Source organism: Sus scrofa, chromosome 1, assembly GCF_000003025.6.
Source record: "Sus scrofa isolate TJ Tabasco breed Duroc chromosome 1, Sscrofa11.1, whole genome shotgun sequence".
NCBI lineage: Eukaryota > Metazoa > Chordata > Mammalia > Artiodactyla > Suidae > Sus > Sus scrofa.
In genome coordinates, this window is record NC_010443.5 from 252,798,417 (window position 1) to 253,086,774 (window position 288,358).

A 288,358-nucleotide genomic window follows, 5' to 3' on the forward strand; every position below is an offset into this window, starting at 1 on the left:
TGTATTACTAACATTTTGCTCAAACTGTCGTTTGTGACTTTGATTTTGACTTGTGACTTTGAGTCGTCTTTCACTTTGGTTTGGATGTTTTTCAATATACAAAACAATATTTTTAAGGTAGTCTACCACACTGATGATTTCTGTTATAAATTCTAGGCTTTCTGATTTCTCCCCTTTTCCAAGCTGATGCTCTTCCCGGCAGGGAGCCTCAACCCTACTGGGCATCGTTGATATCTTTAATCTGGTAATTGAGTGGGAAGCAGGACAAAGGAAAATGTCTTAAAGCCCAGAGAAGATTTGCATGTTTGTAACCAAAATGAAGGAGTCAGTGGAAAGAGACTGACAATTGAAATCCACATCTACCAAAGGCTTACAAACATCCATTAAATTCTTCCCAAAAGAACTAAAATAACACAACTATTAGAAAATAATGCAATTATCAGAATTAGTTTCAGGCACTATGCAATGTTGTATTGCCATTGAGACTTGCTGTGGTCTGGAGTTCCCATCGTGGCGCAGTGGAAACGAATACGATTAGGAACCACGAGGTTGCGGGTTCAATCCCTGGCCTAGCTCAGCGGGTTAAGGATCCGGCGGGCGCGTTGCCATGAGCTGTGGTGTAAGTTGCAGATGCGGCTTGGATCCCGAGTTGCTGTGGCTCTGGCATAGGCTTGGCAGCTACAGCTCCGATTGGACCCCTAGCCTGGGAACCTCCATATGCCGCAGGAGCAGCCCAAGAAATGGCAAAAAGACAAAAAAAAAAAAAAAAAAAAAAAGATAGGACCGATGATTCTACCTAACCTTTGCCTCTTCCCTTTTATTCTGCTTCAGAGAGGATTATGGCTAAACCTGCACCCTGGGGCTCTGGGGCAGTGAATTTCAAACTTGGCTGCACATTAGAGTTACCTGAGGACGTTTTAAAAAAAAATCTCAAAGCCCAGGTGGCATGCCATGTCACTTAAATCAGAGTCATGAGAGACTTCAGCCTCCGTATTTGTAAAAGCTTCCCAGATGATTTCAATGTGCAGTAAAGATTGCGGATCACTGATCTGGGGCTTCAGAATCAGGTGACAAGGTCATGCTGTTTTCTGAAATTGGGACACGTGAGCTTTGGCAAGTTCTTGTGTGAAGAAATATTAGAGGCAGATGACCAAGACTCTGTCATGGGATGGAATATGGTCTCTGCAAACCCGTTTACTTAGAATGTCCTTCCAAATAAAATGTTATTGATACTTTGAATATTGGGGGGTGGTGAGGGGTGTCTAACAAGGACAGGAATCAGAAAAGCACAAGAGCGTTTGCATAATGAGGTGCTTTGGTCACTGTGCAGGGGAAAAAATGGTTAAAATATCATAGGAAATGAAAGGGAAGCTACTTCTGATGTGGAATTGAATGCGAGAATTTAATTACCATGAACAAGAAAGGAGTCATTCTTTTAGTAGTTTCCTAGGAAGCAAACTCATTTATCTTTCAATTTTCTCAGCGGTTGGAATGCTGTTTAAAACAATTGCCAAGAGGCATTTAAAAATTAACTGTACTCCAAATTGTTTGGATAGATAAGCACCTAGAACAAACTTCACACCCACCTTAAAATCAAAGTTTCCAAAACTAAAATATATTTATTGGGAAACAAAAGGAGTCATACTGAAACCTGAAAAAAAAAAAAAAATGGAACACTTAGGTGTCAGCTGAGAAGCAAAAAAGAAGTAGTTGCTAGTGTTTGATTTTCATTCCTAGGGGTCAGTCCTTTTGTGATCTCTTAACAAGAGAATAGGAAATTGAGTTTATCATCCAGAGGCTCCTCTATAAAGGAAATAATTTTTTGCTTGTCCGTAATTGTGTGTACCAAAAAATTCCAAATGTAAGATTTAGAGGACAAGGACCTGGGTTAGAATTTCAGTTCTTCAAGGTATCAATTAATGACCTTGGGTGGTGACTTAGCTGCTTCTAAACCTCAGTTTTACCTTTAAAGTAGGGATAGTGAGAAGTTCTCTTGTGGTGCAGCGGGGTAAGGATCTGGCACTGTCACTGCAGCAGCTTGGGTCGCTGCTATGGCACGGGTTGGACCCCTGGCCTGAAAACTTCCATATGCCATAGGCAGGGCCAATAAAATAAAATAAAATAAAATATATCAGGATAACGATTATGACCATGATACTTAATACCTATGACGTAGGTTGTTTACAGAGTGCATAGCTCCATGCCTAGCATCAGATAAGCATTCAATAAATGGTGATCATCCCTCTAGCCACATCCTATTTATAAACTAAGAGACTCAGAGAAATGTCCCTATCTGTCACTACCTGCTATATAAAGCTCATACAGAAACAACTGAAAGGTTTGGCCATTAATAAAAGACATGTCTTGGGGCTGGTGGGGTAGATTAGCAGGGGACGTGGGTCACCCAGCTGCCTGTCCTTTTAATGGAAATTTTAAAAAGTAGTTGTTGGAAATGTTTACTAAAGTGATCCTGACTCCTGTCCCCTTGGCCTTCTGGGATTTGGGGGCAAGAGCAGTCAGGTGCAATCACCTGAACAGACAGAGCAGTGAGCTGGGCTCTCCCTTGGGACTCATGGTTTGGTGTGAAGATTAGCACAAATAAAGTAATAAAGAGGGTGATTGCAGGAAAAAAAACAAACCCCACGTGGCTTCATTTAGAGATGCACCATTTTTATTTTTTATTTTTTATAATAATTTTTATCTTTTCCATTATAGCTGGCTTACAGTGTTCTGTCAATTTTCTACTGTACAGCAAGGTGACCCAGTCATACATACATGTATACATTCTTTTTTCTCACATTATTATGCTCCATCATAATTGACTAGATATAGATCCCAGGTTAAGCAGGATCTCATTGCCTATCCATTCCAAAAGCAGTAGTTTGCAACTATTAACCCCAAGTCCCCAATCCATCCCACTCCCTCCCTTTCCCCTTGGCAACCACAAGTCTGTTCTCCAAGTCCATGAGTTTCTTTTCTGTGGAACGGTTTGTTTGTGCCCTATATTAGACTCCAGATATTAGTGATATCATATGGTATTTGTCTTTCTCTTTCTGACTTCACTTAGTATGAGAGTCTCTAGTTCATCCATGTTGCTGCAAATGGTATTATCTTGTTCTTTTTTATGGCTGAGTGGTATTCCATTGTGTATATATACCACATCTTAATCCATGCATCTGTTGATGGACATTTAGGTTGTTTCCATGTCTTGGCTATTGTGAATATTGCTCCAGTGAACATGGGGGTGCATGTGCCTTTTTCAAGGAAAGTTTTGTCCGGATATATGCCCAAGAGTAGGATTGCCGGGTCATAGGGTAATTCTATATATACTTTTCTAAGGTACCTCCATATTCTTTTCCATAGTGGTTGTACCAGCTTCCGTTCCCACCAACAGTGCAAGAGGGTTCCCTTTCTCTCCAGCACTTGTTATTTGTGGACTTATTAATGATGGCCATTCTGACTGGCGTGAGTCTTTTCATTTTTTAAATGCATTTTATTGAAGTATAGTTGATCTGCAATATACACTCTTTCATATTTTTTTCCCTTATGGTTTATCACAGGATATTGAATATAGTCCCCTGTGCTATACAGTAGGACATTGGTTTTTTTAATCCATTCTATGTATAATAGTTTGCAGCTGCTAATCCCAGCTCCCAATCCCTCCCCCCTAAACCCCCCCCCACACCCTCCACTGTGGCAACCATCTCTATAAGAGATGTACTATTACGAATCTTGTTTTTTTTTTTCCTTTGGCCTGCCCCTGGGGCATGCAGAAGTTCCCAGGCCAAGGATCAAACCCGAGCCACAGCAGTAGCCTGAGTCACAGCAGTGACAATGCTGAGTCCTTAACCACTAGGCCACCAGGGAACTCCTGAATCTTCATTCTTGATTCTGACCCCTCAGCTGGGACTACTCTCCTTCTGAAACACTGCTCCTCTCTTTGAGTTACCCTAGTGCTCTATCACCAGTGAAAAACTAAAAATACACTAAGTGAACAGAGTATAAACTATTGATTTATTTTCATAGCCTTTCTTTCTGTCCCAGTCTCCTCCATCAATTCATGGCCTTTCTAATAGTTTTTCATACTCACAAATACGAGAACCCCCATCATTATTTCATTTTAATCACTCACTCATAAGCTAGTAAAGACATCCCTAGGACTTTGTAAATTCCTAAATCTCAAATTTTCCCAATAGTGCCTCTCCTCCATTCTCCCTATTCTTTCTTCTGAAATTCTGATTATATGTATTTCAGACTTTCTTGCTTTTATTTATTTTTTATTTATTATTATTATTGTTATTATTTGCTTTGCAGGGCCACACCTGAGGCATATGGAGGCTCCCAGGCTAGGGGTCAAATCAGAGCTGCAGCTGCTGGCCTACACCACAGCCACAGCAACACAGGATCCAAGCTGTATCTGTGACCTACACCACAGCTCACAGAAATGCTGGATCCTTAATCCACTGAGCGAGACCAGGGATGGAACACACAACCTCATGGTTCCTGGTTGGATTCGTTTCCACTGAGCCACGGCGGGAACTCTTATTTCAGACTTCCACATTCCATCCTCTGTATCTCAGACTTTCTTTATATGTTACACATCCTTTTCTGACTGTGCTTTAGTCTGACTAATTTTTTTGGATTGGTCTTCCTGGCATACTAATTTTATCTTCAGCTGTACTTAATATTGTGAGAAAGGTTTTTTAAAAAATATGTATGTGTTTCATTGCCAAAATTCTATTTGATTCTTTTTATTTATTTATTTTTGTCATCTTTTTAAAAATTTTTTGGCCACCTTCAGAGCATGTGAAAGTTCCCATGCCACAGCAATCACCTGAGCCACTGTAATGACAACACCAGATCCTTAACCCACTGCACCACGATGGGACTCCTATATGATTCTTTTTAAATTTTATTTCTTGAATGGATAAAAAAGCTACATGATTAAAAAATCTACGGAGTTCCTAGTGTCCATGAGGACGAGGGTTCGATCCCTGGCCTCCCTCAGTGGGTTAAGGATCCAGCGTTGCCGTGAGCTGTGGTGTAGGTTGTATGTGTGTTCAGTGTGTCTTTATGCAGAATGCGTATATGCCTTCGTATTTGTCTCTTTCTTACAAAAAAATTAGCATACCAAATATGCAATTATCAATTTATTATCAATTTTTTCACTTAAAAGTATATCTGAAAAAAAGGAGAACCTCCAAGTAAAATAAAATAAAATAGGAGTTCCCGTCGTGGCACAGTGGTTAACGAATCCGACTAGGAACCATGAGGTTGCGGGTTCGATCCCTGGCCTTGCTCAGTGGGTTAAAGTATCCGGCGTTGCTGTGGCTCTGGCATAGGCTGGCAGCTACAGCTCTGATTCGACCCCTAGTCTGGGAACATCCATATGCCACAGGAGCGGGCCTAGAAAAGGCAAAAAGAAAATAAAATAAAATAATAAAATAAAATAAAATAAAAATTTTAAAGTATATCTAGGAAAAGGTTGCAACGTAGTTATCTTCAGCCTTCCCAGGCACAGTGAATAATCTCCGATTACTTCCTTATTTTTAAAATTCCTTCATTTCCATCAATATTCCATGCATAGGTATCTTACCTTCTGTGCCTAATAAGTCCAGTATCTGAAGTACCTGAAGTCTCTACACCATACTTACAGATTCGGTTTTCAGTCATAGTGCCTTGTTTCCTTGAATATTTGGTGATCTTGGAGATATACTTCCTAATAACTAATGGGGAGGCTGAGGATCTAAATTGAAGATGCTGAACAAAGGGAGGGGAAAAAAATGTAATTGTAATGTATACATGTAAGGATAACCCGATCCCCTGGCTATACAGTGGGAAAATAAAAAATAAAAAATACATCAAGCAATAAAAGAAGAAAACTAAAAAAAAAATAATAATAATAAAAAAATAAATTGAAGATGCTTTCCTCCAGGAAGGATTTGCACTGGTTTCTGCCAGGTACTAGAGGGCAAGGGCTATTGTTATTGGCCTATAGTAACTGCAGCACTGTCCCAGGATCTTCCATTTAATCTACATTTTTCATTCAGTCCCCCCTGCCCCACACATCAGGACCAACATTTAGGCCTCCAGAGAAACACTGACAGGGCTTTTCCTGGATGTGTTTCTGGACTTGCATTTAGTTGATCTATCTCTTTAAGAGCAGGTACTAATTTCCTTACCCCAGCCTTACAATAGTTGACTATCTGGTAGGGAAAACACTTCCTTTTTCAAAATAGTCCAGGTTTTCTACAGTCATTTATTTTCCCAAATGATCTTTTAAATTATTTGCTCATGGAACTTTTTTTTTTTTCTCTTTCTTTCTTTTGTGTGTGTGTGTGCTTTTTAGGGCCACACCTGTGGCACCTGGAGGTTCCGAGGGGGTTGAGCCAGAGGTACAGCCACTGGCCTACCCCACAGCCACAGCAACGAGAGATCCGAGCCACATCTGCGACCTACACCACAGCTCATGGCAATGCAGAATCCCCGAGCCACCGAGCAAGGCCAGGGATCAAACTTGCATCCTCGTGGATACTAGTCAGATTTGTTTCTGCCACTCATGGACTTTTCTAAAGTGAAACGATCCATGAGGACTTATCAAGAAAAGGACAGCAGTGTACCTGTTAACCACAAACTCTCTGCCAACGCAAGCAGGAATGAAAAAGAACCAACAGCAAGAAAAAGTCCTTTAAGTAAGCTGTAGCTAGGAAAGGCCCCAACACTATACTCTGTGAACAATGCAGGCTTTATAATTCCGTCTGGAACAAACTGAGAGTCCCATGACCTGATATCAGTTTCTAACGCATGACCACAGTGCAGGGCCACAGGTCGTAAGTGGAGGCAATTCTGAACATTCCCACCAGTGTGAGTCCTGGGGACAGGGACAAGCTGCTGGAAGAAGAAGCAGCACTTCCCCTTGGGGCCCACTGGCCCATCATTGATTAAGGAAGGACATGGTGTTGCAAGAGACACTGCCCTGGAAGTTCCCATCGTGGCGAGCAGAAATGAATCCAACTAGGAGCCGTGAGGTTTCGGGTTTGATCCCTGGCCTCCCTCAGTGAGCTAAGGATCCGTCGCTGCTGTGAGCTGTGGTGTAGGTCACAGATGTGGCTCGGATCTGGCGTTGCTCTGGCTGTGGTGTAGGCCAGTGGCTACAGCTCCAATTAGACCCCTAGCCTGGGAACCTCCAAATGCCCTGGGTGCAGCCATAAAAAGACAAAAGACAAAAGACAAAAAAAAAAAAAAGAGAGAGAGAGAGAGATACTGCCCTGCCAAGCACACCATTTTTCCTCTGCCATCATTTCTTGGGGCAGAGTCTAGAGGCAAAAACTACTTCACAATCACAGAGAACATTGGATAATACTATGCTGGCATATTTGGAAAACTAGATAGAGAGAGATAATTCCTATTTCTCTAAATAGCTAAACGGCATATTTAAAATGTCCTAGGTCAGAGAAAGAAGGAATTTTTGCCAATTAACAAACATCAGTGTACTGCTCTTTGGAATAGATAATGCGCAAGAGAAAACTAGAGGTATCAAGATTGATTTCTGGAGTTCCCATTGTGCCTCAGTGACTGGCATCCATGAGGACACGGGTTTGATCCCTGTGGGTTAAGGATCCCTGTGGGTTAAGGATCTGGCGTTGCCATGAGCTGTGGCATAGATCGCAGATGTAGCTCGGATCCTGTGTTGCTGTGGCTCTGGTGTAGGCTGGTGGCTACAGCTCCAATTCGACCCCTAGCCTGGGAACCTCCATATGCCATGGGTGCGGCCCTAAAAAGACAAAAAGGCCAAAAAAAAAAAAAAAAAAAAATTGATTGCTTTTTAAGGTTCTAAAAATTGTATTTGCAGATCTAAATAGCAATGCACCATGACTATGACTGCGTATCCTAATGCAAAAGTGGCTAAATGTTAGAAAATGCATATTAATGTTGATCAAAGGGGGGAAAGCATATGATCCTACGGTAGATTTAGATAGAATGTTTGTAAAATTTAATGTCCATTCTTGATACATGCTCTTTATAAAATGGGACTAAGTGGGAGTTCCCATTGTGGCCCAGCAGTAGCAAACACTACTAGTATCCATGCAGATGAGAGTTAAATCCTTGGCCTTGGTCAGTGGGTTAAGGATCTGGCATTGCTCTCACCTGTGGTGTAGGTTGCAGATATGGCTCAGATCTGGCGTTGCTGTGGCTGTGGCATAGGCCAGCAACTGCCACTCTGATTTGACCCCTAGCCTGGGAATTTCCATATGCCACAAGTACAGCCCTAAAAAGAAAAAAAAAAAAAATGGAAACAGGTAAATATTTCTTTCCTTTCTTTTCCTTCTTTCTCTTCCTTTCTTTCTTTCTTTGTTTCTTCCTTCTTTTTTTGCTGCTCTGCTGCACATGAAGTTCCTGGGCCAAGGACAGATCTGAGCCACAGTTGTCACCTACACCACAGAGGTAGCAACTCCAGATCCTTTCAGTAACTATGCCAGCCAGGGATCGAACCTGTGTCTTGGCCAGACAGAGACACCATCGATTCTATCTCATCACAGTGGAAACTCCTCAAAACTTTTCTTATACGAAAACCCAATATGCTTAGCAATCAAGTGCTTACAATTTCTACAATATGACATTGCTTTCATGTGTCAGACATTGCAATTAGACAAAAAAAAATAAGAGAATCGAATGTTAGAACAAAGAAGACAAAAATTATCTTTATTTGCAGATAACAGAAAGCCTAAAATTCAGCACAAAAGTGTTGAAAAGAGAAAAGGAGAGTTGAGAAAGTTTTCACGACTTAATATTCAAAAATCACATCTTATAATGTATTAGAAATATAACCCTAATCTAATCCATTTTAAAAGCACAGAAACATAAACATTATACAAATAAATCTGAATTATGGGGAAAAACCAAAATTATCAAGAAATAGAAGTACCATGACTCAGTGAAAAGGCATCCCCTTGTGCATGGACAGAAATATTCAGTCTAGTGTAATACAAATATACACTCTTCCAAAATAATTTAGAAAATCATCCCATCTCTGGCCAAAACCTCCATATAGCATTTGTGGGAGGAAGCATTTTTAAAAGTATTCCAACTGTACGATAAAAAGGCAGTATTTCAAATCAATGGTGAGTGTGGAAGGAGAGTCACATCCACAGCTGTGCTCTTAAAACCAAAGTCTGACAGTATGCTTCAGCTATAATAGCACTAGCGTGAAAGAAAAGGACAGATTGGTGTGAAAGGTTTATAGGGCTCTTGTTTCATTCATTACACAAAATAACTTCCAAACACAATAAATAAATTCCAAAACCAATAAAGTTTCTAAAGGAAAACCCAAAATTTCATAAGGAGGAGAAGAGATCCTGGACAAATATTTTTATAACCATGGGTGGAAGATCTTTCTGCGCACGTCATGACAGCCAGTGATCCCACACAGAAGACTGAGAACCTCAACTATGTACAAGTGGAAGCTTTCCAATGGCAAAAACAAACAAAAGGCCCACAAAGAGACTCTAAAAGACAAAGGACAAACGTGGGAAAATGCATTCAAGGCCAATGACAGACAGCCTCTTGTCTTGTGTAGTCATTGAGAACAAGTCTTTCCTCCTCGGGAGGGAAAAGCATTGGTTCTTCAGCTGATAGCATTTGTCTCTTGTCTTTATTGACTTGTTCCCCCAGACTCTGAAGGCGAAAGGAGAAGGATGACCAGTGGCAGCTCCTATCTCCTGCTAGAATTGTCCCAGCACCCATCACACACACACACACACACACACACACACACACACGGTATGAACATACCATACACACATACACCACACAGCACACACAACAGACAACACACATATGCACACATGTACCACACACACACACACACACACACACACACAGGACCCTCGGGCAATTTATTGAGGAATCACATCTGCATGTTCGTAGCGTGTAGCTTCCAGGACTACTATTCAGCTCTTTCTCAGCTTTGCCTTCTTTCTGGATCCAAAACATTGCCCTCGTCTATGAGGGGGCATGTCCTGCTGGCCCCCAGAGTAGTCTCAGGGCTCAGAGGAGCACAGCAGCCTATTTCCAGATGCTGCTCGCGGGAAAGGCCTTTCCTCCTTTTACAAAAGGACTCTTTTTCTGAAACAAAGCCAGGATGTGCAGTGAGCTGAAGCCCAGTCCTCCTCAGATTCTGCCGTTACGTTGTCTGTCTTAGTTTCTGATGGTTTTAGGAAATCCCCTTCCCTCCCCAGTTCTGGTAAGGTCTTCCCGGGGGATTCACAGAATGCATGACAGGCCACCGTGGTCCATAAATTGTCATGTGACAACTTGCCCAAGCACAATGATGAAAATTCCCCAGAATGGATATAGTGGTGGGACAGGGTCCCTGTGGCAACGGTCACCTGTAGAGGCCACCTGTGGAGGTCCATACTGACTCCCATGTTGTGGCCACTCAAAATACTGTGGGACCCCCTCCTTAAAGGCTATCATCACGGGAGTTCCTGTTGTGGCTCAGTAAGTGAAGAACTCAACTAGTAACCATGAGGATGCAGGTTCCATCCTGGCCTCGCTTCGTGGGTTAAGGATCTGGTGTTGCCGCAGCTGCAGCTCTGGTTCAGTCCCTAGCCTGGAACCTTCCCTATGCCACAGGTACAGCCCTAAGAAAAAAAGAGAAAAAAAAAAAAAAAGACCCCATCACAGCCTGCAGCACATTTCTTTGGTAATCTGAGTCCATAAGTGAAATCCTTTTCAGATTGTATTGGCTTTGGGGAATTAGGTAACACTGTTTGCCACATGTTCTAGTTTATAAATGTCCAACTGGCTGAGTTTTAATGATATATATTTTATATGCATCTGCAGAGAAGGTTTTCACACCATCTGCAGAGAAACAGAGACAGAAAGCTGTGAGGTCATAAAGCCACTTGGTGTTTTTTGGTAGCTCACAAACATATGCACTTCCCAAAGGGGATGTCTACAGACTTTTTTAAACACTAATAGCATCCCTGGAATAAGTGTTTATTGAGTTTTTCACAGTAACTCCTTAGAAGGAGAAGTATAATTTAGATGAAGATCTAGTATGTTTTGGGCAAGTCTCATCAGAGTCACAATTTGTCTGGCAGATGTTGTCTTCTTCGTAAATGTTGTTTTCGAAGGCTTAGTCAGCACAGCTTCCCCTTCCAACATGGGCTCTCTGCCTCCCTCCAGCACTCCCCCAAACCCATGCACCATCCACTCCTTCATGTTTCACTTTGGTCACCTCTCTCTTCCGTTGGACGGTGCCTCTCTTGTGGTCCTTAATGTGTCTATGAAATTTCCTGCCTTTGTTCGTGTTTTATACCCCTCCGCCTCCCATTACTGGAATTTCCCTGCTAGTCTTTTCCACCTGACAAAACCCTATTCATCCTTCAAGGTCCAGCTCAGACTCCACCTGCCTTTGCTACCCCTTCCCTCCTCTTCTTCCTGCATCCTTTCCTTCCCGCTGTCATTCTGCTCATCCCTCCTGACCACTGTCCATCACTGAAGGCACTTAGTAAAATACTTGCTGGGTGTCGTGCAATGAAGGTTGGACTGATTTCTCAATCACGGGGGAAATTTGGGGCCAAAATGAAAGCACATGACATCAGTTCTTTTCAATCAGGCAAGAGTCTAACCTCCTCATAACCAAAGTGAAACTAATAGCAGAAGGAACTGAATTTTACACTTCCAGGTTCATTCCTTTGGAATTGTCTTGGGAAGTTTCTTGGCTACACTCCAGATAGAGGACACTCATCTAGTCCTACTTTGGGTTTAAGAAACATGCCTTAGGAGTTCCCTGGTGGCCTAGCTATTAAGGATCTGGTGTTGTCACTGCTGTGGTATGGAGTCAATCCCTGGCCTGGAAACTTCTGAATGCTGTAGGTGTGGCAAAAAAAAAAAAGGAAAAAGAAACATGAGTTCCCACTGTGCCTCAGTGGTAATGAAACCAAAGAGTATCCATGAGGATGTGGGTTCAATCCCTGGCCCAACTAAGTGGGTTAAGGATCCAGCGTTGCCATGAGCTTTGTATAGGCCAGCAGCTCTAGCTCCAATTTGACCCCTAGCCTGGGAACTTCTATATGCCATGGGGGCGGCCCTAAAAAAAAAGAGAGAGAGGAAAAAAGAAACATGTTTTAGACAGATGCAATCCATCAGAACCCATCAATTAGAGAAGAGTAGTATTAGGCCAGAAAAGAAAAAAGTGTTATCTGGGAATTCAAAGGTCAAAGACACAGGCTGTGCAAGCGGGATGGAAATCCACCTGGCCTTTGGACAGTGGACGTTTGGGTCAGTTGATGTCCAATCTGACTTCTTACTCCCACATTCTCACGTTCTTCATCTGCTGCTCCGTTTTTGTTGGTATGAGAAAAATTAAAAGACAGGTGTGACTTCCAAGGCAAATATCAGCAGAACTTATTGTGAGATATCTGATCATGCTTCCCCCTTGCAGGAGGCTCTTACAATGTTTGCTATTGATGTATAAAGCTTTTACCTAAGCCTATTAACACTTTATTAATCATACTTATTGCAAACAACTTGTCCCCCAAACGATTGGACATTTATTCCCATACTTTCATAGTGGTCTCTCACTCCCCACTAATTTGAAATTGCTACCAAGGCTTTATAGTTAGCAGGGAGGTCTACCCATAATGCACTTCTCCAAGTGATGGACGGGCTCAGAAGATGGGCTCAAGGGTGCATCCAGGGCAACTCCAAGCCAACTGGAGAGTGATATTCAGCAAACTAGTAGTTAAAACAAAAACCGTGGTGGTTCAGCAAGTTTATTCCTGAGAATAATAATAATTTTAAAATTCTCTTTGGGCTTAAAGTATGTGGCATAGAGTATGCGGCCTGGGTATTGAGTTCAGAGGATTTCCAAAACAAAATCTAACTCAGACAGACTTAAGCTATGGTTTCTTTTATGGGGGGGGGGGGGTCCAGTGCCATCCCAATGTGCTATGGAGGATTGTTTTTCCAAAAAGCTTTTCTTTCACTGTAAGTGTTTATCATGTCTTATAAATAGAGATTTAAGTGATTCTAGTGGTCTATCACCACCCTCAGAGTAGGGTTCTCAAGGAACCTCCTCAGAATTAGAGAGGAATTCACTAAGATCAGGGAATTTGGGAGCTTCTGGGTTGAAGTGCTTAAGAGTTCAGTACAGCCGGGCATTCTGTCTTTCAGACTCAAGTCTTAGGGTCTCATTCCCCCCAGAAAGTATCTGCACAAAATAAGCTGTTTTTGCTGAGGCTTAGTCCCAACAGTATCTTTTTCTTTCAGTTTACCAGAATGCAGCACAGTATGCAAACGATTATGCAAAGCCCAAGTCATAGAGCCTAAAAAGGTTAGGTCTATCCACACACTTTGTCAGCGTTTGCAAAAATGCAGGCTAATACACAGCAGGAGACTAGAAGTAGTATGAATCATTTGTTCTTGGAAAACTGGTGAAGTCCCAGGAATTAAGGGCAATGACCTGGGTGACAAAAAAGCCGATGAAAGCTGGGTGGGCAATGAAGGGCCAGTTGGCAACCCACCTGCAAGCAGAGGCTGACGACAAAGACCTGGCTGGTCAACCTTTGAAAGCTAAGTGTGCAATGCAATCAGTGCAGACCACAGTCCTGGGCCAAGAGTAGCATAAACACAACTATCCCTCCATCGCACCTAGGCAGCCTCTGAGGCACACAGGCAACTCCCCAAGTCTGATCAGCACTGCGTGCCCCTCCAGGAAGCCAGACAGCCCCCTGGCTTCCAGAAGTGGGTCTTTGTTTCTTCTGTTTCATTCAGTGACAAGCCTCGGCCTTCCCATGCCTGGCTCTAAGTAAGACTCATGCACTCTCCCAGTCATATCTCCAGCGTGGGTTCCAGCTCTGCATCTTGCCCCAACCCCTTTAAGAGGCCCCTGGGGGTCTGCAGCAGCAGCCTGTAGGTTAAGGGCGAGGAAGCCACAGAAGTGGCTGAAGAGGTGAGAGGAAGTGGAGGAAGGTGGCTGACACCAGATGTGTGTTAACAGCTGGAGACTAAGAGATGCTATCTTTCGAGGTCACGATGGGGGCTGGTCCTTTTGCCTCTGGGGAGTTCCTTCAGCCTCCATCTAATCCTGCGAGCTCTTCCAGAGGCACCAAACTCAGACTGACATTCAGACCAGAATATGTATTAATTGTACTATGTATTAATTGTACAACTGACTAGGTACCACTGTGTATTAATTATTTACCAGAAATCCAGTAAGCAGAGAAAGACAGATACTGGATGACATCACTTATATGTGGAATCTAAAAAATACCACAAACTAGTGAACATAACAAAAAGAAGCAAGTTCACAGATACAGAGAACAAAGTAGGGGTTACCAGTGGGGAGGTGGAGAAGAGGTAATACAGGGGCAGGGGAGTGGGAGGTACAAATTATCAGATGTAATCTAGGCCATAAGGATGTATTTACAACATGGAGAATATAGCCAATATTTTGAAATAACTGTACAAGGAATATAACCTTTAAAAATTGTATACAAATTTTTAAAAAATATTTCAAGCAGGAAAAAAGAAAAAGAAAAAAGAAAACAAAGCAAGCCAGTAAGAATGCTTATGAATGCAGATCACGGGCAGGCAGATCAGCTGTTTTGCGCCCTTGATGGCAAGCTGGAGACATGCTAGTCTTCCAGCCTGGCAGTTAGTTCTGTGCAGCATCTCCCTTACAGGATTATACGCAGTATGGACATTTATACTCTCTGGCCAGGACCAAGACACAGTCTTCCTTGTTCAATGCAGATGTTGCACTGCCCAGCTGCCGCCCCTTCCTAGGCTCTGTGATGACCATTCCCCCTTCCTAGGCTCTGCCCCTCTTTAGCAAGACGGCAGCATGGTCCCTGACCATCCCAGCATTGCAAAGGCCACACGATCCAGCAGTCTGCGTCATCTGGTTCATCTCGGTGAGATCTCAGTTCACAGCAATCATCCCAGGACAACCCAGGTTCCCTCTGGTTCTTGGAGCTGAGCCCTCTTTTGGGCCCTCTTCACTGGCAGGCACCTTGGACAAAAGGGATCACGGCGTGTGGCCAAGAGCTGTAAGAGCGTTCCCCTCAATCTCAGCCATTCTCAGTGGCACAAGCTATTGTCAAGTCCATGGTTACAGAGGGTCTTGCCCTACAGTGCCAGTCTCTGGCCCTCTCATCACTCTCTGAAGCCTTGAATCTGGTCAATGTGGCCTTACCCTACCCAACCCGCCAAGACCCAGGACAACCACTTCCAGGGACTACAGGGCATAGCTAACCCTTCAGGCCACATATTCGGCTCCCCAGAGATGGGCAGGCTAAGCTCACGAATTCTGAATCTTGCTATCCCAAGGACCAAGAGATGGGACACAGGATCATGGACCCAGAGAAGTGGTGTCCTTTCCCTCCCCTAAATCTCTGTGCCTCACTCAAGTGAATGCATCCAGTTCAAGGTGAGAAAACAGCGTTCCAGATCCAGTTACCTTCCTAAAACCTCTGGCCATTGGTCACTTCCACCCCTGGCAGTGCTGGCATCTCTCCACAGAGAAAATAGAAGTATTGCTAGGCTTTTGCTATCAAGTCAAGTAGCCCTGTCAGGAGCACCCAGGAAATATTGTGGTAGAGTTTAAAAGTTATAACTAACTTTTTCTGTAAGTAATTGATAGTAGGCAAATTCTAAAATAGCCCTGATAATCCCTTCCCCCTTTGTGTCCAGAGCATATGTAATCTTTACCCCTTGCGTGTGACCTACTTCTAACCAATACAATATGGCAAAGTGAAAAGATTTTGCATATGTAATTAAGGTTCCAAATAATTAATTTGGGGGTATTTAAAGGGAGATTATCCTGGGTAGAGCTGACCTTTAAAAGGACTGGGGCCTCCCTGCATTCAGAGATCCTCCTTGCTGACTTGATAAATTGGGCAGTCTGTTTAGGGTGCCATGGCAAACTACAGATGGCCTCTAGGAACCATGGCTGGCATCTCAGACCTGAGAACAGCTTCCAGCTGACAGCCAGCAACAAGTTGGGACGTTCAGTCATAAAACCACAAGGAAATGAACTCTGCCACAACCTGAATACGTATGGAAGAAGAGTCATCCCCATCCAGCCTCCAGATGAAGATGCAACCTAGCCAGCACTTTGAGCAGAGAACCCAGCTAAGCTAAACCTGGATCCCTGATGCATAGAAACGGAGGGATAATAAATGTGCACTGTTTTAAGCCACTAAGTTTGTGGTCATTCGCTACATAGCAGGAAAAATTAAAAAGCCTATATAGTCTTTGCTATAATTCTCTCCCAAATATTTCATCTTCTAGTTTCTAAGTGTCCCCCAGATTCATGTTATTAAAGAGTCACCAAAAAATTTAAGATATCTGAGCCAGCGCTGCACAACAAGGAAGAATGCATTCAGCAATCAGAAACCTTGGGAAATTTTCAGAAGGTCAAAAATATAAAGTTTAGGGAGTATCTGCTGTGGCATAGTGGGTTAATGATCTGGTTGCTGCAGCTGTGCTGCAGCTCGGATTCAGTCCCTGGCCTGGGAACTTCCATATGCTGTAGGTGCAGCCAAAAAAAAGAAAAAATATATATATATGTATGTGTGCGTATATGTGCATATATATATATATGCAAGTATATATATATACTTTTTTAAATTAACAGCTGGCAACAGAATTCTTCGTGAGGAAATTATTTTTAAAATTGCTTTGGTTAACTATTTGGGTGAAGGTGGATGCTTAGGTGATAAACTAGCAAAAGAATTTAAAGACAGTTAAATTGTTCTGCATTTCAGGAATTTAATTTAATTGATGAAGAATGAAGACAGGAAGGGAACTTTGAAGAACAGGGATAACTAATATCCGCACGCAGGAAGGTGAGCGGATCCATCAACTAAACTAATTCATAGGAAACTGAAAGAAGGCCCTAGAGTTGCTCATGGGACTCTCTGCCTTTTCCCACCTAATGGAATTTTCAGAAATCTTAAAAGACAGCAGTGCATGCATGCCCGACTAGTTTCGAAATGGAGAATTAAACCAATCTAATCCAAATCTTAAGTGTCTTGGGTTTACATTGAGAAGGAAGCCAAGCAGTACCCATCAGAATTTGATTTAACGTGTTAAATGGATGAAAGTGGAACACTTCCTTTTTGTTATGAAATTGTGTTTCGATGCTTTTGCAGAACAGTATGCTTCCATGTTTAAAATCCAAACAAAATAAGATCACTTCAAAGGCACACTCTCACCCTGTCTACCTCCACCCCATTCTCTCTTGCTCCATTTGTAACCATTTTCATTGATTCATTGCTATCGTTTCAGTATTGCTTTATGCAAAATTTCATAAATATTCTCCTTCCCCTTCTTTCTTACAAAAAAGCAGACCTTAACGACTCATCCTGTTTTTTGTTTTGTCTTTTTGTTTTTGTTTGTTTGTTTTTCTTTTTAGGGCTGCAACCAAGACGTATGGAAGTTCCCAGGCTAAGGGTCAAATCAGAGCTGCAGCTAAAGGCAGATCTGAGCTGCCTCTGTGACCTATGCTGAAGCTTGCAGCACTGCTGGATCCTTAATGCACTGAGTAAGGCTGGGAATCAAATCCACATCCTCATGGAGACTGTGTCGGGTTCTTAACCCGCTGCATCACAACAGGTATTCCCCCTTCTTGTTTTTCTATTTAAAACAATAGAGCTTAAATATCTCTCCATATCAGTGCACAGATTTCTTCCTCATTCCTTTTTTATAACTCATTGTGTACACAGAGGTATCACAGTTCATTTAACTTGTTTCTTCCTGAGAGGCATCTGGCTTTTTTCTAAGCTTTTGCTATTATAAACATCATCACACAGCACAACCCTGTTCGTGTGTCATTTTTAAACACACGCAGGTGAACCCATAGGCTAGGTCCCAAAAGTAGGACTGCTGGGTTAAAGGACTAAGGTACCTGGACAAAGGCAATAGCAACATCACCAGACTTCTATCCATAAGGGTCGTACCATTCTGTATTCTAACATTTGAGTGCCTATTTCTTTCTCTTTTTTAATTTTTTTATTTTTAGGGCCACACTTGTGGATGTTTCCAGGCTAGGGACTGAATCAGAGCTACAGCTGCTGGCCTATGCCACAGCCACAGCCACACCAGATCCACATCTGCAACCCACACCATAGCTCATGGCAATGCCGGATCCCCAACCCAATGAGTGAGGCCAGGGATCGAACCCGCATCCTCATGGATACCAGTTGGGTTACTGCTGAGCCACAACGGGAACTCCTGAGTGCCTATTTCCTCACAGCCTCAAAAGAGAGTGTGTTGTTAAATTTCTGGATTTCCCCCAAAACTGACAGGTAAGACATATCTCACTAATTTGCACTTTTCTTAAAAGTAAGGTTGAGCACCTTTTCTTATGTTTGGGAGTCATTTGCATTTCTTTTTCTGTGAACTATATTTTCATATCCTTTGGCCCAAAATTGGACACTTTTTGTTTTGACCAGTTCCACAAAAATTGAAAATAATAGGCTGCGAGCACTCCCATTTTCTAAAGTAAGGATTTCAAATGGTGTTGGGACGCTTAGCCCAACATCCAGAATATAAAGTCGTTTAAAATGAAAAAGGCCAAAGAAAATAGTTCTTTGGGGAAAGACGCCGGTATGCCGAACATTCCTATCCACCCCCGTGGTATGGGTGGGAGGGACCTTCTTCAGTGCAAACCTGGAAAGAGGAGCTTCAGGGGTCCTCCAAAACTTCAGAGGACACCTGGCCTGGTGTCTGATTCCAAGGATAAGACACCCAAAGTCAAGACGCTGAGGCTGTCAGGCCAGCAGCAGGTGGAAACAGTCGGAGCTACACTGAAATGGAGCGGAAGCTACACCTCCAGTAAGGGAAGACAAAGTGTCTAAGGGGCAGAAGACCAAAGTCTGTGTTCGGAGCTCTCTGAGATGGTGCAGCAACCCCACATCTGGCATGGCAAGGATCTGTGAGTCCCTGTGAATCAACTAGATACCCAGGAAAGTAACTGAGCTGGAGGAGCCATCTTTTTTTTTTTTTTTTTTTTTTTTTTGTCTTTTGAGGGCTGCATCTGTGGCATATGGAAGTTCCCAGGCTAGAGGTCGAATTGGAGCTGTAGTTGCCAGCCTGCACCACAGCCACAGCAACACGGGATCTGCATCACGTCTTCGACCTACACCACAGCTCACAGCACAGCTCCTTAACCTACTGAGCGAGGCCAGGGATGCAACCTGCGTCCTCATGGATGTTAGTCAGATTTGTTTCTGCTGCGCCACAATGGGGACTCCTGGAGGAGCCATCCGGATGTGACATTTCCCATAAAAGGGGGATCACGGGGGCAAGAGAACTCCAGCAATGCCAGCAGGAAGAGTCTGTGCGATGCACTTTCCAGGGCAGGAGCTAAGGTAAGGATTCAAGAGTTCAAGATAACAAGATAGAACATACCTAGATGTACACCACAAAAAAATAAGCATGAACTCCCCTGAATGTTGAAAACCAGATCGGGACATACATCCACGTTAAAGGAAGACACGTATCGTGGGATCTAAAATATGACACAAATGAACTCATCTACCAAAGAGAAATCGCCGCATAGACATAGAGGACAGATGTGTGGTTGCCAAGGGGGAGGGGGTTGGAGGAGGGATGGACTGGGAGGGTGGAGTTAGCAGAGGTAAGCAATTATATGCGGAGAGGATAAATAACAAGGTCCTACCATATAACACGGAGAACTACATTCAATACCCTGTGACAAACCGTAATGGAAACACCATTTTTTATAAAAGAGTATATAGGAATTCCCTGGTAGCCTAGTGGCTACGGATCTGGACTTGTCACTGATGTGGCTTGGGTCACTGCTGTGGTGCAGGTTCAATTCTTGGCTGGAGAACTTCTGCATGCCTCACGTGCAGCCAAAAAAAAAAAAAAAAAGTGTATCTATGCATATGTATAATTGTATCACTTTGCTGTATAGCTATTAACACAACATGGTAAATCAACTATGCTTCAATAGAAAATAAAAATAAAGAAAGAAGGTCCCATTGTGGCTCAGTGGTAACAAACTCAACCAGTATCCATGAGGTTGCGGGTTCGATCCCTGGCCTCGTTCAGTGGGTTAAGGATCGGCAGTTGCCATCGCAGATGCGGCTCAGATCCTACGTTGCTGTGGCTGTGGCGTAGGCTGGCAGCTGTAGCTCCGATTCAACCTGTAGCTTGGGAATTTCCATATGCCGCAGGTGTGGCCATAAAAAGCAAAAAAAAAGATAAAAAGTAGAAACACATATCACGTTCTAGGATAGGAGCACTTTTTAATTAATACATCCCCAAGAAAACTATAAAGATTTTTTGGGGGAAGCTTGACCAATTCATCCTTTAGTTTATGTATAATAAATATGTATATCTGAATAAATACATAGTAAAACCTAAGAATTCACCGAGAAAGAGTGGTAACTTACTTTTACCTGGTAGTAAAAAAAAAAAAAAAAAAAAAAAAAAAAAAAAAACCTTTTTAAACTTACAGCAGGTGGCATGGAGCCAAAGGAAAAAAGGAAAAAACCAATGCATTTGACTATATAAAGTTTTCATGTGGCAACGTATGACACAAACAAGGCCTAAAGGGAAATGATAAGGTAGAAAATTTGTTTACAAAATATATGACTGGGAGTTCCCATTGTGGCACAGTGGAAACGAATCTGACTAGGAACCATGAGGTTGTGGGTTCGATCCCTGGCCTTGCTCAGTGGGTTAAGGACCTGGCGTTGCTGTGAGCTGTGGTGTAGGTCACAGATGTGGCTCAGATCCCGTGTTGCTATGGCTGTGGTGTAGGCCAGCATCTATAGCTCCTATTTGACCCCTAGCCTGGGGACTTTCATATGCTGAGGGTAAGGCCCTAAAAGGCAACAACAACAAAAAAAATGTGACAGCTAGGAGTGAAAATTACTATAACACAAAAAGCTTTTTCATATCAATGTAAGACATGCCAAGTACTAAGAAAAACGGCAATTCACCAAAAACAGAATTACAAATGGCCAACTGGCGGGCCAAATAGAGAAATGCACACTAAACACTGAAAAGTCATTTTTCACCTGCCAGATTAATCAAGATTAAAGATCTCAACAAGCCCAGCAGTGCTGAGGCTTCCTACCTGTGACAGCATAAACTGATAAACTGGCATAAACTTTCTGTGAGATTCCTCTGACATTATGTAGAAAATCTAGAATCATATAGTTTTCATCTCAACAGCTTCGCATCTAGGAATTTAGCCTAAGTGATAATTGCATACAATTATACAGATGTGTACACGGAGAATAAACTTCTGGAAACACGCAAAAGGCACAATGCACAATAGAGTACTGGTTAAATAAATTGTGATGCAAACTTTTAATGCTGTCTTTTTTTTTTTTTTATCTTTTTAGAGCCACACCCACTGCATATGGAGGTTCCCAGGCTAGGGGTCTAATCGGAGCTGTAGCCACCGGCCTATGCCACAGCCACAGCCATGCCAGATCCGAGCCGTATCTGCGACCTACACCACAGCTCACGGCAAAGCCAGATCCTCAACCCACTGAGCGAGGCCAGGGATCAAATCTGCAACCTCAGGGTTCCTAGTCGGATTCGTTTCCACTGCGCCACAACGGGAACTCCTAATGCTGTCATTACTGACATGAAGAATGTGTCCAAGGTAGGTTGATGGATGAAAAGAAATGTGTTACAAACTACATGCCTAGTGGGACCCCGTTTTGGTAACCCTGAGTTGTGCCCCAAAAGTATGGATATGGACACACACACACAAAATCACTCATTCATTCTCTTTCTCTCCCACCTAATACAATGGGTATACACTGCCCTTTTAATTGATTTGGCTCACCGCATCGCCTACCCGCAATTGGGCACGGAAAAGCCATGCCAAAACTGGGCACTTAAGTTTAACCAGCAATGGCTGTGGTGGACAAAAGGTCCTCAAAACACTTGTGACTGCTACTACCACGGGTTCTCTCTTTGTTAGAGAATGGAAAAATAAAAGGTTAAGAAAATCAGAATATGAGATTAGCAATAAAAAGGGAGCATTGAGAATTGTTTTTTTTTACTTCCTTTAAAATCAATTTAAATATTAACTTTATTCCAAGCTACTGTGGTATTTCAAGATAAATACTTCTGCTCTGGTCTTAATCTTAAGGGCCCAGCTGCAATTTTAGGTCTGGAGTCATGGACAGATTACACTTATTTTCCCTAATTAACCTCCATCTATTTGGGTTGTCTGTGGCTCTTTCTAGAAGTGATGGGGGAAGGTACATTACCGTGAAAAAAGAAGTATAAAAAGACAGAGGTGCTGGAAGAATAAATGCGATGCTTTAAAATATATATAATTTGGAAAAGTAAAGGCCTGACTCTCCTAAGAACCAAAAGAATCCTGTCAAATCCCAGGAATGAGAACTGAACTTGCAGGCAAAATACTTGGCCCCATCATTTAAGTTACGTATCTTTCTGGGAGTTCCCATCGTGGCTCAGTGGTAACAAACCCGACTAGGATCCATGAGGATGCAGGTTGAATCCCTGGCCTCACTCAGTGGGTTAAGGATCTGGCATTGCCAGGAGCTGTGGTACATAGCTCGGATCCTGCATTGCTATGGCTATGGTGCAGGCCAGCAGTTGCAGCTCTGATTCGACCCCTAGCCTGGGACTTTCCATATGCTGTGGGCGCGGCCCTAAAAAAAAAAGGAAAAATAAAGTTATGTATCTGTCTGAACCCATCTCTCCATTCTAAAATAGGGAAATGACAACCCCTAAACTTCCCATCACACAGAACAACCATAAGGATGGAATGAAAGAACAAATATAAATGAAAACTATGGTGGAGATTTTTAAAAAAGAAATCCACCAGGGAACAATCTGCCCCATATCTGGACAACCTCCCAGTTTGGTTCCCTATTCTAGAAGGGAGCTCAAGACCAGATCTTAGACTCACCTCTTCACACTGTCCCCAAGACAGTTAATTAGGAAAAGGTCCATCCTCCACCACCACCTGAGGCTCTAGCTTTATTTAGCAGCACTCAAAACCCAACTTCAAATGCTGCCTGATCAGTCCTTCAACAGAGGTACCCTGCCTGCTCCTAGGGAGACCCACTATTGGTCTCCAGAGATGCTCTCCCTGCCTTAACCAGGAATCCACTTGGAAAAGAAAAAGAACAGCATTGAGGTCAAGCTACTGGGCAACTTCACAGAACTTAAAGCTGCCTTCATGTGCATAAGAAAACAAACAGAAAAGAAATGCAGGAAAATGGTGCAAATGCTCAGCACCTGCTTCTGTTAAGTACTAACAGTTCAAAGTTTAAAAAAAAAAAATTGAAAGGAGTTCCCTCTGTGGTGTAGTGGTTAAGAACCCATCTGCAGCAGCTCAGGTCAATATGGAGCTGCGGATCCAATCCCCAGCCCGGCGCTGGCATTGCAGCATTTGTGGCATAGGTCACAACTATGGCTGAGATTTGATCCATACGCTACAGGTGTGGCCATAAAAAAAAAAAATTTTTAATAAAAAAACACTGTATAACTCTGTGTTATAACTTGGACCATTTAGAGAAAGGGACAAGTTTATGTTTTGCTATTTCAGAACTCATTCATGAACTGTTTTTACACTTCTGCATATACCCAGAAATATACTTTATTAATATTTAGTCAATTATTTTAACCAAAAACTTTTGATACCAAGCAAATGGGATTTCTTCCTTTCAATGACAATTATGCTAACTTTTGGAGAGAAGCTATAGCTTCTTTGGTAATTAATTTTAAAACTGGAAATTAGGGGAACTAGAGAAACATAGTGTTTATAGAACCAGGAAAAACTATAATAAGGGGCAGAGGCTCACATTCTCTCTTTGGACAGAGGAGGTTTTGAGGAAAATCCTTACTCATCAAAGACTCTACCCAATACTAAGCACAATAATTTGTAATGATTCTAAATTTATTTATTCTTTTTTATTTTTTTTATTTTTGTCTTTATAGGGCCGCACCCATGACATATGGATGTTCCCAGGCTAGGGGGTCTAATTGGAGCTGTACCCGCCAGCCTACACCACAGCCACAGCAACGCGGGATCCTTAACCCACCAAGTGAGGCCAGGGATCGAACCCGCAACCTCATGGTTCCTAGTCAGATTCATTTCTGCTGCACCACAACAGGAACTCCCATGATTCTAAATTTAATTTAAAAAAAAAAAACAGTATGGAGGCACCTCAGAAAACTAAATATAGATCTACCATGTGATCCAGCAATCCCACTCCTGGGCATACATTTAGGCAAAACTTTCATTGTAAAAGATACATGCACCCCTATGTTCACTGTAGCACTATTAGCAATAGCCAAGCCATGGAAACAATGCCATTTGCAGTAACATGGATGGAAGTAGAGATTCTCGTACTAAGTGAAGTAAGTCAGAAAGAGGAAGACAGATACCTTATGATATCCCTTATATGTGGAATCTAAACTATGGCACAAAAGAACCTATCGAGAGAACAGAAAAAAACTCATGGACATACAGAACAGACTCGTGGTTGCCAGGGGTAAGGGGGAGGAAGTGAGATAGACTGGGAGTTTGGGGTTAGTAGATTTGCAAACTATTACATTTAGAATGGATAAGCAACGAGGTCCTGCTGTATATCCAGTCAGTTGTGATAGAACATGATAGAAGATAATATGAGAAAAAGAATGTGTGTGTGTGTGTATATATATATATACACACACATATATATAACTGGGTCATTTTGCTGTACAGCAGAAATTGATAGCACATTGTAAATCAACTATAATAAAAAATTAAAAATAAAAAATTAATTCAAGAGCAGTGAAAACAGTATGAGTTTGAATTGTTGCACATGAACATTAAAGGTAGAAAGCTCTTTGTATAAGTCCATTGAAAGTTCTACCCAATAATTCATCGAAGACGACAGCAGGAAGGGTTCCATGTGTTGATCCTGAGTTGTAGTCTGAGTTGGGACCTCAGAGGACAGAGGACAGCTATTCTTAATCTGCCTAGTATTGGTGAGGGGCAGGGCTGCCACCTGCCCTCGAATGCCCAAGCGTCAGTATATCACTTCCCTGTCTCTGACTCTTCCCAGTTGAGAGGATTTGCCTTGGGCCAGATCCCCCAGGGATGGGCAGCTTCATGGAGCATCTCCTCCTCCTGTGCCTACTGTTCCTCATGTCTCCTCATCTGCCCACAAGCCCAGGCTGCTCAGATCCACCCCTCACCAATGCCCAGTGAGTCCACGGAGAACATGCCAGCCCACCATGTTGGAAAGACGGTCCCTTTTCCTCCACACTGTGCTGCTGCCAAGTCCAGGACCACATTCATAGATGCTGCACCCTGAGCTATGCACTATCACTGCCCCCCCACCTCCACCTGTTCTCTATTCTCTAGGCCTAAGAGGGAGGGAGAAGGCAGAGGAGGACACCACTGTCACTTAGAGAAGCCCCAAGCCCCAGTCCTTCTTCTCCCTTCATTCCCTGGCTTAGCCTTGGAGCTACGCTGTTGGTTAGGGAGGAAAGTTCATGAACACTGATTCAGGCTTGAAAAATCAAAGCGAATCCATTCCACCTGTACATTCCACATATTGACAGTGGGCCCCGGGACTGCATACAGCTAACATGTCATGGTTCATGATAAAGGAACAGTCATAATTCCTGGTGTTGTAGATAAAAGGGACCATTGTGTCACCCACATTGTTCCCCTCCCCTGTCAACTCACAGACTCTGGTCATGGGCTTCATATTGTTGCAACACAAGGATACCGCACAACCCCCAAATCCAAAGGGAGGCACAGAGCATCTTTAGGAGATGCTCAGGAATTAAAAAAAAAAAAAAAAAAAAGTAGCCTAGGCTGCTATAAACATTCATGTGAGAAAAAAAAAATGTTAGTTTACTAACAAAACATTTCCACTGGAATGAAGACTCCTGGCTTTTGAATGCATATAAGACAAACAGAGCTGTATCAAAGCAACGCTGCCTAACAGACACTGCAGGGAATTTACCCGAGTGGCCAGACGCGCATACTTTCTAATTACTGCATCCACTAACTGTAGGAAAAGGGCTTCTAAAGGGTTTGTCATGTTTGTCTATATCAATGATCTCTCTCCTTTTCAATGACTTCCTTCATAATGTCAAATTCTAGCCCACAGTTAAGTCTCTCTCGTTACTTATGGTAAAAGAATGGATTCTGAATTAAGGCCAGAGATGTTACAGAGGAAGATGTGGGACTCTTGCATTCAGCACCTAGAGGAGCCGAGGCTCAGGCATCACTCAGAGGAGAACAGTGACCCAGCCCCTGTGACCCGTAGCCCGGAGTCCATATGACGTTGTTTATCAAGGTTCTCAAGTCCATGGAAACGGAACTGGTCAGGTAGCAGGGCAGACAACAGCGACTCCTGAGTGTCCTCTTTGAGGGACATTCCAAAGAGACAGTCACCGGCTTGAATCTGGAAGGGAGGCCAGCCTGGGAGTAGAGAAAGGTGCAGGCCCGCACACACACACACACACGCACGCACACACACACGCACACGCACACACACATGCTCGGGGCCTCTGTGCAGGCACCTGAGAAGCTGTCGGAACATCTACCCCAGCAGCAGTGCATCCTCTTCACGCCACACCCATCCTCGATCTAGACATGGAGGAGGCAAAGAGAGCTTGCTGACACACTTTGTTTCCTGTGCGCATCCCTACGGGCAGCTCGTGCATCCTTCCTGGGAAGCAGCACAGGAGATCAGCCATCACTCAGTGAGCGGCCAGGGCGCCATCACTGACCTTGCCCCTTTACGGGGACTGGGGAACAGTCCCCTCCCCCTGAATGCAGCCTTACTCCTGCCTTCCACCCTCTGAGTATCCGCTGAGCCCGGGACAGCCTCCCCCCATCTCCCCTTTGACCCTCCTCCACCGCAGCTGTTCTTCCGGATTCCAACCCCATCCTCCCTCCATTCCACTCATTTCTCAAAAATGACAGTCTCACATACCACACTGCTGAGAAGGAGAGGAATGCGAGAACAATCACAGCAGCCATGGAGCCCAGCCCAACGCCCACCACCTGCTGCAGCGTCAGTGATGAATCTGCGGGACAAAAACCACATGCTGAACCCATGGCACACCGAATCCCGGCCCAACCAGGAGGGGCAGACCCACCCGTGCACACTCTGTTGTAACCAGAGCTTGGCCCCAGTGAACAAACCATTCCAACCATGCCCAGAGTGCCCCAGTGCCCCAAGCTGGCCCTGAGGACAAGGGCCTCAGGAAAACACCATTCCGTGGCATTTCTGAAAAGGAAGCGTAAAACCCGGATACATTTGAGTTGCAAAGGTTAAAAGCCGATCTTGTTGAGCACCCCAATGCGGCACACTGTGGGGCGGGGGGGTGTGTGTGCTGGTCCTCTCTCATGTCAATCACACGTGATAGATTTTAATGTTTCTTTTGCATTGGGGAAGATATCCTTCTGATATCATATAGATTTTTCTCCAAAAATGATAGTTAGCTCCAGTGGTCAAATATAGTCAGCAAATCCTCTGCTGGGTAGAGTCATCTGTCATGTTCCCTACACATCAACAAGGGATGCTGGCCGCTCTGAGGATAAAATATGAAACTGATGTAAAAGCTCTTTGAGGAGTTCTCCTCATGGCTCAGTGGTTCACGAATCTGACAAGGAACCGTGAGGTGGCGGGTTTGATCCCTGGCTTCGCTCAGTGGGTTAAGAGCGGGCATTGCCGTGAGCTGTGGTGAAGGTTGCAGACACGGCTCTGATCTGGTGTTGCTGTGGCTGTGGTGTAGGCCGGCGGCTATAGCTCCAATTAGACCCCTAGCCTGGGAACCTCCATATGCTGCATATGTGGCCCTAAAAAGCAAAATAAATAAAGTGTTGTCAAGAGACTTTTTAGAAAAATACAGCTTCTGTTGTTTGGCTGCTTTTGGTATTCAGGAGAAAAGAGCATTGGCATTTTAAGAAGCCATGTTGTAAAATGGGAAGAGGAGTTGTGGTTAAACTAGAAATTAGTAAAGAAAAAATTAGAGGACTGACTTAAATTATTAGATATTAAAACAGTGCAGCAACAGGAGTTCCCTGGCAGCCCAGCAGTTAAGGATCTGGTGTTGTCACTGCTGTGTTTGGGTCACTGCTGTGGTGCAACTCGATCCCTGGCCTAGGGAACGTCTGCATGCTGTGGGCACAGCCAAAAATAAATAAATAGAAGTAAAAATAAAACAAGGCAGTATCAGCAGAGGAATGAATACAATGGAATAAAACAGAAAGCCCAGAAACACACCCAAGTGTATAAAATAATTTCAAGGCTTGAATACTGGAGTCAGGTAGTCCAAGGCTATATTTGAACCCCATCACCGCCCAATTGTATGAACTTGGATGAGTTATTCAGCCATCCTGTGCCCCAGTTTCCCCCTGAGGGGTGGTATAATATCACCTTATAAGGCTATTGTCAGAAATAAATGAGCTACGACACGTTAAAACTGTGCCTGGCACACAGTAAGCAATTGGCCAGTGACAGCTACTGTTAAACATTACTGTTTTGTTACTGTTTCAGATCACTGTGGAAATGTTATGTTATTCATAACACTATCCGTAACTAGCGTTGAGAAAATTGGCGAATCATTTAGAATAAAGTAATTTCGATCATTAGAGTTTATGCCAATATAAAAATCCAGATGGATGAAAGACTGAAGCTGAAACCTTAAAGAATTGGAACAAAATGCAAGGGAATATTCATCTAATATTAAAGCAGGTAGGAATTTTCTAAGCATATTTATTAAAGCAGAAACCTTAAAATAAGAAAATGAGAGATGTGACCATATTTTTTAAAAAGCATATTCCTCTGTACACCAAAAACGACCAGGAGGAAGCTTTAAGGGCAAATGGAGAACTGGGTAAAATAATGAGGATAATTAATAAGCAAGGGGTTAACCTATAGTGTTACAAGTTAATGAGGAAAAGTCTAATACCCCAATAGCAAAGTGAGCAGAGTCTATCAAAAGGTACATCACTAATAAAAACATGATTACAGGTGCTTGACAAACCTTTGATCAACTGCTCTCTCTCTTAGTGGTAAAAATGCAAGTTAAAACATTGAGAAGCCATTTTGTGTACTAAATTCCCCAGTTTTTTTGTTTGTTTGTTTGAAGAGAGGATGTATCACTGGATTCGGTGGAAAGAAGCTGGTACTTTCCTAACCAGCTCATTTCATCCAGTCTACCCAGTGTTCCTCTACACTTTAGCCATCAATGTTTTCTCTGCATTTTTTCCTCTATAGTTTCACCTTCTACATAATTTGAATCATTGATTGATAAAGACGGTGAGCTAAAGATAACTGTGGACACTAACCCACATTCTGCATGTTCCTGGATTTGGCATCCATTCGTTAATAAGTTACATAGGAACAAGCTGTTTCTAAGCGCACACACAGCTGTCCTCTCCCCACACGGTACACAGGGCATTGCTAAGTATTGGCTGAAGTCAGAATCCATTGTGCTGGCCACTTTCCCCTACCAATTAGCGACTCTGTACCAGAAAAAAAAGAAGAGCAGTCTCGCCTAATCTGCTGGGAACTGCAGCTTCTTCTCCCAGGTACACACAGAGCCATCTCTTGAAGATCGTGCCTGGCCTTGACTTCAAGTTATCAGCATCCTCGCTTTGCAAAATCTATCTCCTTTACGCAAAGTTCCATGTTCTTTGCTCATCCCCAGTCTTCATCAAGATTTCTCAAAGATCAGGAGTAACCATGATGGCTCAGGGGTAATGTACCCAGCTAGTATCTATGAGGACCCGAGTTTGATCCCTGGCTTTGCTCAGTGGGTTAAGGATCCAGTGTTGCCATGAGCTGTGGTGTAGGATGCAGACATGGCTCAGATCCCACATTGCTGTGGCTGTGGCATGGGCTGGCAGCTACAGCTCCAATTCACCTCTTAGCCTGGGAACACTCAGAGGTCATGAGTGTGGCCCTAAAAAGACACACACAAAAAAGATTTCTCAAAGATCATTTGCAGTGGTTTATCCATCTCATTTGCAAATTGTATGAACCTTCTAGAATGTTCTTATCAGGTCAGAAACCTACAACTTACAGAGGGCAGTTAGTGTTTTGCTTGCTTTCCAATGTCCCCTCACAAACAGGAGAGAAGCCAAGGTAAGAGTTGAGGAACTTGACTTCCTCTTGACTATCCACTCACAGGCCCTCTTTCACCCTGAGCAGGAAGCCCAACTATTCCCTTACTCTAGAGGTAAGTACTCAGAGTGTTTTTAATTCATTCTGCAAAACACAACCTGGCTTGTAGCTCCAGGCACAATTCTTGCTGTAGAACAGCTTCTGGTTATACACTCTTTTTCTGCTTTGCATATATACCCTGTGGACATGAGTCGATCCAATCAAGAGAACTCATGGTGTAGCCACATGCTTCTTTAGGGACTTCCCACATTAATTCCTGACTGAGAAAACTTACAACCGGCCAAGGTGAATTACACTGATTAGAGCTTTGCCACACCCTCTGCTTACCCTCCCTTCCGTGGTCTCATGCCATGAAACCATACTTATTTTTCTTCTAAATCATTTATCGAATTTTTTTTTTTTTTTTTTTTAAGAAACTGGAGTGAATCATGTGTTATTTCCCAGAGTCTCAGTGACTCATTCTTAATGCAAGTAAATCCATGTGGCTTAAACTCCACTAGTCTCTGTAGGGTGGCTCCTTGAAGAGCTATTGTGCTCAGGAGTGAAAGAGCTTCCGGGTCCTTATCTTTAACCCCTTCACGAATGCAAATATTACAGGTGCTGCAGAGCCAGTTAGAAAGGCCCCACCTGTCCTCTCAGATCTTGTGACAGCGGGGGACTTCCTCTGGCTGTATCCAAAGAGCTAGCACACCAGTTTGAATGGAGAAGAATGAGAGGGTTAATCAGAAGCATACACTGGGGTCCAAGTGATGCCTTAGAAACCAGACTAAGAGTACTGGTGGCTCTGGAGGGACTGGCAGGGGAATCATGAAGTCAGGGCTGCACTTGAGAAACATGTCCAGTGTCCCCTCGTGACTCAGTGGGATAAGAATCCAGCACTGTCACTGCTGTGGCTCTGGTTACAGCTGTGGCGCGGGTTCAACCCCTGGCCTGGGAACTTTCACACGCTGTGGGAAGACCACGTCCAGAGGCCATGTTGGCCGGAGTGAAGAGGGATGCCCTGAACGCTGCCATGGGAGATAAGGGGGCTGACCAGCTGTCCGTGCTACAGATAAAGGCCTCTGCTCAGGGAGTGAACACAGAAATGAAAATTAGAGAGGCCTGCCCAAGAGCAAGATGTGGGCTAAAAGGGAAGGAGTCACTAATGACTCAGAGGTTTCATGCCTGTGATTAACGAATGTTTCCTGACGGGAGTTTATCATCATCTCACGGATAGCAAATGACCTCGCTCTGTGGACTCAAAAAAGCACACACTCGTGGTACCTTGTGGCTGGAAGGGATCACAGTGATCCTGGAGGGAGGCAGTAGAGAACCAGCCAAGTGAAATATAATTTCCAAGACCCTCGGCTGATTAGCAGTAGGACTCGGGCAGGGAAGCCCAGGCCTCTGCATTTCCCATCAAACCGACGGCCTGCTGGCTCCCTGGTCGCGATGACACAGCTCTGTGGGGGGCAAATGTGCAAAAGGTTGGAATAGCACGATTCGTCAGCACGCAAGGACAAGCATGGGGCTGCTCCTTGGCACGAGTGACCCGAAACAACTTCAGGACTCATTTGGATCCTACTTCTGCCCAAATTACTTTCTGAAAGGCAGACTCCGACATTTTTGCCAAAGGAGACGGCCAGGTGAGCACACAACCCAGGTGAATTTTGTACACAGATGCATATATACTAGAACTGCCTTCGGAATTCCAATGGAACACTGGGTTTTCTATTATCTCAGAGCTTTCCAGCAGCTTGAATTCAGAAGGTTCAAACTCTCTTTCACTAGGAGGGGGGAAAGGCACCGCCAAAAGCCACTTGGATATGTCCACAGCAAAGTCCTTCCTGTGAACTTAATCACAGACTGTAGTCCGCCCCTGGGCCATTTCTTCTACCCAATTTGAGTTTGTTAATCAGACCAAACAGCTGCTGAAGCAGTGGGTTCTGGAAGCTATTGTTTCTGTGCCTCTCCAGGATGCTTGCACCTCTCCATTCTTCTGATAAAAGCACCTCTTTTCCCTGTGGGAACTCCATGTCCGCCCTTCAAGCTTTTGGGAATGGACTGGCAGAAAAATTTCCAAGTGTCAGATGGGTGACTGTTTCTTGCGGTCATCAGTCAGTTCCAAGAAAGGAAGCCTAGCCGATCTGTATGCAGACACGCAACAGCACCCATCTTCGTGGGAGAGGCCCTCACTTACTGTGCTGCGTGAAATACGTCAGAGAAAAACATAGACTGTACGACCTCCCTTGCATGTGGGATCTAAAAAAGCAGAATTCATAGAAATAGAGAGTCCAATGGTGGTTACTAGGGACTAACGGGTGAGGGAAATAGGCAGATGCTGATCAAAGTGTACAAACGTCCAGTCGTAATACAAACAGGTTCTGGGCAGCTAATGTACAGCGTGGTGACTAGAGTTAACGATACTGTACTGTATACTGAAAAGCTGCCAGGGGAGTAGATTGTCAACATTCACACATGCGCACATGTACTATATACAAAAACACATATCCATGTACCTTATGCGTATTACATATGCATGGGGAGTATGTGAGGAGATGGAAGGATGAATTAATCTTCCTGCGGCAGTCATGTTGCAATATACGTGTGAATCAAATCATCACGTGGTACCTCTTAAACTCACCCAACGTTACGTGTAAATTATTTTCTCAAAAACACCTGAGAGAGCGCGAGCACCGCGCTCCCCGCCGAGCGGTCTGCAATCCAAGATGGCTGACAGGCTGACAGGAACGCCCCTCGACCAGCTGAAAAGCCATGTTCCCTACCCTTGTTGAGGCTGGTGGGAGTAGAGATAAACAGCTGAGAAATGATGCTAGGGGATAAGCAAAGGAATGAAGGAAGCCTAGTTCTCCACATTGCTCCCAAACATTTCCTGCGAGGTACCCTCCCCTGACAGGGTAACAAGCCCCCAGTTGTAAGGCCCCACTCCCTGGCGCCCGCCTGGAAGCTGGGTTATGTGGGCCTTTCCTCATCCCCCTATTTTCATTGCTTTCTGCTGCTCTGAGGCAAGGGACAGGATGTGAGGAGTTAAAGTGATACTCTGGGCTAAGAGCCGAATTCCCCAGGCTGTTGCTAGGAGGAATGAACCACCAGGAAAAGGTCAGGATTCAGAAGGTCATAAACTTGACCTGATTTCTGGTCTTAGCTACAAATTAATGGAATTCTTATGAACCAAATCCAGTGGCAGGTTGCCTGCTGGTTTTAAGAAATGTGCTGCCAGGGAAATCCCAGCCTGGCAAACAAGGACCTGTGATTGCTCAACCCCTAAGGCAGCTCCCCGACCTGGATCACCACCCGGGAAAGCAGAAGCAGGGCTCCTCCCCACGGCATCTCTCAGGGGAGACTCGGAGGAAAGGGACGCAGGTGCTGCCCCATCAGGCAGAGCCCGAAGCCACCAACCTGACAGACCAAGCGACCCATTTGGCTGGCAGGGCAAGAGATGCTTGCTTTTCCTGTCCAGAAGGATGTGGTCCTTGCTGTGGGTCCTCGGACCGCTGCAATGTTCTTTTATCTTTTCCTCCTTTCCAAATGCATGTACTTCTTGTGATGATCCACTTTTCCCTTTCATCTTATAGACTGTGGTTTGAGAATGGTTACATTTGCCATTTGGTCTGGACTGCCAGACCATCATGAGAAGCACATCTAGATCAGACCAAGAGGGATGGGTCAGCCCTGGGAACCTTGGTCTGGGCACTGGATTTAGTAACAGACCCACCTTTGAGGTGTCTTCCCCTCGGGTTCCACTTTTGGTTATATGGAGGACAGGTCCACTTTCTTAACGGAGGGTCTTTTTCTCAGCAGTGTACGTGCCTGTGTGTGCACATGCTAAGCAGCCGCATGGCTGAGAGGAGTGGACTATTTGTAGCTCTTTGCTCGGGTCTGCCAGCAGGGTTTTCTATGCCTCTTTCCCTGATGGGGATCAAGTCCCCTTCTCAGTGCAACCCCGGTACACTTGCCAATGAGGCATCCCAGGAAGCCCCAAACCCAAGGGAAGCAGATCATGCGACCCTATCTCCTCCAAACAGGGATTCACCCAATGGACAGTCACTTACCTAGGGGATGAGACTCCCTAAAGTGAAAAACTGTCTGTTCCCACTGAACTGGCTAAGCTGGGGCAGCTGGTGCCTATTCTTCCCCGCCACATAGCTTATAGAAGAAGAAAATGAGGCCAAGTCACACTGAGAAACAGAGAGAGGAGGCAAGATAGAAAGGGAGACTCTCGGAGTCCCTGGAAGCCTAGTGGGTAAAGGATTAGCATTCTCACTGCTGTGGCTCAGGTGTGGGTTTGATCCCTGGCCCAGGAACTTCCCCATGCCGTGGGCACAGCCAAAAAAAAAAAAAAAAAAAAAAAAAAAAAAAAAAAAAGGAAGAAAGAAAGAAAGGGAGAGTCCTATGTTCCACTTAAGGTGTTAAGTCTCAAGTCCCAGGTCCTGGAGGCCTGGAACCGTCCCTTTAGTTAGTTTGTTTTTTAGTTTTTAGGGCACCTGCGGCATATGGAAGTTCCCTGGCTAGGAGGTAAATCAGAGTTGCAGCTGCCGACCTCCGCCACAGCCAGAGCAATGTGGGATCTGAGCCGCACCTGCAACCTACACTGCATCTCAAGGCAACACCACATCCTCAATCCACGGAGTGAGTCCAGGGATCGAACCCATATCCTCATGGATACTATTCAGGTTCATAACCACTGAACCACAACGGGAACTTCTGACCCCTCTAGTTTTGATACCACAAGCTCCCACTCCCATCCTTTCCAGCTATGGCTTTTTGTGGGTTAGTGTGAGATATGTTTCTGTCACCTGTGACTATTTTTCTTTGTTTGGTTTTTGGCCAGGCCCATAGCATGTAGAAGTTCTCAGACCAGGGATCAAACCTGAGCCACAGCAGTGACCCGAACCACAAGCCACGAGCAGTGACAACACTGTGTCCTTAACCTGTTGAGCCCCCAGGGAACTCCCTGTGACAATTTGAAAAGAAATTTCATGACATATACTTGCTGCTGCAGATTGGACAGAGGAGAAATAAGGATCGTGGTTTTAGGCAGAAAATGGTTTTACCTTTGACCTGAGCCCAAACCGCACAGGAGCTTCTTCTCACCTGAAAAGGAAAACACAGCAATGTGTATAACCGGGCAGCACATGATGGCAGTTTAAATGACACAGTTTAGCCCTCCAAGCTGCAGGGTTTCATCTCTTATCCTGGACCCCAAGACTCTTAAAGTCTCATCCAGCTCTAACCTCTTACAATTTAGCCTCATGATCACCGAGTGTTCAAAGGGACTGGTGTGGGGAGCAGGGACAGAAGTGGCCCCAGAGACCATGTCTAAAACTGTCCAGGGGACCTCAGGAAGCCCCCGCTGCAGGGAAAGAGCAGGAATGGAGTCACGTGCCACTCTCCTTGCCAGCTCTCAGCAGCTGGCACCCCCGGCCTGCAGAACTATGTCAAAAAGGATTCTGAGGTCACCTTAAAACGGCCACAAGGTTTTGAACGTGACTAAATTTTGCCTGGATGCTTAGTGCATCAAGCGCCTCTAAGAAAAGATAATGTGCAAGAGTAACCAGTGAAGAGTACATTTCAAGACATGGGGGAGGAAAAAGGACCTCAAACAGCAAGGCAGTCCCCGGGAAGCTGAATATATTAAAGGAGAAACATTGGCAGGGCCAGGTGAAGAAGGGAGCTCATTAAAATGGAGGCCCTTGATCAGATGTGCATTTTATAAAAAGCATTATGGCTGTGGCATGGAGCAAGGAGATAGGAAGATTAAGAGACAAGAAGGTGAGTTAGAAAATTGATGCTTAAATGAGAGATGTCAAAGGCTAAACAGAGCTAACGAAGAAGACGAAAGGATGATTTTAAATGGCATTAAAGCGATAAAACTGACACAATTTGATGATGGACACTCAAGAAAATAAGAAGAGGGGGAGAGATTCTCGTACTAAGTGAAGTAAGTCAGAAAGAGAAAGATAAATACCTTATGACATCACTAATATGTGGAATCTAAAATATGACACAAATGAACTTATCTACAAACAGAAACAGACTCACAGACATAGAGAAGAGACTTGTGGTTGCAGGGGGTGGGAGGGAGTGGGATGGACTGGGAGTTTGGGGTGAATAGATGCAAACTATAAACATTTAGAATGGATTAGCAATGAGGTCCTACTGTATAGCACAGAAACTATATCCAGCCTCTTGGGACAGACCATGATAGAAGATAATATAAGAAAGGGAATATATATACATAATATATATTATACATATGTTATACATATATGGCTGAGTCACTTTTCTGTACAGCAGAAGTTGGCACAACACTGTATAGTTGTAAATCAACTATACTTTAATAAAACAATTTTTTAAACTTTTAAAAGAAGAAAAAAAAAGAAAAAGAGACAAGAGTTATTCCTAGATTTCTGTCTTGGCAACTGGAAACAGTCATGCTATTTATTGGGACAGATACACAGCAGGAAAAACAGAAAGGGAGAAATGGAAAATTCACACTTTCTGATTTCAAATTTTACTACAAAGCTACAGTAATCAAAACAGTGTGGTATGGGCGTAAAGACAAACATATAAACCAATGAAACAGAATAGAAAGCCCAGAAATAAACTCTTGTATATATCTATCAAAGGATTTTTTGACGAGACTGCCTAGACTATTCAATGGGGAAAAGAAATCTTCTCCAGAAATGGTGCTGGGAAAACTGGATAATAAAATGCAAAAGAATGAAGTGGGAGAGTTCCCTTGTGGAGCAGCATGTTAAGGATCCAGTGTTGTCACTGCAGCAGTTCTGGCCCAGGAAATTTCATATGGCACAGGTGCAGCCAAAAGAAAGAAAGAACGAATGGACGGAAGTATGATATGGGATCCTTACCAAACACCACATACAAAAATTAACTCAAAATAGATCAAACCTAAATATAAGACCTAAAACTATTAGAAGAAAACACAAAGGAAAAGTTTCAGGAAATTGCATTTGGCAATGATTTCATAGATATGACACCAAAAATACAGGCAACCAAAGGAAAAAATAGATAAATTAGACTTCATAAACATTAAAAACTTTTATACATCAAAGGACACTATACGCAGAGCAAAAAGGCAACTTATATAAAAATAATTTGTAAATTGCATATCCAGGATACATAGAGAACTCTGAAAACTCAGTGAGAAAAAAAGAAACCACTTCAAAAAATGGGCAAAGGACTTGAATAAACATCTCTCCGAAGAAGATACACAAATTGTCCAAAGTACACGAAAACATGTTCAACATCATAAATTACTAGGGAAATGCAAACCAAAACCACAATGGGAAACCACCTAACATCCATTAGGATGGCCATTATCAAAAGAGAAAAGAGCAAGCTTTGGGGAGAAGGTGGAGAAAAGGGAACGCTTGTGCACTGCTGGTGGGAGGATAAAATAGCGCAGTAGCTACGGAAAATAGTACGGGGATTCTTCAAAAAAATTAAAAAGAAAATTACCGAATGACCTAACAATTCCACTTCTGGGTATTTACCCAAAAGAACAGAAAGCAGAGACTCAAAGAGATATCTGTACACCCATGTTCATAGCAGCATTTTTTTTTTTTTGTCTTTTTTTGTTGTTGTTGTTGTTGTTGTTGCTATTTCTTGGGCCGCTCCCGCGGCATATGGAGGTTCCCAGGCTAGGGGTCCAATCGGAGCTGTAGCCACCGGCCTACGCCAGAGCCACAGCAACGCGGGATCCAAGCCGCGTCTGCAACCTACACCACAGCTCACGGCAATGCCAGATCGTTAACCCACTGAGCAAGGGCAAGGACCGAACCCGCAACCTCATGGTTCCTAGTCGGATTCGTTAACCACTGCGCCACAACGGGAACTCCCTTTTTTGCCTTTTTTTTAGGGCCGCACTTGCAGCATATAGAAGATCTCAGGCTAGAGGTCGAATCGGGGCTACAGCTGCCAGCCACAGCCACAGCCACAGCAACACGGGATCTGAACCACATCTGCGACCTAGACCACAGCTCATGGCAACGCCAGATCCCTGACCCACTGAGCGAGGCCAAGGATCAAACCCAACTCATGGACACTAGTCGGATTCGTTTCTGCTGGGCCACAACAGGAACTCCCCATGGTAGCATTAATTGCAAGAGCCAAGAGATGGAAGCAACCCAAGTGTCCATCTACAGAGGAAGGGGTAAACAAAATGTAGTATATACATGCAGTGGAATATTATTCAGCCTTCAAAAGAAAGGAAATTCTGACATATGCTACATTGTGAATTAACCTTGAAAACATTATGCTAACTATGACAATTGCAAAACATAAACCCGGTATGATTCGACTTACGCAAGGTATCTTGTGTAGTCAGATTCATAGAGACAGAAAGTAACAGGGTAGTTGCCAGGAGGTGGGGAGATGGAAGGAATGGGGAGCTGTTTAACTGGGAACAGAGTTGCAGTCTCACAAGATAAAATATTCTGGAAGATTAGTTTCATAACCATGGAAATGTACTCAGCACTTGTATACTGTTAGTTAAAAAATTAAGATGGTCCATTTTATGTTATGTGTATTATACCTCAATTAAAAATAAATGTTAAGGAGTTCCCACTGTGGCACAGCGAGTTAATGATCTAGCCTGTCTCTGTGTCATTGCCTGTTGGATCCCTAGCGCGGTGCAGTGAGCTAAGGATCCAGCGTTGCTGCAGCTGTGCAGTAGGTCACAGCTGAAGCTCAGACTTGATCCCTGGCCTGAGAACTTCCACATGCAACAGGTGCGGTCAAAAACAGAAAAAAAGTAAAATATAAACAAATCAACATTAAAAATAATAACTGCTAAATGTTCGAGAATTAGATGGTGGCTGTTGCATTACCACCATTTTGTGACTGTACACGTTAGATTTATTAGATATGTGAACTGTGTCTCAATAAAGATGTTCACAAAAGAAAAATAAATAAATCACTACAGATTTTTTTTTTTTTTTTTGGCCACAGCCATGACATGCAGAAGTTCCCGGACCAGGGATTGAACCTGAGCTGCAGCTGCAACCAGTGCCAGAGCTGGGGCAAAAGCCAGATCCTTAACCCTCTGCACTACAGGAGAACTTGCACTACTGATTTTAATGACTGCAACAGCAATATATTTGAAACCCAAAAGTAATGCAAATATGCAAGTCCAAACAATTTTTTTTCAAAGAACAAGCACAGTTCTGCTTTGCCTACGAAAAAGTGGTATCTGGAGTTCCTGCTGTGGCTCAGTGGGTTGAGAACTCAACTAGTATCCATGAGAACGCAGGTTCGATCCCTGGCCTCACTCAGTGGCTTAAGGATCCAGCATTGCCCTGAGATATGGTGTAGGTCACAGATGCAGCTCAGATCCCAAATTGCTGTGGCTGTGGTGTAGGCTGGCAGCTGCAGCTCTGATCTGACCCCTAGCCTAGGAACTTCCATATGCTTTAGGTGAGGCCCTAAAAGGATAAAAAAATGAAAAAGAGGTATCAATGACATCATAGGGAAGTCTCCTTACACCAGAATTCTCATTGTAACCTCCTACTTCCTTCCCTCTGTGCCTCAATACTGATACTGAGTCACACTGAAGCCCTAATGCGCACTGTGACATTACTCAGAGGGCGTGCCTCTGGAAGGTCATTAGGTTTAGATGAGGTCATGAGGGTAGGGCCCCAGGATGAGATTAGTGTCCCCATAAGATGAGGAAGATTGATCCGAGCTCACTTACACCCTACCACATGAGGACACAGCAAGAAGGCAGCTGTCTATAGGCCAGGAAGTCTTCCCTCCCAGGGGAACCAAATCAGCCTGCATCTTTTTTTTTTTTTAATTTATTTATTTATTTTTATTTACTTTTTTTAAATTACTCAAATGAATCTATCACATCCTGTAGTTGTATAATGATCATAACAATCTGATTTCACAGGATTTCCATCCCACAGCCCAAGCACATCCCCCACCCCCCAAACTGTCTCCTCCGGAGACCATAAGTTTTTCAATGTCTGTGAGTCAGCATCTGTTCTGCAAAGAAGTTCATTTTGTCCTTTTTTTTCAGATTCCACATGTCAGTGAAAGCATTTGATGTTGGTGTCTCATTGTATGGCTGACTTCACTTAGCATGATAATTTCTAGGTCCATCCATGTTGCTAAGAATGCCGGTATTTCGTTCTTTTTAATGTCAGCCTGCATCTTAATCTTAGATGTCCCAGTCTCCAGAACCATGAGAAATAAACATTTGTTGTTTAAGCCGCTGAGGCCATAATATTTTGAAACGGAAGCCCAAGCTAACACACCCGCCCAGACCAAAGTCTCCATCTGAGACAGCAGCTCTCAGAGTACGTAACCTCTAAATGGTACTCATATTGCCCTGCAGGGACTGTCTGTGGCTAGAAACACCACGTCAGGATCTCCAGGTAATTTTCTAGCAAGGAGGCCTTGTCTAAGTCATAAACACCTTTGAACAAGTTCAAGGCAATATATTCCGGACTTTAGTCCTCCAATACTTCATCCCTACTCTACTGCCACAAAAGACCCCCAGACCTATTTTGGACATATTCTTGGCTGTACATCAAGCATGATAATGGCATATTAGACTTGTGTCCTATCCAGAATTTAATAGCAGGTTTCGCTCTTAAATATGGGATGCACATTACACACAAGAGGGTTCAAATTCATCAGTGAAGAAATGTTTCTACTAATATTCGTATAATTTTTCTAGTTTCCATTACCGACCGATAAGGAATTTATACCCAACTTTGAGTTCTCCTAGGGCAACCATCACCATGGTTTTTCCATAAGATCTTCCACCCCTCACCAACTAATCCAGCTCTTGCTATTCTGCTTGCCCACCTCATTCTATGTATTCATTAGGTAATGAATACAAATCTCTGTGTCTCCACAAAGAACCACCACTGGAAGAACATAGACTTTCTGAGGATGGAGAGGGGGGTGTAGAACTTACTCAATAGGCAGTAAAAGAAGCAGAAAACAGGGCCAGAAAGTAGTGCTGAGCTTAATCTGACCCTCCTGGAGTCTCAGTTCCAGGAGAATGAGGGGAGGCAGTAAGCCTGGCAGGAGTACAGTGGGAGTGACAGAGAGGTCTAGAGGTTCCTCTCCAACTCGGGCAGCAGTATGATAGGATGAGGGCATTCATGAAGCTTAAGAAGAACAAAAACTACTCAGTCCAAACACAAATCCAAATAGGAAGGTCCCCCAGGAAGTTCAGAATATCAACCTTCATATAAATTTCACCTGCCCATGTTTTAGAAAGTGAAAGTACTCAACACATTTTTATGGGTCTTACATGCACTATTAATCTCAAATATTGAGAAAACAATGCTTAAATATTTAAATTTCATGTGAAGAGGAAAGATACAGAACTCACAAGAGTTTTTGAAGAAATAGACCTTAAACATACATACAATGGAATACTATGCAGCCTTAAAAAAGAACAAAATACTGCCATGTGCAGCAACCTGGATGGACCTAGAGATAATCATACTGAGTGAAGTCAGAAAAAGAAAGACAAATACCATATGATATCATTTATATGTGGAATCTAAACTATGACACACATGAACCTACCTATAAAACAGAAACAGACTCACAGACATAGAGAACAGACTTGTGGTTGTCAAGGGGGAGGGTGGGATGGATTGGGAGTTTGGGATTAGCAGAGGCAAACTGGTATATATAGGATGGATAAACAACAAGGTCCCACTACATAGCACAGGGAAATATATTCAATATCCTGCAATAAACCATAATGGAAAAGAATATTAAAAAGAATGCATATGTATAATTGAATCACTTTGCTGTAAAGCAGAAATTAACACAACATTGTAAATCAACTACACATCAATAAAAAGGAAGAAATATACCTTATTCAGTTCACTTGTGATTCGCAATATAATGCAGTAATCATTCCCTTTTTTCAAGGGTGCGTTATAATATTTCCCATAGTATAGCCTGTCTCCGATAGATATCTCCATGGCATCATTCGGAATGTCTTTGGCCAGCAGTTCTGCAGTCACATATCCTTTGGCATCAGAAGCATTGCTAAAGAAGGAGGGAGCCTCTTCAGAATCACAAACAAATGTGCTTTGGAGGGCCAGGGGAAGCACTAACACCTGATATGAACTGGAAGAGAAAAGAAAATGTCTATCAGACCCTTGCCTGGGTAATTCATTCATTCACTTAGTCATATTTATTGAGCATCTGCTATGAGAGCAACACTTTTCTAGACACTGGAGACACAACACTGGATAAGAAGAAATCCTTGCCCAACCCTCCTATACTGGTGAGAATGTAAACTGCTGCAGCCACTAGGGAGAATAGTGTGGAGGTTCCTTGGAAAACTAAAAACAGAGTTGCCATATGATCCTCCAATCCCACTCCTGGGCATATATCCAGAGAAAACCATAAACTGAAAAGATACATGCACCTCAGCGTTCACTACAGCACCATATACAATGGTCAAGAGATGGAAGCAACCTAAATGTCCATCAACAGGTGAATGGATAATGAAGATGTGGTACATATATACAACAGAGTACTACTCAGCCATAAAAAAGAATAAAATAATGCCATCTGCAGCAACATGGAGGGACCTAGAGATTATCCTACTAAGTAAGTCAGAAAGAGAATGACAAATATCCTATGACATTGCTTACATGGGGATTTGGGGAAAAAAACACAAAGGAACTTATTCTCAAAACAGAAAGAGACTCACATACACAGGTACCAAAGGAATAAGGGGGGGTGGAGTGAAGGGAGGGATGCATTAGGACGCTGGGATTAACATATACACATCACTATACATAAAATAGATAACCAACAAGGACCTACTACGTAACACAGGGAACTATACTCAATACTATGTAGTAACCTATAAGGGAAAAGAATCTGAAAAAGAATATATATGCATAACTGAATCACTGTGTGGTATGCCTGAAACTGCACAATATTGTAAACCAACTATACTTCAATAAAAAAAAATTTTTCAGGAGTTCCCATTGTGGCTCAGCAGGTTATGAATCTGACTAGTATCCACGAGGTTGTGGGTTCAATTCCTGGCCTCACTCTGTGGGTTAAAGATCTGGCATTGCCATGCGCCATGGTATAGGTCGAAGACATGGCTCAGATCCCATAATGCTGTGGCTGTGGTGTAGGCCAGCAGCTGCAGCTCCAATTTGACCCCTCGCCTGGAAACTTCCTTCCGTATGCCGTGAGTGCAGCCCTTAAAAAAGAAAAAAAAAAAAAAAATCTTTAAAAAGTCCTTGCACACGTGAGATTGACAGTCTGACAGCTCCAACAGTCTTGGAACTCTGGTCAGAACCTACAGGGTTAATGCCAGATGGAAATGGGTGAGGGATCTCTCCAAGTTCAGGCTGCGGATGGATACCCAGGAAACCCTCTTTTGCCGGGAGGCGTGGGTGCCCTGAGCATACACGTCTTAAAGTTGATCTAAGCAGTGATTTTCACGTGGGCGAATAAAGCCCAGCTGTGGAAAGGGTTTAGCAGTCACATGGAAGCCAACCGCCTACAAGCATTAATGCAGTAAGTCTGCAAAAAAAAGGCTCCACATAATCACATGGGGAACCTAAAACAGAACTCATGTGATTGACATTCTCTGCAGTTCACGGACTGATACCCAAGTTCCTGTGACGTGAAAGAGAAACACTGAGCGCAGAGTCACCACGAGGTATCTGGTCAGACAATATCCTGAAACAGCCCTCGAGGGACCATCTCATGTGCTCCCTGGATGTGGACAAAGAAACACATGAGCAGTCGGGTGTCCTCGTATCATGCACTTTAGTGTTAATTTATCCCCCCTCCAACAGAAAATCTGACAGTGAAAGGAAGTGTTGAGAATAAAAACACTCTGAGAATGAATCACATCTTCCTTTTCTCTCCCGTCCACTCGGGACTTCTCTCCGGCTTCTAGTGTCATAGGTGCTGTGAGGTCTGCGTTCTCTATCAGCCCTGACAGCAGAGACTTGAGGCATTTACTCTCGTATCTTTGCAAACCCTTGTGCCCAGTTCTTTTTGGCTAGGATGGATGCCCCACACATGTTCCTTGAGTCGAAATTTCAGTAAAGGGGAAAAACACGCATCAGCACCAAATATGATGAGGCTAATTTCCAAAACTCGGTAGAGCACATAATTCTATTTCACCAATAAATATACACTTCCTGCTCCCCCAGTTCCTAGAGGTTCTCAGGCCTCTGCATTCCGCAAAGTTTCTGGGTTCACTTTCAGCCACGGCTTTCTGCAGAAGGGACAAAGTAAAGCCTGCAGGGCAATGCGTTGTCACCGCCACCATCAGTAAACATTGACTAAGCTGCCACTGCCTACAAGGAAACACCTATAATGGCAAACTTTCCCCGGGACTTGAAGACGTTCCTATGAGTCATGGCCACAGGTAAGAAAGTAAATGTGCAGCAGGCTCCCCGCTGCCCAGAAGCAGATCTTCAAGTCCTTCTCCCCTTTCCATGTAGGAGGTGGTGCTCAAGTACAAGTTCAAGGCTCACCTGCACTCATCTGGTTCTGTACGTTGCCCACGAGAGGCCCCATTCATGAGGCATAAAGCGGGTCTCCCCATTTAGCATGATCATAATCACTCAAGTTGCTTGATAATTAATTATACAAACTTCCAGCCCCCATCCCAGATCTCCTGAATCAAAATCTCCAGGAGAGGCATTCCCTTCATGGCTCAGCGGTTAACGAGCCCAACTAGGATCCATGAGGATGCGGGTTTGATCCCTGGCCTCGCTCAGTGGGTTAGGGATCCAGAGTTGCTGTGAGCTGTGGTGTAGGTCGCAGATGCAGCTCGGATCCTGCATTACTGTGGCTGTGGTGTGGGCCAGCAGCTGCAGCTCCGATTCGACCCCTAGCCTGGGAACCTCCATATGCCATGGGTGTGGCCATAAAATGCAAAGAAAAAAATTTTTAATTTTTTTTAAATAAAAAATAAATCTCTAGTAGAGTCTGAAAATTCATATGGTGATAAAGCACCTCGGTGATTGCTGTGATGTGGCAAGTGTGGAAGACATCAACCTTAAGAGGGCCCAGCACCCGGCTGCACCAGCCACCCACGATCCCCAAGCCAAGGAAGGGAGGCTCAGTCCCAGAGCCCCTGCTCCACCATGTGCCCTGAGCCACTGACCCCCCTGCCCACCCCCCACCCCCAACAATGCACAAGGCAGACTCGGGCCTGTCCCCACACTGACTGTGCTGCCACCCCCAGCTCTAACCAGGCAGTTGGGTCAAGGAAACTGCCCCCATCGCCTGCTAGTAATGACCCCTGATGACGTTGGGGAAGCAGTGGTGGCTGTTTAGAGCATGACTGTTCTGGAAGGACTTCTACCCTCTTTCTCACCACTACCCTCCCTTGAATGACTCACAGATCTGCACTTCCTGTTTTGAAAGCACTGACCGGGCAGAGCCACAAGGGTAGGCCGTCATTTGGCTTTTCTTTCTGCCTTGCATAACCATCTGGCCTACATACCGCGTTTGTCTTGCAAATTCTCTCAGGCAGTGACATGACAGCTTCTGTTCTCCTTACAGCAGCAGAATTACAGGGCCTTCCAGTAACTTGTCAGGAATCAAGACACAGAACAAGCAGGGCCCTGTCCATGCCTGGAAAGACTTTGGACCATTTACTGACCTCAAACTCAAAGACACAAAAAGGCTAAGCTGACTCACAGATGATATCGCTAGCCTTTCTTCTTTACAGTTTTGTGGCAGCTCCCGCTGTACCATGATCTTCCTGGAGGGTCATGAGACTGAAGGGTCCCGAGAGACACGGGGCAGTGCAGGTTAGGACAAGAGAGCAAGTTATCGCCGTCTCCTTGACTTGCTTCTGTGGGTAAGATGCTCATCTCTTCAGGGGAACCTCAATCTCCCTCTCTAAAAAGGGGATAATTGCACTTTCCAAATCCTACCAGGACCTTTGTAAATAAAAAGCTTAACTGAACACAGCCAAGTCCACCAACTCTGATGAGGTAAATTCATTCCATCCTAATACTATCTGGAGTCCCAGGAGCGGTCACTGAGGATGCAGTGACCTGCCCATATCTCTACACATGGATGAATGAAAAGAACTCTCCAAATGGCACTTTCAGAAACCACGACACCACCCCCACCAGATCATCCTTTTTTTTTTTTTTTTTGGTCTTTCGTCTTTTTGAGGGCTGCACCCATATGGAGGTTCCCAGGCTAGAGGTCTAATCGGAGCCACAGCCACAGCCACAGCCACAGCCACACCAGATCTGAGCCACGTCTACGACCTACACCACAGAAAGCTCACAGCAACGGCAGATCCTTAACCCACTGAGCAAGGTCAGGGATCAAACCCACAACCTCATGGTTCCCAGTGGGATTCATTTCTGCTGCGCCATGACGGGAACTCCCAGATCATCCTTCAATAAAGGGAAATACAGTCTGTCTTTGGTAAATGAAATGCTGCTCCTGACCCACCATCACTAACGGATGGACTTGGAGGCGGAAGTGCAAAGGCTAGAGTGCCTGACCTGCCCCACACACTCAACCAACGCTCATCCACTGGCCAAAGGAACAGATTTGATTTCTTGAGCTCTGCTTGTCTCGGTCCCTTAATGGTCTCTTTATTCATTGGGAGGGTGCTGGTTGGAATGAAAGGCCCAGTCTGTGCCCAAGGAAACAAAAAAAAGAGAGGCCCCGACTACCTTGCCTCTGCTATTCAAAGGCAGTGACCCAAGGAAAAGTCTCTTCTTCGCTCAAAGTTTCCAAAACACTCCCTGGGGACCACTGGGCAGCCATGGAAGACGGACCTCCACTGACCTGATAGGCCCGTTTATCTCCTCGGCTTTCCTCAGTCTCAGACGCGGTAGAGGCCCTCCGTGCACAGTGACAAAGTCTATTTCCGGAAGGGGAGGCTCTGCGAACATGTTGAAAAGAAGAAAAGGGGTATGATCAGATGACGCAGAAGCATGAAGAAAGCGGTCCCCGTGGGGCGTCGAAAGGAAAGTTTTCACGTAAGAAGCAATGAGCACATTCTGGAGTTCCTGTCGTGGCTCAGTGGTTAACGAATCCAACTAGGAACCATGAGGTTGCGGGTTCGATCCCTGGCCTTGCTCAGTGGGTTAAGGATCTGGCGCTGCCCTGAGCTGTGGTGTAGGTTGCAGATGCGGCTCGGATCCCGCGTTGCTGTGGCTCTGGCGTAGGCCGGTGGCTACAGCTCCGATTGGACCCCTAGCCTGAGAGCCTCCATATGCCACAGGAGCAGCCCAAGAAATAGCAAAAAGACGGGAAAAAAAAAAAAAAAAAAAAAAAGCAATGAGCACATTCTGACACCTGCTCCAACGTGAATGAGTCTTGAAAACATTAGGCGACGTGAAATAGGCCAGACACAGAAGGAAAAATTATTACATGATTCCACTTACCCGAAATATCTGGAACAGGTAAACCCAAAGAGACAGAAGTAGATTAGAAGTTGCCAAGGTTGAGGGCGGTGGGTAGGGAATGGGGAGTTACTGCTTAATGGTCAACAGAATTTCTGTTTGAGGTGATGAAAACATTTTAAAAATGGAGAATGGCATTCCCGGCATGGCTCAGTGGAAACGAATGTGACTAGCATCCATGAGGACGCAGGTTCGATCCCTGGCCTCGCTCAGCCAGTTAAGGATCCGGCGTTGCTGTGAGATGTAGGTCACAGACGCGGCTCAGATCCTGAGTTACTGTGGCTGTGGTGCAGGCTGGTGGCTACAGCTCCAACTGGACCCCTAGCCTAGGAACCTCCATGTGCTTCGGGTGTGGCCCTAAAAAAAAAGTACATTTATATATATATATATATAAACTTTTAATATATATATACATTTTAATGCATATAAACTTTTAATATAGATAATGCACATTTTAATATATCTATATAAACTTTTTTTAGAGTGATGCCCCAGCACTGACAGAGGGTGGATGCTGTGGGCATTCCAGCGAAGCTGGTAGGTAGGTACCTATTTGGTGGGCAGCCCAGCATTTCAGACATCTAGATCCTTTACAGTCACACAGTCACACAGTTCTCTGTCCTTATCTTGCTCTCCCCAGCAACCAGATTTCCACAAGGAGGAGAACGTTCTGAGTGGTTGACGCCAGTGTCTCAGCATTGAACTGGGAGTTAGATGTAGCAACTGCCGCTCTGCCTTGTGCCATCCCATTAATCTTCTCAACAGTGCTGCCAAGTGGAGGAGATTTATAGACAGAGGGAGGGAGGACGAGAGACGGAGACAGAATAAAATATGACTCTCTCCTCCCACGTTCCCCCTGAACCCTGCCCCTGTGAAATGAAGGACCAGGAGGCCAAAAGAGTCCCTCAAGACTCTATTTACCCAATTAGGACATCGCTTTGGGGTAGAAATTCTCAATTCAAATGAAAATGTAGCCCCACCTAGATAGTTTTTAAAGCTCTACTGAATATGTTATGCATCCACTGCCTCTCACCAAACATTTCTTAGCCACTTCCATGCACCTTTATGTGAGTCTGGAAGAAACAGCCATGAAAGACCCAGTTTCTGCTTTCCAGGAGCTCAGTCTAATAGGGGCGACAAAGAACACCCCACCAAGGGCAGGGGGGTGAGCCTATTTAATACAGAAACAGATCAACGCAGGGGCAGGAGGTGAGAGAGAGTACAGACAGAGACGGAACTGCAGGTAATTCAGTATGGTCCAAAGAGTGGGTCCCATCTGGGTAGAGGCAAATGATAAAGTGAGAAGTGAGGGTACAGGTCAGATCCGAGGTCCTGGAAATTAGCAGAAATCATCTAGAGACTCTCAGCAGAGGTGTATTTTATTTTATTTATTTTATTTTAGTCTTTTTAGGGCCGCACCTATGGCATATGAAAGTTCCCAGGCTAGGGATTGAATTGGAACTGCAGCTGCCAGCTGCAGCCACTGCAACGCAGGATCCAAGCCGAGTGTGTGATCTACACCACTGCTCACTACTCCTTAACTAACTGAGTGGGGCCAGGGATCAAACCCACGTCCTCATGGATACTAGTCAGGCTCTTTACTGCTGACCCACAACAGGAACGCCCAGAGGTATATTTTATTTTTATTTTGTCTTTTTGCCTTTTCTAGTGCCACTCCCACGGCATATGGAGGTTCCCAGGCTAGGGGTCCAATCAGAGCTGTAGCCACCAGCCTACGCCAGAGCCACAGCAACACCAGATCCGAAATGCATCTGCGACCTACACCACAGCTCATGGCAACACCGGATCCTTAACCCACTGAGCAAGGACAGGGATCGAACCTGCAACCTCATGGTTCCTAGTCAGATTCGTTAACCACTGAGCCACAATAGGAACTCCCAGAGGTGTATTTTAGAACTGCAATGTAGACCACCGGTTGAAGGATGAATTGGAAAAGAGCAAAAGCACAGGTTGTCCAAAATCTAGGTAAGATGTGCCTGAGGTCAGAAGCAAGGGGTGGCACTCAGAATGGAGAAGAGGGAGCAGATGGAAGACACACTGGAGGAGAGATGACAGAAGGGGGCGGAAGGCGGGGAAGGGGAAGGACTCTGGGCTTGGGGGTTTGGGCCACTGAGACCCCAGAGATGCCATTCATCACAGTCTGGAGGGAAGTTCAGATGCCGCCCACTTCTCGACCTGTTAAGCGTGAAGTGCTTGTGAACTCATCCAGCAGGCAGTTCGAAATGTGGGTCCAGAGCTTCAGAGCAAACCATGCGGATGATACGGCGTCAGTCATCAAGCGCGGAGGCTACAGCTACCCCCGCGGACGGTACACACACGCATCCAAGAAGAGATGAGGGCCCAGCGTGGACCACTGGGAAACCCAGGCTTCGAAGACAAGGCAGATGAGTGAGAGCCCCTATCGCTTTTATTAAACGGGGCTAAGTCTAGAATTTCTTCCAGAGTCACCCAGACATGGTCACACAGATGACTCTTTCCATAAATGGGGGGACTGCCAGGGACCCTAGGCAGGGACCTTAGAACAGCCCCTGCTTAGCGTTAAAACCTCACACTAAGGTGTTTCTGCGAGGTGTCCAGAAAGAGATGGCATAAGTGACACTCCCGAGGGAGACATTCCTGCAGCAGGGGTTGGGGGAGGGGACATGCCGCCTGAAAAGCCCCCACCAGGTCCCCCAGGGGAACCATGACCTCTTGAGTATTTCTGCACTCCGCCCGTCCCACTATCACTGAAATGCCCTGTCATCCGTGATGTTTTGTTGTCACAGTAAAATAAGTGGGTTTTTTTGGGGTTTTTTTTTTTTTTGTCTTTTTTTGTCTTTTTGCCATTTCTTGGGCCGCTCCCGTGGCACATGGAGGTTCCCAGGCTAGGGGTCGAATTGGAGCTGTAGCCACCAGCCTACGCCACAGCCACAGCAACGCGGGATCCGAGCCGCGTCTGCAACCTACACCACAGCTCATGGCAACGCCAGATTGTTAACCCACTGAGCAAGGGCAGGGTTCGAACCCGCCACCTCATGGTTCCTAGTCGGATTCGTTAACCACTGAGCCACGACGGGAACTCCAAATAAGTAGTTTTTATCACACATTTCCGGTTTTCAGTCCAGAGAGAGATTAACTGTTTACTCTTTTCTGTGTGAGACCTCTCTTCGGGCTCTTTTAAGTTATTCTTGTTTGCTCTTCTCTGAGATTAATAACTCCAGTTCCTCTAGTCTCTTGGCTAACCTTTTAAAACCACTCCGTTGTTCACCCACCCCAGTAACAGCGGAACGAAGTGCACACCCAGCTTGGAGAAGGCCGGCTCACAGCGGGGGCAGGAAGACTGTCCCCTGCTTGTTCTCTGCCATGTGTCCCTTTTCCGGTGCAAGCATCATTCCTGCAGTTCTAAGCAGGCAGCTACCACCGACTGATTCAATCAATGTATTACCTCTAGTCTGCTTACTGCTTTGTCCACTCAAGGCCTTCTCCATCTTATATTTTAAACAGCCTGCCTTGAACAGAAAGAGACTTACACTTCAAAAAAACGTATGCTTGGAGTTCCCGTCGTGGCTCAGTGGTTAACGAATCCAACTAGGAACCATGAGGTGGCGGGTTCGAACCCTGCCCTTGCTCAGTGGGTTGAGAATCCGGCTTTGCTGTGAGCTGTGGTGTAGGTTGCAGACGCGGCTCGGATCCCGCGTTGCTGTGGCTCTGGCGTAGGCTGGTGGCTACAGCTCCGATTCAACCCCTAGCCTGGGAACCTCCATATGCCGTGGGAGCAGCCCAAGAAATGGCAAAAAGACAAAAAAAAAAAGTACGCTTACCGAAGGGGACAGGTGAGGGGAGGGGGGTTTGGGGTTGGCATATGCACACTGAGGTGTCCGGAATGACTGGCCAGCGGGGACCTGCTGAGGAGCACAGAGACCTCTACCCAGTATTCTGTGATCATCTGTGTGGGAAAAGAATCTGAGAGAGAATGGATGCGTGTCTACGTGTAACTGAATCACTGTGTTGTACACCAGAAATGATCACAATCTTGTAAAATAACTATACTTCCAGAAAACTTAATTTAAAAAAATAAAATAGGAGTTCCCGTCACGGCACAGCAGAAACGAACCTGACTAGGAAACCATGAGGTTGCGGGTTCAATCCCTGGCCTCAGTGGGTTAAGGATCTGGTGGTGTTGCCGTGAGCTGGGGAGCAGCTCGCAGATGCAGCTCAGATCCCGCATTGCTGTGGCTGTGGTGTAGGCGGGCAGCCGTAGCTCCGATTGGACCCCTAGCCTGGGAACCTCCATAGGCCTCAGTCAGGTGCAGCCCTAAAAGGCAAAAAAATAATAATAATAAATTAAATAAATACATCAAGTCAAAGAAAGAGCCTGCCTTTTCTCTCTAAGGTAAAAGCCTGAACCTCGCATCAGGCTGATTCTTGGCCACATTTGTGAGGTTAAATGATCTTAACGTCAGCCATGTTTTCCAAGGTGCTGTCACCCAAACTGCTGTCCTTGGCGGCTCTGCTCCTCTCTCCATTCGCCGCATTACTCATTACAAATCAGACTCAAGGCAAGAAATGGGCTGGTTCCGGGCTGGAGAATATTGTCCTTTCACCCTGAGCGTGTGAGATGAGGGGAGATTCAGAAGGCAGACACTCTTCACCATCCCTAGAAGTCAACAACATCCATTCTCTGCTAGAAGCAAGGGACAAAGGGAATTATGGAGGCTACCATCCGAGAAAACTGTGAAGAGTAAAGAAGAAAGCAATGAAGTGGAACTTGTTCTGCAAAATATTAAATGTATTATAAACTGACAACAACTGAAAAAGGCAGGTACGCGCACAGGAGAGGCAAAGCAATGGTAGAAGCTGGACAATCAAGAAAGAGATCAAGTGAATAAATGAGAATACAGTGTGTGACACGGACCGTCTTTCCAAAGGTGATGGGGAAACTGGCTTTATCCTGGGGGAGGGGGATACCACGTAAATTTAGCCTCATTCCAGGCATCTAAACAAATTCCAAATGGGCCTAAGCTTAAATGAGAAAAGCTAAACCATTAAGCATTAGAAAATAACAGAGAATTGATATTAAATACTGAAAATAATAAGAACTGATCTGCTTTCAGTCTGGGGAAGGCTTTTCTTGGCATGACCAGGGGCAGAGGCCATAAAAGAATCAATAGAATTGATTACATGAAAACCTAAAATGTCTAAATGTCAAAAAGAATATCGAGGAATTCCTGCTGTGGTATAGTGGACCCAGCAGCATCTCGGGAGCACAGGGATGTAGGTTCGATCACCAGCCTGGCACAGTGGGTCAAGGATCCTGCATTGCTACAGTTTCAGCTCGGGTCACAACTGTGGCTTGAGTCATGACCGTGGCTTGGATCTGATCCCTGGCCCAGGAACTCCATATGCCTTGGGGTGGCCAAAAACAAAGAAAAAAAAAAGAAGAAAAAAAAAGGAATATTGAAAAGAAAATTAAATAGTAGATAACCTCAGGGGTGTGTGTATTATGTCTATCAAAAAGATTCATATCCATTAATGTAGCCAAACTATTAAAATTGATGAGAAGGAGGTAACAGAAGCTCAAATGTGTTAAAAATTCCTCTAAAACCCATTAAAATGAACAAAAAGGACCACAAGTAGAAGAGAATTGTATTGAAACCAAATCTAAACAGAGGCCATGACCTCATGCTATGACCTTCAAGTAAATGCAAGGGCCTAACACGATTAAATACATAAAAATAAAGACACCCTAATGGTTCTTTTCTAATCTCGGGCACCTCCCCAGATAGACCATGCCTCCCCCACCCCCATTTAAGGCAGGATAAATTGAAAATGATGCCAGTGGAGGAGTTCCTGTTGTGGCTCAGATGTTAACGAAGCCGACTAGAATTCAGGAGGATGCAGGTTCAATCCCTGGCCTTGCTCAGTGGGTCAGGGATCCAGCATTGCCATGAACTTTAGCGTAGGTCGCAGACACCACTCGGATCTTGAGTTGCTGTGGCTGTGGTGTAGGCTGGCAGCTACAGCTGCCCCCTAGGGTGGGAACTTCCATATGCTGTGGGTATAGCCCTAAAAAGACAAAAGAGAAAGAAGGAAGAAAGGAAGGAAGGAAGGAAGGAAGAAAGAAAGAAGGAAAGAAAGAAAGAGAGAGAGAGAGAGAAAAGAAGGAAGGAAATGATAGCAATAGAGAAAATGGGGCTTACGCCATAAGTCACCAGGTAAGGCAAGGGTAGCTACATCTCCACTATCAAGGTGATGAGACTTGGCCTCCCAGGGAGGAGGAACCAGACTTTTTTTTATCTTTATCTCCCCTTCAGCCCTGAGCACCCATCTCTGTACATAACCCATCAATAGATATTTGCTGAATTAAATTGTGAAGTCACAGCATACCCTTCCCCAACTCCTACAACATGGAAACCCAGGCTTTTAGGCATCTGATATAAAGAAACTTTCCCATTCATATTTTGTTTTAACAAAAAAAAAAAAAGGTAACATTAATATAAGAAAATAACACCGCAGCCCTGTGGTGTACCACCTTGTCTCAGTGCACCCTGCAGTGGGATGCTTTCAATGAGAGGGGCAGGGAGACATCTGCTCCCCTGCCCCAACACCTGCTCCCCTTCCTGGAGGGGTTGGGGCTTGATTTGAAGCCGGAAAGTAGCTGGGAGATTTCAGGGGACGAGAGAGAGAGGCAGCCTGTGTAGGATGGAAGGACGTGTGGCTCTCTCCTAGCCTGAACTAATATTAGGTCCTCAAATGTCAAAGAACCTGTGTCCGTGAAAGATTGAGAGCATCTGGACCAAGAGGGAAGCAGCTGGGATGAAGGCCAGCCCCTCTCCGGACCTCTGGGACAGCTTCTGCCTGCTGGGAGCCAGGGGGACCAGCAGGAAAACATTGGAGACAGGATTTTCACTGAGGACACAGCAGAGCCCTGTCCTCGGATGGTCTGTGGAAGAGAGGTCCACAGCAGAAGAACTCAAGAAACCTGGTCCTGTCCCGGTCCTTCCTGAAATGGGAAAATTCCCACCTATGCTGCCAGCCCTGGCACTGAAGACAGACTGGGGAAGGAATGATTTCCTTCACTTTATTGATTTCCCTTTTTCCCTCCAGCATCCTTGGTACCAGAAGAAACCTTCAACCTCAAATAATCACCCTGTTGTGCAGAACAAGTGGTTAAGTTTTTTTGGAGGTTTCCAGGCTAGGGGTCCATTCAGAGCTGTTGCTGCCAGCCTGCAGCACAGTCACAGCAACGCCGGATCCTTAACCCACTGAGCGAGGCCAGGGATCGAACACACCACCTCATGGTCCTAGTCGGATTTGTTTCCACTGCACCACGATGGGAACTCTGAAAGTGGTTAATCTTTACCTTCATGCAGGCATGTGCCTTCTCCCCGCCCTCACCCGCCCCCACCCCATTTCCTCCTCTCTGCTTCTCTCCCAGTTTCAATGAGAAGAAAATTTTGCCTACAGGCTTTTTGACTTTGCTAGAAGAGAGCATGACCAGTGTACGACAGTGCTTCTGACCCTTTGGGTTTGTTTGTTCTTCCCCTGGACCTAAAGACAGTCCAACTGGTAGGGCTATTCTGAAGAATTCCCATCAGTGCACTGCCTTCGGGAGCACATGAGCCCTGAGTCAGAAGCACGGTAATAACATCTCCATCTCACCACCCTTCGCGCCAGCACCCTCTTCCGTTTTCACGGCAACACTTGCCTCTGTCCTTCAACATTCCAAAAACTTTCACTCTCCTCTGAGGTCAGCAATATATTTAAAGTGCTCGTTTGCATCCTGTTTCCCATCAGTAAGATTTAGTTGAATGTAAGACACTCAGGAGGGAAATTCCATTCACACTTTTTCTGGAAAATCAGCCACTGCAGATTCCAGGTCCAAATCCCTTGCCTCACATTTCTGGTAAAATTCAAAAGCTCACCGTTTGACTGAAAACAAAGCCACATCTTAGGCAGCTAGGCATACCTCCTCATATCAATATATAAGGCTCTTTTATTTGAGAGGGCTTGGGCGCTGTTCTTGTTTTGTTTGGTTGTCTACCTTTTACTAAGATCTTAACAAGTTGAATTTTCACTTTTTTTTTTTCTTTTTAGGGCAGAACCTGGGGCGTATGGAGGTTCCCAGACTATGGGTCTAATCAGAGCTGTAGCTGCCACAGCAAGGGAGATCGGAGCCACATCTAAGACTTATCATGGCAACGCTGGATCCCCAACCCACTGAGCAAGGCCAGGGATCAAACCCGAAACCTCATGGTTCCTAGTCAGATTCTTTTCCGCTGCGCCACGATGGGAACGCCCTATTTGCACACTTTTTAAAAACTGCAAATTCTTTAAGGTAGGGCAGATTTGAAAAAGAGGCAGTCAAGGTCTCAATGAATGCAAACAGCTCAACAGTGCCCCCTGGTGGCCATGAGCACAGGCACAGGGTGCTTGGGCTGCAGAGCTTTATTTAGCCTACAAAGGCAGGCAGACATAAGTGTCTCATCACTCCCTCTCCCCAGCTCAAAAAATATCAAATGCTAACGTGAGCCAGCAATGCAAGCTATCCAAACATGAGAAGGACCAAAGAGGAGGATACTGAACAGCTATTCATTTTAATAGGTCACCGTGAGAAGAAAAGCCCATTACTTCTCTTCCCAGATCCAAAGCTGGTGAATTCTTTATGGTCTAAGGTCTTTATTAACAAACCAGGGATTTCCTCAATACCAATACCATCCACTGGCCATTTTAGAGTCAGCCCTCATATTCATTCATTACAAAAAGATTTCTTTGCTGTGCTAGCAGTGTCCTTAGGTGTTAGAGGTTCAACATGGAATACAGACAAAAATCCCTGCCTTCAAAGAGCTCCTATTTTAGTAAGGGAAAAGAAAATTTAAAAGTAAATTTTATTTTATTTTATTTTTTTTGTCTTTTGTCTCCTTTTAGGGCTGCACCAAAGGCATATGGAGGTTCCAAGCCTGGGGGTCCAATCAGAGCCTCAGCTGTTGGCCTACACCACAGCCACAGCAACAACAGATCTGAGTCAAGTCTATGACCACAGCTCACGGCAATGCCAGATCCTCAACATACTAAGCAAGTCCAGGGATCGAACCCACAATGTCATGGTTCCTAGTCAGATTTGTTTCTGCTGCTCCACGAGGGGAACTCCAAAAAAAGTAAATTTTAAAATACAACTTCTAAGGAGTTCCTGTTGTGGCTCAGTGATAATGAATCTGACTAGTATCCATGAAGCTGTGGGTTCCATCCCTGGCCTGGCTCAGTAGGTTAAGAATCCAGCGTTGCCATGAGCTGTGATGTAGATTGCAGGTGTGGCTGGGATCTGGCATTGCTGTGGCTGTGGTGTAGGCCAGCAGCTGCAGCTCCAATTTGACCCCTAGCCTGGGAACCTCCATATGTTGCAGGTACAGACCTAGAAAGACCAAAAAAGGAAAAAAAAAAAAGAATTGGTGATAGAGAGAAAACAGGAATTTCAACTTTTATTTTGAATAGGAATCTGCTGTTTAGCATAAGGAACCCTACCCAATATTCTGTGACAACCTGTATCGGACAAGACTCTGAAAAAGAAAGGATATGTCTATAATTGAATCACTTTGTTATACAGCAGAAATTTGCACTGCATTATAAATCAACTACACTTCAATAAAACTTTTAAAAGTGAAAAAAATAAAATAAACTACAACTTCTACAAGTTCCCTAGGGACCTAGTGATTAAGGATCTGGCATTGCCACTGCTGTGACCCGGGTCACTGCTGTGGCATGAGTTCAATCTCTGGCCGGGGAATTCTCACCTGCCAAGGGCACAGCCAAAAATAACTAAATAAAAAAATAAAATAAAATACAAATTCTGGAAACAACTTCTATAAAGAAAGTCAAGCAGAGTAAAGGAAGTTCTTGTTGTGGCGCAGCAGAAACAAATCTGACTAGTATCCACGAGGTTGTGGGTTCGATCCCTGGCCTTGCTCAGTGGGTTGGGGGGTCCAGCGTTGCCATGAGCTGTGTTGTAGGTCACAGACACGACTCGGATCCTGCATTGCTCTGGCTGTGGCACAGGCTCCAATTTGACTTCTAGCCTGGGAACTTCCATATGCCACAGGTGTGGCCCTAAAACACCAAAAAAATAGAGAGAAAGTCAAGCAAAGTAAATGGACAGTAAGTGAGGGGGTGGAGATGGCGAGGTTATTTTTAAAAGGATGAGCAGGGAGAGGCTCTCCAGGTAATGGCATGTGAGAAGAAACCTGAGTGATTATAAAGAAACCATGTGAAGAGAGTGTCCAGGAAGAGTAAGCAGCAGATGGAAAGACTTGGATGCAAGAACAAGTTTGACCCATTTGAGAAACAGCGAGGAAGGAAGTTGCTTAGTGAGAAGGTCGGCGGGGGCAGAGGGAAATGAAGTCAGCGAGGAAAGCAGGGCCCAGTCTCCAAGTTCCATGTTCCATGGTAAGGAATGTGGATTCTATTCAAACACTAACACAAACTCCCTGGATGGTTTTGAACTGGGGATGACATGTTCGTACACACATTTTGAAAAGATCACTTTGCATTATCTTCTTAAAGTTATAGTGAAGATTACAACTTAGGGCAGTGGAGGGGGTGGGAAAAGCAATGGTGAAAGCGGGGAGAAGAGTTAGAAAGGTGAGAGGTGGCCAGCTCACATTAGGTTGCTCGTGGTAAAGGCGAAAGTGGGGAGAAGGGGTTGGATTCAGAATGTTATTTCAGAAACGAGCCAACAGGGCTTGTTGATGGACTTTCAGAATCGGGTGGGAGGAGTAGAATCAATGACGATTCCTTTTGGGTCTGAGCAATTGGTGAACAGGGATGCCAGTAACTGAGATAGAGAAACCTGGGTGGAAAATGGATTCGGGGGTGAGGGAAGAGGTGAGAAATCAAAAAGTTCTATGGGGTTTGCCTATTAGATGTTCAGTAGGATATGTTTAGGAGACAGGTGGATATATGAGAATGGAGCTCAAAGGATAGATTGGGACTAGGATACATGTATGGGAATGCTCGGCATATAGGGAATGTTTATAGCCACGAGACTAGCAGAGACCATCTAGGCAGGAAGGGTACATAATGAAAATAAAAGGAAGAGGAGTTCCTGTCTTGGCTCAGTGGAAAGGAATCTGACTAGCATCCATGAGGACGCAGGTTCGATCCCTGGCCTCACTCAGTGGGTTAAGGATTGGCATTGCCTTGAGCTGTGGTGTAGGTTGCAGACTCAGCTCAGAGCTGGCGTTGCTGTGGTTGTGGCTGAAGCCGGCGGCTACGGCTCCAATTGGGCCCCTAGCCTGGGAACCTCCGTATGCCACTGGTGTGACCCTAAAAAGACAAAAAATAAAAAGGAAAAGGAAGAGAAGAAGGCAGGGTGTCAATAAAAGTAGAAGGAACTAGTGAAAAGACTGAGACGGAGCAGCCGGCAAGGTAGAAGGGCCCAAAAGTTATGAGAAAAACTGTTTCAAGGACAGGATGCCAAATGCTGTAGAGAAAATCAGATAGGAACAAAATTAGCCAGTGGATTTGGCAAGGTGGAGACACTTCCAGCAAAGCCTTGAGGACAAACTCCTCTGGACCAGAACCAGTTAAAGAGAGAAGAGGAGCTGAGTGGAACCTTCACAACATTCTTTCAAGGAGCTTTACTACAAAGACGGGCTGAGAGGGAGTTCCCGTCATGGGTCAGCAGTAATGAACCCAACTAGAGTCCATGAGGACACAGATTCAATCCCTGGCCTTGCTCAGTGGGTTAAGGATCTGGCGTTGCCATGAGCTGTGGTATAGGTCACAGGCGCAGCTGAGTTCTGGATCTTGCCTTTCTGTGGCTGTGGTGTAGGCCAGCAGCTACAGCTCTGATTCGACCCCTAACCTGAGAACCATCACATGAAAAAAGGGGCGGGGGCGCTGAGAGAAGACAAATTAGTTGGAGGGAACATGGGATCAAAAAAAGCATCTTTATCTTTTCTTTGCTTCCATTTGAAAAGGAGATATTATGGGGCGTTCCCAACATGGTGCAGCATGGTTCCGACTAGGAACCGTGAGGTTGCAGGTTCAACCATGAGGTTGCCTCACTCAGGGGTTAAGGATCCGGGTTTGCTGTGAGCTGTGGTGTAGGTTGCAGATGCAGCTCAGATCTGGCGTTGCTGTGGCTGTGGCGTAGGCCGGCAGCTACAGCTCCAATTAGACCCCTAGCCTGGGAACCTCCATACGCCACGGGTGCGGCCCTAAAAAGATAAATAAATAAATAAATAACCCTAAAAAGATAAATGAATAAATAAAAAGGAGATATTACAATATGCTTGTGCAGTGTTGGGACTAATTCTGTACTGGGGGGACCAATGATGCGGCAAGAAGAGGTGGCAGGGTGGAGAGCGGATGTGCCTTAAGAGCGGGGACAAAAGAGAAGATAAAATATAGGTTCTGCATGCAGGTGGCCATGGCGATTTGGGAGTGGAAAGTCCTCCCCTGATTACATCTAACTGCTTAGTGAAATAAGAAACACGAAGCTGGAGTCCCCACCGTGGCTCAGCGGGTTAAGGATGTGATGTCATCTCTGTGAGGATGCAGGTTTGATCCCTGGCCCCCCTCACTGGGTGAAGGATCCAGCATTGCCACAAGCTGTGCATAGGTTGGAGGGGCGGCTCTGATTCGACCTCTGGCACAGGAACATCCATGTGCCTCGGATGCGGTCATTAAAAAAAAAAAAGAGAAACAAGCAGCTAATACTCTGAGTATTCACCCAGAGTCTGTGTGAGGGGGTGGGGGGAGTCATCGCAGATTCAAGGAGAGATGAAAAAAATGAGTGGAAAGCAGATTTTCCAGTGAACTAGAGTGGGACTGCTAGTCATTTTCCTCTAAGAGAAAAGCGGTGAAATACGTTACTAGGAAAGAAACAGCAAGAGGGAACATTCCTTTTACGTGTGACATATTTTAAATCTTTCAAATATCCAGAAGGAATGTAACCACCACTCACATACACGCTACCCAGATGTCGTCACTGTTCCTGTTTTGTTTCAGATAACTGTGTCAGCAGTAAAAGCATCCCAGTTTCAGTCGCAGTCCCCTTAGCGCCCTCTCCAATTCCACATCCTTCTACCTCTTTCTGTTTCTATTCGTTATATAATGCTAGAAAGTAATAGGGCTCCTCTTTATTGAAGCCCACACAGTTCTGCGGTGACTCGATTCGCCCCAATGCTGTTATTCAAGATTTACCTGTTATCCGGGTTGTCAGGGAGATGACCACGGGAAGTTCAGAAGACAAAGCCTGGATGCTGATACTGTAGTTGGTACCTGGACTCAGGTCCAAACACGTCTCAGGAGTTTGGCTGCTGGCAGTGATATTAAAGATCACTTCCTGGGCAAATGCCTTCTGATACCATCTCTGGCCTCGAATGCGGAACTGAAACACAGAAAAAGTTGACCAGGTGAGCTGCTAGCTTGAAAGCTAGCTTGAATGCCTGGGTATTTACCCTTTCTCGCGAGTTCTTCGGCTTTCAATTCTAAAGTTCCTTCCAGGAGTTCCTGTCGTGGCGCAGGGGAAATGAACCTGACTAGGAACCATGAGGTTGCAGGTTCGATCCCTGGCCTTGCTCAGTGGGTTAAGGATTTGGCGCTGCCATGAGCTGTGGTGTAGGTTGCAGATGTGGCTCAGATCCCGAGCTGCTGTGGCTCTGGTGTAGGCCAGCGGCTACAGGTCCGATTAGACCCCTAGCTTGGAAACCTCCACATGCCGCGGGAGCAGTTCTAGAAAAGACAAATAATAATAATAATAATAATAAAGTTCCTTCCAAAAGTGAAATATGGCAGAAAGCAAATATTAGAGCTGTCATACCATAAATATTGTAGTCACAATATTATAAGAATAATAAATTTATTTATTATTTTTTTAAATCTTTTTAGGGCTGCATCTGCAGCATGTGGAAGTTCCCAGGCTAGAGGTTGAATCAGAGCTGTAGCTGCGGGCCTACACCACAGCCATAGCAACACCCAGACTCGAGCCGCATCTACGACCTACACCACAGCTCATGGCAACGCTGGATCCTCAACTCACTGAGCAAGGGCAGGGATCAAACCCGCATCCTCATGGTTACTAGTTCATTACTACTGAGCCACAACAGGAACTCCACAAATCTATTTTCAAATCAAAATGCACAAAAGGCCAAAGTGCCAACTGACAACTTTCTCTTTTTTGTTCTCACGCATACAATGGCACATGCCCAACAGGAAAATCTGGTGGCAAAACTTCAAGAGCAAGACCAAAGGACAATTTCCTAGAAAGGAAATTAAGAATCTGAACTAGCGCTCCTCCAGAGCAGGACATGCATTAGGGTTCCACTAGCTGGTCTGGTAAAATCTGGAAAGGGCTTCTCTCCTCTGCCCACCCACTTCTGCCATTTCCTATACTTTCCAGGAACATCCCGGCATCGGGGCCAACAGACACACTTTTCTTCCTGCTTACTTTCTTCTAGTAGCAGCTCATCCCATGGTCCTTTCTTACTCACAAGCGCATATAGCTTCAAAAGTTCCCTTTGACTCTCTAAGGCAACACATTCAGATTCTGATCAGAGGCACTGGTGTGGAGTGACACACATGTGCAAAAACCACTGGATTCTTCCCACGGATACAAGCTGAACATTGGCTCTGCATCAGGCTATGTTGCACAAAGAACGTCTCATGGCTTTCTCATCAATCCCTGAGATCTCTGTCTTCAAATATGCAGCAGAAATGCCCATCCTTTTGCTTTTTATTGCAACTGTCACTATAAATCTTCCATGGATAACGGCAGCTACATAGGCAGTTTTTTGGGTTTGCCGATATTTTTTGTACATCCCACACAAGACAAACACCTGTACATAGAGTAACTTTCAGGAACTTACTAAATACATCTCCTCTATATCAGCTGTCTTCATGCTTCTCCATCTCAAGCAGGTTTCATTAAATACTGAAATGTTACTGATGGTCTGTTTTACTGCAAGGGGAAAATAATGAGAAGTCAACTCACGTCTTATACAAAAATACTACCTTTTAATTGAACAATCTTCCAAGGATAAGCATTTTACACAGAATGACTTCAGCAGTATTTTAATTTAGAAATTAGTAGTAGCAGTCCAAGAAACACCCCTTTTATATTTTTGTAGACTCAGTCCTGATGAAAGATTTAAGATCAAAAGATACCCAGTCAGATGCCCACTCTCACCACTGCTCTTCAACATAGTTTTGGAAGTCCTAGCCACAGCAATTAGACAAACGAAAGAAATGAAAGGCATCCATATAGGAAGAGAAGAGATCAAACTGTCACTGTATGCAGATGACATGATACTATACATAGAAAACCCGAAGGACTCAATCCCAAAACTACTTGAACTGATTAATAAATTCAGCAAAGTAGCAGGATATAAGATTAACATTCAGAAGTCAGGCGCATTTCTGTATACCAGCAATGAAATATTAGAAAAGGAATACAAAAATATGATACCTTTTAAAATTGCACCTCACAAAATCAAATACCTCGGAATACACCTGACCAATGAGGTAAAGGACCTATATGCCGAGAACTATAAAACTTTAATCAAAGAAATCAAAGAAGATGTAAAGAAATGGAAAGATACTCCATGTTCATGGATTGGAAAAATCAATATTGTAAAAATGGCCATACCACCCGAAGCAATCTACAGATTCAATGCAATCCCTATCAAATGACCCATGACATTTTTCACAGAACTAGAACAAACAATCCAAACATTTATATGGAACCACAAAAGACCCAGAACCGCCAAAGCAATCCTGAGAAACAAAAACCAAGCAGGAGGCATAACTCTCCCAGACTTCAAGAAATACTACAAAGCCACAGTCATCAAAACAGTGTGGTTCTGGGATCAAAACAGACAGACAGACCAATGGAACAGAATAGAGAATCCGGAAATCAACCCTGACACCTATGGTCAATTAATCTTTGACAAGGGAGGCAAGAACATAAAATGGGAAAAAGAAAGTCTATTCAGCAAGCACTGCTGGCAAACCTGGACAGCTGCATGCAAAGCAATGAAACTAGAACACACCCTCACACCATGCACAAAAATAAACTCCAAATGGCTGAAAGACTTAAATATACGACAGGACACCATTAAACTCCTAGAAGAAAACATAGGCAAAACACTCTCTGACATCAACCTCATGAATATTTTCTCAGGTCAGTCTCCCAAAGCAATAGAAATTAGAGCAAAAATAAACCCATGGGACCTCATCAAACTGAAAAGCTTTTGCACAGCAAAGGAAACCAACAAGAAAACAAAAAGACAACTTACAGAATGGGAGAAAATAGTTTCAAATGATGCAACCGACAAGGGCTTAATCTCTAGAATATATAAACAACTTATACAACCCAACAGCAAAAAAGCCAATCAATCAATGGAAAAATGGGCAAAAGACCTGAATAGACATTTCTCCAGAGAAGATATACAGATGGCCAACAAACACATGAAAAAATGCTCAACATCGCTGATTATAAGAGAAATGCAAATCAAAACTACCATGAGGTATCACCTCACACCAGTCAGAATGGCCATCATTAATAAATCCACAAATAACAAGTGCTGGAGGGAGTGTGGAGAAAAGGGAACCCTCCTGCACTGTTGGTGGGAATGTCAACTGGTACAGCCACTATGGAGAACAGTTTGGAGATACCTTAGAAATCTATACATAAAACTTCCATATGACCCCGCAATCCCACTCTTGGGCATATATCCGGACAAAACTCTACTTAAAAGAGACACATGCACCCGTATGTTCATTGCAGCACTATTCACAATAGCCAAGACATGGAAACAACCCAAATGTCCATCGACAGATGATTGGATTCGGAAGATGTGGTATATATACACAATGGAATACTACTCGCCATAAAAAAGAATGACATAATGCCATTTGCAGCAACATGGATGGAACTAGAGAATCTCATCCTGAGTGAAATAAGCCAGAAAGACAAAGACAAATACCATATGATATCACTTATAACTGGAATCTAATATCCAGCACAAATGAATATCTCAGAAAAGAAAATCATGGACTTGGAGAAGAGACTTGTGGCTGCCTGACGGGAGGTGGAGGGAGTGGGAGGGATCGGGAGCTTGGGCTTATCAGACACAACTTAGAATGGATTTACAAGGAGATCCTGCTGAATAGCATTGAGAACTTTGTCTAGATACTCATGATGCAGCAGAAGAAAGGGTGGGGGAAAAAATGTAATTGTAATGTATACATGTAAGGATAACCTGACCCCCTTGCTGTACAGTGGGAAAATAAAAAAAAAAAATTAAAAAAAAAGATACCCAATCAGAGGATCCCTCTTAAAAATTATTTGAGTAAATTCCCTTGATTTACCAGCTAAAACTGCAACTCATTGTTCTGGTTTTGGACAGCCTCATTTAGACAAATAAGCATTAGGCTGAAATTCTAAGCTGAGCGCAACATTTCAGCAGAGAATTGAGGCTCCTTGAGGAAATGAAAAAGTCCATCTCAAGCAGTCAGGTTTTTCATGATGAAAAGGGGGGAGTGGTACTTTCTTGGTTTGGGCTTCCTCATCTCTTATGATCAAGAAGCAGTTGTTAGCCTCTGCTCAATTTCATGATAATCAATCCAAAAGACAGTTCAGATCTGGTACCGTGAAATACAGAGGCACATCCCCCAAGCTTTTCAAAACAAAGACTAGTGGAGTTCCTGCTGTGGCACCATGGGATCGGTGGCATCTCTGCAGCGCTGGGATTCAGGTTTGATCCCCGGCCAGGCACTGTGGGTTGGGGATCCGGTGTTGCAGTGGCTGTGGCACAGGTCGCTGTTGCAGCTTGGACCTGATCCCTGGCCCAGACACTCCATATGCTGTGGGGTGGCAAAAAAATAAAAGAAAAAGAAAGATTAGTTATTCAAAACTCTGGACTCAGAGGTTACTTCCTTCCACCAGGATCCCTGTTCTTAACCTGAAAATAATATATCCAACTGCTAAGAAATTTCATAGGAATACTATGACGATTAATAAGCGATAAAAGCAACTCCCAAAGAACCTGAGAGAAAGAAAGTCGCCTGGAAGCCAAACCTTTATTGTGTAAGCCGCTGGCCCAACAGGTTCCTGTGAATGGAGCCAAGCTGAGAGACGGGACCCCTCCTTATGGACTGGGCAGCTTTGCCCAGAGAAAACCTGTTCCACAGGTCACAGGCATCAAATGTTGGAAGTTGGAGTTGGGAAGAAAGTATAGATGATTCAGGATAACAGAACCTCAGTACTGGGTACAGAAGATGGTTTTAGAGATAAGTAACAGTAATCCAAGGAAACTTGCATTTATAAAACTCTTAAAAACCATATAACTTCAATAGTATTTAAACAGTTCCAGGCCATGCGAAAAGGCAGAAAGCACCCCAATTCATTCAGTATGACTGAATAATCCATAACACCCACGCTGTACAAGGATGGCACAAGCAATCACTAAACACTTTAAGCCATGCCAAACCCATTTCATATAAATGCACAATTCCGAAAAAAAAATATTAACAAACAGAAGTCAGCTGTACATTCAAGGAACAATACGCTATAAACAAGGGAGGTTTATTCCAGGAATACAGAGATATCATGATAGAGAAAGCTATTAATAGATTAAAAGAGAAAAACCATATGGTCACTTTTATAATCATAATGGTTAATACATTTCATGTACATTCCTGACTAAAAACCTTAGTAAGCTAGGATTTAATTTGATAGGAACTCCTTGATTTAAAAGTGTTTATTAGAAACCACCATACTTAGTGGTAAAAATAATAAAGCAATTTCTAGTAAACTTAAGAATATAAGGATGCATGGTTTCACAGCTGTTAGTTAGCGTTAGGAGAGTCCAGACAATGCAGAATGAGGCAAGGGGGAAAATGAGCTATAAATACCAGAAAGAAAGGGGACAAATGATGCAACTGCCAGTAAATGTAAGAGAATCAACTGAAAAACAAATACGTCATTATTTGAAAACAAGAGAAAAACAAATACAAATAGTAGGAGGCTGGCAAAGTGCACCTAAACACAAAAACATAGAAAAACTACTCGTTTTCCACACTAATATCTGCAAGAACAAGTATGATAGGCTGAATAATGGTCCCTCAAAGATGTCCACATCCTAGTCCCTGGAATCTGTGACCTTACATGGGGGAAGGACTTTGCAAATGTTGCTACAATAGGGAGATTATCTTGGATTATCCAGATGGGCCCAAGGTAGTGACAGGTGTCCTTAAAGAGGGAGACAAGAAGATCAGGGCCATAGAGAAATTTAAGGACAAAATCAGAGGTTAAACTGATGCTTTAAAGGTGGAGGATAGGGCCATGAGCCATGAGCCTACACAGGTTCCAGAAACCAGAAAAGACAAGGAAATGGATTCTCCCCTCGGGCCCCTAGAAGGAACACCGACCTGCTGACACCTTCATTTCAACCTGGTGAGACTGAGTAAGACTTCTGATCTCCAGAACAATAAGGAAATTCATGCTGTTTTTAAGCCACCACATTTGCAGTAATTTGTCATACCAGCAATAAAAAAGTAAAACAACAAATAAAACATAATAGAACAATGAAAAGAACTCTAGTCCCAAGAGAAGAATCCATGAGCAAACTTCAAATACCTAGAAATAAATCTAACAAAATGCCCAAGACTTACATGAAGATTTTTTTTTCCTCCGAAGGACATAAAAGAAAATAGTATAGAGACAAATGCCACATCCTTGAATGGAAAGATTGAAAAGTGAAAAGGTATCAGTTCTCCACCTATTAATCTATACGGGGAATGTTCTCCCAATGGTGATGCCAATGGACCTTCTTGGAATGTGTTAAGTTTACACATTCATTCTGTGAATATTTAGAAAGTTCTCACCATGTGCCAGGCATGCTTTAGGGACTAAGGATAACGTGGTGAGAAAACAAAGTCCCTGCACCTCATGGAATGCATTCTTGTGAGAAAGGAAGAAAGTAAACGAGCAAAAAATTTTTTAAACTATAACCTTGTGTGCTGGTGAAGACTATGAAAAAAAGCATGCTGTGAAGATAGAAGGGATGGTGCGGGAAGACCCTCTGTGGAGGTGATATGTGGGCAGAGACTGAAGGCTGAGTGAGTGAGCCACCAAGAGTAGAGGAAGAGAGGTCAGACGGAGGGGGCTCCAAGGTCAAAGTCTCACATGCAGGAATCAGCTTGGCACTCGCAATAAACAGAAGGCAATCACTGCTACCTTTAAGGGGGAAGATTAATGAGACTAGCAAGAAAAAAAAAAAACTGGAAAATATTCAAAGAGGACATAACTAGGTTTCATTACCTATTATAAAGTTCCAACAAGTGTTTCTCCACACTTCTTTCATTTCTCAGGCTTCTTTCATTATAGCCTGACCTGGAGCCTTTTTAAACATCTTTTTCCTAGTCTTTCACCCTTTTGTTTCTTATTTACTCTAATGGTTATCTATGCCTCATGTATAAAAAGAATAATACGGAGTTCCTGTTGTGGCTCAGTGGGTTAAGAACCCAACTCGTATCCATGAAGATGTGGATTCAATCCCTGGCCTTGCTCAGTGGGTAAAGATCCAGCGTTGCCACAAGCTGCAGCATAGGTCACAGATGCTTGGATCTGGTGTTGCTGTGGCTGTGGTATAGGCTGGCAGCCTCAGCTCTGATTCGACCCCTAGGCTAGGAAATTCCATATGCCACGGGTGCAACCCTAAAAAAAAAAAAAAAAAAAAAAAAAAAAAAAAAAGAGTAATATTTTTTACCTCTCAAGAACCAACTTTTGCCCCCCAAGGGGTAATGAGCACCCCACTCCCAACTAAGAACCCTGGAGTAAACTGCAATTTTGTTGCTAGCTCAGGAATAAACAAAAGATCAATGGAAAGGGTAGAAACCAGAAATCAATCTATCATGGGAATACGTATATATAAGTGGATTTTAAATCAGTGGGAAATAAATTGAGTTGGGAAATAGTTATGCACAGAGATAAACTAATATTAGATTCCTGTCTTGACATAACAAGCAAAAAATGATTTCAACTGTATTAAAAATTTTAGCTTAAAAATATACTAGAGGGGTTCCCACTGTGGCACAATGGGAACAACAGTGTCTCTGCAGCAACAGGGATGCGGGTTCAATCTCTGGCCTACACAGTGGGTTAAGGATCCAGCATTGCCACAGCTATAGTATAGGTTGCAACTGCCATGCAGATTCAAGCCTTGGCCCAGGAGCTCCATATACCCCCAAGGTGGTCAAAAAAGAGAAGAAAAAAAAAAAAATATATATATATATATACACATACATACACACTATTTAGATATAGTTCTGCAATCTTGGTTAGGAAAGAAATAATAAGAAAACTAGAAAAAATTTAATTTGATGCAATAAAATCTTAAATTTTCTTTTCGGCAAAAGATATGACAACCTAAGTTTGAAAGACAAACAACAAGATGTAAAAAAAATTGTAAGATATTTGAAAAAGTGATGGCCTTAGTATCTAAAGAACACTTGCTATGAAGAAAAATACTACCACCAACACACGAAAAGGAGCAATAAATAGAAAAAGTGATTTATAGGGAAACTGTACCAGGACATTCAATAAGCAAAGAGGTACAAATTAAAACAAAGTAAAATACGCTTTCCCTTATTAGGCTCTGAAATATTAAAAAACTGGAATATCCATCATTGGTGAAAGGCATGTGTGTAAATTGATATGATCTTTGTGAAAAGGAATTTATGAGGCTCTTTATCTTAGTAATTCCACTCTTAAGACTCAATTCTACAGCAATGCTCTGCCCAAGTGTGCAAGATAAAGCACATTTCATCAAACTTAAGATACTATTCTTGTAAGCTGCAATTATTTTGTCTTATTAAGAAAAAAATCCTCCATGATGGAAATGAATATTAAAAAAGAATGTTTATCTATATATGTATATAAAAAACTGTATTTTTGCTGTATAGCAGAAATTGGCACAACACTGTAAATCAACTAAAATTTAAAAAGAAAGACAGAAAAAATCCTGCCAAGTAAATTCTGTCATGATTATTTTCCTGTCTCTTAGAATTATTTTATACTGGTTGAAAGAGTTTTTTCAGACCTACAGAGACACTAAATATTAGAACATATCATAAAAGAAAAACAGAAGTAGGAGTTCCCATCATGGCACAGCAGAAAGGAATCCAACTAGGAACCATGAGGTTGTGGGTTCAATCCCTGGCCTCGCTTAGTGGGTTCCCAGGCTAGGGGTCTAATCGGAGCTGTTGCTACTGGCCTACACCAGAGTCACAGCCACACCAGACTCGAGCTGCGTCTGCGACCTACACCATAGTTCATGGATCTGGCGTTCCATAATATAGTAGCATTGTCGATAATAAAAATTCAAAAGGGAAAAAAAAAACCCTAAATATCCTTCCACAGCGGGTAAGTTGATAAATTAGTGAACCTGCATGCAATGGAACACTATGCTTCCCTCGGAGAATGAGATGACATTATATGGAACTGATATGGAAGTAGATGCATAGAATACTGTAAAACCAAAAATCCAAAATAAATAATATAAAAAAGCAAGATGAAAAATGGTATGTACATGACTCGATATATATATATATATGTATATATATGATACATACATACACACATACGCATTCACACATAACGTTACAGTAGTAGTGGGGTCTATAACTCCTTCTGCTCACAGGAAACCTCTCTCGGGTTAAGTGCAGCTCCATCTTGGTCAGAGAGAGACTCTCACTCTAGTTCTCCTCTCCATCCAAGGGACTCACAGTCTGAACCACAGGCAGGGTGAACCCAAGCTGAGTTCTCTGGGGGGAAGGATCCCCAGTAGGATCCCCATCCCAAATTCTTTCCCAGCTGCTCTCTGATCCTTTGCTATGGAAAGTACACACCCCATCTCTCATTCCAATATTCTTTCTCTGCTTCATTTCAGTGGTCACTCCTCCTCCTCTCTTTCCTTTCCCCACCCACAAGGCCAATCTAATCTAGAAGCCCAAAGTTAAAAAACCAGACCTGGGAGTTCCCGTCGTGGCTCAGTGGTTAAAGAATCCAACTAGGAACCATGAGGTTGTGGGTTCCATCCCTGGCCTTGCTCAGTGGGTTAAGGATCCGGCGCTGCCGTGAGCTGTGGTGTAGGTTGCAGACGCGGCTCGGATCCTGCATTGTTGTGGCTCTGGCGTAGGCCGGTGGCTACAGCTCCGATTCAACCCCTAGCCTGGGAACCTCCATATGCTGCAGAAGCGGCCCAAGAAAATGGCAAAAAGACCCAAAAAAAAAGACAAAAACAACAAAAAAACCAGACCTGCAAGAATGCCTCAGAGAAGAGAAAATGTGTCTCTTAGTTCATCACATTCTTTGTAACTTTGTTTCTGCTTCATGTTAATATGGGCAAGCAACTCTGGGCAAAACCAGTCATTACCTCTCCGGTGCTCCCACAATTCCTTGCAAATATCTCAAACTAGACTTTATGCATTGTATTATGAGGTATGTATTATTATGCATGTGTGTATTATGAGAGATCATGTCTCATTCATCTTTGTACATCTATGGTCCAGGACACTGGTGGGCACAGCACTCTTGGTTCTTTAAATATAAACAATCAGCAATAGGGGGAGAGCTAAGCAACTCATATCATATTAACCAAATATGAATACAGGCACTTTGAGTAAAACAAGGTTTCTGCTCTTAATAGGTATTTAATCTAGAAGAGGAGCTATACCCTACATCAGTATAACAAAAATATAAGGGATTGTATAATAAATGTCATCAGGTAAAAGTAAGTAACAGTTAACATTTGATAGATGCTTATTGTTTGTCAGGTATTGTGCTGGTTCTCCATATGCATTAACCCATTTAGTCTCACAACAAACCCATGATGTTATTCCCACTTTTGCAGTTTAAGGCAGCTTAGGCACCTAGAGGTTAAGTAACTTGCCCAAAAGCACAGATACAGGAAAGAGCAGATCTGAGATTTGAATTTAGATAGCCTGGCTTCAGAGTAACTGTGCCAAACTTCCACCTAGACTTCCTCCTGAAAGAGAGTGTGGAAATTCAGAAGGAGGACAACTCTCCTTCAGTTGAGGGGATCATGAAAGAAGGGAATATACAAACTGAAGAAGAGCAGAGGAGGGAGGTTTCCAGGTAGAAGAAATGGCAGGAGGAGAAATACGGAGGGGAAAAGTTACACTTGAGAATTCATTACAGATTAGAGTTCCCATTCGTTCAAGGATAATGGTGGCCCCTTAAATCTAAATCTCCACACATTCTCCAAAATGTTCTTCAGATCAACTGGAAATGCAATTAAACAGCATAAAACCAATGCTGTTATCACCACTGGAAGACAGACAATACCACAAACTTTAAACTGCCCTTTAATAGAAAAATAAATACCAAATTCCTGCAAAGCTCTCTCTCGACCTCCCACAAGTCATTCTAGAGAGTGAGAGGGCTCTAGAAGAGCCGTGTGAAAGAGAAGAGGGAAATAAAGGGCCCAAGCGTGAGCTAGAGTCAACCTCAGAAGGAGAAATTTCACTTTATCTACTTTAAATGTGAAAATACCGAAAAGGAGATTTGGTATATCAATCAGTGTGCTATCTACCAGCAAAGGATGAAAAGTCAATGAGAGTTCAGGCAGTGGGACAAGAAAGACACTCCTTCTGGGGAAAAAAAGAGGACAAAAAGGAAGGCACAGGTGTCCTTTGGAAACTAAGCGGTGATGGGAAAAAGAAATATGGGGGACAGGCAAGATCCTACAGATCAAAAGAGAACCCTAAGGAGAACATCCAATTCACCCCAACCCTCACCAAAACACAAACACAAAAATATCCTTGAAAAGAAACTGTGCTTCATTCAGGGACAGAAGAGGGCACTCTTAACCTAGAAATCTTATGAACTGTCCTCAATGACCAATTCTGCATGTGTAATTAACAAACAAAAGGAATGTTCATTTGAAAGCAAAAATAGGAAATTGTAATCAAAACATTTCCACTTGTGAAGAACTCCAATTTTTCCAAAAATCCACAAAATGGCGGGGGGGGGGGGACCTGTAAGACAATAAACAAATAAATACCCCCAAATAAGCATTTTGGCATGTAAAGCAAACATCTTTAGTTAGAAGTTCAAAAACTAACAACAAGATGAACAAAGAGCAGGGAAGAAATGAAACACAAGTGACTGAATTCAGGTAAAAAGCCAAAGGAAAAGACAAAAGTCACATGAGAAATAAAGACTACATTTCATGGTGCCCAAAGAAGGATAGATTAGAATAAAAATCTATTACAAGAAATTGGAGAAATACAGGAAAACAACCAAAAAGAATAAAAATGAAATTACAAAGAAGTGAAATGGATCAAAAATAAAATGGTTGACATGAAATACATTAAAGTCTCTCAAGAAAAAAACACATGAAAACAGACTATATATTTAAAACTATAATCCAAGATAACCTTACAAAAATAAAAAGATCTGTATAAAAATACTGAAAGGACCCAAAGATACCTGAGAAAGCTCACCCAGAACAATCAACCCTAAGACTTAGCTAAGTAAAACTACCAGACTTCCAAGATAAAGAAAACACCCTCAGCCTCTCCACTCAATGAAGTAAAGAAGATCTAAAAAAAAAAGAATAAGGCTGCATGAGATGTCTCAAAAGCTACATTAAAAAAAAGCAACACGAGAACTTAATTTTAAGGACATTCCAATCAAGAAAGTGTAAACCAAGATTTTTATATCCAGCCATGTTATCTTTCAAGTATCAAGACCATAAAGAAACAGTTCTAAATATGTAAGAATTCAGGGATACTGTTCTCTTGAGGACTCTACTATAAGATGAGCCTTATCCAAGAGCTAACTGGGGAAATGTCAGTAAAAAGACTGACAGTGAGCATCTAACGCATTAAATTGTAGATCTAAGACTAAAAGAAAGGTAGGACAAGGTGGAAGAATAAAATAAAAATAGTATATATTCTGACAAAGTAGAAATAAGGCAACTGAAAAATTGAGAGAAGGAAGAGAGAAAAAGAAAAAGAGAAAAGTCTAGTTTGACTGCTAAATAGGCAATAAATGGAAGTTAAAGTATGGCATTAAGAGCTAACAAACCAGGGAGTTCCTGTCGTAGCACAGCAGAAATGAATCTGACTAGTATCCATGAGGATGCAGGTTTGATCCCTGGCCTCGCTCAGTGGATCTGGGATCCAGCGTTGCTGTGAGCCGAGGTGTAGGTCGCAGACACGGCTCGGATCTACAGCTACAGGCCGGTGGCTGTACCTCCGACTCAACCCCTAGCCTGGGAACTTCCATATGCCACAGGTACAACCCTAAAAAAGCCAAAATAAAGAAATAAATTTTAAAAAATTAAAATAAAAAAAGATTTTCAATTTGTTTCACAATGCAAGATTACAATGCATGATTAGAGGGACACCTGAAACAAAATGACCTAAAAGGCTAAACCAAAGCAGTTGACAACAGTAGAGCAGACCAAAGGAAACCATAAGAAAGTAGAGGCTGTAATACTGACATAAGCAGAGTTTAAGTCAAAAAGCATTATGACAAAGGACACTTCTTAATGCAAAAAGTCACAACGTACAGCGAAGATAAACTGTGACCACCTTTATGAAACAAAAGAAAGCATAAGAAAGAATATCATAAATATGAAAGCTGAAATTAATGATGTACAGCAAGAGTCAGAAAATATTCTCTATAGAGGTCCATGCAGTAAATGTTTTAGGTTTCTTGGGCCAGATGGTTCTGTCACAATTACTCAGTTCTGTCTTCGAGACACAGAAGCAGCCACAGACAATACACAAATGAATGGCTTGGCTGTGTTCCAATAAAACTTTATTACAACAATAGGAGACAGGCCAGATTTGGCCCACTGGCCAAAGTGCGCTAATCCCTGATGTATTGGGGGGGAAAATAGATCTAATTAATAAAACAAAATCTTGGCTTTTCAAAAATGCTAATTAAATAGACAAACTGCTAACTAACATTCTAGAAAAAAGAGTACAATCAAATAAAGGAATAAATAATCATTGACATAAAATTCAAAAACTTAAATGAAACTACTTCCCAGCCTACTATGTAAACAAATTTTGAAAGCATAGATTAAATGGGTAATTTCTACAAGTTTGCCAAAATCAATCCATTCAACATAAAAAAGTTAGACCAGGAGTTCCCATCGTGGCGCAGTGGTTAACGAATTCGACTAGGAACCATGAGGTTGCGGGTTCGATCCCTGCCCTTGCTCAGTGGGTTAACGATCCGGCGTTGCCGTGAGCTGTGGTGTAGGTTGCAGACGCGGCTCGGATCCCGCGTTGCTGTGGCTCTGGCGTAGGCCGGTGGCTATGGCTCCGATTCGACCCCTAGCCTGGGAACCTCCATATGCCGCAGGGGTGGCCCAAGAAATAGCAAAAAGACAAAAAAAAAAAAAAAAAAAAAAAAAAAAAAAAAAACTTAGACCAATTTCCGTAGAAAAAAAATTGAGAAGGTTATCAGGGAACCACCACAGAAAACCTCCAGGCCCAGACTGTTCCACAGGGAGCATCCACCAAACCATCTGAGACCAGATGGTCCAAATGCTACATGAATTGCAATAATGAAATTCTTTTTATAAAACAAGGAAAATACTAATGCCCCAATCTGGTAAGGACAGTGCAAAAAAAAGAAAACTATAAACACACATCAATTGTGAATCCTGGTGCAAAAATACTAAAGAAAGTGTTAGGAAACAGATCCAACACCATATAAGAAATAATGCGCCATGACCAAGTGGGATTTATTTCAGGAAGGGAGAGCGAGAACAAGAGAGAACAATTTGAAATTATATCAAATTAAAAACTTACAAGGAAATACAATTTAAAAAGAACACCTTGGAGTTAGCTTTCCTTTGCACTGTATTAATGAACAGGGTAGAGTAAGAGGCAGTTTTTTTCTCTGATTTCAGCTGAGGAGAGGGTCTGGAGCCTCTTTGTCTGTATATGATTAGAATAAGGAGTCCTGAAAAGAGTGAAATGAACCCATTGCCTCCAGAGCCAGTTAAAACCCATTTAGCGATGGGCTCCAATTCACATAACTTATTCATCTTTATCTACCCTATGGGTACTGTTCTACGGAGCTGGATCTGCAAGTCATTATCTCATCTTCAAAAGAAGAACAATTTATTCTTCCCCGTTGGGGCATATTACAGATGTCTGCAAAATATATGCCAATTTCTGGCTTGGTCAACTGCAAGCATGAGTTTCTCAGGCTGATGGTTTATAAGAGAAGCAGGCAGGGAATTCCCATTGTGGCACAGCGGAAACAAATCTGACTAGTATCCATGAGGATGCAGGTTCGATCCCTGGCCTTTCTCAGTGGGTCAGGGATCCAGCGTTGCCTTGAACTGTGTGGTGTAACAGGTCACAGACATGGATCAGATCCCATGTTGCTGTGGCTGTGGGGTAGGCCAGCAGCTGTAGCTCCAATTGGACCCCTAGGCTGTGAACTTCCATATGCCGCAGGTGTGGCCCTAAAAAGCAAAAAAAAAAAAAAAAGAGAGAGAGAGAAGCAGGCAGACTTCAGACCTAACTTTTCCACTACAGAATACTGTTACAATATTTATCATTTTGTGGAAAAAAATATAAGAAGCAATGTTAAATTATTTATGGTCCTTATTATCTTTTGTTTGGATTTGGAGTCTTTAAACAGGAATCAGTTGTGGGGGAGTTTTATAAGGTCTCCAGAGATCTCAAAGTGTGCACGCTGTTAGAAAAGCTGCTATGAGAAGACACCTCCTCAGTTAGCTCCTCTACCAGGGAGTAGAGGAAAAAGTGATCTGTTCCCCTTCTTTATATATTTTTTTAATTACCAATCCTATTTTAGAAAGTAACTAAATGCATGCAATCTTCTGCTAAAGAGAACAGAAAAACCAGCATTCTCTTAGTCATAAATGATATGGTTTCAAAACCTCTAATTAGACACAGCCTAAAGAGAAGGTTGGTTTTGCAAGGTAAATTTTGTCAGAAAGCATGGCTACAAATCAAGTATTCTGAAAGAAAAGTTACTATGTTTATAACCCCTCCAAAGCTCTATAAATAGGGGGATTATTTTATTATCCTTCCCTTGTCCTTGATGTACATTTCACCAATAGTTCCTCTGAGTTATAACATTGTTCAAAGTTGGGAGTTTGTCATTTTGTTGAAACTTTTCTTAAGACAAATGTGGTATCTGGTTACAATTACCCTGATATTTTTCAGACTAAAAGTACAGGATCATATTAGATGGAGAGGAACTGAGATTCGTCCTCTATGGGGAAGCAGATCCAAACAATTCCTTTAGCTCAGCTCCCTAGGCTCGGTTCCGCCTTCGAAGGGAGGTGGACAGCTTTCTTTTCAAGTATAGATCCTTGTTATTCAACTGGCAACACAGACCAACTGCTCCCTGGGTTCTGATGAGAGAGAATCATCTGAAGCTCAGGGGCCCCACCATTTATCAAATCTGAGTTGAGAGAAACCATACTTAGGAAACATTGCCTGAAAAACATGGACTCCATTCATTCCTCCAAATAATCTTAAAATAACCTAATCCTACCCCTGAAGCAAAGCCAGATCATCAGAGCACAGGCATTTCCAAGGCATCTTTCCCTGTCCACCCTACACTGAAGCGTGCTTTCCTAAAATATAATGAGGCAATAGAAAGAAAGAGCATCATAAAATCCTCATAAAATGTGGTTCATGCATTGTACACTTTATGAAACTCCCCAGAATTAGAAATTCCTATCTGATCATGATGTTGAACTGTGCCTCTCCCCCAAAACATTGCTATGTTGTAAACTTACGGACAACGTAATGGCTCCTTCCTCGACTGGATGGGTTGGAAACTTAAACCTGAATGTGTGAGATACTAATGAACCTACAAGTAGGTAGGTTATAAGGACATGAATTATTCTTCATCTTATTTCTACATCTTTTTTTATACCTTGACTTTGTTTCCATTCCTTTTTAGCTTACCTATTTAACTTATTTTCTTTTATTTTATATACCTATTTCTAGGAAGGTTAAAGTCTTCCTAGAAAAAAAAAGTGGGATATAAATACAAATTTTGTTTAAAAAAATCTACATTTAATATTAATGTAATAAATCACAAAAGATCAATGATTTGACAGCATAGAAATCTAAAATTTTATATGCCAAAAATACCATAAACAAAATTAAAAGAAATAGGAGAAATATTTGAGACAGTTTGACCCAAATAATAAACTCCTACTATATTAATAAGTTGCACATACATCAATAAGAACATAAAGTTGAATAGATAAATGAAATAATGATAGCAAATAAGTCAGTCAAGAAGTCTGGATTTGGAGTTCCCATTGTGGTTCAGAGCTAACAAACCTGACTGGGATCCATAAGAACACGAGTTCAATCCCTGGCCTCGCTCAGTGGGTTAGGGATCCTGTATTTCTGTGGCTGTGGTGTAAGCTGGCAGCTGCAGCTCTGATTGGACCCCTAGTCTGGGAACTTCCATATGCCACAAACGCGGCTCTAAAAAGAAAAAAAAAGAAAGAAAGAAAGAAAAAAGGAAAGTAAGGAAGGAAGAGAGAGACAGACAGACAGAAAGAAATGGATTTGATGATGACTATACTTAATGCGGCAGTATAGTATTTTTGAAGTTATTAGGAGACTAGATCTAAAGTGCTCATCATGAGGAATAATTTTTTTCCTTTTTTTTGTAAATAGATAAGGTGACAGATGTTAACTAAACTTACTGTGGTAATCATTTCACAATATATGCAAGTCAACTCATTATGTTGTATACCTTGAACTTACACAGTGATGTATGTCAATTATATGTCAATGAAGCTGAAAGAAAAAATAATAAATAAAAGTTAAAAAAGAAATTTGAATGTTGAAATCAAAGAATTTGAAGGAACTTAAAATTGCTTTCCTAACATAAGACTCCTAGAGCTAGAATGGACCTTTCCTGATCAACACTCTCACATGACAGAGGTCAGTTACCTTGTTCGTGTGGGTTAAAGGATGCTATTTCCCTGTCTTCCCATTTTTATAAAGGAAAGGACAACTTTGGCCTCTCTCTACTCCCTACACATGAATCAATCCTCAAAGAAGGAACAGTAAATAGGTAATCTGGCAGTAAAAAGGAGACTACTCTTCCTCGGGTCCCATTTCCTAGTGGGAGGAGTTCGGACACTGCCCAAACAAGATACAGATTCTTTTCTTTATAATGATTTTTATTTTTCCCATTATAGCTGGCTTACAGTGTTCTGTCAATTTTCTGCTGTACCGCAAGGTGACCCAGTCACACATACATATATACATTCTTTTTTCTCACATTATGCTCCATCATAAGTGACTAGATATAGTTCCCAGTGCTATACGGCAGGATCTCATGGCTTATCCATTCTAAAAGCAATAGTTTAAGATGCAGATTCTTGCTCTCTGGGACCTGCCTATGCTCAGGAACAGGGTGCATGTGTATTTCTCTCCTCCACGAGGTAAGTAACCTGTCTCTGTCCACTCCATATCCTTGGTTTTTCAGCCCAACAATGAGTGGGTAAGCCAGGCAAGATCCCCATGCAGATCCAGTTGCCCATATTTCCAGGAGGAAAGGCAGGAGGAAACCCATTTGGCCACATATCTAAGCCTCATTCTCCAATATAGCTTTTACAGAAACCAGGCTTTTATGTGGAGAGGGGTGGGGAGTAGCTCCTGGGAATTTGCTCAGGCAATAAAATGGATACTTCTCATTTGTCAGTCAGCAGGAAGGAGGCATAAGAGTCAGTCTCTCCCACCTGCAATGTGTGACTACACTGATTGGCACTCTGAGTTTATATAAAGACAAGAGCTGCCACAGGGGAGCAAAGCACCATAGGGAAGATGGAGGCTCTTGGTTTCTATAGCTGGAACTGCAAGAATGGATGAGATAGATGTTTGATTACCAGAAAATTTTTTTCACAGGAGTTCCTGTCGTGGCTCAGGGGAAATGAATCCAACTAGGAACCATGAGGTTGCGGGTTCGATCCCTGGCCTCGCTCAGTGGGCTAAGGATCTGGTGTTGCTGTGAGCTGTGGTATAGGTTGCAGATGTGGCTCAGGTCCCGCATTGCTGTGGCTGTGATGTAGGCCAGCAGTTGCAGCTCCAATTCGACCCCTAGCCTGGGAACCTCCATACGCCACGGGTGCAGCCCTAGAAAAGACAAAATGGCAAAAAAAAAAAAAAAAGAAAGAAAGAAAAGAAAAGAAAAATGTATTCACAAATCAGGCAAAATATCAACACACAGGTTTCTCAGCCATGAACACCTTGAATTATTTTGGTTACTACTTTTTTTTTTTTGGTCTTTCTTTTTATCATGTCTTTTCTTTCAAGTGAGGGCTTCATATTACCCAGAAGTACCTAAGGTCTATGTGGTTAGAAAACTGCTGCTCAAAATGTGATTCCTGGCCCCAGGAACTCCATATGCCACAGGGTGGCCAAAAATGCAGGGGGCGGGGGGGGGGTGCGGATGTGGAGGCATCGACAAGGCCTGGGAACTTGTTAGAAATGAAAACTTGGGGTCCATACTCTAGGTCTGCTCAATCAGAACCTCTAGAATGCAACCCTGGGAGCTGTGCCTTTTTTTTTTTTTTTTTTTTTTTGGTCCTTCTAGGGCCACACCCATGGCATATGTAGCTTCTCAGGCTAGGGGGTCTAATTGGAGCTACAGCTACCGGCCACAGCCATAGTCATAGCCACACCAGATCCAAACCGCATCTGCAACCTACACAACAGCTCATGGCAACACCAGATCCTTAACCCACTGAGCGAGGCCAGGGATCGAACCTGCAACCTCATGGTTCCTAGTCAGATTCATTTCTGCTGCACCACGACGGGAATTCCCCAGCTGTGCTTTAATAAGCTCTCCAGGTGATTGTTATGTTCGCCAAAGTTTGATAAGCACAAGGAAAGCATTAGTGGGAGATTTCTGAGGGATTTTAGAGCCTTGAGGGGAGCTGGACATTAGCAGACAACAAGAGATGAGCTGCCCCAAATTGTGTTTCTTCTTACCTTGTTTGGAAGAAAGAGAACTGAGAAAAGACTGAATTCATGGTTTATCTTCAGGCTCAGGAGCTACCCCAATACCACAGGCTCTCAAATTGCTCAGGTTTGTTTTACAGAGACCCAGACCGGGGATTCTACAGCAGGAATTCTTCATGAGCAGAAGTCAATAAAATCCGGTGGGATTATCACCAACTCAGGTACCAAGAAGGACTCACAAAAGGTGTCTGCCTAGAACTCTCTGTTTCTAGATATGAGATTTGCCCAGCCCCTGAAAAAGGGATGAAATCAGTTTACAAAATAGGTTTTGGTCTTGCAGAAAGGATAAGACTAGAAGAGAATGGAATGAAATGATGGAAATCAAAGAAGGAGAAGAAAATTTGAAGTCATGTTAGCCCAGCTAGAAAAATATGACAAGGAAAAGGAGAAACATCCAAACCTCACTACTCTAAATTAGAGATCAAAAGATAGGAATATTTACTAGGTCAGGCGAATGGCTCAAAAGCATCAAAGAGAAGAATAAAGGGACCATGTAGGAGAACACACTCAAAGGACACCCCCCCCTAAGAGTACCCAGAGGTAAGTATTATTCTATCAAGAAGGGTCTTAAAGTTATAAATAGGGAACCCAGAGTAAGGTTAATGGGGAACTCTTCAATAACTGGAGCTGCGGTACTACATGGTTACAGCAAATGGACATAGTTAAAGAGAGAAAGACTAGAAAGATCAGTGTAGAATTCCCTAGGCATCGTTAAGGTAGTTTCAAGGTAGCACTGTTCTTACAGATGAAACAGCAGGTGGAGCACAGGCTTTATGGAAGCCTGCCTGAGAAATGCAAGGAGTTAGAACTTGAAAAGAAGGAACAGAAAAGCAGAGATATATTAAGGAGGCTCCAGAGAACATGACCTTTGATCAGGACCAGGCCTAGGTTATAGGCTGAACTGAATAGAAATAAATACATCCCAACTAAAGTGAAGGTGGGCAGAATTTATGTGAACATTGGGCGAATGCGGCATCATTCTTGCTCTATGGAGACCTCACAGGCAGAGTCCAAAGTAATATGTTAAGAGAACAAAAATCTAAATATGAAAACATAGGAGAAGACACTTGTGGCTGCCTGATGGGAGGAGGAGGGAGTGGGAGGGATCGGGAGCTTGGGCTTATCAGACACAACTTAGAATAGATTTACAAGGAGATCCTGCTGAATAGCAATGAGAACTTTGTCTAGATACTCATGTTGCAACAGAAGAAAGGGTGGGGGAAAAAATGTAATTGTAATGTATACATGTAAGGATAACCTGACCCCCTTGCTGTACAGTGGGACAATAAAAAAAATTATAAAAAAAAATATGAAAACAAACAAACAAAAAAAAAAAACAACTGTAGGGAAGGAAATTACTAAGACCCAGCAAAAGGTATTAGCCTGGCATGAGGATAAAGAAGGAACAGAAATAGCTAGCATGGGAGTTCCTGCTATGGTGCAGTGGAAACAAATCCTACTAGTAACCAGGAGGTTGTGGGTTTGATTCCCTGGCCTCACTCAGCGGGTTAAGGAGCCAGCTTTGCCATGAGCTGTGGTGTAGGTTGCAGATGGGGCTCAGGTTCTGCGTTGCTATGGCTGTGGTGTAGGCTGGCAGCTGTAGCTCTGATTCGATCCCTAGCCTGGGAACCTCCATATGCCCCGGGTGTGGCCCTGGGAAAAAAAAAAAAAAAAAAAAAAGCAGACAGAGAAAAGAAAGAGCTGGCATGGGAGTTTGAAGCTTACCACTCGCTGGCCTGCCAGCGCTGTAGGAATACTCAGAAGGACCTGGAACCCTGGAGGACTATCTTTCCTGATGCAGAAAAGGAAACGGTGGCTGGAAGTAACACTTCGCTGTGTGCTTCCCATTGAAGAAGCACAGGCAGTTGAAGTCTTAGAAATTCAGTTCCAAGGAATGGAGCTTGGGTGAAAAGCCATTAACCTGGGGGACTTCCTGGACCTTGTTAGACCAATGAGAGCACAGGTTCCAGAAACTCAACAGCAATTCCAAGATCAGCTGAGGGTAATTCTCCAGGGAAGATAAGGGACACCTCCCAACGAGGAAGCAGGACTCAGAAACAAGGCATCCAGTAATCGGAAGCTATGTTGTTCAGAATTAAAGCAATTCTTGGCATCTTTCTGGGGATAGAGAAATTCAGAGAAAAGAGAAGGAAATTGGGACTGTAAAGGGGGCCTGCAAGACAAGGCATTTCACTTGAAGAGTTTCCTACTATAGAGAGTTCCTTTCATAGCTCAGCGGTTAACAAACCCGACTAGCATCCATGAGGATGCGGGTTCGATCCCTGGCCTTGCTCAGTGGGTTAAGGATCCGGTGTTGCTATAAGCTGTGGTGTAAGTCACACACATGGGTCAGATCTGGCTTTGCCGTGGCTGTGGTGTAGGCCGGCAGCTACAGCTCAGATTGGACCCGTAACCTGGGAACCTCCATATGCCACAAGTTCAGCCTTTAAAAAAGCAAAAAAAAAAAAAAAAAAAAAAAGAGTTTCCTACTATAAACGTGGTGTGTCCCTGCTCAGAAAGAAAGGAGGCTCTTTCACTAAACAGATTAACATTTTCAGCAGTGATGGAGGGTGGGTAGAAACCAGGCTCGGAGAGAAATGAAAATGAAAGATTCTAAATACTTGGGAGGGGCACCAAGAAAGACCTGGAGCCACTACTGCAAAATTCCAAAATTTTCAAGAAGTGATTTCCTTCTCCCACAGCATATGGGAAGCCTAGGAATCCAAGTAACCTCACGAGAAGAGATTTTTCCAAATTAAGTTGCAATTCACAGGGGCGGACTTCAGTCTGACACATTACATGCTAGATGATACTCCCTGCTCATCATTTGGATCCATATTGCCAAGGAGGAGGTAAGAGAACTCTCACTTTCCGAACCTGACACCATGGCCCCTGCATTATTCTTGAGCTCGAATTAGGATCTCATCCCCTACCTCTTTCTCCAGCTCATTCTGCTCCAGCCATGCTGGCTCCCCTTGGTGTTCCCAGAATATGCCAAGGACATGCCTGTCACTTGGTATCCCCCCTGCACACACGGCTTACTCCCTCCCTTCCTTCAGATAGGCGCTTAAACATATCTTTACAACAGAGGCCTTCCCTGTCACTCCCTTTGCCAAGCTTTATTCTTCATCTTACCACTTAACCCACCTAACATATGATATATTTCCTTATGTGTTTATCTGTCTCCTCTCTAACCTCCCAACTCCAACTGCATGACAGCTGAGACTGTTTTATTGCTGCTACATTGTCAGCTATCAGAACCTGCCTGCTACGTAGTAGATAAGAAATGACCATGTATTAAATGAATGCATTTAGGCATCTAAGGCATTAGAAGCTTTTGCTCGTGGTCCAACGCTGACAAAAGCAAGATGGATCTGGCCCAACTATGCACTAGGTTCTGGGAACATAATTTTTCTTCCCAAGTTTTATGGACGTAGAGTTGACTTACAATGTTGTGCTCATTTCTGCTGTAGAACAAGGTGATGCCGTGACACATAGACACACATGTATTCTTTTTCAGATTCTTTTTCCATATAGGTTATCACAGAATACTGGGTAGAGTTCCCTGTGCTATACAGCAGGTCTTTTTTCTTTTGAAGAACTAAAGAGTAAAAATCAGTAGACGTACTGCTTCAAAAGGAAGCCCCGGGAGCCAGACTGTCTGGGTTCAGCGCCCACTTGGACATCTCACTAGGGGTGTGATCTTGGGCTAGTTGCTTAACTTCTCTATGCCTCATGCTTCTTATCTGTAAAGTGGGAATAATAGTAATGTCTTCCTCAAAAGGTTGGGTAGGTTTGGGTTGACCCGAGGATGGCGCTTTGACCCAAGGATGGCACCTTGAACAATGCCTGGACACCTTTAGTGTTCGATAATCACAGCTCACATTGTCATCGTCATTATTATGTGCCAGGAGCTGTTTTAAACATTTTACTTGCCTTATGTCATGTAACGGATCACTCAGAAGGTGACAGAGGCCCAGGTGCAAGGAGAACATATTAACCCATCGTATTTTTTTTTTCAAATTGAGATGAAATTCTCACGACATAAAATGAACCACTTTATGTCAGCTATAAAACCTTATGGCATGCCTAGATAACTGTTTCTAAAATCCCCCAATATGTCTTTAATTAGTATATGTAATTAAAACAGTGACTGAAATGAAACTGGCTTATGCGACCACGTCAGTATTATTTTAAAAGAAAGGTCCTGTAAAATAAATATTACTTATTTCGCTTAGCTAAAAAAGTTAACCACTCAAAGTATACAATTCAGTGATTTTTAGTACATTCACAATGTTGTACACCTATCACATAATTTCTGCTTTTCGGAGTTCCCGTTGTGGTTAATGAATCCAACTAGGAATCATGAGGTTGCAGGTTCGATCCCTGGCCTCGCTCAGTGGGTTAGGGATCTGGCGTTGCCATGAGCTGTGGTGTAGGTTGCAGATGCGGCTCGGATCCCGTGTTGCTGTGGTTGTGGTGTAGGCTGGCGGCTACAATTCCGATTCGACCCCTAGTCTGGGAACCTCTGTGGCAGCGGCCCTAGAAAAGGCAAAAAAAGACAAAACAATAATAATAATAATTTCTGCTTTTCTCGGTTTTATATCTCTGGGACTCATGTTGAGAAATGGCAAAATGAAACTTGGAATTCAATGTTGGCGGTATCTCAGGAGTAACATCTATTACTAAACAAGATTCCTAGACTGTCACAGCCAGAACACACTCTCCATCTCAGGGAGGCCCCTCTGACACAGGCTTCACAGAGAAGACATTGAGGAGGAAAGAACCCGGGACATTAGCGCCTTCACACTTTAATCTACATGGGGAGGTGGGTGTTATTTTTAGACTTTAATTCCTCTGAGGATTTAATCATTGGAGGGAATACAGTCAAATCACGAGTAGCTGGAAGTGTCGTAGGGGGCTAGGTTTATGCAGACATGAGGTATTCATTGTGCAACCTCGGCTGATATAAGACACGATCTGATACAAGGCATAATCTGGTTGGAAAATAGAATGGAGTGGATTTGCAGCCTCTAGTGCTGCATGGCCTTCATTAGTGTCTATTATATTTCAGAGGCTTCCAAGTACAAAGACCAAAGTGCCCACTCTTGACCAATGAAGGTCACTGGTGAACAGGAGAAGGGCCTTGGGAAGGCAGAAGTAAGACTTATCCTATTCCACTGTTTTCCTTCAGAGGAGGCAGCCTCTCTGCCTGGTTGCCCATAAATTTGCCTGTCAAACCCAACTGATTAAAGAACAAAAGAAACTGGGGAGACGGCTGCATCCCTCCCCACTAGGGGGCGCTGTGGAGTTGACGCAGCCGCCTCTGAAGGCTTCCTCACCAACCAAAGGGGAAGAAGACTGACCCGCTTTTGGGCCACGTCACTGTTCTCTGTGTTAGGTGAATGTGCCCGACAAACCCACACAGGAGCCTCTCTGTCCTACCCTGCTCGATTCAGTGCAGCTCACATTTCTGATCTCCTGGAAGTTGTCTCCAGTTGTCGGTAATGACTACGCTTAGGGTTCAGCTGTCTTAAAATTTGGGGTGAGAGATAGGAAGCCGGACAGGATTCTCAACCCATCACTCCCAGGGAGTCCTGCAGAGAGCAGTCCTCTCCTGGTCTAGACCTTCTCTGAGCCAGAGCCCCTATGGGGAAAGGGGTAGGTGGTGAGATGCAGGCACCCTGCACCCCAGACAAAGTTGGTAGTTTGTTAGAACTAGAACCCAGGTCTCTTGACTCCAAGACCAGCCTCCTTGATGCTCCCTCACATTGTGCAGTTTAATACATACCCTTAACTCGTTGTTCTGAGATACAGAAAGACATCTACACCTACCTGCTGGTGCGGTGGTTGTCGTTATTTGCACTGAGTGCCGCTCGGGGGATCCCAGGAGGGTGACATTCACTGTGTAATCAGTTGCCGGATACAGATCTAAACACAGGACGGCAGCTCGTTCCCTCGTTGTGAAGTTAAATGATGTTGAGTGATAAAAATTATTCAGATACTGCCTTTGACCCAGAACTTTAAACTGTCATGAGATTAAAAGAAAGGGATGCCTTAAATTTCTCTGGTTTCCAAATGTATAGTCTATAAGCTCAAAGAAAGACAGCAAAAAGGTTGCTTCTACTTGTCCTCACCCACACAGAATTATTTTTAATACAATAGCAAGCTAAACTAGGGGAGGACTTGACAAAGCTATCCTACCCATCCGATCACCTCCCCCTCCACCAGCTACAAGACTAAACTTAAAACGTGTAACATCTCAGATGGACGAAATGTCAGGCTATTCTACATAATCCCTTGAGCCAACTCAAGTGAAGGAGACTGAACTGAGTTTCTGGGCAGAATTCTCTTAATTTCTTGTCTTTTTACTTTTTAATTTTAAAGGGTTTTTTGGTTGTTGTTGTTGTTTTTTGGCTGTGCCTGTGGCATACAAAAGTTTCCAGACCACAGACTAGGGTCAAACCTGCACCACAGCAGAGACAACGCCAGATCCTTAACCTGCCGCCAGGGAGTTCTCTTTTCATTTCCTTTTATTCATAAGCAATCCATAGACAAGCCTCATGGAACAGACTTTTTTTTTTTTTTTTTTTTTGTCTTTTGTCTTTTTTTGTTGTTGTTGTTGTTGTTGCTATTTCTTGGGCCGCTCCTGCAGCATATGGAGGTTCCCAGGCTAGGGGTTGAATCGGAGCCGTAGCCACCGGCCTACACCAGAGCCACAGCAACTCGGGATCCGAGCCGCGTCTGCAACCTACACCACAGCTCACGGCAATGCCGGATCGTTAACCCACTGAGCAAGGGCAGGGACCGAACCCTCAACTTCATGGTTCCTAGTCGGATTCGTTAACCACTGCGCCACGACGGGAACTCCGGAACAGACTTTTTAAACTTTCTGGGGACTACCCCAAATGATGCATTCTAAGCAACTGAGCAATGGTTCTTCACTTGAGTCTTCCTATTGCAGTTCTGGTAAAGAGTTTTTGCTCCAGGGAGTCATCACACACACCGTTAACCCAATAATACTCCAAGAAAGCCATGTTGTCTTTTACCCAATAAGCTACTCTATTTGCCCACAGAGCCCTTCTTCAAGATCCCATTATAGAGTGGGATGGACGGGGAGTTTGGGGGGAGCAGATGCAAACTATTCCATTTAGAGTGGGTGAGCAATGAGGTCCTACTATAGAGCACAGGGAACTATATCCAGTCTCTTGGGATAGACCAGTCTCTTGGGATGGAAGATAGTACAAGGAAGGGAAGGTATATATGTGTATGACTGGGTCACTTAGCTGTACAACAGACATGGGCACCATACTGGAAATCAACTATTCTTTAATTTAAAAAAAAAAGCTCCCATTACACCATATTATAATTGTCTGCTTACTTCTATGTTTTTATTAGTTCGAATCAGAACTTCCAGGTCCTAAGACATGATATTCTTTTGGTAGAATTAACTAATTCTAATTTAATACTTAGTCTACTCTCTGCCAGATGATTTGCTAGGCACTAAAAAATGACACGAAAATAACAAATCTCAGTTCCTGCCTGAATATACTCATAATTTTCACTCGAGATTTGCGGTGTCTATTCGAGGCAAATGAGGACCACCAGCCCCGCAATAAGTTTCTTAAAAACCCACATCGGAGTGTGAATTTGATGACAAAATAAGCTGCAACTATAAATGCACCAAAATAAAATACATGTGAAATATCAGAGAGAAAGACAGCAACACGCCAAATACAGTGTCTTCCTTCAGTTTAGTCCGGCACTTGCATCCTTCTCCTATCCATCTCTAAAAACAAAAAATCGAACAGTCTAGAAGTTTATTCTGTTAGTGTTTTTTAAATACTCTGGCTCCTGCCTTGGCGAGAACCCAAATTTTTAAGTGACACAATTCATTAACAAATAGCAAAGAGATTGTCTTACTTGGTACACCTGTTCTGATCCAACTTTCCTAGAATGCCTGTGCAATTTCAGACAAGCTTCATTAAACATTGAAATATTGAAAATTCCATCATCTTCTAAGAGGTCATCTTCTAAACGATAAGAGAGAACACAGAGAAAGGTTGCATCATCTTAGCAAAACAGATCATGGACAAGTGCAGCTGAAGCTCTGAAAGCCAACAGAGTGTTTAATGGCAAGAGCATGAAATCTGTCTTTAAGTCCTGGGCCTCCAACTTCTTCACTGCTTGACCTTGGCTATGTCACTTAAACCTCGGTTTCCTTATTTGTGGGTGGAATCGAGTAATCTGGTTTGCTTTTCTACACCACAGGCTATTGAATCAAATGAAATAATGCATATTGTAACACTGTCATAAACTAATAAAGTGGTGAGATTTTTAGAAACGTGATTCTATCACTTGGATGATCCATAAGTAGAATGTCATGAAGGTGAGTCTATCAACAGCCAAAAAGTCTGAAAACAAGGAAAAAGCCAAATAAAAGTTAAAGGTCAGGGATTAGAATTCTCAGAGGAGGTGTTTCCAACCTAGAAAATGACCAGAAAGTAGATGACCAGGCAAGATGTTTGTTCTCAGAGCAGACAAGAGCTACTCAGATGAGGAGTTCCCATGGTGGCTCAGCGAGCTAAGAACATGACATAGTGTCCATGAGGACGTGGGTTTGATCCCTGGCCTCTCTCAGTGGGTTAAGGATCTGGTGTTGCCACAAGTTGCAGCATAGATTGCAGATGCAGCTCGGATCTGGTATTGCTGTGGCTGTGTGTAGGCTGGCAACTGTAGCTCTGATTCAACCTGTCACCCAGGAACTTCTATATGCCTCAAGTGTGGCCCTAAAGAAAAAAAGAAAAAAAAAAAAAAAGCTACTCAGATGAGCACTAAGGCAGTAAAATAATCAGAGAACAGATTATTTTCCATCACTGTATAGAGAGGGTCAGAGTTCCCATCGTGGCTCAGCGGAAACAAATCCAATTAGCGACCATGAGGTTGTGGGTTTGATCCCTGGCCTTGCTCAGTGGGTTAAGGATCCTGTGTTGCTGTGGCTGTGGTGTAGGCTGGCAGCTGTAGCTCCGATTCGACCCCTAGCCTGGGAAGTTCCATATGCCACAGGTGCAGCTCTTAAAAAGACAAAAAGACAACAGAAAGAAAGAAAGAAAGAAAGAAAGAAAGAAAGAAAGAAAGAAAGAAAGAAAGAAAGAAAGAAAGAAAGAAAGTCATTTTAAGCTTCCCGCAGTCTCATTTGTTCCCTCAATGTTCTATTTTTCTTAATGCAGTTTGTTGTTGTTTTTTTAAAGAGGTTTGTTACTAATGAATAAAGAACTCACAGAGAGTCCACCAGGACCCCGGCTAATTTTCAAGGAAAAGCAAATTTCCTAACAGATAAGTCTGTACATTTCCTACAAATGAGAAAAAGTTTAAATGTCTAGCAGAGAGCAGCTTGTATAACTACCTTTCATGTGTATTTCTCCCACAGGAGTCCCTGCTACCTTGGAAGTAATAATGATAACAATAAATTATTCTATTCGAAATCAAAATTGTCCACAGCAAAAATATTACTGACACAGGCGGCACCAGGCAATTAGCTGGAAGAAAATAGTCTTGGTTCTAATTGGAAAATGTAAGAATATGGTTATGAGAGAGAATTTGAAGACCTATCATATACACTCTTCTTCATCTTCACAACGTTCGTCAGAAACAAAAGATGCCCCAGGTATACATATGAATTTGAGGCAGATGAACTATATGCACATGAGAAATACCACATACAGGACATGTCTGAACACAAACAGAACATGAAGCAAAAGTACTGTCTGCAGAGTTTCCATCTCAATATGATTTTCCCACTTAGAGCCATTATAGTGGGAAAACAAAAGCATCTGGCTCCCACTTCCCACCTCCAATCCTGACAGAAGAGACTGAGAATAGTGAAAATGGGTCAAAATTTGCATCTGGGTTGGAAGGAAGGGTTGATTGCCACCCATGAGGCAGATACATGAAGACATTTCTGCTTAGCAGTGCGGAAGAGACTAGGCAAAGAAAGATGCCAGGAGATACCATACAACACGCCTTCCAAGCAAAGGAGCAGGGTCCCAAAGTGGCAAAGGAAGGAACCGGGGGAAGACGGGAGTCCACAGAGGTGGAGGCTAGAAGCACAGGCCACAGGACTGCTCCATCTGGAGCCAGTTAGCCTGGTGGTTCCCAAGCCTAAAAGCACAGCAGAATCACCCAGACATGGCAGATATGAAGTAAAGCTTGGACATCTGTGTTTGTTTTGTTTGTGTGTGTGTGTTTGTAATTCACCAGGCTACTCTAATAAGTGCCCAGGATATATACACTGCTATTACTCTTACTACTCCTATTATTACTCCTAATAATAATAACAGCCTTTCCTTAGCACGAAGGAGATTACTGACAGGGAAGGACTTCCAAAGGGAGGCTGGGGACCTGGAGATTCCACCTGACAGAGAGCCTGGGTTGGCAGAAGGAGGGACTGGGTTCCTCCCTGCCTCTGTAGGCTACAGCACCATCATGAAGCCAGGCAGTGCTGAGCTGGCCCAAGAGCCAGAGCTTCACCAATCAGGACAGCAAAGTGCTCAGAAAGAAAGTTCAGGGCAGTAGGCTTTCTCACAGCTGCCTCCCAAAGGACACAGGATCATAAGGACCAGCAGTAAATCCTTCAAGATGAGATCTGAGATAAGCATCCCAGTACTATCCAATAAAAAGCAAGATCAAAGGGAATGTCATCCATCTCATTACAAGGGAAATATCAAACCTAGATAAAACTTTATCTTCCAAGGATAAGTAATTGGGGGGGGAGTCCATGAAATGATTTTACAAAGAAGAAGAGGGAGATTGCGCCTAGAAGGTAAAGAATGAGCACTTTCAAAAAAAAGAAAAAAATACAGCAAAATAATGGCAAAATTCAGCAACATCTGTTTTGTACTTGCAGAAAAAAATGTTAGAGATGGATGCAAACAGATAAAAGATGAGACGGCAAGAGAATGTGACAGCAGAGAGGAAATTGGTTGAGGGAGGCAGAAATAAAAAGGGAACTAAAAGAGACAAAAACCAAAAGGAAATGAAAGTGCAACAACGGAATTTAAAGTGTATCAGAAATGTCGATGCATGTACGCACACAAGCACAGAAGGAACAACAGTGCTACCGTGTCCTCACAGAAAGCAGAGGAAAAAAGGCATGAATAAAAAAAAAAAAGAGAGAAAATGGAAGACCAATGCAGACAGACAAGACATTCCACAGAGAAGTGTTCGAAGAGCAAAAACCAAAACAAACCCCAAAACCAAAACCAAACAAAAAACCCCAATAATCAGAGATTTAATGAAAGAAACGGTTCCTAATGTGTAGCTAGACTGAAATCTGAAGATCCAAAAAGGCACAGGATACTAGGAAAACTTGGTGAAAAACAAAAACATGTATATAATCCATGACTGAAGTTTCACAAAAAGATTTCCATCTCATTCGCTATTGAATTCCCAGTGCCTAAAACAACGTCACACACAAAGGAGGTGGTTAATAAGCATCTACCACGTGCATGAGTAAGTGATTAAAGTCTTGAATTTCACATATAAAAAAAGTCTCTATGATATCCAGGCTGAAAAGTCAGATTGTCTACATAGGGTTTTTTTGTTTTTTTGTTTTTTTTTTTAATCACACCTTCAAATTCCTCTTTCAAAACTTTTAAATTCCAAAAGCCAATGTGAAATGCCTCCAGAAATTCTGACCACAGAGTTGATGGCCCAAGAATTTTGTCTTCAGTCAAGCTCCCATTCACTTGGGAAGGCAACGAAAGGACATTCTCAGACAATCCTGGGCTCAGAGAAATATCTCGCTCCTCAGTAAGAAGACAGAAATCACTGTACAGAGAGAGAAATAAAAATATAGAAAAAGAACAGAGAAACTTTGGTATGAAAGGAATGGCAGTAAGCTCTGAAACTATGAAAACATATATCTGTTGAGGTAATTATTACAGGAGTTCCCATTGTGGCACAGTGGGTTAAGAGTCCAACTGCAGTGGCTTGGGTCGCTGCAAAGGCAAGGGTTTGATCCCCAACCAGCGCGATGGGTTAAAGGATCCAGCGTTGCCACCGCTGTGGTGTAGGTCACAGCTGTGGCTCAGATTCATTCCCCGGCAGATGCAGCTATTAAAAAAAGTATTATAAAAATGGCCATAAATCCACATACAATGAATTTTTTTAAGATGTAATGCAGGTTTAACATAATTAAAAATAAGAAGCTGGCAATAAAATGTTGCATTATACCAAAAACATATAGGAAGCAAGAGGGGAAGGAATAAAAGGAAGTAAAGAATGCTGACTTCCTTTTCTTACTGGGGGAGAAGTTAAAATTTTTCAGTCTTGACACTGGTAATAAGAGTAACACACATTCAAGTAGGATTGCCTTGTTTTTGCTTTTTAAAATACAATGTAGAATAAAAGCAAACCTTATACTGCCTGAATCACTGAAAAAAGAAAATCTGTACAGCAGAAAAAGAAAACAATGGACATAGCAATGTAGCATAAAAAAAGAAAAAATTAAGATGTCGGAATGAAAGGAAAATCATATCACAAGCAACACTAAATTGCTTAATGACTACTTTCCTCAAAAAGGCTTGCAACATAAGCCATCTCCTAGAGTTGATCGTAGCAATGTTATCCAGCTAGCTTCAAGGAAGAACAAAAGTGGGCAAAGCCATACCATGCAAATAGAGCGCAAAGAAATCAAGAAAACAGATATTACTATCAAAGTATAATTCAAGGCCCAAAATATTAAACAGGATAAAGTGAGCCACTTATTAACAGGGGAAGTTAGAACTTACAATTAAGAAATCAATCATGAACATAAATATCACAACATCAAAATGTGTGAAGCGAAATTTCTACAAGAATTTCTACAAGAAGTAGAAAAATGCCAATTCAAGTAAGAGGAAAAACAACTACGGAAATCCTGAAAAACCTAACTACTAGAGTTAATTTAAGACTAGATCTTGGGGAGTTCCTGTCATGGCACAGTGGTTAACGAATCCGACTAGGAACCATGAGGTTGCAGGTTCGATCCCTGGCCTTGCTCAGTGGGTTAAGGATCTGGTGTTGCTGTGGCTGTGGTGTAGGCCGGCAGCTACAGCTCCAATTTGACCCCTAGTCTTGGAACCTCCATATGCTGCAGGAGTGGCCCAAGAAATAGCAAAAAAAGACAAAAAAAAAAAAAAAAAAGACTAGATCTTACCTTACTTATAAGCACTCTACCTATTATCACAAACCCTTGCCAAAGAGTAAGCCCCAAGGAAATAAGTCCCCCCAGTGAATACCAAATATGAAAACACTGGAAATTAACAACAAAGTGTAAACGTTGGAAAATGTTTAAACCCATCACTTGACAACATACATAATTAATCCTTCGATCAATGGGGAAACCAAAACAGCAAATATACAATGCCTTGATAGTAAAAATAAAAAGAACATATATTAACATCCTCATAAATAATTCTTCAATCAAAGGAAATTCAGAATAGCAGTTATACCTTGTCTTGAAAGTAAAGATAAAGAGAGCAAGTATTCATGCGTGAGGAATTCCGTCAAAGCCCAAATCCAGAAGGGAGAAAGAAGCATTGAAGACTTTTATTAACAAACAGAAAACAATGGAAATAAGCTGAATTATGCATTCAACTCAAGAATTTAGTAATAGAACAAGATGACCAACTTAAGCGAACCAGGGAGGAAATAATTTAAAAAAAAAAAAAAAGGAAGGGGAGGAATGAACGAGATAGAAAAAAGAACCAATTTTAAAAAAGAGAGAGAGAGAGAGAGATTTTTCTTTGGGGAAAAGAACAGTAATAAAACAGACACCCAACCTAAGTAAATCAAGTGTTAAAAAGAAACACAAAACTAGGAATCCAAATAACCTGAGGTTATATAATCTGTAACCCCAGAGGAGTTATAAACAAATATTCCATGTGATAGTCTCCCAATATATTTAAAATCACAACTAAATGGACATTCTTAGGAAAATAGAGATTATGAAAAACTGACTCAAGAAAATGTAGGAAAAATAAACAGAACCCCCAAATCACAGAATAAATGGACAAAGTTCTCCAAGAATTATTTCCCAAAGGCGTGAGACAAAAAAACGACCTTATGCGCAAACGTGTCCAACTTGATAAAGGAAAGGAATAATTCCGACGTGATAGAAACTTTTCCAGAGCATAAAAAATATGGAACGCTTCCCCATTCACGTAAAGAGAACTAGCATAATGCTAATAATGAAATCAGAGAGCTAAACGTGTAGGCTCTGGAGGAGGAGAATGACAAATCCTCACCGGAGTGCATAAATATAAACAGGCAAGACAAAACTGGAGCAGATACTGAGCAAATGCAGAAACGTACCTTGTTCCCAGTTGGGAAGATTCAATGCCAACCCCAATTCTCACTAGATTAACTTGCAAATTTCATCCAATTCCACTTTAAATTTCAGACAGAGGAAAGATATCTGGAGATGTTAAAAAAAGCTCAGCCATAGTCACCCAACGCCTAAACGGCAGAGTCAAGATGCACATCCAGGTCTGTCTGACCCCAAAGGCCATGCTTTTCCCAGTGGAAATTAACTTGAAGAGGTAATTGGATATTAGCAAAAACAGCTGACACTGAATAGCAAGCTGTCATTCTGGCTGAACAGTGACCGATGAGTTTGGAGTCCTGGGATGATCTTTTCAAGACATATTCCTAATAATCCACAGTAATTTATTGTTCATTTTGAACAACTTTCTCTAATTAGTGACCGTATTAATTTGACAACATCTTTTCCTGCATCGTAGTTAGTTAGAAAGAAATCACTTTGTTTTACTTATACACAAGTACCCTGGAACCTATTTTATATCATTCATACTTGGCTTGATACTGTTAAGATTGGCAGACTTTTCGATTATTTCTGCCAAATCCGTGTTACTTCCCACTTCCTCGTGGCAGCAATACCTGAAGGTTGAGTTTTCTCGAGTAGGACATCTAGTAGCTATTGAGAACTACCTTAACTCATCCAACATAATGAACGACACCAACGGCTTCTCAAGGTTTGTTTATAAGGAATTTAATTAGTCCTGACACCCCACAACCAGAATTATGAGAGAAAATTTTTTAATAAACCTTACTGTAATGTTATGATGCTATAAAAATCCAGGTGATAACTACATGCCTTGGGGTTGTCCTAACTTCTTGAAGCTCCTTCCTGTCCACTCCTCTTTCTACCCAACATCCTAGGCTGCCTCCTGCTCTCCACTTGCTCACTCTCAACTTGATTCCCCACCCCAATCAGTCCTGGGGCTCAGTTCCCATCCTAGATGTAAAGCTCCTGGGTCAGCTTCTTTGGTTCCTCCTCTCACATAGGCAAGCATAGGAAATGGCTTTCAAGTTTCCCACCATAGATAAGCCATGTGGCTACCCCCCCACCCCCATTGCCTTGGGTAGTTAAAATTGACTGCATCATCACCTACTGTTCTGGTATGGTATTTGTTTGTTTGTTTGTTTGTTTTGTTTGTTTTGGTCTTTTTAGGGCTGCACCCATAGCACGTGAAAGTGGAAGTTTCCAGGCTAGGGGATCTGAGCTGCATCTGTGACCTATGCCGCAGCTTGGGGCAATGCCAGATCCTTAACCCACTGAGCAAGGCCAGGGATTAAACCCACATCTTCATGGATACTAGTTGGGTTCTTAACCTGCTGAGCCACAACAGAAACTCCATGTTCCCCTCTTTTAAATACCTTCTTATCACCTTCCACGTCAATAAGAGAACCCAGCTGAGAAACAAGACGTCAGTGTGGGCTCAGCCTGGCATCCATAGGATAGGAATCTCTCCTACTAGACCTGCTCTGGTTCTGACCCCCGGGGCAAGTAATCCCACGGCTACAAACTCAGAAAGCAACTGTGAACTCTCCTGGCCTGTGGATTCTGAAGCACATTTCCCCACATCTGGTGCGTGGCATTTTCTAGGAGGAGATGAGACCTCCACTTACCAGCTGTCTGGAACGCAATGACGGCTGGCACAGAGCGCCTGGGAGGGGTGGTAGAAATGCTCACGGTGTAGTTGGTGCCCTGGTGCAGATCCAGGCACACTTCCGGGGTCCTGCTGTTCGTGGTCAAATTAACTGTCTCCTCGTGAACTGATTCCATTGGATCCAACCGTTGTCCTTTTATGTGTATCTTTGTGAGGAGAAAAGATGAAAGAATCCCATGACTCCAGTTAAAACAATCAAGAGAGATTTTGCAGTGCTGGAACCCACTCTGCTAATACTCCCTTTTATTCCGCACAGCTCAGCCCAGGGGAATTAAACAGGGCAGACCTCTGCTATCAGGTATCTGATGAGGAAATCTGATCAGCCCCGTGATCCATAAACCCTGAGAAGTGACATAAAATGAGAAGACTTGCTAGGGAGTGCTGTCTGACACTCAAAGGACCAGTGATCAATGGCGGCGGTCACAACCTGAGACCCACTCGCTGCATCCTGTCACCGAGGCAGCAGATGCTTCTAGGCTTGTTCTGGGGGAGTGAAATACAAGAGCTTGGAAACAAGCAATAATGATGCCGCTGAATATAAATACATCCCACACACATACACCCTGGAAAAGGGCAAATATATTCAACACAACATGTAAAATACAATAATCCAGATAGCTTAAAGATTCCGTTCACTTTTTAAAAGGACTATGGGATTGGAAAGCAATGAGACCGAGAAGCGCTTCTGGAAGCGAGTCCCTCCGACTCATATTCCCATGGTAACCATTTCTGCCCTGGCAGGGAAAAGGAGATCATTTTGCTTACCTCATACACGAGCTCAGAGTTTATTCTTCTTGGGTTTCTTTGCCATCTCACGCAGGTGTTATTAAATACTGCTAAGTCATTAATTTCTATAATTATTTCTAAAACAGAAAAAGAGAGCGTCTACTCACAAAAAGGCATCAGGGGGCTCTGGAAAAATCCTAAGGGCCACCACGTTAGAGGGCACGACTTAGTTTATCTGCTCAGCTGGGATCTTTGCTGATTACCATTCAGAAACCACATGAGCAATGCAAGCTAACCCAGGCCCATCACTGCATCTAACCGCATCATGAACGGGCTAGGCCCGTTACCTGATTTGGAGGCAAAGCAAAGATTCCCAGTTAAGCATGGGTGACAACTTCAACCTGTGATTGGTCGGACAGGCCACTGGATGCCACTGGTGTTCCACTCCTGTGAGATGGAAAGCGGCCCAGAACTGAGCCCCGAGTCTTCCCTGCAGCTGCACAGGTAAGATCTGCTTCCGGCTTCCTCATCCCACCACCTGGCTGATGGAACGTTCTGATTGCCGGGTCACTACTGTTCCCAAGAGGGAAATGACGTGTGTCACTGCACAGGACCATTCCTCAGGAGCAGCCCATCGACGCAAACTAAATAAATTCTCCACATGATTCCCAGGTATTTCTGGGACCCCTTTAAGTGAAGCTATTTAATCCTGATTTATCAGGAAGCCACTGATTTCTTTAAGTTGTTCTGCTTTTTTTAAATATTCTGTGTGTATTTCATGTAAAAAAAAAAATTGAGGAGTTCCCATTGTGGCTCAGCAGTTAAAGAACCGAACTAGTATCGGGTTCGATTCTGGCCTCACTCAGTAGGTCAGGGATCCGGCATTGCTGTGAGCTGTGGTGTAGGTTGAAGACCCAGCTCGGATCCCGTGTTGCTGGGGCTGTGGTGTAGGCCAGCAGCTGTAGTTCCAATTTGACCCCAAGCCTGGGAATTTCCATATGCCATGGGTGCAGCCCTAAAAAGACCAAAAAGAAAAAAAAAATTGACAGTATGGGAAGTCATATCAGGGCCTTGCTTTCTGCGGTGACAGTTTCCAATGGACCCAGGAAACCATCTAGGAAGCCGTTCAGATGGGAAGGGGCCAAGAATCTAGCTTTTTATCTGTTTAACAAATTCCCTGCAGGTAAGTAAATCTATTTATTTTTATTTTATTTTTTTGGCGGAACCTGGGGCACGTTGAAGTTCCTGGGCCGGGGATCAAGCCCGAGACACAACAGCAACCTGAGCCACTACAGTGGCCTGAGCCACTAAAGTGACAACGCCAGAGCCTTAACCTGCTGCACAGCAAGAGAACTCCAGTAAATCTATTTTTATTGCCAGTTGACATAACCTTATCTATAAAAATCCTACAGAATTCACTCATATATACCAAAAAAACCTATTAAAGCTAAGAGGAGTTCAGCCTGTTGCAGGATACAAGGTCAAGGTACCAAAGTCAACTGCATTTCTGTACACCAGCAAGGAACAATCCAAAATGAAATTTTTAAAAATTTTCACTTCCAGGGAGTTCCCATTGTGTCTCAGTGCAAACAAATCCAACTAGTATCCATGAAGATGTGGGTTCGATTCCTGGCCTCACTCAGTGGGTTAAGGATCTGGCGTTTCCATGAGCTGAGGTGTAGGTCACAGACACAGCTCGGATCCCACATTGCTGTGGGCTGTAGTGTAGCCCAGCAGCTGTAGCTCCCTAGCCCAGGAACTTCCATATGCTACGGGTGCAGCCTTAAAAAGAAAAAAAAGAAAAAAAAAATTCTCTTCCAAGAGCATCAAAAGGAACAAAATTCCCTGCAGACAGAAGTTACCATACTTTCTCCTGCAAAGGAGGGAACCAGTATCTTAGTGTCAGGAATATTCCTCGGCCCAAATTCAAGCTTCCCCACTGAATCAGACACACTTTGCAGATGCTTTAGAATCTGTCTCTCCTGCTCCTTGTTCCAGGCCTGCCTGAGCTTGGACAACGTGACCGTGTCTTGTTGCCCATCCTGGGGCATCCCCATTGCACATCCAGAACGGGGCGGGGTGGGGTGGTGGTGATTAACACCTCATGGGGACAGGAGGTAGGGGGTGAACCCAGCCCTTTCCTGTCTTCCCCGTGAAGGGCAGATCTACAAAGACTTCTCAGGGTGGAGAGGTGCACGGGTGGAGCAATCCCTTGCACTGGGGGAAGACCAGCACGATGAGGCCCCCTGACACTGGTTCTCCTTCCTTCCCCGTTTCATGCACCTAAGCCCTCATTCCTGCTTCCCGGGCTGTCACTCCCTATTGTGGAAAAAAGGAAGCCCTCTGCTCAGGCCCTGTTTTCTGGGAAACCCAAGGTAAGAGTCCCATCAGGAAGGGTGAGAAAGAATAATTTCCACCCCAGAAGATGTCTCTCTTCCTCTCAGCTCCCTTCCTTCCCTTCTAGTAAATCTCCTCTCAGCCTCCAAGTGGGAAGGGAGCCTGCAACTTAGGTGCCTGTAGGGTTCTCAGAACCAATACTACCTTCAGACAGACGCTGGCCTACTGATGTCCTGGCCCATGGAAGATTTTTTATCTTTACTAAATCATCCCATCGGCAGTATTACTGAGATTCCCTGCCACGTATTACCTGGCCTCGCTCCGGGAAGCCCAGGTTGGCTGTCTGGGGGCGAGAACAAATGGGGCCAGAGAGAGAACAGGCCAACTACTGGAGAGACACCAGAGGATCACCTAAACACGCCTGGGTCTCTACATCAACGCTTCTCCCCAGAGCACAGATAATTTGAAATCAAAGAGATACTCCAGGAATTCCTTGCAGCACCAGGATGTACGTTTGATTCCCAGCCAGACACAGTGGGTTAAAGGATCTGGCATTGCCACAAACAGGTCACAACTGTGACATAAGTCACAACTGCAACTCAGATCTGATCCCTGGCCCAGGAACTCCATATGCCTCAAGGCAGTGAAAGAAAGGAAGAAAGAGAGAGAGACAGACAGACAGACAGACAGACAGAAAGACAGACAGACTCCAGTGAGGACACAGGTATCCTGAGAGATGCAGAGACCCTATCTAAAGATCCTATCTGAGAGTTCCCCTTGTGGCCCAGCGGAAATGAATCCAACTAGTATCCATGAGGATGCGGGTTCAATCCCTAGCCTCACTCAGCAGGTTCACAATCCCACACTGCCGTGAGCTGTGGTGTGAGTCGCAGACACGGCTCAGATCTGGTGTTGCTGTCTGTGGCTGTGGCGTAGGCTGGCAGCTGTAGCTTTGATTCAATCCCTAGCCTCAGAACTTCCATATGCCACAGGTATGTCCCTAAAAAGCAAAAACAAAACAAACAAAAAAACCCAACCCAACCAAACAAAAAAAAAGATCCTATCTATTCACTTCCTTGGGTAGCATAAAGATGATGTTGGCACCAGTATTTATCAGCACAAACAAGCCCCAAATATTCCCAGCCCTTTCCCTCTCCACCATCCTTCAAGGCCCGAGACTTCTAGACCCCTCTGCTCATCCCCACTTCCTTTGGATACTAACTCTCCCCTTGGTCCAGAAGGAAAAGGAAACATCCCCCCTCACCTTTCCCCTGAGTTGCCAGTAAAGCACATTTCCTTCCCACTCAGGACCCCTTTGCCACCCAAGCAGAGATAAGAAAGGAGACATGCAAGTTCCCTTCCTTGTTCTTCCTTTTTGCTCATTCACTATGACAACCACAAATGACATCGCAAAAATGCCATCTGCCTCCAGCTTGTGCCACGCTCCCTGCACTGATGGGACCCAGGTCCGACTAGAGGGATGTCAGCTATTTCATCCCAAGGAACAGTTTAACAAAACTGCTTTTCCCTCCAACTGTCTGCAAGGCAGCTGGAAAGACTTTTTTCTTTTTTTTTTTTTTTTCTTTTTGCCTTTTCTAGGGCCACGCCTGCGGCACATGGAGGTTCCCAGGCTAGGGGTCTAATCAGAGATGTAGCCGCCAGCCTACACCACAGCCACAGCAAGGCGGGATCCGAGCTGCATCTACGACCTACACCACAGCTCATGACAACGCCGGATCCTTAACCCACTGAGCAAGGCCAGGGATCAAACCCACAACCTCATGGTTCCTAGTTGGATTCGTTAACCACTGCGCCACAACGGGAACTCCGGGAAAGACTTCTTTATAAATGTGTCAGGCATTGAACATCCATGTTCACGCTGTCCCTTTGAAAGAGATGACTTGGGAGCCTATGCCCTCATCCCAATGGGACCAAACACTGAAAACATTTCTGGGCGTTCTCTTCGGGACTGGCTCCAGGGCTCCCTACTCACCATTCACCCTTAACTGAACAATTACTGGATGCCCAGCATCCTCCCGTGCCAGGCACTGGGCTGTGACACAGCTCAGAACTTAAGTCCTTTCCTCGGGAACATGTTGTCTGATGGAGGGAGCACACGTATCAGCAGGTAAATTACAACTTGATACATATGAGAACAAAGCAACACACAAGGACCATAAGGTACAGAGAAAGAAGCCACCACGTCTCACTGGAAGACCTTGAGAGGCCGTGACCTTGAGAGGGCTGAATGGATGAAGCATGGGGAAGACAACTAAGCAGACGGAGCAGCAGGTCCAATGCCTGGAAGGGTGAAAGGTGTGGCACATTCGGGGTGGTGACAGAGATATGTGACGATGTGCTGGGGAGGAGGAAAGAGGGGGAGCGAGGTTGCAGAGCGAGGAGCAGCCCAGTCTTGGGAAGACCTACTCCCCAGACTAAGTGCAGACCTACTCCTATGAGCCATGGAGAGAAAAGCAGGAAGATGATGCTGACCCCCCCCCTTTTTTTTTTTTTCCCCGCCTCCCCCCATGGCATATGGAAGTTTCCAGGCCATGGATCAAATCCACACCAGAGCTGTGACCTACACTGAAGCTGCGACAATGCCAGATCCTCAATACACTGCACTGGGCCAAGGACTGAACCAGCACCTCTGCAGAGACAAGCCAGGACATTCACCCACTGCGCCAGAACTCCAAGGAGCCCTTTTTTTTTTTTAAAGGAAGATAATTCTAAGAGTTCCCAGGTGGCACAGTGTGTTAAGGATCCGTTGCTGTCACTGCTGCAGCTCAGGACCCTGCTATGGCTCGGGTTCAATCCCTAGCCCGGGAGCTTCCACATTCCATGGGTGTGGCCAAAAAAAAGAAAAGAAAGGAAAGAAAGCTCTGGCGTATTTTGAAGGAGACACTGGAGGTCACAGGGAAAGAATGTGGCATCCTTTTACTAGGCAATTATAATACATCAAACACCAATGCACAGGTCCTTATAGATTTGCTCACAGAGCAATCATAGGAGGCAATAATAAATCAATAAGGACTGGAGGTCCCGTCGTGGTGCAGAGGAAACGAATCCGACTAGGAACCAGGAGGTTGCGGGTTCGATCCCTGGCCTTGCTCAGTGGGTTAAGGATCTGGTGTTGCCGTGAGCTGCGGTGTAGGTTGCAGACGCAGCTTGGATCTGGCATTGCTGTGGCTGTGGCATAGACCGGCAGTTACAGCCCCGATTGGACCCCTAGCCTGGGAACCTCCATATGCTGAGAGTGCGGCCCTAAAAAGACAAAAAAAAAAAAAAATCAATAAGGAGTGAGGAATTCCCTAGTGGCTCACCAGGTTAAGGACCCAGCATTGTCACTGCTGTGGCTTGGGTGGCAGCTGTGGTTCAGGTTCGATCCCTAGCCTGGGGAATTTCTGTACGCCCCAGGAGCAGCCAAGTAATAATAATAATAATAATAATAAAGAGTGAACATTTATTGAGTTGTTACTGTGGATCTGATAGTATGTACAGTACTTTGAATGTCTCATTCATCTAATCTTTAAAATAACCCCATGCGTTTGACGTAATCATGTCCATGTTACAGACCCGAGGCTTCGAGAAGTTAAGTAACCTGCCAGAGGTCACACAGCCAGCAAGCAGTCAAGTCAGGACTCAAAACTAGACCTGCCAGACTCCAAAGCCCAGAGCCTTTACACTAACGTAGTTATCCAGCAAAAAGGTGAAAAGATGAAATCAGGGCACGGTATTTAAAACCATGAGCAATTCTGAAGGAGCAGCAACAGGAGGCAAGAGATAAGGGACAGCCAGGAATCTAGGCTGACCGCCAGTCTCTGAGCCTGAGAGTCGGAATGGATGGCCTTTTGCTGCTCTCATAAGAAATACAGGAGGAAGCAGACTGGTTTTGTGAGACACAGATCGATGCATGGTGTTTAGAACGCCCTACATCTGAGTTCATCTATCCAGGTGAAAAAACAGTCTCAAAGGTCATCCGTGTATGGATGGCGGCTGAAGCCCTGGGGGCAGGTGGAACCCCCAGGTAGGACGTGGAGGCCGAGCGGCAGGAGGGCAGGGCTCTGGGACACACGGAAACCCAGGGGAAAGAAGAAGAGAAAGAGGAAGGATGTTGGCTGGGAGAGCATGACGCCTCGGGAGTCAGGGGAGTAGATGAGCTGAAGGGGTGTCTGCTTCCTCCAAAGTGATCGCCCCTCCTTCCCTCCAACCCCCCTCCCCAGCCTCCTCACCCCACCCAAGACGGGCCTGGAGAACATTCGGCCCTGGGGGCTCAGACGCTCTCTCCCCCCTCAGATGCTCTTCCTGCCCCGTGGAGGGCAGCGGGTGCCATGATTACATCTGAGGCCTGACTCTGGATGGAGGGAGGCAGAGCAGGTCTCTGGCCTGTCCAGCTGCAGGACGCTTAGGACTCTCTCGCTTTAAATGAAGGAGGCCCCCACAGCATCCAAGTGAACTCTGCAGTGAACTTTGGGACTTTGCGAACCGAAGCCTCTGTAGGTAGTAAAGTACCTATTTTTTAGGGCTGCACCTGCAGCATATGGAAGTTTTCAGGCTAGGGGTCAAATTGGAGCTGCAGGTGCAGGCCTAGGCCACAGCCACAGCAACGTGGGATACGAGCCCCCATCTTTGACCCACACCACAGCTCACGGCAACACCGATCCTTAATCCACGGAGCAAGGCCAGGGATCGAACCCACATCCTCATGGATACTAGTCCGGTTCACTACCACTAAGCCACAACAGGAACTCCGATAATACAGTGCCTTTGCTTTGCTTTAGCATCTGAATATGGTGCATGCGTGTGTATGTGTGTGTGTGTGTGTGTGTGTGTGTGAGAGAGAGAGAGAGAGAGAGCATGCGCACATGCGTGTGTGAGTGTATAAATGTACATGCATATATATAAAGCTATGTATCTTAGTAGTCTATTAGCATCCAGTATTTCTCTGTGGTGCACATCACAGTGATAATTAAACAGTTTTGTAATTAGTTATTTAATGTCTACCTGCCCTGAATGTAAGCTCTAGGACTTCAAAGACCAGGTGTGTTTCCCCACCCCCAGAAATTAATGCAGTTGGTTAGACATAGATATTCTTCAAATATCTAATCATTTGGTTGACTGATTGGATAGATGGATGAATATAAAAATAGAGGATCGACAATGCTAAATGCTGTGGGAAGGTTAAGAGGATTGACCCAAGAATATGAATTTGACAGTTGGGAGGTCATCAGTGACCTTGGCGAGAGAGCGATAGAGAAGGTGGGTGTTGGATGCCTGATGCTCTTTCAGGAGGCTGAGAAGGGGGTGGGGGGGACAGAGACAGTGAGCACACGTTGCTCTCTCAAATGTCCCACTGTGGGCTCCGCTTAGTCTGGCATATACTCTTAGTTTCCCATTGCATACCCATTTTCTTTATTTCTGAAAACAGTAAAAGGTCCTACAGAATAAATTCAGGAGACCCTCGGAGAATGTCAAGCTCAGTGTCACTTCTAGTCAAAAACAGGAGTTCCCGTTGCGGCGCAGTGATTAACAAATTCGACTAGGAACCATGAGGTTGCCGGTTCGGTCCCTGCCCTTGCTCAGTGGGTTAAGGATCCGGCGTTGCCGTGAGCTGTGGTGTAGGTTGCAGAAGCGGATCAGATTCCGAGTTGCTGTGGCTCTGGTGTAGGCCAGTGACTACAGCTCCGATTCGACCCCTAGCCTGGGAACCTCCATATGCCGTGGGAGTGGCCCAAGAAATAGCACAAAAAAAAAAAAAAAAAAAAAAAAAAACAGTAGCTGATTTCAAAAGGGATATGACCGATCTTCTAATATGACTCGTAAACCACCTCTGAAGGCACTTCTCAAACAGATTACAAAACCGACACACGTTGATAACAGCAGCATCACTGAAGTAAGGGTTTGGCTTCCCAAGGTGACAACTTTGAATAAATGCATGTTGAGCCATAAGAGTTCTGCTATGTTTCTTTTCTTGTTTTTACGGCTTTAGGATCACATAAAATAGCATGGCTTAGAGTAGTGCTTTCCTAAAATGCACTGTACACTTTAAGGTGATTTTTGGTGGCACATGAATACATTTTTATATGTTCAATTTGTGTTGATTTTTGTGTGTATTTGAAAAAAAAAACTAGGCGTTCCTCAAATTCATGATATCGCATACATTAGAAAGTTGTCCTTTATCAACAAATTTAAATTATAAATTTAAGTTTTAAATATACGTTGTTTTCAGGTCAGAATGGCCATCATTAAAAAGTCTACAAATAACAAATGCTGAAGAGGATGTGGAGAAAGGGAACCCTCTCACACTGTTGGTGGGAATGTAAATTGGTGCATCCACTATGAAAAACAATGTAGAGGTACCTCGAAAAACTAAAAATAGAGCTGCCATAAGATTCAGCAACACCACTCCCAGGCATATATCTGAACGAAACTAATCTGAAAAGATACATGCACTCCTACATCCACAGCAGCACTACATACAATAGCCAAGACATGGAAGCAACCTAAATGTCCATCACAGAGGAATGGATGAAAAGGATGTGGCACATGAATACACAATGGAATATTACTCAACCATAAAAAGAATGTTTTAAAAAGGAGTTCCCATGGTGGCTAAGCAGTAACGAATCCAACTAGTATCCATGAAGATGCAGGTTCAATCCCTGACCTCGACCAGTGGGTTAAGGATCTGGCATTGCCAGCAGCTGTGGTATAGGTCACCAAAACGCCTCAGATCCTGAGTTGCTATGGCTGTGGCTAGGCTGGCAGCTACCGCTCCGATTCAACCCCTAGCCTGGGAACTTTCCCTATGCTGCAGGTGCAGCCCTAGAAAAAAAAAAAAAAAAAAAGAATGAAATAATGCCATTTGCAGCAACATGGATGGACCTAGAGATTATCATACTAAGTGAAGTAAGTCAGAAAGAGACAGACAAATACCATATGATATCACATATATGTGGGATCTAAAATATGATACAAATAACTTATTTCCAAAAAAGAAAGAGATTCACAGACATAGAAAACAAACTTACAGTTACCAAAATGGAAAGGAGGCAGAGAAGGGATAAGTTGGGAGTCTGGGGTTAGTAAATACAAAATACTACACATAAAATAGATAAACAACAAGGTCCTACTGTATAGCACAGGGAATTATATTCAATATCCTGTAATAAACCATAATCAAAAAGAATATGGAGTTCCTGTCGTGGCTCGAGTTGCTGTGACTGTGGTGTAGGCTGGCAATTCGACCCCTCTCCTGGGAACCCCCATGTGCCGTGAGTATGGCCCTAAAAAGACAAAAGAAAAGAAAAGAAAAAATATGAAAAAGAATATATATATATTCATACACATGTGAATGTATATATATATATATATGTATGTATAACTGAATCACTTTGCTGTACGCCAGAAACTAATACAACATATAAATCAACTATACTTTAATTTTTTTAAATGTTCTTAAATAAAGTTGTTTTAAGAAACTTATAAAATAAATAACTTTTTTGTTCTGGCAAACATTACCCGGGTGTTCTACAAATAATTCAAGCTCGGGGAACTCTGGTAAGCAAGAGATGGCAGGCTTGCCAGGCTTAAAGACCTGAATTCAAATTCTGGCTCTGCCGTTTGCCAGTTGCTCAATGACTCTGTGAAAGTTGCTTAACTTTTATGAGTCTCAGATTACTCAGCTCTGAAATGAAAATGACAGTAAGTACTTCACAGGGTTTTTCTGAGGACAAAGTGAAATCAAGCATCAAGCCTCTTAGCTGAGCCGTGGGCGTTTCAGTCAGTACCTGATCAATGGCAGCTATAATGCTTGACGTCTAAACATTATACACATATTCAAACAAATCCCAGCCATGTGGCTATTTGCATAAATGTGGGCATTTATTCTGGCTGACCTTTCTCTTCTATCTGAAATAGGTTTCGCTGCAAGTGATCACCCACTGAGCTGAAGAGGAAGATCAACAAGAAAAAAACCCAGAAGGGACAAAAGCTACCAGGAGATCTGGAGGCATTTGGACTCTGTGCCTGAGCCGGGTGAGGGGGCTCAGAAAGGATCCCAGCCGTCAAACAGTCTGTGTTTCAATACAGACGAGGTTCTTCTCAGAGCCTGCAGTGAGTGAGCGTCGACTTCATAATTATTAACTCAGATTCTAAACACAAAAAGCCAAATGACCTGTGCAGAATGAAAGCCAGGGACAGTCTTATCAAGAATGAATCAGTCTCTTTGATCTTGAGGTGAACCGACTCACTGAACATCAAGCTTCCACCTGGGGTTTTTCCAGACACTCAAGTAATTGCCTAATTCTTAGCTGTCTGGAGTTTCCAGTCTAAACCAGCCTTAAAAAAAAAAAAAAAAAAAAAAAAAAAAAAAAAAAAAAAACACCTTGCTGGAGTTCATACTCCATTAAAAACATATACATACCTGTGATACGAGGCCAAAGAAATTGGGACTCCAAAAATATTTTTAACTAAAAAACCCCATGTAACAAGAAGATAAATCATTTCACCCAATTTGGAACTCAACACTCAAGTAGTAAAAGGGGGTAGACAGAAGGAAAACAGAGGACTGGGGTAAAAGGCATTCAGAAGTTAGGCAGGACAGTAGAAGGCGGAGTTCCCATTGTGGCGTGGCAGAAACCCAAATCCAGCTAGGAACCATGAGGTTGCGCGTTCGATCCCTGACCTCGCTCAGTGGGTTAAGGATCCGGCGTTGCCCTGAGCTGTGGTGTAGGTCACAGACACGGCTCAGATCTGGCATTACTGTGGCTGTGGTGGGGGCCGGCAGCTGTAGCTCCTATTCGACCCCTAGCCTGGGAACCTCCGTATGCAGCGGGTGCAGCCCAAGAAAAGACAGACAGACAGTCAGACAGACAGACAGAAAGAAAGAAGAAAATGGGGGGAAAACCCAGAAGTGAACACTGAGGAACATAAATATAAAATGCGCAGAGAGCTGGAGAGAAAGAGAACTATGAAGAAATGGGTGAAAAACAGAAAAAAGAAGGAAGAGGCAGCTGAGCAAGAGCCCTGGTAATCCGCCTCTCTCACTACAGTTCCAGAAGCCTCTCCTACCTACCCACCCAACAATCGGATCATGTGCACTGTGCCATGAATTAATCAGCATGTAAATCACCTTCTTTAACGGCGGAAATTGAATTTAGCTGCCAATCTTGATTGAGGGCATAGAGGCCTCGTCACAGAAAGATCACAGCTCTCAAGGAGAATGCCTTTTTTCTCCTTAAATCAAAGCTTGCATAAGCCCGTGGAAACAGCTGCAGCTGGAGCCACAGACGTTGTGAAAGGTGGCAGGCGGAGGTCGGTAATTATAATTAGCGGTTACATAACATGTTTGTTCTTCAAAGTGCTCTACAAGCATCAGCTAATTAATAGCTTACTCTGCCCCATGCAGATCCCCTGGTTGTTCACGGAGTGACGGACTAATCCTGGTACCCCCATCGTTCTGAATGATGAAGGCACAGCAGCTTGAGCCATGAAGCAAATGCCTGAGGGTTCAGAAGCGATGCCCTGCTCTCCCACCAAATGTTGAATTCAGCAACCCATGAGGCAGCTGCCTCACTTCCTCCAAATACCTCTCAGAGGCGCAAGAACAGTTTGATCCACTATCCGTCTGGTTCAAAATGGCACTGGCTCTTCTCCATTTCCCCCATTATAAAGACTGGGACTTGGGCATCCTTCCGGTTAGTTACGGGTTTGCCCTTGCTTCTCTATGCAAGTTGGACAAGTCATTCTCTGTGCAAGTTGGACAAGTCAATGGACCTAAGAGATAGTCAAACTGGATCTCACTCCAGGTCCAGAAGCCTCTCCTACTACCCACCCAGCAATCGGGTCACGTGCACTGCACTATGTCCACACTTTGTTTCTATGATTGCAATCTCTCGCCTACATCCTGTTGCCTTTGTGGTGGAGATAACTGAATGTGGGAAGAGCTTGGCACAGACAGCAGCTGAGCTGAGTCTGTCATCCACTCCAGAGATGCTTTACCCCGGGACTTCACAGGTTCATAAATACCTTGAATTTGTAAAATATTACACGTATGTGTGCATGTGCCTTTCTTTGCAGAAAAGTCTCTTGAGCCCATTGCCCCGTAAATTCCAAGAAGGTAGTGTCCGGTGAAGTACCTCATACACAGCATATGCTGAATAAATATCTATTGATGAAATGGATAGATTTCATCAAATTCCTACCCCCCAAATGGCCATGAACCATCCCCTCTTGGCCAAATAATCACCAGGAGTCCATGCATTGTGTTTGCTCCAGCTAGATCTTCCTGTGGAAAACTTTGATCGGCAAGACCAAAAACGCTCTTTCATAATTCTGCTACAAGCCACAGACCCAGACCAAAGCCCCCTTGAGATTTTACTCTTCAGGGATCTGTCTTCAGAGCCAAGCAAGTCAATATCTGGAAATAAATCCCCAGAGGCATTCGAGACCAGGTGACGACCACTTGTCACACCCCTGGCCAATCATCACAAACATAAGAATCATTGCCTTTTCCCACCTTGGTTCTTGGACGCGGAGATGTGAAATAAAACATGTGGAGGTGCACACTTGTGACTCACAAGAACATCCTCTCAAGCAAAATAATTTCAGTGAAAGAATCTGACTAGCATCCATGAGGATGCAGGTTCGATCCTTGGCCTTGCTCCGTGCGTTAAGGATCCGGCATTGTCATGAGCTGTGGTGTAGCTCGCAGATTCGGCTCGGATCTGGCGTGGCTGAGGCTGTGGTGTAAGCCAGCAGCTACAGCTCTGATCCCCTCTCCTGGGCACTTCCATGTGCCATGGGTGCAGCCCTAAAATAAAAAACAAACCAAAAAACCTAAAATGTGCACAGTGCTTTAAGCTTTTCAAAATGCTCCCCATAGATTATCTCATGTGATTCTCTCTCAACAACTAAGTAGGAAAAGCAGACTTTATTTTCACCGTTTTATAGATGAGGAAACTGAGGCACTGGAAGAATAATGCCTTGCCTGGTGCCACACAGCTAGCACATGGAACTGCTAGAATTTGACGTCTCAAAACTCCTTTTCACCCAGTAATGGCATTTGTGGGTATATAGCCAAAAGAATTGAAAGCAGGGTCTCAAAGAGATATTTGTAAGCCCAGGCTCATAGCAGCATTATTCACAATAACCAAAAGGTGGAAGTAACATAACTGTCCATCAATGGATGAATGGATAAGCAAAATGTGGTATATACACAGCAGAATAGTATGCAGCCATGAAAAGAAGGAAATCCCCCCATCTGTGACAATGTAAACCTGGAGTACACATTAAGTGAAATAAACCAGTCACAAAAAGACAAACACTACATAATTATGCTTACATGAGGTCAATCAGTCAAACTCCTAGAGGAATTCCCGTTGTGGCTCAGTGGAAATAAACCCAACTAGTATCCGTGAGGATGCAGGTTCCAGCCCCGGCCCCACTCAGTGGGTTAAGGATCTGGTGTTGCCGTGAGCTGTAGGTTGCAGACGTGGCTCAGATCTAGCGTTGCTGTGACTGCGGTGGAAGCTGGCAACTATAGTTCCCATTCGACCCTTAGCCTGGGAACTTGCATATGCCACATCTGCGGCCCTAGAAGAAAACAAACACGCACATGCACACACACACACAAAAACCCTCACAGAAACAGAAAGCAGAACGGTGGTGCCAGAAGCTGTGGGGAGGGGAAAGTAGGGAGTTACTGTCTAACAGTTTCAGTTTTTCAAGATGAAAAAGTTCTGGCGACAGGCTGCACAACATGAACCTACTTCACACTGCAAAATCATTGAGATGGTAGATTTTATGTCATGTATAGTTTACCATGATCAAAAATAAACATGACAAAATCTTGCTATACATTATACCATCTTTCCTCTGAAAAACTGTCAACATGTGCTAAATTAGGACTTGTAAGTATGCCCCCTTGAGAATATGAGTCATGGAGAAAAATTTCTCAGCCCACCAAGCGGAAGAGACAGGAATCACTGTGATTTAAGGTGAGTTTCAAAAGATGGATACATAAAACTTTCGATCCAACTTATTTTCCCAATCCACCCTGTAAATCTTGAGGATTTAGCTGACAAACCCAAAGCCAGGTGCCTGCCCAGGTAAATGGCACAGCCAGGCACAGTACACAGAGTGAGCAATCCAAGTCTTTAGGCTGTATGCTCCCGCTGGCTGTTTTGCTTCCAGGAGCCAGAAGCCCTGCAGAATGGAGTCTATACCTGTACACGTGAAAGCACTTGCTCTCCAGGTGCCTTTCCCTGTGCAAACGGAAGTGATCTTTCCTCCAGAGCTCTCAAAGCCCTCTTGACAGACGTAGTGAGCCACACCACCCAGGCTGGAGCTGTGATTGCCCACCAGGACCGCGTGCGGCACTTCCGGAGGGCGCCCACAGTTGATCTCTGCAATGGGAAGTAGCACAGCACTAGTTATGACCCAGGACGTCTACCCCATTTTTCATCTTTTGCAAATAAACAGTTAGTAATGATACAGTCCAGTCAATGGGAAAAGAGAAAACACTAACCCCATCAAATAACCCAAGTGCACATATATAAAATAAGATCGTTCAAAAGTAAGGAAAATCGGGAGTTCCCAGCGTGGCTCAGCGGTAACAAACCCAACTCAGATCCATGAGGACATGGGTTCGATCCTTGGCCTTGCTCAGTGGGTTAAAGGATCCGGTGTTGCTGTGAGCTGTGGTGTAGGCTGATGGCTGTAGATCTGATTCTTCCCCTAGCCTGGGAACGTCCATATGCCGCCAGTACGGCCCTAAAAAGACAAAAAAAAAAAAAAAAAAAAAGAGTAAAGAAAATCGAGATCTCTGAGTTTAATGAAATTTATAAACATGTATACATAGAAAATATCCCACTTATGAGATGATTTATACTATAAAGAATTTCTTGGTCAATGAAATAATCCATCTTGGGTTTTTTTTAAATATTAAGACCTTCTGTTACCTTTTACTATGTATCTTCAGATTATTAATTCCTGCATAGATGATAATGCAAGTGTAGTTTTGTTGTCAGCTAGTCAATAAAATAGAAACAAAAATCGCTGAACTTTTTTTCTTTTTTTTTTTCATTTGAGTTTAGTTGCTTTACAAGGTTGTGTTGATTTCAGATGTGCAACAACAACAAAAATCTCTGAACTTTTTCAAGCAAATAAGTGGGGAAAGTGTTTATGATCTAAACATTCAATTTATATGCACTTTTCAAAGAATAAAAAGCAGTTGCATAGAGGGAGACAAACCTGGAATTATACCTTCTTTTATTTTATTATTTTTTTTATTTTTATGGCCGCACCCGTGGCATATGGAGGTTCTCAGGCTAGGGGTCTAATCAGAGCTACAGCTGCCAGCCTACACCACAGCCACAGCAACATCAGATCCGATTCTCATCTGCAACCTACACCACAGCTCACGGCCACACCAGATCCTTAACCCACTAAGCGAGGCCAGGGATTGAACATGCAACCTCATGGTTCTTAGTCGGATTCATTTCTGCTGCGCCAGGACAGGAACTCCCTGGAATTATAAAATTGATACGAAATATTTTCTCCACAACTCCGACTACAAGAAGACACTGGAATATTTACAGAGCACAATTTCAAGGAAAGGGATTATGACACTACCATTTTAGACCCAGCCAAACTCTACTTCCCATAAGAATAAAAGAGTTGGAGTTCCCTTCGTGGCACAGCAGAAACAAATCTGACTAGGAACCATGAGGTTGCGGGTTCAATCCCTGGCCTCACTCACTGGGTTAAGGATCCCGCTGTGAGCTGTGGTGTAGGTCACAGACGTGGCTCGGATCTGGTGTTGCTGTGGCTGTGGTGTAGACCAGCAGCTGTAGCTCCAATTAGCCCCCTAGCCTGAGAACTTCCATATGCCGCGGGTTCGGCCCTAAAAAGCAAAAAAAAAAAAAAAGAATAAGAGTAATTTTCAGATATTTTACAATTTTTAAAAATCTATATGTATATCTTTTCTGAAAATAAATTCAAAAATGACTCTAGTCCGACCAAAAAAAAAAAAAAAAGAATCAAAATAAATACCCTAAGAAAGGAGAAGGATAGGGGTTTTATTTTATTTTATTTTATTTTTTTTTTTTGTCTTTTTGCCATTTCTTGGGCCGCTCCCGCAGCATATGGAGGTTCCCAGGCTAGGGGTCGAGTTGGAGCTGCAGCCACCAGCCTACGCCAGAGCCACAGCAACGCGGGATCCGAGCCGCGTCTGCAACCTACACCACAGCTCACGGCAGCGCCGGATCCTTAACCCACTGAGCAAGGGTAGGGACCGAACCCACAACCTCCTGGTTCCTAGTCGGATTCGTTAACCACTGCGCCATGACGGGAACTCCAGGACGGGAGGTTTTAGAAGAAATACGAGTGTGCAATGAAAACAGCTCTGTGTACAGGACAGTCCCTGTAATCATTTAAGGGAGACTACAGAGCTTGATAGAACTAGTAGCAAAGGATTCTAGATCTAAAAGACGAACAGTGTGAAAAATTAATAATTTGAAAATTAAATTCCAAATTATTTCAATAAAATCTGAGGAGTGAGGTAACGAAAACAAATAAAACATGCTAAATTTCCTGTACAGCAGTGGGAATCTCACAGACATATTTTATCTGAGAAAACATAATAAATATAAAATAAGGTAGGCATAATAATCCCAAATATAAGCAATAGTCCAGATATACCTAAATCCAGAAAGAAAAAATATATAACTTGTGGCATTTGTTCTCATTTTTCGTTATCTTCCCAATCTGTAGAAAGCTAAGAAAATTAAGGAGTCCTGACATTCAGTATTTTCAAGCATAAGTCTCTTTATGGAGATAAAACATTCAAAGAAGAGAAAATGATATGAGCTGTTCCCAACTCCCCACTAACCATCCTTGGCCTCTCTTAAATGAGCTTATGATACAGAATTGGTAGATTTAATGGAATTGTAGTCTTCTCCATCCCATTATGAAGGTTCTGTCTGTTGCGGAGTTCATTCCCCAGGGAGGCCTCCTGGAGCAGAATTTCATCTGCTGTCCTTGGAACCATCGTAAGACCCTCAATACAACAGTTGACCAGTTGCTCAGTTCTGAGTTGTTTGTTTTTCAGGGCCGCACCAGCAGCGCATGGAAGTTCTCAGGCTAGGGGTCGAATCAGAGCTACAGCCCCTGGCCTACACCACAGCCATAGCAACGCCAGATCCGAGCCCCATCTGCAACCTACACCACAGCTCATGGCAATGCTGGATCCTTAACTCACTGTCAAGACCAGGGATCGAACCCGCATCCTCATGAATCCTAGTCGGGTTCGTTAACTGCTGAGCCACAAAGGGAACCCCTGTTCTGAGATTTCTTTTTAAAAAGATTAGTCTCTGGTCAGTACAGATGCAAATCATGAGTAGTCATGGGACCAAAATGAGGTGGTCATTAAAATAAATCTTCCAACACTGTCTACCTCTCAAGTCCCATATTTGCTCCCAGGGATTTGGTCCCTTCTCAGGCATGTTTACCAGACACATGCTTGGCCCTCTGCATGTTTTCCCAGCATCAAACCTTTAGACATGTTTACTGGCCCCAAACATTCCAAGACATGAGTCTATTTGTGTGTACCTGAGCAACCAACCAAACAGGTAGTTAATGTTTTATAAGACTGCCCAGTCACTGTTGACATATAAAACATCTAGTTTAAGCCAGGATTCAGTTACAGCAGGAAATTAGAGGGCTTGTCAGTGAAATGATTGAGAATATAGGTTTACATAGGTCTATGGACCTTGAAGTTGGAATTCTAAACAACGCATTGGAGAGGTTTGGGAGGGAACACGGTGACAGTTGGATTAGGGGAGAAGCATAGATACTAAAAGAATAAGAGTAGCGACAGTAACTAAATCAGCTTCCACCTTGGGCATGACCTAGAATAATGAAAGGCATCGTGGCTTTAGCTGGAATAACAAGATTTCTTTTAATTAATATGACTTTGGGGGCTAGATGAGAATTCAATAGCCTGGTTTCTGGGGACTCAGGTAGATGTTTGGTGGTAGTTCCCATCACAGAGCTAATTAAGTGGAATAGTCCCTTAGCAAGAGATATTTTGAGCAGATTCCAGCAAGGCTTGGATTAAACCCATGGCTCTAAACAGCAGCTATACATCTGAATCACCTGAGCAGCCTTTGCTAAAACACATACTGGAGTCTCCCACACACCTACCCGCCGTTACCCAGAGATAACTCTTCTGAATGTGTAGTACTGAGTTGGATTCTTGGCATCCACATTTATACAAAGTGAAAAATTTGATTTGTATGCACACCCACAGCTGAGACTCTAAATTAAACACTGGTATGAATGGCTATCATTTATCATTGCACGCATCCCAAGAGGGTCTTGAGTATAACATTAATTCTCATAGTAACCCTCTGTGATGGAGAGGATTTCTCCCATTTTACAGATAAAATGGCTCAACGTGGTTAAATAAAACATCCAAAGTCACATAGGTGACATGTGAAGGCGAAGAGCTGCGTCCACATCTGTCAGATTCCTTCTCCTCTACCCGCTGCGCCGCAAGAGCAGCTCCCATCTCTGAAAACCTACAGTAGACACCCCTTCCTACCCTCTTCTGCCTTGCTCACACTCTCTCTCCTCCAGGAATACTCTTTCTCCCTCATACTGAGCAAAATCCTTCCCAATGACCAATCTGCCCCATGGTTAATAAAGGGATTCCTTCCTCTGAACTTTCATGGCCTTTATTCCTTTGTTCATTTATTCATATATTTACTGAGCACCTAGTATAAGCCAGACACTATGTTAGACACCACAGCAGTGAACAAACGGGTAAGATCACTGCCCTTACAGAACTTAGGAGAGAATAGTCCCCAAAAAAAAAAAAAAAAATCAATAAGGTAATTGCAGGAGTTCTCATTGTGGCTCAGCAGGTTAAGAACCCAACTAGTATCCATAAGGATGCAGGTTAGATCCCTGGCTTCACTCAGTGGGGTAAGGATCTGGCATTGCCACAAGCGGTGGTGTAGATCACAGATTTGGCTCAGATCTGGGTTGCTGTGGCTATGGCATAGGCCGGCAGGTGCAGCTCCAATTCAACCACTACCCTGGGAAATTCCATATGCCATAGGTGCAGCCCTAAAAAAGGAAGGACAAGAAAAAGAAAGAAGGTAATTGTAGATTGTGGTAAATATAGGAAGATAATGTGACAGAATGAGAAAGACTTTTTAATTAGAGTTCTCAGGAATGGTTTGATCTCTCTGAGGAGGCAACATCTGAGTTAGGACCTGAAGGTCAGTCATGTTAGGACCCAGAGGAAGAACCTTTCAATCCAATGAAATAGCCAAAGCAAAGCCCCTGGGGTGACAAAGCTCTTTTTTGTGTTCCCGAAAGGGAAATGTAACCTGTTGGCTGGAGCATAGCTAGCAAGAGGGAGAGTGGCATGAGATGAAGGTGGAGAGAAGAGCAGAGCCTGATCAAGAGGGCCTTGTAAGCAGTAGGAAAGGGCTTGGATATCATTTAAAAGCAGGTGAATACCACTGGAAGGTTTTAAGCAAGGAAATGAAATTACCTGACTTTGCTTTTCAAAAGACCATTTAGACTGTTGAGTGGAAAATGGATGAGAGAACAGGAGTGAAAGGAGAGGTCGGTTAGGGTCTAGAGCAGGAGCCAACACAGGGAGGTGAGGTCTTGGATGCACTTGAGAGGTGACGGTGGAGATGAAAAGAAAAGGATGGATTTGAGACGTATCCTGGAAGCAGAACAAGGCTCTTGTTGATATAGACTAGATGTGAGAGTGAGAGAAGAGGCAGACTCAAGAACAATTATCTGTTGTATTCATTTCATCTTTGTTTCCTGCTTGAAGATTTAGCGGTTTTTTTAATGAATATGTCTCCCCAAATTTATGGACAGTTCCTTTATCAGCTAAAGGATAGAATCTTATAATCTCTGCATCCCCACAATGCCTGCTTAAAATAGTATGTTTTATATAGTAAATAATAAATAAATAGTTGTTCATTGGTAGCTTGCTACTATTTTATCATCATTCAAGATGTAATAAATATTACTTTGATATGATACCAGGAAGGAAACACACATCGATAAATTGTTAAGTACAAATAACAAGACAGGGACACAGTACATCTGTATTTTTTACCCAAGTAGATGAAAGCTGAGAAAAAGACCCACAAAACTACTATCAGTCTTACACCAGTGAATTCTGGGAAAGCTGTTTAAATCATAATAACTTTAATCATGATAGCATTCATCAAAATTCTACTAACACAAGGTAGTCAATTATATATATATTATTTATATACATACAATTCTATCTATATACTATTATATATACTATCTCATTTATTTCTCACAGAAAACTGTGCAAGGTGGATGGTTTTTTTCTCATGTATTTTATAGACATAAAAATGGAGGTCCCAAGAGTCTGTCACTTTCAAAAGTTACACCACCATTAAAAGATTCAGATCATTCAAACCAGTGTTCAGACCATGGTTTGCGTGACCCCAAAATCCAGGTCCATTAAATCTGGGCAGGATCACACTGAACGGGTCCACTCTAGGCTCTGGCTGGGACTGACCTTATCAGTTAGCTAAAACCTCAGAAGAAAAGATTGCATGAAAAAGTATTTAGATCAGTCTGGAGGAGTTCTATGACAACTCCCTCCGCCCACATGTCTCCAAGAACTTTACCAGAACAAGAGAGCTCCTGGAAATGGACTTCCCCTCTGACAGTGTGATGCCTCAAAGCCCTCTCAGTACTGATGTCTAACCCCATGATACAGGGGTCTGGTCCAGATCTTGCCTGAAACATAATCCCATCACAGTTTTCCCATCATGTTTAAGAGAGTTGGCAGCCACTGCCACTTCTACTCAGAACAAATGGTATCCAAAAAAGCAGGTGGCCCCTATTAAGATATATTTAAAAATCAATCCAACAGAGGGTGCATTAGGTTCTAAAAATACCGCTAACACAAGGAAATAAGCCATTTAAAAATAGTTACTATCTAAAGGAAAGCAAAAAAAAAAATAAGCAGCACAAATTTTGTATTGCATGTGCATAGGGGTGTTCATTACAGCACACTTTTCTCTGGCTAATTATATTATGAACAACGTTTGGATCTGCATCAGGAATACAGTCAACTAATTATGAATGTGACTGGGAATTTTTCCTTCCTATCCTATTATCTGTGATTTTTATTCAAATAATCAACTTCAAAATAGGTCTCCCTGGGGGGAAATGCGGCATGCCAGTTTCAAGGACCATCCTGATGTTGTAACTCCGTTTCATATCTTGAAGGTAAAAATGTTTTATTATCGCAAAGGCAAAAGGCACTGCTAGCTTTAATATTCTACCCAAGAAGATATTCCAGAAGGAAATCCGTTTGATGAGGTATAGGCAATTTATGGCATCTAATCAACAACGGGCTGTATCACCAATGTCAGCTACATCGACTGCTGTTTATTATACACAGAGGCACAATAATGTGACTGATGACAGAAATAACAGAGTAACATAAGGCTTAATCTAAGACTGTTTCAGAGACCCAATAAATACCAAGCTGAGAAAGAAAAAAAAAATGACTACAAATTGAGGCAGACATTTTGCCAAATGCTGGAGGAATGAATGATTGACTTATTCCACGTATTGACATTGACAAAAAAAAAAGAAAAGAAAGAAAGAAAAGAAAAAAGATTTTCCTGGAAAAATTCACTACTAGAGGAAAGCTCTAGCAAAAGGGCAGATACAAGTATGAAAACTGAAGACAATCAAATTACAGTCAGTTTTCATCTTTACCCAACAACAATAGACATACATCTCTGTTGTGCCTTAGGATCAAACCAGAAGCTTTACATAACATCTGGAAATTGGTAGGTCATAAGGGCCCAACAATCTAGGCAGATGAAGAGCAGAGTCTACACCACACCCCCACGTTCTAGATTGGATAATTCAGCACTTATACCTATATTTTCTCTATCTGTAAAAACGCTATCTTCCCCTCTTAACAGGAAGCTCTTTGTAGGCTGTGTCTATATCCTATATGTTAAGAATATCCCCTGCAGTTGTGTGAATTATTAATATTATTACGAACATTAACTCTGGTGAAGTTCTTATGTAAGAAACATGACCTCAGGAACAAGGCTGAAAAGTGCAGCCTTAGGACAAAGTTTCATGCACTTTAATGGCATGTTTTGAATTTGGCCAAATATAGTCAGACCCTCAATCCAGGATCCCTTGGATGTTACATTACACACATCACTGATGTGGGGGCTGGAACCTAGCATCTCAAAAGGTGGCAACTTGAATTTAAAAAATGTTATCCCAACCATCAGAGGGAAACGGAGGGCTAGAGTAGTCCATGAAGCACATTCACAAGACAGCTTAGGAACTACTGTAACCAGGCTAATGAGCTCATTAAGACCAAAAGGTCCACTTGCCCTTAGGGCAGAAGAAAGAGAAAAATTACTTTTGATGGATTTTGTATTCTAAAGTCTCCCATGAACTTTAACCTCGACTAACAATACATTGCCTTCAGATTGTATTCATAGACCATTTGGAGGAAAAAGAAAAATTTCCATTTCACATAAAAACACTTATGTCAGAGTTCCCTGGTGGTGCAGTGGGGTAAGGATCTGGCATTGTCACTGCTGTGGCTCGGGTTCAATCCCTGGCCTGGGAACTTCCACATGCCGCAGGGGTGGCAAAAAAAAAAAAAAAAAAAAAAATTACTGTCAACAAATAGTGTCTAATAGGGAAATAGGTAGAATCTGAACACTTCATAAATTGCAGAGGGAGTGATAGGACAGGTAAAACCATGAGTGCTGGAAGGAAAAAAAAGAGTATATCAATATACCTCTTGTAAGGATCTTCCATTTGTACAGGTGATAATGGTTTCTGATGCTTTGCGCTGCATAGGAATCTTTTTTTTTTTCCCCCTAACATTAAAACTCAAAACTCTTCATTGTGGAGTTGCCACTGTGGCACAACAGGATCAGCGGCCTCTCTGCAGTGCCAGGACATATAGGTTTGATCCCCAGCCTGGCAGAGTTGGTTAAAGGATCTGGCGTTGCCACAGCTGTGGTATAGGTCACAACTGCAGCTCAGAGCTGATCCCTGGCCTGGGAACTCCATATGCTGTGGACAGCCAAAAAAAGAAAAGAAAAAAGAAAAAACACAAAATTTCTTCATTGTAATGTTCTAGTTGTAAATATAACACTTGAGTCAAAAACTAATAAATAAGGTAGAGAAAGCTGAAGAATTTTAGACCTTCCCACTTGATGGTAGGGCGTTTCAGAAAGACCTTAAATTTTTATTAGAAATATTACCTGCCACTCCCCACTAGACTCTGACTCTCCTACGGTGATGACAAACACTTCTCCAGAAGCTACTCTGCATCAAGCACAATGCCAAGTGCTTTGTATCATTATGTCATTAAAGCTTCACAATAACTCTATAGGCTGGCGGCAATTTTATCCCCTTCCACAGAAGGAACTGGAGTTTGGAGAAGTTTAGAGAAGTTTAGAGGGGGTTATGGAACTAGTGAGCTCAGCCAAAACTCACATGAGGCTTGCTGCTTCTAAAACGCATGTCTCATCATCCTGAATCTTAAAACCAATGTCACCATGCATTTACCCACTCAAGTGGTTCCAATCCATTTGCAAGTGAGATATTTTAATGGCATTTACTTGGCAAAAGGGTGACACAAGAGATGTGTTGCATGCAACAAGTTGATAGTTTTAAAAGAGCAGTATGTAGCGAAGTGCCAGAAAATCTATTTCAAAGGACCAAAAAGTCCCATCACCTGGAACACAGATGCGAAACACAAGGTAAGTGTGCTGCCACACCACGCTCCCTCACCCACATGGACACCGTGGGCGGATCTCAGCACTGAACCCTGCTAAGTCCGAGTGTGCTCAGAACCTTCGCGTGCCTCGGCACATTCAGAGGCAGCAGGGCAATGAAACGTGCCTGCCGCCCCTTGCCCGAGTGCACTCTTGTATTCCAACTTTGGTCAAAACTTTTTCAAACCCTCCTCAACCAACTCCGTAGAGATGAGACTGGGCTCCACTGAGAAAATCTCAAAAGATTCTCCGCAACAACAGACATCCTTCTGGGTGGTTCTAAGATTCCGTGGTGCAGGAAGGCGTGTTTGGCCCAGTGTCCCTCTCCTTACACACGTCCAGCTTGCCCACCTCTAGGGCTCACCAGGCCTGCTTCTACATGGAATTTGTCTTCTAGAAAAGTGCTTTGGGTTCTCAACTTGATACATAAACTACTGACAAAAGGTAAGTCACTTCCTTGCTTTGGTTCTTAATGGGGAAGAATACCCATTATTCATTGTAAATAGAATATTTTTGAAGTGGGAAATACGCCAACCTATTAATCACCTCAAAAGTCATTTCTATAGAGCAAATGAGGAGTTCCTGTTGTGCTGCAGCGGAAACGAATCCAACTGATAACCATGAGGTTGCAGGTTCAATCCCTGGCCTCCTTCAGTGGGTTAAGGATCCAGTGTTGCCGTGAGCTGTGGTGTAGGTCACAAAAGTGGCTCAGATCTGGCATTGCTGTGGCTGTGGTGCAGGCCGGCAGCTGTAGCTTCTATTAGACCCCTCGCCTGGAAACCTCCGTATGCCAAGGGTGTGGCCTTGAAAAGAAAATAAATAAATAAAGAGCAAATGAGACAATGCTGATGGAAAACCTTGTAAACCTTAAAGGGCTGGTCACTCTAGAGAATGAGGCTCTGCTATGAGTAGACTTGAGAAACCATGTCCCGCCCTTGTTAGCCAACTCAAAAAAGACACTCTGGGAGTGGCTCAGCAGGTTAAGTATCTGGCATTGTCACTGCAGTGGCTTGGGTTGCTACTGTGGTAGGGGTTCGACCCCTGGCCCAGGAACTTCTACATGCTGCAGGCAAGGTCAAAAAATAAAATTAAATTTTAAAAATTATTTTTAAAAGAAGAGGAATTGCATTTGGAGTGGATACGCAATGAGATCCTGCTATATAGCACAGGGAACTGTATCTAGTCACTTGTGGTGGAACATGATAGAGGATAATGTGAGAAAAAGAATGTGTGTGTGTGCATATATATATATATATATGTATGTATGACTGAGTCACTTTGCTATACAGCAGAAATTGACAGAACATTGTAAATCATCTATAATGGAAAAAATAAAAATCTTAAAATAAATAAACATCTTTTTAAAAAGAAGAAGAGGAAACTGTCTCTGCAATCAGCCCAGAGGGTTGGGCCAGCCATCCTGGAGGGCTCCCGTGCATGGATATGGGGAAACCAAAAGCCAGCCCCAGGGTCTTGCTTCCATTGCATCGAAGCATGGAAATGTCATATGCCAAGTGAGAAGTAAGCAGGAAGGTGCAGAAGACAGAGTAAGAAGGTATAGAATCTGGAAAGGACATGAAGCTTGCGGGGTGAAACTAGAGAGGAGGCTAGCGTCTCAGCAAGGCTGAGCCACAGGATAAGCTGAGACGCCGTCCAGAAGCCAGTTCCACTATGCCCGCCACTGTCTGTGCCACCTTTCGGGGGACTCCGGGTGCTTCTATAGGCCTTAAGTATGCTAGGCACTGTTGCAGGTGCTGGAGAGGTGACGCTGAAGACTATATGGTCGCTGAGTCCTCAGACTGACAGGCCAACAGGGCAGGCAGATAAAAACTATGAACATAATTCTAATTAACAGACTTATGCATTGGGTACTAAGCAAGAGAAGGTCAGAGACGACTTGAAGCTGAAACTTGAAAGAGCTTGCTGTACAAAAAGCAGTAGACTCCCTCAACAGGTGAATGAATAAGTAAAATGCGGTGTGTGTATATGTGTTTATATGTGTGTGTGTGTGTGTGTATACATAAAATAGTGGGGGGTTTATATATATTTATATATAGTAGAAAATTATTCAGCCTTAAAAAGAAGTGAGGTTCTTCAAAAGATGCAAACTTCCACTTATAAGACAAATAAGAACTAGGGATGTGATGTACAACATGGTAAACACAACACGGCAGAACATTACATATGAAAACCGTTTAAGAGTAAATCCCAAGAGGTCTCATCACAAGGAGGAAATATCGTTTCTCTATTTAATTTTGCAAGTATGAGATGAGGAATGCTCACTAAACTCACTGCGATGATCATTTCATGGTGTGTGTAAGTCAGATCATCACGCTGTACACCTTAGGCTTATACAGTGTTGTATGTCAAATACATCTCAATAAAACTAAAAGGAAAAAAAAGAATTTAGATCTAAAAATGCTATAACATAGATGAGCCTTGAAAACATTATGCCCTGTCAAATAAACCAGACATAAAATGATAAGTATTGTAGGAGGCCACATACGAGGTAACGAAAGTAGAAATTCACAGAGACAGAAAGCAGACCAGAGGTTCCCCAGGGTAGAGGGAGAAAGGCATGGGGAGCTATTATTTGACAGGTACAGTGTTTCTAGTTGGAACCATGAAAATATTCTGGAAACGGACATCGGTGATGGCTGCACAACCTGGCGAGTGCACTCAATGCCACTGAACATTAATGTGTGCATTTTACACCAACTAAAGTTTTAGACATTGTTTTTTTTTTTTTTTTTTTTCCTTTTTCTCTTTGGAAGCATATTCACGGCCTATGGAGGTTCCCAGGCTAGGGATGGAACTGGAGCTGTAGCCACCGGCCTATGCCAGAGCCACAGCAATGTGGGATCCCAGCCTCGTCTGCACCCTCCACCATAGCTCACGGCAACACCGGATCCTTAACCCTCTGAGCGAGGCCAGGGATCAAACCCGCATCCTCAGGGATAGTAGTCAGGTACGTCAACTGCTGAGCCATGGCAGGAACTCCCACAATCAAATTTTTAAAGCAGGCTGGCAATTATTTCAAGCAGAGAGAAAAGGCCCTGAAGCTGATAGACTGACATATCGGTTGGGAGAGAAAGATGGGAGATGTAAAGTGTAGAGAAGCCCCCACCCCACCCCACCCCAAAGTAGCAGCAGAGCCTCTGGGGACGCAGCAATTGGGAGAAGGCAAACAGCAGGATCCACCAACTGTCCCTTCTCTGATGGGGAAGTCCGTCATAGGACACATACGCTGCCATCTGGATCACACAGCTGCTCCTTTCACAAGTACCTGCTCCTCGGCGTCCAAGTTCACAGTTTGCTAGTGTTTCTAGTGGAATTCCCGATTCCCGTGGCTTTATAACGCGGAGCTAAAAATACAATGCCAGCTGGCACGTGGCCCAGATTCTGGAGCCCCAAAGAAGACTGAAGGATAAATAAGAAGGGATGTGCTTAAAAGGGAGCAGGCACAGACCGGAGAAGCCGGTGGCCATGTGGTGATACGGGGGAGAAGGAGGGGGAGGGTGTCAGCAGGCAAAGGGGGGAACAGTTATTACAGGAGGGAAAAAAGAAGTGAAGACTTGCTAAATCACAGTTCTTCGGGGAATGTAACACCTACCCTCCTCTAAATGAACTTGCTGCATTCTCAGGTCAATAATCCCACCCCGACTACTGATTTTTCAAAGGCATACGAATTGTCTTATATAGGGTTTCCTATATGAATCTCTAGGGAGTTCTTTGATATGCATCATGGTGCCTTCTAATGTAAGTTCTGCATTTTAACTGGTCCACTGAAAGATAATGTTAGAACTAAAATGTACTTTTAGAATTTCTTAACCCCCAGAATGATAATTATCAAAATGTGTTTAGAGCCTGAATTGAAATTCAGAATATCAAAAGGATTAACTGCCTTGCTGTGGCATAGGCTGTGGTGTAGGCTGGCAGCTGTAGTTCTGATTGGACCCCTAGCCTGGGAACCTCCATATGTCACGGGTGCGGCCCTAAAAAACAAAAACAAAAAAAAAAAAAAAAAAAAAAAGGATTAACTTAGCCAAGCACATCACTGAAGTTTCTCAGCAATAAATTCCATGAAAACTAGGAGTTCCCGTCGTGGCGCAGTGGTTAACGAATCCGACTAGAAACCATGATGTTGTGGGTTCGATCCCTGGCCTTGCTCAGTGAGTTAAGGATCCAGCGTTGCCATGAGCTGGAGACGCAGCTTGGATCCCGCGTTGCTGTGGCTGTGGTGTAGGCCAGTGGCTACAGCTCTGATTCAACCCCTAGCCTAGGAACCTCCTTATGCCGCAAGAGCGGCCCCTAGAAAAGGCAAAAAAAAAAAAAAAAAAATCCATGAAAACTAATTATTTTGCTTTTTTCCAAAATGGAGCAACTTTCGTACATTGTCTAAAATTCATTGTAAAAAATTCTTTCAATACAGAAAATATATAAAATATAAAAATCACCCAAGACCCCTCCCAGTGGAAATTACTACGGTTAACATTTTAATATATAAATTTATAAGCTTTTTCATAAACATACACATATATATGAACTTTTTCAAAGGTAAGAGCATGTTATTCATACAGTTTGTAATTCAGTAATATACTGTTAATACTTACCTATGTCAAAAAACATTCTTTCCAACATAATTGCTGTTGGCTACAAAATATTCCATTGTATGTATATGCTATTATTTATTTAAACAATTTCCTTACTGATACACTTTTGGAATTGTGTCCAATATTTCACTGTTATAAACAAATACAGCTACAAAAAAATGTGAGTGCCATACACTTCTCTCTACAAATAAATTTGAAAGTAAATTTTAATTTAGATGATTTTTCTAAGATTATATAAATTATCAAAATGGTTACAAAAAAGGACAGGAAATTTAGACCTGTGAGTATTAATTTTTTTTAGAAATATCCCAAGCGGGGAGTTCCCATCGTGGTGCAGTGGAAATAAATCAGACTAGGAACCATGAGGTTGCAGGTTCGATCCCTGGCCTTGCTCAGTGGGTTAAGGATCCGGCATTGCCGTGAGCTACGGTGTAGGTCACAGATGCGACTCGGATCTGGTGTTGCTGTGGCTGTGGCGTAGGCTGGCAGCAGTAGCTCTGATTAGACCCCTATCCTGGGAACCTCCATATGCTTCAGGTGCAGCCCTAAAAAGACAAAAGACAATAAAAAGAATGCAATTCTTAAAATGGGATCTGATGAATGTTTACTTAATATTAGATATGAGAAGCCTGAAACTGGTAAATTATGAAGAAAGAGAAAGCCAAATGTAAAAAACAAACCAAAAGTCAGCATCATCACAAAAACAGAAGCCGTATAACAGAGTGATGAAGCACACAACCTCAGAAACCAGTATTCTACGTTCAAATTTCACTCCATCAACTAGTTGTATAATCTCAAACAAATTACTTAACTTCAGGTGTGATAATAACACTATACACTCATAGGGATACTGCAAGGATTGAATGAGTCGACATATATATAAAGTGCTTAGAACAGCACTTGACAGCACTTGACGCAAGAATAAGCAGATGTATGTAACATCAAAAAGCCAAGATCATGAATGAGTAATGAAACACTCAAACCATTCTCATGAGAGTCAGGCATAAAAAAGACTTTTCAAAGTCAATACCACTATTTACATTTTTGTTATGAAAACATTAGCTAAGTGGTCAGTCAAGAGAAAACTGTAACTTTTATAAATACAGAAAAATGAAAGATGGAGTTATCATTATTTGCAGATGATATTATTTCTGTAAATGCCCAGAGAGTCAACTGAAAACCTAGCAGCAACCATAGGAATTTACTGGACTCAGGTAATTCATTCACTACCCCAAAGAGAGACTTAGAGAAGAGTATGCAAACAATCTCAAGATGGTATAAGCTGGGAATCTGAACTTTTGGAGAACTCACCTTGGCAATTTAATTTTGGGGACTCCCATGTGCCCGAGGCTGTGCAGCTTGAAACTGTATCTTCTGGGTCACTGAAAAATCCTTCCTTGCAAGCATAACGAACCTGGCTGCCAAACCTGGAGGTATAATTTCCTATGATATGGCCATCTGGGACCTCAGGAGGGGTGCCGCAGTCTATTTCTGAAAATAAATGAATGTCAAATCCATTACTATGTAAATTTTCAAAATTCATATTCTCTCTCCACCTCTACCTTATCCCCTCTCCTCACCCCACACCCCCCCCCAAAACACACACACACACACACACACAAGCCACATTTTAAATAGGCGGGTTTGTTTCCACATGACTTCTGGGCATCTTTCCAACGACTATCTCTATTCAATCAACTGGCCTTCCACAGGTAATAGCATCTATACATGCACCAAACTGAAAGAACTTGGCAATCAACCCTTACTAATTCATGCTAACTACAGAGAAGCCTAAGCCAGTGCAATTGCACAATACCTTAATTATATAGGCCTTTATAATTTTCAGGGTCACTTTTGAGATGCTGGTCCTTACCAGATCAGCTGTGTTTACTGTCAACCATAATGGTTAATATCTGAATGTCTACTAACTACTAAAAATCCCTGAAATTGACTAATTTTAGCTTTTCTAATATAGCTCAGCTACACATTAACAACATTTTATCTGGACGGTTACTTTATTTCATAGGTTATACATGTGCAAAGGAACAGATCCCACCCACATCCCCAACACAGACCCACAGACCTAGGGTCAGAGCAGAAGGGAGTCAGCACCCACAGAATATCACCTGCAGATGCTGCCTTCTTTGGCGGAAACCCACCTGTGCATAACGTGGCATCTCGGGTGGGATGGAAAGGCTCAGGCCCGCTCTTCGGCAGGTGTCCGTCCATACAGTAGCATTCAAAGCTCCCATGAGTGTTCACACACCGTCCTCCGTGCCTGCACAGGCCGGAAACCTCACACTCATCTATGTCTTGAGACCCAGCCCAAATGCCAGACAGGAGAGAAAAACAGCAAAAGGAAAAAAAAAAAAAAGGTGGGACATGGTGACAGCCATTTCTTACATTCTCAATTTACACTTATAAGCGGATGGCACTTGTTTGCAACCACATCCTCAAGTTTATTTTACTCCTTAAGAGCTCTACTCCTATAGCCTTCACATCATGGACACTAAGAGGGGCTCAATAAATATTTGGCAATGGGTTCTGAAAATTTATAAAAATACCAGCTCTCTAACCACCAACAAAATGAACGCAACACGTATGCTAACAAATTCAATGACCATAAGATAAGGATGGCTTCAACCTCAACTAAAATAGCCGAAGTAGAACTCCTAACACAAAACAATTTAGACCACAGTGAAAAATGCTTTCCAACTCATGAGTACAAGATGATGAGACATGATATAGAGAAGATAACTCAGGGAGAAGCCAGCATCTGTAGCAAGTGGTGTGGGAAAGTTGGGCAGTCACACATAAATCAAGTTAGAACACACCCTCACGCCACACACAAAAATAAACTCAAAGTGGCTTAAAGACTTAAACATAAGATAAGACACCATAAAACTTCTAGAAGAGAAGACAGGCAAAACATTCTCTGACATAAATTGTACCAACATCTTCTTAGATCAGTCTCCCAAGACAAGAGAGAGAAAACAAAATAAATATTAGACCTAAGAAACTCAGCTTCTGCACAGCAAAGGAAACCATAAACAAAACGAAAAGACAACCTACAGACTGGGAGAAAATATTTGCAAATGAGATGACCGACAAGGGCTTAATTTCCAAAATATACAAACAGCTCATACGATTCAGGAACAACAACAACGACAACAAAAATCAGTTGAAAAATGGGCAGAAGACCTAAATAGACATTTCTCTAAAGAAGACATAGATGGCCAACGGGCACATGAAAAGATGCTCATCATCACTAATTATTAGAGAAATGCAAACCAAAACTACAATGAGATGTCACCTCACATCAGTCAGAATGGCTATCAATAATAAGTTTACAAATAATAAACGCTGGAGAGGGTGTTGAGAAAAGCGAACCCTCTTACACTGTTGGTGGGAATGTAAATTGGTGCAGCCACTATGGAGAATGTATGCAGGTTCCTTAAAAAACTGAAAATAGAGTTGCCATATGATCCAGCAATCCCACTCCTGGGTATGTAACCAGATAAAGCGATAATTCAAAGATACATGCACCCTTATGTCCATGCAGCACTATTCACAATAGCCAAAATGTGGAAACAACCTAAACGTCCATCAGCAGAAGAAGTGAGATATATATATATATATATATATATATATATATATATATATATATATATGGAATATTACTCAGCCATAAAAAAGCATAAAATAATGCCACTTGCAGCAACATGGATGGACCTAGAGATGATCACATCAAGTGAAGTACATCAGAAAGAGAAAGAAAAATACCATACAATATAACTTACATGTGGAATCTGACACAAGAGTTCCCTTGTGGCGCAGAAGGTTAAGGATCCAGTGTTGTCACTGCTATGGCTCAGGTCACTGCTGTGACGTGGGTTCAGTCCCTGGCCCGGGAACTTATGCATGCCAAAAGCAATGCCAAAAAAATAAATAAAATAAAATACCGCACATATCAACATATCTATGAAATGAAAGCAGATTCACAGACATAGGGAATAGGCTTTTGGTTGCCAAGGGGGTCGGAGGGGAGGGGAGGAGTGGGAGTTTGGGATTAGCAGAGGCAAACTATTATATATAGAATGGATAAACAACTAGGTCGCATTGCATAGAACAGGGAACTATATTCAATATTCTATGATAAACCAGGGAAAAGAATATGAAAAAGAATATACATATATACATATATATACATATACGTGTATAGCTGAGTCACTTTGCTGTACAGCAAAAATTAACACAAAATTGTAAATCAACTATACTTCAATAATATTTAAAAAATATTTTTTAAAAATGAAAAGATCTCAGAAGGGTCTCACTAATTTTACAAAGATTAGGGCTTAAAACAGCCTTCAAGAAGGACGAGAACTGGAGTTCCCGTCGTGGCTCAGCAGTTAACGAACCAGACTAGCATCCATGAGGACGCAGGTTTGATCCCTGGCCTTGCTCAGTGGGTTAAGAATCCAGCGTTGCCATGAGCTGTGGTGTAGATTGCAGACGCGGCTCAGATCCTGCATTACTATGGCTGAGGTGTAGGCCAGCAGCGACAGGTCCAATTTGACCCCTAGCATGGGAAACTTCATGTGCCCTGGGTGTGACCCTAAAGAGACCAAAAAAAAAAAGAAGGGCAAGACCTGCTCCTGAGCAGACTTTTCCCCTTGACTGAAGATTGCCAGTGGTAGTAGGTCCAGGAGTAAAAACCACACAATAATTCAGATGCTGAGGAAGAAATCTCTCCGTCCATTAGCGGTCCCCCTGCACTCTACCCCTTGGAACTGGCTTAAAGAACAAAATTTAAGGAGTTCCCACTGTGGCACAACGGAATCAGTGGCATCTCTGGAGCACTGGGATGCAGGTTCAATCCCTGGCCGGGCACAGTGGGTTAAGCAGGTGTTGTCACTGCTGTGGCATGAGTCACTGCTGTGGCTCGGGTCACTGCTATGGTACAGGTTCAACCCCTCGCCTGTGAATTTCTGCATACAGTGGGCATGGTCAAAAAAAATTTCAATGGAGAATGAAGTAAATGTATAAGAATTCACATCAAAAGAAAAATTGCTCAGCTTATGTATTCAGATCCAAAGAAGTCTTTTGAGGGGATGGACATGAATACTGAAAAATGAGTAATTCTAAATTTCATGGAATAAAAGAAAAATCTATAAACCTCCTGTAAGAAAGGAATGATAATTTATGAGGAAAAGAGAATCAATCTGATCTAGGAACTTCTTATCTGAAACACTGAATGCACTGGAGTCATGCATCCAAGGTTCTAAGGACAAGGAAGCAAAACCTCATGCTATATTGAAGCAAAGGAGTGGCATTTGAGAATATGAATGATCTCAAGAATTCCACTACTGACATTTCTTTTCTGAAACAGATTTTGAGGAAATACTTGAGCCGGTGAAAAACATCAGAATGAATAATGGCAAGAAAGGGGAAGGAAGACATCGTAAAACAAAACAAAGAGTGGTGGGAAATGAAACCAGTAAAACTTCAACAACTGTTGATAACAGCATCATGGAAGTTTTGGTAATTGTTAGGAGAGAATTCTTAAAATAAAAATAATAGAAAATAAAATCAGAATGAGAATCCTCAAAGAGATTTCGTTTCTTACCCTATAAAATTAGCACTGCCCCCACCAGGGCATAGGAATATGGCTTTGCCAACAAAGCAAAATGTCCCTATGTCGATGAAAACTACAGTGGAATGCATGCTGTAATCCATGACCTTAAATTCCAGCTTTGAGGCCTGATGGCATTATTAAAATGAAAACGTCATCCTAGATATAAAATAAAATAAAATAAAATAAAATCAGGAGTTCCCCTCGTGGAGTAGCAGAAACAAACACGACTAGGCTCCATGAGGATGCAGGTTCGATCCCAGGCCTTGCTCAGTGGGTTAAGGATCCGGCGTTGCCATCGCCGTGAGCTGCAGGGTAGGTCACAGAATGTGGCATGGATCCCATGTTGCTGTGGCTGTGGTGTAGGCCTGCAGCTGCAGCTCCAATTCCACTCCTAGCCTGGGAACTTCCATATGCCCTGGGTGTGGCCTTAAATAAGTAAATAAATAAAATCTCAATCTAGTAAAACCTTTAGAAATGATTTCAACACTATAGGATCCCACGTATGTTCCCAAACTGGAACCCATCCTTATAGCTCATCAAGATTTTTTTATTCCTTGGAGTTCCTGTCGTGGCGCAGTGGTTAACGAATCCGACTAGGAACCATGAGGTGGCGGGTTCGATCCCTGACCTTGCTCAGTGGGTTAAGGATCTGGCGTTGCCGTGAGCTGTGGCGTAGGTCGCAAATGTGGCTCGGATCCCACGTTGCTGTGGCTCTGGCGTAGGCCAGTGGCTATAGCTCCGATTAGACCCCTAGCTGGGGAACCTCCATATGCCGCGGGAGCGGCCCAAGAAATGGCAAAAAGACAAAACCAAAAAAAAAGATTTTTTATTCCAATGAGGAATTTGTAAAATGTCTTTATCTCTACACCTTTAACAGAGAAATCATTTTCCAGCCTGTCCACCTGCCCCAGACTCCTCAAAAGACAGTGAGTGGAAATAAACGGATTGTTCAGCAGACTGCTGAAAGTAAGTAGTCCAGGTATTATGGGCCAAAAAACACATCGGCATGGAGAAGACTCCGGGTTTCTAGATACTGAGTAGCTCTATATGGGTCACTACAGGCATTAATCAGCTTGCTTTGCACACAGTCATCCAGCAACCTAATAACAGTAATTGTTATAATGATTGTTAATAACAAAAACTCCTGCATGTCATCATGCACATGCCAAGCACTGTTCTAAACACCTCATTATTTATTACCCATTATTTTCATCTTACTTAATCCTCGCAATAATCCTGGGAGGTTGATGTTATTCTTATCCCCATTTTACAGATGGAGTAACTAAAAAATGGTTAAACAAAAGTCATGCAGGTTAAGTAATAAAAAAGCCAGGATCAGAAGATACCATTACACCACACATTCTTATCCCCATTTTACAGATGGAGTAACTAAAAAATAGTTAGACAAAAGTCATGCAGGTTAAGTAATAAAAAAGCCAGGATCAGAAGATACCATTACACCACACTATTTCTCTCTTTATCATCGAATTATACCACCATCCATTCAATAATTCTCTATCTTGTCCACAGAGATTGTCAAAGATATCAATTACCTGAATAAAATCTGGATGTATCTACCGCGGATCCCTGAGATTAGTATAGCATGGTTTCAACCTTTAATCCCCTGCTACCTCCGAATGCTCACAAACCATCCCTTTTCTAGTTCTAGAATCTTGGCTGGATAAACATGTTAAGTTCATCAGAACAACTCCACGTAGTGGTAGGTTCCACGGGGGTCTCAAAGTTTATAACCTGTTTGCTTGGGAATCAAAAAACATTCTGAGCAACCTTATTAACATACTTAACTAACCAAGGGAGAAAATTCCCTATGCCCCAGTCTATATATAGGATTATTATCATAGAAAATAGCAAAACAGGGAGTTCCCATTGTGGCTCAGTGTTTAATGAATCCGACTAGGAACCATGAGGTGGCGGGTTCGATCCCTGACCTTGCTCAATGAGTTAAGGATCCAGCGTTGCCGTGAGCTGTGGTGTGGGTTGCAGATGCAGCTCGGATCTGGTGTTGCTGTGGCTCTGGCGTAGGCCGGTAGCTACAGCTCTGATTCGACTCCTGGCCTAGGAACCTCCATATGCTTCGGGAAGCGGCCCTAAAAAAAGGCAAAAAAAAAAAAAAAAGAAAGAAAGAAAGAAAGAAGCAAAACAGAGCAGGACACTCTGACCTGGGTCCCAGGGCCCTGGTGTTCTATATTTAATCCTTTCAACTAATAACATGGATTTGAAAATCAAACAGAGCCAGGTTTGAGAACTGATGCTGCTACTCACTAGTTGTACTAATATCTGTTCCTTAACCTTTCCAAACCACTTCTGTAAAACAAAGTTAATTACAGTAGGTTTTTTGGTGGAGATTAAATAAAACATGCAGAAAGCACTTAGCATAGTGCTTGACTGAACCCTGGTCCTCAATGCGAGTTAGCTAATACATGAATGGGCCTCGCCTCTCTACTGCCTCGGTTCTCCCTGGAGCACAAGCCACTCCTTCATAACCCACACCTGACCATGAATTTATAACAAGGAGATAATTACGTGTAAGCATACAAGTACAAGGATGTTCATTACAGCATTTCTTATAATAGCAAAAAGCCAGAAAAACAATCACAATGGGGAGAAAATAATCAGTTAAGTAACATAATACAGCCATTTAATAAATTCTATGCAGTTAATTTAAAAGATATCATAGGAGTTCCCTGGTGGCCGCACAGTGGTAGGGTCCACACGGTTCTGGACTGTCGCTGCTGTGGCTCAAATTCCATCCCTGGCCCTGGGAACTTCCTCATGCCATGGGCACAGCAAAAAATAAAATAAAATAAATAAAAGGCATTATATATCTATCCCTATAGTAATTTATAAATGAGTTATCATTTAGACCCAATACAATGTATTGACCTTAAGTGCTCGGTTCATGAGTTGAGAAAGTCACATACAACCCTGCGGCCAACATCAAAACAAGATTCAGAACATTTCCATCCACCCAGAAGTTCCCTCATGTTTCTTTTAGGCGATCCCCACCCCACCCCTAAACAACCACTTTTTGATTTCTATCACTCTACGATTAGTTTTGCCCAAACTTAATATAAATGGACTCTTTTTTTTTTTTTTTTTTTCATCTTTTTAGAGCCACACCGTGGCATGTGGAGGTTCCCAAGCTAGGGGTCTAATCGGAGCTACAGCTGCCGGCCTACACCACAGCCATGGCAATGCCAGATCCGAGCCGCATCTGTGATCTACACCACAGCTCACCAAAATGCCGGCTCCTTAACCCACTGGAGCAAGGCCAGGGATCGAACCCACAAGCTCATGGTTCCTAGTCGGATTTGTTTCCACTGTGCCACAATGGGAACTCCTAAATGGACTCTCTTATAATACATGTTTTGTTTATGGTATCTTTTATTCATCATAATGTTTTCAATTTTTTTTTTTTTTTTTTTTTTTGCATTTTAGGGCCACACCCATGGCATATGGAAGTTCCCAGGCTAGGGATCAAACTGGAGCTACAGATGCTGGCTTACACCACAGCCACAGCAACTCGGGATCTGAGCTGCGTCTGAGACCTACACCACAGCTCATGGCAACACCAGATCCCTGACCCACTAAGCAAGGCCAGGGATCAAACCCGCACCTATATGGATATTAGGCGGATTTGTTTCCACTGCGCCACAATGGGAACTCCCTGTTTTCAATACTCTTCTATGTTGTACATCAATAGATAGTCATTTTTATTGCCAATTAATAGTCTGCTATAGGCATTTATTTATCCATCCTCTCGTTGATGGACATTTGGGGTGTTTCCGGTTTGGGCTATTTCGAACATGTGTGTATAAGACTTTTGTAAACATATATTTTCATTTCTCTTAGGTTTTATATTTATTTTTATTGAAAAGATCATGTGTTGGGAGTGAGGTTAAATCTTCTCTTACTTTATGAAGTCAAATATGGAGAAATAACATGTGTTAAAGAAGTGAAATATCATGTTGTGGAACAACATATATATGTTATTAATCTAAAATTATGGTTGCATTACATATGCATGGAGGCATCTTAAAAGAGATTAACCAAAATATTGAGTTGTTGTTCCTGGGTTAATGTTAGGTGATTTTTTTTCTTTCTTTCTTTTTTATACCTATCCATAACTGTTTGACGTTTCTACATGAGTACTTTTTTTTAATAAATGGAAAAAATAAAGCTATATTCCTTCTATGGAGGAAAAATACTGACTTATTCTTCTCTCTCCTTTGAGGAAGAACAATCATGAATCACTACAACCAGAAGTAAAGGACCCATTCATCCTTATTCCAGAGTTTCATTCTAGGGTAACAGCTCCATCCTTTTTCACATATGACAATAGCTGAATAAATGGAGAACCATTTTCAAACCATTTTCAAACCATTTTCATGTTCAGAGATGCAGTGGCCGTGAGCAAAGATCCTAACCTCAAAGGGCTAAACATTTCCTTTCTTGCATATATTGATAGTTTGCTTAGGAAAGCCTGCTTTACAGATAGTTCAAAAATAAATTTAAGCCCAGCTCCTGTCCCTTGTACTTCTCCCCAAACTTTAATTTAGTGGAGTCAAAAAGAACCCTGGGTGTGTATTTTATTATACTCAACAGGGCCGCTGGACAGAACCAGGATATCTATATCCTGGGGCTTGAGCAAGCAGGAGGCAGGAGTAAAGGGGGGGGAGAGGTTAACCTGCAGGGGGAGCTCAGGCATGGCCCCAGCAGTCCCCAAGAGCAACAATGAAGCATCTTCGTCAAGGCCTCTGGCATTTGAGGGGATGGAGTTTTGGTTTAACCATCTTTTGATTCAGACTCTTTGGCCTCTCTCTCCTTCCTAGGCTCTTGGGCGGCAGCAGGTGTCTGAAGCCATCACCCACCACAGTTGGAGACCTAAGCAGGAGTCAGAGGGATTCCCCGGGGAAGCGAGGCAAGAAGCCCAAGGTTATGAGCGCTGCTCTGGGCGGTCGGGAGCAATAACCTTTCAGTGTGATTTTCCCTGGGTTTATCCTTCCTTGCTTCTTCCTTCTTCCAGAGCAGTAAAACAGGACTCTAGGAATACCTCCAGCTAAACCAAAGGACGGGGGGTTGGGCAGCAAAGTTCTCCTTGGGGAGAGCACTGGGAGAAAGCTCAGGACAGCTGCAAGGCAGCCTAGGGAGCAACAGCTGGGTGTAGAGCAAGCAGAATCTCAGGGGAGCTGCGCATTTGTGTCGGAAGCCACGGCGGGCTGCCCCAGGACCTGAAGCAGCAGGGCAGCCAAGAAGCCTGTGGGCAAAGGTTCACATGGAGGACAAGGCCCCTGGCCTGGGAGGGACACAGGCAGACGACACTGAGACAGGGGTGGATATCTGGGAAGGAAGGTGTTTAGTCCCCACAGGCAGACCTACGGGATGCAGGTACTGAGCAGCGGCTCCCAGGAACAGATGAATGCGAAGCACCCACTCCCTCCAGGTTCTCTTCCCCACTCCCCATCTTCCCCATTTCTCCGCCCAAACTAAAGGGTGGCTACATGTCTCTAGAAGAAACTGCATCAGGCCCTGATCTGGCAGGAAATGAGTTTAATGGAAATGAACGCTGCTGTTGTCCATAGAGTCAGGATGGAGTCCTGAGTTGAAGAGCACAGAAAAAGTATTTTGCAGTTTTCAGCAGACCCCACGAGGGCCATGACCACTGGGAGTTGGGAGGAAGATGACAGCCCTGGGCCTTATTTCCACATCAGTCTCATATCTCTCCACTTGCTCTTTTTTTTTTTTTTTTTTTCTTTTTCCTTTTTCCTTTTTGGCTGCCCTGAGGCACACAGAGTACCCGGTCCAGGGGTCAGATCTGAGCCGCAGTTGTGACTAAGCTGCGGCAACACCAGATCCTTAGCACCACTTCACCAGGCCATGGATCGAACCTGTGTCCCAGTGCTCCTGAGCCACCGCCGATCCCATTGTGCCCCAGCAGGAACTCCTCTCTCCACGTACTCTTGAACCACTTCAGTCAAAAGGCAGGTAAGCGGCGGGAGGAAAGTACGGCAGACCATCAACTGCTGGAGGAACTCAGGCACGGCCCCGTCACTTCCAAAGAGGGACAACACGCCTTTGTGAAGGCCACACTGGAAGTGCCACGGAGCTTCTTCCTCTGGGTTGTGACTCGTGGCAAAGTTTCCATGATGCCCAGGAGTCATCCCGGGGGCAGCCTGGGCACCAGAACATCTGCAGGCTCTCAGCACTAGACCCCCTGCAATGCATTCCTCATCTATACACACTGACATCCAGGCACCTACCTGCAACCAGCGCCTGGACTTAACTCTGCAAAGTACAATAAACATCAGGTCACGGGATTTCTCCGAATTCAAGAACTGGGATTTACAATCTTCTGGTTCCAGGCAAACACTAGATAACTACTGATACCCCGGAACTTGCTATGTTTCTGCCCCAGCTAAAGTCCCTAAAAAAAGACAAAATACAAAAAACTAACAAACAAAAAAAAATTGGTATCTTTTTTAAGGCACCTAATTTAATTCTGCAACATTGCACTTCTGCAATCACATAGCTAGTAATTTGCTCCCTAAAACAACAAGACATCATAAAACATTTTCTCAGAGGGAATGTGTTCATTCATGCCAAGGATAAATCAAATATACCCTTTGAGGGATTTTTACCTGGAAAAGGTCAAGAGTTTCTGTAGCAACTGTGTTTCTGAAAGAAACCCAGTGTCATCAAGACAAGTCATCAATGCACTTTTGCAAAGTGATAAATGGAGACCTCAAAAAAAGAGAGAGAGAAAAAGTTCATGGGAATGGCTACCAATGGATATGGGGCTCCTTTTTGAGGTGAGAGAGAAGTTCTAAAATTAGGATGGAGTCCCCTGATGGCTCAGCAGGTGAAGGATCTGGCATTACCACTGCTATGGCTCGGTTTTGATCCCTGGCCTGGGAACTTCCACATGCCTTGGGCACAGCCAAAAGTCAACAAATAAATAAAATAAAATTAGATAGTGGTGATGGTTGCATAACTTTGTGAATTACACTAAAAATGACTGAATTGTACCCTTCAAAGGGGCGAATTTATGGTATATGAATTACAGTTCAACTTAAAAAAAGAGAGAGAGAGAGAAAGGTCACTAAATATTTCCAAAGGGTAGAATAAATAGAAGCAGAGCCTAGATCAGGATTTTGTTGCAGAAAGATTGGTTCTTCATAGGCTGACATCTACTGGGGCCTTGCATAAAATATTTCTTTCTCTTTTTCTTCTTCTTCCTATCTTCTTATGAACAGAATCCATCCTTGGAAACTATACTCATCTATACAGTTACAAAAGTGTTTCCTGTCAAACTCCCACAACTTTGAAAACACAATTTCAGGTATCACACCCTCAAAAAGTACCCCCATCCTTCACCCACTTCAAGGTAAGTGCCCCCATAGACTCCGGATTCTGGTAAGCGCGCTTGGCTTACTTGTGGCTGACACTTTACACTGAAATTAGCTGTCTGCCGTCACCTCCCACTAGCACAGCCTTGGCAGAGGAAGTGCATGAAAAATGAGTTTTGAATGACCTTAACACCAGATCTTCATCTTGTAAGGTTTTTTTTCTTAAAAATTGGTATCCTGGGAGTTCCTGTCATGGCGCAGTGGAAACAAATACGACTAGGAACCATGAGGTTTCGGGTTCGATCCCTGGCCTTGCTCAGTGGGTGTTGCCTCGTGTTGTGGTGTAGGTCACAGACACAGCTCGGATCTGGCATTGCTGTGGCTCTGGCGTAGGCCAGCAGCAACAGCTCCGATTAGACCCCTAGCCTGGGAATCTCCATATGCTTTGGGTGCGGCCCTAAAAAAAGACAAAATACAAAAAACTAACAAACAAAAAAAAATTGGTATCTTTTTTAAGGCACCTAATTTAATTCTGCAACATTGCACTTCTGCAATCACATAGCTAGTAATTTGCTCCCTAAAACAACAAGATATCATAAAACATTTTCTCAGAGGGAATGTGTTCATTCATGCCAAGGATAAATCAAATATACCCTTTGAGGGATTTTTACCTGGAAAAGGTCAAGAGGGAGAATGAATCAGAGCCTCGGAACCTATGGTTCCAAGTGGATAAAACATGCTCTTCTCTCTTTTTCTTTTCCCTCCGAACCTTTAAATATTGCAAAGCTTTCAAGGAGAGTCAGTAAGTCTATGTGAAGCCATCTTAGAACCAGGCGTCTTTTTCTGCCTTTCTCCTTCATTACTGTTCAAAGATTTTTCTTAGAAAACCTAAGAGCTATACTGTCATCAAAAGCTGTAAACAGAGTTCAGAGCCACTGAAAATGAGGAGGGTTTTGCCCACCTCTAGTATTTGACCAAGATATGCCCCCACATCTGACCTTCAAAGCTCCTGAGGCCCTAAAAGTTGCACTCCTCACAGAGTTCCTGCTGTGGTATAATGGGTTAAGGATTTTGAGTTACCACGGCTGTGGCACAGATCACAGCTGTGGCTTGGATTCCATCCCTGGCCCGGGAACTTCCATATGCCAAGGGTACAGCCAAAAAAAGAAGAAAAAAAAAAAAAAAAGGTTGCACTCCTCACTTGGCTTATTCCTCCAGGAGACAAGCCCACATCTCTAACAGGTGCAGTGCCATGGCCCCTCCTCCCATCCCCAGGGGGTGGGGGGCAGTGTGCACAGAGCTGGCTAGTACCAGAGTCACTCCAAGGAAAATGCGGATGGCACACCATCTCCAAGAGTCCCTTCTTGTTGTTTGTTATAAAAATGTTCAAACACACAGAACAAGAAAAAGAATAATTACAACCTCCCCTAGTCCCACTCCTGCCTGCTTCCGAGATACAACAATTGGTCACATTTTGCCATTTAAGGTGTCTTACAGATAAAGTAGTACCAGATATTCCATAATAACACCCCTAGATACTTTAGCACACATGTCCCAAAATAAGAATATTATCCTAAATACCACCATATAGGTAATCCACCTAACAAAATTAACAATAATTTCCTAATATTAACTAATATTCGATCCATGTCCACATGTCGCTCGTAGATAAAGGAGAGTCCCGGAGTTCCCATCGTGGCTCAGTGGTTAACGAATCCGACTAGGAACCATGAGGTTGCAGGTTCAATCCCTGGCCTTGCTCAGTGCGTTAAGGATCTGGCGTTGCCGTGAGCTGTGGTGTAGGTTGCAGATGTGGCTTGGATCGTGCGTTGCTGTGGCTGTGGTGTAGGCCAGCAGCTGCAGCTCTGATTCTACCCCTAGCCTGGGAACCTCCATATGCCGCGGGAAGCAGCCCTAGAAAAGGCAAAAAGACAAAAAAAAAAAAAAAAAAAAAAAAAAAAAAGGAGAGTCCCTCCCTTAAATCACACCCTGCCCGGGCCTCACCTTCTCCCTCCTCCCCATCCCGAGTACCATTCTGCCATCATCATGTTGCCCTCACTGCATCCCCCTTCTTGAGTACCTGTGCAAAAGGTGCCATCATTGGGGATGAACGTCTTGTTGTTGTTGGTGGCTCGATATCCTTCTAAGCAAATGCAGTAAAAGCCTCCAAGTGTATTGTGGCAAGATGTGTGGTTCCCACAGACCACGGTGGCTCCAAACTGGCACTCGTTTTTATCTGTCGATACATTAAGACAAGGCACAGTAAGGGCTATCCCTCCATCCAAACCTCGAACAACCACCCAGACTGTTCTCCTGCGCTCCTGGGAATCAATATTCGGTGACAACAGCTGAAAGATCCATTTCCCCAGCATCTTCCCTTCTCACGAGGCTTCTTGGACTACAGGCAGAGGCAGATCCTGGTCTTGCACCAGGTACAGACAAAACCCACAAGAGAAACCCAACATCTCCATCTGATAATTGCACCTCATTTGAAGACTGGGAGAAGGAGATGCTTTTTGAACGTCTCCACACTTAAAAAGATCTTGTCATGGCCCTGGGGGAACAAACTGGGCAGAAGCCCACTTTTCGGGCCCAGCCATTCTCTTGCTTTTCTCGAAAACCAGAGCAGGATGATTTTACATCCAGTGATTAACTGGAAAATTTGTTACTTCTGAGTTACCAGGAAACACAATGGAATTAGTGCTTAAGCTTCATCCGGGGGGGCAGGGCTAATATTGTGGCAGAAGCAGCTCCTGCTAATCGTCAGTGATCCATGTGAATAATATTAGTCACCCAGGGAGGAGAGGCTGGGACAGGGGATGCTTGATGAGTCCACAGAACCTGCCTTGAGTATTTTTTAATTCAATAATTTTATAACAATGTGAAATGAAGGTAAATCTCCCGCACATATCTGTCTTCCAGGCCAGGGGTTGGCAAACTTTTTCTGTCAAAGGCCAGTCACAAGTCTCTGGTGACTACTGCTCATCAATACTTTTGTTTTTTGGGGGGGTTGTTTTGCTTTTCAGAGCCCCACTCATGGCATATGGAAGTTCCTTAGGGGTCAAATCAGAGCTGCAGCTTCCGGCTTACACCACAGCCACAGCAATGCCAGATCCTTAACCCACTGAGCAAAGACGGGGATCTAAACTGCATCCTCATGGATACTAGTCCAATTCATAACCCAGTGAACCACCAAGGGAACACACGCTCATCCCTACCTTCGGCGCCCAATAGCAGCCACAGGCAATAGGTAAACAAATTAGCCAAGCTGTGTTCTAGTAAAACTCTATTACAGGAGTTCCCTGGGAGCTCAGTGGGTTAAGGACCTGGCATTGTCACTTCTGTGGCTCTGTTACAGCTGTGGCACAGGTTCAATCCCTGGCCCCGGAACTTCTGCATACTGTGGGTAGGGCCAAAACAAGGAGAAAACTATTAAAACAGACTGTGGTGGTTTGGTCCCCAGGCTAGAGTTTGCTGGCTCTGCCCTAGCCTTGACCATCACAGGAAACTCCTCTGACCTATTTCTTTTGCAGCCTTTAATGGCTGATCTGTCCAGCTAGTTTTTTGGCAGGAGGAAATCATCAATTCATGAGCCAGAGTTTTCCTGTCTGTTATTCAGTGTTTTATCACACTACTGGTTCTTTCAAAGCAGTTCAGCTGCCTCCCACAATTACATTCAACTCCTGTTAACTCAAAAGGACCCCTCCTCGTTCAAAATCTGGTGGGGTTTTGTTTTGTTTTGTTTTTCATTTTTCTCTTATTATCTTTTTTTTTAATTTGATCAAACCTGAAACACTAGTCATTGATAAAACCATCTGTGGTAAGATGTGCATGAGAGCTCAGAGAGGCAGAACAGGCCCCCAAGCCATAGCCAGGCCAGGGTCCATCCAGATTACTAAGCAGGGCACAGGGGTTTCAGATACAAGTCCACCTGTCCCAAAGATGCAATATTCCTGTCCTTTGCTATTGTTTCTGAGGCATGTCATCCCTGCAGACCTCATCAGAAGGGACATTTGGGTTTGTGGAAGATTCTAGAATTCCTAGGTTCCTTGACCGTGTAATAGCATCTCTGGCACACCTATGACCTCACCTGTAACCTACGGCATGGTCTCTGGAGGCCACATACTGGGATATGCAGTGTCTGGTGTTTGGGAGCAAGTACCCCATAAATTAATAAAACCTCTTCTGCCCATTAAGAGAAGTTTCTATTGTTTAGAAGTCAAAGGACAATCAAGATGCAGCAAGCGGGGAGTTCCCGTCGTGGTGCAACGGAAACAAATCCGACTAGGAACCACGAGGTTGCAGGTTCAATCCCTGGCCTTGCTCAGTGGGTTAAGGATCTGGCATTGCCGTGAGCTGTGGTATAGGTTGCAGATACCGCTCAGATCCCACGTTGCTATTGCTGTGGTGGAGGCCAGCAGCTACAGCTCCAATTCAACCCCTAGCCTGGGAACCTCCATATGTCTCGGGTGCGGCCCTAAAAAGACAAAAGACAAAAAAAAAAAAAATTGCAGTAAGCATTCAGGGGAGGAAGACTTCCTAGGGGAGGAAGTGGAAGAAGCTTGTCCACGCTCCCCAGTCCCAACTTCATTTTCAAACACCTGCTGGCAAATAGTCGGGGGAGAATCTTACGGGCAGAATCTGAAAGAGGGTCAAGAAGATCCAGCTCCAACCTGCAGGAATGGGCAATGGTGTGTGGTTGTAAAAACTTCTATCTGTGAGGCAGAATATGACTTTTTAAAATCAGGACTTAATTGTTATTTTTCTTTAAGGAGAAAAAAAGAAGATATCACTACAAAGTTGTATATACTGTCAACCCACGGCCACAAGGCAGAACTATCCACAGTATTATTGCAAGCACCACAGTTGCTCGGAGGAAGCTGATTATCCTAACATTCACTATTCTAAAGTTGATATGAAACTCTCCCTCTCTCTGTATCGGGCTTGAACCTGGATATTGTCTGACTGTTGTCACTGCACAGTGGATGCCATGAGGCAAAAAGAAATCCCAAATGCCTCTAGCCTAAAAGTTACTGTATTTCTCTAAGCCACCCAAGACCCCAAAGGGTACAACTACCAAAAATATGGAAGATGGAATCTGGGAAACATCAGACTCAAAGCAACAGTATTTCACCAATTAGCCAAAAAGTTCAATAGGCAATTTGTGTTTTGCTTTTCCTCAACTTCAGTTTTCTATCAACCAGAGAAATTTAAAAATGCAATACTCACTCGAATTAAGTTAAACTCAAGACTTGAAACAGATTTCAAAAATCTGTGTTAGGATAGTGTCCAGAGATTCAAGTTCAAGGATCTCAACATGAGGGATAATTCCTTGGAAATGCTAGAGAATGGATACATCCAAACAGTAAAACAAGGACTTATTATAACTGATAAAACTTCTTGTGATAAAGACATGTGAACAAAATAACAGTATTTTCCCCCAAGAACAATTCTTTAATATTAGAGCACCTCGCTTCTTGATTCAACTTTTTCACTGAACCCAGGATTCAGAACTTACCAATACAGTGAGTCCTCCCATTGCCCACAAATCCATATTTGCAAATACACATCTTCTTTCCTTCTCTTTGCTCACACGTAGCATGTTTATGGCAACTGGCACAGACATCTGAATCTGAATCATAAATTGCACATATCAGGAAAAGAATACTCCAATCACCTGCTCTAGATGAGTCACATTTTGGGTAGTAGACATTTCAAATGGAAAACCAAAATCTGAATACCAAAACTATAAAGGGTAGAACTTATCCTATCCTTAGAAACCTGCAATGGCCAGTCCTTGTTCATGGAGTAAAGTGCAAATTCCCCTACCTGGCGATGGAAGCTCTGAACAGTCTGCCCCTGGATTAACCCCTGCAGCCTCACTGCTCCCACACCCAAGTGTTCTCCAGGCAAGAGGCCGACTCCTTTTCCCCTGACATGCTACCACTGTTTGATTTCTTTTTTTCTTTCTTTCTTTTTTATTTTATTTTAATTTTTGTCTTTTTAGGGCCACACCTGCGGCACACGGAGGTTCCCAGGCTAGGGGTTGAATCAGAGCTGTCCCCGCCGGCCTACACCACAGCCACAGCCACACCAGATCTGAGCATCTGTGACCTACCCCACAGCTCACGGCAACGTCAGATCCTTAACCCACTGATCGAGGCCGGGGATTGAACCTTCATCCTCATGGATGCTAGTCAGATTCGTTACCACTGAGCCGCAACAGTAACTCCCCACCGTCTTATTTCATGTCATACTCACCCTGTTCCCTTCATCTAGAATGTCTATCCTTCTCTGTCCAACTAGCACCTGTTTCTATTTCAAGACCCAGCTTAGCCATCACATTCTCCCTGCGGTCTTCCCCATTCCTTCATCCTTAAGGAAAATGAATCTTCCTTTGTGCTCCCCAACCCTTGTATATTCCCATATCAGCCATGCTAATCTGTCATTATATCCCATTCCACCTCTGTCCTCCCAGCTTGCTATGGTGGATGAGCTTCTCAAAGACAGGGATTATGTCATCTGCTCATATATCATTATGGCACGATAGAAACATTCGCTATATGTTTATGGACCAACTGGATAAAAGAAACTGCAATCCTAGTGGCTGGGACTTAACAAGCAAATGGAAAGGAGAAGAACTCGCTTATGGCCCTATCCCCTTTCCTTTTAGGGAAAAGGTGGTGAATGTGTTTAAAATGTCAGTGAGATAACAGCCAGGTCCCAACAGGATGACCAGATCCCAATTACTTAGATAAGCAGCAAAAATGTTTGGGGCTAAAATTCCTGAAACATGCAAATCTACCAGATAGTGACGTATGGCTCAAGATCAAAGAATTTTGACCCAAGGCTATGTGGGATATTGTGTTGCACTGCCAGTGTCCGTAATATCAGGAGTGGACTAGTAAGGAGAGCATTTCGGCATGGAATTTCATCTTACTCTTGGCCCCCGTACTGCCCAGGTAATAAAGATTTAGCCCTCAGGCTGCTTGAGGCATGAGCCCAACTGAGAAAGGGAGATATAAAAATACTCTTAACTAAGCTTGCTTTTTATTTTTTTTTAACAAAATAGAACACAAAAATGAGACGAGCCCTGCTAATCACTAAGTAATACTAAATTAACCATAGGATATTTACAAAATTTATTATATCCTACACCAGAAAGGAAAATGCAACAAATTTCAAAAAAAGTAGAAATTGTGTTGGTCATACCCGATTACCATGTAATACTAATGTAGTTAAACAAGATTTAAACCCAAGTGTTGCATCCTCAAAAAGAAAGCCTACTTGTAAACTATAGGACACTCTCTTAAATAATTCTTAGGGCAAAGAGGATACCAACATTGAAATGTTTAATACCAGACATAAAAGCTTCTCTGCCCTAGGAGTTCCCATTGTGGTGCGACAGGATCACTGGCCCAGCACAGTGGGTTAAGGAGCCGGCCAAAGGTTGAAAGTCGCTCGGATCTGATCCACAGACTGGGAACTCCATATGCCGGCTGAAAAAAAAAAAAAAAAAAATCTTACCTACCTCAGAAAACTTGAGTTTGACATGCCGTTATACTTTAAAAGAGAAAAAGAAAAGCAGGCAGCTGGGGAAGGGGACTAAAATTTTAATGCAAGAAGTTTGAAAAAGGAAAAAACAAAATTGGAGTTTACGGCAAGGGGGTCGGTCGTTAGGGCTCAGTAAAGATTAAAAAGATGTTAAAGAGTTAGAAAATATAGGAGTTCCCATCATGGCTCAGTGACTAGGAGTTCCCATCGTGGCGCAGTGGTTAACAAATCCGACTAGGAACCATGAGGTGGCGGGTTCGATCCCTGCCCTTGCTCAGTGGGTCAAGGATCCGGCGTTGTGTGAGCTGTGGAGAGGGTTGTGGACATGGCTCGGATCCTGTGTTGCTATGGCTCTGGCCTAGGCGGGTGGCTACGGCTCCGATTTGACCCCTGGCCTGGGAACCTCCATATGCCATGTGGGAGCGGCCCTGGAAAAAGCTAAAAAGACAAAAAAAAAATTTTTTTAATGGCTCAGTGGCTAACAAACCCGACCAGCAACCATAAGGACACAGATTCGATCCCTGGCCTCGCTCAGTGGGTTAAGGATCCAGCATTGCCGTGAGCTGTGCTGTAGGTCACAGACACGGCTCAGATCCTGTGTTGCTGTGGCTGTGGTATAGGCCAGCAGCTACAGCTCCAATTAGACCCCTAGCCTGGGAACCTCCATATCCCATGGGTGCGGCCCTAAAAAGACAAAAAAAAAAAGAATTAGAAAATATATTCAAATTCATTGAAAAAAAAAACTTTTGCCAAAATCAGTGCATCATAAAGACCAACAGTCAAAACTCAAGACCAGAGAAGGAAAAACAGAGCATACACAAACATACAACATCAAGAATAAGAAAGAGCTTGTAACAGAAAGTACATAAGTGATTAATTTTAAATTATAAATGAAAGAGTTTCAGTTAAACATAGCAGATTTAATACATGCACAACCTCCCCAGCCCCCAAATTTTAAAATGACATTAAGAACCGGAAAGGTATAAACTCATAGAGAGAAGATGATAGCAAATAAGAGTATTGACAATATTTCAGAAGATGGAAGCGATGGACATACGGGAATACCTGAGAGGAAGAACTAAAAGCCAGTCTAGGAGTTCGCAGGGGCTCAGTGGGTTAAGGACCCAGCAGTGTAACTGCTGTGGCCTGGTTCAATCCCTGGCCAGGGAACTTCCACATGCTGCAGGCACTGCCGAAAATAATAATAAGAATAAAAGCCAACTGCAAAAAAAAAAAAAAAAAGAGAGAGAGGGAGAGAGAGAAAAGAAGAACAAAGTAAAAGTAATTAAAATTAAAATTAGAAAGGCTCAGGAATGGGGTCACTGAGTGCCTCAGAAGGCAAGCATAAGGGGTAGCAGCTGGGCGTTCAAGGAACTGGTTGAGAATACGGAGTAGTTAGATGCCTTTACTAATCCTGGCATAAGATGGAGTTTTACAACCTAGAGAAAACAGAGCAGGAAGGCACCTGATTACAAGGGCAACAGGCAGAGCTGAAGTGAGACTGAATCCCCCTACTAAAAGTCCATCAACATGGGCTAGATCTATTTAAACATTTTAACATTTTAAAACAGTGCCATAAGGACACGGCCAATTCATAATCACATCCTGGAAATACCCTTTAAATAATAAATCCTGGGGCACATCCACAAAGCTAGCTGTGGTCACCTGTATAATGATGAACACTCAGCCCAGTGTGTGTGTAGCACAAAAGCCATAATAGATCAAATGCTATGCTTTTTTTGGAAGTATAGTTGATTAACAATATTGTCTTAGTTTCAGATATATATATATGTATATATATGATTGACATAAGCACTATAGTAATGAAATAAAGGAGGAAATGGTAAGATGTTTGATTTTTGTTTCAAAAAATATTTGTCTTTATAAAGATGGCAGCATTTTTACATCCATCCATTTCCAGAAACTTACATTAGATAGAAAATGACTTCTTTTTTGTGAGTCAACAGTTGAGTGAATCTAATAAACACACACAAAACAAGAAGCAAAGTAGTGCCAACCACTCAGATAAACTAAGGAAAGTCCAATCTGAATTAGTGAGGGACAGAATCTAAAGAGGTTTTAAATAAACAGAACTAAGTTCAAATTCATTCAATAAATAGAACTAAGTTCAAGTTCATGCAATAAATAGAACCAGACCAACAATATATGGCCTTGGAGGAAGTCAGCCAGGCACAGGAAAGCACTGCACTTGAGTCAGAATTGATCCTAACTTTAGTTAAGTCTAAGTCATGGTGACTTTTAGCAAATCTTTTAACCTCTCTGGGTTTCAGTTTTTCATCTGTAAAGTAAGGGCTTCAGGCTTCTCAAAGTTTAAAGTCCATTCAAATTACCTGGGGCTCTTGCTAAACCGCAGGCTCTGATTCAGTAGGTCTGGGGTGGGGCCTACATTTTGCATTTCTAACAAGCTGCCAGGTGGAGCACATTTTGAGTAACAGGGATTAAAGGGCCCTTAAAATCCCTTCCCTCTCAAGTTCTGACTCTTCTTTTTTTTTTTTTTTTTTTTTTTGCTTTTTGTCTTTTTGACTTTTTGCTATTTCTTGGGCCGCTCCCTCGGCATATGGAGGTTCCCAGGCTAGGGGTCGAATCGGAGCTGCAGCCGCTGGCCTACACCAGAGCCACAGCAACTCGGGATCCGAGCCGCGTCTGCAACCTACACCACAGCTCACAGCAACGCCGGATCATTAACCCACTGAGCAAGGGCAGGGACCGAACCCGCAACCTCCTGGTTCCTAGTCGGATTCGTTAACCACTGCACCATGACAGGAACTCCATGACATTTCATTTTTGTCTTTAATAAAGTCCCGTGTCCCAGGAAACCCCTCAATTTGGTGCAAACCAAGATAGGCGACTTGAAGAGCTTGTTAAAACAGAATCGCCAGAGAGTCTGCTTCAGTAGCTGTGGGCCCAGCCAGAGAATCTGTGTTTTTAAGAAGCTCCCAGGGGGACCACACTGCTAGCAGCACTGAACGTCTAGCTCAATCTCAAGGACGAGGGCCAGCACCCTGGGGAAAGAAAAGGCCACACGGACGGTGTCTTTCCCCAAGTCTAGACTGAGGCACAGCATGGCCTTGGGACCAACGTGTCAGAGAGAATAACCCAAGGGAGAAGAATTCTCCAAGCCTGTGCCGAGATCACTGTGCCCTCACTGTAATCTGGGAGGCACAGTGTCAGGGGACAACATCCCATCCATGTCAAAGATGATCTGACTTCTGTCTTCGGTGATTCTGTTCGGGAGGGCAGAGAAATGACTGCCATGCAGTAACTGAGGGGGCTACATAGGGGTGAGGGGACCCCACCCCCCCAACCGCCGCCTTCCGCAGGCCCCAGGGATGCCTAGAATGACTGGAGAGCAACAGGAGAGTGGGGATACCAAAAACCTAAGAGGAAAAGCCTGACAAGTACCCTCTGTAACTATTACTGTGTCCCCAGCTGAGGGCTGCCACCCTAGATTCACTTCCCTTCTCTATTCTGCGGTGACAAACGAGCTAAAACCACATCCATCCATGAGGCGACCAGACAGGTTCTGGTGTCTCATTTCTGGGTTGGAGTCTTCTCTCTGGCTCCTCGGTTATGTGACCTAAGGCGAGTTAAACGGTCAGCACCCTGGTTCTAAGCTGTACAATGGAGATCGTGTTGCGAGGATTAAATGAGAACTATATGCATGAGCTCCACAGAGCGCTAGGCAAAGAGCTAATTTACATGAATATTTATGTCTGTCTTCATAGATATGGTCACTGCTGTTAAAAACAAGGCACGCATGATGCAGCGCCTGGTATTAGACGTGGTGCTTCAGAGCAGGGTTAAGAGACCACTTGCGCCCACGATCCTAGCTCGGCTGCTGGCTCGCTGGGTGACCCTTGATGATTTCTGTGCCTCAGTTTCCCATCGATCTGTAATAGGAGGATAACAGTAAACCTACTTTTTATGGTGGTTTCGAGGATTAATGAGTAAATGGGTTAATACATGGCAAGCAATTAGAACATGACAGATATTATTATAACAACCACTCAACAGCCCTTTGTTAATGAACACATGAAGGTACTGACAGCTAGCCAGCTCCCAATTATACTAATGAAGAGAGTGATGGGGAGCTGAATTGATGCGAAAGCCCAAAGCACTATCTTTGTGTGGACAGATGCCAACCTCTTCACGGGGCTGATTTCTGGGAACAGTACCCAATATCCTCATTTCCATGATCACTCCCTGCCTCCCCCCCACCCTTCCGAGCCCGCTGGGTAACACTTTACTCAGAAGTAGGAAGTTCAGCTTCCTCAGGCTTGCTCAATCCTCGCTCCTCTCCACCTCACACCAAGGCAAACGAGACCTTCGGATGGAGCAGGCTGCCAGCCTGAGCCAGCTCATCTGGCTCATTATTTCAACATTCAAACAGCAACTTATGTGCACTCTTGTTGTGGCACAGCAGAAACAAATCTGATTAGTGTCCATGAGGACGCAGGTTCGATCCCCAGCCTTGCTCAGGGGGTTAAGGATCCGGTGTTGCCATGAGTGGTGGTGTAGGTCACAGACGTGGCTTGGATCTGGCACTGCTGTGGCTGTGGTGTAGGTCAGCAGCAACAGCTCTAAGTTGACCCCTAGCCTGGGAACTTCCATATGCCATGGTGCAGCCCTATAAAAAAATTTAAAAATAAAAGCATACTCGGAGTGCTTGGATTTAAATCTTAATCTAACACCAGCCATTCACGGTCAGACCAAACAAACCCACCGCACAACCCTCATGAGATCCTGCCTCTCAAACTCATGGAGACACATGGAAACAGATCAAATGACCCGAGGAAATAAGCAAAGGAGGCCCAAACTCAGGAAGAGAAAAGATGCCCACGTCTTCCAAAACACCACGGAAAATTGCACTGCTCGTAAGAGACTGCATCAAATTCCAGGGACAGAAGGAACCTGAGAGACCTCATAGTCTCTCCTCTCCAACACCCGGATAGGAAAGCAAAACATAGCCTCTGCTTTAAAAATCCCCTAAGACAGAGAGCACTCTACTCTTTCAAGCATAATCCTTGGGGGGCAGTGGGAACCACTGTCCACACCCCTTCCTGCCCCCACCCAGCGTTGCCAATCCCCATCAAGGACCCATAACCAGGAGTTCCCATAGTAGCGCAGTGGTTAATGAATCCGACTAGGAACCAGGAGGTTGTGGGTTCGGTCCCTGCCCTTGCTCAGTGGGTTAACGATCCAGCGTTGCCATGAGCTGTGGTGTAGGTTGCAGACATGGCTCAGATCCCGCATTGCTGTGGCTCTGGCGTAGGCCGGTGGCTACAGCTCCGATTCGACCCCTAGCCTGGGAACCTCCATATGCCGAGGGAGCAGCCCAAGAAATAGCAAAAAGACAAAAAAAAAAAGAACCCATAACCTTTCCTTGTGCAAAAGTTACTGGGCTCCCAGCTGTTTTTGCCCTTTTGTCCTCTTCTGTCCACTTCCTGTGTGGCCAAGACCACACTGCAGTAGGGCCCCCACATCTAACCTTCAGACCAGGGAGCAACCCATGCTGAGCAAAGCGGCCATGCCCTAGGTTCCTATCCTGCTTGCCACCCGCTGACAGGCTGCCTCACATTCTCGAGTAAGCCATTTGCTTTTTTTTTAATCCATGCAAATTTGTTCCCCCCTGTCTCCTCGGCAGAGCTAAGGCCAATAGGCCACTTGCTCCCTTGGGCTGCAGAGACCTAGAAGCCCATTTCAGGATTCGATCCGAAGCTGAGGATGTGCCCAGGGCCCAGTTCCTGGAGAGGGAAGACCTAGGCCACGGTAGGGGTTAGGGATTGTCTTCATCGGCTCTAATCCTGCCCTATTACTTTGAGCAACTGCAAGTCACCCCCAAACAATCCACTCCCTCAGTTCACCCTCTTTCTTCCTCTTCCTCACTCTCAACCGGGAATATACTGCTGTGACTCATGATGAGAGCGTGAACACCACGCCTGTGGGAGGCAGGATTTGTGAGGTCAGGTGCACTTGATACAGGAACAACTTCCCTGACCCACCCCACCATCACTCTCAAGGCCTCTGCCCATCCTCTCCTCTTCCCAAACCCCAGCCAGGCCTGGGCCAAGAGGTTTCCCAGCCACTCCCAGACTCCGAGCCATGCCGGGGAAAGGCTAAGAAACAGGACTGACTGGTTCCAGCCCATTCCTAACCTCTCTATTCCCCTAGGGCTGGGCACCCCACCCACCCACCAGCACCTTCCTGCTCCACCAACTACCATCGCACACCTTCCTCCATCTGACTTCAGCTCCTCCACGCTCTCCTCCCTGAAACATCTCTGATAACAATTACATGTAATTCAGCAATGTTACCACTGAGAGACTGAAGATCCAAACAGACAATGGTCAGACCATACAAAAAAAAACCCAGGACTCTTGGCAGCATCGGTCTAGGAAGTCAACCACAACCTCTACAGCAATAAGCCCCAAAAGGTCGGGACTTAGCCCATGTCGGGCAGCTTCGGCAGTGTTGTTGTTGGTGAGTTTTACTGAAGTATAGCGGACTTACAAGGCTGTGATAATTTCTGCTGTACAACAAAATGACCCACTCCTTCTTCTCTTATTCTCTTCCCACATCAGCTTCTGTCATTTTTCCCCCAAGCTTCAAACTAAGGACCAATCAGTGAAAGCCAAACAAGCGGCCCTAACCAATCACACGGGATGCCTGCTGTTCGAGGGAGGCTACCTCCAGCTTCCCCCGCCAACATCCTCCAACAGGGCACACCTGAAGCCTTCCCTTTTGTTCCACTGTAAAGTTTTCACACTCAAAGGCCTGCCTTCAAGTCCCTGATAAATGTAAGTGATGATGGCTGACCCGATTGACAGAGTGAGCTCTGAATAAACAGCCTGTGCCTATTCTCATTTGATGGGCTTCGTGGCCTTTTTTTGTCTTTTTGTGCGTGTGTATCTTTTCAGGCCGCACCTGCAGCATATGGAAGGTCCCAGGATAGGGGTTGAATCTGAGCTGCAGCTGCTGGCCAACCCCACAGCCACAGCAATGTGGGATCCAAGACACATCAGTGATCTACACCACAGTTCATGGCACTGCTGGCTCCTTAACCTACTGAGCAAGGCCAGGGATCGAACCCTCATCATCATGGATACTAGCTGGGTTCATTGACCACGGAGCCACAACAGGAACTCCTCATTTGATGGTCTTCGTTTTAGTTCCACACCAGATGCCTAATATAAGCTCCCTACTCCCAAGGAGCTCTTGGTCTAGTAAACAATTACATTTCAGTATGGTGTGAGTGTATAGGGCAAGAGTACCATATAAATATATATGGATATAAGTAAGAGTGTAGGGTCCCATACAATATGGTACAGAAGTGTGGGTGTGGTGTCGCTGGTGTTGGATAACTCCAAGGGGCCTCCAGGAGGAAGGGCAATTGGGCTGGTTTTGAAAAATAAACAGCACTGAGCAGCTAGCTGTGGGGGAAGGGCAGAGCCGTTCCCCATTCTTCTCCCTCCCCGCTCTTCCCTACCAAGCTTTCCCACTTGTAGACCAACTTTGCCTTTTGACCTGCTCCACTAAATAACTCACTCATTTTTGCATTTTCAGTTTCTCCCTCTACTAAATAATTCCCCTCATTCTAAAAAGTGCCAGAGTCTGCTTTCTCACCACCTTCAGCAAAAAAAAAAAAAAAATATATATATATATATGTATATATATATATATTCTAGGAGTTCCCGTTGTGGCTCAGTGGATAAAGAACCCAACATAGTGTCTGTGAGGATTGGATCCCTGGCCTTTCTCAGAGGGTTAAGGATCTGGCATTGCCACAAGCCGTGACATAGGCCAGCAGCTGCAGCTCCAATTCGATCCCTCGCACAGAACTTCTAAATGCTGCAGGTGCAGCCCTAAAAAGGAAAAAAAATTCTTGCACTGACCTGACCAGACCAACTGCACACTATCTTCTCTTTCCTTTTATCTTCTTTTTTTTTTTTTTTTGGTTATACCAGAGGCATGCAGAAGTTCCCAGGCAAGGGATCAAATCTGAGTCACAGCAGTGACACTGCCAGATCCTTCAGCTGCTAAGCCACCAGGGAACTCCATCCTTCTATCTTCTTTAAAGAGCATCTACTCTGCAGCCAAAGTCCTGCACTCACCAGAGCTCTCTGCATCTGGCTCTTACCCTCACTGCTCTGCTGGCTCTGGCTCCCACTGACCAGTCACCAAACCCAAAGCCTTGTTCTCAACCTCTACTCTCTTGGCTCCCCTTCCCCTGGTTTCCTTGATGCTCTACTAGCCCAGTCCTCCTCTGACCTATGTGGCCATGGCTCTTTATCCTCTACTTGCACCTACCATCTGAACATGGTCTTTCCAAGAAATCTGTCCTTGTTCCTCATACTCATGAACCTCAAGGCTTCAAGTGACAATCAAGTCTCCATCATTTGCACACACTTCTTGTCCATAGTCTCAACTCCCTGTTGATTTCATTTCTGCAAAAGTCCTAACAGCAGTTCAACAGCAGGATCTCCAAAACAACTAGTCATTTTTCTTCCCAAATCTTTTTTTCTGCTCCTCTAGAACCATCTACCCAAGTCATCCTTCAGCCCCAAACCCTTAGGGTTCCATCTTCCCTCTTCCGTTTCCTTGCACCTTAATATCTGTCATTAAGTCCTTCTAATCCATTTCTACCTTATCATCTACATGCAGCCCTTAGGTCCTTCTGCCAAGCCTCAGAACTTCAAGAAGAGATATTACAACTTCCTCAATGGCCCCTAAGCCTCTAGTCAGTCCCCACATTGCGTCCACTGCAAGGAAACGTGCCTCTAATCAAACCAGATTCTCCATGGTTGTAAATGGTGGGAGGATGCCTACATGGGGAGAGGAGGCTCAGCCAGGCAACCCTGGCTTCCATTTCCCAAAATTCACCCCATAGCATTTAAGCAGGTGCAGATGGGTGACCCTAGGCAGTTACTTTGTTCAACCACCTTAGCCCAGCAAGTCAGTGAGACCACAGTGGACAGTTTCCTAGGCTACAGTCTTAACACAAAGATTTTGAAATAGGCTCCAAGTGTCTACAAGATTTTAAGCACAGCCATGGGAGACCGAGTTAGAGAAGGAAGTTAGATCATCAGAGCATCTGATGTACTGGCTGCTCTAGAAGGTTCAGCCATCAAAAGAACTACCTGCCAGTGATGGTAAAATTTCCGAGCTGAAGAGAATTGGGGGGAACAGCAGTCTGAGCCACAAAGTCCCCCCATAGCTCCCTCCATGAAATTTGCCATCTACTACGGGATGAGTACTTGGTCTTATCAAGGAAGCTGGAGAGCTTTCTTATAACCACTTTCTGGGATAACTCCCTGTACTAAAACTTGCAGTGACTTCCCGTGGCTACTCACTGCCCAGAAACAGTGAGATCTAAATGCCTTGATCTGCCAATCACAGCATTCTGCCTTCTGGTTAATTCCAATCTGCTTTTCTGCCCTCATTTCCCTTTCATTCCTACATACCCATCAAACTGAACCACAGGCCCATGCTTTGGTGCCTCCGCGTGCTTCCTCACTTTGTCCCCTCCATCTGGAATTCATTCATTCTACACATATTTGTGGAGAGCTGACTGTGCCCTCTGCTATGAGCTAGAATTCCGTTCCTCATCTTCCCATATCCAAATATTACCAATCCTTGCTAGCCCAGTTCAAGGGTCACCACATTCATGAGGCCACCAGACTCCCTGAGTTAGATGTAGCCTTTCCCTCCTGTGACCACCCACCTTCTCAGAGCACTTCTGGCATTCTGCCCTTATCACAGTTATTCAAGTAAATGCCACCTCCCCTCCATGTCTAAATCCTCCGTGTAACTCCTACCACATTCCACACTGCATTCTGCAGGGGGCATTAAAAACTACATCAAGGAGTTCCCCTGGTAGCTCAGTGGTTAACAAACCTGACAAGCATCCATGAGGACGCGGGTTCGATCCCTGGCCTTGCTCAGTGGGTTAAGGATCTGGTCATAAGGCCACCTGTGGTGTAGGTCACAGACGCTGCTCGGATCCCTGCGTTGCTGTGGCTGTGGCGTAGGTCGGCAGCTACAGCTGGGATTCGACCCCCAGTCTGGGAATCTCCATATGCCACGGGTGCGGTCCTAAAAAGAGGGAAAAAAAAAAAAAAAATACGTCAACTGCCAGGAAATGGATTATTTGCTTGTCTGTTTTCCCCAGAATAGGGCCAGCACCGCGACCTCACATCCCTCACACAGAAACTATTCAAGGATCATTCATCTGTTGAATACATGAACTAATTAATGAATGCTTTATTCCCCTAAAGTTCCTTACACTTCTTTCTCACCATATTAGCATCTGGTTCTTCATCAAAGGTAAAAACTTAAAAGGTAGAAAGAAAATTGCTTCGGGTCAAGAATTTGTCCCTCAAAGCCACAGCGGGGCCGGAAGCGTGACAGTGCAAGCGGAACGCCCTTCCACGCCCTCGCTGAGTGGGTGCGGCTCTCCCGGGGCCCCCAGCTCGCGCCCAGCCCCAGTTCGCGCCAGGTCCTCCCGGGGCAGCAGGCCGGGCCGCCGCGCCCTTGTCGTCCACAGTGGCCCCGAGGCCCCGGGACGGGGGCGGGGAAGTCGCCCGGGAGGCCCTCCCGCTTGTCGGAGCCCCGCCCTCTCGATCCCCGACCTGCGCCCCAAGCCCAGGCTCCAAGCCCGCCCAGCCCAGGGGCGGAGGAGCGTCCGGGGCGCGCCCGGCTGGGTCTGGGGCCAGGCCGAGGGCGCCCCCGGCGCCGCGCGCGCTCCCTGTCAGCACTCACCGTCTGCGCCGGGCGTCCGGGGCGCGCCGCGGGCCAGGCAGAGCAGCAGCAGCAGCAGCAGGAGCGACAGCAGGCGGCCAGGCGGGAAGCCCGCGCCCCGGGGCCCCCGGGCCATACCACCGCCACTTCCCACCCCGCGCGCCCGCGACTCCTCCTGCGGCCCGGAGGCGCCGAGATAAGGCGGCGGGCGCCCCGGGGAGGGGGACGGGCGGGCCGCTTCCGGCGCCGCGTGGGGGAGCGGAGGGCGCCGCGGGGTCCCGGGGGTGGGGGTGGGGGTGGGGGGCGGCGACTGCGAGTGCGGCCTTCCTACCCCCACCAAGGCTGCGCGCCGGGGGAACGCTCGTTCGGCTCCCTCACTCCTACACCCGGCGGCAGTGCACCTGCTGCGCGTCTGGCGCGCTGGGGGCCCGGGGACACCCGGCAGGTCCAGCCTAATGACACAGCTGAATATAGAGTCCCGGACTGTGCTAGGAGGAGATGTCCCGAACTCTAAGCGTGCGGAACGATCGAGGGATCCCAGCCGGTCGGGGGCTCAGGGAGGTACCCCCTGGGGGGCAAACGAAGAGAGGTGAGGGGCAGAAAGAGGAGGAATTTTCCAGGAGCTGATAGAGAACTAAGGTGAAGTGTCTGGAGCTACAAGAGCAAAGTGAGAGGGCGAGAAGCTGCCGGTCCAGGCCACCCAGGGGCGACAGGCACGACCAAGCGACAAGACTGTCAGAGGCGACAGAGCTGGCAGGAGTTCCTGCTGCTCAGAGGCCACTGAGCTTGGGGACTCAGGGAGGCCTTAGGAACAAGTAAGCGAAGACCTGAGGGTGAGAAGAGCAGGAGAGGAATCTAAGCGGTGAAAGGCGATTCTAGAAATGGGGAGCAGGACCTCCTCAAAGTGCGAAGGACCCTTGGAGAGAGGCAGTGAGCTGTGGAAATAAAGACCTCATGTACCAAGTAAAGGAGGTTGCGGAGAAGCTGTCACGGGGCTTTAAGCAGAGTGACCTCATCAGAAAAGGCTCCCAGGGTCCACTGTGTGGGATCGGGTTTGGGTTGGGGAGGCAGGGGGTCGGCCTGGAGCTGCTGCAGAGATCCAGGCAAGGGAGCACTTGTCTGGGAGCAGGGCACTGGCCATGAGTGGGAAGAGAAGTGACAAATGAGAGTGGTACTGGGTGGACTCCACTGGCTTTTATGACCAGTAGAATGTGGTAGACAAGGAAGGAGAAATTACAGATGTCACCTAAACGTTTGATTTGGGCAACTGGGTTGATGGTGAAATAGTCACTGAAATAGAAACACAAAGGGGGTAGGGAGAGGCTGCAAGGGGAAGAAAAATAAGTTCCAGGTTGAAGGCTTTCAGCTTGGGATGTCTTGGGGATCCCTCAAAACAGGGCCCCCCACTGCTTCACTCCCATCCTCACTTGCTTTCTCTCTGTGCCACCCACCCCCCTGCTCTAACCCTAACCACCCATGAACACACCCATATAAGGGCTAAACTTGTTGTGCAGCCTTAAAAAGAAGTAGTTAAAAATAAAATTCCTAAGCCCTTTTGCAGCAGGTTTCTTGCTAATTGTTTTTTGCTCAGCAAAGATAGGAGCCTGCTTAGGGGAGCAGGAGATAGACAGTTCCAGGACTGCAGCCTGTCTCCTAGTATTTAGACAGTTTTTGGTTAACCTTCATGAACTTTGAAATAATGTAATTGTTTCAACAAAAATACATTCATTTAAGACATTGTTAGGGTTCTCTTGTGGCGCAGTGGGTTAAGGATCCACCTTGGTCACTGCTCACTGCTCTGGAAAGAGTTTGATCCCTAACCCAGGAACTTCCACATGCACTGGGCACAGTCCAAAAAAAAAAAAAAAAAAAAGACATTTTTAAGCCCACCTATATACCTCTCCTTCTCTGCCTTGCCTCCCTGCAGAATCAATTAATTGATTAAAATAAGTATATAAATATGTACATGTACATATATTATTTGTTTTTATTGTTATTTCCCCAATACAATTTTTTTTCTATGGTACAGCATGGCAACTCAGTTACATATACATGTACACATTCTATTTTCGTACATTACCATGCTCCATGCCGTGGTTTGGGTCAATGCTGAGGCGCAGGTTCGATTCCTGGCCTGGGAACTTCAGCCATAGATAGATAGATAAATAAATAAATAAATAAATAAATATTAAAAAATAAAATCGATGATGTCAGGGAAAAATATCCCCAAACTGGAAATGGGCAAAAGAGACTACTGGTTGTCCTTTCAGTTGTGTAGTAGCCCTTCTGGAGATTATCTGATTCTACAGGGTCCTGCACCTTTGATAGACTTTCTATTGAACAGGCTATTTATAACTCTATAGAGGTAAAGCTAATTTGCAGAAAGTTGATGGTAATGAAAAAAATGCTTGTCCATAGCAATGGAAATTAATTTTTCCAGTACCGATAATGGTGATTTCTGCTGGGTAAAAGTAAGATAAACCTAATTAGATTTTGTCTTATGTGATATTAACCAGGTAACCAGGTTTGCATCTATTAGCAAATTCATTTTTTCATTCTTAACTGATATATAAAAACATATGTACACGTTATATTGTATAGCTGTTTTTTTGTTATTGTTTTGTTTGTTTGTTTGTCTTTTTGCCTTTTCTAGGGCTGCTCCCGCGACATATGGAGGTTCCCAGGCTAGGGGTCGAATCGGAGCTGCAGCCCCTGGCCTACGCCAGAGCCACAGCAACGCGGGATCCGAACCACATCTGCGACCTACACCTCAGCTCAGGGCAATGCTGGATCCTTAACCCACTGAGCAAGGCCAGGGATCAAACCCTCAACCTCATGGTACCTAGTTGGATTCGTTAACCACTGCGCCACGACGGGAACTCCTATACATCTGTTCTTTAAATTGTCCTTTGAACCTTATTACTAGTTCTCCTCTGAAATCAACATTTTGCTGAGTCCCTCATGAATTAATCAGTTGAAAAAATCTTAGGTTTGCACGAACCATGTTTTTAATATTTTGAAAATTTTACATTCGTATGATCCATGAGACTCATATTCTACATTAGGTTCTGTGACTACATCAGTTTTTTTTTATTGGCTCATTTTTTGCTTTCAAACTAATTTTTTTTGTTTAAAAAAAAAATCACCTCCTACCCAATGGTGAGTTCATGGAATCACAGAAGGAAAAAATTATCTCCTCATCAATATTTGTCACTAGAATCAAAAGGGAGTATTGAACCAGTATTAAATTTGGAGCAGTGGTGGATTTCTCATTGCGGCGCAGTAGAAACGAATCCAATTAGGAACCATAAGGTTTCGGGTTCAATCCCTGGCCTCGCTCAGTGGGTTAAGGATCCAGCGTTGCTGTGAGCTGTGGTGTAGGTTGCAGACACTGTTTGGGTCCCAAGTTGCTGTGGTTCTGGTGTAGGCTGGCTGCTGTAGCTCTGACTGGACCCCTAGACTGGGAACCTTCATATGCCATGGGTGTGGCCCTAAAAACCCAAAAAAAAATTGGAGCAGTGAGATTTTTGCTGAGAAAATAGTTAGCTTAAGAAAAATGTTCTTCTTTTTTCATGGAAAAGAATGAAATTAGAACACTCCCTAACACCATACACAAAAATAAACTCAAAATGGATTAAAGACCTAGGTATAAGACCAGACACGATAAAACTCTTAGAGGAAAACATAGGCTGAACACTCTCTGACATAAACCACAGCAACATCTTCTCAGATCCACCTCTTAGAGTTTTGACAATAAAAACCAAAAATAAACAAATGGGACCTAATCAAACTTAAAAGTTTCTGCACAGCAAAGGAAACCCTAAACAAAATGAAAAGACAACCCACAGAATGGGAGAAAATCTTTGCAAGTGAATCAACTGACAAGGGATTAATCTCCAAAATTTACAAACACCTTCTGCAGCTCCATACCAAAAAAAAACAAACCCCATCAAAAAATGGGCAGAAGATCTAAGCAGACAATTCTCCAAAGAAGACATACAGATGGCCAAGAAACACATGAAAAGATGTTCAGCATCACTCATTATTAGAGGAATGCAAATCAAAACCACTCTGAGGTACCACCATACACCAGCCAGAATGGCCATCATCAAAACATCTACAAACTTAATAAGTGCTGGAGAGGGTGTGAAGAAAAGGGAATCCTATGACACTGTGGGTGGTATTGCAAATTGGTGCAACCACTGTGGAAAACAATATGGAGATTCCTCAGAAAACTAAAAATAGAACTACCATTTGATCCAGCAATCCCACTCCTGGGCATCTATCCAGAGAAAAACCATGCCTCGCAAAGACACATGTACTCCAATGTTCATTGCAGCACTATTTATAACAGCCAAGACATGGAAACAACCTAAATGTCCATCAACAGAGGAGTGGATAAAGAAGATGTGGTACATATACACAATGGAATATTACTCAGCCATTAAAAGGAACGAAATACCAGCATTTTTAGCAACATGGATAGACCTAGAAACTATCATGCTAAGTGAAGTCGGCCATACAATGAGACATCAACATTATTACTTTCACTGACATGTGGAATCTGAAAAAAGGACAGACGGAACTTCTTTGCAGAACAGATGCTGACTCACAGACAGTGAAAAACTTATGGTCTCCGGAGGATGCAGTTTGGGGGGTGGGGGAATGTGCTTGAGTTGTGGGATGGAAATCCTGTGAAATCAGATTGTTATGATCATTATACAACTGCACATGTGATAAATTCATTCGAGTAATAAAAAAAAAGGAAGAAGTACAAAGAAAAAAAAGAAAAATGTTCTTCTTTTAAGAGAGCACTACCAATACACCAGCATCTTCTAAAAGAGAATTTAGACAGATCTCTTTTTTTTTCCCAAGAAAGCAATATTTTCATGACTTCATCAAAGAAAAAATTGACTTTTGGGTTCAAGATGACATCATAAGCCCAGAAAGTTCTCTTTCCCCTGCTTCCCAAATCCCAGGAAAATGGCCAGAAATACAGACATACAAATGCCCAATTAAGGATGCAACAGTGCTTTCAAACAGGAAAGAATGACATCAGTGAACCAGACAGCTTTGAGAACTGCATTGAATTAGATTTACCACATACATGCCCTTCCCAAAAATGTTCACTAAAAGAGGTGGGAGAAAGGGTAAAAAAAAAAAAAAAAAAAAAAAAAGAAAATACAAATACACATCATTTAAACGTTTTAAAAATTAAATGCACACTTCAGGTTATACGTATTACAACAATGCACAACTTTCATAATGTTTTCAAATTGGCTCCAGAACCACCCTGTAGGAATTGTTGAGAAAAATGCAAAGGGCACTTCTTACCAGTTCAAAACATTTTATTTTCCTCATCGGTGTACAGACTGTTTACTCCAATCTGATCCTTCGCCAGGCTTTGGGCCACCAAATGTGTTTCCTGACTCTCCAGAAAAAGTTTTTAATTTCCACACTTTCCAAAAAAAAAAAAAAAAAAAAAAAAAAAACTCTCGACTTCTTTTTAAAAAGTTTTTATAGTAATTTTCTCATTAGTGGACCTTCATGTGGTTAGACAAAATATTTAAATCCTACCTAAAATATTGATATTACCAATATCATGGAAGGAACCCTAAACGCCATTGAGCAGGTGTATCTAATCCAGAGAGTCTCCTGATTCATTCCTGTTGCCCATTGTCAGAGGTTAGGAAATGTTGAAGTCTATCTTAATGCATCTTCCTGCACCAACCAAAACATTCAACAACAACAAACAGCCCTGCTCATAGCCACATTATTTACAAGAGCCAGAGGGTGAGAGTTCCTGTTGTGGCTCAGTGGTAACAAACCCAACTAGTATCCATGAAGATTCATGTTTGATCCCTGGCCTCAATCACTGGGTTAAGGATCCAACTAAATCATAGCCATGAGCTGTGGTGTAGTCACAGCTCGGCTCAGATTCCACATTGCCGTGGCTGTGGTGTAGGCCGGCAGCTGCAGCTCTGATTTGACCCCTAGCCTTCAAACTTCTATATGTTGCAGGTGTGGCCCTAAAAAGAAAAAAAAAAAAAAAAAAAAAGAGCCAGAGGGCGGAAACAGCCCAAATATTTATCAAAGGATGGATGGATAAACAAAAATTTGTAGAGCCACACAATGGAATATTATTCCACTTGAAAAAGGAAGTAAATTCTGGCACATGCCATGCTGTAGATGAACCTTGAGGGCATTACGCTAAGTGAAATAAGCTAGTTAAAAAAGAACAAGTACAGTAAGTTTCCACTTATATGTGGAACATCAAGTGGTCAAATTCATAAAGACAGGAGTTCGCATTGTGGCTCAGTGGTTAACGAATGCAGCCAGGAACCATGAGATTGAGGGTTCGATCCTGGGCCTCTTTCAGTGGGTTAAGGATCTGGCGTTGCCGTGAGCCGTGGTGTAGGTTGCAGACATCACTCAGATCTGGTGTTGCTGTGGCTGTGGTGTTAGGCTGGTGGCTACAACTCCAATTAGACTCTTAGCCTGGGAACCTCCGTATGCCACAGGTGTGACCATAGAAAAGACAAAAAGACCCCAAAAAAAAAATTTCATAAAGACAGAAAATAGAAGTGTGGTTGCCAGGAACTGGGGGAAGAGGAGAATGGGGATTTGATGTTTAATGGGAAGAGTTTCAGTTTTGCAAGATGAAACAATTCTGAGGTTGGATGGTGGTAACGGTGATAAAACAAGATGAATGTATTTAATGCCACTGAACTGGGCACTTAAAACTGATTATAGAAAATCAATGAGGGAATTCACTAGTGGCCTAGCGGTTAAGGACTTGGCATTGTCACTGTTGTGGTGTGGGTTTGATCCCTGGCCCGCGAACTCCTGCATATCACAAGCGTGGTCAGAAAAAAAATTCAATGAGAAAAAAAATGTGGGTACCAATTTTTATTTTACTAGGCAGTTATTAACATATCGGACTCCTCAAATCAATTTTGGGTCCTTGGAGAACCAGAATTATAGGAGAGGTCCTTTGGAAAGCCCCATTCCCCAGTTCCTGAGACCTATGTGGATGGGATTCCATGAGAGCCCTGAGTGGGCTATGAGGCAGCCAGGGGTATGTGCGGGGTAGGGGAGAAGGGGGGTGGATAGAAGGTGAACCCTGGTCCAGTATCTCTAGGGGTCTCTCCCAGGCTGCCCTTCAGTGCGTCTGCTTACAATGTAAAGTTTGGGATTTGCCATCTGGATATAATATAAAGCTGAAAGGAAGAGGGAACAGAGAGTCTGGCCACCGAATATCCTGGAACTTTCCTGGAAAAATCCCTTGCTTGGTCATCACACTCCTGACCAGAAATGACATACTGCTTTTCCCAGAGGCTGGCTTGGGAATACCACTAGCAGGCTTGCAAATTGTAAATAAATTGCTTGTGTGTGGGTATTTCGGGAACAGTTTGAATATCTAATTGTAATAAGTTTGATATACTCTGGTGTTGCTTGAAGTTTGCATTAACAGGCATGACTTAAATGTTTGAAGCCTTTGAATGATGTTGGTTGAAAAACTGTGCATAAAACAGATAAAAGTGAGTCCCCCTGGGAGTACCCTGGTGGCCTAGTGGTTGGGGACTCAGCATTGTCACTGCTTTGGCAAGGGTTTGATCCCTGGTCTTCTGTGTGCCATGGGTGTGGCTTAAAAGGAGAGTCCCCCATAATACCCCATGCCACACTCACACATATTTGTCACACATCGAGACATCTGAGAACACCACGAGGCCACCTGAAAGGGGCCACATTGACACCCCCCCCCCCCCGGAATGGAGTCACCATCTGAAGCAGATTTGTCCAGACTGATAAGAGACCCCCCTCTGTGGAGGAATGCCCTGCCGACGACTGTCTCTAAGTCAAGTACAGGTAGACTTGTCATTCTTAAAAGTTCAACGACTCTCAGGGACTTTGTTGCCGTGTGGGAAACAGCAGGACTCTTCTGCTTTCCTCGACATGCCTCTCCCTCCTCCCAAACACACACACGAAACAAACACTGTGCCTGGAGACAGTTTGGGGAGCTTGTGTAGCAGACAGACTCTTGGCTCCTGCATATGGCTGGGCTAGAAGCCATGCTAATGCGACTCCCCCACCCAGAACACCAATGTTCTCAGCAAAGCAAAGCAAACACGGATAGAAACGGACTGCTCCAAAGAGCAAGGGGGTCCCCCAGCAGTCACACCCTCCCTCCTCACTTTGCACTGGCAAGGGCACTCTGATGGGACTTGGGCGTCCTGTGATTCCAGCAGCAGAAGCCAGAGGAGGAGGTGATTTGGATTTGAAAGCCAATTTCAGATGCTCCGAGTGAGGTTCAGGGAGCAGCCGGTGTAGTGTTCACCCATCCTCCCCCTGAACTCAGGTGGCAGGGGCAACACCAAGTGAGACTGGCGATCTGTCATCCAGGCTCTCTTTCTCTCTGTCTCCTCTCTCTCTCTCTCTCTCTCTCACACATACACACACACCAAGTCACCTGCCTCACTTGAGGAAGCCTCAGCTGTTGGTCTGTTTGTTCCACAAACCGTGAAAGGAAGTCTGCTGACCGCCCATTTCCGGACCTAGAATCAGCCTGTGGACCCTTGCAGCCACCCACAGCCCTGAACAGAAGTGGGGCACGTCTAGCAATGACTGACACAGTTGCAGAGGAAGCCCACAACAGCTGTGAAGGCTGATGGAGCTAGACTTTGCTTGATAAATACCAGCTGACTGTGAAGACCCATATCACTGACCTTGGCAAATAGTGCAATCTTCAGAAGAGAAATACTTTATTCAATTATTTTGCAAGGGACTTAGCTACAGGGTTTGGTTGTTTCTTTGCTAACTGCTGGTTCTTGTGCTCTGTGTCTTCCTATTTCACCCTCTTCCTCCACCCTTCCTCCCCTTCTCCTCCCCCACCTCCTCACCTCTTTCCTCTTCTTCTTGCACGTCTTTGAGTAGCTCTTTCAAAAAGTATTCCTGGATGGTAAACTTTCTTTGCATGTCCAAATATTTCTCTATTTTGCTCTCACCATTTACTTGTAGATTAACTGAGTTTAGAATTCTGAATTCAAAATAATTAAATGATAGGGTGATGGCATCTACATTTCAAAATAATTTTTTCCTCAGAATTTTTTCTTCTGTAATAGCATTGCAGATGAGACCCACAAGCTAATTTGATTACCAATTCTTTGCAGGCGATGTGTCTTCTAAGGCTCAACCCAAGTTTTGGGGATTTTCTGATCCCTGAAATTCAGAAATTTCATGAGGATGTAGTTTTCATCATTCTTTCCCAGCATTCACTGAGCCTTTCCAATTCGTAGATTTGAGACTTTCTTCAGCAGAGACATTTTTTCTTTTGATTGTTTCATTCTTTCATTCTCTCAATTTTTTCTCTTTACTCCTTCTGAAATGTATAACAGGCAATTTCTAAAAGCCTCTAGCCTCCATGGCTCATTATATTACTCTCATCATCTTCTTTGCCTTTATTCATTGAATGTAGGAGACTTCTCTAACCAAGTCTTCCTGTTCACTAATTTGATCTTCATCCATACCTATTCTGCTCTTCAGTCCATCTGTTGAATTCGTTTTTTTGTTTGTTTGTTTCAGCAATTGTGCTTTTACCTTCTAAGAACTCTTTTTTTAGAATCCTTTTATTTCTGTAAACGTGATAACTTCTTGAATTCTTCTGAGTATACTATTGTATTTTAAAGTTCTTTTCTTAATTGATTTACTCTCTTTCATCAGGATATTCTTCATTTATTTGTAGTGTTGAGTGACTTCTGTTGGTTTTCCTCATTTGTTTCATGATTCTTGATTGCCTGTTATTTTTTACATAAGAGTCTCATCTGTTTAGAGTTAGTAGTTTGGATCTATTTCCCCAGCCCATGTGAGAATCCCTGCTTTCTTAAGAGTAAATTGAGATTTGGTTACAGTGGTCCTAGTGCCAATGGTTTTGAGGGTGGGAGGGGGGAAACTGTGCAAAGGCTAGTTTTTCTGCTTCCAGTGCCTTCTCTGGGAGCCTCATGTATCATAACTCATCTTATTTGGTAGGCAATAAGCTTTGCTTAAAATTTTCTCTTGGGAGTTCTTGTTTTGGTGGAGTGGAAACAAATCCAACTTCCATGAGGATGTGGGTCTGATCCTGGTGCTCCCAGGATATCCGGCGGGGCAGGTATCCAGCATTCCCATGAGCTGTGGTGCAGGTTACAGATGCAGCTCAGATCTGGTGTTGCCATGGCTGTGGCATAGGCCTGCAGCTGCAGCTCTGATTCAACCCTTAGCCTGGAAACTTCCACATGCTGTGCATGCAGCCCTAAAAAGAAAAACAAACAAAAAAATAAAATAAAATAAAATTTTCACTTGAGGAAAAAAAATTCAGGACTTTCCACTTCTGAGGCTGTAAATGGGTGCTTTCAGCTCATGAATTAATTACCACCTCACCATCATCTCTGTTCCTTCTCCCTGGCCCTGCTATCTCTGAACTTGAGGTTATTCTGGTGTTGTAATTAGATAGCTCACTTTTTTGGAGAGGCTCTCTTTCTGCTTTCATGGGATTGTAGGTGCATCAGCTCTTTCATGTCTTTATTAATATGATCATATCTGCTTTATATCTTCCACAATTCATCTCTGTTTTGTGTTCTTAGCATTCTTGTCTGGATTTCCAGTACTGCTTTTAAGTGATTCTTGTTTTTCTTCCAGCTTTTTAAAACTGAGGTATCCTTTAGATACAGTGAAATACACACATATTAAGTATATTACTTCCAAGGTCCCCTTATATGTCACTTTTTGAATTTCATTCTCTCTCCTTCCCATTAGACTGTAAGCTGCTCAAGGTCACATGAGTGCCGTATTAACCATCTATCTCTGCGTCTAGCAAAACTCCTGGTACATGGTAAGCCTTCTACATATTTGAGGAAGAAAGGGAAGATTGGATTCAGTCACCATCTGTCCTAGGTTGCCTGTGGATGTAAATATTTTGCTCAGCTGTGCATCCTTGGAGGAGGCCAAGGTAGAAAAACTTCAGATTAGTCATCTCCCTTCATGTCTCATTTCCCGTTCACTCAAGGGCTTGGCGGTTCCTCGGTGATCTACCCCCAGGTGACAGCCTGCAGGACTCTGATGACACCCCACATTGTACTGACTTGCTCACACAGTGGTTTTAAAATGGATGTGAGTGAGAAACTTTGAAACTGTGCCAGAGGGGGTAATGGAAAAGGAAGCATGTGGTAGCTAGTTCAAAAGATTTCATAGGCTTTGATTTTTCTCTGGCAGTTTTGTGGAATAAGCCCTAAGCATTCGTGGGTAATTTTTCAATCAAATTATTCTTTTTCATCAGAGTAGCTACTCCTTAAAGATAATTTGCCAATATCAAGGACCGTATTGGGCTGACAGGCCACAAACCTTCGATGCTTACATAAAACACAGGTTGTCACCCATCGTCTACACCAAGCCACCTGCACCTGGCCAAAGAGATTAGCTCTGCACATTCCCAGCACCAGCTGCTGTCAAAATACCCCTTTCCTGGGTCCCTCTGCTTCCTTGCCCTGATGTGTCTTACTAAGGAGAATTGTGATTCACGTGACTTAATAGGATCCAAAATGTTGAAAGCAAAATTAGAATTTATTGACTCTATAACCTGAGAACTTCAGGGACAGATCTGACATAACAGGTGACTTGACCAAAGCAAACAGTGTTGCTGGAATCCAGTTTCTTCCTCTTAGTTCTCCTGGCTCCATTCTCAAGTTTTCCCCTCACAACTATACTGTGGCTGCTGCAGAGCAGTTCTTACATCCTCTCCACTTAAATCCAGTGGACAGAGACATCTTCTCTTCCCCAAGAGGGACACAAAAGGCCTTGAGGCTATTTCTCCCTGGGGACAAGTGCCCATAGCTAAACCAACCATGCCATAGACCTGGATAAGATCAGCAATTAGCCTGGAGCCACCAGGGCTTAGCCTGGATGTGGGTCAGCTTTACCCAAATCCCAAGGGCTATGCTGGGAAGGAGTGGTTCTGATGGAAAAGCAGGCATTGTTTTTTTCCAAGGGTCGAGGTTTCCAGGCAGCAAAAACAGCAAGTGCGACTATAACTTGTGGGCACACGGGCTCTGCAGAATCCCTTCCTTCCCACCTTAACTAACGTGCCTTTTCACAAATCAAAGTTTATTTGACAGAGTTCCCATTGTGGCTCAGCAGTATCAAACCAACTAGTACCCACGAGGGTTAAGGATCAGTGGGTTAAGGATTCGGCGTTGCTGTGAACATGGTGCAGGTCACAGATGTGGCTCCGATCCCGCGTTGTTGTGGCTGTGGTGTAGGCCGGCGGCTGCAGCTTAGGGGGACTTCCATATGCCAAGGGTACAGCCCTAAAAAGAAAAGAAAAGAAAAAAAAAAGCTTATTTGAGCTGGACTCCCTCTCCATCTGATATCCTAGGATGTGGCTTTGAGTCTCTCATTCTGGATAACTCCTTTTTGTTTTGTTGTTGTTATTGTTGCTTTAAACTACAATCCACCTAAAGAGATATTTATGTCCGTAACTGAACACAATACTTGGAGAAGAGTCTGACCCGTGTAGAATCAAGTGCATCTTTTCCCACGGGTCCTAACAATAACCCCCTGCAATAGACTCACATGTTGTGCAGCTCAAGTGGAGGACCTTAAATGCACACCTATTCCATTTTACATTGTGGGATGCAGTCCGTGGCACCGACCTTCTGGTCTTAGACCATGAAGACTCCAGAGTACACTAGAAGTGGCTTTCAGCTCTCCACCTCTCCCAGGAATCCTGAGCCTGAAGTCACCTCAAGCTGGCTCCCAGGACTTCTCTGGGATGGTCTCAAAAAGGAAGAACCTGGCAAGGAGGCTTCACGGCTTCCTTAAACCACACATTACATCTGTAGCCTCTGCAAAGATGTAGGAAGGACTGTAGGTTCCAGATCAACCTAGTTTCTGAAAAGTATTTCTGTCTGGTAGAAAATAAGCCAAAGGGAGAAGGGAATGGAGAGGGATAAATTAGGAGTTCGAGATGAGCAGGTACAAACTGTTATACATAAAACAGATAAATGATAAGGTCCTACTATATAGCACAGGGAACTATATTCAATATCCTGCAATAAACCAAATGGGAAAGAATATATATATATTTATATTTATATATACTGAATCACATGGATGTACACCAGAAATGAACACAATATTATTGTAAACCATACTTCAATACACATTTTTTTTTTTTTTTTTGCCTTTTCTAGGGCCGCTCCTGCGGCATATGGAGGTTCCCAGGCTAGGGGTCCAATCGGAGCTGCAGCCGCCAGCCTACGCCAGAGCCCCAGCAACGCAGGATCTGAGCCGAGTCTGCAACCTACACCACAGCTCACGGCAACACCAGATCCTTAACCCACTGAGCAAGGCCAGGTACTGATCCCGCAACCTCATGGTTTCTAGTAGGATTCGTTAACCACTGCGCCACGACGGGAACTCCCAATATATAATCTCATTAATAAAATATGACTTCATTGCAAAATAATTTTTTAATTCTTTTTTTTTTTTTTTTTTTGTCTTTTTAGGGTGGCACCCACGGCATATGGAAATTCCCAGGTTAGGGGTCAAATTTGAACTGTAACCACAGGCCTACACTGCAGCTCACAACAGTCCTGGATCCTTAACCTACTGAGCAGGGCCAGGGATCAAACCCAAATCCTTACGGATACCACTCAGGTTCATTACCACTGGGCCACAATGGGAACTCCTAAAATTTTTTAAAATTCTTAATTAAAAAAAAAAAAAAAAGGAGTTCCCTAGAAGCCTAGCTGTTAAGGATCCACCATCGTCACTGCTGTGGCTCAGGTCATTGCTGTGGCACGGGTCCAGGCCCTGGCCCAGGAAATTCCGCATGCCTAGGGCGTGGCCAAAAAAGGGAGTGGGGCATCCAGCAGCCCAGATGGAGAAAGATATCAGTAAGGAGGAAGTCTTCAAACTAGATCCTAAATTAGACCCTAAAAGATAGTCAATTTTCAACCTGTGAAAGCAGGAACCCCAAAAGGAACAAAGATAGACAGAAAAGGATTTTTCCTTGAAAAGAAATGCAAAGACATTTGCTAAGGGAGGGTGATATCTAATTTGCCACAGACACTCAGAGAAGAAAGTCAGAAATTAAAAGGAAAATCCATCCTTCTCATGTCCAGCCCTAAGCCTCTGTGCTCCCAAAGATCTTCCCCAGAAATGTCTGCAAGCCAGGATGCTCTTTAATTGTAGCAAGAAGAGCCCCCACCCGAACCCGACTTTTCAGGGGGCCCTGCCCATTACAAAAAGAATATATATATATATATATATATATACATATATATATATATATATATATATTTTTTTTTTTTTTTTTTAACCACCCCGAAGCATATGGAGTTCAAGAGCCAGGGAGCCAATCCGAGCTACAGTTGCAACCTACACCACAGCTGTGGCAATGCCAGATCCTTAACCCACTGTGCCAGGCCAGGGCTAGAACCTGCAGCCTGGTGCTGCAAAGACACGGCCAATCCTGTTGTGCCATAGTGGGAACTCCCAACAAATATATTCTTAAGAATTTAATTTATTTATGCACGAAGCAGCACTTTCTGGCTCACCATCTGCTTATGAAAGTCGTATGGGTGAATTATGGAATTTCTTTTTTCTTTGAGGACTACACAGTCTTTATTAGGCACAGACCAGGAATCTAAGGGTCTGTGTATCTGTCGGTTTTCTTCTCCATGTTCTTTTTGGCCGTGGCCTCATGATCTGTTCTTCCTTCCTGTAACCAAACTTGGCTTTCTCCTTCCTCTTCTCCTGGGGTGGGGCAAGGTGGGGAAGGCTGTCTCCGCCAACCCCTGAGCCAGTCACCCCAAGTTGGCAAATTTTCACACACGTTTCCCAGGCAGAGCCTTGAGGGCGGCAGGAACCACCCTTTGCTTTTTCTGGCCAGAGGGCAGTGAGGTTCCATCAAACACCTTGAGCCATCAGGGCAGCCTGGCATGGCTTGGTTTTGGGGACAGCCCGCTGGGCACCACCCAAAAGATGAGGCTGGGGGCTCAGAATGGGCACTTAGGGGATGGGTTGGTGTCATTCGCTTGCTGAGGGAGATTGGTTACTTCACCTTGTTTCCGTAGAAACTGCCAGAAATATTGATGCCCTCACAGTGCATGACCGCCACCTCCAGCCCAGCAGTATCTGCTTGACCACGATGGGTGTCCTGCTGCCCAGGGGGACAGCCAGGGCCATCGAGCACCAGGACCTGACCTTCTGCCACCTTTGGCAGCTGCCTGGGAAAGTGGTATTTAAAAAAATTTTTTTTTATTATAGTTGATTTACAAAATTCTGTCAATTTCTGCTGTACAACAAAATGACCCAACCAACTATATATATATATATATTCTTTTTCTCACATTATCCTCCATCATGTTCCATCACAAGTAGCTAGGTATGGTTCCCTGTGCTATACAGCAGCATCTCATGAAAGTGGTATATTTTAATACAGAAAAACTATAAAGAAGAAAAAAAGATTTGGCAAAACCTGAAAAAAAAAATTTTGTCTTTTTAGGGCTACACCTTCAGCACATGGAAGTTCCCAGGCTATGGGTGGAATTGGCTGCTGGCCTACAGCACAGCCAGATCCAAGCTGCACATGCAACCTACACTGCATCTGCAACCTACACCACAGCTCACAGCAATGCCAGATCCCCAACCCACTGAGCAAGGCCAGGGATGGGTCCTCATGGATATTAGTCAGATTCATTTCCACTGAGCCACAGTGGGAACTTCCCCAAATATGAAAATTAATTTATTGAGTTCTCATTGTGGCTCAGTGGTTAAGAACCCAACATAGTGTCCATGAGGATGCGGGTTTGATCCCTGGCCTTGCTCAGAGGGTTAAGGAGCCTATATTGTCACAAACCAAGGCATATGTTGAGGGGGCGGCTCAGATCTGGCATTGCTGTGGCTGTGGCATTGTCCCCAGCTGCAGCTCCAATTCAACCCCTAGCCTGGGAACTTCCATATGCCACAGGTGTGGCCTTAAAATGAAAAAAAAAAGATCATTTTTAAAAAATCACTCAATCTTCTCTTAGCACCGGCATAGGCAACCTCTAACCGTAAACAACCCCTCCCAAGAGCAACCCCACCCAGACCCAGTAAATGTTTCTCCGCATCTTTTGCCCCACATTCTTGAAGCAAAACATCTCAACTTCTACATGCCAGGAAAGTTTCTCATTGTTATCACTGCTGACTTCAGAGGTCAAGGCTTCATAATGGTAGGGAGGATTGAGAACTCAAAATACATAAAACAGAAAGAAGGCAGATTAATTAACATATTCAGTCCCTTCTCTGCAACAGTACAAATGTAACAGATTCTCTCATGTTGAAAGATCATTTTCCAGTAGTGCTGAATGTCTGGTATCTTTTTCTTTTTTCACATTATGTCTAATTCATGGCTCTAGAAGTACTCGAACATTTGCACAGTTTTTGCAACAGTTGCCCATGACAGCTGAGAACATTTTGCAATGTTAAAGACTCATATCACTTTTTTTTTTTTTTGTCTTTTTAGGGCCACACCTGCAACATATGGAAATTTCCAGCCTACACCACAGCCACAGCAACGTGGGATCCGAGTCACATCTGGACCTACACCACAGCTCACGGCAACGCTGGATCCTTAACCCACTGAGCGAGGCCAGGGATCAAACCCTCATCCTCATGGATCCTAGTCAGGTTCATTAACCGCTGAGCCACGAAGGAACTCCAAAATTTCGATTTTACGGTTTTTGATAAACTACGCTCACATGTGCCCTGTTGAACACAATCACATTTTATTTCTAATGCTGCAGGATTCAGTCGGGCCCACCCTCTGTTTTTGTTTTGTAAATAAAGTTTTATTGGAACACAGCTCTGTCACTCACCATCTACACGTCGTCCAGGTCTGCTTTCATGTTACAGCGGTAGAGTTGAGTAATTTTCACAGAAACCGCATGGCCCATGAAACCTAAAATTTTTACTCTCTGGTCCTCTGTAGAAAATGTTTGCCAACCTTGCTTTGGACATTTACTGTCATGAGATTACAAATTATATGAAAATCTTTAATGTGTCAACATAATTTTGCTGCAGTGAATAGAAAAGCATTTTTATGGAATAAACTTATGTCTCCACAATTGCCTATCTTTATGTTATTACTCATCCAAACATCACTGGCTGCTCAACAGAACACCCAGACATGTGCCATAATAATAAAATTCAGTCGTCTTAGCAGTCTGCCAACTTTGAGCCATATAAAATCAGAGCTTTTCCCATATTTTTCAATTTTGTAAAAAAAGGTGTTAATCAATATGAGGTATGTTTACTCTTGCCCCGGGCTCTGTAAACACAAGGGCAAGTCCGCCAGCATCCGCTTGGAAAGGCGCCCATGTCCTGGGGCACTGAAGGCTGGATGCTGGAGCTTGGGAAGTGGATCCTTAGAAGAAAGAAGGAATTATTATTGCCTTTGATGGTAGTTTGCGGAGAGTGCAGGGTTGGGTGGCCCCTAGGACTTTTGGACAGATACAGTGCCTTCTGTGTCTCTTTCCTCCTTCTGCAATGGCCCAGCTTTACCCTAGAAGCCCATGTGAGCGCCCAGGCCAGATGTATGGAAAGCTCTGGCCTCGGGAAGAAGTCCAGAGGCAGCTCTCCTGCCCACACCAGTGACAGCTGTGGCCTTGTGGCCACTGTCCGGGCTCTGCTCTGCCTGTCCCAGTAGCACCTATGTGCCAGAGAGAGCTGTTGGTGCCTATGGTGACTCTGCAGCTCAGAATGTCAGGCTGGTGCTCAGAGCCCCACCGTTTCTGCCGCTGGGGCTGGCAACGCTTCATAAAACGTCAGCAAATCTTTCTTTTGATGATGCCAGATTTACAAAATAAAAATACAAGATGGCCAGTCAAGTCGAATTTCAGATAAACAAATACTGCTTCAGTACAACCCATGCAATAATAATACATAATACGGGAAAGTAGCTCATGCAATAATATTGCGTAATATGATATGAGTATGTCCCATGTGTCACTTCTCAGACAAAAGTGGAGCATTTAAGAACCAGGGCCTTTAAGGTTCATTCTATCCCTGCTGAGGAGATTATGTGTTTTATTTATTTATTTATTTATTTATTTATTTATTTATTTATTGTCTTTTTTTTTTTTTTTTTTTTGTCTTTTTGCCATTTTCTTGGGCCACACCCATGGCATATGGCGGTTCCCAGGCTAGGGGTCGAATCGGAGCTGTAACTGCCAGCCACAGCCACAGCCACAGCAATGCAGGATCTGAGCTGCGTCTGTAACCTACACCACAGCTCACGGCAAAGCCGGATCCTTAACCCACTGAGCGAGGCCAGGGATCGAACCTGCAAACTTATAGTTCCTAGTCAGATTCATTCCCACTGCACCACGACAGGAACTCCTTTAATGATTTTTATTTTTTTCCATTATAGCTGGTTTACAGTGTTCTGTCAATTTTCTGCTGTACAGCAAAGTGACCCAGTCACACATAAATATATACATTCTTTTTCTCACATTATGCTCCATCATAAGTGACTAGATATCATTCCCAGTGCCATACAGCAGGATCTCATTGCTTATCCAATCCAAATGTGATAGTTTGCATCTATTAATCCCAGATTCCCAGGAGGCCATGTGTTTTAGACAGCATAGCTACGAGAGGGAGGATGGTTGCCTGGTTCATTGACATAAACTTTTTTTTTTTGGCTCTTTCCCCTTCTGTTGTATGCCTCTGTCTGGTGTTTTATAAACCCCTCTCTTACAATGTTTAATAAATCCTGTGGCATGTGGAAGTTCCTAGGCTAGGGGTTGAACCTGGGCAACAACAGTGACCTGAGCCACAGCAGTGACAATGCTGGAGAACTCTGATAAACTTTTTTTTTTTTTAAGAGAGGGTGACTGATTTTTTTTAATTTTTAATTTTTATTTTTTTGCTTTTCAGGCTGCACCTGCAGCATATGGAAGTTCCCAGGCTAGGGGTTGAATTGGAGCTACAGCTGCTAGCCTACACCACAGCCACAGCAATGCAGGATCCAATCCTCGTCTGTGACCTATACTACAGCTCACAGCAACGCTGGATCCTTGACCCACGGAGTGAGGCCACGGATCGAACCCTCATCCTCATGGATACCAGTCAGATGTGTTTCTGCTGCACCACAACAGGAACGCTCATAAACTTTTATTTATTGTTGGAAGCTGTGAATTTTTAGGGCTTATCTGTTATCACAGCATCATCTAGACTCTCTTGACTGTTACATCATTCAAGACCCTGCCCAGATTTCACTCTGGCTCCTTCCCCTTCTGTTGTATGTCTCTGTCTGGTGTTTTATAAGCCCCTCTCTTACAGTGTTTAGTAAATCCTGCTTAATTATTTTTCCCTCTCTCACAGGGCAAGGAGCCTTATCTTATTTGACCTTGTGACCACAGGACCTCACATAGTAAGGGCTTTAGCATGTGCTAAATGAATGGCCAGTAATTCCCTGAGTTTGGAGCCAGGAGGTATCTTCATATTCGCCTTAGTCGTACCAAGAATGTTACTTCTCCAAGTTTTATCTCCATTATTCCTTCAATAAAGGATCACCTCCCCTTCGAGGTCTGCAATCTCGGGGAATTGAATTACTTGTAGCTGTGTTATTTATACAGCGGCTGGTAATCTCTTCTGAGCAAGAGATGGTGGGTGATGACATTCATTCTTAGTCACAAATTAAAAGGGAAACATGACAATGACATTTCCATTGTGAGAGAAAAGGTCACCCGGCATTCAGAGCCCCTAATTGCAAGGCTGTGTTTGTATTCTAATCAGCTATACTTTCTGGGGTGTCATGCCCACTGACGCTGAAAATCTGGGTCCATAGTCGGCTTACAAGAAAGAAGGAATTATTGTTCCCTAAATGTTTTCGGTTTTTGTTTTCGTTTTTGTTTTGGTTTTGGTTTTTTTGCTTTTTAGGGCCGCACCCACAGCATAGGGAGGTTCCCAGGCTAGGGGTCCAATTGGAGCTGTAGCTGCCAGCCTACGCCACAACCACAGCAACACCAAATCCAAGCCGAATCTACACCACATTTCGAGGCAAGCTGGATCCTTAACCCACTGAGCGAGGCCAGGGATTGAACCTGAGACCTCATGGTTCCTAGTCAGATTCTTTTCCTCTGAACCATGACGGGAATGCCTATCTCCCTAAATGGTTAATCTCTCCCCAGGGAGTGGGAAGGGCAAATATCAAGAGTCTCAGATTGGGGCGGCGGGGGGGAATATAGAAAATATTTTTATTTTACTAAAAAACCCTCACTTCCTAATAAAAAATACAGAGATTCGAGAATGAGACTCTAGGCTGACAGGCATGTGGAGACTATGGAATGACAGAGCATTCAAAACAAGCTATTGGACCAAGAGGGACCTCGGCAAACATGTGCATCATGTGTTTGGTACAATCTGCGCCACAGTTCCAATTGCAAACACAACGTCAGTGTTCTCTGTTTGAAGCAGAGTGCAGGTTTTTATTTTAAAATAAGGAAGTTTTGATTTTTGAGTTCTTTTCTTTTTTTCCGGCTGTATACGTAGTATATGGAAGTTCCCTGGCCAGGGACTGAATCCAAGCTGGAGCTGAAACTTATGCCACAGCTGCAGCGAGGCCAGATCCTTAATCCACCGGGACCAGCTGGGGATCAAACCGGTGCCTCCACGGAGATAAGCCCAATCGTTAACCCACTGGGGGAACTCTGGATTTTGAATTCTTCTGATGCACAGAAGAGGGAGCTTTGATGAAAGCAGGAAGATGAAGAAGCAGAGACCATTCTGTTTGGAAGTCTGGCTGAGAAGGGGAAGATGCGTGAAGATGGTCGGCCAAGGAGCCTGGGCAGGTTTATTTCCTGGTTTGAAGATGGAAGAGACTTGAGCCTGGTTCAGAGGCTGACAGGGAGGAGTTTCCGTTGTGGCACAGTGGTTAACGAATCCGACTAGGAACCATAGGGTTGTGGGTTCGATCCCTGGCCTCGCTCAGTGGGTTAAGGATCCAGCGTTGCCATGAGCTGTGGTGTAGGTCACAGACAAGGCTCCGATCCCTAGTGGCTGTGGCTGTGGTGTAGGCCGGTGGCTGCAGCTCCGATTAGACCCCTAGCCTGGGAACCTCCACATGCTGCGTGAGCGGCCCAAGAAATGGCTAAAAAAAAAAAAAAAAAAAAGGCTGACAGGGAAATCCAGGGAAGCAGATGAGGTGGAAGACGCAGGAAAGAAGGGCCAACGGATGCAGATAACGGATCGTGGAAGAGTGTGCTCTCTGGGGAGGGAGAAGCGGATGAGAACCTAAATACAGGAGAGAAAGGGGAAAAAAGCAACAAACAGTGGGTGTGGCTGCGGTACATTTTAGAGCCCCTGGCAGGTTGCTCAGGACTGGCAGCCATCAAGGCAATGAGGGGGTGGGAAGAAAATGACTGGATTATTAGCCGACTTTTGAGTATCTGTGTGACAATGCCAAATGTGTCCAGTTCCTTCAGCTCCATAGGGAAGTTTGTGGGTGCTCACAGAACTATTCACTTGGATACATTCAGAAACTATTACTCTACTTTGGGGTGAGGCAAACTTTTGCAAACTTGCGCAAACCTTTCGAAAAAGCCTAACTTAACAGTGGAGCTTGTTTCGCCTGGAACATAGAACTGAAACCCTAAAAGACACTGAATCTGAACTACGAAGGCTCAAATACCAACCTTGCTGGTTCCTTGAAGCGTGTATAATGAAAATCCATTTCTAGATTCTTCAAGTTGATATCAAAATGTCCTCTCATTTTCTCATCTTGATGGTGTTCTAAAGGATGAAGATTTTGAGACCGGCTTCCAAGAAAAACAAGTCCAGCTGCAGGATAAATTGAGGCTAACTTCTCATGTCAGAGATAGACCCAAATTTCCTTTGGGGAACTCCGAGGGGAAAATTCTTCCTTCCTGATATTGAGTCTTTGCCAGGAAAAAAAATCTCAAGAAGGTTGAAGAGAACACAAGTTTGAGTCAGTTACATAGGAAAACATTTTAAAAAGCACACTGGAGAATTTAGGGATGAAATAGTTCCCAAGTTTATCACAGAGAACTGATTTGTATGCCATTTTATCATTTCTATTACTCTGCACTTGCTAAGTGGATTTGTCTGCACCTTCGCCTATGGAAACCAAGCCGGGGCAGACAGCTCTGAAAATGCGATCTATGCCTTCCACAGCATAAAATACAAGGCATTAATGGCAAAAGCCATACACAGAGTGCGCGCATTGATAATCACCTTAATAAGGTGAAAAATGGATGGGAAAGGGTCATGATTCCATTTCCAGGTGGAAATGGCAAGGCGAGAATTTTGAGGATCCAAAGGATCTTAGGGCAAAAACTATGAATGCTGGAGTTCCTGTTGTGGTGCAGCGGAAAAGAATCCGACTAGGAACCATGAGGTGGCAGGTTTGATCCCTGGCCCCACTCAGTGGGTTAAGGATCTGGTGTTGCCGTGAGCTGTGGTATAGGGCACAGATGCGGCTTGGATCTGGCCTTGCTGAGGCTGTGTTGTAGGCTGGCAGCTACAGCTCGGATTTTACCCCTAGCCTAGGAACCTCCATATGCCGCGGGTGTGGCCCTAAAAAGACAAAGACACACACACACACACAAACTGTGAATGCTTTCCATTGTAAACTTGATGAGTCTTTTTAAAGATCCTATATCAAACATCAAACCATTTAGATTAGAATCTAATAACCTCCCCAAGGTGATTATCCATGTGCACTCTGAGTATAATTCAGGGGCTTTGGTTTCAGTAAGACTAGGGATCTGTGAATACATATACTCTGAAAGATAGATGTGTGGTTGGAGCTTGTCATCGAATTTGCAAAGCCCTAAAGTGGAGAGGACAGAATGTGTTTTTATAGTTTGAGGCTGGGCCCCCATTTCCCTCTGTGAGAATTCACTCAGCTCCCTGTATATTTCAATGATCAGCTGGCAGCTTAGTTTAGACGAGGTGTCGGTCTGTAATAACCAGTTTGCTGTTTACAAAATCACCAGAAGCACCGCGGTTCTATCTATAATGGTCTCAGTAGTTTTACTTCTGGGGTGAAGGATTGGGACTGACAAGGGCAAAAAATTGGGGCTGGTTCCACCAGAAGCTCCAAGCAACTATAAGGAAATGGTAAATCTTTATGTATTCAATAGATAATCTGCAGTATGCTGGTCTCTGCATGAGTATATAAGGAAAGACTATGTAATGAATAGGGGTTATTGTTAGCAATTTGTAATCTCTTTAATCTTCATGCTTTCATTTTGTGAGAAATGATGGTTTAGTCTCAAAGTGAGCTAACTTGTCATACGCCAAGCACACAAGTTAGCAGGTAATCCTGCAGCTCTAAGAACTACATTTTTGAAAAAGGAAACAAACAACCCTTGGAGGCATGATCTGAAAATACAACGATTCTATGCTTGTTCTGGAAAATTTGGACCTCATTGCCACAGTTCTTGGACCATATCGAGAGATGTTTAAAAACACTAGAGGTCAAAGAATCAGGCAAATTCTGTAGGATTAATTTGTAAGCTAGTATCATGCTACAAGAGAGCACGTTACCAGGGCTTTATATACTTCCTTGATGGCACGGTTAGAAAAGTTTTACTACTTTGGACCTCCAGCAAACATATCTGTCTATCGAAACAGCCCACGCTAGGAGATCCCACTGTGGCACATTAGGTTAAGAACCTAACTGCAGTGGCTCAGGTTGAGAGGTATGAATTCAATCCCCAGCCTGGCCTGCGCTAAAGCAGTACAGGAATAAGAGGTATGGGAATGAACCATCGGGCCAATCCTAAACCTTCCCTCCCACCCCACCTCCCAAGTAATTTTATATTCCTACCTGTTTTTTTTTTTTTTTTTCTTTTTTAGGGCCTCACCCACGGCATGTGGAAGTTCTCAGACTAGGGGTCAAACTAGGGCTACGGCTGCCAGCCTATGCCACAGCTGAGAGAGGCCCGGGATCGAACCCACATCCGCATGGTTCCTAGTCCAGTTAGTTAACCACTGAGCCACAAAGGGAACTCCCATGTTCCTACCTAGTTTTATTTCACTCTCAAGCCCACATTTACTGTTTTTGTTATACGGGATAGATATGCAGGAGAAATCCTTAGGATAAACAAGGCAATCAAAGAAAACAGCTATGATTAATGCACAAAAAATCTTTTGCAGAAGGAGAGTTCCTGTTTCGGCTCAGCGGGTTATAAACCCGGCTAGTATTCATGAGGATTTGGGCTCGATCCCTGGCCTCATTCAGTGGGTTAAAGTTGCAGCATTGCCATGAGCTATGGTGTAGGTTGCAGACGTGGCTTGGATCCCCTCATTGCTGTGGCTGTGGCTGTGGCTGGCAGCTGCAGCTCTGATTCTACCCCTAGCCTGGGAACTTTCGTATGACACAAGTGCAGCCCTGAAAAAAAAAAAAAAATGCAGAAGAACCACAAAATAAAATCACAGATTGAATTTGTAAAAAATTAATGAGCTAATAAAATTATTTGGGGGATCAAAACCAAGTGAAAAGCAGGATCTTTGAAAATTCTTCTGGCAAAATGGTTGAAGAGAAAAGGCACAGCTGGAAAAAAAAAAGCAATTAAAAATGGCTATAATTAGCATTGCCTTTGAATAGTGAGAACCAAATGAATGACATATGTGGGCAGTGAATAATCCTGGCACATAGCACCCAAGTGATATGCAGGCTGAACCTAAGTCTTACAGGTCCCCAGAGCTAGGAGCAAAACACAATGAAACATTTGAGTTTGCATAGAACTTTCTAGTCCATGGTAGTTATTGAATGTATATGAGAAATTTTATAGCAGATGTGTCAAGTCTTGATGAATAGAAGCTGCCATAGGAAAGGATTTATCAAAATGAAGGTCCCAGGAATTGTAAAAAATTTAAATTGTTTAAAATCTTTTATATTCATCTATGGACAGTATTATTATAATTATGCACAATGAGGCCTTATATTCTGTAATTCTCTTCAAGTACAGGTAAGACATTATTAGATACCTGAAGGTTACAAACTACTGACAATTATCAGAAACATGTTGTTTTCCATGACAAATTTTATCAGCTATAAGCAGAGTGGATATTCTCCAATTTTTCACAGTTCTCACCAACTGTTAGTGTTTAAGTGGGACATGTTTCATTCATTCACTAATATTCTGTAACCAATCAAAAAATGCATTTGTGTTTGCTTAATTCAATAAACTCTTGTATCTCAATGTGGGAAAAAAAATGGCTATAATTGCCGACTAGGCAACTTTAAAATATTGTAAACAACTTTTTATCAGTTTGAAAACTACTATATAGGAGTTCCCATCATGGCACAGTAGGAACGAATCTGAATAGGAACCATGAGGTTGCGGGTTTGATCCCTGGCCTCCCTCAGTGGGTTAAGGATCCGGCATTGCTGTGAGCTGTGGTGTAGGTCACAGACATGGTTCAGATCTGGCATTGCTGTGGCTGTGATGTAGGCCAACAGTTGTAGCTCCAATTAGACCCCTAGCCTGGGAACCTCCATATGCCTCTGGTATGGCCCTAAAAACCAAAAAAAGAAAAAAGAAAGAAAGGAAAAAGAAAACTACTATATAAAATGAATTAACAGTTAATAATCTTCCAAGTAGAAGAGAAGAATGACTAGGGTTAGAGAAGATAAAATATTGAATATGAATTGTATAATTTAGGTGACAAGAACATGAGTTTCATTATCTTAGTCTTTCTACTTTTACAAATGTTTGAAACTTTCCATAAAAACACAGCCTTTCAAAAAAAAAGTAACCAAATTTTTGGAACATGATAGGAAACAAAATAATTATTTCAAAAGTGGGCAAGAGAAAGAATCAAGCATTTCTCTTTCTTTCCTGTACAGACTGTACCTTAGAGTAACCAAATGGTTGGAAGGGGGAAGTTTTTTCTTTTTACATAAAAATAATCCAAAGACAACACACAAAAGGATAGACTGCTGCCATTTTGCAATCCCTAAATATTAATTGATCTACGTAAGGATCATCATAGATGCTGTACACACACAAGTGGGAAAGAGTTGCAATGAGGAGTTCCCATCGTGGCGCAGTGGTTAACGAATCTGACTAAGAACCATGAGGTTGCAGGTTCAATTCCTGGCCTTGCTCAGTGGGTTAAGGATCTGGCGTTGCTGTGAGCTGTGGTGTAGGTCACAGACAAGGCTCCCATCCCGTGTTGCTGTGGCTCTGGCGTAGGCCGGTGGGTACAGTTCCAATTAGACCCCTAGCCTGGGAACCTCCATGTGCCGCGGGAGCGGCCCAAGAAATGGCAAAAAAACCAAAAAAACAAACAAACAAAGAGTTGCAATGAAAGTATATACGGTATCTTGAGTACTTTGTAACATGGCCTTTCTTAAGGGATAGGATGATTAGCTGATTTGAGAAAAAGGAGAATGGTTTATTGCCCCTTGCTCAATTACAATCATTTTTCAAAATCCTTTTAATTGAAGTACAATACACAGATAAATGCACAAATCCTAAGTGTACAATGAATTATCAGAAAGTAAACACTCCTGGGTAACTGGTACAAAGGTTAAGAAATAAAACATTAACCACACACCAGAAACGTCTCCTCATGCCCTAAATTACCTCCTTCCCAAAGGTAACCATTACCCCGTTTCTGAGCTTGATGTAATTAGAATTGTATATTCTATATTCTTTTGTGTATGACTTCCTTTGTTCAACATCACATCTGTCAGATTCTCCCCAGTAGTGGTAGCTTTTCCCGTAGCGGTAGCTTTTATGTAGCTTTATTGTGTTCATTGGTATAAACTATTCCATTATAAAAATATATCATGAAATTTCTCTTTTGCAGCGGCCAGATACCCTAATGCATACTTTGTCTAATATAAATATAATACCAGCTTTCATTTGGCTAAAGACAATCTCTTAACAGGTTAGAATTTGACACTTGTTTTCTTCAAGACCAAGGACTTAGATAATCCTGCAACTTTAGGAACAGAACAAGGACACAGGTTCTCAATCTGTAGGCAATTTATAAAAAATAAAAAAAAAGAGAAAAAAAAAAAACGTGGAGTTTTTCTTGTTACCCTGTCTATAGCCTTAGAACAAACATAAAAATGAAAGAGAATAGATACAGGGGAGTTCCTGCTGTGGCACAGTGGGTTAAGAACCCAAATGCAGCAGCTTGGGTCGCTGTGGAAGTGCAGGTTTGATCCCCAGCCTGGTATTCCTGGTTAAGGGATTCAACCTTGCGCGAGCTGCATAGGTCCCAGTTGCAGCTTGGATTCAATTCCTGGCCCCAGAACATCCATATACCATGGGTGTAGCCATTAAAAAAAAAAAAAAAAAAAAAAAAAAAAAAAAGATACAGGGGTCTTCATGGAATATTAGAAACATTAGCTTTTCCTGCTTACTCATATGTTTTTATTCCAGCAGAGATAGGAGTTCTATATCCACACCCAATGATTACAAATGCAATAAATTCCAAGAAAACTGTTACTAGGATTTTATCAGTTCAGCATAAATTGTTTTGATGGAATCATATAGTGAAAAAATTTCCATTAGAAGTTGAAGTAGGAAAAAAAATTCATTGAAACAAGAGAAAAAAATGGAGTTCCCATTGTGTCTCAGCAATAATGAACCCAACTAGTAACCGTGAGGATGCAGATTTGATCCCTGGCCTCACTCAGTGTGTTAAGGATCTGGTGTTGCCATGAGCTGTTGGTGTAGTTTGCAGACACAGCTTGGATCTGGCATTGCTGTGGCTATGGTGTAGGCCGGCGGCTGCAGCTCTGATTTAACCCCTAGCCTTTGAACTTCCGTATGCTGCATGTGAGGCCCACGAAAGAAAAAAAAAAAAAGATCATTGATGAGGAGTCACAAAGATAGTGAACAAAGTGGATTTAATTCTTCTATTTCTAGCACAGATTCTCAGTTCAATTATCTACACAAATGTTGGGCATTAAAAATTGGAGTTTATTTGACGGTATCTTTTTGATTATTTTTGCAACTGTTCTTCAAGTAGTGGCATATGTTTTAGAATGATAATTGCTCTGAAATGGCTAATTTCTAAGAGGTAATTATTGCAGGATGTGTATTACTACATATTCATAATTTGCTGTAGGATAGCTTTAGTCATATGTATTCCAATTGGAATGGCCTAGGTAGAGGCCTCATGATCCATTTGGGGGGCTTCCCATTGAAGGCAAGAGTTTAAAACTATCTGACATGGATTTAAGCTGATATTTCCGCTAGATTACACGGTTCTAAAAGGCAAGTCACCATATCCCCAACTCTTCAGCATCTTTCCCAGAGCCTGGCTCAATTCTGGTACAGTTAGTACTTGGTGAGCTGGGGAATAATTTTTTCTGAAAAGGGTTAAGGGTTGAATTGTGTCCCCTCAAAATTGTTCTGTTCAAGTCCTAAACCTCAGTATTTCAGAATGTGTATTTGGAGAAAAGGCATTTGAAGGTAATTAAGGTAAACTGAGGTCAGATGGAAGGACCCTCATCTAATACAAACAGTTACCTTATTGAAAGAGGGGATTAGGACAGACACACACAAAGCAATGACCACGTGAAAGCACTGGGAGAAGATGACCACCTACAAGTCAAGGAAAGAGGTCTCAGAAGAAATCAATCCTGTTGACACCTTGAGCTTGGACTTCTAACCTTCAGAACTGGAGAAAATACATTTCTGTTGTTTGAGCTGCCCCGTCTGCAGGACCTCATCAGCCCTAGCCAACACAGTAACTACATTTTTGAGTTAGTTTTCTCCAACTGATGACTTGAAATTATACTTTTAAACTTTCCAGAAGTAGGTGGGCATTTTTACCCTTCAGTAGAAAGAAACACCCCCACCACTTATGCAATGCCTTTAAATTGGTTTTGGCAGATCGCAGAAGAGTGTATAAGCACCATGTACAGACCTTCAAAGCCATAACCTTCACAGCACTCGGCAGGATAGAAATGTAACACCTGGGTGCAATGCAGAGACCTGCGTTCTAATCCACACTCTGCAATTAACTGGCACGTAGCCTTGGGTGAGTCAGCCGCTTCTCTGAGCCACTCATCTTTCAATGGTGGAAACTCAAACTAGGTGGGCTCTTAGATCCATTTACACTCACAACTGTGTGACTCTCATGGCGGTTATAAGCCTCTGCTATGTAAATAATCATTTCACGGTCAAGCAAGTTTATAAAAACCTATTTGGGCATAGGATTATTTTATCTTTTCCTGATTAAAAAAGTCTCTTAAGCTTAAAAAAAAAAAAAAAAAAAAAAAAACTGATCTAGTTACATTCACCCTGACAAGATTTTACTGAGCCAGCAAAGATCAGTAGCAGTTACCTACTTTTCTATTTCATTAAAAGCCCCCTCCCACAAAAATTCCCACTTCCAAAAGATCCTAGAATAAAAGATTAAAATAAATGAACTACTTAGACTCCTAGAATCCAATCATGCTTTAAAGAACCTAGAAATAAAACATTTGTCTAAGGAAAAGCAATATACAGGCAGCAGCTGGTAACCTGTGTAATTCTTTAATTAAAAAGAACACAAACGGGACTTCCTGTTGTGGCGCAGCACTAATGAACTCAACTGGTGTCCTTGAGGATGCAGGTTTGATCCCTGTCCTCAATCAGCAGGTCAAGGATCCATGAGCTGTGTGGTGTTAAGTCTGAGATGCAGCTCAGCTCCCGTGTGGCTGTGGCGTAGGTTGGCAGCTGTAGCTCTGATTCCACCTCTAGCCTGGGAGCCTCCATATGCTATGGATGTGGCCCTAAAAAGCAAAAAAACAAAACAGAACAAAACAAAACAAAACAAAAAAAACCCAAAACACAACAAAAAACCCAAAACCACAAACTAGGTTTGAGACAACACCTCATGTTGCAAAGTACTAATCCTCTACAGAAGCCAAAAATTGAACTGGAAAGTGTTTCATCTCGTTTGGCATTGCACGTTTATTGTGTGGGGGTGTGTGTGCGTGCGCATGTGCGACAGAGAGACAGATACACAGAGAGAGGGAAAGACAGCACTCATGCAAATGTGCCAACCTGGACTTGTACTAAAGGGGGCATGCCACTGAAGCAGCTACACTGTAGGATGATTAGAATAGCACTTTGTTTCTCAAAATGAGAACTGAGGTAACTAGTAGACTTAGGTTTACTCAGCCTTTTTTTTTTTAGGGCTGCATCTACGGCATATGGATGTTCCCAGACTAGGGATCAAATCAGAGCTGTAGCTGTCGACCTACACCACAGAAACAGCAATGTAGGATCCAAGCTGTGTCTGTGACCTACACCACAGCTCACAGCAACGCCAGACCCTTAAGCCACTGAGCAAGGCCAGGGATCAACCCGAGTCCTCATGGGTACTAGTTGGGTTCGATATCACTGAACCACAACGGGAACTCGGATTTTTCAAAGTTATGTGAATGAATATGTGCTTGCTATTCTCTAACTAAAACAGGTTTAGATGGATGGCTATGAGAAAGAAAAGAAAATACGACATCATTAGAATTACAGGTAAGACAAGGGGAAACCCAAAGTACAGACAAGAACACAGAGAAATTTTAAGAGAGTACAGATGTCATGACATTTATTAAAAGGCATGCTACAACACTATACTTGTTAGGAAAAGAGATTAGAGATATCAAGTAATAGCAAATATACAAACTGAACGAAAATGGAATACACTGTAGTGTACAGAAGCTTGAATTAACCATGCACTACACACTTAGAAAATATGTTTTTAATATTTTATCTTCTCTTTGCATTTATAACATAATTCACTTCAACAAATCACAGAATCCTTTTCTTCCAATGACACAAACTGTGTTACAAATGAAAGCTGGTACTGCTGCTTATCAAAATATACAAGACAATTGATGTTTTATATAAAACCACTTTATATGTTACTTGTTCCCAAAAACCGTTGTTTTTTTTTATCATTTTCTTTTTTGGCCTGGTTTAAAAAAACGTTGTTACAAATATTTACAGCATTTTCTTCTGTTAGGTGAACACTTTTATAAACTGAAAAAAGGGAATTTTATGAACAGACCACGTAAAACACGAGACAATGTCAGAGGCGCCTGGCTGTGCTATTTTTTTTCTTAAATACAGTACTGAAAATGCCCATCAAACCTTTGTCATCCTAATCCATTCTGTTCATATTAAACTCCCACTCTCTTAAAGTAGTCTATTCACCAATAGAAAATACAAAGGAAAGGCCGCTTTGCATTGGATCTTCTTTCAGAAAGGAGCTTGGGAAAAAATGCTTAACAGAAAGGAGTTAAAACCAGAACAGTCAGTCTTTGGTCAGAGCAATGAGGTGACACTTTGATGCAAAACTTTGCTTAGTCTGCAATCTTTATAATTAGTACGTTTTGGATATGGGATGAATTATTTAAAGATCTGGGTAACAATGGAAGGGGGAAAAAAGGCCGGAGCATGATTTTTTTAAATGACATCAAAAATAGCTATTTAAATATTTATTATTACAACTACTACATAGAATCAAGAACTAAAAATAACATAACAACAACAAAAATCTGTTTACAGTGCTGATTCAAGCTGGCCATAAGCAGCTTTCAATCATGACTATTATCACCAAGGTCACTGGACCAGATAAATATCCCTGTTCTCTGGAACATATGCCTCAGGTTACAGAAACTAAGATGACTACCACGAAGATTAGAGCAGCTCTGTTCTTGGATCTGCACAATGCAATAAAATGAGTATTATGTGATAAAGGCAAAAAGTGCAACCGAGACCTCACTTTACAGTTACAGGTGTTTGCTTGAATGGATGGTTTGTGGGATAACATTCTTTTAAAAACTATACAGTATGTATTTCCTGAAAACCAGAATACTGATACTACCTTAGTCTCAAATAGGAAGAAAAGATCAATTAAGACTACTGAAGAAGGCACATAAACTTTGGTCCTGTTTTGTTTTTCTCCCTCTATAAAACCCCCCAAATTAATATTTCAGTAATTTTTTATTTTTTAAACCATTCGCAACTAGCTGTTAAAATTTGCTCTGAAAAAAGACTGCAAAGTCTTGTAGATAACAACACAGCTCTTAAAAGACAGCTGAGTTATGTTTCTTTAAAGGAAAAGTTTTGTGCAGTCTAAATTGTATATCTTCCAGCACAATAGTAGAATATTTTAAGTCTGGCAGTTTTATTCTTGTTAACAACAGATCAAGACAAAGGAAAGGCTAAGAAATATGCTGTTGTGCAGTCATGCTGTCTTTTGGTTTTAAAAATAGCAGTACACACTAAATTTTCTAAGAGATAGGCTGCTAGTTTGGCAAACAGGGTTTTTAAATGACTCATTGGGGGGAACACATACTTTTGAGCTTGTCATATTTTGTCTAAAAATATTTAGTGGAACAGAAGAGGAATTACATGATAACATACTCCATGTATAAACTTTGCTGTCTAATGACATGGGAGCTTTCAAAAGTTTATACACAACTGAACAGAAACACTCATGAGAGTTACTTTTAATCAACTGAGGCAGAACCTATGATCACCATCCTAGGTGGAGTCAAAAAAAGGCATTCCTTCCATGTGGAACTAAACAGGCAGAAATTCTATCTCTAAAAACAGGGAGCTCTGCGACTTTCAACAACAAAATCAAAAACATAACTATAAATAACGTCACAATATTTAGTCAGCGAAGAATTTATGGCATTCTGGAGGAGCTACTGGGTAATTTCTGGTACTCTCCAGTAAGTTATCACATTATTAAGGTTATTTTTCTGATTGTAACTCACACACAACACAATTTACAGTTCTGCAAGTTATTTAAATCTCAGAAGTAAAACTTTTTGGCATAAATTGCTACTGTTAAACGTGTACTGCTATTTTTTAAAGTCCTGAATATATATATTTTGTGTCAAAGTTAGACACCTCCATTAATGATAATACTCCTTAAAGTAAATAAACTTAAAAATAGGATACTATGACAGCTCAACAGCAAAAATAAACATTGCTTAGATGATATTAACTAAATGCATGCCAAACCAAAAATTACAAAGATCTAGCTTTTCCACTACCCTGGTATTTTTTACAGAAACTACACCAATACAAATACTGTGGACCTCTATAATTCAGAGAGCAAAGAGCCCGATATGAACAACATCCACGTGCTACAGTGAACTTTAGACATAAACTGATGGTTTCCAAACACTAATTCAAACAAAATCTCACTTTTCCGAATCTTAATTTGATTTTTGTCAATAAATTAAAATGTATGTCATGTGCATATGTATGTACAATATTAGAAGGGTGTATGTATGTATATACACTTACCTATACACACATACACGCAAATCCCTGAAAAGGATTCAAATGTTCTCTCTCAAATATAAAGGCCATTCCCTACTTCAAAATTACATTCAACACCACTACGATATCCCTTCTGCTACACTTTTGCTACATTTACACTAATTGTTATGAGAACCACAAATTAAAACTACACAGTAATTCCTAACCGCCCCCCCACCCCAAAAAAGAGTGACACAACCCAATTTAACACACCAATGAAAATTATAATAGTGCCTGCCTGGAAGGTAAAACTAAAGCAAATTTTGGGAGATTTCTTAAATAAGTTGTTTTTTCCCCCTTCCCTCTTATGCAGTGTTTTGGTAAAAATAAGTTTCAGAAGTGAAAAAATACAAACTAGATCAATGATTATACCTATCAGCCAATCGAAAACCAAGCCATTTGAAAGGTCTCAATTGAGTGTCCTCCTTCGTATTCTATCAAATAACTGTTGCTCAGCGTTGAGTGAATTCTGCTTTTAACAGCCTAAAAGGTCTTTTGCAGTCTCCAATATTTTGTAAAATTTCTTTTGTAAAAATCTTCCTGGGTTCAAATTAATGGCTGGACTAGAGCAAAGAGACTGAGATATTCTTTTAAAACGTGAGATGAGCCACTCTGAGAATCTGAAAAGTGTAAAAAGGGTGGACAAAAATGACCCTTTAACAAATTCTGCTTTAAAAAAATCTGATCAAGCACTGAAGGGATAATTAACAAAAGCAAAGTAGCTAATTAAAAAGAAGTAACTTTACATTATACAATCACTGAGGCAATATTAAAATGTACTCTTACATTCAACCAAAAAGAAAGAGGGACAGAGTATGAGAAAGAACACCCCCCTTCTCATCCTCTGTATATGTGGGCACTTGGTAATGAAGTTACATTAACAAAGAAAAGCAAGTTCTTGAGTATGCGACAAAAAACAAGTAATCCTGAGACAAATTCTAAAGGGTGATAAAGATCAGACAACATCCAGAAACCAGGAGTGCATTTTATAGCCCCAAATTGATATGCTATTAACCGGCTAGTGGTCAAAATGTGAAGAGGCCCACAGGTGTGCACTGAGTTATTCCCCAAACCATTTCCCCTTCCCCACCCCTCTCTACACCACAGCACCAAAAATTTGAATAGAAACTATTACTTGTTGAAAACCACTTAAAATTGCAATGAAAAAAAACCTTTAAAATCCTTACCAAAAAAGGGAAAGAAAAAACAAACGCTCACCAAGCCCACAATACAGCTTTCAAGATACTTAGATAAAACTCTAACCTATTGTATCATAAGCACATAATAAGGCACATAATAAGAAATTAAGTAAATACACAGTAATTCTGAATAAGTATTAGAGATTATAGTGGTACAAAAAACCCTTGAGATTAATTTTTTTCTAAAAGAAGACCTTACCAAAAATAACTTTTAAAAAATCTGTCAAACCATATGATAGACCTGAATATTTTCCTTAAGACTGTAAACTTTTTTCTGAAAACAATTATAAAAAAGTAGTTTATAAGTAGGATTATTTTTCTTTTTAAATTTTCCAAGATCATATTATATTATCAGACAAGTGTCACTTTGAAATTTAAAACATGATTTTTCCTAATAAAATTATTACTTATTCGGACATCTTAATAGATCCTGGTTGGATTCCATTTAATTTCCCTGGAGACAGTTGAGACACTTCATCCTCTAAATAGTCTTAAAAAGTCAAAGATATGCAAAGGAGTGTCTAATGGTGGAAAAAAAAAATGGAAACAAAACATGAAAGTTCATAAATTTGCTCCAAATACAACCCAATTTGTTCATGTTCAGTAAGTAACAATATATGCCAAATAACCAATGTAACTTAAAAGCGAACATAATTTCCTACAGGAGTCAAACTTCTGAATCATAAAGTTAAAAACTTGGTTGTAAGTAACTTCAATTACATATGTCAAGTAATTTTTGTTTAAAATTTCAAAGTACAAAGGAGTTTAGAAATGTTGTATAAGGCTGAACTGGACTCAAACTAAAAGAAAGTCTGTCCTCTTTAAATTTAGTTTAATATAGGGAATCAAAACTATCAAAAAAAAATTTTTCCTGTTGTTGTTTTTTTTTTTTCTTTCTGAAGATTATTTTCATTTTAGCAACTATGGTACAAAGGAAAAACATGCCTTTGATGACATACTGGCAGGGGGGAAAAATGGAAAAAGAGAACGTCTCATGATTTTTTGAATATACTTGAATATCAAATCCAGAAAGTTATTTTTGTGAAAGAGGCAGAATTGGTCTTGAGCTGCTTCAGTCTATGTCTGAAGGTTTTACTGAAATTATGGTCCAGTCTTAGGAGAAAAATTCAAAGTCAGATTGTAGATTTTGAGAAGGAAACTCTGAGGTGGTGATTTTCTCCAAGGTCATGGTTATGAAGCTCAATGAGGGCCTGGATTGCTTCTTCCACAGATCCCAACTGAATGAGTGCCATTTTGCGATCTTTCCTGAAAATGGTAGAAGAAATATAAAAAGTACATAGAATTAATTTTGCCTACAAATCTCTTCTCCAACCCTAGAAGACTTCATTAAACATTTATCATATTAAATAATGTTAACGAATTTCTTAAAAGTGTGTACTTACTGAAAGAATTTAAAAGCCTTCACTGAACATCCAGCTTCTGTAAAAAGGTTCTTCAGGTCGTCTACTGTAACAGAGGGGCTGTAAAAAATATTGTAGAGTTTAGCACTTTGAAAGCTACTTCCCTAGCTCCGACCTATCTTCCATAATCCAGCATTTGCCACTACTAGTCTGGTAGATTTTCAGCATATCAGGCCAATACATCTTCGATTACTTTCAGGGTAATTATGAACATGAGTATGTGGGAACCAGGTTCTAAGATGGCCCCAACAACACTTGCCTCCTACTATTCACACCCTTGGGTAATCCCCTCCCCTACTGAAGAGGGATGCCCTCTGTAGCCTTCGGGGTATCACAGAAATGACACACATGACTTCTGAGGCTGAAAGTCACAGCGATTTCCACCTTGCCCTCTCTTCAATCATTAGCTTTAGAAGAAAAGAGCTGCATTGCACAAGCAGTCAAGCAACAATAAGGAGAAGTCCTTGCGGACCTGAGGGACTGAAGCCTATCAACAATCAGACATATGGGTGAGTCACTTTGGAAGTGGATTCCCTAGCGCCCAGGTAAGTCTTCAGATGCAACCTTATGAGAAACTCAGCCAAAACCAAGCTAAGCCACTTCTGGATTCCTGACTCAAAGGAACAGTAAGAGCTAATGAATATTTACTCTTGTGTTAAGCTGTTAAGCTTTGGCGTGATGTATGACACAGCAGTAGATAACTAACGCAGGGGTCCATCACATGGGAGTCAACTGACCAATGCTGTTTAATGGATAAAGAGCTTCAGTTTGAGATGATGACAAGGATCATCTTGTCATCACTTGTGTCAAGGCGGGATATAAGTGAGGGCTGCACCATATGAATGTACTTAACTTGAATGTACACTGAAACTCACTCTGAAAAATGGCTCAAATGGTAAAATTTAGGTTGTGCATTTTACCATTAATTTTAAGAAGAAGACTATTAATGGAAGTTAAATGAGGTAACACAGGTAAAACACCAGCACAGTACCAAGAACTTGGCAGATGGTGAAAAAGAATATTAACGTCCTTCCCCTCTTCTACCTACATGTTCAATGGGGGCTGCAACTTGAGACCAGCTCCTGGATCAATGTATTGGAGAAGGAGTATTTAAATACGCTGCCTCTCTCCCTGACACAATGGTGATGAGGTACTAAATTTCTAGATGCACGAAACCTGGACTTTTTTCTTGAGTGACTCCTCCAGTTGCTGGGCTGGCTATGAAGTTTGAGCCACTGTCTAATTCAGATTCAATGTTTCTCCATGCAGTCTAGCCAGAGACTAGCTAGGAGCATGGACGTTGGACACTATTTCGAATAATTATTTTCTACTCCTATTCAACTCCCGTTGTTATTCTCAAAAATGTCCCAGAACTGTACCCTTCTACATGCCCTCAGTCTTCAACTTTTCACACACATACCCGCACACAACTATACCCCAGGGCTTTTACTCCTTCCTTTCCAAAGCTTCATGTATTAAATTAAGTCACACGAAACTGCCCTTTTTTTAAAAAAAATTTTTTTGGCCACCCTGTAGCATATGGAGTTCCTGGGCCAGGGATCAGATCCGAGCCATAGTTTCAACCTATGATGCAGCTATGGCACTGCAGGATCCTTTAATCCACTATGCCAGGCTGGGGATTGAACCTGCATCTGATCTGGTGCTTCAGAGATGCCGCTGATCCCACTGCACCACAGTGGGAACTCCAAAATTCCCATTTTTGTAGGTCAAGGACTTCAAGAATTAAAACAGGAGTTACCAGGTACTTTTCTACAAAGGGCCATTCTGTACATTTCTTAGGCTTTGATGGCAAAGCTTTGATGGCTTTGATGGCTATGTAGTAACTACTGAGCTTTGTTGTTAGGGTTCAAAAGCAATCACAGATAATTACATAAATAAATGAATGTGACTGTGTTCCATGAAACCTTATTATAGAAGGTGAAATTTTAATTTTTTTTTTTTTGGTCTTTTTGCCACTTCTTGGGCCGCTCCCGCGGCATATGGAGGTTCCCAGGCTAGGGGTCAAATCAGAGCTGTAGCCACCGGCCTCTGCCAGAGCCACGGCAACGTGGGATCCGAGCGGGATCTGCAACCTACACCACAGATCATGGCAATGCCGGAACCATAACCCACTGAGCAAGGGCAGGGACCGAACCTGCAACCTCATAGTTCCTAGTTGGATTCATTAACCACTGCACCACGACGGGAACTCCTGAAATTTAATTTTATAAAGTTTTCTCAAATCACTTTTTTTTTTTTTTTTTTGCTTTTTCCCCTAACGATTTGAAAATCAATCTTAGCTCACAGGTCATACAAAAACAGATAGATTTGGGAGTTCCTCTGTGGCTCAGGGGGTTATAGACCTGGAAGTGTCAATGCTGTGGCACAGGTTCAATCCCTGGCCTGGGAACTTCCACATGCTGTGGGTACCACCAAAAAGAAAAAAACCAAAACAATCTTACCTCCCCTGAAAAAAAATATAGATTTGGCCCATGGGCTGTAGTCTGCCCATCTCTAAGTTAGATGATGACTAAAGAATAAAGTCCGCTACAACAATGGTTAATACAGAGTGGTCACAAGAGAATAATTTTATATATTAAATGACTTTGCAGCTTATAGGTAAAAATAGAGAATTCAGTTTTACCAAATTCTTAGATATGTAAATTATCTGACCTTGCTATGTTGGTTACTGAAGAGTTTTTACTTTTATGAAGGAATGAACAAGTATGTACCAATGGAATATTTCTGCATAAATGTATTTTGGCCTTTTTACAACTGAAAGGTAACTAATTGCTAATTCTCTGGAAAGAAAAATGAAAAACATTGCTATCTCTCACTTTTGGAGTATATGGTTAGAGAGATGGCATTTTTTTTTTTTTTTTTTTTTGGTCTTTTTGCCTTTTCTAGGGCCGCTTCCTGCAGCATATGGAGGTTCCCAGGCTAAGGGTCCAATTGGAGCTGTAGCCACTGGCCTGCACCGCAGCCACAGCAACGCAGGATCCAAGCCGAGTCTGTGATCTACACCACAGCTCATGGCAACGCCGGATCCTTAACCCACCGAGCAAGGCCAGGGATTGAACCTGCAACCTCATCGTTTGTAGTCAGATTCGTTAGCCACTGAGCCACGACAGGAACTCCGAGAGATAGCATTCTTATGATGGCAAATAAATTATTTTACAAGAAATTAGTGAATAGGATAACTGCTACATTAGAATAATTTCAGGTTTTTACCTCCTCAAACCATATTCTATAGACTATTAATATCTAAATAAATAGTAACTAATTAGATACATACGGGATGTTGGAAAGATGCAGAGTGGCTGATGGTGGAAAAATATTCTGGAAGTTTTTAGATCCAGGCTTTTTAAAGCGATGCAAAGGACTATTGCTAAAATCCTTAGTCAGACCTTGGTCTTCCTGTCCTTCTCGAGGAAGCTGAACTGCTTGATGTTTTGACAGTGTAGCACGAAGCACTTTCCCATAAAGTCTTTGACCACTTAGATGGTTCATTGCTGGTGCACAGGAAGAAAATAAGGAAAGTTTGGGTTAAATTAAGATAGAGTCTCTGTAAAATTGTCTATCATAAATTCTTTTTATTTAGTCATTTAAACTTACATTGTCAGCTTGAGGGTCTAAATGGTTTTAAATAAGAAAAACTCTTACATATGGAAACATATTAAATGACTTTGTTTTACTATAATGAAGGAAAAGCAAAACCACAAAAAATAACTATTTTCCTAGCAGAGGGCTAGAAGTTCCAGACTGTCTGGAACATAACAAATCCTCAGGAAACGGTTGTTGAATAAATTAGTTGAATCTCAAGCAAATAATTTCATCTGAGTAGTTAATATTTCAATAGCTACTATAATAATTAGCTGTGAGATGGTGGAATGACACCTTCACGCACCACCATTATAAAGCTGCCCAAACTTTTTTTTTTCCTAGGGCCACACCTGTGGCATATGGAGGTTCCCAGGCTATGGGTCGAATTGGAGCTGCAGCTGCTGGCCTACACCATAGCTAATGGTAACGCCAGATCCTTAACCCACTGAGAAAGGCCAGGGATCAAACCCACAATCTCATGGATATTACTCAGGTTCATTACCGCTGAGCCACAATGGGAACTCCAAGCTACCCAAACTTTTAAGCTACGCAACAGTTCTAAAAAACTTAGTTTGAAAGGAAAACAAATAAAGAAGCAAAAAACAAATAAAATGAAAGAAAACATGTCATGTTTATTAATTTGAAGCTAATGGAAAAACCCTAGAGTCAAAGCTCTAAACATCGGCAATATATTCAAATAGATAAATGAACTTCAAAGACTAATGAATAGTTTTTAATCTTAAAACAGAAGCATACCCAAATAATGCAGACATAAACATAAGGAGGTACTCTTCTTACTAGCTATAAGTCTGTTTATTTTATAGGAAAATTCACATACAAAAGGGACAGGTTTTCTTTATTATTATTATTAATCATTAGTACCTAGCTGAGCTTGATTTGCATCTGCCATCTGAACCAATGCATTCTCTTTCTTATTAAACATTATCTTCACTCGATGTACATCACCATATACTCCTAATTAAAAAGAGAAAACAAAATAGTGTTTAAAGCTGATTGTGTAGTGTTCAGTTAATTTTACCACTATAGTTAAAGAAAGCTTCTTTTCTCATACTGTACACTTTCCCTAGGCAATTTCATACATATGCTCCCAAATATGCATCTCTATTTCCAGATTTATTAATCTGGTACGTCTTTTCATCTGGATGTCCCACAAACACTTCGAATTTAATGTGGCCCAAACTGACTCACCGTCCCTTTCCTGTCTCACTAACCCTGTGGATAAACGGTACCATCATGCACGAATTTGCTCACCGGGCTTCCTTCACTTCCATGTTCCAAAAGTTCTGTCTCCCACTGCTGGTGTCTGTGAAAGGGCATTCACCCTCCCTTTCTGCCTGGCTAAGGTGTCCTCATTTTTCACCAGTCAGCTTAACTACTATTTCTAGCGGTACATCATCTTTCATTCCCTCAGCTGGGTTATATCTCCCAGTTATATGTTCCCATTACAATCTCTATTTACCTTTTAATAAACCTTTGTTGTAACTCTAATCACTACGTCTTCCTTGCTTTTCTATCCTCAGTGTCAAACAAACATACTAGTGAGCACACAGCAATAATAAATATTACTGAAGGATGCAATGCGCTCAGTTCACATCACGGATAATATTAAAAAAGCAAAAAAAAAAATATATATATATATAACATACTTACCAAATAGGATAAAAAGTCCGTGTGGTGTGACAAGCTGTTTGAAAAGGATAATACAAAACATAAATGTCTAACTTAAGTAAAAATTTTAAATACGTTTACTTGTAAACACAACAGCTGACTTTAAACAATGTGTTTAAAGCACTGATTTTATAGGCTTCTGTATATACTTGTGATAAAATTTAAATTCTTAAAATAGACTTTAACATTTTCATTTGAATTCAACTCCAGATCAGAAGCTATAATACCTTCTCCTGTAAGACTTTTTACAAATAACAGTCTCCACTCACATCAGGATTAAGATTGGTGACGAGCAGAACTGAGTTTCCTGGTATCCCACCAGTCCCAGGCATGGCCATCCTTCCAGTGACAGCAGAGGAGGTGATTGCGAGAGGACCAAGAGCTCCAGGACCCAGTCCAGCTGGGACTGACAGACCTTTCCAAAACATCAAAAGCATTTCATATTTGAGTTACCTGGAAAGTTGTAACACCTGACACAACTCAAGTAAATAAATGAAGACAAAAGCAAAAATATACAAGAAAATGTGTCAAAGCTTCCATAAGGAGAGCAAATGTCAGCTTTCTGCCTCCACAGTCTGTATGGAAGTAGAGTGCCTTATTCTTTGACATTATCATACATGGTGCTCTATTATTTATACTGCACTTTACAGAGCAACTAAATTCACTGCTCTTAAAAGCTATCAGGCTTTCAAAAGGTCTATAACTACCAGCACTCCTTCAGCTTCTTGAAATAGATATAATCCAGCGCATTTCTGTAAAGTAGATGTAATTTTCATATTGGCTTTCATCATAAAGTCAAATACATACATATATATTTTAAAAAGTACTTCAGCAGAAGTCACATTTGTGCACGCTAGGTAGTAATGCATGTTCTAAAGTTGGATTGCGGTAATGGTTCCACGACTCTGTAAATTTACTAAAAATCACTGAGCTGTATACCGAAAACCAGTGAACTGGATACATGCAGAATGTGTGACATTCTGTATGGGGAAAACTATTTTGTAACTTTGTAAAGTGCCCTAAAAAACATTACTATCAACAACAGATTTACAGAATTCAATATTCTTTTGTAGCAAAAATTTTCTGAGCTCTCTCTACCCCTAGATATTGCAAAACTACTGAGAGGTCTATAAAACTGGAATACTGACACTATATACTATACCCCAAACAGTACACTTCCTCAAAGGTCCCACTATTTGTATTTTCAGCTTCTTGCTGAATTTTCAAATTGTGCAGATCACCTTGTAAGGCTGGACGCTTTTCCATGAAGTCTATACTCAATAGTCCTTCATATCATCTCTTCCTATGCCCCTCCAATCCAACCCTGCAAATTCTGAATAACTTTTTTAAGTCTATTGGGTATCACTAATAGTACACCTTAGCTACACTGCAGATGATATACACTGTGTGTGTGTGCTTATCCCTCACTAGACCTGCAAAGTCTTATCAACTCAGGAGCCCTATTTACACATTTTTTTTTAAACATAATTCTTTTTTTTTTTTTTTTTTTTTGTCTTTTTGCTATTTCTTGGGCCGCTCCTGTGGCATATGGAGGTTCCCAGGCTAGGGGTCGAATCGGAGCCGTAGCCACCGGCCTACGCCAGAGCCACAGCAACGCGGGATCCGAGCCGAGTCTGCAACCTACACCACGGCTCATGGCAACGCCGGATCGTTAACCCACTGAACAAGGGCAGGGGTCGAACCCGCGACCTCATGGTTCCTAGTCGGATTCGTTAACCACTGCGCCACGACAGGAACTCCATATTTACACATTTTTTTTTCTCTTTCTAAACATCTACTGCTACGGTGTTTTATACATAGAGCATGTTGAAAAGAAATATCTAAAATGAGGGAAACAATATATTACTACCTCCAATGTGCATCAAACTTTTGGGAACTTCAAATACATAAAAACAATGTATGACACTTTCATTTCAATGAGACAGGTAGAATTATTCACTTAATTAAACATCTTGTTATCTTAAAAAACACCCAAAACCTAAAACTTAAATAAACCTCAACCTTTTTAATCACTCTCTCCTTTTTAGCTAATGTCATCCTCTCCACTGAAGAGAGCAGTTAAAATTCTCAGAATTAGCAAGGCAGAATATAGAATATTGCCAGAGAACAGCTACATTGTAATGTAAAATACAGTTATATGCATAAATCAGCTGGAAGCTGTAAATGTTATATGCAGACTAGGCTTAACACTACACCGCTCTTCTCATTACCAACCTCAAGTGTTTCCATTAAACACTAAAGATAAAACCATAAAGTATTTTTTTCCTTCTCCTTAAATTATGATCAAATTTTGTGTACTATTTTGTTTACTCTTTTGCTATTTTGAAAAGGGTCAGAGAGTCATTATCAAAGTATCTTCCAACTACTATCCCTTAATTACTTCCATTAGCTAAAGAAAAAAAATACACACATACACACATATCTATACATATTCCCTGAAATAAAAAAGCATGTATACCCATTATAGTAGTCTTCTGAACTCATTAATGAAAAAAAGGATTTACAAATAAGGTTAATAGTAAATGTTTATCAATTCAAATGTTTTCTGACTGCATAGTATGTACTGGATGCCATCAAAGGCATTAAGGACACAAAGATGAACAAGACAGAAGTCTGTTTAATATGTAACTGATAAACTCATTAGCAAGCAGCTCATATATTTTACATAACCAAAAAGGCAAGTCTAAGGTTATTTAATGTAGTTAACCTATAGCTATCTGTGCCAGTGGCAAGTATAAACAATGCAGAACATACAACAGAATTTTGGGGTTGAGAATGGAACCAGAGAATTATTTATAACCACAAGGAAGCTGTGCTTCATACTTCGTACAGGAGCCACTTCCAAGATTGATACACACAGTGCTTTTATTGTAAATCCTTTAAATATAGTAATATTTTTCATCTTCATAAGTTCCTAGAAAATACAGACCACAATTAAAAAATCATTTCAAATTCAACTTTAAAAGAGTTAGTCACCTGTAGCTTGAGGAAATCCAATGGCTGGGGCAAATCCAGCAGCCCCTGCATATGGAGAGGAAATTATACCTGGTGCACCTGATGGAGAAAAGAAGTTAAAATAAATATGCTAACTTCTATAAATATGGTTATCAGGAGTTCCCGTCGTGACTCAGTGGTTAACGAATCCTACTAGGAACCATGATGTTGCGGGTTCGATCTCTGGCCTTGCTCAGTGGGTTAAGGATCCAGCATTGCCGTGAGCTGTGGTGTAGGTTGCAGATGCAGCTCAGATCCCGCATTGCTGTGGCTATGGCGTAGGCCGGTGGCTACGGCTCCAATTCGACCCCTAGCCTGGGAACCTCCATATGCTGTGCGGGAGCAGCCCTAGAAAAGGCAAAAGACCAAAAAAAAAAAAAAAAAAAATATGGTTATCAAAGCAACATAAAATGGCTCTATGAGGGTATGTTATTGATAAAGAGATTGTTACAGAATAAAGATTTGTTCAACCAGTGATCCTTAATGTGTAAGAGCCTCTTCCACTTCCAGAGGCTAACCCCTTTCAACTGGGTTCAAGGTTCAAGGGTACCGCAAAAATATTATCTAATTTTGAGTTATTAGTTTGCTACGTAGTTTTAGTTTATTTAGTTTTGCTATTTTGGTTGATATTCGCGTCCTTTTTTAGAGCACTGTTCTATATAAATATCAAATACTATTAAATCATCAAATACTTATTAAATTGTACTGTGCCTGTGGGGCACTCTGCTGATAAGAAGAAATATGAGATAAATATCCTTGCCTTTGAGAGGCTTTACAAACTAAAAGTATGAACTATAGGAGGTAGGAGGTACATATGCTGAGGATCTGGTGGTTTAAGTACAAACATACTGCAAGTATTCTAAGACAAAGAGATCGCAAAGGATCACTGTGATTGTTTGGCAGTTTCTCAGGAGGTAAAATGTGAGCTAGACAGAAGTAATCAAAAAGCACAGTGCTTAGTGTGCACCAAATGCTAAACAAAGGCTGGTGTTCCCTCTCCTTTCAGAAGCATGACTGTGCACCATCAACAAAAAGAGGAAAGAGGAGTTAGTTCCAATGGAGGAGTTGATACTAGTAGGAAAACAATTTGGTTTTGGACATGGTGAGGTTGAGGAGACAGAAAGACATTCAGATGGAAATGCCTACAAGTGGAAATGAGGGGGCAAACTCAGAATTTCTAACTATTGCAAGACACAGACTTGTAAATCATCTGTATATAAACAAATGTGAATGCCATACAAATGAGAGTGCCACCAAAAAGGGCACAAGGCAAGAAATGAAGAAAGCTATAACTAGAAGCTGGGGGTATTAGTACACTTATGTGCGAGGAAGCAAGAGGAATATTCTAAGAAAAAGAGAAAAGTAGAACAGCCTTAAAAATAGAAGAGGAAGGAAAAGAGGGAGGAAGGGAGGGAGGAAAGAAGACAATTGTGAATTATAGTCCCTCAGGATCTAGAGACACAGAGTTTAAGAGGAGAGGGGACTCAATGGAAGTCAAAGAGAGTGAGAGACGTGCAAGGTAAAGAACAGTTTTAGAGCAACAGCGAGACGCTAGACTGTAAGAGTCAAAGGGAGTTTGGGTTTTTTTAAATGATAGGGTGATGGGCATATTTTTAGGAAGACTAATGTAAGCTGTATTTTCCAGAGGAGTTAGAAGAGTTTTATTCTCTTCACTGAGGAGGATTATTTAACAAAATCTGTTAAATATGAACTGCGATTTACTAAAATAATTAAAGAAAATACAGTCATTAAAAGACTTCGGGGACAGAACTAGCAGAGAGAACTGACAATAAATGAAGACACAAAAAATGAGAATAATTGACAGAGTGATGAAATAGAAGGGAAGCAGGTATTTACTGAGAGGACCTAAGGAGCCAAGCATTCTTCTAGTGTTGAGGAAGCACCGAATAGAGCAGACAAAAGTCTCTCCCCTTGCTAAACTTACATTCAAGTGGGCTCAAGATCACAGGGAAAAATGATTCACTTTCACAACAGAAATAGCTATATTTAAGGCATAAAGGAAGACTTCTCAAAAAGGCTTCAATATGGATATGAGTTAAGGTGAAAATTTACACTAGAAAGTTAAACATACGAGATATGGTAGACTGCATTATGGTTTTCACTTGACTCTTAGAAGCATTGGTGGCATAGTGGTGAGCATAGCTGCCTTCCACATGGCTCTTCCACACAACTCCAGCCAGTCATGGGACTTGCAGTACCTCCCGCAGGAGAAGCACACATTTCTACGCAACACTCACTCTCGATCATGTGAAAGGAACACACGGGCAGGTATGACATACACTGCTTCTATTAAGAGGCATTAGGGGTTTAAACTAGTTCTATTTTTCACTCTCGCCACAAGAATGCCATGTCTCAAATGTAGTGCCACCTTCAGTCTGGAGCCTCAATCAAAAAGACACATGAAGGGAGGCTGCAGAAGCGGACTCACAGCTGTCTAAGTGTCACTCATGTGAGAGAAGTAAATGTTAATTAAAACCATTGATATCTGTGGGCAGGCCAAGAGGGGTACTTTTTAAACACAACAAAGAGACTAATATAAATGGCTCTGGGGGTGGTGTGAGGCAGAAGACTTGCAATAGGTTTTAGAGAAATGAGGAAATTTTTTGAGGTAACTCTCATTAACCACTAAATAGCAATAAATGAAATAATTGAGAAACAATTGCCAAGGCGGCCGAATGTTAAATAACTGTTTCCATGTAAAATATGATTAACAAGAACATTTGTTAATATGTGACAAAGGAATCATTTGTGAAGTTTCCATAAATCTATACTCCTTGAATAAGCAAAAATAGAAACAGTAAAGTAATAGCAAAGTAATCTGTTAGACACTGAGTTAGTATCTTTATGAAAAGATTACACAAACTTTTAAGAAAAATGTTTAAGATTTGAATGAATAAGAATACATATTTTACATCTGAAAAATGTACCATCACAACAGCAATACGGCAATACAAATTAATTGATAACATCTTAACATATGAGATAAGTTTACAAGTGTTAGTTATAATAGCAAAACCCTAAAGAAACAAGCTTAATGTCTAAATTGGAGAATGATTCAATAAATTACAAATCACTAGACAAAAATAAAGAACATTTAAAATATTACAAAAAGTATGCACTATGAAAAAAAGGCACAATTCTGTTTTTTTAAAAAATGTGGGTACAGTAGCAGAGTAAATAATGTAGACCAACCCGACTGCAAATATGACCAATGAAAGAGTAAAAAGATCTTAAAAAAAAAAAACAAAAAACAAAAAAAAGCAAACAGCTAACAAGATGGTTGGGAATAAACAAGCCAAAAATCTAACCTTGTGAAACAGCTTGGTTTTTACCAGTCTCATAGGTAACACACAAGATGAAAATCCCAAGATGAACCCAAGGAAAGGAAGTCAACATAGCATCAATCTACAAGTGTAAGCCTAAAATAGCCCATCCCATTTACCTATTCCTCCCATCCTGAGAAGACTGCAAAGCAAGCTGCCTTCCTGCCTTCCAAAGGGATAAAAAAGTTCCTGAAAAGTTCTAACCAAAAGCAAGCTCTCATGCAAATTTGCAGCCTAAATTCACAGTTCCTAGAAGTTCAAAGGAAAACTAATAAAATCATGGATTTGGATTGAAATGGTTCCAAATACAGATCCTTTAATGTTGCAGACAAGCAAATTTTTTCTGGGGAACATACCACCTTGATACTAAGCCTCAAAGAACTCTCACAATTAATTCCCCAAGTAAAATGGATAACTCAAAAAGAAAAAAAAGAGGAATTCCCATTGTGGCTCAGTGGTAAGGAACCTGACCAGTATTCATGAAGACGTGGGTTCAATCCCTGGCCTTACTCAGTGGATTTAGAATCAGGCAATGTGGTGAGCCATGGTGTAGGCTGGGAAATTCAAGCTGCAGCTGTGATTCTACTCCTAGCCTGGGAACTTCCATATGCCTTTTTAGGTATGGTCCTAAAAAGCCAAAAAAAAAAAAAAAAAAAAGAAGAAGAAGAAAAATAACTAGGAGTTCCCTTGTGGTGCAGCATGTGAGGGATTCAATGCTATTAGTAGTCTGGGTTGCTGCTGCAGTGTGGCTTCGACCTCTGGCCTGGCAGGCATGGTCAGAAAAAAAAGAAATATCTAATTGCAGGGGGAAAAAAAAAAAAACTGCAAAGATTTTAGACAATGGAATTATCAGATGAAGATTTTAAATAGTATGTTTATGTTTGAAGAAATAAAGCCATGCTGAAAAATATTTCGAAGGCAGATACTTAAAAGAACCAAATAAAAATTTCTAGAAATAAAAAGCACAGTAACTGAAATCTAAAACTATCAGACAAGTTTAACAACAGATTAGACAAAGGTGAAGAGACTATTAGTGAAATGAAATACCCTAAGGAATTATTCAGGATGCACTCAGAGAGATAAAGAAATAGAAAATACGAAAGAAAGTTTGAGATATTCAGAAAGAATTAAGAGAATATAACAGGCCTAATCAAAATTACTGAAAGTAAAAAGAAAAAAGGAGAGGCGCTCCCATTGCGGCTTGGCAGGTTAAGGATCCGATGTCGTCTCTGTGAGGATTAGGGTTTGGATCCCTAATCCTCACAGATTAAGGTTAAGGATCCAGTGGGTTAAGGATCCAGAATTGCAGTAAGCTGCGGCACAGGTTGCAGATGTGGCTCGAATCTGGTGTTGCCGTGGCTGTGGCATGGGCAGACAGTTGTAGCTCGGATATGAACAGAAAAAAAAAAGCATGAAGGAGAAATATATAAAAGAATCATATCTAGAAAGACAACAATCCACCAAATCAAGAAGCTTTCTGAGCTCCAATTAGAAAAAATAAACCCTTAAACAGACATATCATACCGAAGCTAGACATCAAAGATGAAAAAAAAAAAATCTAAAGAATAGAGAAAAAGAGCAGTAGATAGGCTGACAGCTGACTTTCTAAGAGCAACAATGAAAAACCAGACTATAGTGGAATGATTTAATATACCGAAAGAAAAATACTGGTCACCTAGATCTCTATACTAAGCAAAAATATCTTTTAAAATTGACAAAAAAACACATTTCTGGGCAAATGAAAACTTCAAATACGTTACCATGGACCTCCCCTAAGTGAATACTAAAGGATGACCTTCAGGCAGAAGGTAAGCAATCCCAGATGGCATATCTAAGTTGCAAGAAGGAATGAAAAGCCTAAAGAGTTATATATGGTTTAATATAAATGAATATTGACAATATAAAATAATACAAATTGAAAGGCTAAAATCTAAAAAATTTTAAACATAATAATATCTTGGAGTCAGGAGGATATAAGAAAAGGTAAAAGGAGTTAAGGTGCCTTAAAGTTCTTATATTATGTAAGAAAAGGATACAGGTATCAATTACCTCTAGATTTTGGTAAAACATCTATGAAAGTTAAAGACCCTAGATGATAATACAAAACAGTGTTAAACTTCAAAAGCAGTAGTGGGAAAAACAATAATAATTAAAGATCAATTCAACAAGTATTTTCTGAGTACCTATTTTTTTGTGTCAGGCATAAACATCAGCAAACTAAATAGAGAAGAAAAAACCTACCCTGGTGAAGCTTAACTAGTGGTGACAAATGGAATTAAACAATAAACACAGTAAATAAGTTAAATGAACAGGTAATAAGGTGAAAAATAGTACTACAAAACAGATGAGGAAGAATCAGGGATACTGAGGCAAGGCTGGTCAGGGTAGGTCAAAGAAGGTAGCATGAGCAATATATGAGAGTATCTGGGAGAAAAGCATTCCAGGAAGAGGGAATAACCAGTGGAAACATATCTAACATGTTTTAGAGGGATGTCAGACTGGAGGGCAGAAGGAGCAACAGGAGAGCATCAAAGGAGATATGTCAGAAAAGCCAAATTGGAATGGATAGTATAGGGTTTGTAATCCAGTGCAAGGATATGGGCATTGAAAGAAATGGGAACCTCTTGAGGATTGTCAGTATTAGACTAAATGGTATGACTTACTTCTCTTTTCTATTTTAGGTACAATAAACCATACAAATGTAAAAGGTAACCACTGATCTCCTTTCTGTCACTAAAGATTCATTTTCATTTTATAGAATTATATATAAACAGAATCATACAAAACAGGTATTCTTTCTTAATCTGATTTCTTTCATACATAATAATCTTTGTCTGGCTTCTTTCTTTCTTTTGGCCACCCAATGACATGTGGAATACTCAGGCCAGGGATCAGATCTGAACTGCAGTTGCAACCTACCCTGCACACGCACACGCACACGAGCGCGCGTGCACACACACACACACACACATACAGAGTTAGGGTTAGAGTTATTTATGAAGTACAGGTGTCAGAGTTAGGGTTACTTACACGTATTTACATGTACAGGTATCCTAGTCATGTCCATTTAAAGTTTCTGGAAGCAATGACACCCTATTAGGAATGAGGACAGATAATGCCTTGATACTGATTTCCAAATACTTTTTCCCACTAAAAGGAACCAGGACTCATTGGAGAAATAGCTGACTGCAGTGCTAAGGCAGGGAAGCAAAAGAAGATCTGAAATATCTTCTGCCGGAAAGTAAGGAAGTGCTCAAACAATAATGACATGTCAAAAGGTCATAGAAGCTGGTGTGAAAGGGCTCCCACTAGCACTGGGACAGTTTGAACATAAAATGAAAAATGACAGTATGAAATTATTACCCATAGAATAAGAATCTATGAGTCTACATTAACATGAAAAATACAAAGAGGAGCTCATGCCATAGCTCAGTGGAAACGAATCTGACTAGCACTTACGAGGACACAGATTTGATCCCTGGCCTTGCTCAGTGGGTTAAGGATCCGGTGTTGCTGTGAGCTGTGGTGTAAGTTGCAGATGCGGCTCAGATCTAGTGTTGCTGTGGCTGTGGTGGAGGCCAGCAGCTACAGCTCCAATTCAACTCTCAGCCTGGGAACCTCCATATGCCTTGGGTGTGGCCTTAAAAGGACAAAAAAAGAAAAAAAAAGAAAAGAAAAAGAAAGAAAAGGAACGAGCAGTAAATAAGCCACAGAGCTAATGCACAGTATAATGAACACAGACAATTTTATACTAAAACACTAAAATTGTGTAATGTGGTATCACTACATCGGCAATCATATTACAACATAAAAACACATCGAAGTAACACATTATAAACCTTAAATTAATACAAATTTAAGTACCAAAATGAGTGAATGGAGTGTTGGTAAGAGAAAAGCCCTTTATGATAAAATCCTATCTAAGAATTTAGAGGGAATGATGGAATTAGCAAATCACTACTAGGCAAGGACCATCACAATAAATAATTTAAGTAATGGATGTTAAAAATAACGGGTGGGAGTTCCCATCGTGGCACAGTGGTTAACGAATCCGACTAGGAACCATGAGGTTGTGGGTTCAATCCCTGCCCTTGCTCAGTGGGTTAACGATCCGGCATTGCCGTGAGCTGTGGTGTAGGTTGCAGACGCGGCTTGGATCCCGTGTTGCTGTGGCTCTGGCGTAGGCTGGCAGCTACAGCTCCGATTAGACCCCTAGCCTGGGAACCTCCATATGCCACGGGAGCAGCCCAAGAAATAGCTAAAAAGACAAAAATAAAATAAAATAAAATAAAGGGTGAAGTCATAGGAAGCAGGTTATACACAGCCTTAATGTAGCTCCCTACAAATTAACTAAGAAGAGAAAAACAGTAACTTTACAGGGAAACCACCAGGAATAGGCTATACTGGCATCATGTGTCTCCTGATGTAATGAACTGAGAAAGACACAACATTATTTTAGCCAAAAAACCAGACACTCATATCAAAAGACTTTCTACTAAATGTCTAACCCTGAACTCTTCAGAAATTTAAATGTCATAAAAGACAAAGAATGAGGAAATGTTGCAAATTAAACTCCAAGGAAACATGACAAATAATTAGCCTGTTACTGGTTTGGATCCCTATCAGAAAAAATTTTTCTTATAAAGAACATTATTTTCACAACTGGCAGCCAAAAAAGAAAAAGCAAAAAAAAAGGGACTGTCCTTGTTCTTTGAAAATATACAATGAGTATTTAGAAGGGGCACATGCTTGTAACTTACTCTCCGATGACTCAGAAGAAAAAACCACACACACATATATATGTATATAAACAGATGATAAAGTAAATGCAGCATGATATTAGTAACTTGGAATTTGAAGGATATGAGGGAATTCTTTAAACTATTCTTGCAACTTAAAGTATTTAAAGTATTTATAAACTTTAGAATATGAGTATATATCTTTATAATGTCAAAGTAACAAAGGATTTCTTAAACACACTATAAAAAAATTTAAAAGAAATGGCAAATAAATTTGCTTATACAAAAACACCAAGGGAGTGCCCATTGTGGTGCAGAGGAAATAAATCCAACTGGTGTCCCTGAGGATGCAGGTTCAATCCCTGGACTTGTTCAGTGGGTTGGGAATCCAGCGCTGCCCTGAGCTGTGATGTAGATCACAGATGTGGCTCAGATCCCGCTGTAGCTCCGATTAGACCCTTAGCCTGGGAACTTCCATGTGCTGCCTAGTGCAACCCTAAAAAGTAAAACAAAACAACCATGAAGAGAATGAACCAATAAGCCAAAATGGAGAGAAGCTATTTGCAAAACATATAACCAACAAAGGACCAGCATATAAAGAATTCCTACAAACAAACAAGAAAAGATAAAGGAAATACAAAAATGGGCAAAAGAATTAACAGAAAATTTATAAAGGAGAATGGCCAATAAACAAATGAACAAAAATAAACTTCACTGGTAATTAGGACAATTTCATAGCAGCAGGGTTCGTAATAGCCTCAAACCAAAATAATGCAAATGTCTATCAACAGTAGAAGATATAGGAAAACTGTGATATATTCACACAATGGGAGTCTATACACTGGACACTCTTGAGGGTGATTAAGCAACAGACATATATGTGAACATGGATGAATCACGAAAGGAAACAAACAGCATGATTCCATTTACACTGAGTTCTAAACAGGAGAAAAAATTTTAAATTAGCACTTGGGGCTGCATAGTGAATAGTGAGGGAATAAAAAAAAAAAACTATAGGGACAAAGCAGAGAAGCAAAAGAAAGACTATCATCAAATTTGAGACTACGGCTATCTTGGAGCAGGCAGTAAATGAGGGGCACAAAGAAAGCCTCTTCAGTATGTGTAAATATTTTATTTCTTAATCTGGGTGGTAATTACACGAGTATTTAAAACTATATTCAGGAGCTTCTGTTGTGGCTCAGTGGTAACAAACCCAACTAGTATCCATGAGGATGCAGGTTTGATCCCTGGCTTCACTCATGGGGTTAAGGATCCGGCATTGCCACAGCTGTGGTGTAGGTCACAGATGTGGCTCGGATCCCATGTTGCTGTGGCTGTGGTAGCTCCATTTCGACCCCTAGCCTGGGAACTTCCATACACTGCACCTGCAGCTGTAAAAAGACAAAATAAAATAAAACTATATTCACATGTTTTACAAACTTCTCTATAGGTATATCTCTAAGACCAGAGACAGAATGCTCACAACTTAACCCCAGGAACCTTAAGGGGTAATAATCTTTAAAGGGTATCAGCCAGTGAGGTAAGGAAAAAAGTCAGGAAAGTGTGGTATTTCAGAAGCCAAGAGAGAAAAAGGAAGAGTGAACTGTGTAAAATATTTGTCAGAGGCAGAGTAAATTTTCACACAACACAAAAAAGTATTGTTCTGTTTGATGAATCACTTATGTTAAAATGTAGATGCTACTTTACAATGACTAAGGGTTTGTTAATACAATAAAAAGGATGGTAATATTCTGATATTTTATTAGAAACCAAAATTCTCAATTGCATTTTTAAAATGTCCTCCTCCCACAATGCAGAATATTAATACACCACAGTATATATTCAATTATTGGAGTAAGTGCAGTTCTTCATGTGATAGCCAAGTGTTGGCAGACTTGAATGACAGCCTCAATTTCTATCATTTGCTATTAAAATTGTAATTACAAAGACTTTTGGCTCTGCCAAACTGTATATATGAATAGGGGCTCCTAACAAATACAGTCCTCCCTCAGTATCCATGAGGGATTAGTTCCAGGACATTCTTCAGCTCCCCACCCTGTAGACACTAAAATCCAAGGATGCTTAAGTCCCTTACATAAAAGGACATAGTATTTGCATAATATCTCACCACTCCCTCCTATATACTTTAAATCATCTCTAGACTGCTCATACCTAATAAGCATATCAATGCTATATAAATAGCTAGAAGTACAACATAATGCTATGTAAATAAATAGTTGCTAGTGCAAGGCAAATTCAAGTTTGGCTTTTAGGAACTTTCCGGGACTTTTTTCCCCAAGTTGTTTTTTTGTTTTTTGGTTTTTGGGGTTTTTTTTGGTCTTTTAGGGCCGCACACTTGGCATCTGGAGGTTCCCAGGCTAGGGGTTCATTTGGAACTGTCGCCGAGGGACCACAGCCACAGCAACACAGGATCTGAGCCACATCTGCAGCCTACACCACAGCTCACAGCCACACCAGATCCTTAACCCACTGAGTGAGGCTAGGGGTCAAACCCACATCCTCATGGATGCTAGTCGGGTTTGTTAACTGCTGAGCCACAACAGGGAACTCTTTCCCCAAGTATTTTTGGTTAATTTGCAGATGCCAAACCTGTAGATATGGAGGGCAAAGTGTATGAAACACACAAATTCAGTCAGACCATACAGAAACTTCAACAATTTAGCAACATGACCTGAACAACTCACTTGGCCTTTTTAGTTATAAATAACACAAAGTTTTATTTAAAGTTACAAACTATTATCTAGAAAAATCTGGATAACCATGTGCCTGAGGATTCTTTTTTTCTCACCTATAAAATGAAGACAGACTAAATATCACTTAAGGTCTCAGTATTTTATGATGTCATTTGGCAAGGAAAAATCAGTCACAATGGGTAATAAAATATAATACTTTATCTAAATAATAAAACTTATTAACCTAATGATATATCCAACTAGGCCATCCACTACTTTTCCCTTTACATAAAGGTTTATTTTAAAAGTGTAAATTATTGAGAACTAATTTTAAATAAAAGAAGGAAGCTCTTCCAAGTGGTATTTGCCTAAGAATCACAGAAGACTGTATTTTCGTTGGTGTAAAAACGCAACTTCATATAAACTTAAGGTAAAGATGAAAATTTTGATGTTTAAAAACCAAAAACAAGGAGTTCCCATTGTGGCTCAGTGGGTTAAGAACCTGACTAGTATCCATAAGATATGGGTTCGATCCCTGGCCTCACCTAGTGGGTTAAGGATCCAGTGTTGCCGAAAGCTGTGGTATAGGTCACAGGTGCAGTGCAGATCTGGTGTTGCTGTGGCTGTGGCTACAGTTCCTATTTGATCCCTATCCTGGGAACTTCACCATATGCCACAGATGCATCCCTAAAATGGAAAAACAACAACAACAAACCAAAACCAAACCAAAAAAATCCTCTTCTTTGAATAAAGGAAGAATAGGTCATTGTTTTAAAATATCACTACTTAAAAAGGGAAAGCTATTTCTCTCAAGAGCACTTATGTCAATATTCTGTTGACTATAAATCAATTTATTTGAACCAGTGTTAATATATAAGACTATTAACTTGAAGCAAATGATTGTATGATCTATAAAGAACAAGCACTATCAACATTAGAAAATAAATTCAATTTTAGATACCCACTTGTTTTTGCCAAATAACAGAACTACTACTACTAAGATTTAATTAATGGACACATTTTGTTCCATGATTTTCACTTCCCTTTAGAAATTCTGAGAATATCCAAGAAGCAACAAGATGACATACATGGATTAATAAATGAAACTTTTAACTTCAGAAAACTTGCTCTGTGACCCAAAATGGAACTACTCACCAAAAGCAGCAGCCATAGGGGGTTCAAGGGATGGCTGGCCATCACCAGTAGGAAGGTCTAAGCGAGTGAAGTCTCTGCTTTTGTCATTATTATATTTCACATTAAGGCTGGTGAGCTTGGAGAAGTCAATACGCAGAGTACAGCATGCATTATAGATATTCTGGCCATCCAGAGCCTAAAGCATGTAAGAAAGGGACTGATGTTTTGCAAGAAGACAACAACAATGATAAATCAAGTAGCTTCTACTTTGACAAAGAGTGGCAATCAGGAGTAAAGCAGAAAGGACTAAAGTAAAAGCCAAAGACCTGTGTTTACTTCTGTGTTGCTCTGTCACTAACTGTGTGAGCCCCAGAGAGAAAATGCAAGCCTCTATTTCTTAGGGGTTTTTTTCATCTGCAAAGTAAGGATAATAATCCCTATATTGTCTATAGTAAGGTCAAATGAAAGAGGAAAAATGTACAAGCTTGAAAAACTATTACACATTATTGTATATTGTACTAGTTATGATTATTTGGTCCAAAACAAATGTTTAGAGATATTTATTTATTTATTTGGCTGCACTGGCAGCATGCAGAGGTTCCCGGGCCAGGGATGGAGCCTGCGCCACAGCAGCAACCTGAACCACTGCAGTGACACCACCAGATCCTTAACCTACTGAGCCACATGGGAACTCCCAGTTTAAAGATATTTAAATTTTACATTTCATCTTAATTATTTTAGGGTAATCTATATAGGTTAAGATGAAATAAAGCCTTTGTTAATGGTACTTGTCAGAACCATAATATGTGAAATATTATCTACCACTTTTTTTTCTTGTAAATCTATTTTCTTTGAATAATAAACTTGGGGAAAATCTTGAGTCAGATAAGATACAAGACCAAAGACTGGCAATTCCTCCCTTCACAATAATAAAGGTTTACCAAAGGGATATTTATAGCCACTTATGGCCTCACAAATACTCACATTTGTAAAAACAGATACCAGAAACCAAAACATAAAAAGAAAAAAACTACAAATATACAAAAAATCCTGACTTCCAATACTTACAGAAATGAGTATGTCATCAAAAAGGTACAAAATAATATATGCAGGCAGAGGGTACAGTAAATATAAAGGTTATTCCTAATCAAGAGCCAGACACTATGTGACACACAAAAGTAGTATAAACCTTAGCTCTTACCTTTGGAAAAAATTAGAAAAAATTCAGATACTGATACAAGATAGAGTTATATATAGATCTCAATAGGAGATGGGTCAAACATAACCAAACCAAATGTCAAGTGTTTTTATATCTTGTCAAAAGTCAAGTACTCATGTACTAAAAAGAAGATAATACAAATTGAAAGGAGCGTGTTTCCTGAGATTTAATGTCTTCACCACTGTAGAGCTCAATGATATTCAACAATGACTATGGCTGCAAAAATAGTGAAATCAATCAATCTTTGGCTCATTTAATAGAGGTAAATGAAGGCACTAGGGCAAAGATAATTCTACTTTATTAGTCCGATTAAATCAGGAGTACTGTGCTCAACTCTAGAATTTAAATACAACAAATGGAAATGAGTCCCAGAAATCTGAGAAATGGTGATTTGAAACCATTTCATATGAAGAGAGAAGTAATTTCAGACTATAAAAAGAACATATGGAACAGTATATTTAAAAATGATAAATTTTATATTATGCATATTTTATTTCAATGAAACAAACACATGGTAAACTAGAGCAAAAGGGAAGACATGATTGGCTTTCTTCAGTATCACTGAAGTGACTGATTAACAATTGAAAAATGACAAGATCCTACTGTACAGCATAGGGAACTATATCCAATCTCTTGGGATAAAGCATAATGGAAAAGAGTATTTAAAAAAGAATGCATATATGTATACAACTGAGTCACTCTGCTGTACAGAAGAAATTAGCACAACTCTGTAAATCAACTATACTTTAAAAAATAATTGAAAAATGAAAAAAGGACCATAATTACCATTTTGGCATAATGTGCATTCAATGGGTCAGCATACTGAAGCAAGGCTTGAAACTGATTATTCTTTGTAAAGGTGATAATCTTTAAGACTGTGCCAAATTTAGAAAATATCTGGAAAAAAATGCACATTAGGTTATATTTAAGGGAAAAATTTGGCTAACATATCTTCATAAATACAACTTGATTCATGAATCCTCCCACTTTTTTTTTTTTTTTTTTTGGCCGTACCTGTGGCACATGGAAATTCCCATGCAAGGGTTCGAACCCGAGCTGCACACAGCAGGTCTTTAAACCCACTGCACCAGACTGGAGGTCAAACCCTTATCTCCACAGAGACAACCTGGATCCTTAACCCACTGTGCTACAGTAGGAACTCCATGAATCTCATTTTTTTTTTTTCTTTGTCTTTTTAGGGCTGCACCTGTGGCATATGGAGGTTCCCAGGCTAGGGGTCGAATCAGAGCTGTAGCTGCCAGCCTATGCCACAGCCACAGCAATGTGGGATCCAAGCCATGTCTGCAACCTACACCACAGCTCACAGCATTGCCAGATCCTTAATCCACTGAGCAAGGACAGGGATCGAACCTGCATACTCATGGATGCTAGTCATATTCATTTCCACTGAACCAGGACAGGAAGTCCTGAGTCTCATTTTTAAGTGAAAATAATTTCCTCTATTAAAACTACTGGCACCAAAATTACTTATATCAAGACTAAGATGTTCATATTTCAACACCCATGCTTGGCTTAAAACAGAGCCTGACACACAAGAGGCACTAAATATTTAATCTATTTTATAGCATGTCACAAATGGCACAGTACTAAAGCAGGAGGTCACAGCAGGAATTAATTAATGCTATGAGATAATGGTGTTACAAAGCATATAAATGGAAGTGGAAGAGTCATACAGATCAACTGTTTCACCCTGAGAATCAGCATCTACTTCTTGAAATTTTTATAGAGAGGAACAACCACAAAATATTCAACAAAATGTTCAGTGCTCTATTAATTCATCAAATACTCAGAGAGTACCATCTAAGTTCTGGGAAGTCAGCCGTGAACAAGAAGAAACAAGAGTCTCAATACTGGCTCATCAGTTTTAACAACAGTACTGTACTGATGCAAGATTGTTAATAGTAGGAGAAATTGTGTATGTCTGTAGGGGTAAAGGGGGTATATATTTTATATATTCTGCTCAAGTGTTTTGTGAACTAAAACTGCTCTAAAGAATTAGAGCAGGAGAAGGAACAAGTGCAATAAGTAGGAAACAGTGACCAACTTGGTAGATATTAAAAGTCCAACTACATAAAAAATCACTTAAAATGTGAATATTCTAAATATGCTAATTAAAATATACACTTGTCTGCGTGGGTTTTTTAAAAAGCACACACAAGCCCCAACTTTAGGTTATTCATGAGAAACCCACTTTATTTTTATTTTTTAATTTTTTTGTCTTTTTAAGGCCACACCGGTGGCATATAGAGGGTCCCAGGCTAGGGGTAAAATCGGAGCTACAGCTGCTGGCCTACACCACAGGAATAGCTACACAGAATCCGAGCCATGTCTGCAACCTACACCACAGCTCACAGCAATGCTGGATTCTTAGCCCACTGCTCGAGGCCAGGGATCAAACCTACATCCTCATGGATGCTAGGCAGATTCATTTCCACTGAGCCATGACGGGAACTTCCGAGAAACCCACTTTAAGTATAAAGGCTCAAGCTAAAAGAAGAGAAAGATACATCAAGCTAAAACTAGTTTTTCAGAAAAGCTGACATAGCTATATTAAGTTTAGACAAGGTTGACTTCTGAAGAAAAATATCAGGGATAAAGAAGGATGCTATATAATAATAATAATGGGGGTCATTTATCCAACAAGACATATAACAATCCTTAATATGAATGTGCTTAATAAAAGAAAATCAAAATACTGAAGAAGAAAAAGCTGACAGAACTACAAAAACGCCATTGTAATTGGAGACTTTAATACCCCTTTATCACTGACAGATCCAAAAGTCAGAAAATCAGTTAAGGATACAGTTGAAGTGAATAGCATCATCAAGCAACTGGATCTAATTGACATTTATAGAACAGTACATCCAATAATAGCAGAGTACATACTCTTAATTTTGTAAGAAACATTGATCAAGACAGATACATTCTGAGCCATATAACACACTGCAACAAATTTAAAATAAAAATCATACAGTGTATATTCTCCAACAATTGTAGAGTCAAAATAGAAACCAGTAACAGATAAATACCTGGAAAATCCTAAAAAAAACAAAACAAAACAAAACAAAAAACCCAAGAGTCTCTGCCCTTATGAGGAAAGACATGATAAACAAATTAGCAAATAAAAAGTATTCTGTTTTAAAAACAAAAGGGAAAGAGAGGAGCATGAACTGGAATGCAAATTGGGAAGGTGCTCTAAGAAGGCCTCTCTGAAGAGTGTTGGGAGAAGAGTAAACAGACTGGGGAGGTTTCCTGACAGGCTCCCAAGTACCAGGGCTCTTACAATACTTGTTTTACTTCCCCACACAAGGGGTCATGGCCATTTTGCTTTCCTCTGATGTCCTATTTAATTTTTTTTAGGGCCGTACCCAGAGCACACAGAGATTACCAGACTGGGGGTCGAATTGGAGCTGCAGCTGCTGGCCTATGTCACAGTCACAGCTATGCCAGATCCTAGCGGCGTCTGTGCGACCTACACCACAGTTCGTGGCAAAGCCAGATCCTTAACCCACTAACCGAAACCAGGGATCGAACTCGCAACCTCATGGTTCCTTGTCAGATTTGTTTCTGCTGTGCCACAATGGGAACTCGCAGTTTTTTGGGGGGGTTTGGGGGAGAATATTCTTTCACAGCTAATTAGCTTAAAACCAAACACTTCCATGAGAGATAAGACGATCAACAAGATTTGTGAAACCAATTCGTCTCAGAAGGGCTCTGAAGGTTCTTTACTGAAATTTAAAACAATTCTAATGCAGTTAACTTCATTATGGTCATATTTCAGGGTTTAGAACTTTGAGACCTTAACCCCTCACATAACTGTGTTTTGAAAAATACTAAGAAATTTTTTGTTTTGTTCTTTTAATGAAAAATTTGGTTTTGTAACTGCGATTTTCTCAGTACGCCCTCATGTCCTAGATAATATTCTTAAAGTTTATAAAAGAATATCAAATTTACTTTCTTCTCAGTTGTCAAATATGGATTTTATGTTGTATCTTTCTTTAAGATATAGATGAAAGCATTCTTAGGAAAAGATCTTATATTCTTAACTTCCATCCATAGTGATACTGTGATGTTGTATGCATGCGTATACACACACTCACACACACACACACCTGTATAAGTGCATCAACTGAGTGTTTTTCTTTCACATGATAAAGGAGCAGAAATCAATTTTTAAAATATACATACATAAAAGAGGATACAATAACTGCCTAGCCTCCCTCCTTCGTATTACCCTTGTTCTTTTTTTTTTTTTTTTTTTTTTTTCCCACTGTACAGCAAGGGGGTCAGGTTATCCTTACATGTATACATTGCAATTACAGTTTTTCCCCCACCCTTTCTTCTGTTGCAACAACCCTTGTTCTTAAGTACAAGTTAGATTATATATTTACCTGCTTAAAATTCCTCCCTATCTCCCCATTATTTATAGGGTAAACTCCAAGCTCTTTGGCATAAACCAATAAAATCCAAGCTTTTAACATGCATCTCAGCGCTCCCAAGACGCCACTGATCCCAATGCTCCACAGCACAAACTCCTCCGGACACTTTGTATATTACACTATTTACAACAATATGGAGTTGCCCACAGCAGTTCTCCAGATACACCACGTGGTTTGAGACTGCCATGCCTATACGTAGCTTTTGTCTTTTCCTATAACCTAGGAAATTTTCATTTACTTTTTTTCAAAACTCAGCACAGGGAGCAATGCCACCAAAAAATTCTTAGCCTCACACCAATCTCTACTTAACTCTCCTTTCCAAATATGAGTATCCCCTTCTTGGCCTCATACAAATTTTTATTTTGCTGTTTTACTAATACTGTACTATACATTTGCTTATATACCTGTCTTCTTTAATTAGACTGAAAGCTCCTTAAAGGAGCTTAATCATTTCTCTATCTTTTGAGTATAATTCCTGGCATATAAGAGGCACAGAGTAAATGCTTATTATTAATCGATATAAAATTATACTCTGAAACCTGATTTAAGAATTAAGGTAATGTGCAATTTTTTTTAAATGAAAAACATCCTTGATGTAAAATATCTCGTTAACGAAATAAGAACATAAAATTTGCTCCAAAATTTGAGATTTTATGCTGCATTATGCTATAGAACCTAGTTAATTTCCAACTAACTTTCAGATTTTGTTAATGTTCTGATTCTTTTCTTTCATTAAACTTGAACAATCTGAAGCATATCCTCACTGACAGACGTGTTTGCCTGTGTGACTTTCATCTGAGTATGCTGAGAAAATACACATTTATTCAATTAGGTAACCAGGTATAGCTCTCTAGAGCCCCCTGAGAATAGCTAGCTACAAAAATCAACCTGATTTTTTTTCTTTTTTTTAGGGCCGCTCCCACAGCACAGGGAAGTTCCCAGGCTAGGGGTCCAATCAGAGCTGCAGCTGCTGGCCTACACCACAAGCACAGAAACACTGGATCAGAGACGCGTCTGCGACCTACGCCACAGCACACACCAATGCCAGATCTTTAACCCACTGAATGAGGCCAGGGTTTGAAGCCACGTTCTCATGAATACTAGTCGGTTTCATTAACTGTTGAGCCATGATGGGAACTCCAACCTGATACTTCTTAATAAAGTAAGTGAGCACCAATCAACATCAGGGAATTCAGGAAAGACTGAAATGTTTGGGTTTTTTTTTTTTTTAACAATTTTTTTATAATTATCAAGCTACTAATTTTTAAACAGATTTGGTCTCAAAAGATTAATGTTTGGGAAGTTTGATATATATTTTTTAATTGATTATAAGGTCTTTGACTACTTACCTAACATATTTACTTTACCGACATAAATAAATACACAGATTCAATTCCTGACATCTCCTGTACATTTTAATCTTTTCAGACTTTAAAGATGCTGGTAAAGATTTTTAAATGCTGGTAAAAAATTTATTTTTTGCTTTTTTTAGGGCCACACCTGTGGCATACGGAGGTTCCCAGGCTAGAGGTTGAATAAGAGGTACAGCTGCCAGCCACAGCCACAACCACAGCAACACAGGATCCGAGCTGAGTCTGCAACCTACACCACAGCTCACGGCAATGCCGGATCCTTAACCAACTGAGAGAGGCCGGGGATCAAACCTGCAACCTCATGGGTCTTAGTCGGATTCGTTAACCACTGCGCCACGACGGGAACTCCCCAAATGCGGGTAAAATTATCTTCAGGGTGATATTTATAAAGGTAGAAAGGCACATTTACATCAGAACTTTTTAAAACAGCAAGCACATTGGCCACAGTTTGTTTATAATAGTTTCTACAGCTGCCAAAACACTTAAGACTTAAGAACTAGAATTTTACATTATTTAATATCACAATAATTGGTTTTTGCATTCTTCAATTCAAAAAGATAAGTCCTCCGTCCTAAAGAGATTTGTCTATTGGATTTTGATAAAATAACCCCATATAAGAGTTCCTGGTGTGGCTCAGCAGAAACGAATCCGACTAGGAACAATGAGGTTGCAGGTTCGATCCCCGTCCTCACTCAGTGGGTTAAGGATCTGGTGTTGCTATGAGCTGTGGTGTAGGTTGCAGACGCGGCTCGGATCTGGAATTGCTGTGCCTCTGGCGTAGGCCGGCAGCAACAGCTCCGATCAGACCCCTAGCCTGGGAACTTCCATATTCCATGGGTGTGGCCATAAAAAGACAAAAGACAAAAAAAAAAAAAAAGTAATAATAATAACCTCATATATAACAGTACTTGGAAGTAATGAATACCATAAAAATACTGTTTTGACCTACCCTTCAGTGCACAAGGAAATTTTCTAGACTGCAAAGCTGAGTTTGCACAATCGATCAGTTGATGAATGCCTTCTTTAACTACGAATACTAAGTGACACTGTCTAATATAATAGCCTTAATTATCACCCCTATGTTGATGATTAGCAATTCTCCATTCCTGAATTCTCATGCCCAATCCAGACTTATTTCCCACCTGAATGCCTAACAGGTATCTCAAATTTAACACATCCAAAACATACTCTTGATTCCTGTCCTTCCTCCCACCTGGCCCACACCTTTTTTTCCCCCTCAGTCCTTACTACCTTAGTTTAAGATAGATCTCTTTTACCAGACTCATTTCCACAACCTGGAAGGCATTCTTGATTACTCTCTTTCTTCCATAACCCACATCTATTCAATCCATCAGCAAACCATTCCAAATATATCCATAATCACCACTTCAGTGCCCATGTCCCCACCTGGACTGCCACCACCATCTCTCATCTCTCATCTGGACTATGATAAGAGTTTCCCCTTATGCCTACAGTTTATTCTTAACATAGCAACAAGAGTGATTCTGTTGAAACAAATCCATCATCTTACTTCTCTACTCAAAATCCTCCATGGCTTCCAATTTTACTCGGTATAAAGATTATAAAGGCTTTGCATCATCTAGCTCTTAACCCCTTCTCTATCATTTATGACTTTTCCTGTTTTTTACATTCCAATGACATAAGTCTTTTTTCTGATATTTGAACTCATTAATAAACACCATTCCACTTTAGGGACTTTGCACTTGCTATTCTTTCTGATTAGATCATTAGTCTATCACATATACACATAACTTAAATCCTCACATCCTTCAAACCTCTGCTCAGGTATTATCATACTGTTAACACCTTCCTTAACTTACCTCATCTGAAACAACACCATTCCTATCTCAATCACTCTTAATCCCCTTACCATGGGCTAAAGGGAAAATCACTAGCTTCTGCAGGTGTTAGTAGTTTAGCTAATGTTAACTCTTCAGCAAAACAGATAAAATTATTTGCTAATTAATTATAACATGCGCAAGCAACTCTACACTTCCATGCATTTCCCAATCACAGTATTTATCACATTTTATGCTATTCCTTATGAAATTATATCTTATCTACAAGACCACAGGAGCAAGGATCAGTTTCTCACAATGCAATTTACCTGCATCTGATAAATACAGCTAACATTTCTTGAACACTTATTATGTAACAAGCACTGTTCCAAGTGCTTTCAATGCATAAACTCATGGAATCCTTACCATGAAGGTATAAAAAAAGATACTATCTTCATGTCTATTATACAAGAAAAAGATATAGAGGGAGTAAATTACTTGCCCAAGGTTACAGAGGTAGTAGTAAGCGGTAGGGTCAGGATTCAAACCAGCTGCAGATCCTCTATTCTTAATCAGTATGTTATACTACACTTTAGCTGGCTAATGAGAGAGAGTGCTGGGGGAGAGGGCTTACTTATATAATTAGAGAAAGACTCTGAGGAGGTGATTTGAGCTGAAAATAGAATGACGTAGATTCAACTAGGTGACTATCTCAGCAAAGAATGTTTCTGGCCTGGAGTTCCTGTCATGGCTCAGTGGTTAACAAATCCGACCAGGAACCATGAGGTTGCGGGTTCAATCCCTGGCCTTGCTCAGTGGGTGAAGGATCCAGTGTTGCTGTGAGCTGTGGTGTAGGTTGCAGATGCGGCTCGGATCCCGAGTTGCTGTGGCTGTGGTGCAGGCCGGCAGTTAAAGCTCGGATTAGACCCCTAGCCTGGGAACCTCCATATGCCAAGGGAGCGGCATATGGAGGCAAAAAGACAAAAAAAAAAAAAAAAAAGAATGTTTCAGGCCTAAGAACTGGAAGACAGAAAAGGACTAAGACAGAAATAAGCTGGGAGTAAGGGGAGAGGGTCTAAGGGCCAGAAAAGCCAGGGTGCTAAATGAGTCAGAGTTAGGAAGTCAGGTTAAAGAGATGGGGAGAGGACTGCATATGGGGGCCTTATGGGCCTTGGTAAGGAAGATTGGTTTTTTTCCAACAGCTGTGCAAAGGATGATTCAAGGGTTAAAGGGAAAGCTATAACTAAAGGGCTGAGAGTCCTACCCCAATAAGTTATTATCGAAGACTCTCAGAATTACTTCCCTTCACCTAAAGAACAAGTGATCTTTTGAGAGAGAAACAAGGTTTGTTACTGGTCTCAGGGAAATGATAAATAGAATGACAAGACTGGACCACATAACGCTGACTAAGCTCACTGTTGATGGCAGAGTTGAGCCACGGGTTCAAGAACATCTTTTGTAAAGCAGTAGCTACAGTGCTACAATAGTAAACAAACACTCCTGATGGATCACAGAAGTGTTCAGTGCCACTTTGTGGGATAAGCAGAAGAAAATCCACCAGAACAACGAAGCCAATCACTTAAGTAACGGCTGAACCTTTTCAGGGAACAACAGCAGCTATAACTACCACTGCTAAAGCCCTCCAAAGAACATGCTTCACAAATGCACACTGGAACCCAGGAAACTCTCATAGGGAACACAGCAGGCATAATAAATGGTGTATTTTGATACTCACATGCATGGCACACAAATCATATTAAGAAATATAATGGAGCTCTATCACCAACTGGTACAATGACTGGGGGAAAGTACTAACTTCTAAGGTCCCCAGTCCCCTTATTTGGAAAATGTGAAAATAGGGTAGGATGCATTTAAATTCTTAAATACAGGAGTTCCTGTCGTGGCACAGTGGTTAACGAATCCGACTAGGAACCATGAGGTTGTGGGTTCGATCCCTGCCCTTGCTCAGTGGGTTAAGGATCCGGCGTTGCTGTGAGCTGTGGTGTAGGTCGCAGACGCGGCTTGGATCCCTCGTGGCTGTGGCTGTGGCTGTGGTGTAGGCCGGTGGCTACAGCTCCGATTCGACCCCTAGCCTGGGAACCTCCATATGCTGCGAGAGCAGCTCAAGAAAATGGCAAAAAGACAATAAATAAATAAATAAATTCTTAAATACATGTAAGTGCACACACATACACCCCTGTGACTCTTCATTTAGTAGTACAAATCCAGAGGTTTGGAAAACAGTTAAATGATTCTAGATTGGCCTGATATCTTGCTGTTTAATATATACTGACATACGAACATGAAAATAGGCATATAACATGTTTTAGTGTTTTAATAATTTTTTTTTTTGTCTTTTTTTGTCTTTTGTCTGTTGTTGTTGTTGTTGTTGCTATTTCTTGGGCCGCTCCCGCGGCATATGGAGGTTCCCAGGCTAGGGGTTGAATCGGAGCTGTAGCCACCGGCCTACGCCAGAGCCACAGCAACTCGGGATCCGAGCCGCGTCTGCAACCTACACCACAGCTCACGGCAACGCCGGATCGTTAACCCACTGAGCAAGGGCAGGGACTGAACCCGCAACCTCATGGTTCCTAGTCAGATTCGTTAACCACTGCGCCACGAAGGGAACTCCTAATAATTTTAATACAAAGGTTGTCAAGCATAATGAAATGGAATAAACACTGGAGTTCACATTAGGAGGCTCAGTTCCAACTCCTCTTCAACTGCTCTTTACAATATTCAACTCATCAATTATCTGAGCCTCAGTTTTAAACACTGCAAAATCATGTAACTAGGTGACTGATCTTCTAGCTCTTAAATTATCTTCATAGTATACTGCCTCTTATCAAGACAGTTTAGACATAGTAATGGGTATGAAAGCTACGTTGAGGAAGTTCCCATGCGGTGCAGTGGGTTAAGGCTCCAGTGTTGCAGCAGCTGTGATGTAGGTTGCAACTGCAGTGCAAATTTGAACTCTGGCCAGGTAACTTCCATATGCCTCAGATACAGACCACCCCAACCCCCGCCCCAAAATACCAAAATAGTAAACATCAGTCACTATGTAACATGATACTTCCATATTATGTATGCAGAGTTACTCCTTTCAAAGTTTTTAAAACAAAAATACTCAAATGTAAGGAAGTCAATAGAAATAAATTAGTTTTCTATACTGATGTTACTTTCTCAAGAGTAACTACTACCGGTGCTTTTTATAGGAGTCTGTGCTTTGTTCATATTCAAGCTAAGGTATTAAAAAAAAAAAAACACCAGAATTTCTTACACAGTTTTCTAAATCAAGTACATAAGTTAGAAAAAGGCAGCTGTCAAAAACTCTGATTTCTTACATGAAACAGGATGCTAAAGATCTTTTTTATTTTTTAAACAAATATATCAACCAAAATCAACAACATGAAAAACTAAAAGTATAAAACAGCAAAAGTTACAAAGATCACACGTGATTCTGCTTTCATAAGTGTTCCTCCTTACCTGATGAAGAACTTCCAGAGTAACAGGATAAAAGAGGTTTTCAATAATTATTCGGAGCACAGGGCTCTGCCCAGGTAGGATTGTGCCTTCATTGGTAGGAGCTCCAGGAAGGCCCAGACTTCCTGACTGGACAGCACTGACGGCCTGCAGTGCAGCTTGGGCTCTCTGCACAACAATCCAAAATGAGAACTTGTGATTACACAGAAGCACTGAATAATTCTTAAAAGTAACTGATGTAAAGTAATATAATTAAATAAAACTATACATATCTACTCTCTCTGGATGCATATATCCTAAAATTGTAATCAGTCAAGATTCAAAAGACTTGATTTCTCACCACAATGACACAATATTTTAGAAGGTTGCTTAAATTTACTTGAAGAAATGGGAATGGCCAAAAAGAATAAAATTTGGATATGATTTTTATTTCCTAATTTTAAAAATGACAATACGAAAACAAAGTGTGAAAGTAACATTAAAGACCACTTAAAAATCACTCAAGGAGCTCCCTGCTGGCGTTAACGATCCAGTACTGTCACTACCATAGCGCAGGTTCAGTCCCTGGCCTGGGAACTTCTGCATGCTGCACGCACAACCAAAAACAAACAAACAAACAAACAAAACAAACAAAAACAACTTTAAATTTTAAAAAAATCACTGCAGTCCCTCTTCTTTTTTCACTCCCTGAATAATTGAGTCCTAAAACCTTTGCGGAGTTCTCTGGTGGCACAGCAGGTTAAGGATCCAAACATTGTCACTGCTGTGGCTCGAGTGGCAGCTGTGGCGCAAGTTTGATCCCTAACCCTGGAATTTTTGCGTACCTTGGGCGCAGCCAAAAGAAAGTCTAGGAGTTCCTGTTGTGGCTCAGCAGAAATGAATCTAACTAGTATCCATGAGGACAAGGGTTCAATTCCTGGCCTCACTCAGTGGATGGGTGATCCGGCATTGCTGTGAGCTGTGGTGTAGGCTGCAGACACTGCTCAAATCTGGCATTGCTATGGCTGTGGCACAGGTCAGCAGCTGTAGCTCAGATTTGACCCCTAGTCTGGGAAACTCCATATGCCACAGATGTGGCCCTAGAAAGACCAAAAAAAGAGTCTAGTTCTAAAACTGGAGGAAGGAAAGCACAAGGTGAGTGCATAAATTTTTTGCTGTTGCAGGGGTTTTGTTGTTGTTTTGTCCCAGAATACAAAGAAGCTTTCAAAGAATGATGGGAACAAGCCTACAGGACATGGTAGACAGCCTGAAGGGGCTCCTACTGGCCAAACATAAGACATTATGAGAACCAAAAAAATGATTCTTGGAGTTCTCGTCCTGGCTCAGCAGTTAAGGAACATGATTAGCATCCATGAGGACATGGGTTTGATCCCTCAATGAGTTAAGGATCTGGCGTGGCCATGAGCTGTGGTGTAGGTTGCAGACGCGGCTTGGATCCTGCACTGCTGTGGCTATGGTGTAGGCCGGTGGCTCTAGCTCTGATTGGACCCCTAGCCTGGGAACCTCCATATGCCACAGGTGTGGCCCTAGAAAGATCAAATAAAAATAATAATAATAAAAAGATTCTTAGCAAATAAAAACTCATCAAATAAAATAGGAAACCTTAAGTCCGTATGTTGATATAAATTGTTAATGAGGAATAGTATGTTTACACTGCCTTAAAGTACTCTTCCTTCCCCCTTTTACGACCATAACTTTACATGGAGAAGCCAGATAAACACCTGGCATATCGAGTAATCAAAGACCACACCACTGGTAATGCAACAAATTAAAACTATGTGCCACTGCATATGATGCAACAAGGAAAAAAAAGGCATTATTTCTGTGATGTTCCAGGAAAGCTACAGACACTGAATCTAATCACAAGGAAACATATCAGACAAACTCACTGAGGAATAGCATAGAAAATAAGTTGTTCATAATTTTTAAAAGTGTCAAGGTTTCAAAGGTCAAGGAAAAACTGAGTTAACTATTTCAGATAAAAGAAGACTAGATTTGATTTTTTTTTTTTTTTAGAAAATGTGATTTCTAAATGGAATATGTGATTCCGAATAATGCTTGTTTTGCTAGAACAAACATTACTGGCACATCAGGCAAAACCTGAATGGGGACTGAGGAGTAAAGGGAAGTAATGCATCAATGTTCATTTCCTAATTTTTGACCACTGTATTCTGGTTATGCAGAACGTCCTTGCTTGAAGAAATGCACACTAAAAGTTTGGCCAATGAAGGCACCAGATTAACAATTTATTCCCAAATGCCTCAAGAAATTGGAAGTTCTTTGTATTGTATCTACAATTCTTTTTCAATTTTGTGACTGTTTTGGAAGTTCCCATGTGGCACAATGGGTTAAGGATCTGACGTGGCTCAGGTCGAAACTGTACTGCAGGTTCAATTCTTGGCCGGGGAACTTCCACATATCGCTAGTGTGGCCAAAAAAAATTTTTTTTCTTCTGACTGTCTCATCATTTAAAACAAGTCTTTTAAAAATAAAGTAGGTAAAATGAGGGAAAACTGAAGGGGAAAAAAGCATGGTTGATGACTACTGAAATTAAATACAAATCTTCATCAATCTTTTGTTCTATACTTAAAATTTCCTACAAAAGGTGACAATTAGTAAAATGTGCCCCAAAATGAAAAAAAAAAATCCCACAACTTTAATGACGCTTCTTTCATTTTTACATATTGTATTCACTTGCAGTTTTTTTTTTTATTTTCCCCCTGTACAGCAAGGGGATCAAGTTATCCTTACATGTATACATTACAATTACATTTTTTCCCCCACCCTTTGTTCTGTTGCAACATGAGTATCTAGACAAAGTTTCACTTGCAGTTTTAAAGATCACAGTTACTTTGTCACACTATTTGTTATATTAACACTTTTTGTTTTCTTTTCATGATTTTAAAGTTTAGTTTACTATTTATTTTTTTATTTTTTAGCTTACTATTTATTATACCACCTAATATGAGATGATTAGTTCTCTAACATTTTGCTAAAATAAATAACATTAAAATAAGTATTAATCTGTAAAGAGACAGTCTTTTACTTTCTGTATGCTTAAGAGTTGAACATCTTCCACTTTTTAATTTTTTTTTTCTTTTGTTTGTAGGGCCTCACCCACGGCATATGGAGGTTCCCAGGCTAGGGGTCCAATCAGAGCTATAGCCACCGGCCTACGGCGCAGCCAGAGAAAGGCCAGATCCAAGTCACATCTTCAACCTACACCACAGCTCTCGGCAATGCCGGATCCTTAACCCACTGAGAGAGGCCAGTGATCGAACCTGTAACCTCATAGTTCCTCAGTGGATTCGTTTCCACTGTGCCACAACGAGAACTCCACTTTTTAATCTTCTAACAGCATTTTGTCATATACAAATTTTTATGTCAAGTCATATACAAACTGTCAAATGTTCAGTTTCCAATCATCTTTGAAAATAATACATGAGTTGTTCGAATATTTTATATCATTGGCTTCCAAAACTATGTTCTCAGAGTTCCTGTTGTGGCTCTGCAGTAATGAACCTAACTAGTACCCATGAAGACTCAGGTCCGATCCCTAGCCTTGCTCAGTGGATCAAGGATCCAGAGTTGTTGTGAGCTATGGGGTAGGTTGCAGACACAGCTCAGATCCCACAGGGCTGTACAGGGCTGTGGCTGTGGTGTAGGCCAGCAGCTGCAGATTCAATTCAACCCCAGGCCTGGGAACTTCCATATGCCACGGGTACAGCCCTAAAAAGAAAAAAAGAAACAAAAACCAAAAAAAAAAAAAACCTGTGTTCTCATAAAGCCAAACAAATGTGCAGAATACTGAGAAACCCAATTCAGCTTCAAACATGGCAGTTTATCTATTTTACACTGCACTCCTCAGTAAGATTTTATTTGAAAACGAGGGTTATACTGCTTTCAAATTTGAAAACTGGCTTGCACTTCCACTTTGAGCTTTTAAATAGGCAATGATGAGGTTGGGAGTTCAAAAAAAAGACCCAGAATTTACACAGGAATTAGAATTAGCAGCCAAGAACATAGTAGTTATTATAATTGTATCAGACACACACAAAAGAAAGGTTAAGTAGAGATATGGAAGATAAACAGTGCTGTACAAACAGAATTGCCTGTGATAATGGAAAGGTTCCACATCTATAGTATCCAATATGACAGCCACTGGCCAGAAGTGGCTAGTGAGCACCCAAAATGTACCCAGTGCAACTAAGGAACTGAATTTTTAATTTTTTAATTAATTTAAATATAATCACATTTAGCTAGCAGCTACCATACTGGACGTCACAACTTGAGAATGTCTAGGGAAAAAAATATCATCACAGTGAGGCTCTCAGTGGCATAATGGTTCCTTTTCCTCTTAGATTAGGATGACTAAATCTTACCAAAACTAAGCCTGCACAACTTAAACTTAACCTCAATGACTTTATTTCCTATCCATAAACCATTCTATTGATCCTTTTTATTAAACAATTCTATATACACGCTTACTGCTGCTAATATTACTGTTACTGTTGCTGTTGTTGCTATTTTTCTTCCTTCGCACCTTCCTCTTTGGCAATAAGGGTTACTACAGTGGAAAAATATGAGAAGCCATGATATATATTGTCCTCATCATTCTAGTGTTGTCAATATAGTCTGCATTAATACTTCACAGAACACTGAGTACAAAGGTCTCTGCCTAGCAGGCGTGCAAAAAGTGCTTTTGACAATAAAAGCCTGAGAAAGAGATAGATTTATTTAATAAGTAACTCCACAGTTTCAATTTTTAATAAGGCAAAGACATTTAGGTAAAACAACGAAATTGGAGGCCTACTCTCCACTGAGGACAACAAAAAAGTCTGAGCAAAAAACCCAAAATGTCTTCTCAATATGAAGAGATGTTTCAGATACATAGAAATTCTATTTATCGGATGCTAAACATTATAAGGCACTAGAATTCTTGTCACAGGAAATAATTTTTAAATGTTTCAGCAAAAAAGCCTCTGGAATGGTTACATTAAGCGCTAGTAAAGGAAAACAGCAGTAAGTATGATGGAAAAACCAACAAATGTTTCATTGAGGTAGAGGAGGAAAAAATATTTCATGTAAAACTTAAACATGCCTGCATAATGTGAAGAAGACATTTCTAAAATTGAGATGGAAATGAATATATAATAAAATTCACAGATCTTAGTGTTCAGTTTGATGATGTTTTAGGGAAATTTTTTTAGAAAAAATTTTCCAAGGTTATCTCTTTGTAGATTTATAAACTTCCATCTATGAAATCAAGAAAAACCATGTATACAAAAATGACTGCTATTAATACAACCATTTCCCAAATTCTGTACCTCAAAATATGATCTGAAGTTTTTAGCTTAAATCTGAATTTTAGCTTAAATCAAGAGACAAAATTAATTGACATCCACCTGACTCTGGCAAGTATGCCCATAAGCTGGAAAAGAAGTTATGTGCGTGTTTTGCGATATCTTGCTATTGAGAGAATGAAAGAGAAATAAACAGTAATTTATCAGCTTCCTGGGGCTGTCTGAATTAAAAAAACATCTTGTACATTTTATACAAGCAAACAGATACCTTCAATTTTGACTTCAGCTGTGGTATAGGATTTGAATAAAAGAAAAAATACTATTTTATCAAACATCAATGCAACAACTTGGACAAAAGTAACAAAATGGAAAGGACACTAGGAAGAAATCAAGGCTATCTAAGAATAAACTAGGTCATTTGGGCTGGCTTTGGTTGCCAAGCAACTGGGATTTCTCACTGTTTCCCTTTAGAATAATCCAGTCCTTAAGAGTTTTATTAAATTGTTTATTTCTTCTTTAAGACTTAAACTAACATATTTATGAATCATACTAATGGAAAACTGCACGACTTACATTACACGAAGAAAAATTTAAAAATCTACTGAAAGATAGCAAATAAAATATAACTTCCTCCTCAAAAGGCTCAGATACAATAAAAATACATTAATTATCTTCAAATTAATCCAAAAAAAAAGTCAACCCAATTCCAATCGTGGGGCTAGGATTTATCAAAATACTTCTAATATATCCTGAGAAATAAACAAGATATATTATCCGTTTAATCTCTAAAAAGAGGGTAAATAGGGCCTTGCCCTAATATATTAAGCCATAGGGACACTGAAATAGAAATGGGACAGAATGAAACCCAAAAGGTAGCCCAGATTAGACACGGAGTGCATACCATGTGAGCAGCACACACATCAGGGTAGACGGGGGTTATGCAAGCAGAATGTGTGGTCATATCTAACGGGCGTATACATGCATGTTTTAAGTAGGCAGAGCCTGGCGTAAGGAAAACTAGAATATGACAAGGGACGAGTTTCACAAGAATGGACAATAAACGGGCTACCCAAAAACAACAAAGGAGAAACTGGTCACTAGTGTAAAAGAAAGAGAAAAGCCCTACCCTCACTTCCCACCCCCAAAATACTCTTTTTTTTTTTTTTTTTGCTATTTCTTGGGCCGCTCCCACGGCATATGGAGGTTCCCAGGCTAGGGGTCGAATTGGAGCTGTAGCCACCGGCCTACGCCAGAGCCACAGCAACGTGGGATCCGAGCCGCGTCTGCAACCTACACTACAGCTCACGGCAACACCGGATCGTTAACCCACTGAGCAAGGGCAGGGATCGAACCAGCAACCTCATGGTTCCTAGTCGGATTCGTTAACCACTGCGCCACAACTGGAACTCCCTCCCCCCAAATATTCTTTTTTTCTTTTTTCTTTTTACCACTTCCTGGACCACTCCCTTGGCATATGGAGGTTCCCAGGCTAGGGGTCAAAATCAGAGCCATAGCCACTGGCCTACACCAGAGCCACAGCAACGCGGGATCCTTAACCCACTGAGCAAGGCCAGGGAATCGAACCTGCAACCTCATGGTTCCTAGTCAGATCCGTTAACCACTGAGCCACGACGGGAACTCCCTCCCCCAAAATATTCTTAACAAAAGATTTAAATGTTAAAATAAAAACAAGTAAAACATCAAAGTATAAGAAAACACAGGCAAAAAAAAAAATTTTAATTTTGCTATGCTAGGTTTTTATAAGTATGGTACCCATGTAAGAAACTGTAATATAATTTAAGAGATTTGACTACTATATAAAAATATTTTAAAAAATGCATTAGCAGACAAAACTCAGAGACGGAAAGTAGAATAGTGGTTGCTATGGTAGGGGTAGGGGAAAAAGAGGCGTTAGTCTTTAATGCGTACAGAGTTTCAGTTTGGGAAGATGAAAAAGTTCTGGAGATGGATGGTGGTGATGGGCTGCACAATGTGAATGTATTTAATGCCACTGAACTGTACACTGAAAAATGGTTAAAATGGCAAATTTTGTTATATATATATTTTACCACAATTTTAAAAATTTGAGAAAAACTGCATTAGCAGAAATCACCATAAATACTTCACAAGTTAGTAAATAACAAGGTATAATTCATCACCTATCATATTAACAAAGACTGACAAAGATAGACTGGAAAATTGCTTTCTCATATATTATCAGTGGCATTATAAGTCAGCAAATAATCTTTACAGAAAGCAATTGTGCAATGTATATCAAAGCATAAATCATGCATTGGCCTATTAGTCCCAGCAATTTTGTTGCCAGAAACATAAAATATTAAAATAATGTTGCAAGTGTGCTGAGATACATAAGAATGTTGTTACAGTACTATTTGCAAAGGTATAAAACTGCAAATAATCTCAATGTCTATTAATAAGAAACTGGATAAATCATGGCTGTCCTTTTGAAGTGAGTATTATACAGTCAGTTAAAAATTATGAAGTGGTAATAATTTAAAAAGGAGTTCCCATTTTGGCTATAAGGGTTAAGAACCTGACACAGTGTCTGTGAGGATGCAGGCTCAATCCCCGGCCTTGCTCATTGGGTTAAGGATCCAGCATTGCTGTGGCTGTGGTGTAGGCCTGCAGCTCTGATTCAATTCCTAGCCTGGGAACTTCCATGTGCCATGGGTGTGGCCATAAAAATAAAATAAAAATTTTAAAAAATAAAAAGTAAAAAACTAAAAATTATGAAGTAAAAAAATTATGAATTCTATATTTGCTGTCAGGAAACAATGACAGCAAATGACATATTGTAGAGAAAAAACAAGAGCTTTCAAAATACTAGGATTCTGTTGGTAAAATTATATATATAGACAATAACCTGAATAGAGAAGTTGTACAAAGTAAAACGTTAGCAAAATATTAGTTATATTTGAGTGAGTGGATTGTTTTTTATTTTTTATTTTTCTGGATTGTTTCGATGATTTACCATGAGCGTGCATCCTATTTACAAAGCAAGTTTCATTTAAAAAATTTTATACTATTAAAAAATATCCAACACTTCATTTACTCTAAGTTTATATAATTTATTATATGCCATTATTATCTCTTAGAACAAGTTAAGGACAAGATCATGCACAGGAAATGTCACTGTTTTTGAAAATGTGGAAAACTCTTAATTCAGCAGTTTGCCTTATAATGACTTTCAACACAGAATCAAAGCTGAAGGAGTTCTTTCACCTAGAGCAAGAGTAGAGGGGCCAAACAATGCTCTTAACATAATAAAAAAATATCTTTCTTAAAATGTTCTTGCTTTGCAGATAAATTTTTTCCACCCTGAAGTTACTTCAAATTACTATTTTAACTACTTAAAAATTAATCTGGAGAGACACAAAAATTTCAACATGAACTGTATCAAAATAAAATCTGGAAATGAGGTATAAGGAATGTTCATATTCTTTACTCCTTACTCATCTAGGAGAAACAAAAAGTCTTTCATGAACATACCTATACAAATTCTTATTAATATCTTAAGTTGAGTTGATAATGTCACAATAGAAGCATCACTCAACCTCTTTTAATTCTTTTCACTTTTTAGGGCCGCACCTGTGGCAGATGGATGTTCCCAGGCTAGGAGCTGAAATGGAGCTGTAACTGCCGGCCTACACCACTGCCACAGCAACACGGGATCTGAACCACAGCTCACAGCAATGCCAGATCCTTAATCCACTGAGTAAGGCCAGGGATCAAACCCGCATCTTCATGGATACCAGTCGGATTCATTTCCACTGTGCCACAAAAGGGAACTCCCATCGCTCACCTTCCTCAACTTCTTAATGTCTTTGTTATACAGTCTTTTTGTTTTGTTTTGTTTTGCCTTGCCTTGCCTTGCCTGTGGCATATGGGAGTTCCCAGGCCAGGGATCAAACCTGAGTCACAGCAACAACCCAAGCCACCGCAGTGGCAACGCTGGATCCTTTTAACTTACTGCGCCACAAGAACTCCTATTACATATTCTGTAACAAGAAGGGATTGACTTCTAATTACAGAGACAAACATTATATATTCTGTAAAAAAGAAGACTTCTATAGTTTCTTTCAGATCTGAGATTTTTGAGAGATAATAAAAAAATTTTTCCCTCATGAAAACAGGTTCAAAGGAAAACTAAGTGTCTGCCATTCCTAATAGTAAATATTCAAACATATTTCTAAATGGCACTGCTTTCTTACTCTTAAGCCTTTACAAAAGAAAGTACATTTTACTAATAGAGCATCAAAAATGAAGAAAAACATGATTTTTTCCTCTGAAAAACAGAAAGCTGTTTCTTATAACTGTTTTTTTTTAATGCCTTTAAATACTTACAGCTTGATTAGGTAGATTGTCAGTCTTAAGTTCTCTGTGATTGGAATACTGAATAAAAACAGGCTGGCTTCGAAGGTGAGGCGTAACCGGAGTGTAATAATTCACCATAGTAACGGCAGCTTCCTCAGAAGCCATTTCTAAGAAAGCCTGCAATAAACACAAGAAAGTAAAGTGAAAGCTCATGTTTTTAAAAGGCAACTAAGAACTACTTTGTCATTCTAGCTTGCTCTAAACTCCTGCATTCTCAACAGAAATCACATTGCCCCCAAGGGGATGAAAAGACTTTTGTTTCAAAGTGTATCATGGATAGTAATTGAAAACATATTTGAAAAAAGTTGGGCTCAATAAAGATTTGGGATTGGGAAGTTGCCAACTGATTATTTTATGGAGGTTTTCGGTTTTCTTCTTAGTTCTGTTTCTTCTAAAATCTAGAAGTAACTGAAAAGGCAAAAATTAATGTATGCATCGTTCCAGTAAATAGACACTTTCACGGACTGAGATTTACTAGTTCTTCCTAAAAAATTCTGAGATGCAGCATGGTGATTTGTTCTCCTTTACCTTTTTTATGAAACAGCCATTTATGAATACAATTAGAACATTCAGGTGCAAAGGCTCAACTGAACAAATTAGGAAAATGGGAGAACTTCCTACATTAAGTCAATATTGATTTGAGTCATTCAAGTGACCTAGTTTGGATATCTGCAATCACTGCACTAATATTAGCTATTTAGAGACTAACACAATAAGAACTGTGACCGAAGAAGCTCCTTGGGATTTATGTCTTACTCTGTACATGGCCTCTCCCAGCTGTCATGACTCTTGTTAACTTCTGTTACAGGAATAGGATACTACAGAGCTTTAGAGTGGCAGGTTTTGCCACCCTATCTTAATGGTTAAGAAAATAAAATATAGACATATACTAATTGTTCTGAATTCTCAGAACTACCTGTAAGAACGTCTTCAACTTAAAATGCAGGAAGAACCCCTGATCCAAAGCAAAGCAAAATCTCTAGTTAGACAATTCAATTCTCTTTTACTACTACAAAGCATTTAAATAGCAACTATCTCAAATTATGTATGAAACATCTACAATTTATTCATGAAATATATATGTATTAACAACAAAACTTATTCAACACAGGAAATGGTAACTAGCCATCAGTCAAATCACTCTATCTCTTTGTTTAGAGTTAACTTACTTGTCAAGTATTTTCATTTGTCAAATATTCCAGTAAAGGGATATTTTTCTTTCAGTAGAAGATATTAACTTAACAAATGTCAAATATGATGCTTAACTGTATCAATCAAATGTCACAACTGAATCAATTAATTGGACTAATAATATTCTATGAAGTAGTGATGTTAGCCACAACAGAGTGGATCAAATACCATTAATTAATCAATCCACAAAAAATAAATAAAATTCTACTGTCTTTGAGGAACAGAACAGACTTTGAGTTACGCTATCTCAAAGGTATAAATGTCCATGACACACTTTAAAGCAGCTATCCAATTGTATCAGTTATATACTTTTTCTAACATTTCTATAAGAAGTGAATAAAAATGACCAAGGTAACAAAAATAGCTATGGCAATACTTCTTATCTGATTTTTAATCATCTTTTCAACAAATTATTTTTAAACTGTATTCTAATATTCACTCTATAGGGAGAGTCCCTTTCTTCAAACGCCTTACTAAATGTTAATATTCCTACAATGTCTAACATCAGTCACACAAAGAAAAGCTAAACAATGTCTTTAGGATATGTGATTCTTGTTCATAGGAAAAATTTCCCAAATGCATAAACAACCAAAAATTCACATACAAAAATAAGTTTTTCCACATGGAGTCCAATAAAAGAATTATTTATGTTTTCCCAAAGGATCCAGTTAAAGAGATCAATTTTCCTAATGTTAAGATGGAGAGAAAACCCCAAGCCATTAACCACAGAAAGGCTGGGGAAAATAACCCTTGCTCTGCCTTCAACATTCCACCTCTAAGAACCACAGGAAAGATGCTTACAAGTACCAAGTACCACTAGTGACTCACGTCGCAATCTCTTGCTGAAGAATATTACTAACAAGATATTCTCCAAACAGGAGTTATGATGAAAGACAAGCAATTCACCAGTCAATTAGCACTACAGGTAAATATAAACCTAGAACCAAGAGTAGGGACAAAGGAAACTGTGACGTTGCCTGCTGCCTCTCATAGCTATTTGACATACGGGGTATGCTACATGAAACATGACAGCGTACATAACACATGGCTGTTAGACATTTCACAGCCATTAGACATGGCTATGTTGGCTCTTTTCAACCTGTGCAAACCATACTATTCTTAATAGTGTTATCTGTGATAAAATAAAGATCCAAGTGCGGCACTATCTGCAAACGATGTAAAGGTAAATATGTTAACACAACTAAGCCCTGTTATTTAACTTCTCCAGTTCCTAATAACCTCATGTGATTGACTGATTGATTGGTTTTTTTTTTGTGTGTGTGGTTTTTTTGTTGTGGTTTTTTTTTTTGTCTTTTTGCCTTTTCTAGAGCCACTCCAGCAGCATATGGAGGTTCCCAGGCCAGGGGTCGAATCGGAGCTGTAGCCACCGGCCTACACCACAGCCACAGCCACGAGGGATCCGAGCCGCGTCTGCGACCCACACCACAGTTCACAGCAATGCCGGATCCTTAACCCACTGAGCAAGGGCAGGGATTGGACCTGCAACCTCATGGTTCCTAGTCGGATTCGTTAACCACTGCGCCACAAAGGGAACTCCTAATAACCTCGTGATTTAAACAGGGATGTTAATTAAGTAGTTTACTAAAGACAGGGGTCTGAATTACACATTATTATCCAATCTCTTTCATGTCCAATGTCAATCAATCTATTTACTTATAAACATATTTATGTTCCTTAAAATTAGTCATGAAAAGTACATTTATAATGCTTCTTTAACTTATTTATAGTGACTTATCACAATGTACTACAAAAATGTCGAGGACCCAGATTTGTTGTCCTCTTCGTTCATCGGATGCCAAGTGTAAAAGATTCTCAGGACAACCAAACACTAGGAAAGAAATGAAGAATTTCTCCCAGTGGGGTCAGAGTTGGGACAAGAAAGCACATGATTGTTCAAATCAATATGACAAGTATTTTTTGTCACAGTCACCACAAAAGCAAGTTGCCTTATCTTAAGAAAGACCAATTAAATCCTGAAATGAAGGAGTTCCTGTTGTGGCTCAGGGGGTTAAGAACCCGACATAGTGTCAATGAGGATGCAGGTTCAATCCCTGGCTTTGCTCAGCAGGTTAAGGACCTGGCACTGCCACAAGCTGCAGTATAAGTCACAGATGCGGCTCGGATCTGGCACTGCTGTGACTGCGTAGCTGCAGCTCTGATTCAACCCCTAGCCCAGGAATTTCCATATGCCCCAGGGGCAGCCATTAAAAAAAAAAAAATCCTGAAACGAAGAACTTCTTAAAATCTCTTTCAAATTGCTAAAGAAACTACTTAATTCTACAACTACAATATACTAAACATTTCTAAATAGATTTTTTAAAACTTAAATGTCCTTTACTTTCCTAAATGAGGTATAATTTACATCCTCTCCTCTGTCAGGGTCTTCTGATAATCACTGGATATTTTCATAAACCCTTTTGTAATTAAGAATACAAATGTTTGAATCTAATATCCAGCACAAATGAACATCTCCTCAGAAAAGAAAATCAATCATGGACTTGGAGAAGAGACTTGTGGTTGCCTGATGGGAGGGGGAGGGAGTGGGAGGGATCGGGAGCTTGGGCTTATCAGTCACAGCGTAGAATAGATTTACAAGGAGATCCCACTGAATAGCATAGAGAACTATGTCTAGATACTCATGTTGCAACAGAAGAAATGGTGGGGGAAAAACTGTAATTGTAATGTATACATGTAAGGATAACCTGACCCCCTTGCTGTACAGTGGGAAAATAAAATTTAATTAAAAAAAAAAAAAAAGAATACAAATGTTTGTTAACAAGTCAATAAATAAGAGAGAACTATTTCCTGTAATAATATTTTGTTGTTGTTGCTTCCTGTCATTAAAAAAAATTCTATTGGGAGTTTCCTAGTGGCCTAGCAGTTAAGGATCTGGTATTGTCACTGCTGTGGCTCAGGTTACTGCTGTGGCACAGGTTTGACCCCTGGCCCAGGATCTTGCGCATGTTGTGGGCATGACCCCCAAAAATAAACCAATTTTAAAAAAGAAAAACTGCTTTATGTAAATAGAATGAAATTTAGAAAATACAGGCAAGTTCAAGAAAATAAAAATTACTGTTAACACTAATACCCAGAGATAATAATTGTGGGTCAATCTTTAAAAATTACATACCTGGCTTTTTCCTTTCAACATCAAAAGATTAGTTACTTTGCCAAATGGTAGACCTAATGATATGACCTCTGCTTCGGTGACATCACTTGGAATTTTTCGAAGATGGAGAACACGGGAAGGCGAACAGGGAGGTCTATCTCCTTTAAATTTCTTGTTGTCATTCCCATTAGCTAAAAAATATAAAAATTTTAAAAAATTACTAAAACTAATTTGGGCCGAATGCCATACTACATTAACCACAGCATTACATTTGACCTTTCTAAGAGTTTCAGGTTTCTGGGAATTATGGGGCTCTTGGGGAAGAAATGAAGACAGTGGAAAACAAAATCATCCACCTTTCAATGAATAGGTTTTCTGGTTTTTCACTGAAAAAAATCAACTATACCTCAATAAAACTTTAAAAAAAGGAAAAAACTGAACTTTGATTTTTAACTTCAAGGAAAAGTGATGGATAAATGATTTACATATTTAGAAGTATCAAAAAACCTCTAAATAGTCAACTATTTATTGTGAATAGAAAACAGTATTTATAATTATCTTCAATGTATTTTAAGAGGTATTTTCCTTATTTGTCTTATTACTAATTAAATAAATGACATCATTTAGGAAAGACTATAGTAAAAAATTTCGCATTTATCACACTCTATGAGGATCTGAATTTGAGATGTATGTTTATGAAAATAGGTTTATTTCTTAAGCATCATGTAATTTTTGCCAATTTATTTTTAAAACTATTTTTAGAAGCTAAATTGTAGTTTCCTAGGATAATCTTATTCCTTATAACAGAAGTTCTTAACATAAACATCATCTTGTTGGAAATACAAATTTTTAGTCATATCTCAGAGCTACTGAATCAGAAATAATCCAGCAACCTGTGTTTTAACAAGCTTTCCATATGATTCTGAAGCAACCTGAAGTTTGAGAACCACTGGTGTAAAATAAATCTATTATGCCAAATTTTATTTAAAGCCTGTTTTAACACTGACGGTAACTAGAACTGACAAGCCTGTAACAAGTACTCAAATTTATGTACATAAGGTACAAAAATGTTTTTTTCCCCAGAAATAGTATCATGTAAGACTGAATGCAAATTATCTGAAAGCCAAAAGTTTCACGACTGTGTTGTTTTGTTAAATACTAAACAACATGGTTAGCCCTATTAGGAGAAAAATATAATCTTTCCAAATGCATAAAATGATCATTTTTCTACATACTAATGGAAATTTAAAATCAGATGTCTGTGATCCTAAGTAAACAAATTTCATGAGGACCACATAAAAATTATATGGCAATATTCTGTATTTACATCTGTGACACAGAACTCAACTTGCTTACATGTAAATAGGCTGACTTAATACCAAAACCATCTACATCCATGAATGCAGGCAGCATCCTACCCAGACCCAAAGACTATCAATTCCCCTAGAAGACCTCATAGGCCTGTGCCTATATATATCAAATGCCTAGGACAGACTGTGAAAAATAAAAGGAAAATGTGTATTGGAAATTAATCTGACAAGGCAAGAGGTTCCTTCTCATTTCTCACTGATTACTATGAAATATTGATTTTTCCCTCCAAAATGACTGATTCCATTTTCATCTCCACTCTCAAGGTCACCAACTTCACCTCTGATCTTGTCCCCTTCTACTCTCCCTTCTTCTAGTCCCACTCCCCCTCCTCTTCCACTCAGATCCAACATCATATCCACCTATATGTATGTTATCACTATCCTGCTCTAAAAACCCTGACAGGCTTCCAACTACCTAAAATATCCATCAGTTTCTAGTTTTCATACCATTTTCACTTATACTGCCTCAATGAGTTGACACATAAAAATATATTAAGTTAAATCTTATTAACTTCAACAGATGAAGAGAGGTTGAAAGATTAAATAAACTTTAAACACACTAGCAAGTGAAAGAAGCATTATTCAAACTAAAGTTTTTTGTTTGTTTGTTTTGGCTGTGTGCACAGCATGTGGAAATTACCCAGCCAGGAATAGAACCAGTCCCACAGCAGTGACCCAATCCACAGCAGTGACAATGCAGGATCCTTCACCTGCTGAGCCACCAGGGAACTCCTCAAACTAAAGTTTAAAAGTAATTTTTTTTTTTTTTTGGTCTTTTTTTAAGGGCCACACCTGAGGCATATGGAAGTTCCCAGGCTGGGGGCTGAATTGGAGCTGTACCCGCCCGCTACACCACAGCCACAGGAACGCAGGATCCAAGCCACGTCTGCGAACTACACCACAGTTCATGGCAACGCCAGATCCTTAACCCACTGAGCGAGGCCAGGGATCAAACCTTTGTCCTCACGGATGCCAGTCAGGTTCATTAACCACTGAGCCACATGGGAACTCTCGGTAATTTTTTTTTTTTTTTAACCACAAAAATCTCCAGGAGACTTAACCATTCCTACAAAAAAAGTAAGCAACTTAACACTGACAATAAATTTTCAGCATATGTGCAGGTTTATATGAAGATTATAATGATAAGACTTCCATGAGATTAAACACCAAACATCCATCTCCTGGACAGGAGTGAAAGCCAAGCAGGAAGTGCTTTTTTGCACTTCCCTGTGACCCTACAAGGCTAGATAACACCACTTGCCTTGTGTGTTCTTAACCTGAACAGGTGTTAAAGACTAGAAAAATATCCTAAGGGCAAAAGGTTTTTTATCAGTTCACCTGAAATATTTCAAAATGAATGAACATTAAGAAGATTGCTTCTTTAACTGAGGTATTCATAATCTCCACAAAACTACATGTGAGAAAAAATGAACACCTACATAAGCTATTTGAGTTTGCATTGCACCATCAAATTATTTAAAGACTTATCTTGACAAATTTTTATCAAAAAACATGCAAACAAATCACCATTTTAGGTTGTTAATTATTCGGCATTATAAAAGTACCTATGCTATGCTAAGAACATGGGCTCTGAAATCAGACATCCTATTCTGGGCAAGCTACCTGACATAACTGAGCCTCAGATTTTTCTCCTATAAAGTGTGTAAAATAGGAGTTCCCGTCGTGGCGCAGTGGTTAACGAATCCGACTAGGAACCATGAGGTTGCGGGTTCAGTCCCTGCCCTTGCTCAGTGGGTTAACGATCCGACGTTGCCGTGAGCTGTGGTGTAGGTTGCAGACGCGGCTCGGATCCCACATTGCTGTGGCTCTGGCGCTCTGGCGCAGGCCGGTGGCTACAGCTCCGATTCGACCCCTAGCCTGGGAATCTCCATATGCCGCAGGAGCGGCCCAAAGAAATAGCAACAACAACAACAACAAAAGACAAAAAAAGACAAAAAAAATAAATAAATAAAGTGTGTAAAATAACATTATTTAGAAAATGTTAGATGAGTATTTGGAAAATTAAATTAGGTAACATTTAAACATTAGGTGTAATGCCTAGTACAAAGTGATCAATAATTTCTGGCTAGATTTTCTTAAGAGGGCCTGTTTTTACCTGCAAGTATGTTCTTTCTACTTTTATGGTATTAAAATGATGACTGTATACAGTGGTGATTTTTATCCCTTGATGTACTTACTTTGTAAAATTCACACATTGTTCAAAATTAACTTAAAATTTTATTACTATATGAAATCCAAAAATCTAAGGACTACTCACTTATATGACCCAAAAAAGGTTATATCTAATATATAGTGGATAAATACAATAATCTGAAGATGGAAAGTATATATAAGCAATCATATGGAATCATAATTTAATAAAAAAGGAATGAGGGAGTTCCCGTCGTGGCGCAGTGGTTAACGAATCCGACTAGGAACCATGAGGTTGCGGGTTCGGTCCCTGCCCTTGCTCAGTGGGTTAACGATCCGGCGTTGCCCTGAGCTGTGGTGTAGGTCTGTAGGTCGCAGACGCGGCTCGGATCCCGAGTTGCTGTGGCTCTGGCGTAGGCCGGTGGCTACAGCTCCGATTCGACCCCTAGCCTGGGAATCTCCATATGCCGCAGGAGCGGCCCAAAGAAATAGCAACAACAACAACAACAACAAAAAAGACAAAAAAAAAAAAAAAAAAAAAAGGAATGAGGAAATTCTAATGCAATGAATACAAAACTTGGATGAATTATTTTACAAAAGGATATACTATGGATTTTCAAAAAATTTTATCATGAAAATAAGCATTCCAGTAAATTTCTGGAATACTACTCAGGCATAAAAAAGAACAAAATAATGCCATTTTGCAGCAACATGGATGCAGCTACAGATTCCCTTACTAAGTGAAGTAAGTCAGAAGGAGAAAGACAAATACCATAGGATATCACATATCTGGAATCTAATATATGGCACAAGTGAACCTATCTACAGAAAAGAAACAAACTCATAGACATGGAAACAGATTTGTGGCTATCAAGAGGGAGAGGGAGGGAGTGGGAGGGACTGGAAGTTTGGGGTTAGTAGTTGCAAACTACTGCATCTGGAATGGATGAGCAACGAGATCCTGCTGTATAATCCAAGGAAAAATATCAGATCACTTGTGATGGAACATGATAGAGGATAATGTGAAAAAAAAGAACGTGTGTATATGTATAACTGGGTCACTTTGCTGTACAGCAGAAATTGACAGAACATTGTAAATCAACTATAATAAAAAAATTTTTTTAAAAAGAAAATAAGCATTCTAAATACTTAGCTTACATAAAACTTGTATTTTTTTAACAATATAATGAAAACTCCTAAATGCCTACTACACATTTCTCATGTCCCAGGAGTTCCCTGGTGGCCTAGCAGTTAAGGATTCAGCATTGTCACTGCTGTGCAGGGGTTCAATCCCTGGCCCAGGAACTTCTGCATGCCACAAGTGTAGCCAAAAAAAAAAAAAAAAAAAAAATCACTTTCCAAAGAGATAAGTGGAAGAGGCTTTTTAAAAATTCCTATAGTCCCACCTCAAAACTGAAGGGATCTACCAGAAAAACTATCCTAGAAATATGGGTCTTTTAAAAAATTCAACTTTATTAGGTACAGGTAGAGTTAAATCTACCTGCATTTTAAACGCAGACAACCTTTGGCAAATGACCAACATGACGACCAAAAGAACCCACTGAACCTAGGTTTCCATTTGTTTTTTTTGTTTTTTGTTTTTTGGTTTTTTAATGGCTATACCTGCAGCACATGAAAGTTCCCAGGCTAGAGACTGAATCCAAGCCAAAGCTGCAACCAATGTCACAGCTGTGGCAACGCCAGATCCTCCAACCTACCGTGCCAGGATGAAGACCAAACCCATACCACCAGGGTGACCTGAGCTGCTGCAGTCTGACACCTAAACTCCTGTGCCACAGCAGGAACTCCAAACCTGGACTTTTTAAATATCAATTTGATTTTTAAAACAGGTATTTAGGTTTTCTATTCCTCTTGTACCTAAATTTTTTCAAGGAAGCTGTCTACTTCATCTAAACTGTCAAATCTGTCTTGAAATTGTTCATAATATTCAGTTGATATCTATCTTAGCCTACTCAGGATACCATAATAAAGATGACAGACAAGGTGGTTCTAACAATAAAATCATAGCTCTGGAGACTAGACGTCCAAATTCAAGGGTCAGCATGGTCACTCTAGTGAGGACTCTTCCTGGCTTAGAGTGTCCTCACATGGCAGAGATGAAGGGAAAAAAGCAAGCTCTCTGATAACTCTTCCTATAAAGACATTAATTCCATCATGAGAGTCCCCGCTCCAAAGTCCCCAGATCTCCAAATACCATCACTCTGGGAGTTAGGGCTTAAACATATGAATTTGGGGAGGAGGCACACCATCATTCAGTCCATAACAATATCCTTTTAATGTCTACAGGATCATTCTTGACGTTGGTAGTTTCTATCTTCTTTTCTTGTCTAGGTGTTTATTAATTTTATTGATCTATTAAAAAACAGCTATTGATTTAATTAATTCTTCTCATTTCCTATGTTATTAGCTTTTGTTTTCATATTTAATATTTTCCTGTATTTACTTGGGGTTTAACTTGCTCTTTTATGCTACACTTAGAAGCTTAGATCATTCATTTTAGACTTTTTTTTCTTTTCTAATAAAACATTAAAAGCTGTAAATTTCCTTCCAAGAGTGGCTCTAGCAGAACCCTACACACTTCAGTAAGCTGTGTTCTCATTTTATTTATTTATGTATTTGGTGTTTTAGCCGTGTTCACAGCATGCAGAAGTTCCTGAGCTAGAGATCAAACCCACACCACAGCAGTGACCGGAGCCACAACAGTGACAACGCCAGATCCCCAACCCACTGAGCCACCAGGGAATTCCAGTTTAATTCACTTTAAAATATCTTCTAATTTACCTTGTGACTTCTTATGCGACCCATGGATTAAGTGTTACTTGCTTTTCCTAAAGAACTGGGTACTTCCCCCAAATAATTGAGGATCATGTTTTTTAAAATTTCTAATATAATTCTAATGCATAATTTTAATACATTCACATTTGCTAAGACTTGTTTAAGTACTCAGCATACACTCTACCTTACTAACCATTTCATGGGAACTTGAAAAGAATACGTATTCCGATAGAGTTGGGGACTGTTCCATATGTCAACAAGGTCAAGCTGATTGATAGTGTTGAAAACTTCTGTATTACGGAATTTACAAACTTCTAAAGGTTGACATAAATTTTTGAGACTTTGTGGCCATTCAGGCTCTGACACAACTATTCACCTATGTAGCTGCAACCTGAGAGTGGCCATAGGTAACATGTAAATAAGTGAGCATGACTATGTTCAAATAAAATTTTATGTATGGACACTGAAATTTAATTTCATTTAAATTTTACATATCACAAAATATTCTTTGTGTTTGTCAAGAAGAAATGTAAAAATCAGTCTTAGCTCACGGCAAAACGAAAGTGGGCAAGAGAATGTATCTAGTCTTTAGGCCAGAGTTTGCTAACCCCTGTTCTGTATGCTTACTGATTTTTATCAACTATACCATCAATTACTGAGAGAAGAGTGTTGAAATCTCTAGCCATAGTGGTGGATTTGTCTGTTTTCTCTGTTAAGCTGTGTTAGTTTTACTTTATAGTCTGAAGCTCTTTAATTATGTGAATACATATATATTCACTATATATATTTATCAAGAAATATAAATAGAATACAAATTAATAAATAATAAAACATATACAAAAAAATCTACAGGAAACAAAGATGAAACCAAGAGTACAAAAGACAGAAAACAAATAGCAAGAAGACAGAATAAAATTCAACCACATCAATAACTATATTAAGTGAAAATGGCATAAATAGTCCAACTGAAAGGCCGAGATAATCAGTCTCGATAAAAGCAAAGATGAATTATATATTGGGAATAAGAAATCCACTTAAAATATAAAATCTCAGGTGAAAAATAAAAAGATGGAAAAAGATAAATTTGTCAAAACTAATCATAGGAAAGCTGGAGTGGTTATACTAATATCAAACAAAGTTAGACTTTAGGAAAAGGAATATAACCAGGGATAAAGTCATTTCATAATGATAAAGAGATCAATTTATCAAGAAAACATAATGTCCACAAACAAAAGGCACATAATATACACATAAATGGCAATGATCTCTGCTTTTTAACTGTAATCTTTACTTTTTTGTTTACTTTTTTAAAGTGACTGGTCTGGAGTTAAATCAGTAAGAAGCATCTTGGAGTTCCTGTCATGGCTCAGTGGTTAACGAATCCAACTAGGAACCATGAGGTTGCGGGTTCGGTCCCTGGCCTCACTCAGTGGGTTAAGGATCTGACGTTGCCGTCAGCTGTGGTGTAGATCGCAGACATGACTCAGATCCTGTGGCTCTGGCATAGGCCGGCGGCTACAGCTCCAATTCGACCCCTAGCCTGGGAACCTCCAAATGCCGCAGTAGCGGCCCAAGAAACGGCAAAAAGACCAAAAAAAAAAAAAAAAAAAAAAAAAAAAAAAAGCATCTTTAACTTAACACAGTCTACCTTAAAATAATACCTAGATATAATGTAAGAACTTTTCAAAATATATGTCTATTTCCCTTATCATACCCTTTGTGTTACTGTCACATATTTTACTTTTCATACATGGTATAACCCCCTCCAAATACATCAATGTTATCTTGCTTTAGAGAGAGTTATCTTTTTTCTTTTTGCATCTTGTTTTATTCATTTATTGTATCTTATAGAGCTTTCCACAGAGAGGACTCCATACTTTAAAAAAAAAAAAAAAAGTTTTTACTGGGGTATAATGCTCATAAAATTCACTATCTCAACCATTTTAAAATGCAGGATTCAGCAGTGTCAAATACATTCATAATGTACAACTATCACTACCATCCATCTCCGTAATACTTTCCACCTTGTAAAACTCAAACCCTATACCCATTAAACAGTAACTCCCCATTCCCCACTTCTTCCAGTCCCTGGCAACCACTATTCTACTCCCTGTCTCTAAGATTTTGACTAAGTATTTGTTCTCATTTCCTTTTGTGAATATTCTATAGCTATTTTCTTTGTGGTTACCATGGGGATTACATTTAACATCCTAAAGTTACAAGACTCTGATTTGAATTTAGAACAGCTTACCTTCAAGAACATACAAAAACTGCTCCTTTCCAGCTCTGTCCCCACGCCTTTCAGTTGTTATCACAAAACTACATCTTTAAACAATGTGTGCCCAGAAACACAAACTAACAATTCTTTAAAATGCATTAATCTCCTAAATTATGTAGAAAGCAAAATGTGGAGTTACAAACCAAGTTACTTGGTAGCTTTCAGATTAGCAATTTTTTAAAAATGTATCAGTCCCTTAAATCTGCAGAAGACAAAAAGTGGGTTTCAAACCACTGTTAGAATAGTATCGGCTTTTATAATGGCCTTCACTGAGATTTTTATTTCTCCATATGACTTCGAGTTATTGTCTAGTGTCCTTTCATTTCACCCTAAAGGAATCCTTTGAGTATTTCTTGCAGGGCAGATCTAGTGATAACAAACTCCTTCAGGTTCTGCTCATCTGGGAATGTCATAATTTCTCTACTTTTTTGACGGACAGATTTACCAAATATAGGATACTGGGTTGACAGTTTTATTTTTTAGCACTTTGAATATATTGGCCCAATGACTTCTGGACAAAGTTCCTAAAGAGAAATATGCTCATATTCTTATTGAGAGTCCCTTCTATGTGAATGAGTTGATTCTTGCAGTTTTCAGGATTCTCTCTTTGTCTCTGACTTTCAAAAGTTTGATTATAAATGTTGTCTCAATGAATTCATCTTACCTGGAGTTCACTAAGCTTCTTGGATGACTATAGTCATGTTTTTCATTAAATTTGGGGATATGGTAACTGGAAATTACACTCTTTCACTTTCTGAAGGTTTTCTGGTTTGTATTACTATTTCTACTGTTTTTTTGATTGTTCTAGACTGTCTCTATGCCAAGGATCAGCTTGAGGTGTAAACTGAAGTTCTTCTCAGGGTTTTTTGAGTCTTTTCCTGGGCATGTACAATCACTTTCTTATTTTCCATGTAGATGGAGTTGTTTTTTTTAATGTCCTCATCTTCAATCTCTGGCTTCCAAAAGGATGGGGAGGTGGAGGAAAAATGAAGGGAAGGAGGGAGTGGAAAGCACCAGTCCTTTAAATCCCCTGAAGTCACAGGGGGGTGGCAGTGGGTGCTGGCTTGCAACAACAGGGAGAGATGCAAGGACAGGACAGTGGTTACCTGCCTCTTTGCCTGTAACTGTGTGATTAGAAAAAGCAATCAGCAATCTGAGCACAGACCTCTGAAAGTTGAAAGACAAAGCCCTTTTTGTCCACCCTGGCTCCGGCTCCTGCTCCTGCTCTGGAATTCATCTCAGCTGCCTGCCATGTGACTGAGGGTGAGGAATGGTTGTCTGCTACTGTGATAAGAGCTCAAATTGACCAAAATTAACCACAATTTACCTTCCAAGTCTGCCCCTGAAACTTGGAAGCCTTCAAAAGACTCCAGAGTTCCAAATTAGTTAGATTCTGCCAGTGCAGTTGTTGTTTAGGTAGAAAGACAGACTCCCGGTACTTCTAACTCCACCATCTTCCCAGAATACCTCGATTAAATTAACAACAACAAGAAGAGCAAAACTGAGGACTAAAAGTCACACTTCAACATATTTATCTCTTTTTGTACACCCAATACACACCTGATGTCATTCTCCTCAAGTCTGAGGAATTTCCTTTTCCATTGTATAAAATGTAAGCATTACTAACAAATGCTCTCAGCTCTTGTGTGTTCCAAAGAAGGCTTTATTTTAACTTTTTCTTTTTAAACTATTTTAACTAGACATAGAATTCCAGTTTGGATTTATTTTCAGTATTTTAGAGATGTTGTTCCACTGTCCTTTGGTTTGCAGTTTCAGGCAAGCACTCTCTCATTACTCTTATCTTTGTTTCTCTGAATAAAATGTAACCTTTTTCCTCTGGCTACTTTTAAGATTTGTTCTGCATTCCTGGTTTTCAGCAATTTGATTATGATGAGACTTAGTGTGGTTTTGATTGTGTTTATCCTGCCTGTGGTTCACTGAACTTTCTGGATAGGTGGGTTTATAGTTTCCATCATATCTGGAATACTTTCAGTCATGATTTCGTCAGATAGATTTGTTTCCCCACCCTTATCTTTTTTTCTGGCATTTAATTATACATATGTTAAGAGCAGTTTATTTTGTTCTATAGGTTACTAAAGTTCTATTAATTTCTTTTTTAATCTTTTCTTTGGGGTCTGTGTGCTTCAATCTCTATTGCTGTCTTAAGTTCACTGATCATTTCCTCTGTAGAATAGTAATGCTGCTAAAGCCGTGCCATGATTTTTTAAAAGGATGTTAAATTTTATCTCTAGAAGTTCTACTTGATTTTTATCTTTCATTTTCTCCTTATCATGCTATTTTCCTTTAAATCCTTTCCTGTACTTTTAATAGCCATTCCAAAGTGCAAATATGCTAATTTCATCATCTGCCATTTTCATTTTTTAGCTCTATTTCTGTTGACTGATTTTTCTCCCACTTATGGGTCACAATTTTGTGGTTCTTTCCATGTCTGGCAATTTTTGATTGAGTGCTCAACATTGCAAGCACCAGAATTTGTTTTATTCTTTTAAAGTGCCAGTCTCCTTTCTAAAAGTTACTTTCAGATCACTTAACTGTTTTACGGCTTGTTTTTAAGTATTGTGAGTGGGTTTAGCATAGCCTTTATGTTAGAGCTGGTACACCACCCCTACTGGTAAGGCATGTGTGGCTTAATATTCAACAAAAGATTCAAGGGCAGATTTCTGGAACATTTTCCTCATAGATAGAAGTTATAACTCCCACAGGTACCACGATAAAGGAGGAAAAACCCATGCACAGATGCCCCAGAAGTAACACTTGCACTTAATCATATGACCACACCCAGCTATAAGGAAGACTAGAAAAACAGTCATTTAATCTGGATGGCAGTGTGCCCAGTTAAAAATTACGGCTCTGTTGCTAAAGAAAATAGAAAGTACTGGGGTACAAAATACACAGTCTCTGCCATCATTCCTGTGCTTAAATTTAGGAGGAAAAGCATATGATTTATGTAGAAAAGTGTAAAACATTTTCATAATCGCCAAAGAACGTAACATCTTTTAACATAAAACCATGGACTCACGTGTCATGTTCCCAGATGGAAAAACAATGCCACAAAAAGATCAAATTTCATGTTAACAAATAAATTGATATAGTTCAAATCATAATCCCTAAGATTCTGTGGGTAAAGAATGGGGAATGAGGAGTTCCCGTCGTAGCGCAGTGGTTAACGAATCCGACTAGAAACCATGACGTTGCGGGTTCGATCCCTGGCCTTGCTCAGTGGGTTAATGATCCGGCGCTGCTGTGAGCTGTGGTGTAGGCTGCAGACATGGCTCAGACCCCGCATTGCTGTGGCTCTGGCAATTGGACCCCTAGCCTGGGAACCTCCATATGCCGCGGGAGCGGCCCAAGAAATAGCAAAAAAAAGACAAAAAAAAAAAAAAAAAAAAAAAAAAAAAAAAAACCTAGCTTGAGAATTTGGGCGAGGGCGGCCATAAAACAAAACCAAAAAAACAAAGGCTTCTCATGGATTGAGCTCCATAGATTTGTGAGTTGCTCAGATTCAAAAACAGTAGATAGAATGGAGTTCAGTTCTTCTAGGACCACTTTTAGAATCCTAGCTATACGGAGTTCCTGTCGTGGCGCAGTGGTTAACGAATCCGACTAGGAACCATGAGGTTGCGGGTTTGGTCCCTGGCCTTGCTCAGTGGGTTGACGATCCGGCGTTGCTGTGAGCTGTGGTTTAGGTTGCAGACGCGGCTCAGATCCCACACTGCTGTGGCTGTGGTGTAGACCAGTGGCTACAGCTCCAACCTGAGCTAGCCTGGGACCCTCCATATGCGTGGGACCCTCCATATGCGTGGGAGCGGCCCAAGAAATAGCAAAAAGACAAGAAAAAAAAAAAAAAAGAATGGGGAATGAGGGATTATTTTTTTTAGTACCAGACAAAATAAAGTTCATATGGAAGAAGATAAGTTCACAATAAGCTAACAGACATTTTTAAAGGAATATTTATAACTAATACCTAGGCAGAATGACCATATGTCCCAGTTTGCCTGGGACAGTCACAATTTGGCATCTTTTTTACAGCATCCTATCCAGTTTAACAACTTCTCTTTTGAAAAAAATTGTTAACAGTTTCATTGAAATAAGTCAGAACAGGCCTAATAGACCCAACTGATTTTTTTAACTTCCAGTTTTTGCCATGGAGTCATCTAGCAAAGTTTATAAGCCACAAGTACAGTAGTTAAATCTGAGAGGCTGAATCTTTTCATGACTTTTTCACAGACAACATATAGAGCCTTTAATTTCAAAAAAAGAAAGGAGAGTTCCCAGTGTAGCTCAGCAGGTTACAAACCCGACTAGCAAATATGAGGATTTTCAATCCCTGGCCTTGCTTATTGGGTTAAAGATCCAGCATTGCCATGAGCTGTGGTGTAGGTCACAGATGTGGCTTGCATCCGATGTGGCTGTGGCTGTGGTATAGGCCAGCAGCTATAGCTCTGATTTGACCCCTAGCCTGGGAACTCCTATATGCCATAGGTGTAGCCCTAAAAAGAAAAAAAGGGGGCGGGGGAGAAATGCAGTGGGACACAAGTAACTAAGGATAGCTCCTCACTCTGTCCATCAGTATTCAGCTTGCTACTTATGCTATTCATTTAGCTGCCAGGCTGCCGGTCAGTGGAAAATGTTGGAATTACAGGCCAGATGCACTTATTGCCATTCCATCTTGTATCTTGTAGTAAATCCATAAATCTGTAATTCTGAAATAATTTAACTTACGAGGTTGCTTCTCTATGTGTAAACAATAAAGCATCAGATATTATACACTGACTCCACTAACAGAACTTCTCAAACAGTTAAATTATTAGTTTTATCATCACTTGCTAACATTAGAAAATCAGCTGTTACCCAGTAATGGTTTAATACTGAATTTTTCAATGGACTCCACTAAAGTAGAGCCTTTGGGAAGTTATTCTATCAAAACTAAAAATGTCTGGAGTCCCCTTGTGGTTAGGCAGATTAAGGATCCAGCCTTGTCACTGAAGCAGTTTGGGTTGCTGCTGTGATGCGAGTTTGATGCCTGGCCAGGGAATTTTCATATGCTGTGGGTACACCCAAAAATAAATGAATTAATTAATTAAATAAAACTTTTAAATTCTTTTTTTTTTTTTTTGCCTTATCTAGAGCTGCTCCCGCGGCATATGGAGGTTCCCAGGCTAGGGGTCCAATTGGAGCTGTAGCCACCGGCCTAGCCAGAGCCACAGCATCACAGAATCCGAGCCGCATCCGCAACCTACACCACAGCTCACGGCAATGCCGGATCCTTAAGCCACTGAGCAAGGCCAGGGATCAAACTCGCAACGTCATGGTTCCTAGTTGGATTCGTTAACCACTGAGCCACGATGGGAACTCCTAAATTCTTAAAAAGTCAAAATGTCTGACGGATGAAAATTCGCTTTAAAAAGTTTCAATGTTATATTTATATAGTTACACTGTTTTTTAACCAACTTATGCATTTTATATTTTACTTATTTTCAGAGGGTGTATTATTTTTGTTATTCTTACCAGTTAAGTTACTCTTTTTATTATGCTATATAAAATATTTAATGGTAACTAAGGCTTTCTTCTCTATAAATTTTAGTTGCATAATATACACAATTTTAATATAATGCTAATTTTTAAAGAAAAATTGAAATGTAATAGACAATACTAAATAGTAAAGATGAAAGTCATACAAAATGGGATAAAGCATAGAATAAATTTCCTATTTGTCTCAGCATATTTTCCATTCTACTTCTCCAGAGGGAGACACTTAATCTGTTTAAGATCCATGATATAATAATCTGTCTGACTGTAATTGGGTTTAAATATATGTATTTTATTCCGTAAAAAAAAAAAAAATATTCTGTGATAATCTATGTGGGAAAAGAATGTGGAAGAGAATGAATGTGTGTACATGTATAACTGAATCTCTTTGTTGTACAGCAGAAATTATCACAACCTTGTAAATCAACTATACTTCAATAGATTTTTTTAAAAAATGAAAAAAAATTTCAATGTTAAAGATAAAAGCTTCTTTGAGGTAATCATAGAAGCATAAATTATAGTGCAGCAAAATGTCATGGCAAAAAAACACTGTTCTGGGAATTCCCATTGTGGCGCAGCAAAAATGAATCCGACTACTAACCATGAAGTTGAAGGTTCGATCCCTGGCCTTGCTCTGTGTGTTAAGGATCCATTGTTGCCGTGAGCTATGGTTAGGTCACAGACATGGCTCAGACCCTCCATTGCTGTAGCTATGGCACAGGCTGGCAGCTGTAGCTCCGATTCAACTCCTAGCCTGGGAACCTCCATATGCCAATATTCTTTGGATAGAAAGAGAAACTACAGCTGACAAATTTTACAAACATTTTAAAAGCCACATTTAGGTTAACTGAACAAGCAGAATTTTGTGATGAAGACTGTACTTAACACAAAATGGCTTCTTCTAGCTACCCATTATCAATGTGATTTTTCTGGGCCATGCCCACAGCATGTGGAAGTTCCCAGGCCAGGGATGCAACCTGTGCCACAGCAGTAACTTGAGCCACTGCACTGACAAGGCCAAATCCTTAACCAGTTGTACTACAGTGAGTCAGTGAAACTGAAAAAAAGGAAATTATCCAAAATACAGGACCTTTAAAGAGAAAGAGGTGACAATAAATGTAAGGGGTTAACACAAATGCAGGACTGGAGTTCTTTTTCGGTGTAGTGGGTTAAGAATCTGGCTTTGTCACTGCTGTGGTGTGGGTTCCAACCCCCTGGCCTGGGAACTTCCACATACCGTGGGTGTGGCCAAAAAAAGGTGGGGGGCAGGACTAAATGAGTAGTCCTATACACGTCAACTGAAGTTCCAGAAGGAAACAATTCTGTAGAGAACTAGTTCATTCCTATTCAGGATAAATGAAAGTAACTCTCCAGCAATGGTCCTCAACCCTGGCTGCATCTGCTATGTGTCACCTAAAAAGCTTTAAAAACAAACTTTAGGAGTTCCCGTCATGGCTCAGTGGTTAACGAATCCAACTAGGAACCATGACGTTGCGAGTTTGATCCCTGGCCTTGCTCAGTGGATTAAGGATCTGGCGTTGCTGTGAGCTGTGGTGTAGGTTGCAGACGTGGCTCAGATCCTGTGTTGCTGTGGCTCTGGCAGCTACAGCTCGGATTCGACCCCTAGCCTGGGAACCTCCATATGCTGCGGGAGTGGCTCTAGAAAAGGCAAAAAGACCGCCAAAAAAAAACCCCCCAAAAGACAAAAAAAAACCCTTCAGATTCTGGCATTTCCTTCATTCAGTGGTTCTTTTAAAAGTGTGGTTCCTCAAATGGAAGCATCACCATTACTGGGAACTTGTGGAAATGCAAATTCTCAGGACCCACCTGAGATTTACTGAATTAGAAATTCTGAGGATAGACTCAGAAACTGTGCTTTTAAAAGCCATCCAGGTGATTCTGATGGCAGGTGAAGGGTGAAAAGCCCCTTCAGTCTCATGCCTATCCATACTTCCACATGAACAAACCCTCTGCTGCTGCCTTGCTGACAAAATCCTTCCATTTAGTCTTCTAGAACAATGCATCATGGTTGACCAATTCCCATACACTCAATCTCTTCAATGAATGTTCTTTATACATCTTTGTCTTAACTGAATCTAGTCCACTTCTCTTACAGGATCTTCACAAAAAGGCAGTTCACTCTTCCAAGCACCATGTTAATTCAGGGTGTGGGAAGTGAGGTCCACTCACTAACTCCTTATAACTCCAAAAACATTTGGATACAAATCTCACCTTTTCTGAGACTGTCTGCTCTCATGCCTTTGGTTATCAAATGTGTATGATATTGACTTCCAAATTTCTCTTACGATGTTGAAATCAGAAGAACCCACTGCTGGGAATTCCTGTTGTGGCTCAGTGTGTTAAGAACCAGACTAGGGGAGTTCCCGTCGTGGTGCAGCGGTTAACAAGTCCGACTAAGAACCATGCGATTGCGGGTTCGATCCCTGGCCTTGCTCAGTGGGTTAACGATCCGGCGTTGCCATGAGCTATGGTGGAGGTTGCAGATGCGGCTCGGATCCTGTGTTGCTGTGGCTGTGGCGTAGACCAGCAGCTATGGCTCCGATTAGACCCCTAGCCTGGGAACCTCCATATGCCGCGGGAGCGGCCCAAGAAATGGCAAAAAGACAAAAAAAAAAAAAAAAAAAAAAAAAGAACCAGACTAGTATCCATGAAGACGTGGGTTCAATCCCTGGCCTCCCTCACTGGGTTAAAGATACTGTGTTGCCATAAAACTGTAGTGTAGGTTGCAGATGCGGGTTAGATCCAGTATTGCTGTGGCTGTGGCATAGGCTGGCAGCTGCAGCTCCAATTAGACCCCTAGCCTGAGAACTTCCATATGCCACAGGTGCGGCCCTAAAAAGAAAAAAGAACCCTGCCTACCTGATACTTCCATGTGAATGGTGCAGAGAAACCTCAAATTAGTTTATAAATATCTGAACCCGCCATGGTGTCCAACCCTGTTCTCTGTGTATTTTCTAATATAAATGAAAGCACAATTACCCTCCCTTACTAAGATCTTCTATACAGCAATAGTCTCCTAACTGCTCGCTATCTCTCTAGTATTGCACTCCTCCAATTCATTTTACAGAACTCAAATTTCAAGAACACTTACTTTTTTTTTTTTTTTGCTATTTAGGGCTGCACCTGAGGCATATATAAGTTCTCAGGCTAGGAGGTAAATCAGAGCTGCAGCTACTGGCCTGAGCTGCAGCTGCAGCACAACATGATCCGAGCCACATCTGCGACCTACACCACAGCTCACAGCAACACCAGATCCTTAACGCACTGATCTGGGATCAAACTTATATCCTCACAGACATTATGTCAGGTTCTTAACCTGCTGAGCGACAACAAGAACTCCTAACACAAGTTTTTAAATCTAGCTCTTTCACTCAATAGCTCTAGATCACCAATTTATTGAGAATTTATCACAACTACACAACAAAGAATGTCAAAAAAGGAATTACCAAATTAAATCCAAATTAATACTTAAAATTTAAGAGCGTTATAACCAGTAATTTCATCTACATGAACTTCAGTGAAACAAATTTTTGTTTTTTGTGTAAATAGTGGCACTTCAATGCATGATTATAAGATGAACAAAACAAGAAAAAGATTTTTAAAACCCAAGGGAAAAACATTCCAGATTTTGGGGGGGAAAAAAAAAGAAAACTCACCAAACACACCTGTAGAAGGAGTGGAACTGTTCATGGTAAAAGGTCCGTTAATGATGCCAGAAGAAAGAAGCTCATCAGATCCCCGCTGAAAAGCAAGAGCAATACTCTGTTAATAAAACAAGTCTTGGATAATGGTCCATGTTTACTACTAAAAACATTAAAAGCTAACGGTATTACTTCATCTGAACATCAAGGCATTTAAGAAGTCCTCAAGAATCACAAAATCTAAAGGTTAGAAATTAACTTAATAGTTAAGAAAAATTATTGCACATCCACAATATGATTGTTAGTTATCAAAAAATAGAACTGCTGTCACATACCTGGGGATGTAATCCCACACCCTTTTTGATCAAACCTAATCCTCTGAGAGGTTACATTTAAAACACCAAAAAACATATGTAAGGGCTGCATCCTGATGTTTTTGTAATGTATTTTAAGTATATTTTAAATATATTTGGTATATTAAGTATGTGAAGTTTCATAGTATATTTTTAAGTATTTGCATGCAAATAATTTGTGCAGCACTCCCTGACTTTTTCATACACAGACATTTTTCATACACAGAGATGTGATTTATTTCTATATTGGACAAAACCTTTATAATAAGTCATTTTTCATTCCTTAATCTTTAAAATGATTTTTAATGTGTACTATTTCTTAAACAACTACCATTTAAGTAATTTAGACTTTTTTTCAGGTAAGAGTTGTGGCCAATTCCAAAGCTGAACTGTCAACACTAAAAGACAAGCCAGACTAGCCTTTCTTTTCACTGTAACCATAAGGTCTATTACCAAGATTAAAATGTTTATATTTGTGAAGGACAATAAACATCGTGTATAAATGTAAAATCAACTTATTTCAAATAATAGTTTGTTCAGCTCTGTCAGTTTTTAAGAACAAATATTTCAGTCTACTAGATGATAAAACCTAATCCCCAAACTATTCTACAAATATATAATAGCATTGTGCTCCAATAGATATTTAATATTTAGTGTAAGTACCACTTCTGTAGGGAACATTCTCAACTTCTGCCAATGTCTTTGCATAACAGAAACACAATTAATTAAACAAATCCTGGGAGTTCTCTTGTGATGCAGTGGTTAAGGATCTGGCCTTGTCACTGCAGCAGCTTGGGTCGCTGCTGTGGCGCAGGTTGGATCCCTAGCCCAGGAACTTTCACATGCCTCAGGAGTGGCCAAACAAAACAAAACAACAGAACAAAACAAAAATTAGTTCTTCTACTAGACATCCAAGAATTATTCCCTTTGGTTCTTTTACTTTAAGTTTATAGAGACTCCTTGGAACAAGAGATAGAAACTGAATGAGCATGTAAGATGAAATAAAACTGAAAATCTCAAATTCCAGAAAGACCAGGATTTCATCTTCCTGATAACATGTGAAACACTGGTAATACCTGAAATACAGAAATTCGCATCCAAAGGCAGACTTTGTAGCTGACTGCTGGTGTATATAGAAAGGTGAGTTTTTTGCAGTTTTAAATGTAGTAAAAATTAAAACGTGCCCAACGTGTTTTCATACATGAGCAAGTTGGTAAAATGTTACTAATAAATAACACATGTGTAGTTCCTATACATATGTGAGTGTAATATCAATAAATATGTTTCTTCATGTAAATTTAATTAATTTGATCATAGAAACCACTAGAGAGGGTGTTCCCTTGTGGGCCCAGTGGGTTAAAGATCCAAAGTTGCCACAGCTGTGGCACAGGTTGCAACTGGGGCTCAAGTCTGATCCTGGCCTGGGAATTTCCACATGCCCCAAGTACAAGAAAAAAGAAAGAAAGAAAAGAAACCACTAGAGATCACTTTAGCTCTTTTCTAGACTTGTGGAAGTATGTTAAAATGTCAGCTAAATATTAATTCTAGGTGGATTGCAGATTAAAAGGTAAAAGACAAAACAAGAGAGACTATAGAAGAAAAGAGGGGAAAAAAAATCTTCATAATCTTGGGAGGAAGTTTTTTTTTTTAAGCAAGAAACAAAAAACACAACTATAAAAAAAAACCATAAATTACACAATAATGAAGTTAAAATTTTTATTTAAAATACATACAAATACTGAATCATTATGTTGCAGACCTGAAACTAACAGAATGTTATATATCAATTATATCTCAATTTTCTAAAAAAGAATTTTATTAACAAAAGACATCATTAGTTTTAAAAGGCAAGTCATAAAGTGGGACAAAATATCTGCAATACACATAACCAACAAAGGTTTTATATCTAGAATTTACTACGAAAAAGAAAGAGGAGTTGCCATTGTGGCTCACTGGTAACAAACCCAACCAGGATCCATGAGGTCCCGGGTTCAATCCTTGGACCATCAGTGGATTAAAGATTTGGTGTTGCCATTAGCTACAGTGTAGGTTACACGCATGGTTCAGATCTGGCATTTGCTGTGGCTGTGTGTGGCACAGGCCCACAGCTGCAGCTTCAATTCAGCCCCTAGCCTGGGAACTTCCATATGCAGCCCTAAAAAGTGAAAGGAAGGGAGGGAGGAAGAAAGGAAGGGAGGGATGGAGAGAGGGAGAGGACCCCCACTAGGAATCAGTAAAAAAAAAAAAATCAGTATAATAGAAAATGACAAGAGAGTTGAACACATGCCTCATAAGTCAAGCGGTATACTTTTTACTGTCCCCGAGTATTTGAGCCCTCTCCTTTTCCTGGGGAAGAATTATTCATCCCCATCTATGGCCATGTGACTTGCAACACCTCTGAGTGGAGGATTCCTCCCTGACCCGCTGACCTTTAGTACAGTTTTATGATACACTTTGGCCTATGCAGGACATATGGGTATGACCTACACCAAATCCAAGCCGAATTTTTGAAAGATATTATTAGTTTCTGCTGTTTTCTTTTTTCTCTTTTCCCCTCTGAAAGAAGAGGAGCATTCCCCAAATAGGAGCTGTTCTTTCAGCCTGATTCCTAGAATACAAACATACTGCATAGCTCCATTACAGCCACCAACTTTGTAAGTGTGCAAGAAATGTTTTTCTAAGCCATATCTAAATGACTAATACCATAACCAATAAACATATGAAAATATGCTTAACCTCAATGGTCATCAAGGAAATACAAGTTAAAACCCCAATGAAATACAAACACATTATGTAGACTGACAATATCAAGAGAATGTGATGTGACAGAACTCTTAAACTTTGCTAGTGAGAGTGCTAGTGGTACAACTGACCCAATACACTAAAGTTACATTTTAATATAAATATCCTAGGATCCCCCTGATTCTGTTACTATTATGCATACACTCCAGAGTGGCCTGCTATTATGTGCACCTATACATATGAAAATGCTCTCAGCAGCATTATTTCTACTAACCAAACTGAAAACAACCAAATGTAATAATCAACTGGACAGTGAATTATCTTTGTAAATGCAGTAACTTATAGCAATGAGAATGAATAAATGGTCCACACAATAATACCCAAAAATCTCACAAATATAAGAATCTAATCACTACTGCATTTATATAGAGTTCAAAAGGTAGTCAAAACTAAATTATATATCTAAACCATATATCTACATGCAAAATATGAAAACTGGACCCCTTCTTCAAACAATATACAAAAATTAACTCAAGAAGGATGTATACATAAATGTAAAACTATAAAACTCTTAAAAAGAAACACATGAGGAGTTTCTGTCGTGGCTCAGTGGTTAACGAATCCGACTAGGAACCATGAGATTACAGGTTCGATCCCTGGCCTTGCCGTGAGCTGTGGTATAGGTCACAGACGCAGCTCGGATCTCATGTTGCTGTGGTTCTGGCGTAGGCCAGCGGCTACAGCTCTGATTTGACCCCTAGCCTGGGAACTTCCATATGCTGCGGGAGCGGCCCTAGAAATGGCAAAAAGACCAAAAAAAAAAAGAAAGAAAGAAAGAAACATATGAGTAAATCTTCATGGCTCTGGGTTAGGAAGTAGGTTTCTGACACCAAAACCATAAGTGACAAAGAAAAAAAAAAGATAAATAAAAATAAATTGGACTTCACAGAAAATAAAATCTTCTGTACTTTTCAAAGGATATTATCAAGAATATGAAAAAACAAGCCAGAGAATGGGAGAAAATATTTGCAAATCATATTATCTGACAAGGGATTAGTATCCAGAACATAATCTCTTATAAATCAATAATAAATAGACAAATAATTCAATTTAAAAAAAAACTGGGGAGTTCCCGTCATGGTGCAGCGGAAACAAATCCAACTAGGAACCATGAGGTTGCGGGTTCGATCCCTGGCCTCGCTCAGTGGGTTAAGGATCCAGTGCTGCCATGAGCCGTGGTATAGGTCACATACATGGCTCAGATCTCGTGTTGCTGTGGCTGTGGTGTAGGCTGGCAGCTGTAGCTCTGATTCAACCCCTAGCCTAGGAACTTCCACATGCCACGAGTTCAGCCTTAAAATGATCAAAAAAAAAAATTGACAAAGGATTTGAACAGACATTTCTCCAAGAAAGCATAGTCAATGAGCACATTAAAAAAATGCTCAAGATCATTAGTCACTAAGGAAATGCAAATCAAAACCACAAAGAGACCACTTCAAATAAAAATTAAGACCATGATAATATTACCATATATTATCAGAATAGTTAAAATAAAAAATAGTGACAGTATCAGATGTAGGTAAGGATGTGGTAGAAACTGGACCTCTCATATATTACCAAAAAAGCATAAAACAGTGCATCCACTTTCAAAAATTTGGGGGTTTCTTAAAAAACTAAATATACACAACAACCTTAAAAGAGCACATGCTCAAAACAAAAACTCACCTGTTCTATGATTTCAGTTATATAGCTTTCTCAAAATGACAAAATTATAGAGATGGAAAACAGACTAGTGGTTGCAAGGGGTAGAGACAGTTGAAGGGAAACAGTAGGTATGACTATAAAAGGCTACCATAATGGAGGTCTTTATGGTGATGATTTAGTTTGGCATCTTAATTGTGGTGAGAGTTACATGACTACACCTGCAATAAAATGAAAAAGGCTATACACAGGCATTGTATCAATGTCAATGTCCTTACAGTTTTTGTTGTTGTTTTTTTAAAGCTGCACCCATGGCATATGGAGGTGCCCAGGCTAGGGGTTGAATCAGAGCCGTAGCTGCCAGGCCTACACCATAGCCACAGCAACGCTAGATCCAAGCCACATCTGCGACCTACTCCACAGTTCATGGCAATGCTGGATCCTTAACCCATTGAGCGAGGCGGCCAGGGATCGAACCTGAGTCTTCATGGATACTGGTCAGATTCGTTTCTGCTGAGCTACTCCTCAATGTCTCTATTTTAATAGTGTATTATAAGTATATAAGAAGTAACCATCGGAGGAAACTTTGAAAAAAGGTACATAAGACCTCTCTGTAGTGCCTTTAGAATTTGCTACGAATCTCTAATTTATTCAAAGTAAAAAGTTTTAAAAAAGGAAGCTCTCTATGGCACAGCAGGTAAAGGATCCAGCACTGTCACTGCTATGACTTAGTTGGATCCCTGGCCCAGGAACGTCTCCATGCAGGAGGTGTGCCACCCCCAAAAAAAGGTTTAAAAAAAAAAAACTGTAACGAGACACATCACTCTGAACATTCTGAGCCAGAGGCTTCCTACTGATTTGAGAGAATTCTTGCTAGGCTAGGATGGTAACGACTATTACCATCATCTGTGTTCAGCCCTCAAGTTGTGGATAAGGAAAGATTAGTCATACTGTCAACTACCACAGCTCATTCTCAGAGTTCATCCTTCACACTATTCTTATATACAATGGTGGTACAGAAGGTGTCCCTTCAAAAACAAGCAACATTTAGAGTTCCCTGGTGGCCTAGTGGTTTAGGATCTGGTATTGTCACTGCTGTAGCTTGCATTTAATCCCTGGGCTGGAAACTTCTGCAAGCGGTGGGCCAGGCACCACCGCCACCCCACAAAAAACACAAAACCCAAGCAATATTCAAAAAACACCCGTGTGAGTTACTTATGGAAATCTATATATAAGGAAAAGAAAGGAAAGAATCAAAAGACAACATACAATAGAAAAATTACACAATTTGTTATGAGCAAATGGTTCTTTGTAAAATGAAAAAAAAGCATTTTAAAGAAAATACAGTAGCCTCTTCTAAATAAAATACAAAGGGATATGACAACTCAAGGGAGAGACAAATGAGAATTCTACCAAAGGAGTTAAAAGACAGATTTGTGAAAAACAAGAATAAAGTAGTGTCACGAAAGTCAGATGTTTCAAAGAGAATGGTAAGAGGGCCAAAACCACGAAAGCCCTTTCCACCTTCCAAAGAAGTTACCTTCCGGAAGAACCAAGTTACTCATGGTTCTTTTTATCTCATTCAATAAACTCTGTTACCTGGTTTCCTAACAAATAAATCTCCCATCAATGAGTAAAGTGAAATTATTGCTTGCTGCTTAATGAATCAAGTCTAAATGTACTACGATAATGATTAAAAGCTCTTTCTAATCTGGATCTCCCGCCTACTCACAGTAACACTCCTGTCTTGCAATTTCTCCCAAATACATCATCTTCATTTCGGCCTCTCTTTATGCACGTTCTCCTGTCTCAAACACTATCTCTTCACATCATACCCAGTCCTACCTATTGGCCAGTCCTATCTATTGGTACCATTAGTACCATTAGTACCATATCTGGAAAATTTTTCAACCCCAAAGTGAAGAGACTGAACTAAACTGTGATTGTCTTTCAACAATAAAATATGTAAGTTCTAGGTTCCAGTATATTTCACATAATATATTCTTCCTATATGTATAACTATCTGTATCACATATTTTGTCAAATATGTACACAAAGTTTTTCCTCAGCTACTTTGAGGTCTATTACTGTGCCTAATACTTGATTATACTTCCCCATATCCTATAGCGTAGTGTCAGGTACAATATAATAGCGCTCTCCCTTGGCTATGCATTCAAGTCACATATCCAAGTTTAAAATAAATATTACATACCCAGAGATTCTTAACCAGTAGGGCTAGGCTGAAGCTTGGGGACCTATATTTACAGAGCTCTAATGTGTAGCCAAATGAGAACTGCTGTAAACAGATGCTATAATGAACACAGACGTGTAACACTAAAGTGGTTTAAAATGGGGTCCTCTAGAGGAGACCAGATCTAGATCTGAAGAGGCTCCACAAACTTATTTTGAATGATACAACATATGTATCTTTAAGCCTCAGTTTGTTCATCTCCAAAATGAGGGTCACAATGGTATCCAGCCTCGTGGGTTGCTCTGAAGATTACTATCTCTAATACACAGATGTCACTGAACAGTGGCAAATAAATATTAATGATTCATTACTAAATCCTTTTAGAAAGGTATTTATGCCAACAGTTACATGTACGCAATGTAATTAACATAGAACAGCAATCTCCTAAAGGTGAAAGATACTCTTTCAATAAAGGAAACTTTCTAAAGTTTTAAAAAGAAATGCAAATTCTTGACAGCAACAAAAAGAAAATGTCCTTCTCTCAGATGAATTGATTAAAGACTGGATTTCTATAAAATCAAAATATACAGGGATTCAGAGGGGATTTAATAAAATCCTATTTACGATCAAACTTTGAGAATGAAAAAGAACGCACTTGGGCATTAGGACTTTTCCTGCAGAAAGAACATTAATGAGGAATTCTCTAGAGGTTCAGTGGGTTGAGGATCTGGTGTTGTCACTGCTGCAGCTTGGGTCACTGCTGTGGTACAGGATCCATCCCTGGCCTGGGAACTCCTTCATGCTACGGGTGCAGCCAAAACAAAAAGAAATAAAACAAAAAAGTAAAAAGAAAACAAACAAACAAACAAAAAAACCCAAAACATTGATATTTGTTTAGAGAAAAGGGAAGTCAAATTTTCCACTATAATCATCCTTATTTAAGTATTTGCATACTTATCCAATTATCTCAGAAACAAATCTGTAGACACTAAATAGCTAGATCACTTTTCATTTTGATATTTCAATTTTAACTTAATATGCCCTATAAAAATTTTAAGATCTATGCTTCTCATTGCAATTCTTCTAATTAATAAGCTTTTGCCACATTGTGGCAGAGTCTATCATAATTATTATTATTTTTTTGTCTTTTTGCCATTTCTTGGGCCCTTCCTGTGGCATATGGACGGTCCCAGGCTAGGGGTCGAATCAGAGCTGTAGCCACCGGCCTATGCCAGAGCCACAGCAACGCAAGATCCGAGCCGTGTCTGCAACCTACACCACAGCTCACGGAAACGCCGGATCCTTAACCCACTGAGCAAGGCCAGGGATCGAACCCACAACCTCATGGTTCCTAGTCAGATTCATTAACCACTGAGCTATGACGGGAAGTCCCCATAATTATTTTTAATGGATTCTTAAAATTCTATAATGGCATACTAACTACCCCCCTACTATTAAATATTAGCACTACTTGCAATTTATTGATATCATAAATTATACTACATTAATTTAAAATATAGGGTATTTTCTGTATTTTTTACTCTATCCATAGAATGAGTGTTTAAAAATGAGACATTTTTTTTCTTTTCGGGTGAAGGTAAAGGTAAAACTGTAAGAAATCTCTAATTTTTGCTTAACAATGTGGAGTAACTTTAAGTTACTACTACACTACAAGTGACTACTAAGAAGCATTTTTATTTCTACAGGGGTCTCTCAAATATTGTTAGAATTAGCACATGACCATGCCATTTTTTTTTTTTTTTTGGCTTTTATTCTCTGTATTGTGAATGTTGGTGAAAGAAGCAAATTATTCAGCATTACAAAGATATCACAAAGATAAAATACTGGAATTCTCAAAGATTCTCAGTGTACTTTCAACTTTACAAAATAAAGCACAGTTTACATCTCAAATTCCCAGAACTGTTGTGAAAAAAACTGTTGGATACATCAAATATCCAGGAGATTGGTTATTAAAACTGAACTGCCTATATAAAACATGATTCTTTCATTCTTTTTTTTTTTTTTTTTTAACTTTTTTAGGGCCGCCCCCGCCACATATGGAAGTTCCCAGGCTAGGGGTGGAATTAGAGCTGTAGCTGCCGGCCTACACCACAGCCACAGCAGCGTGGGATCTGTGCCGCATCTGTGACCTACACCACAGCTCATGGCAACACTGGATCCCTGACCCACTAAGCAAGGCCAGGGATCGAACCCATATCTTCACGGATAGTAGTCGGCTTCGTTTAACAGGCTTTCAAAAACTTTATTCTTTACCTCTAAATTACCACTTGGATTAACAGTAAAAGTTTTTAGCACAAAAATGTGATCAAATATTTGAGTACTGAAAAACCGGAAATTTTAAATTTATATGGCATATTAGATACATTAATGCAACACCTTTTTTTTTTTTTTACACACCCATGGCATATGAAGTTCCTGGGCCAGGGAATGAATCTGAGCCACAGCTGCGGCAATGCTGGATCCCACCCGAGCCACTGTGGATTTTTAACCCACTGTGCCACATCAGGAACTCGTAATGCAACATCTTAACTGTCACATTCAATGTTATCTACACAAGATATAAACTATCATAATAAGGCAATGGTGAATATTACAGACTCTTCAAAATAAAACCATTTAAGCTTGATAATTCTACTAGATCTTTCAACAGTAACAGAGAGAGCTTTCAAAAGGAGTTTGTCTAAAATACTTTGCATAAATAAAGCAAACCCTATAGCATCAAGTGATGTACTGGAATGGCTTTTTTTTTTGTCTTATAACATGGAAAGAAAAATTATCTGATCCTAAAGTTTCATATCTGGAAATTCTATTTTATAACAGAGATGGGCTATAGAATAAGATACTGATATAGAATAAGTAACACATATCTCAAATAATTATGATTCTTAAAAAAACTGGTAACTTTTTGACCCTAATAATTTCAAGACATGATAAACAAAAGACAAAGAGAGCAAAAAGAGCTTACATTTGAAAATGCAGTCATAAAAAATATTCTGATAGTCAAATTTTACTGGCCAAGTTTTTCTCCCCCAAGGATTCATTTTCAAATTACAGAAAATAAAGGGTTTTCTAGAATTCTAAAGCTCAAACCCTATAAAGTCTTATTACTTTGTAAGTTTTGTAAAAGGTGAGAAAAACACAATTCGTTCTGTATTACTTTAGATTCCCTTCTTTTAAAAAACAAAACCTTTCTTTCCTAGATATAAATTCTGTCTCCTGAAAACATATCACTGACTATAATTACAGACTACTTTAGTAAAAACCACAAATTATTTCTGAGAATTATGCTTAGTATTTATATCCTAAGTGTCTGAAAAGCAAATTTCCATTATAGTCAAGGAAGAGCAATGCAGACCTAGGTAAAAATAAGTATTTGTCTTGTAGGGGAGGAAAATTTTTGCCTTCTTCCCTTCTAGGTTCTTTGGCTGTCTAATAATTAAACTGACATGAGACAGATTAAGAGGAGAAAAACAAATTTAATTTCATATGTATAGGAGCTCATAAAAATGAGATTCTAAGAAGTGACCAAAAGCATACTATTTGCGTAACTTTTAGATTTAGAGACAATTATTTGTGAAGATTTGACAAAACAAAGGGACTGGGGTTTACGGTGACTAATAAATAAGTAACAAACCTTGTTTAATCAGCCTTCTCTGCTTTGAATTTCCTATCCCTGGTGATAAGGATGCCTCTACCCTCTGGTATAAGGAGGATATTTTCACATGGGAGATTTATTTCCCGATTTCAGGGGGACAAAGGAGGGTCAGAGTGTCCTGAACAGGCTGTTTCTTAAGTAACTTTAATTCAAAATAATCAACACACCAAAGTGGCATATTTTGCTTCACCTCACTCTTCTAAGGTCTAACTGCTATGCTAAGAGATTACAGTTTAAGAGATGAATGGAATATAAGCAGAATGAAGACTTTTAACAGAAATGAAAAATGGAAAGCTTATTTAGATGAGTGACTGTATATGATTGATAGGAGGAAACTGTTAAGGCAAAGGAAAAAGATTCTGTACCACAGGTAAGCAAATTAATATTAAACAAAACGCTTTAACAAACCAAATAATGAAAACATCACAGGGTGGGGATGGGGCATGAACAAACACTCAGTAACAGTCTCCTTAGAGACACACAATAAATTGATATAAGTCCAACAGCGGTTCTGTGGACTTGTTACCTCTCTGGCTAAGTCAACACACCAATCAGCTTCACTGCCTCAAGTATCAATTATTGAACCTCTCTTCTGCTGAAGAATAATTAAGTATACAGGGCCAACAAAGCAAAGGAATACTGTAGGCAACACAAATAAAGTGTTTTAGTATCAAATTTAAGTGGTTCTATTCAACATTAAAGATTATTAACATGGTAAAAATTAGTCCACACAATTGAGAAACAGCCAACAAAGTAACATGTAAGGAAGATTCTGAAAATAAACTATTAACTCAAGGTTAAACTTCAGATCATACCTAAAATAACAGGAAATTCAAGAAGATATTACTCCTTTAGTCTATCAAGATACCATGATCATAAAAAAAAAAAAAAGCTATTAAAAAAAAAAAAAAGCTATAGGAGTTCCCATCGTGGCTCAGTGGTCACAACCCCAACTAGTATCCATGAGGACACAGATTCAATCCCTGTCTCATTCAGTGGGGTTAAGGATCTGGTAATGCTATGGTTGTGGAGTAGGCCAGCAGCTGCAGCTGGGATTTGACCCCTAGTCTGGGAACTTCCAGATGCAGTGGGTGCAGCCCTAAAAAAAAGACACACGCACACAAAGGTATTAAAAAAACAACAACAAAAAAAAAACAAACCTTCAAAAATTTCCATGATCCTAGAACTATCTTTAAAAAAAAAAAAAAAAAATCTTAAATACTGTAATTAACAATCAGGTCATACCCTGAAGCTAAGGTAGCCCCCTCTATAACATTTCTAGCAAATAAACACTTCATAGAACAGAAAGCTTACGATGAGCCTGCTCTGTTGCCATGTTTTTCCATAAACAGAAATAAAAGTGATATTATGAAGCCTCACCAGACTATATACACTTGCTAAATACTCATCTTTATGTCCTCCTCCACAGAATAGAATATAATGGAATAGAATCTGTTCAAAAAAAAATTTTTTTTTTTTTGTCTTTTGTCTTTTTGTTGTTGTTGTTGTTGTTGCTGCTATTTCTTGGGCTGCTCCCGCGGCATATGGAGGTTCCCAGGCTAGGGGTTGAATCGGAGCTGTAGCCACCGGCCTACACCAGAGCCACAGCAACGCGGGATCTAAGCTGTGTCTGCGACCTACACCACAGCTCACGGCAACGCTGGATCCTTAACCCACTGAGCAAGGCCAGGGATTGAACTTGGTTCCTAGTCGGATTCGTTAACCACCGCGCCACGACGGGAACTCCTGTTCAAAATTTTTTGCTTAAAAAATGAACAATAACTATAAAGACAAAGGAATATTCAGTGAGGGTTTCAGAGTAATTGTGAGGCAATACATGATAATTCCAACTTTTTTTTTTAACATTTAGCTTTTTGTTAACATTCACCCTTTCGTATCTCCTCCTGCTACTACTCTAAACATATCCAAATCCCAAAACCTCATAAATGACTTGGACATCATATCCTCACAAACATTGTGGCCCCATCAACACTCTCATCTACTAAATGAGTGTGATTATCCCTAAACATATTTCCTAAAGAACATTTATCCCCCAAAAGAATAGTGATCAAATTGTTCATTGGTGACATTTTCTTTTCCAAGGCTGCCACTGTTGAGATCTTAGAACAATGAGAATCTAAAAGGTGGTAAAATTCTTCAAATATACTACTGTGGCAATGTTTAAAATCCCATTTATCACAGTTTCAATAAAATGATTTTCTTTTCTTTTTACAGCCACACCCATGGCATATGGAAGCTCCCAGGATAGGGGTTAAATTGGAGCTGAGGCCGCCAGCCTACACCACAGCCACAGCAACACCAGATCCGAAACGTATCTGTGACCTACACCACAGCTCACAGCAATGCTGGATCCTTAACCCACTGAGCAAGGCCAGGGATCAAACAAGCATCCTCATGGATACTAGTTTGGATTAGTTTCCACTGAGCAATGATTGGAGCTCCCGAGAACTCCAATTTTAAACAGACTAGTCAAGGAAAGACTTAAGAGAAAGTGACATTTAAGCATAGTTTAAGGAGGTAAGGAGTAAGTTTTATAGATATTTGAGGGAAGAATTTTGTAGGCTGAGGAAATTGAGATAAAATGCCTTGCAGATTCTCGCAAACACTGAGGAGGCCAACAGTGACTAAAAAAGAGCAAGGTGAGAAGAAAACTAAAGAGACTATGTGTCATAGCATGTGGGGCCTTGAAGGTCATTCTAAAAAAAAAGTTACTGAGTTAAATGAAGGACAGAGAGTCGTAAACGGAGGAGTGACATGATCTGACTTGCTTTTTAAAGGATCCCTCTGGCTGCACTGTTGAGAATAGTTTGTAGTAAGACAGGAAAAAGCAGAGACTCCAGTAGGAAACTGTGGTAATAATCCAAATCAGGAGCCAGGGGAATGTATTACTAGGCAGAGTGGTTGAATCATGAATACACTTAAGAAGATTTTTTAGTACATTAGACATAGACTGAGAGAAAAAGAAAAAAGTCAAAGATGTCCTAGCTATCCCAGATAGGCCTAAATGTAAAATATTCTGTCCTACAGTTAGTGAGTAGACATTTTTAAAGATTTTACTATACATATTCTACAATTCTCATAATTCTACAAAGTGGGTATTATTATCCCTCAAAGAATCAGGTCAGAGGGGGGAGGTGGTACAATTCAAATCTAGGCCTGGCTTATTTTTCACTCCACATACCTGTTGTTCTATACTCTATTAACAAACCTCCTCTCAACATATTATGCCAATCTTCTGATTCTTTTTTTTTTTTTTTTTTTTTTTTTGTCTTTTTGTCATTTCTTGTGCCACTCCTGCAGCATATGGAAGTTCCCAGGCTAGGGGCCAAATCCGAGCTGTAGCCGCCGGCCTACGCCAGAGCCACAGCAACACAAGATCTGAGCCGTGTCTGCAACCTACACCACAGCTCACAGCAACGCTGGATCCTTAACCCACTGAGCAAGGCCAGGGATCAAACCTGCAACTTCATGGTTCCTAGTAGGATTCGTTAACCACTGAGCCACAATGAGAACTCCCTCTTCTGATTCATTTTATTCCACATTGAGACATTATTTTATATTAGAACTATAATGTGAAGATATGTACATGTAATCATTCTTTATAAGAACAAAATAAACAAAATACAAGGATACTGACTGCTCAGTATGTGCCTGCCCTGTCCTACGTGCTTTATCATACATACTTCATGTAATCTAAGAAGTCTTCAACTGTAAGACCCCATAATTTAATCTAACATCTAGAAAGAACAGTACTGTCAATTAAATTACAATACATTATCCCTATTAAGATGCACCTTGACATCAGAAATACTAATACAAAAAAAAAGTGTGCCTTAGAATCAACACAATTAAATCCTCATAAAATTCTAAGCATTTAGGAACAGTGGTTTAAAATATCACATCTCATTCATTAAAAATACTAGTTCTATCGTGTTCCTTTCACAAGTTCTAAGCTTTTTAGGGCTGCACTCTCAGCATATGGAAATTCCTGGGCTAGGGGTAGAACTGGAGCTGCAGCCAATGGCCTACACCTGCAGCAATGCCACATCTTTAACCCACTGAGCGAGGCCAGCGATGGAGCCCACATCATCATGGATACTAGTCAGGTTCGTTACCCTTGAGCCACAAGGGGAACTCCTCTTTCAACTCTTTTTTTCCCTCGAAGTTATAACTAATGAAATACTGGTCCTTAACTTTGAAACCACAGGCCATATTAAACTGCTTGTGAAAGAAATCTCTGTAAGACAAGAATACATCCTCTCTTCCACTGTAACTGCAGAAAAAGACACAATTTTGGTAATAAAACTGCTTATAAATAAGTATGTCTGACAAAGGTGTCTTGTGATCTCCTAAATTCTGGAAAGCATAGCTTTGTCCTGTAGAAGTTATAAAGGTCTGTGTGTTTTGGTTAGTTGTCATACTAAATAATCTATTGCCCTAAAGCAACATTACATTGACATATATTTTCTTTTTTTTTTTTTTTTGGTCCTTTTTGGCTGCTCTATAGCGCAGGGAGTTCTTGGGCCAGGGATCAGATCCGAAACACAGTTGTTACCTATGCGACAGCTGAGGCAATGCTGGATCCTTTAGCCCACTGTGCTGGCCTGGGGATTGAACCTGTGTCCTTGTGCTGCAGAGACACCACCGATTCCCCAGTGCCACAGTGGGAACTCCTGACATCTATTCTCTGAAACCTATACATTTGTAAAATTTTTTATTAAGCCAATCATTGAAACATTCCTCTTTTCACAGATTCATAAATAAAACCTAACCATTTCTTAGATTTCTCAAAGAGTTAGAAAGCCTAAATGTCATTCTGCCAATGAGGAAACTAAGACACAAATGAGTTAAGTAGCTTATACAATTACACAACTAAAAAAAGAGTTGGGGTTAGGATTCAAACTCTGGCAGGCCAATTTCAGAGTCCATGCAGTTTTTTTTTCTTTCTTTCTTTCTTTTTTTTTTTTGAGGCCCGCACCAGCAGCATATAGAAGTTCCCAGGCTAGGGGTCAATTTGGAGCTGTAGCTGCTGGCCTACCCCACAGCCACAGCAATGCCAGATCCAGCTCCGTCTATGACCTACATCATAGCTCACAGCAATGTCGGATCCTTAACCCACTGAGCAAGGCCAGGAATCAAACATGCGTCCTCATGGATACTAGTCAGGTTGGTTACTGCTGAACCGCAATATGAACTCCTCAGAGTCCACGCTTTTAATTGCTACACTGAACTACCAAAATATTAAACCACCACTATGCTCATAATAAAGTCTAGTTACATGAGTTACTATACATCCATGCAATGAAATATTAGATGATTACTAAAATGATAAAGGACCATACTTATCAACCTGATATAAATTCACAAAAATATTGCTCACTTTGAAAGCCATACATATTAGTTATAACATGCCTTATATTTCCTTTTTTTTTTTTTTTTCTTTTTGGCTACACTCATGGCATGTAGAAGTTTCTGGGCCAGGGATCAAACCCATACCACAGCAGTGACTAGAGCCACAGCAGTGACAATGCTGGATCCTTAACTCTTTAAGCCACAAGGGAACTCCTGTATTTCCATTTTTATAAAACGAAATAATAATAAAGATGCACACATACTATGAGCATATATGAAAAGGTCTAAAAACAGATTCATCTAAATTTAATCAAGAATTATTTCTGAGGCGTAACCTGGTGCTTTCACTGCTGCAGCCCTAGTTCAATCCCTGATCTAGGAACTGAGATCCGACATCAAGCCACTGCGTGCCATGACTAGGGAAAAAAAGGTAATATTTCTGTTTTTAACTTTCTCTTTTATATTTGCCATGTTTAAATATTAATTAATCAGAGGGAAAGGGGCTGTTTTCATTTTGGAGAAAAAAAAAAACTTAAAAAATTTTGCCAACATTTGTTTTAAGCTCCATAGCTGGGTCTTTCAATGAAATACATTTCATGAGGATTTTTGGTCAATTCTACTGAACATTTTTATCACTGCAAATATGTTACCAAATTCTTTTTAAATTTAAATTTTCTTCTTGCATCATTTAATGATCTGCAAGCACCTCTGAATTGTGTAATAGCTGCACTATACAAACTTAGACTAGTTTTCATGTTTCTTTAGTTGAGGAAGAGCAGTGAATGGTTATGAACCTCAACAGATGGGATTCCAATGCATCACAAAAATAGGGTTGAAGTCCAGCTTCCTTTTCATCTTAGTGAAACTGCAAATATATTTTACTGCTTTAGCAGACTGGAAGCCATGCTCCCATCCCTAATTCTAATAAAAAGGTATAATACTATTTTTATCCCAGAACAAACCAACTTCCAAAAATAATGGAGCTTATTAACCAAATACTGTCTAGTGTCTCCCCGGGGATCTAGTGGCTAGGATTCAAATACTGCCTGCCTGGAGTATTAGTTTTCCCAAAGCCAAAGGACACCATGGTGTAAAAAACAGAGCATGGGCCTTGGAAACAAACCTTTGTTTGAATCCAGCCCCTGCCGTTCATCACCTGTTTGACCTAGAGTATTACGTTACAGTAACACCACAGGCTTGGATCTTTTTCTACAAACTTAGTCTAGTATTATAATAGATATGCAGAGTTCCCCTTTAAAAGGACTTCTTACATACTGAAATCTAGCAGGATACGGATAAAATGTATTTTTCTAATCTGGGAGGGGAGGCAAAAGCACCACTGGTGAAGAGAATGTTAATATTCTGTATTTATCCTATTGATAGATAAGCGAGGTCTTGAAATCTATAACTAGTTTTTATACATTTGGCTATTCTTTCAACTGACTGCTATACAACGCCTCATGACTCACAGGGGTCCACTCTTAAATAAAGATTTCCTATGTTTTAGTGAAAAAAAGTATAGAACATTGCACATAAATATGCTGTAATTAGAAGAGGAAGAAAAAATAAGTATAGTTGCCTACATTTGTATTAAAAAGATACTAGAAGGGTCAAGAAAAAACTAGTAAAATTGCTACCCTTGGGGAAAAGACAAGGGAGGAAATACTGCAAGTGAGAATTCTCCATATACACACAAACATCGTTTGTTGAATTATCTGTTTTTTTTAACTTTTATTTATGAACTTATTTTTTATTTTTATCAAATATGTGTACTGTAACAAACATATAAAGAAGTTTATATGATAAAAGCAAATCTCTCCACCCAAATCCAATTTTTAAACAGTTCTTATTCTAAAAGATTCACCATAACACTAGATAATATGCTTATACCACTACTTTTAAATTATCAACTTTAAAAATAAATTGACTAGGAATTCCCATCACAGCTCAGCAGTAATGAACCCGACTAGTACCATGAGAATGCAGGCCTTGTTGAGTGGGTTAAGGATCCAGCATTCTCATGAGCTGTGGTATAGATTGCAGACATGGCTTGGATCCTGTGTTGCTGCGGCCGTTGGCGTAGGCTGACAGCTGTAGCTCCAATTCGACTCCTAGCCTGGGAACTTCCGTATGCTGCAAGTGAGGCCCTAAAAAGACAATAAACAAACAAACAAACAAACTGACTAATCTCTAATATGAAAACTTATCTCTTACAATTCCTTTTTTCCTATCCTCTCAAGTCTGAAATATAGGCTATTAATTTTAATTCTTTTATTGCTTTTTTTTTTTTTTTTTGGTCTTTTTTGTCTTTTTACGTTTTCTGGGGCCGCTTCCCACAGCATATGGAGGTTCCCAGGCTAGGAGTCTAATCAGAGCTGTAGCCACCGGCCTACGCCACAGCCACAGCAACTCGGGATCCGAGCCGAGTCTGCAACCTACACCACAGCTCATGGCAACGCCAGATCCTTAACCCACTAAGCAAGGCCAGGGATCAAACCCGCAATCTCATGTAGTCGGATTCGTTAACCACTGAGCCACGACGGGAACTTCACTTTTATTGGTACTTTTGAACTTTAAATACTATACTTCCATCTCATGTTGATTATTTAGTCAATTTGACATTACCTCTGATTCTCCATTTTGAGAGAACCCTTTTGGGGCTAGTGATCTGTTTTCTCCTTCCATCTGTCAGCTTTATTTTTACTTTTTTATTATTTTAGTTGTAACATTCTGCCCTGCAATAACAACATTCTAGGCTTTGTCCATTCAGGTCCTGCCCAAAGGGTGACTCAAAGTTGAAAATCAATAATAGCATTTACATTTTTATTACTATATAAATATTGTTCAAGGAAACATAATCCCGGCACACTTTAATTTTACTCTGTGCCTAATGTCACAACCTTAGAACCACATGAAAAAGACTATTTCTAGAACCAAGATCAAATGGATTCTTTATTATACTCTATCAATTTCTGAACATCATGCCACATTCTAATTTGGTTAATAGTCAGACACTTATTTATTCATTTGTTTACTTCTGTTTTCCATGACATTTTAACACTATTATTTTCCTCACACTATTATCCTTTATTACATCATCAAATTCTGCTAAACTCTTCATAACACCACTGCTTCTTTTTTTTATTATTATCACCATTATTATTTTGTCTTTTGTCTTTTGAGGCCTGCGCCTGAGGCATATGGAGGTTCCCAGGCTAGGGGTCCAATCTGAGCTGTAGCCGCCAGCCTACACCACAGCCACAGCAACACAGGATCCGAGCCACGTCTGCGACCTACACCACAGCTCATGGCAATGCCGGATCCTTAACCCACTGATCGAGGGCAGGGACCGAACCTGGATAACCAGTCAGTTTTGTTTCTGCTGAGCCACAATGGGAACTCCTGCATAAAAATTTTAATGTGTTTTTCTTAGGAACCAATAGACCAAACGACAAAATATGACCAGAAAAAAACAAATAACATAACCAATAACTTGAGCTAATAAATATACTAAATGCAGAAACAAACATCTAACTAAGAATAAACACAAAAACAGACATTTTATCAGGTTGGCAAATTTTATATGTAAAGGGTCAAAGAATAAAGTATTTTAGGCTTTGTGGGCCATGAAGTTTCTGTCACAATTCACAAAAGAATCTAAGACAATGTGAAAATAAATGAGCACGGCTGTGTTCCAATAAACTTTTATTTATAGACACTGAGGTTTTAATCTCATCTATTTTTCACCTGCTACAAAATATTAATCAATGGATTTCTTTTAACCATTTAGAAGTATAAAGACCATTTTAAGTTACAGGATGTATAAACAGATGGCAGTGAGCCAAATTTGCCCTTGGGCCAATAGTTTGCTAATTTCTGAATCAGTTTATAAAAGAAGTCTCAATACTATCCAAAGAAACATACTAAACATACTATGTTCTCTATAATAAAATTAGAAACAATAAAAAAAGAGTAGCTAATTTTTAGAAACTAAACTTTTCCTTTTTTTTGTCTTTTTAGGGCAGGACCAGAGGCATAAGGAAGTTTCCAGGCTAGGGGTTGAATCAGAGTTGTAGCTGCCGGCCTACACCACAGCCACAGCAATGCTGGATCCTTAACCGACTGAGCCAGGGCAGGGATCGAACCTGAGGCCTCATGGATACTAGTTGGGTTCGTTATCCACTGAGCCACAATGGGAACTCCAGAAACTAAACTTTTAAAACCATTAAATAAACCTGGAGTTAAAAAGGCAATTTTCTTTAAAGGATACATATACCCCAATGTACACAGCAGCACTATTTACAATAGCCAACCGAAAGGTACATCAACAGATGAATGGATAAAGAAATTATGACAGGGGGTTCCCATCGTGGCCCAGCAATAACTAACCCGACTAGTGTGGGTTAAGGATCTGGCATTGCCATGAGCTGTGTTGTAGGTCACAGATATGGCTCAGATCCTGTGTTGCCATGGCTGTGGCGTAGGCTGGCAGCTGGAGCTTGGATTTGATTCCTAGCCTGGGAACCTCCATATGCCATGAGTGTGGCCCTAAAAAAGAAACGAAAAAAAAAAAGTTAATTATCTAACTCGAAATATTAGAAAAAGAGCATCAGAACAAATCCAAATCCCCAAACTAGTATGAGAGTAATAGAGAACCTAAACTGATCACAAGAATTAAAGGCAGTGAAACCACAAAGTCATCTATATCCCCCATTCCCAATCCAGGTCCAGATGACATTACAGGTGAGATCAACCAAACTTTCAAGAAAAAAGTTGTTACACAAAACAACAGAAGAATGAGTTACTCAGTTCATTTTAAGCAGCTTGTGAATGAAGTCTTGATTCCAAAAATAAAATTAGAAAATCACAACTTTACATCTATAATAACTTACAATAATGAATTTTGGCAAGAACCATCAAATGTATGCTGCAGGTTAAAGTTTGTGAGTTAAAATAACATTAGCATGGCCTCAAAGTATCACTCCACAAAAGACTTACTAGTTACAAAGAGCAAAACAGAGAATTTACAGTCGAAAACCTGGCAACACAACCTTTACCAAGTGACCAAAGTTAACACACAAAATATGACAAATCAACATCCTTTGTCTTCTAATACGATACACTAAGAATATAACTCCTGCAGTATTCATGCAAAAACACACAATCTAAACCTACTTATAAGGAACAGATAAACTCAAAGTAAGGGATAGCCTACACAACAATATGTCTATATTCTTTTAAAATGTAAATGTCATGAATCAAAGACTGAGGAAACATTTCAGATTAATTTTCAGATTGTGACAATTATGTTACAGTAATGACAAATGTCTCTGCTTTTAGGCAATACACTCTGAAGTATTTAGGGGTTAAAATAAAGTAAAACTATGTTAGTGAAGTTTCAAGCAATTTCCTTGACAAATTATTGACTACAAAAGGAAAATGAGTAACTTAATATAGTGGAGAAGTGGAGAAGCCTGGCTGACAATCATGCTAACCAAGTGATGATTCAGAGGAAAGAAAAAAAAAGGATATAGAGACATATACATATATCCACACAAAGCAACATACATAATATGAATAAGAGAAAGAGAGAAAGACTATAAATGAATAATAAAACAAATGGGACAAATGAGAAGTACTGGGTAATGGTCATAAAACTTTTTGTACTATTCTGCAATCTTTCCATAGTTTATATTAAAGTTTTTAAAAAATAAGATTATCAGTGAAATTTACATTAGCACATTAAGGAAAAAAAACCTTTAAAAAGAATAATCAAGGTATGTACAAACTATGGTTAACTATTGGGGGAGGAACTAATGTGGTAATATAAAAAATTCACATGCGGGAGTTCCCCTCAGGATGCAGCAGAAACAAATCTGACTAGGAACCATGAGGCTGAGGGTTGGATCCCTGGCCTCGCTCAGTGGGTTAAGGATCCAGCACTGCCTTGATCTGTGGTGTAGGTTGCAGACGCAGCTCGGATCTGGCGTTGCTGTGGCTGTGGCATAGTATGGCAGCAATAGCTCCGACAGACCCCTGGGAACCTCCATATGCCTCAGGCGCAGCTCTAAAAAGACAAAAGACACACCAAAAAAGTCCTATGCATAGTGATTTACACCCAAAAAAAAGTATTTGCACTTACATAATCTTACTTGGCCATTAATAAGCTATTTTATTATTTATTTTTTCCAATATTTATTCACTACTTTGAGTAAAGTAGCTGTATTAGTTATGTATAGATGCATAAAAAATTACTCCAAAATCCAGCAACTTAAAAAAAAACATGTATTTTTAAACTCAATGTCTGCGAGTCAGGAATCTGGGCATGGCTTATGAGCGAAGTGCTCTGGCTCAGAGTCTCTCACAGGCAGGAATCATCTCAAGGCTCAATAGAGAAAATGAGGTTCCACTTCCAAGCTCAGTCAGGTAGTTGCTGGCAGGATTCCTTTTGTAAATGGGCCTCTCCCTAAGGCAGCTCACTTTAATGAGAACAAATAAAGAGAAAGCAAGAGAAACCAGTCTTCCGGAACCTAATCCTTATAGAAGATTTAAGCCCACCATCTTGCTATTTGTTATCTCTTTGGTCCATCCATCCTTTAACCTGTGTTAAATACAGACAGATTAAAAGAAAAGGAAGGAGTTCCCATTGTGGCTCAGTGGAAACAAATCCGACTAGGAACCATGAGGTTGCAGGTTCAATCCCTGGCCTTGCTCAGTGGGTTAAGGATCTGGTGTTGCTGTGAGCTGTGGTGTAGGTCTAGCATTGCTGTGGCTCTGGCATAGGCCAGCAGCTATAGTGCTGATTAGACCCCTACCTTGGGAACCTCCATATGCTGCAGGTGCGGTTCTAAAAGCAAAAAAAAAAAAAAAAAAAAAAAAAACGGAGGGAAAGGAAAGACATATTATACAAATACTAATCATAAGAAAAGTGGAATGACTGGAATGACTACATTTATATCAGACAAAGCAGATTTCAGGACAGGAATTAATAAAAATGTGTATTACGAATGATTTTTTAAAAGTCAATTCATCAAGAAAATACAGCATACCTAAACGTGAATGGATTTAATAATTGAGCTTTAAAATATACAAGGCAAAAACGGACAGAACTACTGAAAGAAATAACAAATCCCACAATTACAGACGGAAATTCCAATATTCCTCTCCTCTTTCAGTAATTAACAGAACAGAAAGAAAATCAGGAAGGAAGGTTACACAAGACTTGAAACTTCAACCAGTTTATGCTATTGACATTTATAAGGCACTACACCCAACAGAAGTACACATTTTTTTCCCAAGTGTACAGAGAACATTCATAAATACACACCATAAACTTGACATTAAAACAAATCTCAGGAAATTTAAGGGACTGAAATGGTATAGAGCATGTTCTTTGATCAAAGCAGCATTCGGAGTTCCTGTCGTGGCTCAGTGGTTAACAAATCCGACTAGGAACCATGAGGTTGCAGGTTCGATCCCTGCCCGGCGGCTACAGCTCCGATTGGACCCCTAGCCTGGGAACCTCCATATGCCATGGGAGCAGCCCTAGAAATGGCAAAAAGACAAAAAAAAAAAAAAAAAGCAGCATTTAAAAAAACGGGGGGGGAGCTCCCTGGAGGCTCAATGGATTAAGGAGCTGGTATTGTCACCGCTGGGGCCTGGGTCACTGCTGTGGTGTGGGTTCAATCCCTGGCCCAGGAACTTCTACATGCCACAGGTGCGGCCAAAAAGAATTTTTTTTTTTTTAAAGACAACAACAGGAGTTCCTGCTGTGGTGCAGTGGGGTTAAGAATCTAACCGCAGAGGCTCAGGTCACTTCAGAGACACAAGTATGATCTCTAGCCCAGCGCAGTGGGTTCAAAGGATCCTGCGTTGCTGCAGCTGCGGCTCAGATTCAACCCCTGGCCTCAGAACTTTCATATGCTGTGGGTACACCCATTAAAAAAAAAAAAAGGTAGGAGTTCCCTTGTGGCACAATGGGTTAAGGACTCAGTGTTGTCACCACCATGGCCTGGGTCACTGTTGTGGCACAGGTTTGATCCCTGGCCTGGGAACTTCCATATGGTGCAGCCAAAAAAAAAAAAGAAAAGAAAAAAGAAGAAATTAAGTCACACATTTATAAATAAGCATAGGTAAAAAGAAAAATCACAGAGAGAGTAGAAAATACTTTGCAATGAGTGAAAATTAAAACCCAGCACATCAAAATTTGTGGGATGCAGCTAAAGAAAGAAAAAAACCTGAATAGACCAATACCTATTTTTCTTTTTTTGGCTGCACCCATGGGCCAGAGATTGGACCCATGCCATAGCAGTGACCCAAGCCACAGCAGTGATATTACTGGATCCTTAACCTCTAGGTCACTAGGGAACTCCACCCAATATCTTTTTATCTTTTTAGGGCTGCACCTGTGGCATATGGAATTTCCCAGGCTAGGAGTCTAATCAGAGCTGCAGCTGCCGGCCTGCACCACAACCACAGCAACACCAGATCCAAGCCACATCTATGACCTACACCACAGCTCACAGCAATGCCAGATCCTTAACCCACTGAGTGAGAACAGGGATCACCCTTGTCTTCATGGATACTAGTCAGGTTCCTTATTGCTGAGCCACAACAGGAACTCCACAATATCTATTTTTAAACTGAAGTCATGATTAAAAACCTTCTCAGAGAGAAACTGCACTCACTGATGAATTCTATCAAACATTTAAGGAAGAAATAACACCAATCTTTCACAAACTCTCATCAACAGGCTGGACATGGCTGGGGAAATGAATATGAGCTTGAAGATATTTCAATAAAAACTTCCCAAACTGAAATGCAAAAAGAAAAAACAACTGGAAAAAAAGGAAGGAAGGAAGGGAGGGAGCAGAGGGAGGGAGAGAGGAAGGGACAGTGAAGCAGAAGAAACATCTGAAAGTAATGAACGACCAAGAGCTTTCCATAATCAAAGACAAACACCAAACCACAAATCTGGATCTCAGAGAACACCAAGTAGGATAACACCAAAAAATATGCACTTCAGCATATCATTCAAATTGCAGAAAACCAGAAACAAAGAGAAAATCTTGGGGGAAAAACAGAAGGAAAAAAAAACACCTTAACTATAGAGGAATAAGGATAAGAATTACAGAGATGTGAGAAAAAGAATGTGTATATATATATATATATACACATATATATGAGTGGGTCACTTTGCTGTACAGCAGAAATTGACAGAACACTGTAAATCAACTACGATGACTATGACAAAATAAAAATAAAAATCTTAAAAAAAAAAAGAACTACAGGAGTTCCCGTCGTGGCTTAGTGGTTAACAAATCCAACTAGGAACCATGAGGTTGCGGGTTCGATCCCTGGCCTAGCTCAGTGGGTTAAGGATCCTGCATTGCTGTGGCTCTGGCATAGGCCAGTGGCTACAGCTCCAATTAGACCCCCAGCCTGGGAACCTCTATATGCCATGGGTGCAGCCCTGAAAACGACAAAAAACAAACAAACAAAAATAGAATTACATATCAGACACAACCTAGAATAGATTTACAAGGAGATCCTGCTGAATAGCATTGAGAACTATGTCTAGATACTCATGTCGCAACAGAAGAAAGGGTGGGGGAAAAAACTGTAACTGCAATGTATACATCTAAGGATAACCTGACCCCCTTGCTGTACAGTGGGAAAATAAAAAAAAAAAAAATAGAATTACAGAGGTTTCTCTCTCATCAGAAACCATGTTAAGTAGGAAGAAAGCAAAGTGGAATATTTAAAGTGTTAATGGAAAGAAAAAAAAAAAAAAAAGCCTAGATTCTATATGAAAAGTATCCTTAAAAAATAAAGGAAAAATAAAGACTTCCCCAGACAAAAAAACCAAGGATATGTATTATCAGAACTGCCCTACAAGAAATGTTAAAAGAGGGTCTTTAGGGAGACAAGAAATTAAACAGATCAGAACTTGGAACTAAATAAAGAAAGGAAGACTGCTGGAGAAGGAATAAATGAACGGCAAGTATTTTACAGCCCTTATTCTTCTTATTCTTAACTGATCTAAAAGAATCATTTATATGGATGGAACTAGAGACTCTCATACTAAGTGAAGTAAGTCATAAAGAGAAAGACAAATACCATATGAGAGCACTTATACCTGGAATCTAATATATGGCACAAATGACCCTTTCTACAGAAAAGAAACAAACTCATGGACATGGAGAATAGACTTGTGGTTGCCAAGAGGGAGGAGGAGGAAGTGGGATGGACCATGAGTTTGGGGTTAGTAGGTGCAAACTATTGCATTTGTAGTGGATAAGCAATGAGATCCTGCTGTATAGCACAGAGAACTGTATTTAATCACTTGTGCTGGAACAGGATGGAGGATAATGTGAGAAAAAGAATGTTTGTGTGTGTGTGTATATATATATATGTGTGTGTATATACATATGTGTGTGTGTGTATATATATATATGACTGGATCACTTTGCTGTACAACAGAAATTGATAGAACACTATACATCAACCATAATAAAATTTTTTTAAAGATAAAAAAAAAAAAACAAAACAGAAGGCAAGGGAGTTCTCTTATAGCAGTTAAGAATCCAACATTGGCGTTTCCACTGTGGCTCAGTGGAAACAAAACCCGAGTAGTATCCATGAGGATAAAGGTTCAATTTCTGGCCTTGCTCAGTGGGGGTCCAGCTCGAGCTGTAGTGTAGGTTGCAGATGTGGCTCGGACCCGGCACTGCTGTGGCATAGGCTGGCAGGTGTAGCTCCAATTCGACCCCTAGCCTGGGAATCCAGGCTGCACCTGCGATCCTTAAAAAAAAAAAGGAAAAAAATAATCCAGCGTTGTCACTGCAGTGGCTCCAGTCAATACTGAGGGCCGGGGTTTGATCCCTGGCCCAAGAACTTCTGCATGCCAAGGGCACAGCCAAAACAAAAAAGAAGAAAAACAAACCAAAAAACGAAAAACAGAGAAGGCAAAAATGAGAGGTAGAAAATAAAAGCAAAGAACCAGTCAATGAAAAGAAAAGAGTTACGAACAAGGTAGTTACTAATCCAAAGAAATTAATCATTCCTTGAAGTATGAATGGTAATGGTCTACAATTAAGAGACAGATTGTCAGAGTGGATTTTCAAAAAAAGACCTAACTGTATACTGTCTACAAGAAACCCACTTTAAAAGAATATGCAAAAAAGTTAACATTCATAAAAGAAGATAAGTAGCTAATAAGCACATGAAATGGTACACACCACTACCAGTCATCAGGTGAATGCAAATTAAAAATATAATGAGATACTACCAGCCATTCTAGCAACATTCTCTACAACAGATAACAGTAAAGTGTGGGCAAGGATGTGGGGCAATCCAAACTGTAACACAAAGCTGGTCAGAGGGTAAACTGGCACAACATTTTGCAAAATAACAAAGTTAAACTTACATATATCCAATTTTACTCCTAGGCACAGCATACAATGAAGCACATCTCTCTACCCAAAGAAATATACAAATGTTTACAGCAGCATTATTCATAATAGCTCAAATCTAAAAAGAACTCAAATAGTCCATCAACATGCGAATGGATTTTTATTTTTATTTATTTATTTATTTTTTAATGGCCATGCATGCAGCATTTGGAAGTTGCCAGACCTGGGGTTGAATCTAAGCTGAAGCTACAACCTACAACCTACGACCTACAACCTACACCACAACTGCAGCAACATGGGATCCTTTAAACCACTACACCAGGCTGGGAACCAAACCACACCTCCATAGAGACCACAGCAGATGTACTTGGGTTCTTAACCCATTGAGCCACAGTGGGAAATCCGAGAATGGATTTTTAAATACTGTGATATATTCACACAATGGAATACTCTCAGAAATAAATAAGAATGAATTGATATGCAGAACATGGATAAATCTAAAAATCCATTTTGCTGAGTAAAAGCCATATTATCAAAGAGCTACGCTGTATATATGAAGTATGAATATTTTATTCCATTTATATGAAGCTCAGAAACATGTAAAATTAATCTATGCTGATAGAAATCAAAAGAGTTGCCTAGACAGAGTCTGGAAAAGAGCAACAGGAAACTTTTTGGAATGATGTTCTATTGCATGATTGGGGAGTAAGGAAATAGAGGGGGATCCATTTGTCAAAATTTATTGCACTGTACTCTTAAGACCTATTCATTTCACTTTATGTAAGTTATAGCTCAGTTTAAAAGAAAAAAGACTCAGCTTCTACAGCAGCGGTTCTTAACTAGCTATATGTGAGAATCACCTGGGATGTCTTTTTAGAAACACAGATGCCCTGGTTCAACTGCAGACCAATCCATCAGAATCTTTAGAGGATAAGACAGTGATTCAGCATGGAGGGGAAGGCTGAAAATTGGAGGGTTCCAGAGGATCTGTTCAACGGTTTGAAAGTTTAATCTCCAGGAAACAGAGTGTGCTAGCCCTCCAGATTCTAATGCCAAAGATCACCATTCTCAGAGTAAGCTGCTCCAGGATGTTAAGGCCATTGCCAAGGGAACCAGGGGGAAGAGGAGTGTTTTCAGGAGTCCAGCGCCTCTTTTGAGGAGGAGTCAGGAGTAGACAAGGTTGAGATCAAACCTGATCATGACGTGAATTTCTCTAACTAGATGAAGAATATCTAACAGAATTGGGGGGAGGGGGTGTACGGGACATGCCAGATGAAAAGAAAAAGAGAGAAAAGAGCACTAGACTAAAGGAGGAGGGAAACGAACAGTTTAATAAAAGATTATATAGAATCCTAAAGTTCTCATACTCTAGCCCTTCAGATGTGTCCATCCCGCTTCCAGAAAGACAGATCTATTGTTTTCTTTTTCTTTTTTTTTTTTTTGTCTTTTGTCTTTTTTGTTGTTGTTGTTGTTGTTGTTGTTGCTATTTCTTGGGCCGCTCCCGCGGCATATGGAGGTTCCCAGGCTAGGGGTCGAATCGGAGCTGTAGCCACCAGCCTACGCCAGAGCCACAGCAACGCGGGATCCGAGCCGCGTCTGCAACCTACACCACAGCTCAGGGCAACGCCGGATCGTTAACCCACTGAGCAAGGGCAGGGACCGAACCGGCAAACTCATGGCTCCTAGTCGGATTCGTTAACCACTGCGCCACGACGGGAACTCCAGATCTATTGTTTTCAAATAAAGCTGCTGCAAGGATGAAACAGGACAAGAGATGGCCATCAGTGACTGCAGCAAAGTAAATCAGTTAAAACTCCAGCTACATCACGGCAATACTGAGGACAGCAGAGTTGTATGAGAAAACTGACAAGCCAGATGAAGCCCTGGAAGACTGTAAGTGTATTTTTTAAAAATCCCAACATAGTGTCCATAGCCTCGCTCAGCGGGTTAAGGATCTGGCACTACAAGCAAGCTGTGGTGTAGGTCACAGATGGGGCTAGGATCTGATGTTGCCATGGCTGTGGTATAGGTCAGCAACTGCAGCTCTGATTCGACCCCTAGCCAGAAACTTCCAGATGCTACAGGTGAGGCAATAAAAAGGGAAGAAAAAAAAAAAAAAAAAAAAGATCCATCAGTACATCAAGCAAGAGAAGTTTGTATGAGTTTATCAAAGCAAATTCAAACATAATGAAAGACTAAGGGAAGAGATGTTAAGTAAACTAAAAGATCTCAGGAACTTGGTTTTTCAAACTTTCAGACTCTTCACGGAAAATTTCCAGATCAAACAGGATTCCTCTACTGGCTCCTATTCCATCATTTTGTTCAAAATCCAAGTAAGAACAAATAACAAAGACAGAAGAAAAAGAAAAAAAAGATTTCTGGCAAAGGCCTACTGTATTTTCTGTAGTTCAAGCCCAGCAAGCAGTAGGCAAATTTTTTCTACAAAGCCAGAAAGTAATTTTTTTTTTTGCCTTTTTTTAGGGCTGTACCTACAGCATATGGAGGTTCCCAGGCTAGGGGCTGAATTGGAGCTGTAGCTGCTGGCCTATACCACAGCCACAGCAACCCTGGATCCAAGCCACATGTTCGACCCACACCACAGCTCATGGCAACGCCAGATCCTAAACCCATTGAGTGAGGCCAGGAATCGAACCCACATTCTCATGGATACTAGTTGGATTCACTATGGCTGAACCACAACAGGAACTCCCAGAAAGTAAGTATTTTAGACTCTGCAGTTTCATGGTCCCTGCTATAACCCCTCTGTCATTGATTGGGAAAGTAGCCAGACAATATGGAAACAAATGAGCATGGTTGTGAATTCCAAAAAACCATTTACAAAAACAGGCAGCAAACTGGATTTGGACTGCTAACTCCTGGTGGAGCAAACAGAAAATCAACCTTCAAATTAATTTAAATATACCATTGTTCTTTCCTATATAGTAACAGGCATGATAATTATTAGAAGCCAATCACAGTTTTCCCCAAACTTGTTTTTCCCTCCTCATCTAA

At 41.5% G+C, this 288,358-nt stretch overlaps 2 protein-coding genes across 8 annotated transcripts in view; both read right to left on the reverse strand.

The window, feature by feature from the left end:
- Nucleotides 21,540–158,097, reverse strand: SUSD1 (sushi domain containing 1). 2 transcript variants are annotated; one of them, XM_005660331.3, is made up of 17 exons: nucleotides 157,574–158,097; nucleotides 144,759–144,872; nucleotides 141,321–141,476; nucleotides 128,398–128,550; nucleotides 127,550–127,729; nucleotides 112,002–112,181; nucleotides 97,477–97,574; nucleotides 96,671–96,857; nucleotides 88,622–88,731; nucleotides 86,534–86,726; nucleotides 62,479–62,570; nucleotides 60,815–61,001; nucleotides 46,992–47,088; nucleotides 42,050–42,308; nucleotides 35,237–35,276; nucleotides 26,982–27,075; nucleotides 25,865–26,632 (listed from the first exon to the last, which is right to left on the reverse strand). In XM_005660331.3, coding segments are annotated over exons 1-17 (2,256 nt in total). In that variant the 5' UTR covers nucleotides 157,689–158,097; the 3' UTR covers nucleotides 25,865–26,631. The 2 variants fall into 2 exon arrangements, 1 of the variants encoding a protein (XP_005660388.1); XR_002337296.1 differs by lacking the exon at nucleotides 35,237–35,276 and having other exon boundaries at nucleotides 21,540–26,632.
- PTBP3 (polypyrimidine tract binding protein 3) overlaps nucleotides 188,300–288,358 on the reverse strand; it is a 106,344-nt gene continuing 6,285 nt past the window's right edge. For 2 of the 6 annotated variants that reach the window (XM_021084313.1, XM_013993752.2), the window contains exons 3-15: nucleotides 257,921–257,996; nucleotides 240,111–240,280; nucleotides 235,739–235,885; nucleotides 226,074–226,238; nucleotides 215,742–215,852; nucleotides 213,758–213,932; nucleotides 201,809–201,886; nucleotides 199,081–199,226; nucleotides 198,794–198,827; nucleotides 198,005–198,097; nucleotides 196,815–197,031; nucleotides 193,502–193,579; nucleotides 188,311–193,364 (exon numbers count right to left, since the gene is read on the reverse strand). In XM_021084313.1, the coding sequence (XP_020939972.1) occupies nucleotides 193,232–193,364; nucleotides 193,502–193,579; nucleotides 196,815–197,031; nucleotides 198,005–198,097; nucleotides 198,794–198,827; nucleotides 199,081–199,226; nucleotides 201,809–201,886; nucleotides 213,758–213,932; nucleotides 215,742–215,852; nucleotides 226,074–226,238; nucleotides 235,739–235,885; nucleotides 240,111–240,280; nucleotides 257,921–257,996 (1,623 nt within the window). In that variant the 3' untranslated portion in view covers nucleotides 188,311–193,231. 6 annotated transcript variants of the gene reach the window in all.

What these genes read in the sequence shown, in the direction of transcription:
- SUSD1 (XM_005660331.3), bottom strand. Translation starts at nt 157,688, where the DNA reads ATGGCCCGGGGGCCCCGGGGCGCGGGCTTCCCGCCTGGCCGCCTGCTG. An exon ending in TGATGGCACCTTTTGCACAG is followed by an intron (nt 128,551 to 141,320) that starts GTACTCAAGAAG and finishes CTGGGTCTCAAG; the next exon opens with ACATAGATGAGTGTGAGGTT. An exon ending in GACAACCACCGCACCAGCAG is followed by an intron (nt 62,571 to 86,533) that starts GTAGGTGTAGAT and finishes TTCCCCTTGCAG; the next exon opens with TAAAACAGACCATCAGTAAC.